Source organism: Schistocerca cancellata, chromosome 2 (assembly GCF_023864275.1).
Source record: "Schistocerca cancellata isolate TAMUIC-IGC-003103 chromosome 2, iqSchCanc2.1, whole genome shotgun sequence".
Classification (NCBI taxonomy): domain Eukaryota; kingdom Metazoa; phylum Arthropoda; class Insecta; order Orthoptera; family Acrididae; genus Schistocerca; species Schistocerca cancellata.
Genome location: NC_064627.1, coordinates 857158268 through 857402060, shown reverse-complemented (window position 1 = coordinate 857402060; position 243793 = coordinate 857158268). Strand labels below are relative to the sequence as shown.

General features: G+C 42.4%; 1 protein-coding gene, 1 non-coding gene and 1 pseudogene across 4 annotated transcripts; all 3 read right to left on the bottom strand.

Annotated features, from left to right (window-relative positions):
- Positions 1 to 6018: 6018 nt before the first annotated feature.
- On the bottom strand, positions 6019 to 223487 carry LOC126162790 (polypeptide N-acetylgalactosaminyltransferase 5-like). Of its 3 annotated transcripts, none has more exons than XM_049919508.1 (11): positions 223363 to 223487; positions 220969 to 221632; positions 60353 to 60519; positions 50975 to 51182; positions 47795 to 47905; positions 37779 to 37956; positions 30313 to 30493; positions 20125 to 20264; positions 11615 to 11713; positions 11314 to 11448; positions 6019 to 8781 (listed from the first exon to the last, which is right to left on the bottom strand). In XM_049919508.1, exons 2-11 carry the CDS (start codon positions 221454 to 221456, stop codon positions 8626 to 8628), a joined length of 1863 nt encoding a protein of 620 aa, XP_049775465.1. In that variant the 5' UTR covers positions 221457 to 221632; positions 223363 to 223487; the 3' UTR covers positions 6019 to 8625. The 3 variants fall into 3 exon arrangements, with proteins under 3 accessions (XP_049775465.1, XP_049775466.1, XP_049775464.1); XM_049919509.1 differs by having other exon boundaries at positions 223368 to 223433; XM_049919507.1 differs by lacking the exons at positions 30313 to 30493; positions 223363 to 223487 and adding an exon at positions 24236 to 24416.
- Positions 176656 to 176773, bottom strand: LOC126163844 (5S ribosomal RNA; annotated as a pseudogene).
- On the bottom strand, positions 207981 to 208053 carry Trnap-agg (transfer RNA proline (anticodon AGG)). Its single transcript has one exon. It is a non-coding gene; the product is annotated as a tRNA-Pro (tRNA).
- Positions 223488 to 243793: the final 20306 nt, after the last annotated feature.

The following is a 243793-nucleotide window of genomic DNA, read 5'->3' as shown; positions in this document are numbered from 1 at the left end:
TAGTTTGGGGTAGCTGGAAGGCAAGAAAAATACGGAGTTGGAAGGTTACTCCAACCCTACGTTAAGAGAGCACCCCTCTCTCTCATCTTGTGGTCTCAGTGATATGACCTGCCCCCACTTCCATCTCTTTGAACATCCCACAACCAATTCCTAAGTCTTCTCTAAGTTTTCAGCTCAGCTTTCTTGGATAATTATAAAGTGGTAACTACTGACAGACATATGGAAGATGCCTCAAGTCCACATAGGAAATGGAAAAAAAAGCATGTTGTCCTTACTTGTATCCTTCCCCATCACACACACTGTGGTGCCACAGTCTTGGCACATACTGAAAACTGAAAAATATGAATCTTTACCTGCACCCCTTTAAACACTACCATCTTTTACCATTGATGCATATAGTCCTTTAAGACCACAATACAGTGGAGTTAAGAATTGTACTGGACACTGAGAACCTGCTCTACCAAGTGAATCATTTCTTTAAATCACTGAAGGAAAATGTTTGGTGCCAGATAAATAATGAGACGAGTAAAGGTAATACCTCACCATATGGCTGACCAACACATGCATGAAACTGAGAATATAGTTAGCTTTTAAATTAATATTTTTTCAGAGCTAACACAGTACACATACACCTGCACAGATAAATTGTTGTGACTATAATATAGCAATAGCTCTCTCTCACTCTCTCCTCTCTCTCACTCTCTCCTCTCTCTCTCTCTCTCTCTCTCTCTCTCTCTCTCTCTCTCTCTCTCACCTCTGAAGAGGGATTTATCTGAAAGCTAGCAACATTCTCAGTCTTTTTTACATGACAGTCAACAAATCCAATGCCTCAATTATACTGCAAGTTGTTATCTTTAATTCTTCCCTTATTTACAGAAGGAACACAACTAGAAGCTGCAGATTTCTCATATTATTTAGGAAGGATCACAAGACAAACACCATGAATTATGGATAAGGTAAGTCTAATGTTCACATCAAATTATTATCTGACAACTTCTGAAGACTTTGAAAGTTATGTAGGACTCAGAATGACCTACACTCAGAAAACACTGTGCTAGAGTGGGCATTATTACAATGGAGTGACAGTGCAGTGAAGAGCAAATCTGGAAGGAAAGTAATTTAGGCTGCCCTCACAATCCTGATACATCAGCCATTGCAAAAGAATTTAGGAAATGGCTTTGAATAACATCCACTAATACTTATGTTGCTAAACAGACTAGTTCCTTCTGGAACAAGTCCATAAAATAAGCTAATGAAATTAACGTAGCAGCATCCTCAAAAAATGCAGCGGCCTGCAGATGAGTAAATTGTGGCGACCAATCCATCAGAAGGTCAAGTAGGCACAATGTGTGCAGAGGGAAAACAATGACAAAGGATAAGGCACGGTGATATGGGAGCACAACAATGGCAGGATGATACCATCAACCACACAATAGTCAGTAGCTGCTCATTGACAATGGCTAGGGAGTAATTTACTGAAAGTTCAGCAAGCTGAGAAAGATTCAATTTAAGCCTTAACTGGCATCACATTTGTGAGACGGCTGTTGATCTTCATGGTAGCCATCTCCTCCCATTCTGAGGTCATTTCGACTTTTCCCTCCATGTACCCTTCAGATGCAATGCTGGCTTCTTGCAGTGAAGGTGGGGTGCAGTTTGTCCAATTTAACCATAAGTAAATATGTAGTAAATTCGATTTGAAGTCTTACAGATATATACCAGATTATTAAAGGTCCGATGAATTTACCAACAATTTGTGTTTATAGTGATAATTATGTACAATAAACCATACTTATTACTGACATTGCATCATAATTAATGTGCACTACCACATCTGTATCACCATTCACAACAACCTGAACCAACTGATTTTCCAATGAGTTCTGAGAAAATCTGAACCTAATCTTGAAGTGATATTGATCCTGATTATAAGACAGAAAGAGGGGGTTTGGACCAAGTCCACAAACGAGATCTCCCATGCCATTTCTCCACATGCCCCCAATCCTCCCACTAACTCCGAGAGCCAGCCATAAAAAGAATGCCACCCCGAACTGGAACAACTGAACCACTTCCTTTGTCAGGGCTTAGATTACCTATCATCATGGCTGAAATGACGGACTTCCTACCCAAGATACTTCCCACCCCACCCGAAGTGTTGTCGTGTTGCCCACCCAACCTCCACAAAATCCTAGTCCATCCCTATGCCACTGCCAATCCCAACTCCTTGCCAAAGGCATCATATTCCTGTGAGCCCCAGGTGCAAGACCTACCCAATCCACCCACCCACCACTACCTATTCCGGTAATGTCACAGGACTATGTTGTCCAACCCAAGGGGCCACCTGCAAAGTTGCCATGTTGTATACCAGCCTTGCTGCAACCACTGCACAGCTTTTTATATTGGTATGACAACCAACCATCTGTCCATCAGCAAAAACAGCCACTGCCAAACTGTAGCCAAAAGCAAAGTAGACCACCCTATGGCACAACATGCAGCTGAACATAATGTGCTTGATTTCAATGGCTGCTTCACAACCTGGGCCATGTGGATCCTTCCCTCCACCTTCTCCTTTTCTGAACTTCACAGATGGGGGTTATCCTTAAAACACATTCTCCACTCCCAAAATTAGCCTGGCCTATGGTAACCTACTGTCCCCATACCCTCCACCCAACAGTTTCTGCCCGCTTGTCCTATCACCACCTCATTTTTCACATTTCCTCACCCTCTTTGTGTGCCACACTCTACCAGTGTAGCCACCCATCCTTTCCCATTCGATGCTCCTCTCCTTTTCCACTCCCTGTTCTCCCCTCCACCCCCCTCTCCACACCCCACGTCTTGATGCTGCACCTGGCAGTCTGGTCCCTGCAAAACCTGCCAGACAACACTCTTCTCCCCATCCCCCCCACCCCCAACCCATATCCCACTGTCCGTCCCCCTTCCCTGTCTCACTCTAGATGACTATTCACATGACAGTCACATTCCAGTTGGAGCTGCCAGTGGTAGCAGCCGTGTGCATGAGGTGTGCTTGCTTGTGTGAATGTGTGTGTGTTTTGTTTGCTGAAGAACGCTTCAACCGAAAGCTATAATGTATCATGACGAACAGCAATGTACAGATTAAAGATTATGTACGACAGACACCAGGACAAAGTTCTTAAATAAAGGTTAACTTTATTCAGGAAAGGCCGTGACGGATAAAAACTCTCCACAGGTAACAGAAATTTAGTATCCCCTACAGAGTTCGTTCTGAAGCTTACCAGACCAACTGAAAAGACAAGCTGAAATGTCGTAGCAGACAGCTCTACTGAACTTTTATGTGTCAATAAGCTTTTGAAAATAGAGCTCACATTTGTAAGAACTATGAAGAAAAACAAGAGAGAGATCCCACCACAGTTTCAACAATTAAGAGATGTGCGAAGACGTCTTCTGATTATGCTTTACAAAGAACATTACTTTACTTTACTTTCTTTACATACTGAAGAAGACAACAGCAGTGATATTGGCATCTTACATGCACTACTGCACGACAGGTAATCCAGACACCAATAAGCCAGAGTTAAATTCTATTTATAATTCAACTATGGGTAATGTTGATGGGCTAGTCAAGAAGAGTTCGAACTATGCATCCAGCAGAAAACTCAAAAAGATGGGTAACAGCAATATTTTTTTAACATTATTGATGTAGGGTGCAGTGTCAATGCTTTAATTCATCAAGCCTACTCTCGAGTTAAGAAAATGACCAGACACTATTTTATAAGAACTCATGTAGTCACTGGCATATCAACAAACACATTGAAGGATTACTGAGAAGAAGAGTCTCGAATTAACATTTCGCATGAGGAGTATTCTAAAGGTCATAATGAACCTCAGATCTCAGAGGCTTGCATTTTCTGAGATCCATAAAACATACTACTTTTGGAACCCTAAACTCAAAGAGAAGAACAAAGCACCCACATCAGAACTGCGGCAAACCGAACTGCTTGTACTGCGCAAAAAAAATTGTGGAAAGTGTGTTGCTGATAAACAACAAACATAATACAAGTGTGTTTTAAGCAATGGGAAATCTAGGATGGAATGTAACAATGTCAAAAGGATAGTTGCTTCTCACCATATAGTGGAGATGCTGAGTCATAGATAGGCAAAATGAAAATACTGTCACAAAGTGAGCTTTTTGCCAAAAAGAGCTTTGTTGAAGGTGCATTTGGGTGGTTAGATGGAGGGAGGCGTGGTGGTGGTAGCGGTACAGAAAATAAGGAAAAACACTGACGGTTCATTGCTGGAATAGAGAGCTGTATAGTGCTGGAATTTTCCTTAGACATCTAGCCACTTTCCTGTTCCCATTCCATCATTACACAACCCTCTTTTCCACCAATGCACCTCCACTGTCTTTTTACTTCTCTCCTGTTCTGGTGTGCCCTCCTCCCCCTCTGCCCTCCATCTAACCTCCCGTTTGCACTTAGCTGCCCTACCCTCTCTCCACCTCCTCCCTGTCCACTCTCACAAGCAGCACTACCCTACCCTGATGTCCATCCCCCTCCCTGCCCCAGCCGCCTCCTTATCCACATCACCCAGTTGCCTCTCTCATCATACATGCTGCTCCTGCTCGCACTTAGGCCTCAGCCGCCAGCGACTGTGGTGTGTGTGTGTGTGTGTGTGTGTGTGTGTGTGTGTGTGTGTGTGTGTGTGTGTGTTGTCTATAAACATTCACTATGTGTGACACATTTTATATTTTAAAAATGTTAGCTGCAAGTGTGACATACATAATTTGAATATATAAGAAAAGAAATTGTATTATGAGAAGGAAAGTTGCTACTCACCATATAGTGGAGATGCTGAGTCGCAGATAGGCACAACCAAAAGACTCACTATTATAGCTTTTGACCATTAAGGCCTTTGTCAACAACAACAACAACAAACACACACACACACACACACACACACACACACACACACACACACACACGCACACACACATATACACACATACACACACACACGCGCGCGCGCACAACTGCAGTCTCACGCAACTGAAACCACACTTCAGTTGTCTGAGACTGCAGTCGTGTGAGAGTTGCATTTGTGTGTGTGTGTGTGTGTGCGTGTGTGTGTGTGCGTACGTGCATATGTGTGCCTATTGTTGACGAAGACCTTAATGGCCGAAAGCTATAACAGTGGGTCTTTTTGTTGTGCCTATCTGCGCCCCAGCATCTCTGCTATATAGTGAGTAGCAACTTTCCTTCTCATAATATTATTACATTCCATCCTGGATTTTCCACTGTTTGAGAAAAGAAATAGTGTATTATGTCACAAGGAAAATTGTGGTCTCTAACACACTGTAAAGTTAACATTAAAATATGAACCTATCCTTGAAATTTTCCAGAAATTGGTTTCTGTTTCTCATTCTCAGTTGTTTATGAAAGACTGGCATGCGATAGAATTAATTATTAAAAGTGTAGTTCTAGATTTTTGAGAATTGTGGGGAAGTTCACTTTTTTGGGACACTACTTGCATTTTTTCTGTAATACTCTCCTTATGATTAACATTTTGCATTTTTTTCCTGTCATATGTTTGACAATATATGTTGTAACTAGCCAGTTCCAATAAACAAAAAAAGTTATAACAATATAGTATAATTTGGTAGTTAGTTTAACTTCTGGAGCCTGACAGACACCTTGTTACAAAATCATATGATACTAGTTAAGAGTTAATTAGTATAGATCATTGACTTGTATGGAAATTTAAAGTTTGAAGTTACTGCTCTGAAATGTCTGAATTTACTGAGTGTTGCAGACTGATGTGAATGATTTTTATCAGGAAATACAGCTATTTCCTCACAGCACTTTCTATTCAAGAGTTAATTCAAAAATTGTAGGACAAACTCGGGCACTTTCATACAATATTTGTATGGACAGGTCTAAATATATACAAAATAATGTTTTCCTTTATCCTCTTACAGCCATTACTGCAAAATATTCCTTGCACCTTTTGCATATATCACCTGAAATAAAGAAAGCTTTACAATAATTTATTCAAAAAATATCAACATTTTATTAATTTAATAAAGTGCATGTAACACACAACAAATGTGATAATACCTGCTCTTGTGGAGCTTTAACAGTATTTGTGGAATGTTGGGACAAATAAAAAGAAGAAAAAATAAACAGGCCAATTAAATAAGTATTACATAATACTGACATCCATACCAAATTCACAAAACAACCATTACAGTCTGTAACATGTAAGCTTTAAAAAATATATCATTTGTGTATCTGTCTTTGTAAATAACCATAAAAATAGTAAAAAAGAATACTACACTATAATTTCAGCTAAGTTCTTTGCAAAATAACTTATCTGTGACTGCAGAAAACAAGAACTATGAATAACAGTTTCATTGTTCTTAATGGAACTGTTCAGTGGAGTGCCCAGTTCTGGCTGCAGTGAAACATTTGTGGCAAGATCCACAGACACTTTAGTGACCATCTTTGTTGATAATCACAAATGAAGGAACAGTTTTCAACATTCTATTTTCTGAGCATTAAATGTTTTCATGTTGTATATTTGCATGCCATAGTCTAATAATTCTGTATATATTTTCTGGTATTAATACTTGGATTTCAATCCATATTTAAATGCAAGAGGTATGAGGACTTCTTCAGTTAAGTATCACTGCCCATCAAAACAAAGCCATGGCATTTCCATTACAATATTCAAATACTTATGACCAATGTTGTTGTAAATACCTTTTTACATTTACAGATATATCCTTCACTTATGCTGTACAGGAGTTATAAGTAACAAATTATTTTCGATAGATGAAGGGCACCTACTTCAGCAGTTGAATCTGAATTAATAAAGTTCGACAACCATACAATACAGTAAACAATATTGCATTCTGAGCTTTGTTGTAAGGAACAATAGCATACGGAGAAAGAGTACCAGAATGTGAACTACATAATAAAAAAAGAGCAAATGTCCCACAATACTGCATCAAGAAAGGTTAACAAATACGTAGATAACAGGTACCCAATAACTGAATTCAATTACTTTTGACTCTGCCACAGTCTCTAAAACATTTTATAAAATTTAGCATTCTGTTTCTAGGCACTGCCTCTTATTTTCTATATGTCCTTTAACACATATGTGGCTTCAAAATTTTGCTTTATATGTATTAACTGAGTCACAGCTGATAAGAGGACTTGTTATCTACTTGAATATGGTCAGTGAACCTCATTTTCAGTGCTATCAACTCAGCTCATTTGATTGGAGTGTTTACGGCAATCTTCAAAAACTTTTATTGCTGACAGATACAGATTTCACAGTTGTAACCAATAACGACTGCTACTTTTACTGATATGTTTCAAAGTCAGTCTGTATTCTGACTAAAATTTAAAATATTGCTTCCCGTCAATTTTTATTATCATTTTTTCTCAACCAATACAAGATTCAACCATACCAAACTAACTTGCTGCTGTAGTTCAATGATGGAGGAACATTTATCAAATTTTTAAAACAATTATGTGTAAGGTTTTAAACATTTCCTTCTCCAGCACATGCAGACGAGATTTAGGGATAGTTTTAGAACAACTTTTATGCTGTAATGATGCGCCCAAAATGTGTGGAAGCCCAATATAGATCATTTTACAACAGAAATACAGATCTGCCACACAATTTGTGACTGAGATATGGTTTTCCTCCCCAAAACAGCTTATCACTTCCAAAAAATGTAAAAGTGAACTTGCATGAGGAAGCAATTTTACGCTTTTTAGATATGACCAGAATATTACCGTTCCAGTGATTACATCTCAGAAATAGAAAGTTTGTTTTAGTTATTTTTAACAATCAGATCAATAATTAATATTTGCATAAAAATAACAAGTCCCACATAAATTTATTTGTTATGTTCATGGAAAAGTGCACTTGGCACACACATTTCATTCTTGAAGATTAAATAACACAACATGAAATTCAATCTTAACATTCACACCTTTTGTCACATTATAAATTGTATTTGTCACTTTAGATTTTCCATTTAATAATGAGATTGTGTTGACAGTAGAATTACCAATGCCCAATGCTATTAAGTACAAAATTTTCAATTAAAATGTTCAATAGATATGGAGCAGGGAGTGGCCTTCCACTGCTACGAGCTTCTGGCTTTGTGCTGCTACACAGTCATCAGTTTCCTTTGCACACTGTTGATGATGCAGAAAATCACCATTCTTTATTACATCCATTTGTCAAATACAGCTTCTGTAGACTCCAGACATAAGAAGTCTTTTCCTCTCCAAAACCACTTCTGTAATTTTGAGTATCAGAAAATGCAGTCTCCAATCCAGTTAAACTGAGAAGGATGAGGCACACACGGAGTGTAAAAACATAAGTATTTACCATCACACGTCAGAATACTTCAGGCACATATAACAGCTGCACAGGCAGTCAACAGAAATACTGCAACAGCAGGGTGTACGTTTGTCAATATTTCACTGTTGTTCTTTCTGTTGCAGATCTGCCATGAGTACCGACTGCAGGTAAGGATTTCTTTTTTCAGTTTTAGTGTAAGCTTGTAGCACACACTGGAAGGCATCAGGGGGCAGCCTGTGCGTGGTGTCAGATTCATCCCTGCTACTGTCGCTACCGTGAGGCAGATGCCTGCCAGCGAAACTTTCCCTTCATTATCCACTGCTGTCCAAGGGAACTGTCACATGGCAGCAGCAAAGGTTGGCTCTGGTCCCGTGGATCCGGTTTTGACAAGCAGTGCCCCGTGTTCACATGCTTGATTGTCCGATCCTGGAAATAGTAATATCTACATATTAGTTTCACTTTAACCATAAGCTGTATGAACAATGAAAGACAGAACCACTACACATTACTTAAAGCTTTGTCCAAAGATTATCTGTATTAATACTGAAGCCAGATTAAAGGTGGGCTGCAGGGCATGTCTACTCTGCAATTCAAACTACTGCATCTGGAAGAGGGTTCACTGAACCACTTGCACACTATTTCTCAAATATTCCACTCTCAAATAATGCGAAAGAAGAACAAACACTTAAATCTTTCCACGCTAGCTCCGTTCCCTTATTTTATTACAATGATCATTTCTCCCTATGTAGGCAGGTGTCAAGTCAACAGACAGAAACCCTTCTGTTTTAACGATTGCCACCCCAACTCAGGTTCATATCTGACACACACACACACACACACACACACACACACACACACACACACACACACACCTATGTCACAATAATACAAAATGATGACCTCCTTTGAATTTTTTTCGATGACCTCCACCAATTGTATCTGGTACGGATCTCATGCTGTGCAGCAACATTCCAGTAGAGAACAGACAAGGGTAGTGTAAGCAGTCTCTTCAGTAATATTCTTCCAAGCATTCTACCAATAAAATGCAGTCTTCAGCTCGCATTCCCAATGATATATTCTACATGATCATTCAAAGTTTGGTGATTCTTAATTGTAAAGTCTGCGCATTTAGTTGAATTGACAGCCTTTAGGTTTGTGAGATTTATTGTGTGACCAAAATTTAATGGATTTCTTTTAATGATCATGTGGATGACTCCACACTTTTCATTATTTAGAGTCAATTGCTACTTTTTGCACCATATACATTTATTATCTAATTATTTTGCAATTCGTTCTGATCTTCTGATGATTTTACTAGATGATACATGACAGATTATCAGCAGACAGTCTAAGAGGGCTGCTCAGATTGTCTCCTAATTCATTTATAAATTTTCAGAAACAACAGAGGGCCTGTAACGCTTCCTTGGGAAAAACCAAATTATCTCTTCTGTTGCTCTCAAAGACTTTCCATCAACTACTATGAACTGTGACCTTTCTGACAGGTAACAATAAATCTAGCTGCGCAACTGAGATGGTACTCCATGGCAAGCGATTTGATTAGAAGTAAATTGTGAGGAATGGTGTCAAAAGCAGATGAAAAGGAAGATGGACTGAAGATTGATGGAGAGGGGGGAGGTTTAGTTCAAATCGAACATTAAAAATATTTGAGACATGAGTGTCTATTTGCTAACCATTGAGACAGTAAACATAAGCTTACTAAGATAGAAAATGTGAGTTAGTATTTAGCAGTCAGAAGTTAGAAAAGTCTGTGTTAGACAATGAAGCACTTAAGCATCAACCACTTCCCTACACCTATAACCTTGATAAACATCTTTTATAAAAACTGTTTTACAAAATCTGACAATGTAATGTGTGTGCTTCCATAAAATCTTTTGTAAAAATTTCACACTGGCTTAAAAGAAGTGGATAAAAACACCTTAGTCTGGCAACATCTGTAATGAATCATTTCATTGGTCCCCATTTTGTTGATAGTGCTGTAAGTACCTACACTTCCTAAGAGATATGCTACTGCAGTTATTGGAAGACATTCCCTACATATCAGGCAATCCACATGATGTAAGATGATATATGGTATCAAATAATGCATCTCCCATCCTATTCACACAGATCTTCTAAACAAAGCATTTGGATACTGTTGGATCATTTGTTCAGGACACACTAAATGGTCCGCACACTCACCTAACTTAACTCTTCAAGACTTTTATCAACGAGGAAAATTAAAATACAATCTCTATGCCAATGACTGCTGAAGACATGACTTGCTATATAACACGGGCCCATACTGCAATAAGCCTAGGTGAAATTCAATGTACAGTGTGGTCCCTTCAGAATCGCTGCATAATTCTTATCAAAGTTCTGAGTCAACATTTTGAGCACTTGAAATGATAATAATAATAATAATAATAATAATAATAATAATAAGCACACAAACCTTGCCTGAATTATGTATTTGTTGGCATGTGATATGGTAGGCAGATGTTTGTAAGATCTCTCTTCCTGACAACTGGACAGGGGTTAGCAGTGCTGTTATCTTTTTTGTATTTGATCAGTTAAACATGTCATGTTACTGATGTCCTCTTCAAAGGTTCATTCCAATGTCACAGATCAAATTTTACAGAACCACAAAAAAAGTTGCTTTCATAATTTGGCTGTTATGAATATTAAAAACTGCTTGTACATGACAGAAAAATTGCCACATTATGTGATCTGCCTAAGCAAAAACAGCATCTTGATATATTTACTCATTCTGGATACATTTTGGGTGGCTTGTCTTAGCTACCTCACCCTGTATACATCACTCCATCTCTATGACCTAACTGAAGTGTGAGTTGTCAGCGGGAGTTCTTAACAGTTATATGCAGACATTACACTGCGAGATATAAACAGTTCACAATGACACCTGGGAAACATAATCCATGGATGAACCTCCATCCTCACCTGTGTATGATAAACCCATGCCTGGTTACCACCCATACCGTGGCAACGGACAAGCATCACAGGTCCCTTGCGACTCGATGCATCTAGGCAGTTGTCATCAGACATAATTTGCTGACGTTTCGTGTATGCGAATACCTGCAGGAAGAAAAATTTAATGCAGTTCTTTTAAAAAGCATATACTTTTTAAAGAAGTGTTGGTAGTATGATGTAACACATAATACGCTTATTACATTTTTACAATAACATCAGAGATGGCACTTCACAAAGTTGATGTTCTCAATAATGTTGAAATATACTTCACCTGATTGCCTCCAAGACCATGGCAGTAACTCATTCCAACTTTCTCACCTCCTTTCCGTCCCAACGTATCAAGACAGTTCTGCGTTTCTGCATTTCTCACCTTAAGTGGGAAAAAAGTTCACTTTTAAACTCATAACAGTGATAGCTTTGTACATTAACTTATTCAGAAAAGGGTGAGTAAATACAAGAAAGTTGGACTATTGCAAATAATTTGAATTATGGCTAAATAACCTATATTCCATGAGGTTAAAAAAACTGATTTTATATTCTCAAGCAAATTTTGTTTCTTTCCCACATACAGTTAAAGCCAGATTTTTGTCAAATCAGTAGTTTTCAGATTATAGTGTGTTCTCTGGAAAGTTTTCATATTGTTGCAAATGTTCTCTCCTCATGGATGAATCTAGTTTCCAAACACAGATATCATAAAAATAGACTATTATGTGCATTTATTGTGGCAAAGACTTTTACTCCAACTTCAACAGAATTTCTTTTTTGCAAACTGTAAACAACAAAAAGAATGTTGATGCAGTCACTATAATGTAGCTTTATTCAAGTAAAGGTCTTAATTTAACTGTTTGTTTTCGTTAACTATTATTCGTGGCATAGATTTATAAAGGTGACAAATGCCTTTAATTTACCATCTTTAAAAGTCCTCTGATAACTATTTGGTACCAGCTGCAGTGTAACCAATAATGGAAGCTGCCAAGAATGATGGAATATATGCTGATAGTGATGGATACAGCCTGTACGAATTGTATGGTTCCATGTTCCACACCAGCATTATAATTTAAAAGGGATTACTATCCACTGTGATATTTAAGGTTGCATTTAGAGTTCTGTGAGAAAGATTACTAGTAAGTATTTCATTAATTTTAGAGGCTGTTGCTGAGGTATTTTTGAATTATAACTCTGTCATCCCTGTACATACGAGGCCAGTTCAAAAAATTCTGGAACATAGTCCACAAATTTTTTCTTTACTTACCTTTTACTTATGGTGCACGGTCTACTTCAAAATACTGCTCTACAACTGATACACCGCTCCCAATGCCACTCCCACTTCCGGAAGCAGTCTTGGTATGCTTCCTGCTGGACTGCACAAAGTGCCGCCTGCAGTTTATCTTTTATCTCATCTATCATTGCAAATATTCATCCTTTCAATGGGGTTTCAACTTTGGAAATAAAAAAAAAAAAAATAAAAAAAAAAACTGCAGAGGCCAGGTCTAGAGAGTAAGGAGGATGAGGCAGCACATGATTTCGTTTTTTGTGCAATAGTCAAGAATGAATGTGCAGGTGCATTATCGTGATGCAAGAGCCGTGAATTGTCTCACCACATTTCAGGCCATTTGCTTCTCACATTTTCTCACAGACATCGCAACACGTCCCGATAGCACCAACTATAAACAGTTTGTCCCTGTAGCACGAATTCACACTGAACTAATCTTTCAAAGTCAAAGAAAACTACTAGCCTGGCTTTGACATTTGACCTGATAACACCACCTTTTTTTGGTCTTGGAGAACCTTTCCCAACCCATTGTGATGACTGAATCTAGGTCTCAACATCATAACCATAGACCCATGTCTTGCCACCAGCTACGATTCTCTTAAGGAACATCTCGTTCTCATTTGTGCAATCAAAAAGCTCTTCGCAGATTGTGACGCCAAGATCTTTCTGATCTTGACTCACAAGCCACGGGATGAACTTGGCTGCAGCACGATGCATTCCGAGGTGCTGTGTAAGGATTTTATGACATGATCCAACTGAAACGGTCTATTCTTCTGCAGGCTCTTAGACAATCAATCTTTGACTGGCATGCACAATTTTTTTGGGATACAACATGTAGACAACCTCGTAGATGGTGAACCCCAGGCAATGCTGTAAAATGGGACAGCAGCAAAAAGTCTACATAACTACAGTGGCTGGACACCCTAATGCCTCCCGGCCCACACAAAGGCAAATGGAGGATGCAAGGAATTCTGACATGCAGAGACTGAATGCATGTCATTTCAACACAGAAGGCTACACAAGGACAAAGGGTGAAATCCTTGAAAAAAATCTTAGCGAGAGAACAAGTAAGTGTCGTATTTCTACAAGAGACCCACCTCATAGATGAATATCAACCAACTCAAAATACCTGGTTTCACTAATGAGAGCTACATTGGCCACGACAAATGTGGTGTGGCCACCCTAGTGAAGAATGATATCTTAGACACAAAAATGGCACCAGAACATACAATAGACATAAAACTGGGAGAATTGAAACTGTATAATGTCTATAAACCTCCTACACAGAAATGGTCCATGGAAAACTTGCCCAAGGCTAACCACCCAGCAGTTTATGCTGGCAATTTTAGCTCCCAACATACCAGATGGGACTACCCGAGTTCCACAGATGAAGGTATTGGACTAAATGACTGGGCAGACAACCAGGACCTACACTTCCTGTTACCGTAAGGACAAAGTGACCTTCAAATCAAAGGCTTGGGGCACTGATGATGATGTTTGGTTTGTGGGTCGCTCAACTGCATGGTTATCAGCGCCCGTACAATTACCCAATCTTTTGCTCAGTCCAATTTCGCCACTTTCCTGGATGATGATGAAATGATGAGGACAACACAAACACCCAGTCATCTCGAGGCAGGTGAAAATCCCTGACCCCGCCGGGAATCGAACCCGGGACCCCGTGCTCGGGAAGCGAGAACGCTACTGTGAGACCACGAGCGGCGGACAAGGCTTGGGGCACAACATCCACACCCAACCTGACCTTCGTCATATGTGGAGCAACAGGCATACCCGTGCAAGCAACGAGGAGGGTCCTTAAGGCTTTTCCACAGAGCCAGCACAAACCAGTAATAGTAGAGATCTGACTGTCAATTCCAGTCATAAGAAGCCCTCCAATTCCCCACTGAAACCTCAGAAAAGCTGACTGGAATAAAAACCGATCCTATGTCAAGACGATGATAAATCGGATACCGCCAAAACCTGAGAACTACAAAAGAGTCACTAAACTGGTACACAAAGCAGCCTTAAATGCTATTCCATGAGGGTCAAGGAAGGAACACAACCCCTGCTGGATGAAAGAGTGCGAAACACTAGCAGAGGAATTTGAGAAGTGTGGGGACACTGAGACTCTGTACGAACTGATAAACACTATGAATGAGGAACAAAGGAGTAGATGGAAAGAGGCAATGGAAAATCTAGATTTCACCCATTCTAGCTGAAAGAGCTGGGATCTGTTGAGGAAATTAGGCAGTACTACAGTGCCTCAGAGGCCGTCTCTTGGCACAAGTGCTTCTGAGATATCAGCTGTCCTGAAACACTCCTCCAAAATCCAACTAAAGGCAGGCGAAAAGAAAGAGGTTTCCAGAAACATGAACAATTTATTAGTCAATAATCCAACCAACATGGACATTGGGAAAGAAGTGGAGACAGAAGAGATTACTCAAGCTCTGAAGCTATTGAAGAAAGAAAAGCAACCGGACCTGACGAGATCCTGCCAGAATTCTTGAAGGAACTGGGAACTCTAGGAAGAAGGTCCCTTGCAAAATTCTGCATGGAATGTATCAATACGGGTGCTCTCCCCAAGATTTGGAAAGAAGCAAAAGTCATCACTGTGCTGAAATCCTGAAAGACTGGAGATAACCCAAAGAACTACAGACCAATATCCCTGCTACGTACCTCCTATAAATTTTTTGAGAGAATATTACTGACTAGATTAACTCTGTAAATTGACACTAACCTTCCAACATACCAAGCCTGTTTTTGAGCAAGCAGAAATTGTTGCAATCAAGTGCTGTCCCTTACAACCAACATAGAGAAAGGCTTCCAAAACAAGATGAAAAGCTAACTAGAATCATAAAATGCAGACAGACCTACACACTACTCAAGAACATGTTAACAGGCAGGAAAATCAAAGTCTCACTTCATGGCACAAACAGCAAGAGCATGATTCTGAATAATGGTCTGCCACAGAGTTCGGCACTAGCACCTGCTCTCTTCAACCTGTATATAGCTGATATGCCAGAAACCAAATCACGTAAATTTGCACACGCTGATGACCTGGCTATTGCGTACCAAAATAAAAATTTCAATGATCTCGATGAAACAATGAATGCAGACTTGGAAGTCCTGAACACATATTACTCCAAGTGGCACCTACACCCAAACCCCAACCAGCACAATAATGCATCTTAACAACAGAAAAGCACATACCAAATTACAGCTTTCTATGAATGGACAGCAGATCAGACACGAGAATAAGCCTAAATGTTTGGGTGTGAAACTAGATAGCGCTCTAACATACAACGCACACCTAGAAGACACAAAACAGAAACGAAAATTCCGCAATGCTATTCTCTCGAAACTGGCTGGAACGACATGGGTTGTGGGGCGAGCACTTTGAGGACATCACCACTAGCTCTTGTCTACAGCATAGCTCACTACTGCTCACCAGTCTGGATGAGAAATGTACACACAGCTAAAGTGGACGTCCAGCTGAGGGAGAATATGTGAATAACCTCTGGAACACTCAGGACCACTCCCTGTGCCTGGCTCCCTGTCCTAGCCAACATAGCGGCCCCTGATATCAGGCAGTCACAGCTAGCCTAAGAACACACTAAAAAATCCTAGACAATCTGGACCTCCCTATCCAGAAAGATCTAACAGCTACAAACAGGCTTAAATCCAGGACAGCTTTCTGGAAGCTTCAAGGCTTCAACTGAAAACAACTTGGAAGCAACTATGGGCTGCAAGTGAGCACAAGAACTGCAATTTGGTGGACGATCCCAACAAGAAGATTGGAGGACTCAACCTCCCAAGGAAACTGTGAACAACTTTGAACCGCCTAAGAACAGGTGTCGGCAGACGCAAGCAACTAATGAAGAAATGGGGCTTGTAGGACAGTCCTGAATGTGTGTGTGGTGAAACCCAAACAATGGACCATTTACTCGTGTATGAATATGATGGTGATTTGAAAGACATACACAGACTCAGTGGCTCAGCCTTTGGTAAGTGGTTGGAGAGTATTTGTAATGTTGTATAGTATTATAAGAGCACCTGTAAAGAGTATTGTTACCATAGTATATTGTAATTAATGTAAGAATGATTGCCTTTGTATATGCCGAACGAGTAAATAATGCACAATTTTGTTGACATACTTGACATGAGTGTCATCAATAGAAGTTGAAGGGCAACCTGAAAAAGTTTTGTCTTTAACTTCCGTCCGGCCATTTTTAAACCATGTGAATTATTCATAACACTAAATATGTCTTCAGCATTTAGCACATTAGGCTTCCTGCACCACTTAGCGTGTCTCTGAAAATGTTTTCTTGAATTTCTCGCAAAATTTAATGAGGATGCGTTACAGCAATCAACAATAACTAACAGATACATAACAAAGAAACTTCCGGCAGTTACACGCTAAATATAGGCCTGTGCAGGAATGCAACTGCATTTTGCCCCAACACACAATTGGCAAGAAATTACGAATGTTCTGATATTTTTTGAACAGACCTCGTATACTCCATCGTTACATAATTTGTTGTTGACAATACTGACTTGTGCAGAAGGAATTGCACATTTCATTCAGTGAACAACAACAACACAATGGTTTGCACTTAATCAACATACAGAAAGGTGTGTACTATTTAGCAAGTTTCATGTTCAACTGGTTTGCAACAGAACTAAAAAAACGGTGATGAACCCGAAGTGTTCAAACTCTAGTTAAAAGTTTCTTGGTGGCACATTCTTTTTACCCAGTGCAGAAGTTCCTCACAGTAGTTGAGAAAATTCCTCAATGTGTTATTTATTTGCCGACGCTCTCAAAAATTTTAAATGTTTTATTAATTTTCTTTGTAAGTATTGGTATCATAATTCTATAAACTATGCGCTGACTCAGTCCATGACCAAGAAGCTTTGCCTCTGGTGGTCCCACAAATACAGACAAATAAATAAATACATAAAATTGACTTTTGAGCCTACAAAACAACACACTGACCCAATGTCAACAAAATCTGAAACAATGTGTACCTGCTACACCAAGCCCTCATCAGCTGTGATTTTTTTATGTTATCAAAAGAAATATGCTCACTGTTCAATAGAAATGTCTAGTCATATACATTATATTTAATTATGATGATCAGAAATGAGTGGTAATTATTCTGCAATGCATATTTGACACAACAGTACTAAATACAAATTGTCCAAAATTTAAGTCTCTACATCACAGTTCCCTAGGAAAGGGTAGTGATAAAATGAGAGAAGATTAGACAACAATAGTGTTGTCAAAACATGAAGCCTGATGAGGAGGGAAACTACATGAAAAATTAAAAAATGCACGTTTCATCACCCTTCCGTAATTCATTCTTATTGGACAGAAAAATTAATTTATTACTGAAAGATACGTTTAGTGCATGATTATTGCAATAAAATAAATTTCACAACCAGAAATCAATAAAGGAAAATTATACACTTTCAGTACACAATTCGATCTGTTGCATCCAATGTAAATAAATAGATATCCACAAATAAATCTAGAAATGTCGTACTCTGAAGTTTCCATCAAGGTACCTATGTAAAAGCTATTCCATTAATGCAAACAAGAAATAGCAGGTCATTCTTCCTACACAAACATTATAATCTCCCATTGCAATCATATGTAAATGCAGACACAGCAGCAGTTCCAAAGCAATTACCGTATTTACTCGAATTTAAGCCGCACTTTTTTCCCGGTTTTTGTAATCCAAAAAACCGCCTGCAGCTTAGAATCGAGTGCAAAGTAAGCAGAAGTTCTGAAAAATGTTGGTAGGTGCTGCCACAACTAACTTCTGCCGTCGTATATATGTAGCGCTACACAGGCATGCTTTGTAGGCACAAAGATAAATACTGGTGCCAAAACCTCTGTGTCAGTAAATAAATTAAAAAAAGGGTGGAAGATGAGCTTTTTCCTCCACCCCGAGTTTCGACCACTGCATTTTCATACTTTATCCAACGAAGTAAATACAAATTCCGTATTGTTCATCTTCGAATGTAGTAGCATTTCAATGCACTACAAAAATCTGTCACGACTGTTTGTGATGTTTGTCAATATGGCCAACTCTACATTCTGAATTTTTTCCTACCTGTGAGAAGAGATGGTTGCTAATAGGAACTTTTATGAATTGTGAGTCACATGCAGTATTCTCTTCACCATAAGGATAATACGAATATAAACATTTTGCCATGTATTCTTTCGTGTTTGCTGCTACCTCATTTAAATTCTGTCTGCCTAATAAACTACGAAACTAGAATGACACAAAGCAAATGCGGAAGAATATACATATCAAGTAATGTTTATATTCGTATTATTCTTATGCCTAATAGTGATACAGTCAGAAAAGAAGCACGGCAATTGAGTAGATTTTAAAGCTAAGATGACTCTGATTTCTGTGCAGAATGTAATGTACTAAAGAGGCGTCTGCAAAGATTTTCAAACGGAGAAAAATTTTCGCTAAACTCTCATTCAGAATATCTTCTATCATACGCAGTCTATTATTTGGTTCTTGTTGATCATTATCAAAGAAAGCATCAGTGTAAGTAACAACAAATAGCAGTCTCTTGCCATTGTTTCGGTAATGAGACGATTCCTCTTTTTTTTTAAAGTGGCGGTAGCATGCACAAAAGCAAGCCATGATGCGAGCGGCGACAGGCCATAAACATTCATCATCAGAATGTGAAAAACAATGCACGACACAGTAAAACACGTATAACAAAGAGAATGGCACTTATCAGATCAAAGAAAAATAAGCAATCAATTCAAACCAGACGAAGCACGTGAAAAAGGAAGGGTATCCGTATAAATACGGATGGAGCGCCTGATGCATAGCAATGGCTACCTGGTAAAGCTTAACTGCTAAGCTTACGACTTGAACCAAACTCCTATAGCTGTTTCGTCATTCATTCGACCTAAATTGTGTCTCATATTACAATGGACCAACTTTGTTTCAATTTGGGTGGGGCCTAAAACTTTTCTCTCCCCTTGAATTTCAAGTCTCAAATTTCAGGTGCGGCTTAGATTCGGGAAATTTTTTTTCCTTGATTTCGAATCCCATTTTGCAGGTGTGGCTTAGATTTGAATGCGGCTTAGATTCGAGTTAATACAGTAGATAAATAAATTGGTTACACAATTTTCAAGTCATAAAAATAAGTAAATGAAAAATATATCAAGCATTCTTAGTAAAAATATGTGCAGCAGAATGGCCACTTTAATATGGGTCATTATATCTGATGAAAGCACTCAAAAATAAGAAATCAGACTGTTTGTTCACTATCACTCAACCTAGGTTGAACATTATGGCAGCACAACAGGAAGCAGCTCACTATTGTGATCCAATGAATACAGTGCAACCATGTTGCACTCAAGAATGTAAAAACCATTCCTAATAAACTAATCACATCATATTTTTCAGGTTAACTACTATTATACTACTCTATTAACATTATCAAAGTTGCAAGATTAGCTCTGATTAAGTACAAACCTCTCCTAGGTAGTAGTAATCAAGTGGCATCTGGGACTCAGGATATATATTTTCAAGATACCATCGGAAGCTCTTGCACTTCAGGCGTTCTCGAAGAGCTTTCCGCTCTGTCACATCACCTACATCCACTGCTCTTGCACCTGTTTGGACACACATACATGTTTTTCAGATGAATGGAAGAAAACAAGGGACATAAAATTTTACTATACTGAAATGTAAAATGCTTAAAAGACAAAAGCCGATACTGGATCCCTCTAACAGATGCAATTTAAAAAAGTTTGTTTTAAAAATATATCATAAGTTCATTATTATTATTATTATTATTATTATTATTATTATTATTATTGCTATATTTATTATTTCAATGGTAGTTTGATGCCATATTAGGAGACATATATTGTGTTTTTTAAATGAAAGCAGTTTGATGTGTGATTCCATAATATTCTGATTTTCAATGAAAATATATGATAACATAAATAGTATGGCAATCAGTGGAAGGTTAGTATGACTGACCCATATAAAATAATACAAGTAGTGTTACCAATCAAATGTTATTAATGACTAGTTGCTAAAGAAGCAGAGCACACATTTCATCACTATACATTCACAAAAAAAAGCGAGAGAGAGAAAATTTCCAACAGCAGAAACAAAAATGACACAGTGAAGATAAGTAACAGTTAAAATGTATGGTTCTGGAAATCTTTGTAAACAAATGATTTTAAGATTAACACATGACAGGAAAATCCAGGAAGGAAAATGAAAAATGTAATAAGTGACAATATAAACTCATCCCGGGGCAACACACACACACACACACACACACACACACACACACACACACACCTATAATGTCCTGATGCTGCATGTCAAGTGGTATAATTAGGAGCACAGGACTGAGAAAATGAAATGTTGTGGTGCTTGTTTGTGTTTTCTCTCTCTCTCTCTCTCTCTCTCTCTCTCTCTCTCTCTCTCTGTGTGTGTGTGTGTGTGTGTGTGTGTGTGTGTGTGTGTGTGTGTCCACTGTTCAGATCTTCACTATACATTGAGCGTTTAAAATTAGTTATTTCATTGTTTATACTTTTAGATTACATACATAAGTAGTAACATCAAAAAATTTGGACCCCCACCCCCCACATAAATATCCACACACTTGGGCACATACTAACTTTGGCATTTGCACAGACAGGTACATGAAAGTGTTTACTGAAGCAGGAAAAACAACAAACATTCAAAAGCTAGCCATTACGCAATCTTTCTGCGTGTCTGCATGTTTAGGCAATGGTTGTCTTGGCCTCATTTTTTGTAGAGTGTTTCTATCTTGCAATTTACATTATCATAATATATAAGTGTAACAGGCAGTGTTTTAGTACAAGGTGGAAAGTGGTTTGCATATAGGACTAGCCCAAAAAAGGCCAAATATGAATGTGAAAGATGTCCAGAATAAATGATTCTTTTCTTTGACCAACTATGCCTCATATTATTGGACACGGAATAGGCATCACTGCTTCTTTCACTTTCACTAGCACAAATACTGTTACGGATTTCACAAAATTCAGCAGTTATATTGTGCTGCCAAGATATGTGACAAATCTCAACATTTGCCACTTCTAATGCAGATACTAATGACTGAAACAATAAGCTGTTCCTCTACAGTTGCGAACATCCATTCAAAAATATTTGATGGCTCAGTTCTTTCTCAGTTTTTAATGTAATCCTATGATTACATAGTTGCTAAGTTTCTCCACTGCACAGATCAAATGCAGTGCATTGAAAGGACAGGAAAACAAACTTCTGGCAGTCCAATTGGTGGGGTAGGTGAGCAACCTGTATCCACTTAACTGAATCAGCAAGTCAAACCATTACATCCAAGCACAATCTTGTAGCGTACGCCAATATGAGAGGAATCTCCTACTGTGAGGACATGGGTGGTTTTCCCAACGTTGTCATAACAGTTGAATTGCTCTCACTGTAGGGTCTGAGTGATCCACTCCTCCTTTCTAACTTTGCCGAACTTACCCTTTTCCTCCTAAAGGAAGAAACTAATAGTTTCGAAAGCTAGGAATAGTTATTTCACTTTTAAAGGTAGTAGTCGAATTTCACACCTTTAAGGTAATTATCAGTGGCATTATTAATTACCTTACACATGTTGAATTCCAGTACCCTCAATTGCCCTGTATGTTTTAGGGATGTCTTTTATGAATGCAAAATGTTAAGTCAATGATATTTGAAGAGAATACAGAAAAATTACCCTGGAGTGGAATCAAACTGCTGTTCAACATTAGGAATACATGGTAATCACAAAAAGTTATTTAAGATGCCTCAAAATAAAAGTTAATTTTGTGTGTCTACTGCTCTATCAATGGAATGAAAAATATATAGGAAACTTGGGATGATTACTATCACAGTGAGACAGTTAAAAGCAGCTGACTCTATGATTAAGAGGTATGGCAATTTTGCTACATGTTCAAAATATTAGTTCAACTGAGTATTTGGTGTACAATGGATATTTTGGTGTATCTTTCATGTAACAAAAGCAGGTATCATCATATAATGCTCAGTCTTGTGTGATAAAGGCCACCGATACTTATTATTGCATCTCATGAAATTTTGTTGAGATGCAAAAGATGTAGCAGATGAATGTCCTGATAATTGAAGATTATTTGTCATTCGAAGCAATGTTTACTCTCACCTACATATGAGATGACAAAAGAAGTAGAAATTAAGTATGAAAAACATAATTTTGTTAAGATCAGATCAGCACCTACATTAGTTGGCTCCTATATTTAGAGCAGACCAATTAAATTTCAAGCGCATGAAAGAATATTTGCTATTTTGTTGTGTAAACAGATCATACCTTCTACAATGGTGCCTTCCCAAATGACATAATGTTCCAATCTCTGAATGTGTTTTTACTGGGCATGTTAGCACATGAACTAAAGAGTTGCAATTAGTGTTCTTTGTGTTTTACCATACACAAATAAATTAGAATCAAATTACAGACAGTACTACTGAAATTTTAAAAGATAATTTGCTCTACACACATTAACACAGTAAAATTTCTCAAACGTAAGTGATATAGCTTGTTAACAACCAGGTGATATAATACTTATTTTGTAGTATTAATACAATTTCAGTTTTGCTTATATTTGGTTAACAGACACAAATTAAGATGGGATTACAAAAAAATCATGCATTCATCTCTCTCTCTCTCTCTCTCTCTCTCTCTCTCTCTCTCTCTCTCATGTACACATCACATCACAAAAGCAACATATTTACTCAACTGATATAAAATATATTTATGGAAGTCAGTTTTCTACAAAGATATGAAGAAGAAAGGCACGACAAATATTAAGATACATAAATGGACCCGAAGCAATACAAATATTATATTCTTTCAAATCTTTGTTAAAGCATGCATGTTACAGATAAAGTGAAGTCATAAGCACTCTGTACTGCAATATCAAACTCCTGGAAATTTTTACACATAAAGACTGTTCAAGTGAAGCTGATTTAAGTCCATTCTGTTGAAAATTATTAGTACGCACTTCCCCAATCGGAAAATGTGCTATTTTGCAATTATTTGGTGTCTCCCATGTATACTGATGCTAACTGCTCTTTACTGTGAAGCATTTCACAGCGCTACTGACAGTCAGAACTATTTTCTGTCACTGCTAACAGTCACACAAATACAATCAGATATGTGGAGACAAGTAAGTACTATCTCGCACCACTTGCTGAAATGTAAATTGGTAAATTTAAAACAATATACCACCAAAGAAAGACAAATGAAATCATCTCCCCTGCTCATTTCCCCCCCAGTTTGGACCACAGTCAAGAGAAAATGAATGCATGTGTGTGTGTGTGTGTGTGTGTGTGTGTGTGTGTGTGTGGTAGTAGTAGTAGTAGTAGTAGTAGTAATAGTAAACAAATCAAATTCATTTTCCACCCTGTATGTGTGAGGGAACATTCAAATATACCATGCTGCAAAATTGCTGTCCACTACCCCACTCCCTGACACATAGTGCACACGATGAATTTAATTCTGGGCTCAACACTGTCCAGGAGCTTGATAGTGCAGTTTACAAAGATAGGAAGAAGCTCACAGCCTGACCTGGGTTAATGCTGTAATAAAAGTCCTTCCATTCGTCCAACCAGACCTCTGCAAGTCGTGCATTGTTGTGATTCACTATCCTAGAGGTACCACCAGGAAATGTGTAAGGAGTTGACTTGCGGAAGACGTGGCCTACGTGGGAACATGTTGCGATCTCCAGGCTACCTCCACACATCCAAACCTGGCACAGCAAAGGGAAGGCTCACTAAAATTCTGTGTGGGTATGAGGAACAGGGAGGTAAGGTAATTGTGGGAAAACCAAATTTATGGTTCTGGAATTATAGTGAAGTTAGATTTCCATGCTGAATGGGTAGAGCTCGTGCCTCAGAACAAAATCTGAAAGAACTAAAGGTATTTTACAACAATCAGAGTTTCCTGACCTTGAGATTATACAGTATACTTGAGAAAATAAGACAAATACAGATTTTCAGCACTGCAATAGAAGTAATGTGTTACCTAATTAATGGTAAGGGTAGTGGAAGCATTGTTAGTAAATTGCAGTCCACTATAGACGATGACAAAACACAAATGATATTGAATAATGAAGTGAATATTGTGCTGTTACAAAACATATATTATTCCTCAATATGTTACACTGCTACATGACACACAGTGATGAACTATGTACACCCACAAACTGCTGCCACTGAGGTCAACCAAACTGTAATCTCACAGATTTATTATTTTCTCTGCCCTGTGACTGTCAGATTGCTACAGAAAATTTTTTATCTATGTGCATCATTCATCAATTAACTAATTTTCTCAGTTATAGCCCTTTCTATACACTTTTCATTTACGTACCAGTTGCAATACTGACAAACTTACCAGCACTTAGCAGTCTTTGAATGTTTTCACTTTCTAACACACCAAACTTTACATACTGGAAGGCACAGTAAAATAATTTATACATTTTTGTATGATTTTGGTAGCTGACAGTGCAACAACTGTGAGACACACAGAAGGAGCATTTGGTTTCCTGCACAAGTATCAGAGATTACTCAAGTTCGCACTTGGATGTCCTACCAATCCCCTGCCATTAGCAGCGGCAGTATGCATTAACCTATCAAACCACAGGCTGCAAACTCTCACAAACCTCGATATAGCACAAACAAAATAAATTCTTTGTCATCATGTAAAGATAGTGCATGAAGAGAAAGTGTGTCATATTGAGAAACATGTAAAATCCAACAGGCTGCAACTACAATGTGAAGAATAGTATCAGCATTCCCATAAAACATGATGTAGCCAGCCAGACCTTACAGAGAAATGGGATATTTGTTACATTACTAAAATTATGGTGGGAGACTAGTATGTCAGTTGGCCTAGGTCCTGGCTGCCCTTCTGATATTTCACAGTACAGTAGAATGTTCCCATCTCTTAGTACTACACAATTTTTTATTATCTGTAAATGATGCTGTTTGATGTCCCAAGGAAAATCTCTTATTTACAACCTTCCCTGACACACATGTAACATCTGAGATTGTGAAAGCATGTATATCAGGTTATTTATCTAAAGACACATTTTTCTGCTGCAGTGTCTTAAGTGCTGCATTATCCTTGTTTGAAAACCCACAAAATCATCTACTATGTGAAGACCTATTTTTCACTGGAAACTAGTTTTGATCCATGAAAGATATTTGTAATCTTTTTCTTCTAGACAAATAATGGCCAAAGGTTCATTAAAAAAAGACAAACATATTTATGCAACTATGAAATAACTGAGACAGAAGCACTAACTTTGTTTTTTGCAAATGGACTGCTTATAGATAATTATTTTCACCTCAGTCCCCAGTAGAACAGAAAAGGGAATGACTAGTAGCAGCACAAGGTACCCTCTGTCATGCACTATAGTGCAGCTTATGGGGCATGTATTTGGATACAGATGTTTTTTGTGTCAAAATATTATATATGTATGACACAAATACAGATACTTGAACCTCTTGAGAGTTATACTTAATAAGTGATTTTTGCGTTGCTGATGTGGTGCATCAACTGGGAAGTTTACTAGACACTCTGTCAAGAATGGCATCAATGTCACCTGTCAGTTACATGTCTACTTCCACAGTGCTGCACCTAATAATTTAAAATAGCGATAAAAAAGAAAGTACGGGGAGAGTTACTGGACAAAAGAGACACCTGTAAGTAGCCAGATACCGCCATGGATAAATTTAGCTGTGTTTACCAAAAAGACGACGACTTGTTGATAAGCAATTCCAAATGGTGCACTTTTTCAATTGGGAAGTACAAGGGAACAACAATGAATACATCTGTTGTGATTCACAAAATAAACAGACACCTGAGAACGAAATGAAAGCTTGAACATCTCTCCTTCAAATGCCCTACTCCAAACTCATTTCGTTTTTTTCCCAATAAACAGTTACGCGGATAATAACAAAGCAAGTATAATATCAACTGTAACCCTTAAGTAGCTGCATTACTGAAGACAATTACAGAGTCCTGATGAAATGTGAATCAAATCTGATGCAGTTCTGCAAATAGTAAACTAAAATAAGCTATTCAAAAAATACTTATAGCTACCAATATACACACATAAAAGTAAACACACCATCCTAGCTTTAGGAACAACTAGTTCTGAACTACTTCACCTCTGAGAGCCAGACCTACAAACAAATCAGGGGTATTGCTACAGGAACCAGGATGGTGCTGCCCTATGCCAACATACTCAAGGGCTATATAGAAGAGGCATTTTTTCAAGACCCAGAAGATGTAACTTCTCCCTGCCTTGGTACAGGTTTAGTAACTACATCTTTGTGGTTGAGAGTCACAGTGAAGAAGAACACCTCCATTTCCTGCAAGAGCTGAACCTCTTTTCCCAGCTCAAATTCAGTTTGAAACTGAATCCCTCAACACTTAAACTAACAAATTCTCCCACAAATACCCCATAGATACTGCTCACAAAGAAATCTCCCATGCAGTATCCTGCTGTCAACCCATGGACAATACAGATTCCACATCCAAGAAGACTCAGAAGCAGTGCCTTTGTCACCCCGTACCACTCAGCACTTGAATACCTCCATACTTTACTCTGTCAAGGCCAGTGCTGTTTTTCTGGGAGAACACTGGGGGATGCGTACCCCTAAACTTTTTCGTCGACAATTTTTTTATGATGTTGAGAACTTGGAAGAGTGCCAAAGATTTATTTCATGGACGTAAATTTTTTATTTCATTTTTTCGTGTTGGTAATTGCAATACGAACAATACCAGTGTAGTTCTTGGTGCGAAAAGCGATGCCATTGACTGTTTCAAGCATTTCGAAGCTGCGGCAATCGTTCTCGGCAACTGAATCGTTGGCAACCAGTTCAACAAGCATGTAGTGCCCTCGCCAGCTAATAGTGGGCGATGGTAGTGCTAAACGGATATGCATACGCTCAAAAGCCAAGCTACCAATGGATGTCTCTACAGTCCCGCTACCTGGCTAAAAGCAGATGGGTGGTACCCCATGCTTCAGTTATAAGTAATTTTCGCTGCATTATATCCAATGTCGGAGCACCCTCAAACTTTTTTTTAGAAAAAAAAAAGTGCTGGTCAAGGATATACATTTCTCACCCCAAAATGAGACCCTCTCTCCCTAATAGCCTCCCAATATCAGCAACTGTCATCTTGTCATTCTCCTAAATTGCATAACTTGTTAGTCAAATCATATGATGTTCCTAAACTCTCATCCTTAGCCCAAGGTCCCTGCTTCTGAAATCATTCTTGTTGTAAAGCAACTTTCTTGTGCCAACAGCACAGTGCTTCATAATCACTATTAAACTGCATGAGTGGAGGAATGGGCATAGAGAAGAACTATCTGCCTTTGTGTAAATAACATCTCATTATTTTCTCTAGATCTTAACTTTGTCTCCTTTTTCCTCCTCCCCCCCCCCCCTTTCTCATTTTCTTGTTTTTACTTTTATGATACACCCCCCCCCCCTTTTTCATCTTTATCTCCTCTCGTCCTCACCACTACAGGTGGGTCCTGTTCACCCTGCAGTGTGAGTGACTGTCTTTCCTTTTTAATGTTCCCTAACTTATCACTTTCTCCTCTTGAAGACAAAATTAATAGTTCCTCACCACATACAGAAAGCACTGAGTCACAGACAGGTACAATGAAAAAGAATGCTAAAAATATTTCAGATTTTGGACACAGTCTTCCTTCAGTAGTAGAAAAAATACTGCGGTCAAAGGCACCAACCACCTTACTACCCGGAGACAGTAATTGTGTGTGCGAATTGTTTTTGTGTGGATGTGTGAGAGTTTTCTGCTTCTGAAATACGACTTTGTTCAAAAGATAAAATGTTTTTGGTGTTCTTTTTCATTGTGCTTGTCTGCAGCTCAATGCATCCTGTATGTGGTGAGCAGCTATCTATTCTTTCCACATGGTTGTTATCTCATCCTGGATTTTCCAATGGTTTTATTCTGAACTAATAGTTTTGAAAGCTAGGATAGAGTGTGTACTTTTACATGCACTCTATGTATTGGCAGTACTAAACACGTCACATCCTAAAGGTGATCATCACCCAACTGTTATGTCTCATATGTTTTTAGTTTTCCTGAGTGAAGTTTTCTTTTTATAGAATAAATATTTACTTCCAAGTTTGTTTCTGGCTTAATTAGGACACAAACACTCTCACAGTGAACATTTTCAACATCTGCACAGGAGAGTATAATAGCATTAAAGTAAAGTAGGAGCAAATTTGTTCATTACATTAGTTATTATTTCAGTACTGTCATACTGAATAAGTGCTTTCTTTGAACTGATGCTAACAAACATGTGTGTACTGACTACATGTTAATAATCACAGGTTAGTTAAGCATTCCCAAAACAATGCCTTCAAAGCAGTGCAACAAATTCATTACATGTTGAATACCACCCCACTGCAACCACACACAGGTAACATGTTAGCACACCAATAATACTCATGCTGCTAATCAAATTACCTTTTGGGACAGATGACAAGTACCTATAAGAAAAATTAGATGAATGACACAGTAAATTAAGGGTTTGCAAACACAGTGCATTTGGAACAAACACTGGTTATTTGACAACAAAAGAAAGTCATTGCCAACACAGTCAATTACTCTGTTTCTTGGTTAAAAATATAGTTCTGCCAGGGTAATTGTTACAACCACATCTAAGAAAGTTAATCTGGTATGTTTATATCTACTTGTTATTAACCTGTCCATACAGAACACTTAAAATATATGGTTACTACTAGGACTCATAAATGAATAGCCAATGCACAGGTTTTAGAGTAGCTAACATGTAAAACAACAGTGAGGAATAAATTTTTATCTAACGATTGTTACCACATCTGTTTCCAGAAAACAAATCAGAAACAGAGAGAGAGGTATGTGCCTTGTTTCTTGATTTAAGAATAAAAACATAATGTATAAAGCACAAAATATAGAAAGGGTAGATTGCTATGTATCACATAGAGGAGGCATTGAGCCACTGATAAGACCTATGAAAAAAATGCTATATTTATATTCAGCTTTTGGACTAAGTCCTCCATCTCACTTGCGCACGGGCGGGCGCGCGCGCGCGCACACACACACACACACGCACACACACACACACACACACACACACACACACACACACACACACACACGGCCACTGTCAACTCCTAGCATTAGGGCGTCAGTGCCCGGAGCTGAGAGCGGCCATTTTATGCTGATTGTGCTTGTATGAATATGTGTGAGTTTTCTATGTCTGATGAAAGACTTAGTCCAATAGCTGAACATAAATACAGTATCCTTTTCAGTGTGCTGTCTGCTACCCAACAGTTCCTCTATGCAGTGAGTAGCAATCTATCCTTCCCATATTATTTTTATTCCATCCAGTATTTTCCATTGTTTAAAAGCATAAATTATGACGTATTCCCAATTACACTTTTCTTTCTTACTGAATTACATAAGCTCCACATAGGATTCATACAACTGACGTGCACCAACATAACCGTTATTCGTTAGAGCAAAGAGTTATTGAAACCCGAACCCACATGCCGACCAAATGGCTAACTGCCATGATGATTATTCGGTCTGACCGATATGTCGGCAGGCCTGTAGCTGACCTGGATTCATGGCATAGTAAAAGTCACGCCACTCGTCCATCCAGACCTCGGCGACACGGGCGGCGTTGTGCAACACTATCTTAGACACTCCGCCAGGGAAAGTGTAGGGGGACTTGTCCCTGAACACGTGGCCGACGTGCGAGCAGGGGATGATCTCCAATTTTCCGCCGCACTGCCACACCTGCAAACACAACGCTCATGCTCCGCACAGTTTTCTGCAGCTTTATGTGGTACATGACCCAACATTCACAGCAATATAGTCTATTTCAAGCAGATGATCAGTCTGTCATAACAAAACAGGAATACTACCTAATATACATGGGTTAATTTAACATTGACTATTTGAAAAGTTAACAAGATAAAAGTAGATAACAATACTTGTACAATACAGATTCTTTCTCTAGTGACACTATAAAATTATGTGTGTATATCAAATCAGTCATACACAGTACTTCCATTAACTACAGTTTCCTCTCTTCTATATTAAATGGGCCTTATTCTCACTTTTTAAACAATGATTATGACACATCCAATAAATGCAAAAACCAGTCCTGTCTCAATATTCTAAAAGGATTATGATGTTTTGAAGGGAAAAAAACAGACAATTGTCTTTATGGGAAAATCTCAACCATTATCTTTTATCAGTAGCTTGCAACCATAATCCCTTCCACATGACTATGACCAAAAGAAATTGAAAAAAAAAAAAAAAATGTCACTATGTGATTGGTGATTATAACTGAAGTCATTAATGTTGTAATTTCTCTTGATTCCCTTAACTGATGAGATTACTGTACCTTATGGTTTCATCAAACATACCTTTCATTGGTGTCCAAATAAAAATAGTCTATAATGAGAAACAACTTGTAACATTGGTCCACTGGAAGTGGTGGTTATGTTCTCCTAGAGAAAATAGGTTACAGGAATTAGACATGCAGTTTTCATGGAAAATGTGCTTCCCTCCATTATTGGAAAAGATTGCTTTAATTGCAAGACTGAATTGAGATCCTGTCCATTCTAGTCGGCACAACATGAAGCATGAACTAACAGATTTTTCCACCTCTTTTTGGTAGAACAACATTATAAATGAATAGCACAATACTATGCTTTTCATTAATAATTATGAAATATCAGCTAAGTCAAACATTATGTAAAACATTATGGCAGCAGAGACCGAAACAAATATACAATAACACAAACAGCAACTTCCAGAACCAGCTTCTCCACCCCATTCCCACACAATTAAACAAACGTTGATGTGGTACATAGATTTTTATCAAATATTACTCCATTTTGCAATTTTTCTTACAGCTAGTGCCCAAAAATGATGTGCTAATTTAATTTTTATTAACTACAACACCCTCCCTGCACCCTCTCATCCGCTTTATGTTTTACTCCACTAGATTTCTGTGAGCAATAGACGCAACGAGACAGTAGTGTAACATCAATGATGTGATGCAAGACTGGGTTAAACAATGGTGGGATGGGAAACAGACCACGGCCTTTTCCAGGGGACTATCCCAGCTTTCACCATTTACAAAATTTAATTTTAGTTTATGGATCCTGAATTGCTAAGTTATCTGGTGTGCTTTTGTTCATTACTGTGATGTTTTATTTATGTACAGTACACAAGTAGCAGTAACTTCATACCTATTGAATACTGAACACATATTCATATTTGCATTCAAAACTGCCCATACTTTAATATTCTCAAACGATATTTGCTCTTCTACCTCAAACAACATGGACAGCCTGTGAAGTGATCAAATTTAATTCATTACTGAAACTACTGTTTTCCATGATGAAATAGTTCCTCTGCATGGAATTGTGTACTATGAGGGGGAAAAAAAGTCAGCATAATTGTGTACTATTAGGCCAGAAACTCTAAAAAAAAAGTCAACATAATTTAAAGAAACAGAAACAGTCCTAGAACACACATAATATGACACAAATTGTAAACTAGTCCACTAATTTACTAGGGAAGGTACAGACAGTAGAGATATGCCACACTGCAATAAATATGTGGCATAACAAAATCTATCAAAAATGACAAATTTTAAATCCCAGCTGCAACAACCCACAAGCATCTAAAATATAGCATTCACATCAGGAGATTCATAAAAGACTATCCATACAATTTCAATAAAACACAGCAAAATAACTAGATAAGATCAAGAATTAAATATCAGTACACACACAGTTAAAAAGGGTGCTGATTACTTTGGCTAGGTGCCTATTTAAATATAATGGATGACCAAGCCACTGTGTGACACATTAAACTCTTACACTCAATATTTTGGGAAGGAGTCCTAACATCACACAATACCTTAAAACATGAATCACACTCATCTCATTATCAGTTAAAATAGAGGGCAGCCTTGTTGGAGATCAAGGTCTATGATAAGGTGGTCTACAAAGATACTCAATTAAAATAGGCTGTATTGACACCTGTGCTCCACATCACTGATGCAGTAGTGGCTCCTTGCAATGGAGGAGAAAGCCATGTGTCAATAGGCAATATCCTACTCTGGCCTGTAAGGTCTACTTCTTCAGCTCATAATGGTCGACAGGAGGTAAGCCGTTGTCGCAATGAAGGTTTCACTGATGGCAGCTTATTACTCTTCACTACCAGCCATTTAGCCTCCCACAAACACATGGTCTTCTGGGTCACATACGTGGCAACAGACTGCAGGGGGGGTTGAACAGCAATCAGGAGGTGGAAGGGGGCAAGCTGCCTTGGCAGCTGTGTCTGTGAGTTCACTGCCCCAAATCCTTGTACGTCCTGAAACGCAGTAGAAAATTATTTCCTTTTCATGTCTTTCCAAGAGAAAGAGAGTGTCCTGCACCTCTTGCACCATCCTACCTACTGGGTACATCAGACCAATGAAGAAGGTCACTTTGGGAATATGAGCAGATGAGAAATTTCTTGCCACTACGTCATCTCATGTGCTCCATTGCCCTCAGGATAGCAACCAATTTTGCATAATAAATTTAAATTGCTCTGGGACCCCTATCCTAGGCCAAAGTCATAGAATATGGAGCACCTGATAAAATCCCCCTGCAAAGGATCATCCAAGTAAACACTAATAAAATGTAGGTTGCAGTTTAAAATCTTGTAAAATTTTGAAAGTATAAGATGGTGCACAGTTCTTCCTGTGCTCAGTGAATTCGAAAACTAACCTGAGCCTCTTTAGTAGCCAATGGCCTCATTGCCCTGGTGATCTTGGAACAGCCAGAGCCCTGTGTTCTTGACATACGATGAGGAGGAAATATCAAACAGACAGTGGAGGCTTACTAGCCTCTGCACACAAACTAGCAACTGGACTCGTCCGACAAGCACAATACTCTCATGGTGAACTACATTCAGCATTCTGAGGTATGAAAGCCTCACAGATCCATAAATCTGGCAACCGTATTCAAGCAAGGTTTCTGCAAAGACTTCGTAAAACTGGAGCAGAACTGCCCCGTCAGCTCACATACACTGATGAGTGAGGCATTTGGAGATGTTTCAAACCTTGAATTTTCTTAATTTCTGATCTTTAAGGTGTGGTGGCCACATTAGCCATTCACTAAATGTGAGGCACAGATATTTCAGCTTTTCCTAAAAAGTTTGAATAGTATCCCCCTGTTTTAAAACAAGACTCCAACTCCCAGAGGAAAAAGGCCAGGTGTTTCCTTCCATGTTAGTGGAATGGAAATCAAAACCAACCTTCTCCTGTGTCAACTGATAATGACAGAAAGCTGGGTCCCAGCTACAATCAGCTGTAATATTTGTATAATATTCAGCCAATGTCTGAATGATGTCCCCCAGCAGTGTGAGGTGGCACCTCCATTCTCTTACAGCTGCTACTAGTGGATGGGAGCTTCACCTGGAAATCCTCCTAATCGCTTCCCAAAACTTGACTTGTGGATGTGGACCCACTGCTGGAGCTCAGGAACTCTTGCCAAGACCTTTCCTCATTTTCTCAAGTTATTCTCCTTCCTTTTTCCCTTGCCACCCAAAAGGTTGCAAGTTTCCCGTCTCTAGGGCACCAACTGAACCTTCTTGTAGCTACCCTCCTGTTCCTGATTGCAGAAAAACACTCATCAATCCACCAAGGGACTTACTGCTTCCTCGGTTTTCCTGAGACTTTGGAATGGATGCATTAGTGGTTTCTTGTATCATGGCTGTAATGGGATGCACCTAGTCCTGGACGTACCCACATTGCTAAAAAACAGCTAAATAGCTGTTAAGGATACAGTTAGCCTCTCTGAACAACCATCTAAGCAGCCTCCTTTTGAGATCTGCTCCATCTGGCAGATGGATTCAGATTGAATAGTGGTCATTGCCATGAAGTTTGTCATCCAACTCCCACTGGGCAGTGCCTGCAAAGGCACGTGAGCAAAAGAAGAGGTCTACAGCTGTACATGAACCTGTAGGGATGCTGAAATGAGTACCCTGACTCATGTTCATAAATGTGATGTTTTCAGTTTGTGTGCAATCCTTAAGTACTTGATCCCTGAGACAAGTGGTGTTGGATCACCACAGTCCACTGTTTGTATTAAAATCTCCTAAAAAGAGAAAGGTATGGGGCAGTTCCAGCAACAAGCTGTTGAGGATCTCACCGTCAACTTCTCATGGTGCAGTAGGTACAACATAGCAGACTGTAACCTAATGTCGACTGCTAGTAGTGTTGCGATTAAGATCACTGTTGAGGAGTGGAATGTGTCCTTAATGAACATCGCTACCTCACCTTTAGCCCTATCACCAATAAGGTACTCTTTTCTGCGGGGGTGATAGCCTCCAAGAAGAGGTGTGTCAGTGCTTTTAAAATGGGTCTCTTGGAGACACAGGCAGACAGGTCTGACCTCTAAGATGAGCCTCAGTTCCCCAATTTGGATCCCGTATCCATTAATATTTTACTGAAGTATGGGAACCATTTCAATAATGTTGTTTCAATTTACTCCAATCTTTGTGTTGGGATGCTGAGGCACTTGTAGAGCAAGGGGGAGTGGAGGGGCTGTTATGGTCTCGTCATAAGGCATCTAACTCTACGACACCCTCCTCGTCAGTCAGATATGCCAGAATGATGTTTGATGACACCTGGGGACAATACTGTGAATCTTTCCCTGTCCCTTTTCCCTTCAACGATGATGGAGCAAGGTGACATTGGAAGACACTCTGCTTTTGGGCTGCCTTGTCCATGTTCACTGCTGAAGTGTTGCACTTCTCTGGGTGTCAATGTTACCTGGATTGGTATGCCTTTTCTATGTTTGCTTTGGGATGTACAGCTGCAATTAGGGTGCTAGTGGTGGGTAATAGTTCACTCGGCATCATACGCATTGAAGCACTTTTTTTGGAAACAGGTTTCTTCAACGTGGAAGCAAAAAATGTGGGAAAGACAGGGGTTTCATAGCCTCATTCCTTCTTGGCTTCAGCATAAGGAAACCACTTTGTCACTTTTATTTCCTGAATTTTAAGCTCTTTGGCAAATACTGTGCAGTCTTTGCTCCCAGAGCAGTTGGTGTATACCACTGGAAAAGGGCAGTCAGTACCACATTTATGGGCTGCCTTTCCACATTTCCCCCAAGTTCCTTCACCTCCGTAATTCAGGGTTGTGTGGCAAAATCGACGGCAGTCATTTTTATCTCCCCATTATTCCAGCACATTCTTTGTATAATGTTGATTAAGACCAGTGACACCCACTCTTGCTTCAGTTCCGAGATGTCCAAGTCCATTATATCATAGGACTGACTACACCTGTGCTCGAGTTGAAGAAGTTGTATGTCTCAACACTATCACAGTGGCCCAGTTTTTTTCTTTTCTTTTTTTTTTTTGTTTTTAATTCCATAGAAGCCCCACCTGCTTTGACCCATTAGTTTCAACCAAAAAGACTTTAAGGTACCAACCTGACCCTTTATGAATATATAAGGGCGACGCTTTTTCAAATGTCCCCTCCTTCTTGTTCAGTAGAAACACAGTCTGGTTTATGACTCCTTGATCCCTATTACAAAATACAATCTCATTAACAGGAGAACCAACCTTTCTCAGTATTTTTGTTGAATAGGTGTGAATACTTCCAGACAGAACCCCACCTGCCTGGGTAACCCTTACACAAAGAATATTGAAGTGGATGTGTTATTCTGATGATGATGCAAAGTTCCTTTATGCATGCATGCATGTCCATTGCAGTGACTACAGCTGTTATGAAATACATTACATGTATTCACAATTGTGAAGAAGGACAACCATCAGCTGTAGAATGGAATGACTGCAATGAAAATTTGTGCCGGACCAGGACTCGAACCCAGATTTCCCGCTTACTGCAAGTGGTCACCTTACCATTTCACGGCCAGACCCATGGTTGACAACATATGGAAGTTTGGGTCTGGCCACGAGTCGTGCATGGATAGCCAAATGATATGGCGACCTCTCGCGATAAGCGGGAAATCCAGGTTCGAGTCCCTCTCCGGCACAAACTTTCATTGTCCTCATTCCATCCTACCTGATGGTTGTCCTTATTCACAATTGCAAATAAATTTAATGTATTATATAAAATTAGGTGCGGTGGCAGGTCCCCAGAGGTTGCTTGAAAATTACTTCCACCTCACCAGCCACACATCTTATCAGTGCACACCATACCTTGACACTGACACCTTTCTTTATAGAGGTTTTTACCATTCTCACAATTCGGGTGGTTAAGCCATGATCTCCACTCCCTGTGACACACAACAATCCACCATTGCACCACATGGTGGTCGCAAAAGAATAGCCACAGCTTACGGTTACAGAGGACTGGCGACCTTGGATCACTAAACTTCTCGCAACAAATGAATGCTAAGCTCTCTTCAGGTGCTCGCCATTTGAAACAACTCAACACACAAACGAAGCTTTATCAAAAACATCACGGATGTGGCAAGCATTACACCCCTGGAGGGAGGGAAGGGAGGGAAGGGAGGGAAGGGAGGGAGGGGAGGGAGGGGGTTGAGGGAAGGGGGGATTTAAAATCCCATTCTATTTGACATCAAAGTTCCTACATGATTGGACATTTCTTTCTGCAACTATTTTCAGAGAACTGTTACCATCCAGCTGCTGAAAAAGCATATTATGTGCAAATACTATGCTGTAATGTTTATGGGCATTGTTATGGGCTTGGCCTTTGAATTCTATCAATAAATCATGTGACTGAATACCGGCTATTGAAGTAACTGTTTCTATGTTGTACAAACAACATTGTTCACCACTGTATTTAGTTCCTGGAATAAAGCAACAACTGGGAGCTCAAAGACAAGGTATCAAATGCCAACGGAACTCTAGGTTTTCTGTGTACGCCAGTTTTCAAACTGTCCGCGAGTTCAGAGGCAGCACTAGAAACAGAGTGTTATAAATGGTCTTAGACTCTATTTCAACTAGATACTGAAAAATGGTACATCTTGCAACTAAAGCTACTAAGAGTTAAATCTGCTTCCTCAATTTTAGGTGGACTTACCCTGAAAGACATTTCCAGATTTTCACCACCCCAAATGTCCATTCCTTCATCATATGCTCCTAATTCATAGAAGTAATCACGGTCAATTGAAAACAATCCACCTGCCATTGTTGGTGTCCGCAAGGGGGCAGTGCGATCTCCACTCCGCCTGTCCATTTCCCTCTGAGGCACCCGGTACCTGTAAAACACAGATGCTGACCACTGTTGGTATGAGCTTGATTTAACTTCCAGTGAGTCAATTACAAGCTACATATTTCTGTCTTGTTCACTTGAACACTTTTACAATGTTATCACAAAACTTTCCCAGCAGAAAATTTTATATTACTTTGTTGGGATACACTAATCGGATACAGTTTGTATAATTATTATTAACAAGACAGCTTTCTAGCCACTTTAATAATGTAGTCCTAAAAGTTGAGGTGAATAGGGATGAAGACTTTTTAACTTTGTAACACACACTTTTCTCCAAAGTTAATCCCTAGGATCACTGTGATGCTATGGCCTAGAGAGTATGTGTACGTATGTGTGCATGCATATGCCCACATGTCCGTGAAGGTACTTGTTCTCAAGCTTTATAAAAACAAGGCTACATCAATTATTTTGATTTGTTGTTTAACTGTTAGCATTTTTTCCTTGTGGTAAGTATTTGCCTACCTCCCAGATAACAGTATGACCTTCCATTCTGTATCTTCTACTTTTGTTGCTATTGATTTACTGACAAGTTTTCATTCTTTACAAAAATTGTCTGTAAATATTACAGATGGTCCTTCTTTTACTGGCAGCAAACTCTAGAACAACCAACTGGATCCCTTTTTACAAATAACACTTTGTCGACAGTAAGATCATTAGAGACACATAATTAGCTTAGTTTCAATACATTTACAGTCGATACACATCTTCTTCTACAATATCTAATTTTCCATTGTGATTTTACATTATTAGGACTCAAATATATGTTCAGACTGTTCTAATTCATCTCGTTCTGTCTCATTCATGATTTTCTTTTCTGTTTTACCACTGTCTCATTCATCATTTTCTTTTCTGTTTCACTATTTTCCTTGTTTGCTTAAGTGCTGCTGTTTTGTCTTGCATCACATGCACCTGATGGACATATCACTAACTTGGTAATACACTCCTGGAAATGGAAAAAAGAACACATTGACACCGGTGTGTCAGACCCACCATACTTGCTCCGGACACTGCGAGAGGGCTGTACAAGCAATGATCACACGCACGGCACAGCGGACATACCAGGAACCGCGGTGTTGGCCGTCGAATGGCGCTAGCTGCGCAGCATTTGTGCACCGCCGCCGTCAGTGTCAGCCAGTTTGCCGTGGCATACGGAGCTCCATCGCAGTCTTTAACACTGGTAGCATGCCGCGACAGCGTTGACGTGAACCGTATGTGCAGTTGACGGACTTTGAGCGAGGGCGTATAGTGGGCATGCGGGAGGCCAGGTGGATGTACCGCCGAATTGCTCAACACGTGGGGCATGAGGTCTCCACAGTACATCGATGTTGTCGCCAGTGGTCGGCGGAAGGTGCACGTGCCTGTCGACCTGGGACCGGACCGCAGCGACGCACGGATGCACGCCAAGACCGTAGGATCCTACGCAGTGCCGTAGGGGACCGCACCGCCACTTCCCAGCAAATTAGGGACACTGTTGCTCCTGGGGTATCGGCGAGGACCATTCGCAACCGTCTCCATGAAGCTGGGCTACGGTCCCGCACACCGTTAGGCCGTCTTCCGCTCGCGCCCCAACATCGTGCAGCCCGCCTCCAGTGGTGTCGCGACAGGCGTGAATGGAGGGACGAATGGAGAAGTGTCGTCTTCAGCAATGAGAGTCGCTTCTGCCTTGGTGCCAATGATGGTCGTATGCGTGTTTGGCGCCGTGCAGGTGAGCGCCACAATCAGGACTGCATACGACCGAGGCACACAGGGCCAACACCCGGCATCATGGTGTGGGGAGCGATCTCCTACACTGGCCGTACACCACTGGTGATCGTCGAGGGGACACTGAATAGTGCACGGTACATCCAAACCGTCATCGAACCCATCGTTCTACCATTCCTAGACCGGCAAGGGAACTTGCTGTTCCAACAGGACAATGCACGTCCGCATGTATCCCGTGCCACCCAACGTGCTCTAGAAGGTGTAAGTCAACTACCCTGGCCAGCAAGATCTCCGGATCTGTCCCCCATTGAGCATGTTTGGGACTGGATGAAGCGTCGTCTCACGCGGTCTGCACATCCAGCACGAACGCTGGTCCAACTGAGGCGCCAGGTGGAAATGGCATGGCAAGCCGTTCCACAGGACTACATCCAGCATCTCTACGATCGTCTCCATGGGAGAATAGCAGCCTGCATTGCTGCGAAAGGTGGATATACACTGTACTAGTGCCTACATTGTGCATGCTCTGTTGCCTGAGTCTATGTGCCTGTGGTTCTGTCAGTGTGATCATGTGATGTATCTGACCCCAGGAATGTGTCAATAAAGTTTCCCCTTCCTGGGACAATGAATTCACGGTGTTCTTATTTCAATTTCCAGGAGTGTAGATCTGTATCAGGAACACAGCTGGTAGGAAATGATTAAAGTACTGACACAATACAAAAGGGAGTAAATTTCTCTCTTTCCAACCTGATAATCTTTGCGTTAAGTAATGTTAAGTTTCCACAGTTTTGCACTACAAATATTTGTGAAAAAAAAACCATTTTGTCACATGTTCAATTAATACCAAAATAGTAGGCTAATCATATCAGCCAAACACAGAAGATCATTTTGATTCACAGCAGATCATAAGCCATCCTCAACAATGCTAGCTGTGCTAGCAATGTAAGCTAAACTGCAGAGCAGTCAAAGTTCAGCAATCAGTTTCTAGTTGGTCCACGTTTTATTTTATTTATTTTGACCTAATATCACTTTTATCTCTGGAAAAACTTTTCAAAATGTGGTTGCTCATCAAACACACACACAAATTCATGCAATTAAGAACTCATGCCCATATTGTAACACAAATAATGTTACTCCAAGTAAATTATCTGTTTTTTATATCAAACAATGGAAAATCTAGGATGGAATGTAACAATATTATGAAAAGGAAAGTTGCCACTCAACATATAGCAGAGATGCTGAGTCGCATATTGGCACAAAAAAAAAAAAAAAAAAAAAAAAAAAAAAAAAAAAAAAAAAACAACACACACACACACACGACTGCAGCCTCTGGCAGCAGAAGCCACACTGTGAGCAACAGTAGCAATGCATGATGGGAGTGGCAACTGGGTGGTGGTAAGGAGGAGGTTGGGGCGAGGAGGTGCAGTCGGGAGGTTAGACAGAAGGCAGGGGAGAGGTGGGGAGGTAGCGGGAAAGGAGAGAAGTAAAAATACTGGGTGCATTGGTGGAATGAGGGCTGTTTACTGCTGGAATGGGAACAGGGAAGGTGCTGGACGGATGAGAAAAATGACTGACAAAGGTTGAGGCCACGAGGGTTACGGGAACGTAGGACATATTGCAGGGAGAGTTCCTACCTGCGCAATTCGGAAAAGCTGGTGTTGGCGGGAGGAGCCATATAGCACAGGCTGTGAAGCAGTCATTGAAATGCAGGATGTCTGTGTGTGTGTGTGTGTGTGTGTGTGTGTGTGTGTGTGTGTGTGTGTGTGTGTGTGTGTGTGTAACACATGCTGTTGTGTTGGGCATATATATGTATATATTTATCTCCTGAGCATGCTGGCCAACACGACATCCTTCATTTCACTGACTGCTTCACAGCCTGTGCCATATGGACCCTTCCCACAATCACAGCTCTTCTGAATTGCGCGTGTGGGAACTCTCCCTGCAATATATCCTATGGTCCTGTAACCCTCATGGCATCAAACTTCTTTCAGGGTGTATACACGGACAAGGAAAAGAAATTCACGGATCTTCCGGTTAAAAATTCATTTTCTCCTGGGTGAAAACACACTTTTTCCATGTTAAATGACAGTATACTTTCTATCGGAACTGTAAAACGTATCCTTTGAATGGATATGGTTTTACACAGCAGCGTAGAATTTCCCACCGCTTTAGAAAACGAAACTCAGGGCGAAAAAACATGTTTCGGAAATATCTTTGATGTGCAGCAACATGTACGCTGCACATTTTTGTATTACGAAAGTATAAATTCGAATTCCACCAACAGGAAAATTTAATGGTTTAAATTAATATACATAGCAGTGCTACAAGAAAAGCAAAGCTTTCGCATATAGTATTTGTCTCAAAGATTAATAAGCTACAAGAGAAGCTAAGATTTCACATGTAATTTTGATTTGTTTAGCACATGTTACACTTTAAGATACATCACACAAATACGCCAGTAAATTTTTTAATACCGACATAAATCTCTGATCTTCTGGGGGAGAAATTTTCTAAATGGCTTGTCATCAAAGAGTTGATTTTTAAAAGAGATTTAGGAAATTCATCGTACAGTCTCGCACATGGCTCATCTTGCGTAAAAGAAAATTTACTTTGAAAATAAGGCTTTTTGAACAACAATTCGCAATATTTTCTCACGACTTGTTAGAAATAGATTCATTTAAGGCTTCAGCAGTTGCCAGACAGTGCCAGATAATAGGTGTCACCGCGCTTGGGGCAGCTATAGTGACATAGGATGCCCATATGTTCGTACGTGTAAAACATTAAAAGATCTTACATCTTGTCATAAAAGAAACAAGACATCAGAGGATACACCAAGAGTGTTGGAATTTCGTGAACCATACTAAAATGCAAAGTTCGCCTTACGGTGCACATTCGTATGTCCAGATTCCCAATGACGTAGGACTCGACCTGATATGAAACTTTTCAGTGTGGTTTTCGGGACGTAAATTTTCTTCTACCAGTACTATATTATCTCATGTTTGCTTCTTTGTTATGGCATAATGCCATACGTGCTAGAAGATTAAAACATGCACTTAAAACGCAGCGAACAGTTGAAACTAGCCAATAGTGTGGAATTAGACACTTTGTTTCAAATAAATTCACTGCCTCAGCAGGAAACCCTTTTAAAATCCAAATTTCTTTAGCAAACTGACAAAAATAACTTTATTGTTCTGCAAGGCGATTAATGCTTGACTGTCAGAAAGGTGGAAACAAAATAAAATCTGAAACTAGTAACATATTTTAGCCTTCTGTAATTATGTGAATGTATTTTAATTCACTTGATAGCTCCCAGCCACAGAAATCCGTCTTGTTTTCATTTGACGTGAGAGCAGTAAACGAAGAGGAAACAGAAAAATCATTTGTCTTTAAATTTGTCTGCTTGTGTCTGTATATGTGTGGATGGATATGTGTGTGTGTGCGAGTGTATACCCGTCCTTTTTTCCCCATAAGGTAAGTCTTTCCGCTCCCGGGACTGGAATGACTCCTTACCCTCTCCCTTAAAACCCACATCCTTTCGTCTTTCCCTCTCCTTCCCTCTTTCCTGATGAGGCAACAGTTTGTTGCGAAAGCTTGAATTTTGTGTGTATGTTTGTGTTCGTTTGTGTGTCTGTCGACCTGCCAGCACTTTCATTTGGTAAGTCACATCATCTTTGTTTTTAGGTATATTAAATGTAAACACGTGCATATGGAGACTACTCCCCCTCCCCTCCCCCTCCCACTATAACTCAGACTGCTCTGCGCATCAGACATCTAAAAAAAGACTTTTCAAAAATAAGTTCATTTTGCAGCGCACATCTTTCTGAAGAGTCTGATACATAAAACATACATCTTTGAGGAAATGTAAGACACATTATTTGCTCTTAAAGTGTGCAGTGCAGTGCTACGCCTCCTCAAACAATATTCTTATAGCGCACGTCACTGTATTTAGCACTGTGGAACTCAAACGTGTATATTTTGTAATGGATGCCATCAAACTATTTCATGACAGTGGACATTAATATGTCCTGAAGTGCCTATCTGGCTCCCAGTGGGCCGGTTTGACATTCTGCCCAACCTCTCGCAATTAATACTGGATAGGATTGAGAATGAGCTCCCAAGTTCGAGTCTCGGCCTGGCACACAGTTTTAATCTGTCAGGAAGTTTCAATACTGGATAGGATTATTTGTAACCAGGATAATAAGTACTCTTCAGAAAATCTGGACTCTTTATTGCCTATTAGCAAATAACTTGCTATTCTGTGTAACATAAAATTAAATATAGGATACCTAAAACCAGTAAAGACAGGAGACAGGCAAGACAGTACACATTTCTTCAATCCTTAGGTCTAGCGATTTTTCTCTAATCTTGCTACAGCTTTACATGGCGTTCTTTCCTTTCTGCGAAAGAACTATTACCTTATCAAAATTCGTCAAACGTTTTGTTACGTGAAAAATGGAAACGTCATTGTCTAATACTGAAAAAGCTGTTAATACAATTAGTACCTAAGACTGGTGTGGTTTCTCGATCTGATTACGTCTATTTTGTCACTGTGTGCTGGGTAAAATGAAATAGGCCTTTCTAATATTGCAGCAATTGTAACACACACCAAATAAGCGACACTGTTTTGGCAATAATGATCATTTTTATAATACGACAAAATAATTCACAAAGTATCAATACGAAACACCTATTTGGCCTACTACAAGCAAAAAGCTTTACGTTAGAAAATAGTTTCACATTTCATTCATGCGCTCCAGTTTCTCATACACGAGACCGAAAAATAGAACAAAATTTTTGTATGAATTTGGAATTGTCATATTCTTTCATAATTCGTGTAATGTCCCTGTTTCTTCTCCTTCCTCGTTCTAACAAACAGTCTTATCATCACTAATTCTGTAACTATTCCTACCACTGTCAAAACTCATTCTTCGGTTAACTTTACTACCCCTGCCACAATCACCGGTTTAGTTATCCAGAGATTATTCTCCGGTTAGTCGTTATTACAAGTTTGTACAATGCGTTTCCGAAGCTACTTCCAGAATGGGACTTAAACGGCTGCTAGCCGGGGACTGCAACTGGCCCTGTCTAGTGTATCAATCTGGCCAAAAATTTTCTGTCAATATTTCACTTTCATGGATACATAGATAAGATAATACGTAATCTTTCTTACCTGTTATTCCTGTTAGTCGTTTATTTCCACTCTGGTGGTCTGAATCTATGGATTTCGCTAGTAATTATAACAATGCTGAACATTCGCAAAACGAAGCAACCACAAAAACAAGCAGCAGTTGGCATTCTCCGGTTCGGTTTTATTCCGCTCAGCTCGTTAAGCCCCGTCCCGTTTTGTCTACAGGAAAGTTTGTTTCTAGATGTGACAACGATTCCCCTAGCAGAGGCATCACGTACAATATGCACATATTAAAAAATTAACTTATAATTCATTCAGAAATCAACTTAGAATGTGTTCAAAAACCAGCAGGTGTGTGTTTCAAAATCATATGAATAATCAATAGATCAACGTGCGCTGGATGCTAGGTGCTTTGCGAAACAAGAATTTTTTCCTCAAGAATATGAAATTCCCCCCCCTCCCGAAATTGCCTTCCGGTTCAGATACCCCGGTTTGCCCCCCCCCCCCCCCTCCCCACCACTATATCCGGGCCTGCTGCACACGCGTGACTCTGGCAGCTAGGGTGCGCCAGTAAAATTTTTCTGGGTACCATGTGGCTGATTGCTGCTACTGCTACTTACACAGCCAATAGCCACATTTCTGTTGCCAGAAGCGGGAAAAGGTACTAAAAAAGCCTTTGACACATTCTGCTGTTGTCAGACGCTTGTACAAGCACTTTGTTATTTTATATGGTGCATTTCCTTTGCAACTTAAGTTTTATTTTTGTTTTTTTCTCTCGTTCATGTTTTAACACCGCAGTACTATTCTGCAATACTGGGATATAGTAATATCCTTTAGTTAGAGTATCGGTTCTTACCAGTCAAAATTACAAAAAAATTAACTGAAAACTTAACCAACGAAAAATTCCCGGAATTCTAAAAAATTCCCGGGTTTTTCCCAGTTTTCTCCCGGATGAAAAAATTCCTGGGTTATTCCCGAATCTCCCGGTTGTCCCGGGTCGTAGACACCCTGTTGATTAGTCTCCATGGCACACGAAGCCTGATCGAGGTGGCTTCACAGATTCTTGATTAATTCTGGGAAGTTTGGTGACCAGGGGAGTACAGTGAACTCATCCTGGTGCTATTTGAACCATGCATTTGCACAGTCAGCTGTGTGACATGCTTTGCCTGCTGACAGATGCCATCATAATGAGGAAAATCAAACTTTATTCGGGGAGGGGGGGGGGGGGCATAGTCCCCAAGGATGGATGCATACTTGGGTTGATCTGTCTCTTCCAGAACCACGAGACCACCCACGGAATGCCACGAAAATGTTCTTCGGATGATAACACACCCTCCTCTGGCCTGTACCCTCTGAAGATTGTTGCAGGATGCTTGCTTTCAGACATTAAACACTGGACACCTCGATAGCCATCTGTCATACGGAGCATAAAACATTTTCCTCAGAAGGCCACTTGTTGCCACCCAATGTATGTCCACATGTGGTGCTGTCATGCAAATTCCAGCCTTCATCATCAATGAACAGCAGTCAGATGGGTAAATGATCCATGCGCCTGCTGCTGAGGCCCATACACAACAACATTCACTGACTGTGTCATTGAGGAGATGCTGTTAGCAGCCTCCTGCTTCATCTGGGCAGTCAGCTGCTTAATAGCCGCATGTCTGTTTACTTGTACACATCTCAGCAGCCGTTGTTTGCCCCTGTTGTCTATGGCCCATGATATACCACAGCTGCTTCAGTTCCAGTTCTGGACAGCACCATTTTGTCATGTCGATGTAATGTGACCACAGTGGCACACAAACAATTTACACACTTAGCCATTTCGGAAATGCTTCCACCCTTGGCCCGAAAGCCAATGATCATGCCCTTTTGGATGTCAGATAAATTGCTCTGTTACCACATTGCAACAATGATTGCACAGTTTTCTGCATCCCCGACATGTTTTATATACCCTCTGCTGCTAGTGCTGCCACCTGCTGTCTGTGAGTGGTTATTGCATATTGACATCGGACACAGGTGCTGGTCACAGTAACATGACTGGACTACATACCTAAAGCAGAGTGTATGTATGTACGTATGTACGTATGTATGTATGTATGTCCGGGATCGCTTCCCAAACCCCCGGATCAGTTTCAACTAAATTTCGCACAGAAGCAGAAGGCTTCACATATATCAGGACTGTGGGGGTTATATGTCCTAGCTCCAATAGAAGCTGATATATGGGCAAAAACATGTTGAACAGAGCAAGGGGAAGAAGGAAATGGACAGACAGAGGGGAGATGCATGAGGCAGGTGGAAGGTAGAAGGTGTAGAGGGCCGGTGAAAAAGGAAGAGGGATAGTGGGCAGGTAGGAAACGTAGAGGGTGAGGTGAAGATGGAAAAGGAAGATGCGAAGGTGCAGAGGTAAATGGAAGAGGCAATGTGCAGATGGAAAAGGAGGAAGAGGAGGAGTTGTAGATGGAAAGCGTAGGGGAGGTGCAGATGAAAAGACGAGAGGGAGTGTAGATGAAAAGAGAGGAGGTGGTGCAGATAGAAAGAAAGGGGAGGTGCAGATGATCAGAGGGTGGAAGAGATTGGGAGGGGGGAGAGGGGGGGGAGAGAGAGAGAGAGAGAGAGAGCGGGCAGGGGGGTGGGGGGGTCATTATAGGGGAACACAGTGAGGAGGAGAAAAAGGAGGTATGTTCAATATGTGCGTCAAACACATTTGTGTATGAACCAGTGGGGAGAGGCTAGTACCACAATAGACAAAAATAAACAAAAATGAAAATATGTAAATGGTATCAACTTTGAATACATATATGCACAATTATCTTGGCTTATACTGTAATTTATACATTCAACTGCTCTGGAAAATTCTGATGTAGCACATGGATAAAACATTTTTGCTTTGTTTATCATTTCTATTAGTTGCTCTACTAAAACTGCACCAAAAAATTAAAATACATACATTAGTAATAGCAAACCACATTAACTGAAAGCTGCTGTAGAATGTCCTTACCATCTGAAATTGAGCTTCCAGTTGAAACCTCCCCATGTCATGTCTGAGGCTGTTATGTACTCAAAAGTCTCATCAGATATGACATCTATAATTGGACAAACAACAGTTTTCCTGAAACACAAGTATCATGAATAGTACTTCTATAAGTTATTTATACACAAAAAATATTACCCACATCTAACTTATTGCAATTTCGCTAGCAAGCAAAGCCTGTTTCCATCGCTTGTTAATAAAAAAATATAGACAACTCTGAGATACAAGTTTTATTCTACATCTACACTGATATTTTGCAAGTCACAGTACAGTGCATGATGGTGAGTATTTCAGAACAATATCAGCCATTCTTTGTCCGATTCGAATTTGGGTATTGAGCAAAGAAAAAGTGGCTGTAAGAATGTTTTCCTAAGTGTTCTAATGCCTCTCACCTTATTAAGATGATATACACATGAGATATACAATGGGAGCAGCAGATCTGCCGCACTGTTTACTAAAAATACATTTGAAAGGAAGTTATTTTTCTACAAAGGCAACTGTTTTATTTTTAAACACAATTTCATAATTTAGCAATTATCTAAAGTCATCCTGCTTGGGCATTATCAAGCTATCATCTCAGACATGGAGTCCACGTGTAAAATAGGTAACCCACAACCCTTGCATGTGTTTAGTCACCCCGCAAGCATACAACACATTAAAATATGTTACTACAGCTACAAATTTTACACATGTTGCTGCATCCGACTTAATATTTATTTTAAATGTAGTTAAATTGGGAAAAAATTTACCTTCCACACAAATCTTATTATAACAAATGCACTCTCTCTCTCTCAATATTATGAAAAGGATAGTTGCTACTCACCATATAGCAGAGATGCCGAGTGGCAGACAGGCATGCACACCAAAAAAACTGTCAAACAAAGAGTTTGGCCAAACAGGCCTTCTTCAGCACACACACACACACACACACACACACACACACACACACACACACACACACACAGAGTCTCTGACTACCAAGTCAGACTGCAGCCAGAGGTGTGTGTGTGTGTGTGTGTGTGTGTGTGTGTGTGTGTGTGTGTGTGTGTGTGTGTATTCTGATGAAGGCCTGTTTGGCCAAAAGCTTTGTTTGACTTTGCCTATCTGCAATTCAGCTTCTTCGCTGAAATGCGAGTAGCAATTACCCTTTTCAAAATATTGTCATTATTCCATCCTGGAGTTTCCATTGCTTGTACTCTCAAGAAATCCACAGTGATTGGACCTGTACTATACAAGACTATCGAAAACCTATTCTTTCCATTTCCCAAAACGGTTTTGTGAAAACATCACCATTTTTATTCCAAGTATTCCATTAAGTTCATTGAGCTTCTGTTATACTTTCTTATGGGCAATAGTGAGTAAGTTACTTGCATGTTCTATGGATCACAAATGCAACCTGTCACTAAGATATGGAAGTTCTAAAATTATAGTAAATCTTCTCAGAGGAAAACATGACAACATGCTGATCATTTTCATGAACTCTTTATCCTCCTCCTCCTCCTCCTCCTCCTCCTCATCATCATCATCATCATCATCATCATCATCATCACTGATCCGTGTATTTTGAACATTGTTCCTTTGAATTAGGTATGCTTCATTGTTGTACTACGCTGACACCTCTAATATCTTAAAATTGTAAAATAATCCATGGATGAGTAAACAATTAAATTCTGTGATGTCTTCTGACAGGCCTAACAGGGTTGTAAACACTCAAGGAACACGCATATTTGCCTTTGGTGGAACTTGCAATATTCAGCTTTTTGTTGACCATGTGACGTGTACAACAGAAAACAAAAAGAGGGGGAGGAGTTGAAACTTCCTGGCAGATTAAAACTGTGTGCCCGACCGAGACTCGAACTCGGGACCTTTGCCTTTCGCGGGCAAGTGCTCTACCATCTGAGCTACCGAAGCACGACTCGCGCCCGGTCTCACAGCTCCACTTCTGGCAGTATCTCGTCTCCTACCTTCCAAACTTTACAGAAGCTCTCTTGCGAAACTTGCAGAACTAGCACTCCTGAAAGAAAGGATACTGCGGAGACATGGCTTAGCCACAGCCTGGGGGATGTTTCCAGAATGAGATTTTCACTCTGCAGCGGAGTGTGCGCTGATATGAAACTTCCTGGCAGATTAAAACTGTGTGAGACTACTATGTATGAACGAGAAACACAACTTGGATGAACCCTGTACTCCACGATTTCAAGGCATATCTGACAATATCTGGACACAATCCTCAAGACGTCTTGTGTGTGTTTGGAACTGGATGGGACTTGAATCCATTACAATATTCCAGTGTCCAAGCAACAACCCATAAATAACAATAGTTTTAAGGCTGTCAGGGTATCATCCACACCGATAACTTACGACTCAAGCAAAACTGTGACTGGAACCTTTACTCCTTCACACAAAAACAAATAACACATCATATAAGAATGACCTCTTTCACAAGAACAGTATCCACTTGCATAAACTAGCTGACAAAGTATTTCTCCATCAGACACCTTGGTCTCTTGATTTAGCCCCAAGTAATTTCTTCCTGCCTTCTGCCTCAAAACTTCAGCTTGCAAGGAACAAATTTTCATCAAAGACTGGGGGGCAGAGGGTTGGACATGGTGGAGGGAAGTGAATGTCTTCACAGTGCAACATTTTGCTGAGTCTCAAAGATTCTATTTTTGCTAGTGGAAACAGAAAGTTAGAATATTTGTGTGCCAAGTTTACAGGCACCAAATGAGCCCAAATGTAGAGACAAGGTGGATTTTCTCAGTAATTTTTTTCTGGTTAGTCATTCTAAAATCATTAATTGACAGCATTAAACTCAGTCCAGTACAATAAACATTAATGTACCGAATACAGGAAAAGATCGTAAAATGGTGAACTGATTAAATAAATTCTATATTGACACACTTTAACTAGCTGAGTAAGTTCAAAGGGCAGAGGAAGGCACTATCTTCAATAGGAATATGCCCAGTAACACGCTGCCTTTTCAAATCTACATTTGAGTTGTCGACAGCTTTGACTTAAGCAGACAACTGTGGTTTGGAGTGGGGTAAAGTTACAATAATTTTTCCTGAATGCTCTAAGAAAACATTTACCTGATAGCAGAGCTAGTGACATTTAAAGTAAGACCTGTGCTATTTATTTCATACACACCTGTCCTCTGAGATACGAGCCAGAAGGGGTTCCAGCCAGCCTTCAGTGCACTCACAGTGTGCATCCAGGAATGTAATAACCTCGCCCGTGACATGTTTGGCACCCAGTAGGCGGGCACGGATCAGGCCTGATCTCTTGTCTGTGCGTAGAACCTTCACTGGCACAGGCAGCCTTGATACGTACTCCTCAAGCTGGTGACCTAAGTGCTCTGTAAACATGTGGAAGGCCATAGTACATTCCTCTATTTTATGAGTACACTGCAAAAAATAAAGAGTGAGAGAGAGAGAGAGAGAGAGAGAGAGAGAGAGAGAGATTTATCCATTTATTTTCAACATAGTATAAAAAATACTGCTTGTGCAAAAGCAGACAAATACTGCAGGATTCCTCTCAGAGCAATAAGAGAACTCCAAATATACGATGTCAACATGTGCACAATTACTCTTTGAAAGGATATGTCACAGTTAATTAAGTGATGAATATTTAGAAAAAACCAAGTTACTTATTTCAGTAATGGATCAATGCATTCAATGGTGTACTGCCAGAGCTCGAACATTACAATATATCAATTTTTCTGGAGCTAGGAAAAGAAATAACCTGCCCCCCCCCCCCCCCTATATATTCACTTGAAGCGTGAGTATGAGTCATGTATTTTATATTATTATTTCTCTCCTTTCTCAGACGTTATGTCTGGTTAAGAATGGAAAGTGACGCGGACCTTGATCAAGCGTGACTTCCTTTTAACTGTACGGTATATGTTACATTGCATTTAGGAACTTTCGGGTAATTGAACACGTATCAATAATCACAGATTTCTGTAGTTGTATATGTATGTTTGGATGCAGCTGTATTGCGTTGATGTACTGGTGGATATTGTGTGGTATGACTCCTGTAGTTGATAGTGTAATTGGTATGATGTCAACTTTATCCTGATGCCACATGACCTTGACTTCCTCAGCCAGTTGCATGTATTTTTCAATTTTTTCTCCTGTTTTCTTCTGTATATTTGTTGTATTGGATATGGATATTTCGATTAGTTGTGTTAATTTCTTCTTTTAATTGGTGAGTATGATGTCAGGTTTGTTATGTGGTGTTGTTTTATCTGTTATAATGGTTCTGTCCCAGTATAATTTGTATTCATCATTCTCCAGTACATTTTGTGGTGCATACTTGTACGTGGGAATGTGTTGTTTTATTAGTTTATGTTGTATGGCAAGTTGTTGATGTATTATTTTTGCTACATTGTCATGTCTTCTGGTGTATTCTGTATTTGCTAGTATTGTACATCTGCTTATGATGTGATCTACTGTTTCTATTTGTTGTTTGCAAAGTCTGCGCTTGCTGTAATATCTGGTGTTTATTGTTTGATCCTGTATTGCAATCATGAATCCTTCCCTCTCACTGTTTATATTGTCTTTTCTTAGCCATGTGTTGGATGTGTCTTGATCGATGTGTGGCTGTGTTAGATGATACAGGTGCTTGCCATGTAGTGTTTTCTTTTTCCAATTTACTTTCTTTGTATCTGTTGATGTTATGTGATCTAAAAGGTTGTAGAAGTGGTTATGAAATTGCAATGGTGTAGCCAATGTATTTATATGAGTGACTGTTTTGTGTATTTTGCTAGTTTCTGCTCGTTCTATAAAGAATTTTCTTAAATTGTCTACCTGTCCATAATGTAGGTTTTTTATGTCTATAAATCCCCTTCCTCCTTCCTTTCTGCTTAATGTGAATCTTTCTGTTGCTGATTGTATGTGATGTATTCTATATTTGTGGCATTGTGATCATGTAAGTGTATTGAGTGCTTCTAGGTCTGTGTTACTCCATTTCACTACTCCAAATGAGTAGGTCAATATTGGTATAGCATAAGTATTTATAGCTTTTGTCTTGTTTCTTGCTGTCAATTCTGTTTTCAGTATTTTTGTTAGTCTTTGTCTATATTTTTCTTTTAGTTCTTCTTTAATATTTGTATTATCTATTCCTATTTTTTGTCTGTATCCTAGATATTTATAAGCATCTGTTTTTTCCATCGCTTCTATGGAGTCACTGTGGTTATCCAATATGTAATCTTCTTGTTTAGTGCGTTTTCCCTTGACTATGCTATTTTTCTTACATTTGTCTGTTCCAAAAGCCATATTTATATCATTGCTGAATACTTCTGTTATCTTTAGTAATTGGTTGAGTTGTTGATTTGTTGCTGCCAGTAGTTTTAGATCATCCATGTGTAGCACATGTGTGATTTTGTGTTGGTATGTTCCAGTAATATTGCATCCATAATTTGTATTGTTTAGCATGTTGGATAGTGGGTTCAGAGCAAGGCAGAACCAGAAAGGACTTAATGAGTCTCCTTGGTATATTCCACACTTAATCTGTATTGGCTGCGATGTGGTATTATTTGAATTAGTTTGGATATTAAGTATAGTTTTCCAATTTTTCATTACTATGTTTAGGAACTGTATCAATTTAGGATCTACTTTGTATATTTCCAATATCTGTAGTAACCATGAGTGGGGTACACTATCAAAAGCTTTTTGGTAATCAATGTACGCATAGTGTAGCGACCTTTGTTTAGTTTTAGCTTGATATGTCACCTCTGCATCTATTATCAGTTGCTCTTTACATCCTCGTGCTCCCTTCCAGCAACTTTTTGTTCTTCATTTATAATTTCATTCTGTGTTGTATGTGTCATTAATTTCTGTGTAATGACTGAAGTCAATATTTTGTATATTGTTGGTAGGTATGTTACGGGGTGATATTTTGCTGGGTTTGCTGTGTCTGCTTGATCTTTAGATTTCAGATAAGTTATCCCTTGTGTAAGTGTATCAGGGACTGTGTATGGGTCTGCAATGTAACTGTTAAATAATTTAGTTAGATGTGAATGTGCTGAGGTGACCTCCTTTAGCCATAAATTTGCTATTTTATCTTTTCCAGGGACTTTCCAATTGTGCGTAGAATTAATTGCTCGGGTGACTTCATGTTGCAAAATTATCACTTCAGGCATTTGTGGTATCATCTTGTACGTGTCTGTTTCTGCTTGTATCCACCATGCATGCCTGTTACGTTGTACCGGGTTTAACCATATGTTGCTCTAGAAGTGTTCCATGTCTGTTATGTTTGGTGGATTGTCTATTTTAATGTGTGTGTTATCTATTGTCTGATAAAATTTCTTCTGGTTTGTGTTGAATGTTTGGTTTTGTTTCCTTCTATTTTCACTTTTTTTGTATCTTCTAAGTCATTTGGCCAATGCCTGTAATTTCTGCTTCTTTTCATCTAATTGCTCTATCGCTTCTTGTTGTGAGATTTTACCTAACCTTTTTCATTTTTTGTCTGATATGTCATGTCTTATAAATTGTGTTCGCTGTCCAATGTCTTTTCTCAGTTTTTATATTGTGTTGCCATGCTGGTTTTGTGGGTTTCTTCTGTGTGTTGGTTGGTTCTGATCTCTGCCTAGTGTGTATATTTAGCGTAGTGAGTGCTCCTATATAAACCAGTAGTTGTAACTCTTCCATAGTTTTATTTTCATGTATTTTGTTGTGTATGATTGTGTTGATAGTTGTTACTGTTGTTTCAACTTGTGGGTTATTTGGGGGTCTATGCAAGAATGGTCTAATGTCTGTATTTGTGTCTTTGTATTCTATATATGTCAGCTGAAATTTTTCTTCTATATCTAACATGTGTGTCACTTCGTGTTCTATTTGTGCTTGTTTTGGTGGCTGTCTTAAGATTTCATTTTCCTCTGATTGTTTAATTGATGCGTGTTGATCTTTGTTTGTTTGCTCTGGGATGTTTGAGTCCATTACTGTATTTTCTTCTTCTTCTGATTGCACATTATTTTGTTCCAGTATTTGTTGTACTTCTTGTTTGATGTTTTCTAATTCTGACTGGGGTATCCTGTTATTTTTGATTATTACACGGATCTGATCAGCTAGTTGTTGTTGTGTTAAAAATTTTAATTCTGGGTATCTGGTAATAAATGTTGTGATCTGTATCCAGTTGTGTTGGTTCCCAAGTTTGTTCTTGGTAATAACAGAACATGAGGTGTCGGTTAACTTCATCTGACCATCTCATACTCTGTCTTTGTTTTCCTTCTAGGGTGGTTGCAAGAAGCACATCCTGCAAAACACCTCAATTTGGATTTAAATCATTTTCTGTGTGGCTAGCAGTGTCGTTACCACTGTGGGCGGGCATAGGGTTCAAGCGTCGTCCCCGACCATGACAGCACTTGTCCGAGGCTTCATTAGTTCTGTCCTGAACCAACTAATCACACTAGAAGGGGGGTTAGCCCTATTAGTGGTTTGTTCTTTTCATCGCCTTTTACAACTGGCAGAACATACCGGAGGACTATTCTTTTCCCGGGCCTCCACGGGGTTTATTATTATTATTATTATTATTATTATTATTATTATTATTATTACGCGCCAACCAGCTCCACGGATGAAGGAGAGACTGAAAATGATGAGATATAATAAATTATTCAGATAGTAAAGAAGCAGAACATGTAATTGTGATGGTGACTGGCATTCAGTAGTAGGAAAGGAAAGAGAAGGAAAATTAGGAGGAGAATATGGACTGGGAGAAAGAAATGAACAGGAAGCTGCCTGACAATTTTGCACAAAGCATAATTTAATTATCACTACGTTTAAGAATCACAAAAGAAGGTTGTACATGGGATGAGACCTGTAGACACCGGAAGGGTTCAGGCTGATTTTATAATGGTAAGACAGAGATTTTGGAACAAGATTTTTATCTGCAAAGCATTTCCAAGGGCATAAGTGGACTCTCACCACAATTTACTGGTTATGAACTAAAGGAATTTGCAAAAACGTAAAAAAATTTAGGAGATGGAACTTGGATAAATTGAAAGTACCAGAGATTGTTGAGATTTTCAAAGGGTGATAGAATGACACAGTGTAAAGGACTACAACAGAAGACAAATGAGTAGCTTTGAGAGATGAAGTAGTGCAGGCAGCAGAGAATCAAAGGTGTCAAAAGACAAGATCTAGTTGAAGTCCTTGGAAATCACAGGAGATATTAAATTTCTCTGATGACAGGAGGGAGTATAAAAACGCAGCAAATGAAGCACACAAAAGGGAATAAAGATATCTAAAAATGAGACTGACAGAAAGTGGATAAGCAGGAATGGCTGGAGGATAATTGTAACCCCATGGAAGCATGTGTAAGAACTGTTAGTTTAAGAAGTAAAGTTTGCAAAATACCTTAATTATTTACAGAAGAATGGAAGAACTGGTAGAAGCCAATCTTGAGGAATATCAGTTTGGGTTCCAGACAGATAATGGAACACAAGAGGCAATATTGACCCTATAACTTATCTTAGAAAATGGGTTAACGAAAGAAAACCTACATTTATACCTTTTGTAGACTTAGAGAAAGCTTCTGACAATTTTGACTGAAGTAAACTCCTTGAAATTATGAAGGCAGCAATAGTAAAATACAGAGAGTGAAAGGTTATACACACCTTGTACAGAAACCAGATGGCCTTTTTAAAAGTCAAAAAGCATGGAAAGTAAGAAATAGTATAGAAGAGAGTGAAAGGGGGTTGTAGCCTATCCCCAATGTTACTCAATCTACAAACTAAGAAAGCAGTAAAAGAAGTCAAAGAAAAATTTGGAGAAAGAATTAATGTTCAGGGATAAGAAATAAAAATTTTGAGATTTGCCGATGATACTGTAATTCTGCCAGAGACAGCAGAGGACTTGAAAGAGCAGCTGAACACAACAGACAGTGTATTGATCGGAGGATATAAGATGAACATCAACAAAAGCAAAACAAGGATAATGGAATGTAGTCAGATTAAGCCAGGTAATGCTGAGGGAATTAAGAGTACGAACCAGGACACTTAAAGCAATTGATCAGTTTTGCTATTTGGAGAGCAAAATAACTACTGAAGAGTGAAGTAGAGAGAATATAAAATGTAGACTGGCAATGGCAAGAAAAGCGTTTCGAAGAACACAAATTCGTTAACACTGAATATAGATTTAAATGTTTAGGAAGACTTTTGTGAAAGCATTTGTCTGAGGAGTAGCCTTGTACGGAAATGAAATATGAATGGTAAGCAGTTCAGGCAAGAAGAGAATAGAAGATTTTGAAATGTGATGCCACAACAGAATGCTGAAGACTAGATCAGTAGATCATGTAACTAAGGAGGAAGTACTGAACAGTCCTAGGGGAAAAAAAGATTATGAGTCTTACACACGGCGGAGTAGCGTGGAGAGCTGCACTGGACTGAATACCACAACAACAAAATTGTTATTTACATGTGATCCCACTAGACCACACACACAATGTACAACACAGCACATTTTAAAATGTTCTTTTATCATGGCCATACTACTTCCATTCTTTCAGAAAGGGTACTTTTCCTTTTCTCAGTCCAAGTGGTTCCATTCTCCTTGTGTTTTTCTGCCATGACAACTGTATAGCCACGAATTGTGTGGCTAAAATTTTCACGTTTATGTCCTGTTGGGTTAACCATTCTTGTTTCAGGGCTTCTTTTAGTGCTGTGTTTTACCTTATTGTATCATAAGTATGGCTGCCAGCAGACATCGATATGGACGCAGATGATGTTACCACATGTGTTTACTTGTCAGTGGTGATAGACGTGGCTGGTCAGTTCTTACGATGACTTCAGCTACCTTGGGTACAAGTACGTAAAAGAGCCGTGGTCCTTGCTCGCAACAAAATGTTAAGGGCCCAAGTGTCTGCAGATTCAATAGTCAGTTTTTGAACTCTTCACTATAATTTATCATCATAATTTGTGAAGCAAGATATAATTCTATCACCCATAATAACTGAAACTTCAAGGTCCCTGCAGAATATCAAAAATTTCATCTCCACAGGAAAATATCATTTTTCTTTCCTTCACGTACCAGTCAAACTGATTGCCTGACACCAAATATTCCTAATGACTCATGTTCACATTGATATAGTTCTAATTTCCAGCTACAGTGAACTGAATGAAGCACTTGTCTAACTAGAATTGATTGCTTCCACTCAGTTTTAGAAAGGAGGCAACAAAACAAGTTTCTATTGAAATAGTAATCAAACATAAAACAAACTTCATAAGAAAAGGGAACTTACCATTTTAACACATTTTTATTAGGTCTCTTTCTTGTGTATCTATCCAGTACAAATTTTGCAATTGGTTTTGAACTAACTTCCCAATGAGCTAGAGACTTGAAATCTTACAGATAGCTCGTAACTGGATGACAATGGAATATTAACGCACTTTCTTGTCTGTCTGTTCAGTAGGGGTGGGTAATGGCTGACATCTCAATGGGCCTGGAGGAGCGGTATGTTGTTCAGGTACTATCTGGTATGTTGTACATACCCTATCAGAATGTATTCCAAGTGGTATGCAAGAGGACAGGCACGACTCACCATATGGTGTGAGGTGGGGGTGGGGGAGGGGGGGGAGAACGACAGAGAGAAGGGGAAAAGCAGATGTGTTCAATATACATCATACAAGTATACAGACAATACCATGGGTACAAAGTCAGTATATATACCCTGACATGAGAAAAGTCATGGGATGCATGTTTACAGATGGGGGTAGTATTGCGTACACAACATATAAAAGGGCAGAGCATTGCTGGAGCTGTCATTTGTTCTCGGGTGATTCATGTGAAAAGGTCTTCGATGTGTTTATGGCTACATGACAGGAAGTAACATATTTTGAATGCAGAATGGTTGTCATAGCCGAACATATGGGACATTTCAGTTCAGAAATCATTAGGAAATTCAATATTCCAAGAGTCACAGTGTCAAGAGTGTGCTGTGAATAAAAAATTTCAGGTATTACCATCTCCATGACATGAATCCCATTGAACATTTATAGGACATAATCGAGGGGTCGGTCAGTGTGCAAAATTCTGCACCTGTGACACTTTCACAACTTTCAATGGCTATAGATGCAGCATAGCTCAACATTCCTGCAGGCGACTTCCAACGACTTATTGTAGTCCATGCCATGTCAAGTTGCTGCATTATGCCAAGCAAAAAGAGGTCCAACACACTCTTAGGAGGTACTCCATGACATTTGTGACCCCACTGTATATAAAAAATTATTATATAAAAAAATTGATTAAAATCCACTGAGAAAACACACACACACACACACACACACACACACACACACACACACACACACACACACACAAACACACACACAGAAAAATTATTATTTAAATAAACATTAATTTTTAATATTAAACATTTTTTAAATCTGACTAAAAAGTACAATTTCTCCTAGTCCCCTACAGATTCCTAAGCCCTTATAGATAGTCCTGAAAACTTGTGCTTACAATGTTTTTACAATTATAGCCTTGACAACACTTGTTAAGGTTTAAAACAAAAATGTGGGGCACATACAACAGATAAAAGTTAGGAGGTGAACCATTTGTGCATCAATTACGTGTTGCGTGTGCCCCACATTTTTTGTTATAAATCTTAGAAGTCTTGTTGTAGCTATTAAAAATTCACAAGCAAAAATTTTCACAACTGTCTGTATGGGGTTAGGAATATGGCTGGGGTCTCGAAGAAATTGTTCTATACTTTTTACTTCATTTTAAAAAAGTGTCATACTAGTTTTTTTTGCCAAGTGGTGGCAGAACACACACATAAAAGAAGGTTGTCATTGGCAAGCTTTAAGAGCCAGTGGCTCCTCCTTCAGGCAGAAAGGTTGAAGGAAAAGGACTGGAGGTCTAGGAAAAGGGGTAGATTTTGGTAAAATCACCCAGAACCACAGGCCAGGGGGGACTCACCGTACGGGATGAGAAGGAAAGATTGATTGCTGGGGATTGCATCAGACGAGATTTGAAAGGTTTTCATATCTCGTCTACATGAACAAATGGACATTGAAACTATGTAAAAGGAGAGGAGGAGGAGGAACAATAGGGTTTAATGTTCAGTATACCTGGTGATCATTAGAGAATAGCACAAGCTCAGACTGGAAAGAACAGGAAAGGAATCAGACTTAAGGTGTAATATCTGGATGTCCAAATGGGAATTTGAACCTCCCTACTCCTGAATAAGAGTCAACTGTTTTAAGCTGTGCCACCTCACTTGGTGCATACATGGAGGAAAAACCGAGCGAGGTGGCCCAGTAGTTAGCACACTGGACCCACAGTCGGGAGGACGACACTTCAAACCCGCATCTGGCCATCCTGATTTAGGTTTTCCATGACTTCCCTAAATCGCTTCAGGCAAATGCTGGGATAGCTCCTTTGAAAGAGCATGGCCGACTTCCTTCCCTAATTCGATGGGACCGATGAGCTCACTGTTTGATCCCCTCCCCCAAATCAACCAACCAACCAACCAATCATGGAGAAAAAAATGAAATACAGTAGGTGATTTAGAAACACTTACCCCTCTCACTGGCATCATCGACCAGAATTATTTCATGCAGAAGGGCACGAGGAGACCTGTTTATAGCACTCCAGATTGTCCGCAGAAGAGTTGACCAGGCCTCATTGTGGAAGACAATGACAATTGATGTGGACGGCAGTAACTCTGGATACTGTTTTGTTTTACACCTGTACAGAAAATAATAGAAATTACCAATAGACACAAAACATCTTTCAGCTAATTAATACAACAGAAAAACAGCGAAAGTTTCAACTTGTCCTGCAGTTGCTCCAGTATGCTGAAAGTTCACATCTTTCAGCTACTTTACACTAAAAATCAGGATACATAATCAGATAACTTGCTAAATATTTGCTATGATTACATATAAGAAAATATGGTAAACCGCTTCTAATAGTGATACAATGTGTACATTAAATTCACGAAGAGACAGATAAACTGACTGTTACCTGAAAATTACCAGTACAACTGAAAGTCATACATACAAATATATGAGACAGTATCCCTAGCTTTTCGAGCTGCTCGTTCCTTCTTCAGTGGTGAAAAGAGGAAATGGTTGGGGAGGACCCCTGGAAAAGAGGGAGTTCAGGGGCTAGAGGGGTAATAGATTTCTAAATGTAACTTTACATATTAAATAGCATGCATGCTTCTTTGCAAGTTCAAATACACTACACTCAGAGTAAAGAACATCACATCAATTTACCACTATCTATGGATGCCAACTAAAATAGCAGCATTTGATTATTTCTCAGTGTGCCTCTCTCAAAATGGTTTCTCATTGGCCATTGCTCATTCAAATTTTGCTTTTAATAAGATAAATAGTCACTGATAACTTAAACTGACTAATATTATAAGGGGCATTCAAAAAGAAATGAGCCAGAGGAATAATTACAGAAACCAGTACCGTATGTTAGAAATATTGACCTTGGCTATTGAGGCACTTGTCCCACTGTGACCCAAGGCGGTGAATGGCTGTCTCATAAAATTCTCGGGGCTGCAATTTTAACCAGTTCTGCACATACAGCTGGACGACGTCATCCGAGGCGAATCGTTTGCCCCTCAGAGCCTTTTTAAGGGGACCAAAAATGGCATAATCACTGGGAGAGAGGTCCGGACTGTATGGAGGGTGGCTGAGAACCTCTCATTTGAATTTCTGCAGGAGTGCCGCGGCTGTGTTGACCGTATGACACTTTGCATTGTTGTGGAGCAGAATGACCCTACATGTGAGATAGCCTGGTCGTTTTGATTTGACTGCTTGGCGAAAGGTGGTCAAGGTTTGTAACTCTGGGCATTCACTGTTGTCCTGTGCTGCAGGAAATGAATCAGAAGGGGGCCATCTTGGTCAAAGAAGGACGCCAGCATCACCTTTCCAGCACTTGTGTGGATGGCGCGTCCAGCTGCACTTGCGGAACGGGTTAACATTGCAGCCACGGGAATTTTATGAGACAGCCATTCACTGCCTTGTGTCACAGTGGGATGAGTGTCTCGAGAGCGAGGGTCAATACTTCTAACACACAGGTACTGGTTTCTGCAATTATGCCTCTGGCTCGTTTCTTTTTGAACGCCCCTTATACTTAGACAGTAACATCCAAATTGTTTTGTGTCAATGTTGAGGTATGAAATTTGAGTCAAACTGAAACAAAGGGAGGAGAGGATTAGCAATGTTTACAAATGCCACTCAACCATGTCCTAAATCACGTGAGACAAAGACCTCACAGGGTTTTTTATTAACACACAAATATACCACAGAAAATCTTACTGAATAAATTATTTTACTCGGTTCATTGGAGGGGGGGATTAAGGATTAAGGGATAAACAGCGAGATCACCAGCCCCCCTGTCAACAGATGGTTCAGTAATGGACATTGGCCAGAAATTTGGCTGAACAGTGGAATCATGTAGGAGTAGTAAAATCATGGCATTGAAAGAAATTTTGACAGGGCAGTGGATTCCTTATGAAAGAAATGTAAGGAGGCGTGCCACATAGCAATAGCCCACCAAATGATGTTCCACATCTGATTGAGGAGATGTCTTAACTGTACCCATGAATCTGAAACTGAGGTCAGAATGTTGGGTGGGTAATTGCTTCTCTAGCCAAATGGTTGGCCAGTTCATTCCTTGGGATACCCATATGACTTGAGATCCTGATAAAGGCAGCGGAGCATGTATTATGAAGGAGGTCACAGATAGGACCTTGAATAGCAGCTATCACAGGGTGACAAGAATAACATCGATCAATAGTCTGGAGACTGCTCACCGAGTCACTGAAAACTATAACACAGTTGCGAGAGGGCTCTGTTAATGGCGTGAGACCAGAGCCTGGTAAATCTGGTGTCGAATAATGCAATCCACACTCCACGTGGTGTGGGTAAGGATGCAGATAGCGTTAAGCTTTTGCATGCATCTAGTCTTTAGTCAACGAATATAGGGCAGCCATGGCAGCTTTTAATCAAAGAGGTGTTCCAAAAACTGGAATGGGTAACCTAAAGCTGTGAGGGTGGGGCGTGAGTCGTGCTTGGGTAGCTCAGTTGGTAGAGCACTTGCCCGTGAAAGGCAAAGGTCCCAAGTTCGAGTCTCGGTCCGTCACACAGTTTTAATCTGGCAGGAAGTTTCAGATAGGTTCACATGGTGACTTTTCATGAAGTGAGTGGCCACAATACACCAGGAATACATATGCCTGAAGTTATTTAAAGCACCGGCATTTAAAGCACTGTGTTTGATTAAATCTGGTCTACTGCATACCTTTCTGATAAACTATACTTTATCGGGCTTACTTCCCAGCAAGTGGATGATGATTTGACAAATTCCAGTTCATTCATCATGTGGGTATTAGTATAGGTCCAGAATGAATTTTCATTCTGTAGCAGAGTGTGCCCTACTTCGTGGAAGGTTAGAACTGCATGCTGGACCAGGACTAGAACCTCGGCTTTCACAGGAAAATGCTCTACCGACTGAGCTATCCACACACGACTGATGACCCAATCTCTCAGCTTTAGGTCCGTCAGTACCACATCCCCACCTTCCAAACTTCACAGACCTCCTGCAACCTTCCACGACTGGAACTCCTGCAAGAGAGACTGTTGCAAAGATGGGCTTAGCCACAACCTACGGTATGTTTCCAGAAACAATATCCATCTTCCTGTTGTGTCAGTCCTGCAAGGTTGTAGGAAAACTTCTGTGAATTTTGGGGGTGTTGTGGCACCAGTGTGGAGTCATGAAATTCGGCACACTGTGTTCCAATTATCGTTCCGAAGAAATGCAGCTGGCAATACAGCCACCTTGCTGAAGAGCGCAAACTATTTCAATGTGCAGCAAGATTCTAACAACAAACCAAGCACCGGGACGATAAATGGCTTTTTGAGACAATCTGACAGCACTTAGCAGACCGTTTATGTGACTGTAGTGGAGTCACTCTCCTACGAACTAAGTGATATAAATGAGATGTCTTTACTGTGAAGATATACAATGCTTGTCCCAAAACCTTTCTTCGATGGAAGACATGGCATTTACTCTTCTTTTCTGATGCAGTTGCCTAGCTTCTAGAGCGGACCATAACATGCTTTAAAAAATCCTCACAATTCTCCCCCACCCCAATTTCCTCTCAACCTTCACACACACACACACACACACACACACACACACACACACACACACACACACACGCACACAAATTTAATTAAAATAAATGTAGTTTCACAGGTTGGCAACGATTACAACCTGCACGAAAACAAACGAACAGACATAAGCACTGTAAAACTGTGCAGAATAGGAAAACACACACTTCAGTTCGATTTACGAAGGTGAAATGTAAATAACCCAAATGCAGTACAAGAAATATTGCGGAATGGCAAAAACTGCCAAGAGTGTATGTGAAACGAAATCTTTCGATATCACCTGCTGCTGCTAGCAAGGAGGGAAGCAACAGAAATTTGGAGAATATGCAAAGAAACACCATAAGTAACTTGCGCTCCAACTTAATAAACAAAAAGATTTTTTAATCTATAACAACAAAAAATACAAATATATGTATCCAGTTTGCAGAATAACCACGGAAGATGTTTTATACATAAAAGCGAAACGCATCTGGTGCAAAATTCTCTTTGTGATTAAATTGCAGTAAGCGCAAGACGGAAAAACCAATAATAACTGACCCCACAAAACATTTATGAAATGTATTAAATGTGGACTCAAAAAATCCCGGCAGATTTTTGCCTTTCATTTAGCACATTTACTGGATTGTTTTCCAATATGCTTAAATACGAACATTAATACATGTATCACCAAGCTATAGTATGTCTTAAGAAGTATTTAGTTCCATTTTAAAACCCATAGTTATTCCAAAACATGAATAAATAACAATATTATGAAGATTAAGCACACTATAAAAAATTGTTAAGATTTTCGTGGCCACTTGTTTGACAAACTGACCGTTGGTTTCTGTCTCGTGTTCCACTGTTAGTAACAGACGATGAAGCTTTGACACTGCCAGCCACTTCGTGCTGGACAAACTTCAGAAAAATCACCAAACAAAACGTCGGCCTAAGAATCCGAGACAGAAGCCAACAGGCAGTTAGTCATACTACACAAAAAAACTCGCTCGCCCGTTTGGGTTACCAAAGCACGCCAATAGGTTTGTTTTGATATCGTGAACCATTAATGAAATGTAAGAGTACGTTGAAACTATATAAAATAGAGAAGCCCTGTTAATGAGAGAGCCAATCGCAGTCGAAAAGAAATTAGGAGTACCTTCGAGATTTCTGACGACACGCAGGTCATTCGACTGCCTTAAGTTCAGCGCTGTACTGTTATCAAACGCAGTCAGCAAAATAGTTGTGGAAACCTATTTACTAGACGATTTGCTACGTCTTTGCTACTTTATTAATTTGTAAACATAGCTTTATCTTGTTGAATACGACAGCGTGGCGAAAAACGCTTTTATTTCGAGAAGTCCGTCACATAAATGCAATGAGTAGTAAGATAGGTGTGAAATGCATGTCATATTCACTACATTATCACAAAGGGTAATAAACAGTACATCAGCGCAGGGCCGATATAATGGCTTCACAGGCTTCCAAAACGATTTTGCTAACTGTGTTTGCTAATATTACAGCACTTAACTCAAGCATTCGAATGACCCGCCTGTCGTCAGAAATCTCGAAGTTACTCCTACTTTCTCGTCGACTGCGATTGCCTCTCTCATTAACATACCTAGCTTCCGTATTTCCTATAGTATCATCATTAACAATTTGTCATAAGATGCAGGACTTATCCTATTATAGTTTAAGAAATCGTAGGATCTATGGACGTGATTTCTGTCAGTAAATTAACATACGACAAGTAGCTTCTTTTTTCAGCCATTCTCGGACCTATTTCCTCTTTTACGTTGCTGGTTGCTACCTATAGCTAATATAATTGCGGCATATTCCATTGCCAACAGTCAATAGTATTTATGGAGTTAGAGTGGCTTCAATATATTGAAGGTTTGACAAACTAGTACTGTCAATCAATAAATCTTGAAAGCGTGCAGGCCGCTTTAAGAATGACAAACGTGTTTTTTTCTTTCGTTATTGATACAACTGATTGTGCTACATGTGCTTTTTTAGTAAAACCCATGTCAGGAATGAAAATAAACGATAATATTCGCATTACTCATGAAATGTATTCGCAATTGCAAATATGAACAACCGTCAGTTGTATACTGAAACGAAGACAGCGAAAATTTGTGCCCGACCGGAACTCGAACCCGGGTTTCCCGCTTATCGCGAGCGGTCGCCTTACCATTACGCTTTCCGAGCATGACTCACGGCCAGACCCAAACTTCCATATGCCGTCATGCGTTTCCTTGCGAGATACAAGCGGGAAATCTGGATTCGACTCCCGGTCTTGCGCAGATTTTCATTGTCGTCATTCCATTATAAAGCTGATGGTTGTCTATATTCGCAACTGCGAATACGTTTCATGTATTCCGTAACGGCTGTAGCCGGCTCAGTGCTTGTCATGCACGCATGTTCAAACGAGCGTTGTTTCGGACTTCTGAACAACACAGGCACTCCATATACAGTATGGTGTAGTTTACCAGCCGCTTGGAGCGCTGCTGTCGCTATGCGCGACAGAGATGAGCGGGAGTATCGCTATTCGCGACTGTATGTATTGGCGGTTCTAACTTAAGGAGGATGACAGTCTGCTGACTGTACATTAGTGTGGTATTATACACGCGGACGCCCAGAGACGCGTCCCCAAAAACATAACTAAACCTGTAGATGGCGCCCGAGCACGCGCGTGCCTGCGCTTTCACTGGCAGCGCGGGTGAAAGCTCGCTCTTCTCCGCACTCCCCAAGACTGCTGCATTCGTCTCGTGACTTCTGCTCCTCCGCTGCGGGTCGAGATAGGCAATCTGCTGGAAGCGCTGCTCGTCCCACAGCGGTCAAAGCTGTACCTAGAGAGCGTTAACCACACTGCTCTCCGTCAACCTACTAGATTTCCACCTGCCTCCTGCGCCTCAACTTCTCGCTTATCAGTGCATAAAGCGTGATGCTGGCTGTTCTTGCTCACTGGACCTCTTTCTCCGTCTCGATCCCTTGGCGTTTCTCAACAAGTCGTGAAAGCAACTTTAGAAAACCTGGTAGTAATGCACGAAGACCTGCACAGCATCGACGCTTGGTACGGAGGGCTGTCTGTTGACTCTTAACCCTAGGCGGATCATAAGGGAGAGGGGGGGGGGGAGGGGGAGTCGTCCCCTCCTCCCAGCAGCACAGGAACCAACTGGCAAACTGGCAACTAATCACTAGAAACGGTACCTACCATGAAATATCTACGAGTATATGTCCGGAGTGACCTAAAGGGGACGACTGTATAAGTGACAGTAAAATGAAAACGAGACAGATGGAAAAAAGTAAGAAGTTCATTATTTAAAAAAAAACGCTGCAACTGTTAGTGTACTTATTCCATTGTGCGACAAGACGGCCAATCCTTCGAGTAAAAATATTTCCGGTTGTCTGTGGAACCACGATTGTAATTAGGCGTGCACCTCTCCCGAAGCAAATAGACGGTCACCAACGCCTTTCTCCAGGGCTCGAAGAATGTGGATAGAGCACGGGGATGGATCGGGACTGTATGGAGGATTTTTAAGGAATTCTCAACGAAACTTCTGCAGCGTACTCCAAACAGCCTTGGCAACATGTGGCCGGGCTTTATCCTGCCACATAATGATGCGGTCCGTTAACATTCCTTGCCGTTTGGACTTGAATTCGCATGTGTCCACATATCGCCGAGCGTTAACTGTGGCGCCATGTTCCAGAAAAACTGGTGTGAAGCCATCATACATCTGTTACTCAACAAAGTTGAGGATATTGAGTCCAGTTGTCAATCGTGCCCGGCCGCTGTGGCCGAGCGGTTCTCGGCGCTTCAGTCTGGAACCACGCATCTGCTACGGTCGCAGGTTCGAATCCTGCCTCGGGCATCGATGTGTGTGATGTCCTTAGGTTAGTTAGGTTTAAGTAGTTCTACGTCTAGGGGACTGATGACCCAGATGTTAGTGCTTAGAGCCATTTGTCAATCGTGCGATTATTGCCACATATTTCGGGACACCATCATCTCATTTTCAAATGCTGCAAACAAGGAAACCAGGTAACATAATCCTCCTTATACCGACAGACCCATGAGGATTAAAGACTTCCCGAGTTATAAACTACATTAAAATTTTTTTTATGCCTTTAGGCCTCGTCACAACTTAAAAACAAGCTGCACATTTGCACTGTCAACACAAACCATGAAACATAAAACATCAGAAGCTGGAGCATCCATTCTTCACGAGGTACAGTTTCAAACTGAAAGCCACTGCCATCACCTATCAACGATGATGTTTACGTAAAGACTAACGCTCATCACCAACGATACTACTGTCTGTCATAAAATCTTTGAGAAATGCCTGTGTGGTCCTATCCCATTCTAACTTGAAACTTACTCTGCGCTCCGGCTGTGAACAGAAATAGCATGCGATAAAGTGAGATGCTTCGGAAATGGTCTACTTATAAAGAAATCTTTTCGGTTAAAAATACTAAGAAGGCAGCGCTGTTGATACAAGAAAGCAACTTACATGACGGTGCAATGTTGGCATCAGATGTGATTAATTTGTATACACTATGTGTCAGTGGAGAAAATGACGGACGTTATAGGAAACAACTTACGAGAGCGTGGTCAAATATCTGATGTGGGAATTGATGAATTTATACGTTTATTAAAGTTTGTTTTATCATTCAACTATTTTAATTTAAATGATAAGTTTTATGTACAGGATAAAGGTTTAGCAACGGGATGTGCACTAGCACACAGACGGCAGACATCTTGGTGAATAAGTACGAAACGGCTTTTTTAAAGGCAAATGTTAAGTACAGCGACAAAATACAGGTGTACATAAAGCACGTTGATCATATTTTCATAATATATCAGCGGTCGCTGGAAGAAATAAATGAGTTAGAGAATGACTTTAATAAGATGCAGAAGGACATAGCTTTTTTAGCAGAGCATGAGCAACATGGAGTCTTAAATATCTGGAGCTGAGGATCGAGAATAAGAATAACAGGCTATAGATGGGAATTTTTAGGAAAGCCAAGAGTTCACAGAGGCTGTTAATGATAAGTTCTCATGCCGCCCCCACAAACATGAATTAGCATTTTTCCAAAATACGGTAGAAAATGGTTTTGATGCATGGTTGATATATCGGTTGGCTGTAGCAGTTAGACTTCGTAACCAGGAAAATGATAAGACCATCTCACACGAATTAGTGAGGTGGTTTAGCAATAAAGAGGTTAAAATTGCTTTCAAGACGGACAACAAATTAGGACAGAGGCTGAGGCATAAAATCGACACAGATGAGGATTGCATGAGGAAATCGGGATTGTATGAAGTATAATGTCAGGATTGTGAAGCGTGATACGTGGGGCAGACGGGACGGAATTTTAAAGTTAAATTTAAAGAGCATAATAACAGAGTGAAGGGCTCGTCAGTTGTAGCAAAGTGTTTCAAGAATGAGCAGCTTTCGCTGGCGGTTATAATGGAAAGCTTAAGGATGTTGCACGTTGAAGAAAAAGGTTGGCTGCTATGAAATTTAAAGGAGGTAGAGATTTACTGTGCCTTGAAAGAGCTGTGTGTCGGCGCACTTCTGAGCACACTTCAGCTTGTGTTCTCCTCAAGAAGCAGCCACCTACATACAGTATATTACCTAGTGACACAGGATTTTCTCGTGCTATTTCCGTTCAAATTGCAGCGTAGATGCAATGTTAGGTTAGAATGGGCTGCGATCCTACAGGCATTTCACAAAGATTTTATAACAGGCAGTAGTATCTTTGCTGCTGAGCATTGGCATTTAAGTAAATATCATCGTTCGTAGGTGATGGCAGCGGTTTTCAGTTTGCAACGGAACCTCGGGAACGGCGGATGCGCGGGCTTCTGATCTTTTATGTTTCATAGTTTATGGTTTATTTTGACAATTCACGTGTGCAGCTTGTTTTTAAGTTGTGACGAGGTCTAATAGCATAAAAAGAATTTAAGGTAGGCAACAGCTCAGGAAGTCTGTAGTCCTTATAAGTCTGTCGGTGTAAGGAGGATTTGTTGTCTGGTTTTCTTGTTTGTAGAATGGAAAAACTGGTAGAAACCGACCTCGGGGAAGATCAGTTTGGATTCCGTAGAAATGTTGGAACACGTGAGGCAATACTGACCCTAAGACTTATCTTAGAAAACAGATTAAGGAAAGGCAAACCCACGTTTCTAGCATTTGTAGACTTAGAGAAAGCTTTTGACAACATTGATTGGAATACTCTTTCAAATTCTGAAGGTGGCAGGGGTAAAATACAGGGAGCGAAAGGCTATTTACAATTTGTACAGAAACCAGATGGCAGTTATGAGTCGAGGGGCATGAAAGGGAAGCAGTGGTTGGGAAGGGAGTGAGACAGGGTTGTAGCCTCTCCCCGATGTTATTCAATCTGTATATTGAGCAAGCAGTAAAGGAAACAAAAGAAAAATTCGGAGTAGGTTTTAAAATCCATGGAGAAGAAGTAAAAACTTTGAGGTTCGCCGATGACATTGTAATTCTGTCAGAGACAGCAAAGAACCTGGAAGAGCAGCTGAACGGAATGGACAGTGTCTTGAAAGGAGGGTATAAGATGAACATCAACAAAATCAAAACGAGGATAATGGAATGTAGTCGAATTAAGTCGGGTGATGCTGCGGGAATTAGATTAGGAAATAAGACGAAGTAGTAAATGAGTTTTTTCTATTTGGGGAGCAAAATAACTGCTGATGGTCGAAGTAGAGAGGATATAAAATGTAGACTGGCAATGGGAAGGAAAGCGTTTCTGAAGAAGATGGGTAGATCACATGACTAATGAGGAGGTACTCAATAGAATTGGGGAGAAGAGAAATTTGTAGCACAACTTGACTAGAAGAAGGGATCGGTTGGTGGGGCATATTCTGAGGCATGAAGGGATCACCAATTTGGTATTGGAGGGCAGCGTGGAGGGTAAAAATTGTTGAGTGAGACCAAGAGATGAATACACTAAACAGATTCAGAAGGCTGTAGGTTGCAGCAGGTACTTGGAGATGAAGAAGCTTGCACGGGATAGAGCAGCATGGAGAGCTGCATCACACACACACACACACACACACACACACACACACACACACACAGCACACACTTGAAAATTTGATAATGTTGTCCCGAAACATGTTGTGACAATAATCACATGATTGACAGCTGGACTGAATATCCTCAATATTGTGTGTTCCAGGAAGTCAATGGGCAGCGGGTTGACGGACAGATTCATTCTGTTACATGATAATGTGCGCCCACGTGTCGCCAAGGTCGTTTCGACTACGCTGCACAGGTTTCGGTGGGAAGTCCTTACACATCCTCCACATCGTCCAGCCTAGTCCTGATCTCTCCCCGTGCGATTTCCATATATTTGGTGCCCAGAAGAAAGACATTCGTGGCCGTCGATTTGCTTCGGACGAAGACATAGGCGCCTGGGTACAATCTTGGTCCCGAACGCAACCACAAGCATTTTTCCATGAAGGCATTGAGCGTCGTGTCTCTCAGTGGGTACATGCGTTAACAGTTACGGCGAATACTTTTGATATAACAAACAGTTTAAGTTTTTCCTTCCGTCTTGTTTTCATTTGAGGCCCCTTACCTGAAGCTAACTGGAAAAGCAGATGTCAGTTAAATTTGTTGGGAGAATGCTCAGGAAATGTACAGTCCACCTACAAAAGAGGTAGCTTACGAAATTGTTTTTCCTCAGTTTAGGACCCTTACCAGGTAGGAGTAATACGGGAGATAGGTGAGATCCAAAAAATAACGACGCGTATCGTCGTGGTTTCGTTTAGTTAGTGCGAAAATGTCATGGAGATGCTCACCGAACTTCACTTGCAGGCACTACAAGTGAGAAACAGTACGAGAAAACATTTCAAACATGCTATCTCCTCCTACATCCTTTTCGCGCAATCAGAGATATTCGAGCACCTATGGAAGCTTACCGTCGCCGACAGTTGTCCTTCCCGAACAACCATTCGCGAATGGAACAAGAAATGGGAGCGCAAACCCTCCGCCACACACCCTAACACGGCTTGCGGATGAGATGTAGGATAGGACCTTTTCTCCAAATATGACTGGTGATATTATCTTGATCTCTCAAATCTTCCTCTTTGAACGTCATGCCGATCAGTACCACACTAAAACCGCGTTAAAAGAGCAAGGAATGAGAGACAAATAAAAATTAAAAATAAACAGAAGAAATGAGTAATCACGATATATGCATCGGCCAAACTTGTGTCGCTATACAGGACTGTGACCACATTTTTCATTCTCAAAATTTGATACAGTTACATATTGGGTCCATGATGACGGACTGTGCTCTGGATAGAGTGGAGAATCAATTTAGTCGTAAACCTGGTGGATAAAACCGGTTAATTCTTTCTGTTAGAGATAAAGGAGAATTTTCGTTGTCGTATTATGGAAAAACCGCGTTCGTAAAGATAAATCTGATGAACACGAATAGATGTCACATGACTGCCGGGTTTAAATAAAATTACTATTTCATCTCAGCATTTTCCAGGCTGAAACACGAAAAGTATTCTTGTCAACAACATGTATCAAACAGTTGCTTACAAGTTCTCTCTAGGCACATTATGCATCACGTATTTTCACATACTTGTAAAACATTTTTATGTACAGTAGAAATACTAATTCACGACATTTATCAGCAACAAAGTTGAAACTTTTCCACTAGAGTAATACTGTTTACTTTCTTAGATGTTTGCAGCAAGTAGCTCCGACTGAACGACATTCTGGTTTCATTTTTGTTGTTCAGTTTGTGCAGAAATTTCCTTACGTCCCGAAAGCGAAATTACACAGCAGTAAGTGTCAAGATTAGAACGGGCACCCTTCAGAAGCAGGAGAGACATTCTCTTTCAACTTTCCACACTGTTTGGCAACTGTCCGTGAAGCCACAGTTGTGAAAGTGAAGCATATGATGACGTCTGTGGAATATACGAGCAGAAAGCCTTTGTGTTCTAAAGAACTAATGCCGCGGCGTTGCCAGTGAACTGTTCGTTGTGATATGTCTTAGAAGTTGAAATCTCTCGTGGCACCACTGTATGATTAACACTGCAGCTTCCACTAGACTTCCTCACGATAATGTGGAATTCAGAATAGAAAGAGAAGTTAGGAAATAAGATTCCACCTCATCAAAATCATTTTTGAAAGACCCACAAAGTTTTCAAATGACTGTAATGGGAAAACGAAGATGGAATAGGTGTCCCTGCAACAATCTCTACGTCCTCCTTTTTGCTGATGACACTGAACTGTTTGCCTCGAGTGCAGATAAATTTAAAAAATGAATAGAAGAGTGCAATAAAGAAACTATGAAAATAAGTCCGAAGATAGGTTATAATTAAACTAAAACAAATGTGTAACTACCACATCTAAGTGAAAATAGGATAAATTAACAAGGAAGTAATAGTAAGTTAATGAATTTTTTGTTTACATTATTTTATCGACGATGAGTGAGTGACAGCAAAGGAGAGAACAGGACAGTAAAAATAATCTGGTGTGCTCTCGGTAAACCAAATAAGGGCTTAAAAAACATTCAAGGGCAGAAATCTTAAGAATTAATATGTATTATTAGATTATACTTTGCCAAATACGAAAACCAATCAAGAACTAAGAATTATTTAGCGAAAAATGACGAGATGCTTGATGTGAAATACATGAAAACAAACAAATGGCTTACGGGAAAACTAGAGTGGAACACGTAACTATGACTGTAATGAAAATGAAATGAAAGTGGGCGGAATATGCAGACAGGTGGACAGAGGAAGGATAAGCCAAGGAAGTTCTTTGTTGCATACCAATAACTAAGGCAGACCGTGATCACGATCTAATAGAAGGTGAAAAGATGATATTCGAAAACATGCAGGAACCAAAGGGATACATACTGTTGAAGGACGCATTTAGTGGGGAAGTTTTTACCTAGCTGTGGATGTCCAGTGGGTGGTGGAGAAACCCACCGAGATTTGGGCGTTACATCTTCCTGCCAAGAGTGTCCACTACCTTGGTGGTTTCGTCGGTGTTGACTACAAATTCAGAGTTTCAGCATTCGATCGATCCTCCAACCCCTGTCCTGTAATTTCTTTCTGCCATTTACCCCTACTTTCATCTTCGCCAGCGCTTTTGTACATGAAAAAGTTTCATCTTGGTTCGGATTGCACCTTAAATGGCAGATTTCCTTATAAAAAAGCTAGAAAATAACTGGTTCCTACTTTACTGCCAAATATTAATTACTGAGTAAAATTATCTACATAATAAATTTTATTCGTCTAAGTTCCACGCACGGATTGACCTCCGCAGATAACCACTGGCTGGTTGAAACAGTCACTTAAATATACGATCTTATAAGTTCAAGAATTTTTGGCCCCTTTCGTGTGCAGATTTTTTTTACGTAGCGTTGAATGGGGATCAGTCTGAACATTTACATCTTATGGTGTGTGACAAAGGGTACAATGACTTAACATATGATATCACTCCCACAACCCCCACCCCCGTGTTTTGCTGTTCTATTCGCGAACGGAGCGCAGGAGGTTCAAACACTCTGAGCACTATGGGACTTAACATCTGAGGTCATTAGTCCCCTAGAACTTAGAACTACTTAAACCTAACTAACCTAAGGACACCACACACATCCATGCCTGAGGCAGGATTCGAACCTGCGACCGTAGTGGTCTCGCGGTTCCAGACTGTAGCGCCTAGAACCGCTCGGCCAGCCCGGCCGGCCGAAGCGCAGGAGGAATGACTGCAGTAACCCTTTTCACATACTCGGATTCGTCAGGGTCATTTAATAAGATACATATTGCTCTTGGAATGAGCGCTCTCGAAATTTTGTCAATTTAATAGTAAGCCTGCCTCTGAGGCACATCATCGTGATCCTTTCTGGTGACTTAACAGATTCGTGACTAAATGTTCTGCTGCTGGTATAATATTCCGCCTCCCCCCCCCCCCTCATTACTCATAAATCCCAACCGCCCTCCCCGAAATACTCATGAACCAGTCGTACTAGGGCTTCATTACTAACTTCATTCGTGCTACTTAGATTTACTTAAGGTTCTTCTAAATGTAAATTTCTGTGGTTCATCCATAGTCGATCCTAGAGTTTTTCCTGTCACCTATCTGTGTGTAGAAGAAAAAGGCCAAATTGCACCGTGCATCTGCGGGTTGTTTGGTTTTAACAGACATGGCGTTGATGTCAATACTTTTGTCATGTTGTTATATCTTGTGCAGTTAGGTAAGTGAAGTCTCATCATGGTCAGAGAAGTATTTTTTGTGATACGGCTTTGTAAAGTAGTCTTCTCGTCTGTATTTTGTTCAATAACATAAACGAGAAGACAGTGCCACCATGAAATTCTTTGTTTTGAAAGGTTTATCGTGAACGAAGATGCATCCAAAGTTGGCGAAGGTTTCAAAGCGATGTTTTTCCTTCATTTTAAAATCTTAAGAAGCTGCGACTGAAATCAAAGGCAGGTTTTGAAGACAATGAACCCTCAGAACATTAAAAAAACTACAACAGATGAAAAAGTCGAGAAAGTGCAAAATATGGTACTGGGCGATAAGTGATGAAATGCCTGACGCCACATTTTGAACATAAAACGAGGAAGCTTGATGCATTTGTGCCCTTTTCAGATGACCAAAAGCAGATGTTCAAACGAATTTTCCAGCAGTGTCCAGATAGTTTTCAAAAACTGCAACTGATCGTGTACCAGTCAGTAACCTATGGGTGAAGTGTGGATCTAACAATAACCTCTGTACTTAGACCACCATCAGAGAGTAGAGCCACAACCAAAAAGTAGGCTTCAGAAACGTTAATTAAACTGACTATTTAAAAAGTATGCTTCATGAAAATTTACATTTATTGGAGATGAAACACTAGAGACGCACTTTTATTCAAGTCGGACACGAAAGCGTAATCAAAGAGGTGTGGTAAGCCAGTAGCAACGCATAAAAAATGGTGAAAGTCAATTTCATCTGACGGAAAGGTTACAGCTAGTGTCTCGCTGGAGGCAAAAAAAGATTCTTCTCATGATTACCTCGCAAATGGTGCGGCAATACTGGCCCATCGAAGAGGGGGAAAAGACAGAAAAGGTGTGGACATAAAAATGAAGGAAGGAAAGATATCTTCTGTCAGGGCAATGCATCCGGTCATAACAGTACACTAAGGTGACAAAAATCATGGGATACTTCCTAATATTGTATCGGACCATCATTTACCCGGGTAGTGCAGGATCTCGATATGGCATGGACTCAACAAGTCGTTGGAAGTCCCCCGCAGAAATATTGAGCCATGCTGCCTCTATAGTCGTCCATAATTGATTAAGTGTTGCAAGTGCAGCATTTTGTAAATGAACTGGTCTCTCGATCACGTCCTACAAATGTCTGATGGGATTCATGTCGGGCGATCTGAGTGACCAAATCATTCACCCGACTTGTCCAGAACGTTCTTCAAGTAACTGTGGCCCTGTAACATGGCACACTGTCATCCATAAAAATTCCATGTTTGTTTGGGAGCAAGAGGTCCATGAATAGCTGCAACCGGTCTCCAAGAAGGAGAACATACCATTTCCAGTCAATGATCAGTCCAACTGGACAACAAGACTCAGTCCATTCCACGTAAACATAGCCCACATCGTTATGGAGCCACCACCAGCTTGCACAGTGCCTTGTTGACAACTTGGGTGATGACTCCACGGGGACTGCGCGACATTTGAACCCTACCATCAGTTCTTACCAAATGAAATCAGGAGTCATCTGATCAGGCCACGATTTTCCAGTCGTATAGCCTATAGTCCGACTGATATGGTCACGAGTCCAGGAGAGGCGCTGCAGGCGATGTCGTGCTGTTCCCGATGTCACTCACGTCGGTCGTCTGCTGCCATAGCCCATTAGCGTCAAATTTCGCCGCACTGTCCTAATGGATACGTTCGTCGTACGTCCCACATGGATTTCTGCAATTATTTCACGCAGTGTTGTTTGTGTGTTAGCACTGACAGCGCTATGCGAACGCCGCTGCTCTCGGTCGTTAAGTGAAGGCCGTTGGCCTCTGTTGCTCTTGGTGAGAGGTAATGCCTGAAATGTGGTATTCTCGGCACACTCTTGACATTGTGGATCTCGGATTGAATTCCATAACGATTTCGAAAATGGAATGTCCAATGCGCCTAGCTCCAACTACCATTCCGTTCAAAATCTGTTAATTCCGGCCATAATCGCGTTGGACACCTTTTCACATGAATCAGTTGAGTACAAATGACAGCTCCACCAATGCACTGCCGTTTTATGCCTTGTGTTCGTAAAGCTACAGTCACCTGTATATGTACATATCGTTATACCATGACTTTTGTCACCTCAGTTTAGAAAGAAAGGAAAGAAAGAGATCTTTTGTTAAGGTAGTGCACCTGCCGACAGTAGTAGTTTTTTGTTTTTCTAATGAAACAATTCAGCCTAATACAAAGAACGAATCGTTCACCGTATTTGGCACCTTCTGGCTTCCATCTATTTCTGCACCTAAGGAAATTTGTGACTGGAAAAAGTTTCGAGGTCAATGAAATTCTAATGGTGGTTATAGACGGGTGTTTTGCAAATCTTCCAGAATCCAACTTAAAGAATTGACGTAAAATGTGATAAGTTCGAAAACCGTTCCTGTTTTACCGACAAAAAAGTCTTTCCTTGCCAGGTCGAAAACTTTTAACCTCGCTCTCGTTTCTACTGTAGTCTCTGTTCTTGGGCCATTCCATGCAAAGTGGTGTAATTTCGGAAAAAATTCCCACATGCCCATCACGGATTTTGCTGAAATTTGTGTGAACATTCGCACATGTTCCTAAAGAACATTGGTAAAGATTTACTTTCACTGATTTAATACTTGCTAAGAAATAGTCATTTGTTATTACGTGTTAAGTTCCAGGTTTATCCCGCAGTTCTTTTCGGAGACATAAAAAGCTAATCTTTACATGTTTTTTGAAGCGTCTATTTTTTCGGTCGACTTTGCTTCAACTTGTTGCGTTTTAGGGCGTTATATGCAAGCACGTTAAAATCAAATGCAGGTTTTTAGATGGTTTAGAACATGGTCTTTCTAATGAAAACAATTTAAAAGACTTTGCAGAAGACTCTTCTTTGTAAAAGTGGACCAAAAATAACCATTTTTGGCGTTTTTTTTATAAAAAGTAAAATGTGCCCTCAATTTGTTAACCACTAGAAATCAGGAGGAGAATGAACTTTTATATTCTAAGACCTCGTATTGGTAAGTTATTATGTGCAAAGTTTCAGGTGTGTCCCGCAATTACGTCCCGGATATATAAAAAGCTAAATGCAACTTTTTTTTCGAGTGTCCACTTTTTCGACCGCTTTTGCTTCAAATTATCCACATGCAAATCGCTCAGAAAGTCATTTTTTTATTATTTCACTTAAGAGAACGCAAAATGTTGTGAAAAGATAGCCTTTCTTTCAAGAAATTACTGCCGGAGATCATATGTCTCACAGCTGCCGAAACGTCGCGGTTGCACTGTTGATGGCTGCGCTATGGGATCGAACAAATGACAATACCTCAGCAAGTATTAAATTCGCGAAAGTAAAACTTTACCAATATTCATCAGGAGAATAGGCGCTTGTTCACACAAAATTCCATCGCAATCCGTCATGGTTATGCGGGAACCTCCAGATCATTTGGCACGGAATGACCCCCGCGAAGTTAGTTCTCACGGTACGCGCACACAGCGAGCGCCCGGCTGCGGAGGGAACTCGAGACGGGGAGGGCAGTGGCCCTCGCGGGGGCGGCTGGGAACGGGACGGTCACGCCCCGCCGACTTGGCTGGAGCCTCCGGAGGCCGCGGCTGTTGCCAGTTTATTATGCTCTGCTTACAGCCAGTTCTACTGCCTCTCCCACAACACTGTATTACCTCCAACCACAGCAAATCCAGTTTCCAGACACTGGCGATCAGGTGAAGTTCAGCGCTCCCTCGGGCTGGTGCCTCCTGCAATACGGGGAGATGCTGCCGATGACGTTGCCACCCTATTCTAATCTGCTAAGAGGAGAGGGGCTTGTTGAAATATCCGCCAAATCATCTCACCAAATATGGGAGGCCGGCTGCAACACCACAATTTATCATCATCACAGCTTCCCGATCTCAGATATATGTCCTATGACTTTTTTCCCCTCCGAATTTGTTTTTAGGACAAATGCCAGAGTCTGAGTACTGTATTGCACTCTCTTCCGTCGTAACCGTCTTAGTGAACGGATGGAATAAACAGCGGTTTTTTGAGATGTAATTTTGAATAAGCAGAATTACACTACTGTGGTTATTTACTTTATTCGTCTGTACTATTTAATTTACTCCTTATCCTCGTCTGATAATTTTTAATATTTTACAACAAATATTCGCTGATGATTGTTTTAATACGATGATGCAATCGATCGGTCGCCATTGTTGCAGTCCCAAGTGCTCAGAGTACGTTCCAGAAAACGAACCTACCTTCATTCAGTTGCATGGTAACGAAGTCCGATGCCGATTTATGAGCGTCATTTTATTGTAAAGTTAATTCTGACGCACAAAACTGATTAACAATCTTTCCACTGTCGTGTTAAAGTTGCGTCTACAAACATAGGCTTCGCCGATTTTCTTCGTTCGTCTCATCGTTATAATCGCTCTGTGCCAATTACATTCCCTACAACCAATATTAACGTAAACGGAAAGAGCGACTACAAGAATATAGGAGCAAAGTTAGATCTGTAACCGAGAAAGTAATCCAACTTACCAACATGCTATTCCGTCCCTGCAGGTGTCACAAAACGCACTAATGTAAAGGCTTAGATTTTTCTCTCAGGCTGAGGTACGTTGCTTCTGCGGTGCCAAACTTCCAGGTGCCACCTTATCATCCAAATTCTGTTAAAAAGTCCTGAAGAGAAATTTGTGTTTCTGGTAATGGCGGAGTAAAAAACCCACATGTGGTTATTGTGGAAAAGAACGAGAGCATAACGTCAAGTTCGCACACACACACACACACACACACACACACACACACACACACACACACACACAGAGAGAGAGAGAGAGAGAGAGAGAGAGAGAGAGAGAGCTCTTCCCTTTAGGATGAACTACATGTTTCAGTTGTCAGGTGATTGGGGTGTTTTCGGGCCATGTACTGGCAGACATGCAGACATGTCGAGTGCAAGATATGGAAGACGCTCGATATATCGATGAATTTGATGGCGACGATAGCAGATGCTCGACGTATGGGATGCACCCTCTTCGAGATCGAACTCAGGGGTGCGCACTGAGTACCTCGAATGGAGAAAAACCACCCCAGCTGTAAATGCTATTTACCAGTACTTCGGTATCCGGAGTGATGATGAAACCAGCCGACGGCAGTTAATCACTTAGTAATTGATGCCTCACTTTCGGTGTGTCGAAACAAACGTAGCCTTATATATTTACAGTTTGTAACAATGGCACGACTACACTTGTACATACGTCGTATCGGGTAAACCATTGGTTTCCGCACCAATTTTTATTGGGATAATGTCTCTCTTTCACGTCCTCTACCCGCTCCTTTCGATTGTATGTCTAATGGGCAAACACCCTGTATATTCCACTGAATACTGCATCGTACCAATGTTATCGAGTATCTTTTCTATTCCGTTCGCTTAATGAGATGAAAACGCCTCTACATGTATTGTAATCTGTCTCATCTTAATCTCTATGCGATGTGTACGATGGCGGCACAGTTTTGTTAGAATATTATAGATTCTCTAAGGGTTTCGCGGGAACTAACTAGTCTTGCAAGGATTCCCACGTTAGCTCCCCGAGAATTTCTGTTACAATCCTTGCATTGTTGTTGTTGTGGTCTTCAGTCCTGAGACTGGTTTGATGCAGCTCTCCATGCTACTCTATCCTGTGCAAGCTTCTTCATCTCCCAGTACCTACTGCAACCTACATCCTTCTGAATCTGCTTAGTGTATTCATCTCTTGGTCTCCCCATACGATTTTTACCCTCCACGCTGCCCTCCAATACTAAATTGGTGATCCCTTGATGCTCAGAACATATCCTACCAACCGATCCCTTCTTCTGGTCAAGTTGTGAATCCTTGCATACCGTATCTCAATTAATTCCTTTCTGTTGTCATACCTACTTGACAAAGACTCCACACACTGGAACAATATGTAAACACTCTGGCGACTTGTACGCGATTTACTTTACAGATACACTTCATTTTCGCAGAACTCTTTAACAAATCTTTATCTTTCATTCGCCTTCACAAAATACTTATTTTACGTGATCGTCCCATTTCCTATCGGTTCTTAATATATCACTAAATAATTGTAGGATCGGACGTGCTCAAGTTGTTCACCACTGATTTTGTAATATTCTGCTGTTCCTTAAGATCGTTCAACGACACTATCTTCCTGTTCACAGCAGAATCGTCAGCTAACAATCTTTTTGTTACATCGTTTATATATACTGAAAACATTACAGTTCCTACTACGCTTCCTTGTATCAGTTCCTACTAAGCTCCCTTGTATCAGACCCGATGTTACTTTCGTTTCTGTGGAGCATTCGTCGACGAGTTTAACTTAATGTTTCTATTATTTAAATAATATTTGTCGAGGCTGTCATGTATCTGCAAACACACTTGGTATTATAGCACCTTCGTTAGTAGCAGGCGGTCGCCTTTTGGAAATCTAGGAAGACGAAATCTAACAGTTCATCGGCATCTACTGTTTGCAAGTTATGAATGAAACAATGTGTGCATCACGCGAGTAGGTGACAGATCCTCTTTCATACAATGAAGTGGTACGGTCGCACCCAAATAGAGGAAACAGTAAGATAAACTATGTTCGCTGCTTGCATATTCAAGGCTAAATAACGGCTTCGATAATAATGTCATCCAACACGATGCTGCTATTTTCAGTTGAATGATAAGAGAGTTACCAGGGAGAGTGCCGAGGATTTTCTCACTTTTTTCAGTACTTCCAAATTAAGTTAGAAATATATTTATCATCTCTTTTTTCTTGTATTTAACTTAGAATGTAGCACTCTATGAACGCCAAGATCAAGATTACTTAAGTCAGCTACCCGCAAATATACTCTCTCAGCTTGCGTAATCGGAACCGTAAAAATCTGAAAAATATTTAAGTGCTGCCCCAGTGGAATAACGCAAAGTGTCAGTCTGCGGTCAGTCAGAACACGATATGTCAGACATGGGTGGCTTTAGACTTCAGCTGGTATACTTGAAGCAGCTACCAAGTGAAATGGTGCAATGGACTTGCACTGGACGACGGCGTTTCAAGTCCCCGTCCAGCCACACACATTCGGATACCATATTCAAATCGCTTACGGTGAATGCTACGTAGCGGGGTCGAATTCCTCCTCCATTTTTCTCCAGTCGGACCTGGTGCTGCTTCTGTAATGACAGCGTCGTCGGACAGAGGATAAATCCTAATCTTCTTACAAGCAACTCCAAGTAACGCACACGACTCGGCGGTGCGTAGATGGCATGCAGTAACTTGGCATTCCATGCAAAAATAATAACTGGATGTCATACGATATTCAGAGTTTATTTTACAAAAGGAGAAAATATAAAAATACATCAAATGAAGCAGGTAAAAGGCAATACAGACGTCTAAAAATGAGATTGGCAGAAAGTGCAAAATGGCTAAGCAGGAATGGCTAGAGGAGAAATGGAAGTCTGTAGAAGAATGAGGGGCAATGCGAAAGACGCGGGAAAGACAGATGTCAGAGCGAGCTTTGGAGAAAAGACAAGCATCAGTATGAATACCTGTAACTCACAAGGAACACCTGTATTGCGAGATCGCAACAGGCCAATGATGTTTACAGCACTCGACGCCCCACGTATTGTCTAGCATGCAACCACAATATTGGCAGCTAATGGCAACAGGGGGAAGGACTGGAGGCATCAAATGGTGAGCACAGCATGAAGCCACGGAGCTAGTCTAACTGCTTAATCGACAAGTAACTCACAACAGTGCTACAGAGCTAGTGGTGTTGATACGAAGCAGGGCAAAGACAACGACAAATAAAGCAAATATTGCATTACATCTACAACACCAGTTGCCGAAGGTGACATTTCGTCAGAAAGGAACCCAAGCGAAAAAGAAGTGGCAGATAACATATTAGCGTTCCTGTAAGATGAGTCGGTGCAATGTGTGGTGTCGCATATGATCGACTGTGCGGACAATGTGCATGAGAAGTACAATGATAACGATACGCGCTTAGTGTAGGCCTAAGTAAAAGTGATACTGAAAGATACTGAAACAGGTATCGAGCCATGTAGTTCATCATTCTTGTCAGACAGGTAGCCACAAATCCCGTCTTCAATGAATCGTAGTAGAAGATAGTCGTTGTCCAAGGAGCGGGTACTAAACATAATTACGTGTATTGAAGACCATCCGCAGCGCGATAAAAAACAATTTCAATTAGTTTTCGAATAAGTCCGCAGCAATATGACCGTGTAGTGCACAAGAAAAACTACGGATATTCAAGAGAGGGCAAAGTGCACTTTTTACAAAAACTGGTGTTTGAGCTTTTCAAGGAAGCTCGGTACAATTTACAGGATGTGCATGATAGTGACGCACTACGTTATGCACATCAAAATGCGCGCGACACAGATTACAGTGATTCCAAGGGAAGCAGTGGATGCTTGCTTAACTTCAAACAGTACTACAGATTTGGAACACTAAGATAAAGAAATTTCAAACAAAGCATCAACTTGACGATGCACAGCAAACTCCAGAATCCGTCCGAAAATTTCCAGGTGAGATAAACTTATCCCATTGTTCAGTAAGGAATTTGTTTTCTACTCCGACCAATCGGGATTTGAAGAAAAAATACGTATCAAAGGAACACTGGACATAAAAGGTACTCGGGGAGTTGTATCAAGATCAACTAAAGCATTCGTATACAATTATACTGATTTTTAATCTGTGTGGCAAATCGGCTGGAAGGTCATTTATTGTGGTGTGAGAAGTTGGAGCTGCTCGGGCTCCTACGATCCTTTTTCGTGTGCGCAGCCTTGTAAGGGCAGTAGCGAATATTTACGTCACAGCAAGCAAGGGTGGGAAAATGGGCATGAGCACTGCTTTTGGCCAATAGCCAGTCAAAGTAACTTGTTTATGCTTGATTCTTGGTCTGCGTACAAAAATCTTACTCCTTTAGAGCAAACTATCATTCACGAAAAGAGTGTGACGTTGAAATTCACGCCACCTGGAAACACTGGACAAATTCAAACTGTGTGTTTTCTCCGTGCCTATAAAACATATTATCGGGCTGTAAGTGTCTCGTCTGAAAAGTAATATCCAAGAATCGGTCGGACAAGTGTTTTGTACGTCACCTCGTTCTTGCATGAATTACATTCCCTGACATTCTCCCAATGAACCTCAGCCTGGCATCAGCTTTTCCTACAACTAATGAAGTCATCCCACTTCTAATCGTTCGGGTTACTCGTATGTATTTACGCTATTTACTGTTTTCAGTGACTGTACAGATGGCGCTACTAAAGCATAAAAAAGTGCATTGGCCGAGCTGTCATTTGTACTTAGGTGCGAAAACGTTACCGACATGATTATGGACGCACGACGGGAATTAACTGACTCTGAATGCGAAATGATAGTGGGATCTAGACGCATGGGACTTCCATTTCGGATATCGTTAAGGGATTCAATATTCCGAGATTCATGAAGTCAAGAGTGTGCCAACAGTACCAGATTTCATGCATTACCTCTCAAGGACAACGCAGTGGCTGATGGCCTTCACGTAGAGTTACACTATGTGATCAAAAGTATCTGGACCCCCCCCCCCCCCAAAACATACGTTTTTCATATTGGTTGCACTGTGCTGCCACTTCCTGCAGGGTACTCCATATCAGCGACCTCAGTAGTCATTAGACATCTTGAGACAGCAGAATGGGGCGCTGCGCGGAACTCACGGAGTTCGAACGTGGTCAGGTGATTGGGTGTCACTTGTGTCATATGTCTGTACGCGAGATTTTCACACACCTAAACATCCCTAGGTCCACTGTTTCCGATGTGATAGTGAATTGGTAACGTGAAGGGACAGGTACAGCACGAAAGCGTTCAGGCCGACCTCGTCTGTTGACTGACAGAGACCGCCGAAAGTTGAAGAGGGTCGTTATGTGTAATATGCAGACATGTATCCAGACCATCACACAGGAATTCCAAATTGCGTCAGGATCCACTACAAGCACTATGACAGTTCGGCGGGAGTTGAGAAAACTTTGATTTCATGGTCGTGCGGCTGCTCATACGCCACACCTCGCACCGGTAAATGCCAAATGCCGCCTCGCTTGGTGTAAGGAGCGTAAACATTGGACGACTGAACAGTAGAAAAGCGTTGTGTGGAGTGACGAATCACGGTACACAATGTGGCGATCCCATGACAGGGTTTGGGTATGGCGAATGCCCCGTAAACGTCATCTCCCAGCGTGTATAGTGCCTATAGTAAAATTCAGAGGTGGTGGTGGTATGGTGTGGTCGCGTTTCTCGTGGAGGTGGCTTGCACCCCTTGTTCTGCGTGGCACTATCACAGCACAGGCCTAAATTGGTGTTTTAAGCACCTTCTTGCTTCCCACTGTTGAAGATCAATTCGGAGATGGCCATTGCATCTTTCAGCACGATCTAGCACCTGTTCATAATGCACGGCCTGTGGCGGAGTGGTTACACGACAATAACATCCCTGTAATGGACTGGCCTGCACAGAGTCCTGACCTGAATCCTATAGAACACCTTTGGGATGTTTTGGAACGCCGAATTGTTGCCAGGGTTCACAAACCGACATCAATACTTCTCAGTGCAGCACTCTGTGAAGAATGGGCTACCAGTCCTCAAGAAACCTTCCAACACCTGATTGAAGTATGCCTGCGAGAGTGGAAGATGTCATCAAGGGTAAGGGTTGGCCAACACCATACTGAATTCCAGCATTGTCGTTGGAAGGCGCCACGAACTTGTCAGTCCTTTTAGTCAGGTGTCTGGATACTTTTGATCACATAGTGTATTAGTGCTAACAGACAAGCCACACTGAGTGATATACCTGCAGAAATCAATGCGGGACGTACGACGAATGCATCCGTTTGGTCAGTGTGGCGAAATTTGGCATTAGACTGGAAAACCATTGCCTGGTCACATGGGTCCCGATTTCAGCTGGTAAGAGCTGATGACAGAGTTCGTGTGTGGCGCAAACGCCACGTAGTCAAGGACCTCGGGTTATCAACAAGGCACTGTGCAAGCTGGTGGGCTGTGTTTACATTGAACAGACTGGGTCCTCTGGTCCAACTGAACCGATTATTGCCTGGAAATGGTTATCTTTGGCTACTTGGTGACCACTCCATATTTCCCAAACAACGATGGAATTCTTATGGATGACCATCTGCCATGTCACGCGGCCACAGTTGTTCGCGATTGGTTTGAGGAACATTCTGGACAAATTGGGCGAACGATTTGGCCAACCAGCTCGGCCGACATGAATCCCATCGCACATTTATGGGACATAATCGAAAGGTCAGTTCGCGCTCAAAATCCTGTACCGGAGACATTTTCGCAATTATGGACGGCTATAGAGGCAGAATGGCTCAATGTTTCTGCGAGGGACTTTCAAAAACTTGCTGAGTCCATCCCACATCAAGCTGCTGCACTACGCCAGGCGAAAGGTTGATATTAGGAGGTATCCCATGATTTTTGTCACCTCAGTGTTTGACCACTGGGCACCGCGAGACTGAGACCGCACCGCGGCATTTGGGAACGTAAAACGACCAGTATCGTGAGCAGAGACGAATGGGAAATGATTCTAGCGTGGGGAAACCCACTGGCAAAAGCGACTTGACAAAAGGCTAGATTGTTACTGGGTGGGAACAAGCGTCTCTGCAACGGCGAAGCTAGTGGGCTGAGCGCGTGCTAGTGTAGTGAGCAATCTACGGAATATTGTTGAAGGTCGGTGAAACCATGAGTAGCGACAAGGTGTGCGGCGACGCCTCGTAACAGAACATGGAGATAGCTGGCTTGGCTGCTGTGTAAAGAAACATAGGCGGCCATTGTGGAAGATCGAGTACAATGATTGTGCAAGACCATGTTTGTCGGAGCGCACATTGTCGAAAATTGCCCTCCGCAGTTGAAGATCTCTGTTGAGTTCCCGTATGGACCCAATGATACCGCCAATCACTATTCCAGTGGAATTGGGATCACTGAGATTGGTGAGTGGATCCGGTTGTGAAAGTCTTCCCTGGCAAAGGGCCTTCCCTCAATGAATATTTCACTCTGCAGCGGAGAGTGTGCTGTTACGAAACTTCCTGGTAGATTAAAACTCGGCGTCGTGCCGGGCTGGAATTCTGAGATGCTCTTCGCAGGCATGGCTCCTACCGACTGAGCTACCTGTTCTTTAAATTTATATATCAAATCTGTCATTGCGCTGAAATACAATGAACTACAACGTCATAGGAACACTGATAGAAAGCTTATGTACTATCAAAACATGCTTCAAATTTTCTCCATGAAGCAAGAAATTCAAATAAATAATAGATGACAATACCAATGTACATTTTTCTCCACAAGAAAGTAACTTTTTTTAAAACTATGTTCTAGCAGACAATTTTCGCTGTGCAATTCTGATATATTGTTCGAATTGTTCAAACTGGTTTTCGATTAATAAAAGAGAGAAATTAAACAGCACAATTGCAACAATTTGCACAAAATATGTCATTCTAAAACAACAATTTCAAGTGTTTCACAGGACAACGAACATATGATATTTATATTAATGATATGGTTTGTTCAGATTTGTTGTAGGCTAAAGTAATTCGTTCAAATCTTTGCTATCTAAACTTTGTACGTGATGAAACTAACAAGATGTATCATAAAAAATATGCAAAGTTACACAAAACAATACTTCTGTATCTATTGCATTTTCATCTGGCAAACTGTTCATAAACGCCCTACACAGCTCGCTCATATGTAGTCTCAAGAGAAGTCTGCATTTTTTATTTATTTTCATTTAACAAGATTTTCTGAATTATCTTGTTCCATTAGGTGTTTTTGATATTGTTTTTATTATGTCTCTGTGCTCGTCGTAACTATGTGGAGTCTAGGAGTCCTACATACTAGCTTCGCTAGACAAACAATTAAGACATATCGTATAAGTGAGCTTTATTACAAAAAAGTAGATGACAATACTTCTACGATTACACAGATATGTCTCAAGCAAAGGGCGACATACAAAATAAGTAATCTCTTCAGTATAACAATTCCCAAGTCTGTGTTACATTAAGTGTACAAGCGAAGTAACGAGCGCTGACGCTTCTATCCAAGTCACTAGTCTTCAAGCACCTCTTCACATAGAGGCCGGTGCAGTCGCGTTGTCCTCCTGGAGAGGGGTCAGTCAGCGTGCGATTCATTGAAGTCCTCTCACAGCCACCTCTACTCTATCGTTCCCGACTGGCGGGCCGTCGCTTGACTTTACGCCGTAACAGTTTTGTATGCGAAATCATTTTTAGATCTTAGCTGGTCTCGAGACACACATGGATAATTGTGAGCTTACAGTTTATCAACGGCTCATAAGCCCCAATGTTGCAATGAAAAAGTGTCAAATTTCTGTATGTCAATGCCCTTCAGTTTGGCGAGAAAAAAATGTAAATGACCAACAAATGCAGCAAAGCTATTGTTCTAGTGTCCAATAAAATTTCCAGTTGGCTACAAAACTTAGTCGACGTTGATCGAATTTATAGCGGTTCTCGTAAAAGAGGTTTTTTTCCTTATCCCGTTCCGAATGGTGATCGTTTTCTTGCATAGATTATATGCGCCGTATTCGCATCGACATTAAAAGCACACATAAAGCTGAGGGAGTAATTTAATTTTATATCACTCACAGCTTCACTTCAACCAGTACCTCTATCCAAAGTTCTAACTTTATACAAGTTGTTCTGCTAAATTATGAAACCAGAACGCCTGGAAGAAAGGATATTGCAAAGAAATGACGTAGTCACAACCGAGGGGATTGTTTCCAGAATGAAATTTGTGAAGGGGGTGCCGTGAGACGTGCCTGGATAGCTCAGTGGGCCTGCAGAGGACAAAGTTCCCAGTTCGAGCCCTGGTTGAGAACACAGTTTTAATCTGCTTGGAAGTTTCATTATAGTGAACCTTCAGCTACAAGATGAAACATTTATTGAGGAAAGGACAACATTTTCCACTGACGGCCTTCACGACCGAATGTCTTAGCTGCAGGTGAATCTCTCCGGTTGTGTGGTCGTGGTCCATGAAACACTCTCGTTTCTGACGTTTCGTCCAGAGCTATGCTGTACATTTTCCAGAAGTGCTCCTTGTTCCGTTGAGTCTTGCTGACGCATGTGTCAGACGTCAGAAAGCGACAAAATACTGGGAAAAAGGGCGTGGTAGAAGCTCACGCAAGATTACCAGAGATAATCTTTGTCAGAGATAAAACTTATCTATCGATTCTGTAGAGCTAATGCCAATATAACGTTATGTTTCACGGCGGCTTCTTTTCTGCTAAAATCTCCGTCCCCCTCCCTATATCGATGGGTTCCCTGTATCGCCATAGTAAATAGTAAAATTTTCATCTCGGAAAACATTATTTCATGATTTCATGACTGAGGAACATGCTCTGCTAAAGGCAGTCGGCAAAGACTTTTGTGTTCTTTAAGCGGTGTATTTACGGTTCTCTTGATAGTTTCAATGTAGACTTTACCTCACGTGCGCGAAGTTTTATACATCCCGTATGCCGACAAAGGATGGTATTTACCCTTTACAGATTGGAGGGCTTGAAACATTTTCTTTGTTGGTCTAAAAACCGGTCTGATTTTACACACCTGGAAATGGAAAAAAGAACACATTGACACCGGTGTGTCAGACCCACCATACTTGCTCCGGACACTGCGAGAGGGCTGTACAAGCAATGATCACACGCACGGCACAGCGGACACACAAGGAACCGCGGTGTTGGCCGTCGAATGGTGCTAGCTGCGCAGCATTTGTGCACCGCCGCCGTCAGTGTCAGCCAGTTTGCCGTGGCATACGGAGCTCCATCGCAGTCTTTAACACTGGTAGCATGCCGCGACAGCGTGGACGTGAACCGTATGTGCAGTTGACGGACTTTGAGCGACGGCGTATAGTGGGCATGCGGGAGGCCGGGTGGACGTACCGCCGAATTGCTCAACACGTGGGGCGTGAGGTCTCCACAGTACATCGATGTTGTCGCCAGTGGTCGGCGGAAGGTGCACGTGCCCGTCGACCTGGGACCGGACCGCAGCGACGCACGGATGCACGCCAAGACCGTAGGATCCTACGCAGTGCCGTAGGGGACCGCACCGCCACTTCCCAGCAAATTAGGGACACTGTTGCTCCTGGGGTATCGGCGAGGACCATTCGCAACCGTCTCCATGAAGCTGGGCTACGGTCCCGCACACCGTTAGGCCGTCTTCCGCTCACGCCCCAACATCGTGCAGCCCGCCTCCAGCGGTGTCGCGACAGGCGTGAATGGAGGGACGAATGGAGACGTGTCGTCTTCAGCGATGAGAGTCGCTTCTGCCTTGGTGCCAATGATGGTCGTATGCGTGTTTGGCGCCGTGCAGTTGAGCGCCACAATCAGGACTGCATACGACCGAGGCACACAGGGCCAACACACGGCATCATGGTGTGGGGAGCGATCTCCTACACTGGCCGTACACCACTGGTGATCGTCGAGGGGACACTGAATAGTGCACGGTACATCCAAACCGTCATCGAACCCATCGTTCTACCATTCCTAGACCGGCAAGGGAACTTGCTGTTCCAACAGGACAATGCACGTCCGCATGTATCCCGTGCCACCCAACGTGCTCTAGAAGGTGTAAGTCAACTACCCTGGCCAGCAAGATCTCCGGATCTGTCCCCCATTGAGCATGTTTGGGACTGGATGAAGCGTCGTCTCACGCGGTCTGCACGTCCAGCACGAACGCTGGTCCAACTGAGGCGCCAGGTGGAAATGGCATGGCAAGCCGTTCCACAGGACTACATCCAGCATCTCTACGATCGTCTCCATGGGAGAATAGCAGCCTGCATTGCTGCGAAAGGTGGATATACACTGTATTAGTGCCGACATTGTGCATGCTCTGGTGCCTGTGTCCTTGTGCCTGTGGTTCTGTCAGTGTGATCATGTGATGTATCTGACCCCAGGAATGTGTCAATAAAGTTTCCCCTTCCTGGGACAATGAATTCACGGTGTTCTTATTTCAATTTCCAGGAGTGTATGTTTCTGTAAGATCTTCCCGACCTGATCAGTTACTTTTTTAATAAAAGGGAGAGAAACATCTTTCTGCCTTCTTTGTATTTTAACCTTGTTCTTCGGGCTACTGTTATTTCCTCGAAGAGCTCTATTGACTTCTTCCCTTGCGTATCACTTTTTCTCCAAAGCCTACTTCAAATGTTTTAATTCGGCGTCTAGGTTTCTCAAGCCTGCTTTATATGTTTTAATTCGGCGTCTAGGTTTCTGCTCTTTCGAGAAAACTTTTAATGACACCCTTCTTTTGTCCAGGATGATGATGGGGCTGCAGATATCTATCCGTATGCGTAATTTTGCGAAAAACGTTCTGTTCCAGCCTTCCATTGGTCGGTCTCGTAACAAAAACATCCAAGACGGATATTCCGTCGACATTTCCCATTGTCAAGGTAAACTGGATTTTTAGACTTATATTATTTAGATAACGAAAGAATTCTTTTGAAGTTTTTTACTATATGACCAAACCACAAACGTACTATCCACAAAACGACACCATCGAGGTGGCTTCTTATTTGCTTTTTTTTTTTTTTTTTCTTAGAGCTAAATGTTCGAATTTTCCCATATAAAAGTTAGCGATTGCACGACCTAATGGGTACATTGCGACGTCATCAAATTGTTTATAAAATTGCGTCACACTGGAACTGACTACAACTAAAGGAAAATTCTAAAAAGGGCAGTCAAATCTCTGGGAAAACAACAGCTACATGAATCATAACTTCGTTAATTGAAATCACAGTAAATACAGACACTATGTCGAAACTTACAAGAATATCTCCGGGAGCCAAAGTTAGCCCTTCAACTTTCTCGATACAAAAACTCAGTTTTCCCAATAAATGGTTGTAAACGAATTGCCAGATATCTGATACGTAGGAAATTGGTCTCAGTAGACGATCAATTTTATGACTTTTGGGTAGGCCATAAAGTCTGGGATATCCACCTTCCGTCTTCAATAAGTTTTTCTTTTTTAATCTTCTTTCCGGATTGAGGTAGATGACTAAATCAGAATAGATGTTTTCTTCAGTACACTGGCTGTAGCGTCTTTATTAAGTCTTTTGCGCTGTACTGATACAAAGAGATTCAAAATTTTCGCTTCAATTATCCTTTTTACTCATAACAGTAGTGTTCCCTTTGCCATTACCAATAACCACTCTCTGTTCACCTGCATTTAAATCTTTGTACCTTTAATATGTTAAGACCTTCGATGTGTCTACGATAAATCCAAAATTTTGTCTACAATGACGAACTATTGCTCACTGATATACAGAGGACTCATTGGAAACACATAAAGATGGGAATGATTTCAACAGAAGAAGCGATGAAACTTAGTGGTATATGCACAGTAGACAGAATTGATAAGTTTTATCTTTGACAGGCGAGTTCTATAGTAAAATTTTACCTCTGACAAGGATTATCTCTTAATATTACAAAAAATACTGTAATATTTTACGGACAGTCGTTAAAATGTCAAGAAGAACAGACGTCCTGACAGGCACTAACAAAGCGAATAATAAGATTAAAACTATATGGGACATTGTCAAATGGGAGAGAGGACAGCCAATCAGTGTACAAGATACCATAATCAAACTAAATGACAGTATGTGACTGATAATTCACAAGTTGCGAGTACTTTCAACAATCACTTTCCAAATATAGAAGCAAAAACAGAACTGAATAGTTCAGCTGAAGAAGTAAGAAAATATATTGAACTGTCATTCCACAAAATTTTAAACAACTAGAAATAAAAGCAACAGTCTTCATTGAAATTAATAGAATTCTGAATATTCTAAAAAGAATATCGACGGTAGGCAATGGAAACATCGTAACTCCAGTTTGTTCAGTTTTATAGGTCAAGCAAAACGGTTTCTTGAAAAAAAATATAATACACAGAAAGTTGATAAACGTGTAACTGAATAGGAGAAGCCTAGTCATACACAAACTAGAGAAATACAGGCATTTTCAAATCTCTCTATGCCTGCGGCATTTACTGGTTACTGGAATTATAATTTTTCGCAGACATATGAAGTTAACGAAGTTTTCATTGCTTACCAAATGGCTCTGAGCACTATGCGACTAAACTTCTGAGGTCATCAGTCGCCTAGAACTTAGAACTAATTAAACCTAACTAACCTAAGGACATCACACACATCCATGCCCGAGGCAGGATTCGAACCTGCGACCGTAGCGGTCGCTCGGTTCCAGATTGGAGCGCCCTGAACCGCACGGCCACTCCGGCCGGCTTCATTGCTTATCATCGAAATTGTTATGTTGTGCCGACGGAATTTCAAGCAGAAATCTGAAAAGTTGTTCCTACTTAATAAGCAATGTCTTTAGCGATATACGTATTGCATCACTGGCACAGGGAATTCTTCCAGACAGATTAATATATGCAGTTATTAAACCTCTTCATAAGATAGGTGGCAAGAGGGACTTTATCATCCAATCTCCATACTGTTATGTTTTTCCAAAATATCCGAAGAAATGATGTACACAAGAGTAGTCGCACACTTACACTGATGAGCCAAAACATTATGATCACCTGTTTAATAGCTTATCTGCCAGTCTTTGGAACGAAATACATCACTAATTTTGCGTATCAGGAATCCGACAGTTAGTTGGTAGGTTTGTGGAGGTAAGTGGCGCTAAATGCCTACGCACAGGTCATGTAATTCACGTAAATAACGGACTGCTGATTTGTGTACGCTGTGACGGCGTCCGATAGTGACCCAGATGGGTTCCACAGGACTGACATCAGAAGAATTTGGTCGTCGAGACATCAACTGAGTTCACTATAATGCTCCTCAAACCACTGTAGCACGGTCCTGGCTCCGAGGCACGGAAAATTACACTGCTGAAAGATGACATAGCCCTTGAGGAAGACATCAAGCATGAAGGGATGCAGGTGGTTCGCAGCTGTCAGCATGTCTCATATTACCACCACAGGTGCAGGAGACTGTCTTCCACAGCATAATATTGCTCCCAACAGCCTGCGTCCCTGGTGAGCTGCACGTTTCGAACCGCCGTTCACCTCGATGACCATCGACCTAATGAAGCAAAAATGTGATTCACCCGAAAAGCTTCCACTGATCAGCGGTCGAATCCCGATGGTCCTGTGGTCCCATGCCCACTGCAGTCATAAATGACGATGTCGCTGGGTCACCATGTGAACAAGTAGGGGTGGGCTGCTGCGCAGCTCCATGTTCAACAATGTGCGATGAACAGTGTGCTCAGAAACAATTGTGCATGCACTAGCTTTGTGCTCATACGGCAGAGAAGCAACAGATCGCCATCTATCCTACTGTACTGAGCAGATAAGCCTCCGAACCCCACGTTCTGTGAAGAGTCGTGGACGTCCAACCATTTAGCGCGTAGTGGTAGTTTCGCTATCCTTCTACCTCTTCCCGTAGATGCTCACGACAGTATCATATGAACATTCCACCAGCTACGACGTTTTCGAGATTTTTGTCCACGCATTTTTGTCTACGCAATAATAAACCTGCCCTTTGTCCAAGTCGCTTATCTCAATGGATTTCCCCATTTGCAGTCCATACCTTTGCTAGGGAGATCTCCCGTCCGTGTCTGCTCCTCTTACATAATGTTTTGGCTGATCGGCGTAAATATTCGCGCACCAATGTAGACTATTCACTTAGCATATCACAGTTTACATATTATCTTTGTTTTTGTACATATCTTTATTTGTATATATCTTTGTTTTTGTATATATTGTTTATATATTCACTCTTCAAACAGTACAAGCCTTAAATAATAAAATATCACCCGTTGGCTTTTTTATATTTCCACGGCGTCTGATTGTGTAAATCATGTTACTCTCTTAGAAAACCTCATGTTTTATGGAACTAATGGCTTTACACACAGCTAGTTTGAATCATACGTAAGTAACAGATTGCAAGAGGTAGTCCTGAATGGTTCACACAATGTTGGAAGGGTGGAAAATTTTAGTGAGTACGAAGAAATCACAAACGGAGCCCACACAGGGTTCAATTTTGAGTCCACTTCTGTTTCTTATATATGTGAACTATCTTCCACTTAATATTGAAAGAAGAAGAATGAATGCTTTTTGCATGCGATACTAGTGTTACAATAAAACCCCCTAGAGATAAATCAACAAGAGAGATTGTAAATAAAGTGATTATGAAATTAGTTATTATTAATAAAATGTACTCTCCCTAAATTTTGAACATATACAATATATTCATTTCCGTATAACAAATAGCCATACCAACAATTGGTGCAGCATATGAGGAGGAGTCAGTAAGTAGGAACGAATGCAAATTTTTGGCTGTACATTCTGATGAAAACTTGAAATGGAAGAAGCATATTACTAGGCTTCTCGAACAATTAAGTTCTGCTATTTTTGTTCTTCGAATAACTACTAGTCTTGGGCATAAACGAATCAATCTCCAGACGTATTGTGTACTTTTCCACTCAATAATATTTTATAGAATAATTTTCTGGGTTAAATCATCAGTTACAAACGATTGCACGAAAGCGAGCGGAGAGGCTGTGCTGGGGCTTTTTGAAGAAGATTATGATGATGATGATGATGATGATGGAGGATTTCGGACGCTCAACAGTATAGTCATCGGTGCCTTCAATACTTATAAGCACATCTCGTGGTTTGAACGGCGGTCGTTATCACATGCGATATTGTTGCGACGATTATCCGGGAACACATATTAACAGTTTCTTACACAGTGTGCACCTATGTCGACATAGATATTTGGTTCTTCATTGATAAAATCCGTTAATCAGTTATCATGTATTGAAAGTAACCCATCTTTTGGAACAACTTCCGTATGTCAGACTACAGAATGACACCTAAAATATTCAGCTGACTAACCGAAGAAAACTGTACTTATTCTGACTTGAGATGCTACTTAATGAAACGACAATCAGCCGAATAAAAATTCTGAAACCGTCTATTGTACGCTGCTCATTTAATAAGAGAGAGAGTCTGGGCCATCTACTCAAGAGCTCATTTGCCTCCTCTCCTCAACACTTCACGAAAGTTTTAAACCTGTGTTACACTGCTGCCGTTGACTGCCAGGACGGTGGACTGGTCTCCCGCTAGGCCGAGGACTGCAAAAGAAATACTTATAGATAAAGTATGATCTACCGAAAGTGATAATCCACGAGATTCACACATTCGTGGATGATCCTGTCAGTGAAGAAAACAGTGTGTCAGTGGGCAGCGTCCTAATCGTAGCCTGGTGAGTATCACAGTTGATTGACCACAGTGTATTGTTTATTACGTCCAACAACTCGTCTTCTCACTGGCGCATGACTTTCTGCCCACCAATGAATTGACTGTGTGCGTAGAGACGGCACACAGAATCACGACGACATAAACTTCCTGTATCCAGCAGAACAGCAGCTTTTTGCCTCGGTTTTGGATGTCTGTAAGACAGCTTGGACAGTATTATTCTTTTTTCCTACTGTATACATCTGCTACAAATCCAGGAAAAAATACTCAAAGCAGATGAAAATCTATGAATTGCAATGTGTTGTCTCACCTGCTCTAGTGCTTCCTAATTTATTAATTCTCCTGGGAGGCAGACTCTGAAGACGCAATCAGGGAAAACAACTGAAGAATCTAGTACACTGATAAGCTACAATATTATGACCACCTACCTCATAGCCAATACGTCCACCTTTGGCACGGATAACAGCGGAGATGCGTCGTGACATGGAAGCAATGAGGCCTTGGTAGGTCACTGGAGGAATTTGTCACCACGTGTGCACACACAAGTCATCTAATTCGCGTAAATTCCGGGAATTGACGCCACATTCAATTACATCCCAGATGCGTTCGATTGGGTACAGATCTGGCGAACTGGAGGGGCAAGCACATCAACTGTAACACGCTGCAGTGTTCCTCTAACCACTCCACACTCTTGGACTTGTGACATGGCGCATTATTTTGTTGAGAAATGCCACTGCTGTCGGCAAACATGATCGTCATGGAGGAGTGTATGTGGTCTGCAGCCAGTGTAAGATACTCCTTGGCCGTCATGGTGCCTTGTACGAGTTCCACTGGACCCGTGGATGCCCACGTGTCTGATCCCCGGAGGACGACGGAGTCGCCGCCAGCTTGTCTCCGTCCCGCCGTACAGGTGTCAAGGAGCTGTTCCCATGGAAGACGACGGATTCGCGCCCTCTCATCGGCATGACGATGAAGCTATCGGGATTCTTCAGACCATGCAACACTCTGCCACTGTGCCAACGTCCAGTGCCGATGGTCATGTGACTGTTTCTGTCGCAGTTGTGGTGTTAACATTGACACATGCATGGGTCGTCGGCTGCGGAGACCTATGGTTACGAGTTTTCAGTGCACTGTGCGTTCGGACACACTTTTACACTGCCCAGCATTAAAGTCTGACGTTAGTTCGGCCTAAGTTCGCCGTCTGTCCTGTTTTACCAGTCTGTCCAGTCTACGAAGTTCGACAACTGTAATGAGGGGTGGACACTCAACCCCACGACATCTGGACGTGTTTTCGCCTTGGTTTAGCCACGTGTTGAAGACACTCTCCACAGTATTCCTCCTCCGTCCGCCGCTGGTGGTCTCGCGGTAGCGTTCTCGCTTCCCGAGCACGGGGTCCCGGGTTCGATTCCCGGCGGGGTCAGGGATTTTCACCTGCCTCGAGATGACTGGGTGTTTGTGTTGTCCTCATCATTTCATCATCATCCAGGAAAGTGGCGAAATTGGACTGAGCAAAGATTGGGAAATTGTATGGGCGCTGATAACCACGCAGTTGGGCGCCCCACAAACCAAACATCATCATCATAGTATTCCTCCAACACCCGACAAATCGTGCAGAGCCTCCGGGCCATCACAATCGGTCTTTGGTCAAACTCAGATAGGTCCCACCTTCCCCATTCTAAAAACAGACAGCACACTCACTAATACTACGTGCACCGTGCATGAGTCTGACTTGAAGCCACTCGTAGCCAGGTGACGCAGTAGATCGGTGTGGTCATGATGTTTCCGCTGATCAGTGTATATTCCCATGCTTAGACCCATCCACATAAATAACGATAAAATCCTGATAGAATCTTAAAACTGAACACACGCTTTTAAAAATGGACGCTGGAGTCCGAGATAGCTTGCACTCTGTCAAACTTAAAATAGCTTTGGATACCTGAAGACGTGTTTCTTATTAATCATACTTCTTATAAGGGAGGAATGAATCCTTTGCAGCATACTGCAAAGGACGGTTGTAAAAATGCTTGTCCGGCCGAGGGGGGGGGAGAGTTCGGTCCTCGCAAAGTTCTGGCAAACTGTGGGCACAGTGGTCTGACTTCGCCTATTTTACAGCCGGGGGAGCTCGTTAAATTGCTCCACTGTTTACACTAACTTTATATTTCGTTGTTGCTAATAGGCTGCAGGCACGAGATACGGAGCAGGCAATAGCGTTTTCGTACGGCGCTTTATTTTATATTCGCTTACTTCAACATAAATTCCCCATAAATGGCGATGCCAAAGAAATACAAATAGTTACAAACAATCGCGTCCTCGCTTTTACGTCCGATGATAGCAAGATCATTACCTTGCCTTCGATGCTACGAAGAATACAACACAAAAGCTAGAAAAGTGATACAAATAAACGAGCAAAGTTTTCGACCAATTCAGTCACATAGTTCTGGCGTACCTGCGTTTATCTAGATTGTGATCTGACGATTGGTTGGGATGGTCACCCAGCCTTAATTTGTTGCTGGGATTGTTTCGAGCTCCGAATATTTCTTCGGTTTGTTACAATGACTACTCAAGTTCAATCGCTCTCTCAAAAGGGAATAATCGAAAATAAATAATAATAATAATAATAATAATAATGTCAGTGCTCAGAAACGCATTGCCAGCCTGAAGTCTTCCATTTTCTGTCAGTTCCGAAGTAAGTCCAGCAATCAAGTGATGTACAAACAGTAAGTATAGTGCACACACTTTAATTTGGATGCTTTTAAATGGCTATGCAGGGTGTGGTTGAACCACGTGTCGCTCGGGAGAGGAATCGTGTAGAGGAAGCGGTTTCTACCATCACTGTGGATAGTTACCTTTCCTTTTTGGGAAGGAGCTTCGAGTAGCACTCGCGATGCTCAGAAAATATTGCTTCGTTATCGTATATAAAAAAAGGTGTTTATAAATATACTGTACCAATTGTCTCAATGACCTAGTTCGTGGTCCAATAAAACACCTTTGTTGTTGTCTTCAGTCCTGAGACTGGTTTGATGCAGCTCTCCATGCTACTCTATCCTGTGCAAGCTTCTTCATCTCCCAGTACCTACTGCAACCTACATCCTTCTGAATCTGCTTAGTGTATTCATCTCTTGGTCTCCCCCTACGATTTTTACCCTCCACGCTGCCTTCCAATACTAAATTGGTGATCCCTTGATGCCTCAGAACATGTCCTACCAACCGATCCCCTCTTCTGGTCAAGTTGTGCCACAAACTTCTCTTCTCCCCAATCCTATTCAATACTTCCTCATTAGTTGTGTGATCTACCCATCTAATCTCCAGCATTCTTCTGTAGCACCACATTTCAAAAGCTTCTATTCTCTTCTTGTCCAAACTATTTACCGTCCATGTTTCACTTCCATACATGGCTACACTCCATACAAATACTTTCAGAAATGACTTCCTGACACTTAAATCTATACTCGATGTTAACAAATTTCTCTTCTTCAGAAACGCTTTCCTTGCCATTGCCAGTCTACATTTTATATCCTCTACCTTTCGTCATTTTAAAAATAAAAGTGTTCAAGGAACTTTTTCATTCCAAATTTTAGTTAATCCTAATGTTAATGTGAGTAGGGGGAGGGTGGAGCGGGTGTGCTATATAATATCCTGTAACACTGAGGTGTAATGATCTCAGAAAGATTGGGAATCACTGACGTAGATGGGTGTGGAACAACAATTCAACATCATTGTGGTAACCATACGTGTGTCCGTTCGTGCAGAATTTGCACGCCTACTGAGGAAATAAGAGAGGTTTAACGAGATTTACCGAATCATGAAACCAAGGCTCGCCTAGAACACAGTTTATTGCCATACCCAATGAATGAGGAATGTGGGCTACGTAAGTCTTATTCTTTCGATGCATGTTGACACACTTGATCGGGACAAGATAGTATTTTTAAATTGGTGTACTGATGTATGCCATCTAAACATTTTGGGGGAAAAAAAAGAATCTAGTAGAAGAGACCTAGATTGGTATGCCGTCCCACACCAAGAAGCCTGTTTTTCCACAAGGCAAAAAAATAACTTATTACACGACAACGAATTCGCGTATCCGTACCATCGTAAAGACGCTCAGACTAACAAAACAATTTATTAGAACAATCAGAACAAGAAATACATATGTTCTTTGCGCGCAATTCCGCTTAATGTCTCTGACATCCTCTGTGTGTGACACGGTGAGAGGTTGCGACAATTTCGAAAAATGGAAAATTTTGGTGGGACAGTGACGTATCCATGAACTGCAGTCCAGGCTCGAACTTACACGACAGGAAGAGCAACAAAGGTTTCCTACAGAACTCGCGTTGATTCTGATGTTAGTGGAAGGCGGAGGACGAAGCAGAGGAAGTGCAAAGGTGATGATACGGAGTTTAGGAAAATGGAGTTTTACAACATAGGTAGTAGTAGATTTAATAAGAAAGGAAGCAAGCTCAGAGTATAACATCTCAGTATAAAGACCATTACAGCGGCTCAACTGCACAGGAATAAGAGAAAGGAGGACATAGAAGGGGGATGGGTGAGATCAGCAGTGGCATTATTGAAGGAAGGAAGGCAGATTAAGTAAAGTAGGGTTTGATGTCTCGTATGTAACGAGGTAATGAAGGTCGTGTTGGGGTAGCAAAGCGGCCCTTCCAATATCCGAAAACAAACGTCTGAAGTCAGTTTAAGTCTAAGAAGTAGTAAAATCGAATTTCAGGTACCAAAACACTGTCGGTTTGGCTATAAGATTTATACAAATTCTTAAATGAGTATACGTAATGGAAGTTTGAGCACTAATTCTCTTTGTAGGAGAGAAGATGGTTAGCGCAATAAACTATTCTTCTAATAGAACATGTTGACGCAGCTATCTGGAGATGACTGGGCTGATTTTAGAGCATTCGTTTAGTGCTTTCTCTACATAGTACAGGAAAATGAACAGGATATCAGATAATTATTGCACGTTCAAAGCTATTGTCTTAATAAAACCCAGACCCTTCGTGGGGGCTAAGTTGAGCAATAAAGTGTCTTCATGAACAGGGTGATACTCGTATTCAGAGATAAAGGGAGTTTTCTGGTCTATAAGTTTCACAAAATCAATTTTTATTCCATATTTCGATACCTTGTATTATGGAGAACATGTGGGCGAAACCGTTTCTCCTGTAAATTATTGCATGTATCAGAAATTCACAATCATTGAACCGGCAGTCCGGCGGCGTCGAGCGCCTACGGACGGCGAATGAGGAGATTAGTGTGTAACGTCCCGTCGACAACGAGGTCAATAGAGACGGAGCGCAAGCTCGGGTGAGGAAAGGATGGGGAAGGAAATCGGCCGTGCCCTTTCACAGGAACCATCCCGGCATTTGCCTGAAGTGATTTAGGGAAATCACGGAAAACCTAAATCAGGATGGCCGGAGACGGGATTGAACCGTCGTCCTGCCGAATGCGAGTCCAGTGTGCTAAACGGCGAATGACAATTTACTGGGAAGATGGCGCGAACACTCACTCAAAACTCTAACGAGTCGATAAATTCACTGATTTGGACGCTTCCCCCCCCCCCCCCTAAAAAAATAATAAAATAATAATAATATATTCCGGTAAAGAGGTAGTCGAAACTGCAAACAATTTGGCTACAGTTACCTTCAACGACGGCTTCATGGGATTCGCACAGACAATGAATGTCACGGGATTCAACTTAGCAACACGGCGTTCGAATTCTGCAGAAGGCGAAACGCGGACCGCCTTGTGCATTCTGGGCACCGCGCGTCTATGGCCAGTAAAGAAGCCAGATCTACGGCCCGGGAGGAAACGGTGCACGCGAACGAGATTTACGAGATCGAGGAAGGCATACTGTATGCTCAAGGCATCGCAGATTGATGGTAAGTCCCAAAAAGGCAGAGAAAACCATTTCCGAAACTTTAAACGCTTTTTCCTGAAAGCAACTTTTTTTGCTAGGCGTTTGGACTGTCAAAAATTACTCGGCAGATTTTAATACCGCTTAGCTATTTTTGTAGGGAATTGAATTGGCTATGATCGGAAGAAGCTTGCACAGAATAGAGTAGCATGGAGAGCTGCATCAAAACAGTCTCAGAAATGAAGACCAAACAACAACAACATGATCGGAACCTCTAAAGGTTACACAACTTACAAAATATCGATTTTATGTACGTTTTAATGCCCAAAAAAGTCGATTTCTCGTACTTTTTTCCCAAATAGCCGCCATTTGTAGCTACACCCACATATTTTAATATTTTTTTGTTCTAGTCTGTTTCAGACCACCAGTTACCTGAACCAGGTCCACCCGCCTGCCGGTGCATGGCGTGCATTACGGTTTTCGGCGCCATTTTGTTTAAAAACCCTAATATTTTTGGAGAAAAATTTTTTAATGCAAGGAAAAGATAGATGAATAAAAGAATACAAGCATTGTTTAACTTATCTTTTGATTACACCTTTAAAAAATGTTCAAAATGAGGTAAGAATCGGACCTCTAGGCCATAAAACTCATTTAACGATGGACTTTCCATTCGATTTGATGTGATATTGTCTGTTATGTACTGTCTTGATGCAAGGGTGTACGCGTACGTCGCAAGTGTGTGTGTTGCAAGACTTTACTTAGAGTGGCGTTTCATCTATCATGTCTCGCCAGTGTCAAAAGGTCAGCGACCGTAATGAATTGTATAAAGCAAAATAGAGATACGTGTGTACTTACGCCACTGAGCCGTGTGTCACGTTTATTTTCCTTCTTCGTCGGCAACGAGGAGCACAAGAAGGAAATCAGAAATGTTAAAGAGGAAGATAAAACAAGTAGAAAGAAAGACGAAAAACTCTGTTTCAGTATGTATGTGTGTGTGTGTGTGTGTGTGTGTGTGTGTGTGTGTGTGTGTGTGTGTGTGTGTGTGTGAAAACTATGGGACTTAACTACTAAGGTCATCATCCCTAAGCTTACACACTACTTAACCTAAATTATCCCAAGGACAAACACACACACACCCATGCCCGAGGGGGCACTCGAACCTCCGCCGGGATCAGCTGCACAGTCCATGATTGCAGCGCCATAGACCGCTCGACTAATCCCGCGCGGCTCTCTGTTTCAGTATTTTAATAGTTTGGTGTGCACTGGTGAGATCGAGGTCGCACTTTAAAAGCCATTCATAAAGGCATTCGTCTTTTGCTGAGATATGTGACACAACGATAACTGCCTAGTGGCTCAAAATACTTTCAAAATAAAGAACGGTGAGCGACTTCTGCAGAACTTCCAGAAGCAGCAGCTCGCCTCACGGCAATTTTGATAGCGCGTTGTTTGGAGGATATGAAACTGAACACCCGGCATATACGAGACGACGCAAGCGAAGAGCGAGACTGCTCATGAGAGAACTCTGGCGAACATAAACTAACGGACTTGATGGGCGGGGATGGCGGATCAACAAACAGCGGCTGTGGAAGGCAGCCAGCCGCCGCAGCACAAGCGCGAGTTCAGTGCGGAAGGGTCTGCACGTCGTCTGCGTCTAAATCCGTCCCGGAGACTCAAGCCTCGCTGTGTGAGGCAGAGAACTCGTCTTCAGAATTAACTGTCTGCCGTCACAAGTGCCACCAAAATGGATACCGATAACGTCTGATGCCTTCATGCAACTTGCAGAAATGAGGATACTGAGGGACAAAGTCGACACTGCCGCAGACCGTCCTTTTACTAGGTGGACAGAAATTCTGTAGGAAACGAAGAAACAAGAAAAACTAGGGACGTTGGGTCTATATAACGACTAAGGAAAGTTTGTCTACAAAACTCCTACTTAAACACAAATTGACATGGAATTGACAGATCTAACTATAAACAACGTTCCTAAAAGAGACGACATTCCCTTGGAGTTATTTAGTCCACTGGAACAACCAACCGTTCCTCCTGGTACGCAAAATACCTGAGACGCGAGAAATACCATTGGATTTTAAGAAGAACGTAATAATCTAATATATGAGGGTCACTCCAAAAGAAATGCACACTATTTTTTTTAAAATCCATCTTTTATTCTACATATTTGAAAGTTTTACAGTGTGTAGATACATCATTTAGGAAGAATATTTTCATTTCTCCACATAATTTCCATCCCTCTCAACTGCCTTACGCCATGTTGGAACCAGCGCCTGTATACCCGCACAGTAAAATTCTGGACCAACCTGTTGGAGCCACTGTTTGGCAGCATGCCCAAGAGTGTCATCATCTTCAAACCTTGTTCCACGAAGAGTGTCTTTCAGTTTCCCAAAGAGATGATAGTCACATGGAGCCAGGTACGAGTTTTGTGATCGCTTCCATGGTTTTTAGATTGCCATGTGGCCGTGCAACAGCAAAACATCCTGCTTTTGCCGATGTGGTCGAACACGACTCGGTCGAGCTTGAAGTTTCTTCTTCAGTGTCATCACATATGCATCAGAATTTATGGTGGTTCCACTTGGCATGATGTCCACAAGCAAGAGTCCTTCGGAATCGATAAACACTGTAGCCATAACTTCTCCAGCAGCAGAAGGTGTGGTTTTGAATTTTTTTCTTGGGTGAATTTGCATGATGCCACTCCATTGATTGCCTCTTCGTCTCTGGTGAAAAATGATGGAGCCATGTTTCATCGCCTGTCACAATTCTTCCAAGAAATTCATCTCCACCATTCTCGTATTGTTCCGAAAGTTCGCTGCATACTTTTTTCTTGTTTCTTTGTGAGCCACTGTCAACATTCTGGGAACCCACCTGGCACAAACCTTTTTTAACGCCAACACTTTCAGTATTCTGCAAACACTTCCTTCCTCTATCCCAGCCGGCCTAAGTAGCCGTGCGGTTCTAGGCGCTGCAGTCTGGAACCGCGAGACCGCTACGGTCGCAGGTTCGAATCCTGCCTCGGGCATGGTTGTGTGTGATGTCCTTAGGTTAGTTAGGTTTAATTAGTTCTAAGTTCTAGGGGACTAATGACCTCAGCAGTTGAGTCCAGCAGTGCTCAGAGCCATTTGAACCATCTGAACCCCTATCCCTACGTAGCGTGACAATTCGTTCACTGAGATGCGTCTGTCAGCAGTCACCAATTCGTTAACTCTCTGCGCATTGTCTGGAGTGTGTGCAGTACGTGGCCTGCCGCTGTGAACTGTACTGCGATCGACAGCTGCATCTCCATACACCTTTTTCAACCTCTTGTGGATGTTTCCCACTGTCTCCTTTTCACAGCACGGGAATTCTACGACAGCACGTTGCTTCTGACGAATCTCAAGTGTAGCAGCCATCTTGAAGACATGCTGTGACGGTGCCACTCACGGGAACAAGTTGAACCAAGTTTGAAAACAAGCGGGAAGGATGTATCTACACACTGTAAGACTTTCACACATGCAGAATGAAAACAGTATTTTTACAAAAATAGTGTGCATTTCTTTTGGAGTGACCCTCGTAAAAAACAGCTGCTGAAAAAGAGTATTAGCTATCAGTTTCGTAAGTATTGGTTGCGAAGTACTAAAACGATTTTCTGTACAAGAATGAAACGACTGGGAGAAGCCGAACTCGAGGTAGGATCAGTTGGGGTTCTGGGGAAACGTAGGAGGAGGCAAGGTATAGAGTCATGCATTTATAACATTTGAGACTGAGGAAAAGCATTTGATAACGTTTACTGAAATACACTGTATGGAATTCTGAAGTTGTCAGCGATAAAATGTAGGGACCGAAAGCTTGTACAGAATGCAGTTATAAGAGTGGAAAGGCTTACATGTGGGCAGTCGTTAAGAAAGTTATGAGACAGGGTTACATCCTGTCACTCATACTATTCAATATGCATATAAAGCAAGCAGTACAGGATATCAAACAGAATAGCTTTGTGTGTGTGTGTTTCGGTGGATAACTATTCCGAGGTGGCATAGACTGACGACCAAGCTAAGCCTCATTATGCATAGCGTGAGATTTCTAATTTGTACTACTTACGGAGATGACTTATCCACATACATGTGCCGTAGAGAATGAGCAAAGCTCGAAATAAAAAAAAACTGTTTTAAAACAACAGTCCAGGCGGAACAATGTTCTTTTAACAAATGTATTCGGAAGACTTTTCCGAAAGTATTTGTACGCAGTGTAGCCTCGTACGGAAGTGAAACGTGGACAATAAACAGCCCAAACAAAAAGAGAACAGAAGTTTATGAAATGCGGTGGCTACAAAAGAATACTGGACATTACATTGGTACATCTTGTAACTACTGAAGTAGAACTGGACAGAAGAGGGGTCAAAACATTTATGGCACAACTTAATTAAACTAAGTGATCGGCGTATGTGAGACATCGAGGAATCGTCGGTTTGGTTCTGGTAGGACGAAATGTATGCCAGAATACCGAGTGAGTGCCACAGACTGGTAAAAAGCATATAAAATACGAGAGAAACATTTCTTATATTGCTCGTAGCAACAACTTTAGTAATTTCGTAAGCCTTCTGCAAAGTTAGGAACTCAATACTGTAAGACATTGTAATTCATTTATACTATGAAAGTAAAGTCACCGTGTGGTTTCAGTTTGATATCAACAACGAAACTTCATCTTTGGCCAACTCTTACTGTGCAGTATGTGAGCTTTTTCCATCTTGCCTGGAAAATTGCGAGCTCTGAGTGAGGCGCAGACTTCTGGTGACGAGCAGTACTTAATATTTCATGATGAAGTCAAAAAATTTAAAAAAATTCTCCCATCTTCTCTGGTAAGTTCTCCTCATACTTCCCTTTCTTTCTTCGTTGTTCGGTCATATTTTGTTAGTTTTTCTTTTTTTTCTCTCTCTAGTACAAAAATGGGTACTTTTAGGAGATCTACTGGCTTAGAATTCATGAATACTATATGAATTACACCTACATATGCACCTACACGATCCGAAACGAATCGAACAAATTGTAACAAGTTTTTCCCAAACTGAACGCAAAATTTTCAGCGTATGTATCTCTAAATGTGAAACAGTTATATTTATCGGTGACACTAATGGACAACTACAAAGGAAACAAATTTAGGCAGTCTCCTCGGAACTAGGTCGCTTGTTCATTACTTAGGCCTGTCCAGTAACGACTTCAGTCGTAATATAAAAGCACTGAAGGTCTTTGATAACGACGCGACTTTTTAGAGCGGATGCGAGCGTCAGCGTCGGCCAACGTTGGTATTCGGGCCTTTACAGCATTTCCGCACACCCTTTCTACAAAGCTGCTCGAAACTTTAATAAGGGATTTCTTTTTGTCATTCAGAACGCATCCCTCCCGGCGCGCTTTTAACTTTTGCAGGCACAAAGCGGTCGCCTGCAGCAACTTCAACCAGCACGGAAGCGTTCAGACACTGTAGCCGAACCAAGCTTAATACGAGCCAGGGTCTATTTATTCCTGTTACGAGACAGTTCAATTTTTTTATACTACTGCTTGTTACACATTTTATTTTGGCCTTCTCCTCCACATCGACCCTCACTGTAGTCATTCCTGACGCTCCCAATACTGTTACATAAAATTGTAACTTTACTTTCCTGTGCGGTGTTGCAACTGACCAATGTTAGCGAAATTTTGCAACAAAAAAAGTAACTATATGAAATCGTAGAGAAAATTAAATTTCTAAAACAACTAAAAACGCGTTCCGAAATAAAACTTTTACGGATATGTGCCGCGTTGTCTTTTTCGTGCTTATTGGCCTTTAGTTGCACCCGTACAGCCAATCCTGATACACAACGTCTTAGAATAACACAGAAATAAATGCCACTAATTATTTATAAATATCTGAATTCTTCGTGAATAAGAGCACTAACACAAGAGAAGATTGACGCATTCCCATTAGTGTCAAAATACAGCGTACATGTACAGCGTCTGCTTCAAAAGTGACGTTGAATTGACAAACTGTGTTGGTACCAAGTACAAGCTTAGCAAATTTGAGAAACAAGTTTGACTGCTTACGAGCACTGCCTGCGAAAGGCGAGGTTCCGTGTTCGAATTCTGATCCGGCTCTCCGTCCATCATAAGCCAATATTGCGTTCTTAAAACCCGAGATTCAAAGGTGAGCTACAAGGAAGGGCGGCAAACTACGAGGATATGGGACGTCAATAACGAATCACCGCAGCCACACTTGCGTGTTTTGTTGTACGGGATAAAACCATGAGTCATTATCAATACGAAAGTGGCATAAGGCAGTGGAATTTTTCCGTGATAAACATGAGGAGGAAAGTCATACAGAAGTGATTTCCTTGGAGGAGAGCAGTTGATTAGAGGGAGCAGCAGCCAACCACTCCTGTTACAGTTGCGATGGGTCACACCTCATCTGTGCCCGTCCATTATCTTCACCATACCGACTAAGGCCACTTGCAACGGTAGCCGAACCGTTGGTCTACATAACAACACGAAGAATCTCTCACATAGCCGGAAAAACTTTATTGAAAGTAACGACCACTACGGAAACCTACAACAGTAAATGTGTATTGTCTACTGTTTTTATAATATTCGCAGAGTGTGTATACGGGGGGTACGGGAACAGCAAATGTTTCAGTGAATATTTAGAGATGGTATCTGCAAAAGGAGGTACGGGTGTACAAATGTCAGTTGGCAGGTGAACCGTTCAAGACAGTAAATTTCTTTTCACTGATGCATTCTCTATAAAGCCCTGCGCGTGTAATTTACAAGCACGTATTTCTTGCACAACCTAACTGTGGCCGTTCGCAAGATGATTATGATTACGTTGCTAGTGGTGATTCATAACAACGGAGATCCCTAGTGTATTTATGCACAACCCGTATTTTCTGGAGGTTGGAGGTAAGGTGAAGAGTCCTCTTGCTTGTCAGATGATTGTTTATGAAACCCTAGCAGACATGACCACCAGTTTAGTTATTAGAATTTTAGTTCCTTGTGGAAATATTTTAAAAGGGCCAGCGACATACGAATGTGCGGCCAATTCGAGTAAAGTGAAACTACGGGAAACCTCAATTAGTTTGCCAGCTCGGCCAGTTTGGACCTTGCCCCTCTCGTATAAGAGCTCTGAGTACTATGGGACTCACCTCTCGTATAAGAGTCCGATCCTCAACCCGCATTGCCTTGCATGCACTCCGAACATGTAGACTTGCACAGTCGAACCAGTATATCTACATATTCTATACATATTATAAATAAAAATTCCCCACCGCGGCTTCTGTCTGTCTGTTCAGCGTAATCTCATGGATTACTGTAAGCATTTTTATACAGCTTTCACTAATAGCCTGGTTCATGAGGAAGGTTTCTGTATATCATTTATTATCGCTATGTCACGATGATTGTGTGACATATGTACTGTTATCTGTCGGGTATTTAACTGGCTTTTGGAGCAACGTCCCGTGGCAATAATGGGAGATACAAGCTGGTCAGCTACAAAGCAGGCGGTATCTGGAGGGAAAAGCAGTGAACAGCCGCTGCAACTCGAGAGAGCAGCGAAGCTTGACCAGAATATATGTTGGCCCCGGTGGTCCAGCGGTAAAGCCCGTGCCTAGAAGCCGAAAGGTCGCGGGATCGAATCCCTAGAGCACATTTTCTCAGTGATGTGGAGATTCCGCAGAAACTACATGTGGACATGTGGGTTGGGATTTCACATTAATCTGTAGGTCCCCTTCCACCGGTTGGGTAACGGGAGTAGTTCCGACAAAGGAGTAGGAGAAGTGGCGTTCAATTGAAAGACTTGCACCAGATCAGTGAGCCACATATAATAATAATAACACTAAGAAAAAACGACATCACGAAGCAATTATAGGAACGGTACGGATATAGGTAGATAATTAAAAATAATTACAACTTCATAAAAATTTAATGATTTATTCACAAAAAAAACTTCACAAATCGAGCAGTTCAATAACGCATTGGTCCTCCTCTGGTCCTTACGCATGCAGTTATTCGACTTGGCACTGATTGACAGAACTTTAATTTTATCCATACTAGATCATTGATTGACAGAGTTGTTGGATGTCAACCTGAGGGATATCGTGCCAAATTCTGCCTATCTGGCACGTCAGATCGCCAAAATCTCAAGCTGGTTTGAGAGCCCTGCCGATAATGCTCCAAAGGTTCTCAATTGGAGAGACACAAAGCGATCTTGCTGGCCAAAGTAGGGTTTGGCAAGTACGAAGACAAGCAGTATAAACACTCGCCATGTGCGGGGAGGGGGGGGGGGCATTACCTTGCGAAGTGTAAGCGCAGGATGGCTTGCCATGAAGTGCAACAAAACGGGGCCCCAACTGAGAATGTTTAGAGCCTCATGCGCAGGACCTCTAACCAGCTCGGGATTTTGACGACCTAACGCGCCGGTTGGACAGATCCCTGAGGAGCACATCCAACAACACTATCAGACAATGCCAAGCCGAATAACTGCTTGCATGAAGACCAGAGGTGGGCCAACGCGTTATTGATTTGCTCAATTTGTATAGCTCTTTCTCTTGAATAAAACTTGCAGTTTTTTCAGAAATTGTAATCATTTGCTTGTCTGCACTTGTGAGTCACATCTATAGATTTCTGTCCCATTCGCGTAATTCCTTCGTGTTGCGTCTTTTTTTCCTCAGAGTATATTATTACTATTGTTATTACTATTAGAGTCTATACATAACTTCTGTTCCATGTTTCTGTCTGTATGTGAAGGCTAATGTCAGGAACTGCTGTACGAATTTTGATACGGTTTTCACTAATAGATAGAGTGATTCACTTTTCCGGTCGTAGATACTTAGTGCTGTCAGTACGAAGCCAGGGAGGATCGCTGAACTTTCTCTGTAGCTTACTAGATTTACGGAGACAATAAACAGTAACTTGACACCAGAATAACTACGAAAACTCTCAGACTCTTCTTTCTCAGCACTCAGAGCTGCTGAGATGAGGATGGTGTCTATCGTGACACCAGACATCAAAATTTTATTTGATTTCTTATTAGCACGTCTCACTAGGTAATTACTGGGCTGCGATACGTAGGAAATACTTCTTAGCGTTCTGGGTTCGTACTGACGTCATACGTATTACCGCTGACGCTAAAAAAGAAAACCTTTAGATGCCACGTTACTTTGATATCTCCGATCGAGCTCACTCGACAACAAAGTGTGGGCGTGGTCTTACTGACACCTAGCGAGAACAGTCCAAGATTAGAAGTCTTATCTTTGAATTGTCTGCAGAGCTCTCGTTCCTTGAACACAACAGCCAGCAGACATGTTATTCTGAGTTCCCTGCAAGAATGATGATGGTGCATCACACGCTTCGTGGACATCACTGCACTGATATTCTGCCGTATTCTTAAGACGAAGCATTTCGCTCAAACCGTGAGGTCATATCATGCACGTTTCACTTCATTTGAAGTTACTAATTTTATTAGAAGATGCAAATTAGCCAAAAAAAGAATCGCGTCATAACAAGGCGATACGTTGATATCTGTAGTGCTTGTATGCCAATGTTACCGATTCCATCCTTACCAGCTATTTCCCCAAATACCCGTTACCTACCTAGGAAAAGACGAAGGAAGTTTGGAGTATAACGTCCCAACAACGAGGAGGCCACTTGAGACGAAGAATACGAGTGGACTGGAGGACAGGGAAGGATATCGGCCATGACATTTTCAAAGAAACCATTCTGAAACTTGCCTTAAACGATTTAGGGAAACCAATGATAGCCTAAATCTGGATGGTCAGTCGTAGATCTGAACCACCTCCGCTCGAAACTACGTCCAGTGCCTCGTTACTGCACCATCTCACTCTGTGCGTTCCTGGAAGATGGAGTTGATTGTATAAGAGCGCACTGTAGTATTAATATGAAGTACATAAAAATAGTAAAATTTTTGCATCGGGATGCAACGAGACTACAAGAACTCTATTTCCTACAGTCAGATCTGCCGTAACTGTTCATCATTTAACTTTTACGTCGCTCTGGGATATACACTTTTCTCGGGAGCTGAAAGTGGATCAAAGTTTTTTAAGATAAGGGTCCAGTGCTTGGGGGAAACTGTTCCAATCGGACAATCTGTCCAATTGGTTCAAACACGTAATTTCAAACTTAAGGTGCTTCACCACTCAACATCCACTATCTATTGCTGAAGCGAATCTGACGCGGTAACGAAGCCAGCGAGAGAGAAATCCTTTAAATTATTTACAGCTGAAATTCCCACAATTCTTCAAGACCATATTAAAATGTGGTGGTTTCCCTTAGTGAATGATTTTCTTTTCACTAAATGTGAAAGCGGATCGTGAGTCCTCCCAGGGTAGTTCAGTCCGTAGGAGTACGACCCGCCAGTGGTAAGGTTCCTGGTTCGAGTCTCGATCCTGCACACATTTTTCACCTATCAGCACTTCTTTTAAAAAAAACAATAAAAAATAAAAAGTGCACACTTCATTGTAAACGAGTCATTCTGGATACAAACAAACAAACAAACAAACAAACACACACACACACACACACACACACACACACACACACACACACACACACACACACACACACGACCCATTACCACAGTTATTACGATCGAGAGCAAATACATCAGACCTACTGGTTTTAAAACTTTTTAACTATTATTATTATCACATTATTTTTCTACCAATCCACTAATTGGTAACAAATAGAATAGCACGATGTCCAATAAAACGACCAGAGTGACTAGTGAAATATGGCTGCCCTATTCCACAGGATCCCTCGTTAATGAAATTAGCAGATAATTAACGCAGCCGCAGCGAATGCACATTAAAATTAATGATAATAGGGTTTAAACAACGTACACACCCAGGAAGCCTAATAATTACGCTGCTGTGGTCACTCTATAAAGATGTAAATATTTAAATATATATTCGTAATTAAGAATAATCAGTTTGTTCATTGTAGAACCTACTGAAAATTCCTGGGACAACGTGGCGAACATGTTTGCGTAGTTAAAAATAAAAAATAAAGCTGAAAAATACGTCCAATTACAAAAGGAATCTACGAAAAGGATAGAAATATTCCGGAAATCTACTCTTTATGGTGACTTAACTTCGAATGAAAGAGGATAAGGCACTGTGTGTCTCGTAGTGCAAAGAACTGCCCACTAAATAAATTCTAAAGTGTAATTCTCGATAAATTCAGGATCAAACGTGCGTTAATAGGAAAATTCACTGAATATTCTCAATGCAGTTTCGAGACACGTCAGTCGTTTCAATTTATAAATTAATTCCTTTAACAAAATGTGCTGTTATTTCATATAACATGCTGTATGAGAAACGCACAAAAGACCATGAAAGTAGCTAAACGAAACGAAATATAAAACATAACTAAATACAAAACTTAAATTGTACTCAACTTTAGCAGAAACCTAATTCACAACAACAATTAGAACTGGGATGTCCCACTATGTAACAACCTATTTTGGAAGTGTTACTGAATAAAATAAAAGCTGATGATGACCACGAGCTATCGCCGAAACTAGTTTCTGTAGAATAAACAAAATGTCTGCATCACGGCGGGTCCACAACACCCTACTGTTTTAAGTGAACAGTATCGTCACGTTCAAGGAAATCTTCCTTTATTACTATTATAAGACGTTTCAATCAAATTGCAAAACATTACATGAGTGTTTCATGACAAACGTACGACCTGAAAATCTCGACCTATCAAGAAGACTCTTAGAATCTTGCAACGATTCGTGATCGGCTCTTCAAAGAACGCGATACTATCCGATTACGCGATTAGGGGACAATCTCTCGCGCCTTTTAAATCACTGAGATGTCTAGAGGTAATAAAATAAACGGATATGAAGCAGAACGAGCAAGTAGTAGTGAAGGAGATCGGAAGACTAAGTGCTGGCAGGCTTATAGGCAATGTGAAGCATTTGAAAATGAAATCGCCTACAAGAAGGTAGTGCCATCAAGTTTGGACTGCAGCGCCAGCCTTTGAACCCCTTAATAAGTTCCCAGCAACTGAACGAATTCAGTGACGCGCTATTGAGACGATAACAGATCAGTAGAGCCCACACCAAACTGTAGCAGAGCCGGTCAGCTAATTCACATGACATCTTTGGCAGAAAGGCGACGTAGTTTTCACTAAATTCTGTGGGGTAAAGTCATAGAACAGTATTCTAGTTGCATCCATTGCATCTGTCCTGTAAGGTCCTTCAGAATGAGAAAGATTAACATGAAATGTATGCACAGTTGCGAATATGGACAACTGTATAATGGAATGATTTCAATGAAAATTAGTGCCGGACCGGGTCTCGAACCCGGATTTCCCGCTTATCGCGAGCGGTCACCTTAACCATTAGGCTGTACAAGCATGACTCATGGCCAGACCCACACTTCCATATGTCGTCAGTCATGAGTCTGCAACCTGCACTCGTACGTTATGCTTACTCCCGTACAGTGGAGAGATTTAATTGAAAGTCGCTTGCCCGGTGTTGGTGGATAAATATAATGTTACAGTGCCGACGTTAATCTGAAGTACGATGCACTGTTCCTTCGGACACGCATGCATGTCTGATGGAAGAGGCACTACGGCGACTACAGCTGTTATGGAATACATGAATGAAAATTTTCACTCGATCGGGACTCGAACCCGAAAGAACTTGCATCGTACGTCTGAGTTAACACAGGCGCTATAACACCGAGAGAGATTAGGGTCCGTACAGAGAGAAATCCATCCGCCGTATCGTACTCAAGTGGACTATAGTACAGAATCGTCAACATATGCAGGACTTCGATTGTTTAAAATGAACTGTGCACTACAAAGTCTCGACTTCTGTGAGGTCAGAGATTTTGCTTTGTTTATGAATGCTAAAGGAAGTGGGTGGTGACACGACAATGGGCGAAAGAAATGTGAAAGAAGAAGTGAGGATAGTCTAACATAGAAGAAACCCGGACGTCCGTCACTCATCGCAGATGAACTGAAGAAATCATGTGAATAGCGAAATCGTGCTAGATGCCTTCCCAGAAAACTCAAAAAGGTTTCTTGACTTTTTTTTAAGTAATGGCGAGGTGAAGAATGCGGTGAATGATTGCCTTAACGGAATAGCGATAAGTAACTACACCTGAATGCATTTATACAGAGAAATGAGGTACATCGGAATGCTTATATAGAGAAATGAAGTACTTCGGAATGCTTATATAGAGAAATGAAGTAAGCTTCAATTTTGTGACGTTTCTTCCTTTATAAGCCACATTTCTCCGATTTATTGAAGCCGAAGGACATGGAATATCCTCGTATAATGGTTGAAATGGCTCTGAGCACTATGGGACTTAACTTTTGAGGTCATCAGTCCCCTAGAACTTAGAACTACTTAAACCTAACTAACCTAAGGATATCACACAAACACCCATGCCCGAGGCAGGATTCGTACCTGCGACCATAGCGGTCGCACGGTTCCAGACTGTAGCGCCTAGAGCCGCTCGGCCACCCCTCGTATAGTGACCTGAAGGAATGGGACGATGTATGTGCCCTACTACCAGAAGACAGCTAGGGAAAACTATTTGTGCTGGGACACACTGAAAATAATGGTGACGACATGATCGTGTGTAATGATAAATAGAAAAAAAAATCGCAATAATCGGGGTCAGACAGTTCCGAGTGGCTTCCTCAAGCGGGGCCACAGTGCGAACGGAGTGACTCGCATATCCGCTACCTTGCGGTGGGCCGCAGAATGTTGTAGGCACCGTATGCTCCTTGCTGAGTGAAACCGCAACGCTATGCCCGCCAGTATCGGCGGTGCTATCGTTTTCGATGGCGGATCACGAAACCGCAGCGGAAGGGAAGCGCCAAGTCACGCGCGCCGCCACCAGGAGAAACCTGCTTGCGTCACGCTCAGAGGCAATCCTGGCAGCCAGCAGGTGTCTTCCGTGCTGGAAGGGGAAACCGAACTCAGGTGTTGTGAACAACATTCACAAACAGCGTTTAATCGGCCCTACACTGTTTTTCTTACTGGTCGCTGGTATTTTACAGGCGAACTAGTTGATGTACACTGAGGTGAGAAAAGTCATGGGATAGCGTTATGCACAAATACAGATGGCAGTACTATCGTGTACACAATGTATAAACGTCAGTACACTGGCGGAGTTGCCATTTGTACTCAGGTGATTCACGTGAAAAGGTTTCTGAAGTGATTATGGTCGCACGACGGGAATTGAGTCTTTGAACGCGGAATGGTAGTTGGAACTTGACACATGGTATATTTTATTTCGGAAATTAATACGGAATTCAGTATTCCGAGATCCAGAAGAGCGTGCGGAGGACACCACTTCTGAGGCATTACTTCTCACCACTGAAAATGCAGTGGCTGACGGCCTTCACCTAACGGCCGAGAGCAGCCACGTTTGTGTAGAGTTGTCAGTGCTAACAGACAAGCAACACTGCATGAAATAAATCTGTGTGGGACGTACGACGAACGTATCTGTTAGGACAGTGCGGCGAAATGTGACGTTGATGGGCTATGGGAAACAGCACGATATCGGCTCTCTTTGAGCTCATGACCATATCAGTTGGACACTAGACGACTGCAAACTGTGGACTGGTCAAATGAGTCCCGATTTCAGTTGTATAAGCTGATGGTAGGGTTCGAGTGTGGCGCAGACCCCGCGAAGCCATGGATCCAAGTTATCAGCAACGCACTGTGCAAGATGGTGGTGGCTCCACAATGGTTTGGGCTGTGTTTACATGGAATGGTCTGGGTCGCCGTGTCCAAATGAACAGATCTTTGACTGGAAAAGATTATGTTCCGCTACTTGAAGTCTATGGCCGGCCGCGGTGGTCTAGCGGCTCTGGCGCTGCAGTCCGGAACCGCGGGACTGCTACGGTCGCAGGTTCGAATCCTGCCTCGGGCATGGGTGTGTGTGATGTCCTTAGGTTAGTTAGGTTTAAGTAGTTCTAAGTTCTAGGGGACTTATGACCTAAGATGTTGAGTCTCATAGTGCTCAGAGCCATTTGAACCATTTTTTTTTTTAAGTCTACGACTAGCTGTAAACGGTCTCCATTTGCCCAAACGACGATGTCATTTCACTGGGCCACTGTTGTTCGCGACTGGTTTGAAGAACATTAGGGACGATTCGAGCGAATGAGTTGGCCACCCACATCGCCCGACTTGAACGCCATCCAACGTTAATGGGACATAATCGAGAGGTCAATTCGCACATAAAATCCTGGACCAGTAACACTTTCACAATTGTGGACGGCTATAGAGGCAGCATGGCTCAATATTTCTGCAGGTGACTTCCAACGATTTCTGGAGTCCATGCCATGCCGAGATCCTGCACTTCCCCGGGCAAAAGGAGTTCCGACAAGATATTAGGAGCTAGCTCACGACTTTTATCACCTCAGCGTACAGCATATGCACTGTTACATATTTTGTTGTGCTTTCGCTAAAAATGAGGAGAGAGAATACAACACAGGAAAACAACACGTGTTTGCCTATGTTTCGTTATACAAGCCTTCTTTCTAGGGTAACTCCTTGGTGCACTTTGTGAAATATCGAAGAATCTACAACCAACGAAGAAAATTAATTGATAACTTCAAATACACCACTGTCTTACATTGTACAACAAAGAAATTAAATGATGATATGAAAAATCCATGGTAAGTACGTACTAGATTAGTATTCCAATATATAGTGTCACGAGGAACTTCATATTTAACCTGTAACCTATTACACATTTAACCATCAATTCCTCATAACCCCACATAACTTCTTTGTATCAAACTGTTACATATGGGTGTATGTCTAATTACCACTTAATTTCTCGACTGGAAGTACACTCTGTTTCCTAGTACAGCTGAAGACTTGAACAACATCGAAACAGCAACAATAGAAAATGCGATTTTAACCTGAATGCCACGTCTTGTAAAATTAAAGGGTTGCGAAATAATTGTATCTTTCATTGTGGAGTAATTTACTATGTCTCACGAAGAACAAACAATAAAGATGTTTGAAAAGAAGTGACTCTAGTTGTTTTCTTCTTCTTGATAAGAAAGTAGTCCATTACATTGTAATTACTTGTAAAATTAAAGGGTTGCGAAATAATTGTATCTTTCATTGTGGAGTAATTTACTATGTCTCACGAAGAACAAACAATAAAGATGTTTGAAAAGAAGTGACTCTAGTTGTTTTCTTCTTCTTGATAAGAAAGTAGTCCATTACATTGTTTGCACATTACAACATTTCAATGAATTCATCTCTGGCGTTTACACAAGTAAAACGCCATCAAATTCACTGGAAATGAGTATCAAACCGTGCAAAATGTCGGGCTGTGACACAAAGTAAGGCACAGAAAAATGTAGATAAAGAGTATTTAAGTTGACACTTTGACAACTGGTTTGGTCCCATGAGTGAGTAGTGAATGTTCATTTTTAAATGACCTCCAATTTACTTAATGAGGTACTTGTGAGACATACTATGAAGATTACATAGCGCTAAACACTAATGAACGCCCATTTCACTCAGACGTATCGCAAAACAGTGACCAAGGACATCCAGTCATGCGGCATACCAAGTGCAATTACGAAACAAACGAGATGCCCGGTTTCTTTCGAAACCAGTTCCAATCGCAAACAACAGTTCTGACAGAGCTACCCACGGCTGTTTTGGTGAAGGACAGAGATAGTTGACCTTTTTACGGGAGCAGGGTTAGTAGAGCACTGTAGTGTGCAGGCAAGCCATCGACCTGAGAGAATCCATCGTTAGAATAATCTAACAACCGACTTTACGGACTGCTCCTCCTGAAAAATTTGCTTTTGAAGATTTGATGATTTACGAGCACGGTTAATTATAGAACGTTCGTAGCGCATTAGGACAGTCGCTAGTACTTCAGCAGTAGCATAAATGTTTTGTAATCATAAAGTCGCTGGTTCGAATCTCGACTGTAGGAACACTTTTTAACTTTTCCTTGAATTTTAGATTTATTAACGAATAGAAATGTTGAATCATAATTTTAAAACATATTTTTAGTTTTGGTTGTAATTCGCATAAAAATGCGAGATTCACAATAACTTTAAATTTGCCAAAAGTGCGAAACATCAAACAGAAAATAGGATTAAATAGTATTATCGATGTAGTAATCTTTCATTTCACAATGTGGCATTTCGTGTGTCGTCAAATTTTATTTTCATACCACCAGTAATTACATAAGAAATGTCGTTTTTATTAAAAATTATGAAGCAATATTTATTAATTAAAATTTCAATTTAATAATAAATAAATAATTTTAATAAAATAAAGTTACTCGTAACGAGAATCAAACCAGCTACTTTTAATTAAGAGGCATGTACGGTATGTGCACTTAGTAAATAAGCTACAAATATTTCTCTTTTAACAGCTCTTGGAAACTAATGTTCAAAAGCGACTTTTTTTAGAATTTTTTTTATGAGAATTGCGTCGCACTGCTTTGGAAACTGATGCCCGGTCATAGACTTTCAAGTTTTATAAGTATAAAGAGAATGTAAGAGGGTTAATACGTTAAGATCCCCTCGTAAGCCAAATCTCAAGTTGCAGAATCCATCTTGCGCGGAAAGAAGGGAATGAAAACGGGTTTCAAGGCTCCTGGACAATATGGCTATTTTTTGAGACGGAATATATCTCGTACTGGACAAGGATGGGAAAGAAACTCTGCTGTACACACTTCAAAAGAACCAACCCAGCAATCGCCTAAATCGATTTAGAGAAATTGCGGAAAATCTAAAACACGATGCTGGCTCGACTGAACGCCTCTCCTCATCCAGAATGTGATTTAGCGTCTTTCCACTGGACTCCCTCGCTCGATTTGGTACGTAGAGCTGGTTTTATGAGATCCTCAGGTAAACACACGATAATACGTTATGATTCAAACTATAGCATGACAGTCCGCCTCGCCCATACTAACGCCACCAAGCAAATAGCCCGAAACGCCTGAGACTCCAAAGAATGTATTTATCCTGCACCGAATATCTCTCGAAATAATTTTACAGACACGGAGAGAACACCCTCCCTGGTAAAAGCAATGACGAAAAATGGAAAGTTGTCCTTAGATATGTCTGAGATTAATAAAAGCCATTTTCTTAGTTTCTGCTGAAGGTTCAGACTAATTCGTTCTCTTTCTTGGCGGATTTTTCCCCATGAACAAGAGTTATTAAGCAAGTAACAACAACCACAGGTTGTGTGCATGCTCAAAAACCATGAGCCATCTAAATTAAATCGGTACTCACATCAAACCTTCAACTAAATAAATAGCCATAGAATTGAAACTTCCTGGCAGATTAAAACTGTGTGCCGGACCGAGACTCGAACTCGGGACCTTTGCCTTTCGCGGGCAAGTGCTCTACAATCTGAGCTACCCAAGCACGACTCATGCCCCGTCTTCACAGCTTTACTTCTGCCAGTACCTGCTGTTTGGATGGGGCGTGAGTCGTGCTTGGGTAACTCAGATGATAGAGCACTTGCCCGCGAAAGGCAAAGGTCCCGAGTTCGAGTCTCGGTCCAGGACACAGTTTTAATCTGCCAGGGAGTTTCATATCAGCGCACATTCCGCTGCAGAGTGAAAATCTCATTCTGGAGCCAAAGAATTATCTTAGCAGGTCGTGTTGTCGTCGTCTTAGGCGTGTTCAATCTGATAACTGGTTTGATGCACCTTTCCACGCTGGTCTACCCTGCTCATGACTCTTCATCTCTGTGTATGTGGAAATAAAAAAAATTAACTTTATTCATGAGTATCTCTCCGAAGCCGGTTTTTGCTAGCGTATATTCCAAGAGCGAGACGTGACTGTACAAACAGACTTTTGACATGTACTTTACTCGTACACGCAATTCTTCCTCTTAAAACGTTACTTTGCTGCAAATGATCGGCGTACCTGTAACGAAAGTTTAGAGCCTAGTTGGTACATCAATCTCTCTTAGGACAGAACGTACAATTCTTTCCATCCTCTACGTTTCGCTGAAACAAAGATGTGGTTGCCGTGCAATATAAACAGTTGAGGTCCTTAGGAATAATGGCTGTTAGGTACATGTTCTGGATTTCAGCCGTAACATTTGTAAACGATGTAGCTCAATACGGATTTAAATCGTCTACTGTGAGAAACGTTACGCGTGGATTTTACATCAAATTTTGCGGCTGAGCATTTCCTTTAGTCGAAGTTTAATCTTCTGGGACCTGTGACCTCGATATACACTGACATAAAAAAGCGACGTTCTCAGAGGAGGAGGAAAGTAAATGGAACTTCCCGGGTCGAGAGGGTATGCGATATTTCAGTGAATACAAAACAGCGTCACACTTACAAAAAAACTTGGCAGTAACAGCCCAGTTATCAGTATGACGCTACGCCCCCTCCGGCCTGCATGCATGCACTGATTCGGTTGGAGAGGCAGTCATAAAATCGATGTATCCTCTCCTAACGCAAGCTGTCTCACAACTATGGTAGCTGATCCTTGATATCCTGGTTACTCGCACCGATTTTAAATGGTAACTAACAACAAATAAACCATAATAACATTTTAAAAAACTAGAGCCTACAAAATGTCGGAAAAATTGACCATGTTATTACAAGTTTTTCGCAGAGCACTTTATTCCGCGAAACACAGTTTGGGAACCCCTGGTCTACGGTCGCCGAACAGCTCCCTCATTCATTCATTGTTCCGGTTCCGCGAAATGCATTCCACATCTCAATACCACACGACAGAAGAAAGAAAACGAAATCGCACTGAGGGAGTTGACGTCCGACCGAGCGAGGTGGCGCAGTAATTAGTACACTGGACTCGCATTCGGTAGGACGACGGTTCAAACCTGCGTCCGGCCATCCTGATTTAGGTTTTCCATCATTTCCCTAAGTTGCTTCAGGCAAATGCCAGGATGGTACCTTCGACAGGTCATGGTCCCTTTCCATCTCCATCCGTCCCTATTCCGAGCTTGTGCTCCGTCTCTAATGATCTCGATGTTGACGGGACGTTAAACGCCAATCTCCTCCTCTTCCAGTTGACGTCACAGTTGGTCCCACACATGTTCTATCGAGGGCAAATCCGGGAATGATGGTGGCCAAGCAAGCGCCTTAACATCACGCATACAGTTCACAGAAACACATACCATGTGTCGATGAACACTATCCTGTTGAAAAATGACACGAGGATACTGTAACGTGAGAGGTAACAGATGTGTGCGCACGATGTCCATGGTGTACTATCGCGCTGCCAAGAGTTCCTTCAGTCCTTACCAGCCCTGGCCTGATGTCATACCTGAAGGTTCCCCATATCAAGACACGAGGAGCAACACCGCCTTGCCTCCCCAAAAATCGGAAGAATGATATCGCTCCCTAGGTTGCCTCCACGCTCGCCGACGATGCTCATCTAGGACTGTGCACAGCCGCCATTCATCACTGAACGCCATGCGAAGCCATTCATTATCATCACTCCGTGTCTCCTAGTCAAATCTCCACTTCAAACAAAGCCTAAGCATGGGACACCCACCAGTTATTCGGGATGATGCAAATTGTCAGAGGGTGTTCATTACTTGTTCTCGGATGGCGGCGCAGATGTGAAGGGGTTAGATGTGCTTGAAGCACAGTCCTCTTTTGGTGGTCAGACAAGTCGACAGGAACCTTGACGACAAGAATACGCGCTCATGTTTCCATACAGTCCAAAATTCCATTGCCCCGTAAATCAGCATATTGCACGATTCGATCAGTCGGCCAAACGAAAGTCTACAATGAAGCCCCTTTCAAGGTCTGTCAGGTGCTAACGCTGCTTCACATACAGACGAGACAACTGTGACTCATTCGCAGTGATCCCTGAACCTCTGACGCTGTTCACGCCCGTTATATAGGCCTACCCTACTATCGCGCTTGGAAACAACATTAATGCACTTTGATGGTCGTTCTACCTGTCACAGAGAATTGCTGAGAATACGCGCAGATGTATACATGTACTAAATTATAACGACATCCAACCAAAATCTTCTGGGTGCTTCAATTTGTCAGGTAGTGTAATGGATTATATGGGTGAACAGAAATTAATCAACATATCTTTTGTTTTTTAGACCACGTCAAATTTACACAGACACATAACTGCGGAACCGTCTGTACGGTGCGTGGTGGAGTGTACACAATGTACCATTCAACTCTACTTTTTCCTCTCTAAGCCTATTCTAATCGCGGTAGTGCGTGAGAACCTCTGTATTTAAACTATCTCGGTCATCGCATCGCGGATGGCAATGTTCTTTGATTAGTGTGAGAAACTGTTAGTCTTGGAATTTCAGAAGCTGTGTCTTCCTGTTATCATCTGCTGTTAGTCCGATTTCCTCTTCATGGTCTCTAAGCGGGGCGACACGTAAGGGGTGGGAAAAGTATTTACTATGATGGCCGTTTCCTTTTCAGTTGCTCATGGCATATTTGAGAGGTAGATTCTTTCTTCAAGAGCGCCAGTTAGAATTTTTCTGCAATTTCTTTTAGAGACTCTCGACGATCAAACAAGCGTGTGACCACTCGCGCTGCCCTTCTTTGTAAACTGAAGAGCCAAAGAAACTGGTACACCTTCCTAATATCGCGTAGGACCCCCGCGAGCAAGCAGAAGTGCGCAACACGACGTGGAATGGACTCAACTAATTTATGAAGTAGTGCTGGAAGGAACTAACACCAAGAATCCTGCAGGGCTGTCTATAAACCCGTAAGAGTACGACGGGGTGGAGATCTCTTCTGAACAGCACGTTGCAAGACATCCCAGATATGCTCAATAATGTTCATGTCGGGGAGTTTGGTAGCCAGCGGAAGTGTTTCAACTTTGAAGAGTTTTCCTGGAGCCAGTCTCTAGCGATTCTGGACGTGAGGAGTGCCGCACTGTCCAGCTGTAATTGGCCAAGACCGTCCGAATGCACAGTGGACATGAATGGTGATCAGACAGGCTGCTTACGTACGTGTCTCCTATCACAGTCGTATCTAGTCGTATCAGGGCTCCCATATCATTCCAACTGCACACGCCCCACACCATTACAGAGCCTGGACCACCTTGAACAGTTCCCTACTGACATGCAAGATCCACGTGTTCATGAGGTTGTCTCCATACCCATACACGTCCATCCGCTCGATACAATTTGAAACGAGACTCGTCCACCAGGCAACATGTTTTCAGTCATCAACAGTCCAATTTCGGTGTTGACGGGCCCAGGGAGGCGTAAAGCTTTGTGTCATGCTGTCATCAAGGGTACACGAGTGGACCTTCGGTTCCGTAAGCCCATACCGATGATGTTTCGTTGAATGGGTCGCATGCTGACACCTGTTGACAGCCCAGCATTGAAATCTGCACCAATTTGCGGAAGGTTTACACTTCTGTCACGTTGAATGATTCTCCCCAGTCGTCGTTGATCCCGCTCTTGCAGGATCTGTATTTGAGAACTCATGCCTATATCAGTTTCTTTGGCGCTTCAGTGTATATGCACGATGTATATGTTCCGACACGACACGATCTTTTCAAACAGAGACGTTTTATTCCAATAAAGGAAACACAAGTGCATTAGAAAACCACACTATTGTTAGGTAAACTGCATTTTCTCAGTAGCCCACACAACAAAAAATCGAAGACTGCTATTCGCTTCGCCTTCGCTTTTCGGCTTATCATGATCGTTCCATGTCGAATCATGCTTTATTTTTGCTCTTCGGTTATTATTTCGACATGGTAGTCACCGGATATGATTCATTAATCTTGGAGTCAAAAGACATTACAGTTTACATTCCGAAATTTCCATACGTTTGATGTTAATTTCTCAGTGCGACTTCGCTTTCTTTCTTCTTTCGTATGGTATAGAGATGTGGAACAATGAATGATTGAGGGAGCTATTCAGATGTCATACTAAAGACTTTGAAAAGTACCTCCATCACTGTCTTCCGACGCGGTCGCATGAGCTCGGGGTCTGAACTAAGGCAATGCAGAGAAGTACCTTGACCGTGAAGCAAGGTTTCCCAAACTGCGTTCCACGGAAGTGAGCAAGTGCTCCGCAAAAAACTATTAATAACATGGTGAATTCTTTTTCAACATTTTAATTTTATTATGATTTCTGTGTTGCTAGTTATGATTTAAAATTGAAGTAATCACTGAACAAAACAAGTTTTTCTTATGTTTTAAAATTCTAGTAACCTTCAAAATAAGCAAGGTGTTCCATGAAAGTTCCAGGATTCTCAAAGTGTTCCGTCGGAAGTAAAGTTAGGAACCCCTAATATAGAGGGTGGGAAAGCAGGTTCCATCGATCAAACGCGCCACACTGTGCGGGGAACATGTTGGCATTTGAGAAACGAGGACGCCAGGACGTATTTATACTTCAGTAAATTGAAGTGACAGATATTCGCTTCCCATGCCGTTTCCGCTTACAATTTCGTCAGTTACTGCAAATGTATCACGATGTGTCGTCTATTGTATTAGATAGTCTACTAACATGAACATTACCAGTAAATAGCCTGAAGTGATATTCAGAAAGTACAGAGGGCGTGGCTCATGGCAATAGGACGCTAACTTGACGCCCACATCTTCCGAACAGATTTAACAACTTAACCAAAAGAGTCATGTCGCTACATTCAATTTCTGGTTCTTGGTAATATTTAAATCAGTTAGCACTATCGCCCTGTACAGAACACAATTTAAAAACTGTATAATAGCATAATACTAGATTAAATGCGAGAGAGCACCAACTGCTAATTCTCCCATTATAGGGAGCCCATTAAGTGGAGGTATTCTGGCTTTATCGTAAGAGGAGAGTATCTACACAGCTGTTTCGTTGCAGTAGTGCGCCTTAAAATGAAATATAATGTTATTTTAGCATTCACTGCGGACGTAGAAAAAAATGACACCACCAGCTGCAATTTTATTTTTTCAAGACCATTACCTGTTTCAGCCAGCAACGCCATTTTAAAATGAACAAAGATAAAACACAATTTAAAAAAGGTGCAAATGGAATAAGTTACATAAAAAGAGAAAGTAACAACAATCATCATCAGGGCAAGATAGCACAGTATGAATTACACAACGCAAAATAAATAATGGTGTTAAAAAATAAAATTGCAACGAGCGTTGTAATTTGTTTCCGTTTAATGGCTACAGTTGCGGATACCAAGAACCATCACGTTCAATATGGTTTGGGTGGTGGGCGAACTGTGTAGTTACGCACAACGGACAGGGTAAGGCAACGGTAGATAGCTGTGTGTGGACGAGGAGGGAGTTACGCTTTCGTATCCCGTCAGTATCCTGGTTATCAGAGACTTAGCATTCGCTTGGAGACACAAAGAGCAATCTGCCGAAGTCTACGCAGATCACTTTCATATCGAGTCCAGTGTCGTGGTGGCAAAGATGTAAGATTACAAAACGCAAAGTTGTCGCATTCGATCCGGAAGTACCCTCTCTCTCTCTCTCTCTCTCTCTCACTCACTCACTCACTCACACACACACACACACACACACACACACACACACACACACACACACACACACACACTTTTTTCTCCTTTCTGCATCACTTATTCCTTCTTTCTCACCTCTGATACAGAGCTGAAAATGTGAAAATGCGAAGTTGCATCGCGTCTGGAGTCTCGTTACACTGTAGTTTTTCACAGGTCAAAGGTATGCAGGGGCACTCACCCTACAAAAGGAGCATATCTCATAAAAAGATGTGCTTTAAATAACATTCGAACATCGGTTTTATGATTATTTACCAATCAAGAATCCACTGTCATAACTATTTTTAGTTATAGCGCTCTTTTTTGTATGATTTTCCTCCAAAACGAAGCTCTCTCAAGACAGATTATCGTCCCAATTAGTATGTCGCGAAAGAGCAATTGTCAGGCTAGTACACAGCTCAAGTATCTGTTCTCTCCGTGAGAATCTCCACATTTAAGTCTCCGGCAGCAGTTTTATTATGTGTATGCAAAAATCTCTCATGCTTGTTTAACCGACAACTTTTTGTAACCAACGCACTGTCGCGCGCGCGCGCATAGATTTCCGGGGGCAGCTATCTTTCGTAACATCACACCCAGAACGCACCGCTCTCATCTTTCTAATTAGCTGACAGAGAGGGTTCAATGCTCCATCGCAACCCACATTGTTAGCGTTGCAACACTGAAGAAAGTTGTAAGAACATTCTCTTGGCACACTGAAATCACAATAATACTGCTGCAGCTTCAAAGACCAACGAAATCCAGTTTCGTCCAGAAGGAAACCACGGAAACCACAAACGAATGTTTCTCTTTTACAAACCTATGTTGTATTTACAGGGCAAACAGACACAGTGCAAGAAATATTACGATTAACCCAAAAGAAACGAGAATACTTGCATGACTAAGAAAAACTTGCAGTGACACGTTAGTGCGCAATTGGTTTTAGACGTTGTACTCTGGTCTCACGCCGTGGCAAGTCTCAAGAGCTAGTAGAGAGAAGTTTATTCAGGCGTTTTCTTGCTCAGTACCAAAATATGTTGAAGGCACTCTGACAGGGGAAAAAACCTCTGTTTTTGATTATTCCGCTGATTTCTATACACCGCTTTTCGTGAGGCTGTCCAAGGCTCGGGCGTTTTAGCGCAGAGCCAAAGAAAACGTCTGGAAAAAAATTCTCGATTCTGATGAAACTGGTCACAGCGTAATGGCTCAGTTCAAGGTTATCATCATTTGTTACGCATGCACGGTGAGATACACCCTAAGTATTTCAGCACTGTGTGCTAAAAACACGTTGCATGCGCCTGTCAGAAACACAATGCACCTGATGACACAGCCATTGTTACCCGCAATGCAATTAAAGAGAAAATAAAGGACAAAACCGATGTTATTTGTGGGCTAGAGAAGCTTTTCAGTTTTAATGTGAGAGGACGCACTCGCCGTTGCCTTGCATTCACAGTAGCATAAGGGTCCCGAAAACTCCTAAAGTAAACTTTGTTGTTGTTGTCTTCAGTCCCAAGACTACTTTGATGAAGCTCTCCATGCTACTCTACCACGTGCAAACATCTTCATCTACTAGTAACTACTGCAACCTATATCCTTCTGAATTTGCTTAATGTATTCATCTCTGTCTCCCTCTACGATTTTTACCCCCACACTTCGCTCCAGTACCAAACTGGAGTTCCCTTGATGCCTCAGAATGTGTCCTGTCAACCGATCCATTCTTCTAGTCAGGTTGTACCACAAATTTCTCCCCAATTCTATTCAATACCTTCTCATTAGTTATATGATCTTCCCATCTAATGTTCAGCATTCTTCTATAGCACCTCATTTCGAAAGGTTCTACTCTCTTCTTGTCTAAACTGTTTATCGTCCATGTTTCACTTCCATACATGGCTACACTCCATGCAAATACTTTCAGAAATGACTTCTTGACAAATCTATACACGATGTGTATAGATCATCAGAAACGCTCTCCTTGCCATTGCCAGTCTACATTTTATATCCTCTCTACTTCGACTGTCATCAGTTATTTTGCTCTCCAAATAGCAAGACTCATCTACTAATTCAAATGTCTCATTTCATAATCTAATTCCCTCAGCATCACCTGATTTAATTCTACTACATTCCATTACCCTCGTCTGTCGATTCCGTTCAACTGCTCTTCCAGGTCCTTTGCTGTCTGACAGAATTACAATGTCATCGGCAAACCTCAAAGTTTTTATTTCTTCTCTATGGATTTTAATTCCTACACCACATTTTTCTTTTGTTTCCTTTACTGCTTGCTAAGTATACAGATTGTATAACATCGGGGATAGGCTACAACACTGTGTACTCCCTTCTCAACCACTACTTCACTTTCGTGCCCCACGACTGTTATAACTGCCATCTGGTTTTTGTACAAGTTGTAAATACCCTTTCGCTCCCTGTATTTTATCCCTGCCACCCGCAGAATTTGAAACAGAGTATTCCAGTCAACACTGTCAAAAGTTTTCTCTAACTCTATAAATGTTACAAACGTAGATTTGGCTTTCCTTAACCTATCCTCTATGAGAAGTCGTAGAGTCAATACTGAGTGTTCCTACATTTCTCCGGAATCCAAACTGATCTACCTCGAGGTCGGCTTCTACCAGTTTTTCCATCCTTCTGTAAAGGATCCGTGTCGTTATTTCGCAACCGTGACTTATCAAACTGATAGTTCAGTAATCGTCACACCTGTCAGCACCTGCTTTTTTTCGGAATTGGAATTATGTTCTTCTTGAAGTCAGTGGGTATCTCGCCAGTCTCATACATCTTGCTCACCAGATGTGGAAGCGTTTAGTCATGAATGGGTCTCCCAAGGCTGTCAGCAGCTCTAACGGAATGTTGGCTACGTTATTCCTTACAAATTTCCGGATAGGAAAGTCCCGCGGGGAGGCTGTCACGAAAACAGCAGACAGATAGTTCCTGAACACTAGTGGCTGCCTGTATCGCTGAAACGTCAACCACAGATATAAAGGTGGTGTCAATAACCAATCTTCAGCTTTCTTATATGAGTATGTTAAGAGAGTGAGAGCGTAAAGGATGTACCATTAGAGCATTTACATGACGTAAGCAGAGATCGAACAATGACATAGCAAAATGACGCTAATAAGGTTGTTCGAGTTCTCTTCCACGCGCATCGAATATCTCTGTTCGTTACTAGTATAGTTTCTAACGTGATCCATCCTGACACGCAGATTCTCATTTTCTCGCAGAGTAGATTCTCCCTCCGTGAACGTTAGGTACACGGAGAATCCGCCTGTTGCTTGAGACCGGCCCATTGACAGAATGTAGCAGACGCTGGAGGGGGTAGGGGAAAGGTAGCGGAACGGAGCCCAGTCAGCGCCATGAGGTCAAATGAATAGATATTTGAATGAACACACAATAGCATGATTCACACCGACTCCTGCCATCGCCAAACTCGCTACTCACGCTTCGTCCTTGTTTGGCAATAGGCGCAGGTCACGGACCAACGAACGACTGACGCCCCTATGACGCTGCAGATAACTGATGAATACCTGTTGAAGGCCCGCCCGGTTGGCCGTGCGGTCTAACGCACGGCTTTTCGGGCGGGACGGAGCGCCTGGTCCCCGGCACGAATCCGCCCGGCGGATTTGTATCGAGGTCCGGTGAACCGGCCAGTCTGTGGATGGTTTTTAGGCGGTTTTCCATCTGCCTCAGCGAATGCGGGCTGGTTCCCCTTATTCCGCCTCAGTTACACTATGTCGGCGATTGCTGCGCAAACAAGTTCTCCACGTACGTGTACACCACCATTACTCTACCACGCAAACATAGGGGTTACACTCGTCTGGTGTGAGACGTTCCCTGAGGGTCCACAGGGGGCCGAATCGCACAACCACCCTGGGTTCGGTATGGGGCGGCGGAGGGGTGAAGTGGAATGTGGTAGTCGTCGTGGGGTTGTGGACCATTGCGACTGCGGCGGGGACGGAGCCTCTCCGTCGTTTCTAGGTCCCCGGTTAACATACAATACAATACCTTTTGAAGACGAGAATAAACACACACACACACACACACACACACACACACACACACACACACACACATCTTGTTTGTGTATGAAACAATTGTGTAATGAAAGTGGTGAGACCATTTCGAGATAAGCAAGCGTGTAGTGTTAGCGGTGAAAGTAATGAATAATGGCTTACCACAGGGGTCCGTCGTTGCTCCTCTTTTATTTAATCTACATATATCCGATATCCCTCCAACACAGTCAGACAAGTTTGGCAATGCAGACGACTGGGCAATAGCTACACAACACAAAATTTTTGAAAAAACTGAAGAGGCCCTAGCTTCTGATCTACATATCTTAGGTCACTATTTCCGCAAATGGAGGCTACAACGGAACTCAAATAAAACAGAAGTTTCATGTTTTCATCTGTCCAATGATTGGCACACAGAGCCCTCCATGTCTATTTCGAAGGAAACAAACTTCATAATAATATGCACCCAAAATACCTTGGGAGCAAGTTAGATAGGACACTTGACACGGACATCTGCTAAGCTCAAAACCAGATACAACACTCTCCATAAACTCTGCAGCTCCCACTGCGGATCGTCAGCAGACACTCTCCGGGCATCAGCACTCGGCTTGGTATACTCAGTAGCGGAGTACTGTGCGCCTGTCTGGCTTAATAGTCCACACACAGAAAAGATAGACGTACAACTTAACGTGGCCATGCGCATTGTTAGTGTGTCAGTATCATCTACTCCCACATACTGGCTTTGTGCCAAACAACTGTTTACCAACATGACAGGTGCTAAACGATAATGAAATAAACTTCTTTTTAATTACATCCCTGAGCATTGTTACATGTCCTGAAGAGTATCGTGTTAAGAGACACGGAAAATTTTGAAAGTGGTACTGTACCGGGCTGCATCAATACTGTCGGTTGCTGTTGGTAACACCAAACACTGGAACATCACCACGCCTTCTTCGTCCGACTTGTCCCGTCTGTCTAGCCAGTATGTGTCCCTGTTAGCATATATCTTTAAATCGAATATCATACCAGACTATGTTCGGGACATTCTTTCGAATAGGCACATAAAACTGCGCTTTACTTGGTGCAAGAAACGATGTAATTGGCGACATACAACGAAACGTTCCTTCTCATCCGTCGTCTAAGAGCGTTAAAATACATACAACCAAACCCCAACGCTAAGAAATAATTAATGTATATAATGAAATTTCGGGAATACATGTGTCTAGGTAAAATATTTAAGTTATTAACATTCCAAGATTACAGGTTAATGTAGGCGCGAGACAAGCCATCGCAAATGTGAAATGCTGGTACATCAATAACTGGTGTAACCGTCAGAATGTTGAATGCATTTGTTCATGCTAGGGCCGGACGTCAGATTGTGGTCGGTCAGTACAGAGACGTTAATGCTGTTATGGATGATGCTGGAGTTGTCGTCTGATGAAATCCCATTACGTGCTCAATTGGAGATGGATGTGGTGACCGTGGAGGCCAAGGCAACATGTCGACATTCTGTAGAGCATATTGGGTTACAATAACGGTATGTTGGCGAGCGTTACTTGTTGGAAAACACACTCTGGAATGCTGTTCTTGAATGGCAGCACAACATATCGAATCAGCAGACTGACGTCAGTTTTGCAGTCAGTGCTCCAGCTGTCATACAAAATCGCATCCCAGACCATAAATCCATGTGTAGATCCAGTGTGTCTAGCATGCAGACAGATCGGTTGCAGGCCCCTAACCGGCCGCCTCCTAATCAGCAGACAGCTATCGCTGGCACCGAGGCAGAACCAGCTTTCATCATGAAACACAATAGCCCTTCACCGTGCCTTCCCATGAGCTCCTCGCCTGACACCTCTGAAGTCGCAAACGGCGGTGGTTTGGGGTCGGTGGAATGCACGCTACAGAGCGTCTGGCTCGAGGCTGTCCTTGGTTGGTTGGTTGGATGGTTGGATGGATGGATCATTAAAGGGACCAAACTACTAGTCCATCAGTCCCTTTGTCCTCGAACACACAGATCTACATGACTGTATACCAGATATGGCTTAGCGCGCAAAACCCAGGAGAAGAAAATCCCAAGGTCTACCAAAGGTCAACGAAGACTAGATAAGTGACAAAAAAAGAAGAAAGGGTAGATATAAAGGAAGGCAGGCGAGATGCCCTATCTAGGGAGCAGCCGGAAGTCCTGAAAGCAAAATGCAATGAAGGGACATCCATCCCCCTGCCCCTCCACCACGTACTAGAGGTAACTCACCCAGAAACTGCCTAGAAAGACTGAACACGGATAGGGCAAGAGAAGCACAGATAGACATAAGAGAAGTCGAACAGACCATGCGAGAGGGTGAGAGAAAGAGTAAAAGAGCAGTTCGGGTGAGAGCCGAGGTGGAACGCCAAGTGCAGACAGCCGCAGCCTGGTCTGGGCAGTGGAGGCGACACAGTGTACTTCCAATTCCTCGATGGACCGATAAGCTTAAGTGGCCCTCCTTCAAAAGAGTGGTAAAAGATCCATTCTCGAATGAAACTTAAAACTAAGTCATCCGCTGAGGCATCGGCTCCAAATACCAGGGGCAGCGAGTCAGGAAGATAGAGTGTCCGCTGCAGGGCGGCTAGGTCGGATCAGTCCAGCAAAATGTGGAACACCGTCAAACGGGAGCCACGTCTACAGTGGGATGGGTTCTCGCGAGTTGTCCTTGAAGTAACAATTCGTTATGTCACTTTGGTGCCAACTACTGCTCAGACTGCTGCTACAGATGCAGTACGATGCGCCAGAGCCATAGCCGAAAACGACGGTCTTCTCTCTCAGTAGCGCCACGTTGTCGTGCGAGCCCGGTCTTCTTGCGATCGCGCCTTCCAGTGACCACCGCTGCCAGCAGTCATGTACAGTGGCTACATTCCTGCCAAGTCTTCCAGCAATATCACGGAAGCGACACTCAGCTTCTCGTAGACTTGTTTCACTACCTCGTTCCAACTGAGTGAGGCGTCTTTGTCGTCTTGAAGGCATTCTTGACTAACAACTACCTACGTCTAATCTCAATGCTAACTAACGCTCACGACCGTTACGGCGCGTATTTAGGGCAAACCTGGTTTGCTTCCTCATAGCGGCGGTACGAACGCCACTTTTATTGTACTAATTGTACTATCACGCACGCCGAATAGATGACATCTCTCGTTTATCTCGCGGAACTCCTCTTTAGTGTAGGAATTCTTTTAATCAATATGGTTATTTTTTCTGTGCCTCTCGTCGATGTCCTACAGCGGTCTGCGTCCTTAAAAAAAGAACTTCCAAACGAGATCACTGTACGGGACAACGAACACGCAGTAAGTCACTAAACCGTCACCAAATAGTTTCTACAATCTTCTTTGTAAACAAAACTGGATCGCAGTCTAAAGCCAAAGAGCACCACTTCAGATATCTATTGAGGTAAAACGGAATTTATTAGAATAACCATCGTCAAGCTCGCATTTTCAGACACCACCAACTGCCTAGTTGCTCCACACACTGCTAGGTGGCCTCTTGCTAAACCAGTCCGTGTACGCTCGCTAAAGAGCTATACCCGTCTTGAAAAAACGCAACTGATTAAGCCGGTTCGCAAGCCCGCGAACGAGAATGCACTTCCGAACACTTTCTACACAGGGAGAACAACTTTACTGACCCCATTTCCGAAATACACAGCGCCACATAACCTCCGCCCCAGAGGGTCAAAAACTAAACTCCTGCACACCACCAGGACTGCCGGCAGACTTTCTCGGCTTCGCCCGCTCCCAACTGCTCAGCCAAATTTTAACATGAAGACGTTTGGACCAATTAGCTTCCAAAGCAGAATTCAGGCATTTCGCTATCTCTTGTTAACGCCCATGCACTGATCGAAAGAATTAGGGTAACGTCCGGTATGTTAGATCTATTTTGATACAGGCGGTATCTGTGGTCTTATTGCATGGTTTGGGAGCTTCGCTTTCAATGCAGGTAGCTAAAATCATTTCCCATCTTTCGGCTGTGTTATACATTAGTGTCAGATGAACCCTCAGAAAGAAGTGAGTATGGTGTTTCAGTGTTTTCTAATGAGTTACAAAGATGGCAATTGTCATTTTTTAGTGGACGTTGTATTCAGCCAAGCACATCAATGCGACATCTTAATGCAGTACTAATTGCAAGGTCGCTCTGTTCGATCCCAAAAGGAGGGACTTGCGTTCGTATTGCTGCAGATGCAAATGCCGCTCCATGTGTCACCCACAAGTTGTGCACACCCTACGGGAAGGCAGGTCACCACACAACGCGATTTGGACAAGGTCATCGTTGCATTACAACCCCACGTGAAGACCGATAGTTGGCCACTTCCGCGTTGCGGCAGTGTACGGATACCCCATCACAGTACTGCAAGACGATCTCAGAAAGGCCATTCGAGCCGCTGTGTCCGATCAGGCTGTAATGAACAGGACATGAGAAAGTACTTTACGACCCACATGTCTTGTTCGAGCACCTCGCTTGGCATATCATCTTGCAGCTCGCCTTCAGGTCTGCCATTCACATGTCGACTGGCGAAACGTGTTACTCACAGACGAGTGCAGATACCCTCTGACACAGGGTGATGGCCGTGTTCATGTGCGGAGACCCGTGGTGAGCGGTGCCAAATGTCGTCCAAGAAATTTCCAAACTCTTTATCATGAAGTGGGGAGGCTTCAGTGGTGACACCGACCAACGACATGGATTTTGTCGTTGTCCATGGGCGCATTACCGCCATGGAGTTCATCGAACGGATCCTGTTGGACCATGTGGTGCCTGCTACATACGGTGGTGGCCCTAAATTCCTTTCTAATGCCAGAGCCTATGTGACGGGCGTCGGCAAGGGTGCTTTGCGAAGCCTAGGCAGTAAAGTAATGGAGTGGCCGGTGTTGAGTCCCGACATAAGCCCCTTCGTGCCCATGTGGGACATGCTTGACAGACCTGCTCGTGGTCGACCTGTTTCATCACAAACTCTCATTGAAGAGTGATAACAGACACCACAGGGTGACTTCTGCAGACTTATACAGAGCTACGTTTCAGGCAGTAATAAACGCTCACGGAGGACATACAAGTAACTGAAGCTCTCAAAGTCCAAAGATAAGCACCCAAGATGACAGAATAATTGTTTCCACAATGTCTTGGAAATCTGCCGGACATTTCAGTTCTTTTTACGTAAACGATGGAGGATGTAATGATGTTTTGTTGCGTGCTTAACTTTTTAAAGATATAGGTATAATTTGCAACTTACTCACCCTTAATTATTTCTGAATGGAGTATGGCAGACACCCGAAAGTTATGTTCCTCTAATTCTTTTGAGCAGTCTATTACTGCTGTAAGGTACTGCTACATCCTGAAACTCCTAGTAGTTTGTTCCCAAAGAATATAAAAAATACCAGCCATCCAGTGGAAACCACTCGCCTTCGAAAACTGTCGGGTCTTCCTAGACAACCTCAATTTAGACGGATCAGGGGAACCCTGCTCTATCTCCAGGCTTGAAAATAGCTCCAGCAGTCCCGCGTAAAACCAGCGCTGCCGATCACAATAGCGACCAGCTACACACACACACACACACACACACACACACACACACACACACACACGAGCGCGTCCCAGCCGATATTGGAACACACTGGTCCCGGAGACTGCTACCTGCAGCTGCCAACATCCGGCCGGCAGCTGAGCAGGAATGTCTCGATCCGTGACCTCCAACTGCCCGCGGTGCTCAGCTTCCCGTAAGCGCGGGCGGCGTCTCTTGGGCTGGTGTGGGCTGCGTGTTTTAGGCCTGTAGGTAGGCGGCAGCTACGCTGCCTGACCTTGCCGGGTAACGGTGACAGAGGAGGGGCCAGGCGCCACACAAGCGAGCAGCACCGCCTCTTTCCCTCCGTTCCTCCGACCGCCGGTAATCCCATACAGCTGGCGCACGCGATACAGCGGCTAAACATAACCGACTCGTTCGTGTTCTGTCGCTAGGAAGCACTTTTATATTAGTCACGAAGTGCATTTGCGAGCCTTATATCTACACAGGTCTTATTTTTGGTGATGTATTACGATATTGTGTGGTCCAAAATATATATAAAATTCCCTCTCGCATACGGCGCTGCTACCGTTCGCACACATTACACTATGATTCAACTAAATGATTACATTTGTGAAAAAATGAGCTGAGAAGTCCCAAGACAAACTAACATGTGTAAAAGCTGAAAAGATTTGGCATCAACAACTACAGACAAAATTACTGCATGGTAGTTGTTCTAATGCAACAGTAAACATTCATTTCAATTGGGTGTGTGGAAGGAGGGCGGGGGCCTTTCAGAAAATAAAAGATGCACGCCAAGATTGTTCGTGATCTCAGAGATACACCATTTGTAACCGACAGGGATAGTATCAGTAAACATGTTACCCCCTCAGAAAGAAAAATTATCTGATACGGTAGGTGCATTCTTATGTAGTATATGGCATGTCTTGCAAGAATACAGGATGCCAGACAATGTAGAAGCTACGACAACGCGAAATCACAGCAATAGCTTTTCCTTTCCATTTGCCTGTGCTGTGAAGATTTGAGTTTAAGCGGGCCTTCCACAGACTCTTCAACTAGAAATTTCTTTGGTTACTTTTTTCACAACACAGTTCAGAAACATACCTGCTTCACTTCTTTAAGCAGGTTTCCCGAAAAATCCCGCCAAAATTTATTTCGCCTGCCGATGTAATATCCAGCAAGTTACTGTATTGTTTCCTGTCTATAGGAGAGTGTCAGTTCCACAACCTTCCTTTCATGTGGCCGGCTACTCAGTACACAATACTTTCGTTATAAAAAGACATTTGTCATCATTGTTCATACAGTTTCCCAGAGAGATAGAGGAGAGAGAGAAAGAAAGAGAGAGAGAGAGAGAGAGAGAGAGAGTATTTTGATGGTGCGTGCCCCAGTACCGTAAATTTCGCTTTTGTCCTGCCCATTCGTTTAGTGGTTGTGGTACAATCTTCCACTTGAGTGCCACTTACCTAATTTAGACCGAGTTACTGCAGCCAACGTCTCCTGTAACATACTTACTAGTTCTACTTGATTCTCCACTACGAGTACTGTTATAATTATCTGACTCACTGTATTGCCATGTTTCTCATTTTGTGCCAACCACATCCCCACCTTAACGATCAGTAATACTGAGGACGCCTGTTGGGCGCATCTGGCACATAATCTTGAGAAGTCACACCTTGTACAGGACGGATAAGCCTTAAACAAAAATTCTGATCCACTAGTAGACGTTTCTTCATTTTTAATGAATATTCTTGGCTTACCCTATACTCGCTAATATCTTCGTTTGTGTGATACTAGAATGAGATCTAGTGTCCACCCAGGGTGAACACGCTAGAACTTGGATAATTGGTTCAATAAAGGTCACATCAGCCCACATAATGAATTCATGTTTCCCAGTAAATCAATGTCTCGTGTAATCGAAACCTGTCCAACCGCGCCCTGAAAACTTTTGGATGGCGCCCATTACTTGTACGAGGGTATCCCAAAAATAAGGTCTCCTATTTTTTTTATAAGTATATAGGCTTGTTTATTTCTACAATGGTTTACATCAGTTTACAGCTTGAACATTTAGCTATTTTTCTACATAATCACCGTTTCTGTCGATGCATTTTTGTAGATGCTGTGGCAGTTTTCGTATGCTCATGTCATACCAGCTCGCCGCCATGCTGTTCAGAAAGTTATGAACTACTTCTTTCACATCGTCGTCGGAGTTGAATCGCTTTCCGGCCAAATGTTCTTTTAACCTAGGGAACAGGTGATAAGTCACTGGGCGCCAAGTGGGTGGGTGATTATGTTGCACTGAAACTGTTGCAGGAGAGCCACGCTTTGCCGAGCGATGTGTGGACGAGCGTTGTCATGGAGGATGTGTACGCCATTGCTCAACATTCCTCTTCTCCGGATCTGAATTGTCCGTTTGAGTTTTTTCAGAGTCTCAATGTACCTGTCAGCGTTAATTGTGGTCCTAGTGATTCAGCTCCGACGACGAGGTGAAAGAAGAGGTTCCCTTACTTTTGGGATTACCTTCGTATAACAAACGGGTATAATATGCAGTCCTATTAACAACACGTCTAACGGGTTTCATAGTTCATTTAAGCCTGAATTTCCCAAAACGCATTTCATATACCTATACAGTCATGTGACAGCCTGTAACGCGAACTCGCCGAAAAGTGAAATGTCTCGAGAGAAATTGTTATTTCTTTGAAAGAAATGCTGCAGATATGTGTATTTACTGGATGTGCCCAGTTATTGGTACTGTCTTCAAAACAGCACCTAACACGTCTGCATTTGTTCTTTTCAGCTCCTCGAAGCACTGCTGCCTGTCGTTTCCGTTGATGTGCAGGGATACACGGCCGCGCTTGGCTTTAGGCGGAACGCAAGAATAAATCTAAAGTAAAATGCTCGTCCAGCGACAGTGAGTTGATCAACTTTGATGAAAAACGACACAGTTTAAGGACGCAATTCCGAGTCCAAAAGCAGTCACGCACGAACACGGTCCGTAGTTAGCTCAGTAAATTGACAAGTCTAGTTTGTGTCGAGCTGGTAGCGGTAGCAGCAGCAGTAAGCTAAAGAGTTTGGGATTATAGCTTCTGATGCCCTTTTATAGTAAAATCAACATGACTTTTAAATCTCTCTTTAGGCTACTTACAAAATATGGATGTCGTGAATAAGCCCAACAGCTTTTTGGGTTAACTCTCTCACTGTTTTAGCGAATGGTATGGGTGGTATATGAATCTATCTTCACGCCGATGATTTCTTCATTACTCGACAAAGAGAAGTGGAGACCCGGCCGTAGCGGCAACTGAACTGATCATGTAATTAGGTACAGCCAAGTCTAATTTCAAAGTAGTGCGTGTTGTTACGTCGCAGTGCAAGGGTGGAATGTGAGAGCGGAAAATGCCTTCTCGAGCATTCATGGCAGCTTTATGTTAAATGTCGTTAAATTTACTGAAGAAGAGATAGAAAAAGAAGTGACTGTGGTGTCGGAAAAGATGGCGGAACATGCAAGCAAAATATTACAATTAAGTAGATGGAGTGTAAAATAAAGTAGGAGGGACACGACGCTGCATTCAGGTGTCTACCCCGAAGAGGACGTAGCAAAATATTCACATTACATATCCTACTCACCATATGAATAATAGGCAGCGATTTCTGGGTTCGTATGAATGACAGAAACTTAAGAGCTAATGGTCAGACACAACTGGACTTCACGGCTAGCAAGGACACGGAAAGAAACTGTTCTTTCTATGAGACTTTATTTTAAAAGATGCCAAAGGAAACAAGTCATCGTTTGCGAACGGGCCGACATAGTGTCTATAACTGTTGTCACGGTAATAGTTTAGGAGGACTATTATCCTACAAAATTCCAATGCTTTTTGCGCTACGCACAGCATTGGCGTGCAGAGGTGTAGTTTGTGTGTGCTCCACTTGCAAGAATACTAGAGTGTATGCCATTGCTACCTTCTCTCCCTTTTTCTCGGGCATGAACATGACGCAACCCTCGTCAATTTTCCATTTCGTTTTGGCAGACAATACATTCCAGGCAATTCAGCCGGCATCCCTGTTGTGAATGGTGCGCTCGCTAGCTCGACAAGAACTAGGATGCAAATTGACCACCACCTTGTGTATAAAACAATCTCGCAAAATTCAGGGCCAAAGCTGGAACTTTCGACGATTTCCTTCGTCGTATTCGTCAAGAGCAAGTGACTGTCAAAACTGCAGCTGAGGTGGCCTTATATGACCAAAGACGGCTTCTGATTGGTCGGTAATTATGTCACGCTGTCGCAGATGGTGCCAACTTCTACGCTGGTGGTACCACCGCTACCACGCAAGCGTAAACATTGTGACGAATATGTCTGGCTCTTATCTGCATCGACAGCTCGCTTCCATCCATCGCTAAAATTATATCCACCATCACGGTTGTAGTTTTTCCTCCACATTCTTATTTCTACAGCCTGTGTAATTATAGTGTCCCAGTAAGCGGAAGTAGTTACATCGGGTCAGTCCATACGCACAGTTTCCGACCGCTGTGCAGAACATCAACGGCATATTACAAATCGAGAACTCGACGAATCTGCTTTTGCTGATTACAGCGACACAAACGAACATAAAATACTGTTTGACGAAACAAAAGTTTTGCCGCAGCTCCTGCATACCGGGATTCTATAATTAAAGAGCCTGTAGAAATAAGAATGTGTGAGAAAACCTTCAACCGTGACGGCGGATATAATCTTAGCGGTGCATGGAAGCGAGCTCTCTATGCAGAGAAGAGGGAGAAATATTCGTCGCAATTTTCACGCTACGGCGGGAGCTATGGCACCACCAGCTCACACAGGACACCATCTGGGACAGCATGGCATAATTACCGACCAACCAGAAGCCGTCTTTGGCCTATAGAAGGCCACCACAACCAGAAGCCGTCTTTGGCCTATATAAGGCCACCACTGCACTAATTTTGATAGTCAGTTCCTCCTGACAAAGACGAAAGCTCGAGCTTTTACCCTAATTGACACGGCAAGAAGTACGAGAATGTTTTATAGAACAGTGCCGTCACGGAAGGCTTCTCAAGCTCACCTCCTTGTTTAATGCGTCAAACCGCAGTGATCTAGATAAAGCAGAGAAAACCTAAACAGGACAGTCGCGAATTCGGAATGAGAGACAAATGTCTTCTTCAATGAGTAACCAACATTTCAGTTTTCGCTCCAACCATTTACGCATCTAACCTAGATTAGGAATTGGTCTAGAACAGAAACTGGCAGACGGTGACAGCGAGCAAAACGTATGTTGCTGTTGTTATTGACGTTCTTACGACACGCGATTGTAACAGTTGTAGTACACCTCGCTGCGCTGACCGTAACAATGCACTTCATTCATACAGGAGCGGGAGAGTTAGCGCGCTGAACCACACCTGTAGCCGTGCAGAGCTGACTGGCTGGCTGGCGACTGGCACGCGCCCGCCAAGCGTATCTCCGCAGAAATCTACATTCTACGCGAGCGCGCCTTTCGGTCCAGCACGCGTTCTGAAGGACGAAAGCTCTCAGAGTTCCGCCCGCCTCTTACCGCATGCTCTGCTAGCGTGAGCCAAGGAGTGCTACTGTAGTACAACGCACGTCTCGGGAACAGCCCAGCAGTCAACAACTGCGGGGTGGCAAATGTTAACTGACAACATAGTCCACAAAGCCGAATCACCGTCGCTGACAGTTAAGCGAACTAACTGCGTGATTTCTTTTTACACAAAAAAGTACCACTTTCACATGTGATATTATTGCTCAAAGCTAGAATAAACAATCCCAATGAAAGTATAGCTGAAAATAAATACTTCATGCGACATGGGTGATTTTATCCTTGGATAGCCATTTGTCTGTCGAGACTATAGAAAGATTTCCCCACCATGTTATAGTTCTGGGTGGAGATTTTAATTTGCCGGATATAGACTGGGAGACTCACACGTTCATAACGGGCGGCAGGGACAAAGAATCCAGTAAAATTTTTTTAAGTGCTTTATCTGAAAACTACCTTGAGCAGTTAAACAGAGAAGCGACTCGTGGCGATAACATATTAGACCTTCTGGTGACAAACAGACCCGAAATATTTGAAAAAGTTAACGCAGAACAGGGAATCAGTGATCATAAAGCGCTTACGGCATCGATGATTTCAGCCGTAAATAGGAATATTAAAAAGGGTAGGAAGATTTTTCTGTTTAGAAAAAGTGACAAAAAGCAGATTTCAGAGTACCTGTTGGCTCAACACAAAAGTTTTGTCTCAAGTACTGATAGTGTTGAGGATCAGTGGACAAAGTTCAAAACCATCGTACAATATGCGTTAGATGAGTATGTGCCAAGCAAGATCGTAAGAGATGGAAAAGAGCCACCGTGGTTCAACAACCGAGTTAGAAAACTGCTGCGGAAGCAAAGAGAACTTCACAGCAAACATAAACATAGCCAAAGCCTTGCAGACAAACAAAAATTACGCGAAGCGAAATGTAGTGTGAAGAGAGCTATGCGAGAGGCGTTCAATGAATTCGAAAGTAAAGTTCTATGTACTGACTTGGCAGAAAATCCTAAGAAATTTTGGTCTTATGTCAAAGCGGTAGGTGGATCAAAACAAAATGTCCAGACACTCTGTGACCAAAATGGTACTGAAACAGAGGATGACAGACTAAAGGCCGAAATACTAAATGTCTTTTTCCAAAGTTGTTTCACAGAGGAAGATTGCACTGTAGTTCCTTCTCTAGATTGTCGCACAGATGACAAAATGGTAGATATCGAAATAGACGACAGAGGGATAGAGAAACAATTAAAATCGCTCAAAAGAGGAAAGGCCTCTGGACCTGATGGGATACCAGTTCAATTTTACACAGAGTACGCGAAGGAACTTGCCCCCCTTCTTGCAGCGGTGTACCGTAGGTCTCTAGAAGAGCGTAGCGTTCCAAAGGATTGGAAAGGGGCACAGGTCATCCCCGTTTTCAAGAGGGGACGTCGAACAGATGTGCAGAACTATAGGCCTATATCTCTAACGTCGATCAGTTGTAGAATTTTTGAACACGTATTGTGTTCGAGTATAATGACTTTTCTGGAGACTAGAAATCTACTCTGTAGGAATCAGCATGGGTTTCGAAAAAGACGGTCATGTGAAACCCAGCTCGCGCTATTCGTCCACGAGACTCAGAGGGCCATAGACACGGGTTCACAGGTAGATGCCGTGTTTCTTGACTTCCGCAAGGCGTTCGATACAGTTCCCCACAGTCGTTTATCGAACAAAGTAAGAGCATATGGACTATCAGACCAGTTGTGTGATTGGATTGAAGAGTTCCTAGATAACAGGACGCAGCATGTTATTCTCAATGGAGAGAAGTCTTCCGAAGTAAGAGTAATTTCAGGTGTGCCGCAGGGGAGTGTCATAGGACCGTTGCTATTCACAATATACATAAATGACCTGGTGGATGACATCGGAAGTTCACCGAGGCTTTTTGCAGATGATGCTGTGGTGTATCGAGAGGTTGTAACAATGGAAAATTGTACTGAAATGCAGGAGGATCTGCAGCGAATTGACGCATGGTGCAGGGAATGGCAACTGAATCTCAATGTAGACAAGTGTAATGTGCTGCGAATGCACAGAAAGATAGATCCTTTATCATTTAGCTACAAAATAGCAGGTCAGCAACTGGAAGCAGTTAATACCATAAATTATCTGGGAGTACGCATTAGGAGTGATTTAAAATGGAATGATCATATAATGTTGATTGTCGGTAAAGCAGATGCCAGACTGAGATTCATTGGAAGAATCCTAAGGAAATGCAATCCGAAAACAAAGGAAGTAGGTTACAGTACGCTTGTTCGCCCACTGCTTGAATACTGCTCAGCAGTGTGGGATCCGTACCAGATAGGGTTGATACAAGACATAGAGAAGATCCAACGGAGAGCAGCGCGCTTCGTTACAGGATCATTTAGTAATCGCGAAAGCGTTACGGAGATGATAGATAAACTCCAGTGGAAGACTCTGCAGGAGAGACGCTCAGTAGCTCGGTACGGGCTTTTGTCAAAGTTTCGAGAACATACCTTCACCGAAGAGTCAAGCAGTATATTGCTCCCTCCTACGTATATCTCGCGAAGAGACCATGAGGATAAAATCAGAGAGATTAGAGCCCACACAGAGGCATACCGACAATCCTTCTTTCCACGAACAATACGAGACTGGAATAGAAGGGAGAACCGATAGAGGTACTGAAGGTACCCTCCGCCACACACCGTCAGGTGGCTTGCGGAGTATGGATGTAGATGTAGATGTAGATGTTCTTTTCGCTCCCCCTAAAAAGAATTACGAACGCATGTCATGTCCTACGATTTGGTGATATACATGTACAGGTTATCGAAGGATGTGGAATACACGAATGCCTTTATATCTACAGAATTAGGGTCGGAGACGTAGGAAATGTGGTGATACACTTCCGTGCTAAAACCATATCCACTGTGTTTTTGCAAGGGTATCACTCTCCAATAACGTGGGTGGTTGTCTCACAGATACTGATGATAAACAGCACCTGTTAATTAGTTCAGTAAAGTTTGAGCCCTAAAAATCTCTTACACAATTCCCGCCCACAAACTGGTACTAAATGGAACCTAGTGCATATCTTCATTGATATTTAGAGGACTTGCAAGCGCCCACGCAACGCTGGCGTAATTTATTATTCCAGGCTGTATGAAAATCTCCTCAAACGGAAACAAAATGCAAGCAGTGAGCGAACTGCATCTTCAAAGCCCCTCTTACAGTCCACTGCCAAACTGTAATTCGGCAAGTTCGTCTTGTGCTCTGATAATTTACAAAAGGTGGAAATGACACGCATAAATTTGTTGATTGGTTGATTTGAGGGAGGGGAACAAACAGCGAGATCATCGGTCCCATCGAATTACCGAAGGATGGGGAAGCAACTCGGCTGTGACCTTGGACGGGAACCAACCCGCCATTTAGGGAAATCACGGAAAAGCTATATCAGGATGCAAAGACGTGGGTTTGACCGTCATCCTCCCGAACGAGAGCCCAGTGTGCTAACCATTGGGCCACCTCGCTCCGTAACACGGATAAAGTAACTGCTTCTGCAGAACTGCGCACACATGAGCGTCGTCAGCTGTCCCAATTCTTCTCACACTTGCGTAGGCACCTCTACTTACCGTCAAAAATATCGAATTACGTACCCGGTGTCCGAGCTGTAGAGGTGTAAATCGTACTCTCTTGTTTGTGGCTCCAGATCTAACGTACAATGAGGTGACAAAAGTCACGAGTTATTGATATGCACATAGGCTATACCGATAGCGGCAGTATCGCGCACACAAGGTACAAAAGGCCGATGCACTGGACGAGCTGTCGTGTGTACTCAGGTTATTCATGTGAAAACGTTTCCAACGTGATTACGGCCGCACGACAGGAAATAACAGACTTTGAGCGCGCCATGGTAATTGAAGCTAGAGGCACGGGATATTGCATTTCGGAAATCGTAGGGAGTTCAATATTCCGCAATCCACAATGTCAAGAGTGTGCCGAGAATAGCACATCTGAGGCATTACCTCTCAACATGGATAATGCACTGGCCGACGGCCTTCACTTAACGACTGAGAGCAGCGGCGTTTGCGTAGAAGTGTCAGTGCTAACAGACATGCAACACTGCTAACGTATCCGTTAGCACAGTGTGGCGAAATTTGGTGTTAATGGCCTACGGTAGCTACCATCACGACATCACCTGCAATGCCTCTCTTTGGACTCGTTACCGTATCGGATGGACACCAGACGACTGGAAAACCGCGACCTGGTCCAATGAGTCCCGATTCAAGTTGGTACGAGCTGACGGTAAGGTGCGAGTGTGTGCAGACCCTACGAAGTCATGGACTCACTCGTGGTACCTCCATAATGGTGTAGCCCACGTTTACATGGACTGAACCGACACTGACTGAGAATGATTATATTGGGCTCCTTGCAGACCATTTGAGCCTGTTCATGGACTGTTCCCAAACAACCATTGAATTTTTATGGATGACAATGTGCCATCTTATCACGCCACAATTGTTTCGCGATTGGTTTGAAGAAAATTTTGGGCAATTCGAGCGAATGTTTTCGCCACCCAGATCGCCCGACATGAATCCCATCGAACATTTATGGGACATAATCGAGTGGTCAGTTCGTACACAAAATCCTTCACCGGCAACACTTTCGCAATTATGGACGGCTAGATATAGATGATGATTATTAGTTTGTGGGGCGCTCAACTTCGCGGTTACTAGCGTCCGTACAAATTCCCAATCTTTACACAGTTCAATCTCGGCCCTTTCACGAATGATGATGAAATGATAACAACACAAACACTTAGTCCCCAACCCGGCCGGGAATCGAGCCCAGGCTTCCAACGACTTGTTGACCCAATGCCACGTCGAGTTGCTGCACTACGCCGAGCAAAAGGATGTCCGATGCGATATTAGGAAGTATTCCATGACTTTTGTCACCTCAGTTTATATACATGTACAGGTTATCGATGGGTGAGGAATACCTTAACGCTTTTAGAAATATAGAATCAAGCTCAGACACGTAGGAAACGGGGTGATACTACATCGAACCTAATTAATGTATTACTTGCTTGATCTCTAGAGGACTTGCGTTTGCCCACGCAGCATTGTCGTAATTTATTATTCCAGTATGTATGAATCTCGCCTCATACGTAAACACAATGCAAACTGCAGATCTCCAAAAAGCCCCGTGTTTTGTGCTCTGCCAAACTGTAATCTGTTAAGTTGGTCTTATGGGCTTATAGTTCCCAAAAGCTGGAAGTGACACTGATAAAGTATCTGCTTGTGCAGAACTAATCACACAAGAGCGTGGTTATGTCTGCAGCAGCCCCCATTCCTTGCACACGTGCGTCAGGAAAATCTTTCTGTCGCCAACACTGGCTCCTCCATACCTGTGTCCGAGTTGTGCGACGTGTAAATCGCACCATTTTGCTTGTTGCTACTGCTCCGATGAATAAAAGTCGCTGGAACAAGTTGCTGAAAATTATCTTTGACAAAATGCGACGTTGAAAACGTCATTCAGCGTACATCAAAAGTGGCTGTCGATTAATGCCGTTGACTAAACCATAGCAGAATATCAGTGCCTACCATTCGAGCATGGAACAAGTTTTTTGCGTTTTTCACACTATACGGAATCACTAACTTTGTTCTGATGCCAGCATATCCTCGTAACGCTACACATTGAATGGCTGCTGGTGTCAGGGGCGGAGCTAAGACGCAAATCGCAGAGCAGTAGTATTTTTGTCATTTAAAAAAAATAATATTTATGGTACGTTATGTTCAGAAGTCAAATGTCAATCCCCAAAACCATTTAGCTGCAACTCTCAAAAATTCTCGAGGAAATGGACGTTGGAAGTTTCCGAGCGCCTTTGATTCCGTAATTCACGGCTAAATTTGAGGATGGGGCAGCGTGGGTTCGATTCCAGGCCTGTGCAGATTTTTGAACAACGGTGCATCTTCGACGATTATTTCCGTGAGGTGTTAATTTCATAAACATGAAAATAATATGTAATGGTTTTTTACTTAATCTTTATTCACAATTTCTTATAAGAGTATTATTTAAGAATTTATACTAATATTCTGTGTGGGATACCTATAAATAAGACGTGCATTTTTTCATAAAAAAGTTAGAGTATATTCGATGAGGTTTGTATTGCGATGAAGTTTGTATTGAAATGAGGTAGGTATTAAATCTGCACGGAAAATACAAAAAAAATAATTACCGAAACGAGACGCGAACCAGTGCTTATCACCTTCGAGAACTGCCGATTTTTTCCATCTTTATGTATTTTACGCTTCTCGGAAATGCTCGTAGAAAATGCACCATGGTTAAAAAACTAGCATCAGCCGAGCTTTCTACCACAGAGCCATGTGACTAGTCGAGAAAACCGGCGTGGATCACTGAATTAAAGACCATCAGAAGATTTGAAAGTAATTTTCTAGAGACTGGTATTTGAGTTCTGAACTTCACGTACCATAAATGAAAAAAATTACGAAAGCTCTATTGCCTCGCGGTCTCCTTGTAAGAGGGAAGGGGGTGGCTTCATGACTCCTCCCCAAAACGTTTTCGTACAATCGCTTATACTCACATTGACACGTGGCGGCTGTTCTGTTGGATGTGTCCGACAGAACATACCAGGCGCCACTGGTGGTACACCAGCTATAAGGGAACTAAATCATTCTTCAGCCGCTTATACGCATTGAAATAAATCAATGATAAAAATTGAATATTTGTGCCGGACCGGGAGTCGAAACTTGATGCTGCGCTTCTTTAGAAAGGTTGCCTTACCGTCTCGGCTATCCGGATACGCTTCCCCTCCAACACAAATTCCCAACCTGTCAGGCAGCGCCCCAGTGTTCGTAACATTCGCTAGGTCCTGAACGAGTTCAGAAGATACTGTGCATCAGCAACAAAAGTGCTGAATTAAATTTAATGACAGTCGCCGTCCCTATTACTTCGAGAGGATCTGATATTATACAGTTACTGCACTTTAAAAAACGATCCGGTTGAACCGGAGATCTGGATTAATGAGGACCGGATAAACGAGTTACCACCGTGCACGCCTATGACAGAGTACGACTATGTCGAAAACTGGGTCAGGCATACTGATGGTGGAGGAAATCTAGTATGGAGAAAGTTGGCATGGGATTAAATGTGTCTCCTGAAGAGTCAGCCATCGTCTCCCACTAGCGAAACGTTACAGGCTAATAATAAAAACTTCGCGTGGCTCAACGGCCTGGTGAAGTCTTTCAATTGGACACCACTCCGGCAACTTGCGTGGCCTCCATACCAGTGATTCTGCTGTGGAAAAGTGGGGGCTAAAATTTAACGTGGAATCCGAATCGCGTGTCGTTCCTTGCGAATCTTCACATCATTGATATGTGAAGGTTAGGTTGAAGGCAGACGAAAAAAGAGTGGTCCGATCACGATTAGATCCCTCGACCTTTCAGTTTCTTACCGCTAGATCACCAGGCCCAACTGACCAATGATGTACATCCGTCTGTATCCTGCATCCGTCTGTATCCTGCAGACGATCTGAAACTTTGACAAACAGCAGGCTGTCGTCCCAGACTCCCAAGTCAAAAAGTAGCTGTCTGTTTTCAAAATTACTTTCTTTAATTATACAAGTTCGCACGGTCTCTCCCCCACCACACACGCACGCGCGCACACGCACACACACACACACACACACACACACACACACACACACACACAGAGAGAGAGAGAGAGAGAGAGAGAGAGAGAGAGAGAAATTTGGCCGACTAGGGACAGACTCATTTTATTTTCTCTTAGGCTGCTTTCACAATCTGTATTTTCCCCCCTTGTCTTACGCTGTCCGCGCATTGACCTGAAATAACTTCCACCACTTAAACCGAAACAGCAGCAGGGTTGTTTGGAATCTCCTGATTTCAAATACGAGTAAAAGTACCGAGGATCCAGAGAGTCAGGGAAACCTTTACTTGAACATGTGATCACACGTTGCAGCTCAGATCCTCCCATTCGATCGGAGGTCATTTTACCAGCGAGTCACTCAACATTTCAGCGTTGCAAGTAAAGCCTCCTTGATAGCTCCTACATTCACCGGCCTAGAAGACTTTAGAAAGGCGTGACAACTGGAGAGCGTTCGTGCAGGAGCGGCGACTGGAAGGCAGTGAAAGGAGAACGACCCTAACCGCAACATCGGAACACACAAGCTGGAAACCCGTCGAAATTGCACAAATCTCTTCGATTCCAGGGGAGGGATGGTTCTGAGACGATGTGAACAGTACGTCAGGATGTCTGTTTAATTAACTTGCAGACACCTGTTTTTTACAGCTATACTGTCTGCTTAAATGCCGTCGAAATAATAGCGTTCCCTGTTTAATTTACCTCTACTTTTTTGTTAAAATTATAATCATTTTGGCGTAACTTAAGTCTGTCATGATGTCCCTGCCATGACGTAGCGGCAATATGAAGGCGTTGGCGAAATGTAGTCAGACTGGTTTTTTCAATGATACGGGCAAATGTAATACATTTAACTTAAAAGAAAAAAGTGGAATTTTAAATGAAGTTGGCTTGTAATATTATTCTTTCACAGCCCAATATCCAATGTAATCCAAGAATAGTTTTTACTTGTCGCTACCTTAACAGTAAAATCACCTTTACAGCATATAGGAAAAAATGTAAACATTATAGATACGGGAGCAGATAGTGACGGCCATCTCAATTAAAACACTCCAGCTATGTTGGAAGAATGGGGAGAGGTCACGAGGGGGGGAGACGGGGGGGGGGGGAGACGGGGGGGGGTCTCCCGCTGAACGGGATGGCTTGGCATGACGTACAAAGTTGCACTTGTTGTTAAATGACTGTTGCGAAGAGGATGGGCGGTACCAACATCTCAGCACATTTGCGCTGGCATTAGGGCTAGCAGTATGGGCATGCCATCGTAGGCGCCGTTTTGGGGCTAGGCGTATAGGGACGAGATAGTAATGACGTACCGTGAATACCTCCATTGGTGGGAGACCACCAAGAGAAGATTAGAAAGCCAGGAGCAACAATACACGACGAGTGAGAGCGTGGTCAGCTTGTTCGCACTGTAACTAGAAGTAGACGTTCTGCTGTACAACGAACCACTTACCAGTTCTCCATTTGACAGTTCAGTATGTTACTGGCCAATCTCCCGCAGTCGCCTTCCAAGACACACCAAAGACAGCAGCGCCCCTATGAGCACCTTCAGTAATAACACGTCATCTTGGCTGATAACTTGCAATACACATCAAAGATAAGGTACCAGTTGGAGAAGAGGAAGAAAAAAGAAAAAAAAAACACACACACACTAACAGATCTGCTTGTCACAGAGTACAGTCTACGCTGCTGGTTATTTGCTCTTATGACACCATGAGCTGTGACAGGTTACCTAAGATGTAAACTCTCTTCGTTCCGAGGAACAGAAACCTTAGATGCCCGAGAAACATTATCACTAGAACAGAAAAGAAAAATGAATTTTAACTATGACACCCAACGTTCAGGGTTGACCGACATTCCTGAAAGCTGAGATCGCATGGTAACTTTCGGTTCACAACAGCAGCAATTCCACCTTCAGTTTCGCAAGATATGCGCCAAACCGAATTACAGAGACGACGGTGTCTACAGGACAGAGTAGGTTAGAATGGTTATCATCTTCCATTTGGGTCATGGAAGGCACACAACCGACTGAGAAATGGAGTTGCAGGACTATTTAGGCCAAATAGGGCTGCACTGAAGGAAATGAGATTCCGGGGCTGCGACCAAGTGCTGGCGCCCTGACACTCCTTGACTTAAAATCACACTGCAACAGGGTGTACTGTGGATAATCTAGTAAAAAAAAAAAAGGTTCAAATGGCTCTGAGCACTATGGGACTTAACAGCTATGGTCATCAGTCCTTTAGAACTTAGAACTACTTAAATCTAACTAACCTAAGGACATCACACACATCCATTCCCGAGGCAGGATAGGAACCTGCGACCGTAGCGGTCGCGCGGTTCAAGTCTTTAGCGCCTAGAACCGCTCGGCCACCCCGGACGGCAATTTAGTCTCTGCAAAGGATTCGACCCTCACACAGGCTAATGAACATTAGTCTGTTCCTCTCCTAGTTCCAATGTTATTTTAAAATGTACTCCCCACTGGTTTCAAATTAAGGTAAATGAATAAACCACGGATGAAACGGGACCTGGATCAAGCGGAAGATCATGTGGATCCACTTGTCCAGCTAAACCACTCCGTTGACAAGCTCTACATTCAGTAAGGCAATCCACCACTTCTACACTCCCCGATTGTTTTCGGAAGACATAAAGGCCACTTCCATAGACTTTCTTCGTAAGTCATCTGACGTAAGTATTACTGAGGATGTCTGAGGAGTGGGATCACCCTGGAAGAATGTTTCGATAATCATCCGTGAACAGCACGCCTATGAATTTATTGCTCACGTTTATAACGTGAAGAGATTTTCCTTAAAGCCGTGGGCTCCGTAATCGTATACATAAACATATTCTTTGAGGTATGTGCACATCTCAGTCATTCCATCAGTTTCCCCCAGAAGGGGACTACCGCCTAATAACGCCCCACACGATAACTTCAGTTCTACTTCGAGGCCGACACAGTCTCTTCAGAACCTGCAGTCCATGTTTTTATCCCGTTTAGACGCCACCTGATGATGGTGTGTAAATAAAGTAGATAATTAATAAAAATCACCGAAACCCCTTCCGCGCAAGCCCTAGAGATCTTCAAAACGCTTTTATAATCAAAGCATGGTACTGTTTGTTCCATTGTTCCGTGATTGGTTAAAGGTGTGGTTGCCTGTAGATTACAGTCTGTGTGTTCCACACTGCACACGGCATTCAGGAAGCACTTAAGTTCTCGTTTTTGTTTCGGTTTTATTATTTGTTAATGTCTACGTCCGGTCTTTTTCACAAATCTCGGTTGCGTGCAACCTTATTCTTTCCGTTCCTTAATTTATGACGTGCAGTGTTAATACAAACACTGTAGTAGCGAAATGAAGTGGATACTTCCTCAGATGTACCCACTCTCTGATAAACGTACCACAATCGCCCTGTTTTTATTGCAGCATCGATCCTTGTTTTAACCTTACCCGCATTGCACTCTTGGCTTCTGGTTTAACGCCCTTTTTTCACGGTATGAGCGGGTTGTTATCAGAAACGTTTATCTACACGACACAATACTCCAAATTTCCGAGAATTTGAATAGACATTTTATACTCGTGTAGTTTAGCACCGTCTTTTGCGACTGTAACGAAAGTCTTACTTAGAAAATACGTGTTTTGCTTCATTTTAAAGCGTCTTCAGTGGTCACACGGTATAAGCCAAGCAATACCAACGCATTTTCCATAACGCGTACTACTAAGGAGGGGGGGGGGGGTACTTTAGCCCTACAACAAAAATTAAAAAAAAAATCTTTTAACTGCTGTTAATTTTTATTAACAACACAGTTTTAAATGGACACTGATGGGCAAGTTGTGTCCTGAACCTGAAAATATCCTTTAGCACAAACTTAACAACACCGACGTATTTTCCGTAATGTGTACACTGTGGGGAAGGGTACTTTATACTCACCACAAAAAAATTACAAATTTCATTAACTGTCGTTGACATTTATTCACAACATACTTTTTAAAGATATACAGACGTGTAAGAAGAGTCCTGAACCTCAAAATGTGTATAAGACGTTTCTTGCAAAGTAACATTCGCTACTAAGACTTTTTTGGGTTAAGTTACACTGAAAATTTTAAAACAATTATGAAATCTAGTACAAGAAATCATTAAAACAATACACAGTTTTTAAATATTTTTTTCAAAATTTTAAAACGTAAAGCACATGGCATAATATAATCCTCCCCCCTCTTGATATTGTGAGCATTAACCTACATAACTTGCACACTTACGACTGCGGAAAAAGAGTACTGCGCCCGAACAATCAACAGTGCAAACTTTCGCCGCAAGGCGCCTGTAGTTGTGTATGGCCTTCAGGTCTAAAGTCAAAATAAATAAATAAATATATAAATAAAACAAATAAAACTGCCAGACTGCCACGCTGTGCCTTGCGAGTTGCTTATTCCTTTACGCCGTGTTCTACTTTGTCTGCGAATTTCGAAATGGTTGGCCCGAAGGAATTATGCTTCGTTTTAAGCTCCACAAAAACTGCAGCTGGAACTCATCGAATGCTAAGGGAGGCTTTGCTGGGCAAGATTTTAGTTCAGCAGGAACATGGCGATTTGAAGATGGCGGAGTCTGTGGAGGAAGATCAACACGCGGACCGGCCGTCATCATGGACAACTCCGGAAACGATTGCCAAAGTATGGAAGTTAACTACAAGAAGAGGAAGCAAACAACCCATGATGTTCGCGCACGATAAATATTTCATACGGGGCACATCCAAACATTCTAGCTGATGAGTTGAATAAGGGGCGAAATTAAGTTCATTCCTCGTCTTTTGAACACCGGCGAGCAAGACAGTAAGCTTCAGGTGCGCACTGAACTGCAAACAATAGTTCGAGATGATTCAGACTTGTTGTCCAGGGTATTATTGCCGATGAATCGTGGGTGTACGCTTATGATTCTGAAACAAAACAGCTATTTTTGCAGTGGAACACACCATCTTGTCAGCCGCCCAAAAAATCGCGACCAGTTCCTGGCGGCAACATCAAGGCAATCCTAAATGATTTTTCTGACATCCATGTCCATAAGGGAATTTCTTCCAAGTCGTAAAACATTCAGACGGAAGTCTGCTGTTATGTTCTGAGGAGAATGAGGTAATATGATGGATACAAACTGCATGAGAGCTTGGTGAGGAAGACGTTGTGTTGCATTATAACAACACACCTACGTAACACCTCGCTCACTGTGAGGGAATTCCTGACAAAAAGCAACAGGACACAGCCCAGCATCCACCTTATACCTTGCAATTCCTTCCCATATCCGAAAATGAAATTAAAGGTGAAAAGGCGGTGATCTGACTCCATTGAAGATATTGAAGCGGAATCGCAATTCTGAACACGAATTAGTAAGCAGACTTTCAGCATTGCTTCCAACAATGATTTTTTTTATTTTTTCCAATTTACTGGCTTTCTGGTACGGATGGAGGTTATCGCTGAAGCAACCGGTTTTCGGTAATATCGGTAGTTTCCAACGCCTGTGTTCCGGCGTATTAAAACTGCTTGTAATAACCGGTTTCTGATATTACTGATTTTCGGCTTTTTATTCCTATGATTTCTTGTACTAAATCGAAGAAAGACTGAAAAATTTTCTCTTTCTCAATTTTACAACTGATAAGTTACAGGTATTCTCCTCACACTACGTCACAAGTCTTTTTTTATCTTTTAGGGCAACTTTGCTGAGATCGCACTTCGTACTAACTTCCACACTAGGGATGCTGCCACTATGTCATACAACTGACAACGATAGCGAGAAACTACCATTAAGACCGGATGGGGCAAGTCTTACATACTGCATGTACTCACATGCCATGTTATCGGCCACAACACATTGTAACAGGTACATTAATGATCGTGTTACGAATTTTTATGCCGTGTGTTTGCTGCTCCTTTCTGTCAACACTTATTAAAATAGCACTGATCTGCTTTCCTACTTCAGTAACAGCTTAGTATAAAATTTCCGAACAAAAATTACTCGTTCTTTTAAAAAGTTAAATAAAAACTAAAAATTTTAGCGCTGCTGCTATACCTAATTGTAATTTGGTTTTTGGCTGGTTATTAGAAAAAAATAAAAACACCTATTAAAACCGAAAGGAAAACAAAAAACCGGAAAAAGATCGGTTTGGTTCAAATGGCTTTGAGCACTATGGGACTTAACTTCTGAGATCATCAGTCCCCTAGAACTTACAACTACTTAAACTTAACCAACCTAAGGACATCACACACATCCATGCCAGAGGCAGGATTCGAACCTGCGACCGTAGCGGTCGCGCGGTTCCAGACTGTAGCGCCTAGAGCCGCTCGGCCACCCCAAACATCGGTTTGTCGGAACTAAAATATCGGTATCTGTTTTTCCCATGCCTACTTTCAGGTGGTGCCCATTCACCCAGCTCAGCAGTGGAATGTCAATTATGACGATACGAATGTTAGAACAACACAACACCCAGTTCCCGAGCGGAGAAAAATTCCGACCCAGCCGGGAATCGAAATCCGGACCGCCTCGCTTGGCAATCCGCCGCGCTGACGGTACAGCTACCGAGGCCGACAACAATGGGAAAATTACTGGAACCTTTGCATCCGAGCGCGAGGGAACTACTTTCACCGTGACGGCGGAAATAAGGATGTAAATTAAGTTCTCTGGTTTGTACGGGGATTTTCTCGGAAATTGCTGGTAGCAACTCTTACAGCAGATGCGAATTGCTTTGTAGTTTTTGCTATTACAATTGTGTTCGGCACTGATTGTATGGATGGCCGTGAACAACTGACGTCCTTGACGACAGACATCGTGCGACGGCATCAAATGGCTCGCTGGGTGTTGCCGGGCGCCTTCCGCGGACGATGTAATCAACTAGGCGGAAATTGCGCCTCGTCGCTGCTAACGCCAGCCGGGGCCGTGCCATCTGCCGTCGATCTGGAGCGCGTCAATGTTCCGTGAGCCACCGTCCGCAAACACGCTGGCGAGCTCCGATAGGTGGTACAGTCTGTGTTTGTTCTACTGCCACTGTCCAACGTGGTTCTTATAAAATCTTTAATGCTACTGCCCGTGCTTCTGTTCTTTAGTATACTAAGCAAAATCGTAACACAGGATAGACAGAGGTATACGTTCAAAAAGAAGCTGCTTAAGGTCACGAGGTCGTGATGGAACAGTTAACAAAATTTTGAAACATTGAGCGATCAGGAGGTTAGGCCGGTATTACACTATCAAATTTCTTTGTCCAATATCTTTGTCAAAGATATTTGATGGTGTAATAGGGAACTTTGTCAAATGTCGTCCAATATTTGATCAAATCTAGGGCCTGGCTGTAGATTTGATCAAACAAATCGCTTGTCTTCTGTTCACTGCAATGTGACATGTTACCACATGGAGCGCTAGCATCGCTGCATTCTGTCGTCTGTAGTGTTTTTATAAACATTGTCGGTAAATACAATTGGTGTGTGCCGACAACTACAAAATTAATAGAGATGTATGAAGCTGATGAGGCGCTTTACAACGAGAGGCACGCTGAATACTAAAATAGATTACAAAGATTGGAGACCTGGCCTAACCTGACCTGACCTAACATAACCCTCTCCCGTATCAAGGAACCGGAGTGTTACAGTGAGCCTGTCTTCTGCAGATGTAGCAGTTCTTAAGTGAATATTGTGCTTTGTGATATGAGGATACACTTCATTAAGCACATACAGAAATGTATGCTCATCCATTCTTAAGTAATTGATGTACGACTTGACGTCCTCCACTATAAGCTCACGGAACAAGTTTTGTTGCTTTTATCGTGTCGTCGTAAAACCCACGGCTTCACCCAGGTATGTTTCCTTCCCCCCCCCCCCCCCCCCCCCCCCCGCTTCTCTTCCGCATGTGCACACAGTGCAATTGTGGTACATGCAAATGTTGCGGTTAATAACAAGCTGTTGTTGTCAGCCATCTTGAACTTTGACGAAAAATATGATGACAGTGTAATACTAATACCCCTTCTAGCGCTACGTCAAAGATCTTTGTCAAATATATTTGACGGAATATTTGATCACATCTTTGATAAAATCTTTGACAAAGAAATTTGATAGTGTAATACCGGCCTTATCGGCTGAAAAGGAAGGAGTCTGTATGGAAACAGCACTATTCAAGAAGGCTATTTGTCACTATAAAATGGAAATGTCGTGTGGCTAAGGCCTCCCGCGGGTAGACCGTTCGCCTGGTGCAGGTCTTTCGATTTGACGCCACTTCGGCGACCTGCGCGTCGATGGGGATGAAATGATGATGATTAGGACAACACAACACCCAGTCCCTGAGCGGAGAAAATCTCCGACCCAGCCGGGAATCGAACCCGGGCCCTTAGGATTGACAGTCTGTCACGCTGACCACTCAGCTACCGGGGCGGACATTTGTCACTATGAAATCTAAGGAAGGCCTAGTTTATCTTCTGCAGATTTGTGATTGGGAGACATGCAGTATGGTCAACGGAGAGAGTATATGAGTTCACCTGCAGCACACGCAGGATAGTGCACATTACGAACGTGAGTAAAAAACTTTTTGGATTACACAGAAACAGTCGATGATTTTAGTGTGCACAGTTATCTGTAAAGATTTGAGGATATCTGCTCATCCACTTCTAGCCCCGAAATATTATCATTAAATACAAAAAAAGATGGGTTTGTACTCCGTACTACTACGCGACTTGGCTATGTTAGGATTATTAAATCATTGCCAGGTGAAAGAAACGAGAGATTACAGAAACAAATCCTAGAATTGGTTGTTCATCAAACACCAAACCTTTAGATCTCCCACAGAATCATTCCTTCCTTGCCCCAGAAATTCTCCTGATGCAGTGTCTGTTGCGGACAGTTCGCAGATGTGGACTTTAAACGAACTGGCTTGCAGCTACAATGCGAGAAACCGGCGGTTTTGCTCAAGATCATGTTAAACTAAAAAGAAGAAAAGAGTAACCCCTTGTTTGAAAGACGCTACATTTCGTAAAAGGACAAATGAGGCCATACTATTGTTCAGCGTTTCGCCTGATACATTTTATACTAATCACAACGCAAATTCCCTTTACTGTTTACATTTTGCGCTATAAAATTTAGCACTGACAGGACAAAAATAATAATACAAATATTAATTATAGTGCAGAATCCAATTATGGTTCGACTCAGCAAGTGGTTGGAACACCAACAGATACATATTGAGTATTGTTATTTTCATAGCTGCTCCTGAAAATTATACTAAGAGGGATCCCAAGCACGAATGCAAGTGTGCTCAGGTTCTACAAAAGCTCTTTCGAGGTTCTGTGGGGCGTACTTGCTTGTTAAGGCAGCTGTTAGAAGTTTCCCCTGATACATTATCAAAACGAGTTTGCAAAATCTTTGCCCCACGACTTGGTGCATTGTGTAATTGCTCGTCGTGAGGACATGTGAACAACGTGAAACGGCGCCAGTGGTATTCAAACTACATTCACTGTGTATACAGTCTGGGACACGTGAAGCAACTACATGTGTATGGAAGAGGCACCAGAGCGTCCAGTGCCTTTACAAAAAGGTTCGGGCCACGATCTCAAAAACTCTGCGTCATTTCCGAATCCAATCACCATCTCGAAATCATCGTTAATCACCTGATTATGTTTTTCCCCTTTTTCACTATGTGAAAGATTACAGGATTCCTTAGGCAACACTTTACTGATGCTGATTTTTTAACAAACATACGATCGATTGTGGACTATACTCGTACCAGGAAGCTGGTGACCACTGATATCCACTTTATCATGTAGGAAAATCACGTAAATTTGTGCTTTTTTAAAATTCCTGTATTGTGTTTTAAAGCGCATATGAAAACGAACCAGACTGTGAAGCGTATAAACCAAATTTAAGGATATCGAAAAGTCTGGATTTAAATTCGAAAACCTTAATTTCACAGATGATTTAGCCCTTTTTCGCGCAAAATCTGGATATCGCAAATAAACCAACAAAAGTCCTAAAACCAATAGCAGAGAAGACAGGTTTACAAATCCCCTTTGGAAACACAGAGTACATGAGCGTTGATGCAAGAGATCCAACGTGAACAATGAAGACATGACATCAAGAGAACACTGAGGTTCAAGAATTTAGGTGAAATTCTCAATCCAAACATCAACGAGGTGTCAGGAGTCTAAAACAGGGCCAGAAAGAGGAAGATAGCATTCAGACTACTCCAGAACATGTTGTTGTTGTTGTTGTTGTTGTTGTTGTTGTTTTCAGTCCAGAGACTGGTTTTATGCAGCTCTCACGGCAGAACATATGCAAATCCAAATCCGTATCTTGTCAAATTCAGGTACTATAGTACCATAGTTAAAACTGAATATTTATTTGCAGCAGAGAGAATTATCAGAAAAGGACTGCCAGGAATATAGAAAAAAGAGGGGAAATTTCCAAGGAAGATCCTGGGAGCGAAAAAACTATCGGCAGGTGAGTTTACGTTTCCTCTGTGATAAAACACGGAATTATTTGAAAAGTTTGAAAATCACACAGCAAAAACAAAGAAAACACGGCTAACTTCCTATTAATTAAAAAATAAACCTTGCAAATAGGAGATTCTTATCGAGTGAACATAAATTCATAGTTCCAGTAGATTAAACTAGTACATCAGGATTCAGGGAAGCGTGGATCAGTAAAGACAGTAAAGGAAACAGCATGAATAACGAGAAGTGTTCTCAGAAGGTGATGAACGGAGGAATACTCGCGAAAGAGAAAATAACTTAAAATATGCAAACACCTGGATGTAATAGTATGAAACTGGAAAAATGCAGTCAGTTTACCAAGGAAACTACATATAAACCAGTTGTACGTCTAGTTATCCAATTGTTTGGGATCCGCACCAAATAGAGCAAACAACAATTACTGAACTTATACAGAGCAGAGCGGCACGAATGGTCACAGATTTCCTTCACTCGGGGGCTTGGGAAAATTAAATTTTATATTGACAGATTCCTGAATACGAACGCAAATTCTACCGCGAAGGCTTACTTGCAAAATTTCAAGTACACCTACTTACATACTTCGCAAGCTACAGTGCGATGCATGGCGGAGGGTACCACGTACAATTATTAGTAATTTTCTTTCCTGGTCCACTCGCAAATAGAGCGAGGGAATAACGATTGCCAATAAGCCTCTATACGAACCAAATTTCTCTTATCTTCGTGGACCTTACGCGAAACTGCTGGCAGTAGGACAGTTCCGCATCCGGCCTAAAATGCCGATACTCCGCAATAGTTCCACGAGAAAATAAAGTAATCTTCTCTGCAGGGATTGCCATTTGACTTCACCCAGCATCTCCGTAATATCTGCGTGCTGATCGACTCTACCGGTAACCGATCTGGTGACGATCGGAAACAATCTAGCAGTTCTCAAGAATAGGTCGCCGTCTCTTTTACAGATGAACCACACTTTTCCAAAGTTATCGAATATAACAAACTACACCATTCGTCTTCCTTTCTACTGACCACTCGTCCTCATTCCATTTCATATTGCTTTGCAAGGTTAAACCCAGAAATTTAATCGATGTGACAACCAAGCAGCGCACTACTAACGCTCCATTAGAAGAATATTGTGGCTTTTTTCGCTTATTCATCCGCATTAACTTACTTTTTTTCTACATTTAGGGCAAGCTGCCATTCATCACATCACCTACAAATTTTCTCTAAGTACTTCTTGTATCCTCCTACTGTAACTCAATGACGACACCGTTCCGTACACCACAGCGTCCTCAGCAAACAGCCGTAGATTACTGCTAACCCAGCCCGACAGATCATTTATTTATATAGAGACTAAGAGCGGCCCTATCACACTTCCCTGGGGCACTCCTCACGATATCCTTATCTCTGATGAATATTCGCCGTCAAGGACAATGTACTGGGTTCTATTACTTAAGAATTCTTCGAGCTATTCACATATCTGGGAACCTAATCCGCACGCTCGAACCTTCAACAGTCTGCAGTGTAGCTTCGTGACAAACTAGAATTTGAAGAATCTACATAGAACGTGCAAACAAGGCAAGGATAATTACAGCGCGCACAAACGCATGTAAGCAGCTATTCTTCCTGTGCTCCATACGTGAGCACCGAGCGAGGTGGCGCAGGGGTTAGCACTCTGGACTCGCATTCGGGAGGATGACGGATCAAACCCGCGTCCGGCCATCTTGATTTACGTTTTCCGTGATTTCTCTAAATCGCTTTAGGCAAAAGACGGGATGGTTCCTATGAAAGGGCACGGCCGATTTCCTTCCCCATTCTTCCCTAATCCGATGGGACCAATGATCTCACTGTTCGGTCCCAGCCCCTCCCCCCCCCCCCAAGCCAACCAATCAACCATAAGTGATCGGAAAGAGAGTTAGTACGGACAGTGATACCATGCTGAGTACCCCCTGCAATACACTTTACAGTGCTTCGTATGTATTGTATGAGTAGACATGAAGGCAACTGTGCAACAGTAGCCCATACGTGGGTGTAAGAATCAAAATAAATAAATAAAAGATGACTGCTTCAAGAAAAATTTATATCTAACTTCCTTCTTATTTGATATGCTACTGCGCTGAGGTGTCAGAGGTCATCAAATAGCTGTATACATATATACAGATGGCGATACTATCGCGTACACAAGGTGGAACAGGGCAGTGCACTGGTCCAGCTATCATTTGTACTCAGGTGATCATTGCGAACAGGTTTCCGACATGATTATGGCCGCACGACGCGAATTAACGGACTTTGAATACGGAATGGTAGTTAGAGCTGGACACACAGGGCGCTCCATTTCAGCAATCGTCAGAGAATTCAATATTCCGAGATCCACAGCGTCAAGAGTGTGCCGAGAATACCGAATTTCAGGCATTACCTCTCATCACAAATAACGCAGTGGCCGATGATGGCTTTCACCTAACGACCGAGAGCAGCGGTGTTTGCATAAAATTGTCATTGCTAACAGACAAGTATCACTACGTGAAATAACCTCAGAAATGGGTGTGGGAAGTACGACGAACGTATCCCTTAGGTCAGTGCGCCTTTGCTAACAGCACGATATCGCCTGCAGCGCCTCTCCTGGACTCGTGACCTTATCGGTTAGACACTAGACGACTGAAAAACTGTGGCCTCGTCAGATGAGTCCCGATTTCAGTTGGTAAGAGCTAATGGTAGTGTGGGCGCAAACCCCACGAAGCCATGGACCCAAGTTGTAAGCGAGGCACTGTGAAGCCTGATAGTGGTTCCATAATATTGTGGGCTGCATTTACACGAAATACGTTGCATCCTCTGGTCCAGCTGAAGTGTTCATTGACTCGAAATAATTCCTTTCGGCTACTTGGGGACCATACACAGCCATTCATAAACTTCATGTTCCACAAGGACGATGGAATTTGTATTGGATGGCAATGCGCGATGTCACTGGGCCTCATTGTTCGCGACTGGTTTGAAGAACATTCTGGACAATTACAGCGAATGATTTGGACACCACTTCGCCCGACATTAATCCCATCAAACATTTATGAGACATAATCAAGAGGCCAGTTCGTGTACAAAATCCTGCATTCGCAATTAGGGATGTCGGTAGAGGCAAAATGACTCAGTATTTCTGACGCGGACTTCCAACGACTTGTTGAGTCCGTGCCACGTCGAATTGCTGCACTGCGCCGGGAAAGTGGTCCGACACGATTTAAGAGGTATCCATGTCCTTTGTTACCTGTCTGTATATATTTAGGTAGCAGAGCACGTTTTCGAGACACGCTGTACTGTGACCTAGCGAAAGCCCGTCTCTCTCTCTCTCTCTCTCTCTTTTTTCTGTACAGTAGCCACGACATGATAAGAAACGATAATACCACTGCCTCGGTGGGCCACTCCTCACAGCAGAGTGGCGGGCTGTCGCAATGCAGATGGGGGCGTGTGCGTAGGCGTAGCCGCCGGCAGGGCCGGATACCCGCCGCCCCACATCTGCCACCAGATAAAGAAGGACCGCAACCACGGCCCACGCCCCGTGCCGCGTCTGCGGCAAGTGTTCGCGCGCGCTCGGTGCGTGACGGGGCACTGTCGTGGCCTGCTGTTCGTTCTGGCACGTGACGGCCATCACGAGAGAAATAACTTATCTGTTATAATTACCAGCTGAAAAGACTGAGCCGGCTGGGGTGGCCCAGCGGTTCTAGGCGCTACAGTCTAGAACCGCGTGACCGCTACGGTCGCAGGTTCGAATCCTGCCTTGGGCGTGGATGTGTGTGATGTCCTTAGGTTCTTTAAGTTTAAGTAGTTCCAAGTTCTAGGGGACTGATGACCTCAGATGTTAAGTCCCATAGTGCTGAGAGCCACTTGAACCATTTTTTTGAAAAGACTGAAGTCATCTGCCATTGACGGTCTAATTTTCATTCAAAACGCGTTTGTTGAAATATACACACATTTACGAATTAAACTACATCCACGCAACTGAATTGAATGGAGTCACTGAGGATGGAATCAATGAACTGCCATGTTACCAAACAACCCCACTGAAATCCGTTCGGAAATGCTGAACTTACAATATAATGCCTACCTAAAGCTGTCATCGATCCAAAGGGTGGTTTGAACATCACAGTAGTTTACCAGGTCCAGATGCTCTTCCTCCGACCTTTGAACCGATTAACCTAGTCAGTTATACTGAGGACCTACAGTTCAACGTGAACGACGAAGCAACTCAGCATTTTTCACGTTGATAAACACTGTCAGATGTGAATAAAGTGATAAGTGACAGAAAGTGCTAGCACTGACCGGGGATTGAACGCGAGTTCTTCGAATAGATTGTGACACACTTAACCAAGGATCTCTGTATGTGACGACAAATAGTGACTAGTAACAGACTGGGATTCGAACTCTTTCTCAGCCTAAATTATTATTGTTATTTTTTCTCATCTTATTTTTATTTATGTTTGGTTTTGACTTTTATCGTTCCTTTTCGATATTTTCGTACATTTCATTTTTTCCTCTTGTTTATTTTCTATTTGGTATGTTACGTTTCTATTTTATTCTTTTTTTTGTTTTTTACGACTACCATTAGTTTATCAGCGCTTTAGTTTATCAGCGCTAACTTCGAAGTCTGACTCAGATTTTGATAGGTGCAAATGTTTCTACCTATGATTTCCGAACAGTACAATCATATGTGGAACTTTAGACTCTCCCGCCGTATCTAATTTTCATATAACTTGAAGGAATTGTAGTGGGACGCGAAATTGAAGCGTCACCCATCCACCAGTGTCAGCCCAGTTTGCAGGTGAATATAAGTTTAATTTAGTTTTTTTATGTATTTTTTGTAATATTTGTATTGGTTGTGAATTGTCTAAAGTTCTTGTATTTATTTTTTATGTTTCATGTACGGAGAGGGCGGCGCAACGAACGGAGACAGCATCTTCGCTGCCGGGACCAGAGAGCAAATTGCTGGCCACTATACGTCGCGGGTCGACAGCCAAAGAGCAACAGAAGATTCTGAAACCGATTTGTTGCGTCGTGCTTCTAAAAATTGAAAGTGAATAATATGTAATGTTTTGTACAACAATGACGTCATAGAGTGTTTAATCTTATTGAAAAATGTTAGTCCTATCTTGTTAAGGCTCAGGTTCACGTCTGTATGTAGGAAGACAATGAACTAGTGGATGCTACTTAAGTTGAAATAAGTGTTCCGAGGATTTATTTATGAGGAATTATGTGAATGAATTAATAATATATTTGACAAGATTATTGAATTTTGACTGTGTTCATCGCGACTTTGAATCTCAAAAGTTTATTCAATGTGGTTCTAATATCGATTAAATCAGATAACGTGTATCAATATAATTTCTGAGGAGAAACAAACGACATCTAAAATTGAAAAAGTTTACGCAAACCAATTGGACTGAGTGACGTAATTCTGCGCATACGACTCAAATGATGTTTTACAGTTTCGTTCAAGAACCATTCTGAGACAATTTAAAAAGAATATAAATAATTTTGAAGTGGGTTGTAACTGACGTAGGTGACGAAGTCTACACATGGTCATATGTCGAAAGAAAATCATTTATAAGAAACTTACGTCGTTACACTACAGAATGCAACCGGGTGACGCCCTCGACAATCGCTTGTCGAGTAGTTTACCCAGTTCAAAAACCGTAAGTTATTTGAAGAGGACAACCAGATGTTCTGTCACGGGGTATATGGGAATAACACCATTGGGAAAAAATTGTTGGAGGACCGCGGCTTGCCCTGCTTCACTGGCAGAACAGTAACTGTACCGTATTCACTGAAATGAAATGAATCAAATCAATGAAATACAGAGACATAAAAATCATTGAAATAAGTGCTGAACCTGCAATGTAATGAATATGATGTGAATAATCCAAGTTTGTTTCTTTCTTACATATTGCATGGGAGAAACTACGGCTGTGTCTACATCACTACTCTACAATTCACAATTAAGTGCCTGGCAGAGGTTTCATTGAACCACCTTCAAGCTATTTCTTTACCGTTCCACTCTCGAACGGCGTGGAAAAAGGAGCACTTAAGTGTTTCTGAGCGAGTTCTGATTTCTCCAACAGAATATTTTCGCAGTTAGAGGAGAAAATTCACTACAAGATCCTTCCGCAATGAAAAAGGCGTTTGTTTTAATGATTGCCACCCCAACTGGCGTATCATGTCCGTAGCATTCTGTTTCGCGATAATACAAAACGAGCTGCCCAACTTTCACCATGTCCTCCGTCAGCACACGATGCGGATCCCACGCCTCACAGCATTACTCCAGAAACCGGAGAACAAGCGTGGTGTAAGCAGACTGTTTAGAGGCCTGTTGCATTTTCTAAGTATTGTGCCAATAAATCGCAGGCTTTGGTTTGCTTTACCCACAACATTATCGTTCCAATTTAAGTTATTTGTAAGTGTAATTCCAAAGTATTTAGTTGAATTTACAGCCTTTAGATTTGTGCGATTTGTCATATAATTGAAATTTAACGCATTTCTTTCACTACTCATGTGGATGACATCACACTCTATAGAGTCAGTTGCCACTTTTCGCACCATGCAGATATCTTGTCTAAATTATTTTGCAATTGGCAGTGTTTGCAAACAGGAGGAAATATCAGAAAGAGAATATTGTACTACACTTCGAGGAGTGCTTAGATGGCCTACGTTGTTAAGACCAATGTTCACGATAAGTAGATCTGGATTCGAATCCTAGTCTGTTATTAATTTTTATTTGTCATGACGTACTCTTTCGATCACAACTGTGCTCGGTGACGTCGTTGTGGCCTGTCTACAATGTTAAACCACCCCTACAAACAAGAGGCCACTATTCCAACGACTGCACGGGCTCATCGTTGTGATTCACTTGGATCCTCAGCGATCACAGCATTGCCCTCGACTGCCTTCTGTAACTACCTCAAGAATAATTGTGTTTCCAAGTTAGCTCTTTACTGCAGTTCTTTTAATATTCCACTGGTTCAATAACAGTAACTGACAAACTAACGAAATTAAACGAGCTTTAAGTAACGGTACTCGAAGTGTACGCAGAACCTTGAAAGCGAAATTTCAGAGTTCTTCATCCGGTTACACGACAGTTGAAGACAGTAATTTGTCATTTACTTGAGCGTATATGAAGCATTGTGTGTTAATGAGTTAACGAGTGGCCTACTAGGTTGTAAGTCGTGGGACGACGATATTTCTTTTCCGCACTTTCAGAGCTGAACGTCAGCTCTACTCCCCAAGGCATCTTACGGTGTGTGACGGAGGGTACTTCGGGTATCACTGTTCTTCCCCTCTTTCCTGTTGCATTCGCGAATGGTGCGTGTGAAGAATAACTGACAGTAAAGCTCCGTATGGCATCTAACTTCCATGATTTCCTCGTCGTGATCATTTCGTGGGAAGTATGTGGGAGACAGTGGTACTTTGCCCGAATCTCAACATAACGCACGCCCTCAAAATTTCAACAGCACGACGTCTTTCTTCTAGCGTCTACGCTGGCGTTTGTTAAGCATCTGCGTAACGCTCTCGCACGGAGGGTATTACTCCGCGATTCGTTGGATCTTCTCTACCTCCACTATTAAACCTGATTGGTAAGAGCATCAGGCTAATGAAAAATGCGCAAGAATCAGTTGAACGAGTGTTTTGCAAACTAGTTTCTTCGTAGATGAATTACATTTTGTTAATATTTTCCCTATGAATCTCATTCTGGCATCTGAATTTCCTACTAGTTGTTTTATGTCGTCGTTCCACTTTATGCCTGTACGAATGGTTACTCCTAAGTTTTTTTTACGGTAGTCTCCGATTGGTGCGATCCGTTTCCAGTAGTGTAATCGAATAGTTGTGGACCTTTACTATAAATTTTAAATAGTAGCGTTCCTCTGGGAACTCTCAAAATTATCTTTACATTTGAAGATTGTGGAATTACAGATTTTTGTCTAATGGTCCCGAACCTCCACGTCTCGAACGACGTGTCTTAATATTCGTCTGGTTTTCCTTTCAACCTGACTGGACCATGTCGTGGGATTTCCAACAGTATGGACCGCCATATTCACGGCGTGACTTATACTGGATCTGGTAACGCATCTTGACAACTATCTTTGCGTCAGCTGTGATCAGGTTAGTTACAGAGCGATTTCAAACTAACAAAAGACCGCAAGACTTTCTGCTTTTCCTCACAGTAGGATGTGTTATTACGTCTGCTTCTTATTGGCGGTGGTGGTGTTTCGTTTTTCCCTTGGTCGTCTCAATGATTTTCGCATCCTTAGCAGATTTTTACGTACATTTCTATTTGCTTATTCTCGGTTACTATTTCGCGCGTGGTACGCTATGATCGTCTAAATATCTCATCTTTAGTCTTCCTGGTCGGGAAATGTAAAGACTGTGTTCTACTGATAAGCGAAGTTCATGAGTAGCCTTTTGTGTTGATACAGCTCGCTTTTTTGTCGCACGTCACCTTACAAAATAAGCAGTTGCATGCGGACAGCTAGATATCGCCTTCCTACATTTCCATACGGCTTTTTACACTGTACCTTACAGTTGACACTCAACCAACATTACCTTATCAGTGTCTTCACTGTCGCGAAAACTTTTTCACTGACAGAACAGCTAATTTTCAATAAAAATGAATTTCGTATGTTGAAATGCCAGCGGGCTTCAAATATAATTAAATGCATTAAGCGAGATGAAACTGAACGAAATAAGAAATTTTAAGTCGAAAGGAAGACTTAACATTTCTAGCAACACTTCCCGGAAAGTATAGCGTACTTTAACAAACAAGCGCTGCAGAAAATGTGATCGCATCATACCTTGTAATAACTCGGTATTTGAATTATTTGACGTGTTTAATGACTGAGTTATTGTCACACATTAGAGAAAGAAATGGGCGAATAAAACCAAGCTTACATACATTCTCCGCCAGATCCCAACAAATGGACACAGAGAAACTCAAAGTTTGTTCAAATTAACGCTATTCTTTTAAAAAATCATTCATGTTATTTTCAAAGCTAAAACGAAACACACCGTTCTGTAGTTGCAGTATCACTGCAAAGATATTTCCAAAAATTCTCGAAAAATCTTAAAAAGTCCTTCAAAAGTTTTTTTTAATGAATAAAAATTCTTGCAGGTCTTATTAGTTGTCTGGAGGTTCCTTCATTAGGCAATAACCGCGGCTTCACACCATTGTAGGTGCATTTTCAGGATATGATAACTTTTCACTCCATGGGACTACAAAAAACGTACGATGTCTCAACATTCAAGTCGTAAACTGATTAGTTGCGTAACCCTTTAAAAGGTTTATCATTGATTGTTAAACAAGCAATTATACACCACAATGTAAACGTCGGAAACGTCAAAACTCATGCTCCAATAAAAAACCATCGTAGTGTTTTAATAGCCACAGGAACTAAAAAGTTGACTTCGTATTAAACTTGGTCCTGAAATGCAGTTCCCATTAAAAAACGAGTGCAGTTACCAAATACAAGGTCTCTGTCTGGCAGATAAAAAGCACAATTCATGTAGATCACTATCATAGCTATCATATTTACATGAACTACGGTTTTATCTACCTGCAGGAGACGTTTTATGTGGTAAATGCACTCGTCTTTTAATGGAGACTGCATTAGGACTACGGTTAATAACCCTGAGCCTATTACAATATAGCTTTGGTTTTGCTACTGGAGCAAGAGTTTTGACGCTTCCGACGTTCACCTTACGGTGTACGATTACGAGCTTAGCCATGTGATAATATGCCGTTTAAAAGGTTACGCAACTAATCGGTTTACAGCTTGATTGTTGGGACGTTTTTCTCTACACTCATAGAGGGAAAAGTTATTACCACCTGAAGATGCACCTATATTGGTGTGAAATCGTTTTTGTTGCGTAATAAACGAACCTCGAAACAGCTAATGAGGCTTTGAAGAATTACGATTCACTTGTAAAAAAATTTTAAAGGATTTTTTGGAAAATTTTCGCAATATTTTTACAGTAACAACGTAAAACGAAACTGTTGAGAAAACACAGATCTGTGACACGAGATTCTAAAAACACACGGTATCTTCACCTGGTGATCATTTCTCCTACTTTCTAATTCCTGAAGACTGCCGTACGTGTTGCGGTCCCTTGTCGGCGGACACGAAAGCGGACGCCTCGCGCCGTCCTATCTGCAGCGCTTCCCTCCTTCATACAACTCTCACTCGCCACGTAGCCTTCCCAGCTGATACGAGACCAGTTAACGCGAGCAACAAGACGCGCCACTTCCGTGTTCACCGGCTTACCTGGCTAATTGCAAAATCACACAACCCTTCTCCTCGTTATCGCTATTCCTACGACATGGTGCAGCATTACAAAGTACCGAAGCTAACAAGAAAGTCGACGACATTTCCCTACTGACACGGCCTCACGGCTATAGCGTTCAGTAGTAATAATAATACACTACTGGCCATTGAAATTGCTACACCACGAAGATGACGTGCTACAGACGCGAAATTTAACCGACAGGAAGAAGATGCTGTGATATGCAAATGATTAGCTTTTCAGAGCATTCACACACGGCTGGCGCCGGTGGCGACACCTACAACGTGCTGACATGAGGAAAGTTTACAACCGATTTCTCATACACAAACAGCAGTTGACCGGCGTTACCTGGTGAAACTTTGTTGTGATGCCTCGTGTAAGGAGGAGAAATGCGTACCATCATGTTTCCGACTTTGATAAAGGTCGGAACGTAGCCTATCGCGATTGCGGTTTATCGTATCGCGACATTGCTGCTCGCGTTGGTCGAGATCCAATGACCGTTAGCAGAATATGGAATCGGTGGCTTCAGGAGGGTAATACGGAACGCCGTGCTGGATCCCAACAGTCTCTTATCACTAGCAGTCGAGATGACAGGCATCTTACCCGCATGGCTGTAACGGATCGTGCAGCCAAGTCTCGATCCCTTAGTCAACAGATGGAGACGTTTGCAAGACAACAACCATCTGCACCAACAGTTCGACGACGTTTGCAGCAGCATGGACTATCAGCTCGGAGACCGTGGCTGCGGTTACCCTTGACGCTGCATCACAGACAGGAGCGCCTGCGATGGTGTACTCAACGACGAACCTGGGTGCAAGAATGGCAAAACGTCATTTTTTCGGATGAATCCAGGTTCTGTTTACAGCATCATGATGGTCGCATCCGTGTTTGGCGACTTCGCGGTGAACGCACATTGGAAGCGTGTATTCGTCATCGCCATACTGGCGTATCACCCGGCATGATGGTATGTGGTGCCACTGGTTACACGTCTCGGTCGCCTCTTGTCCGCATTGACGGCACTTTGAACGGTGGACGTTACATTTCAGATGTGTTACTACCCATGGCTCTACCCTTCATTGAATCCCTGTGAAACCCTACATTTCAGCAGGATAATGCACGACCGCATGTTGCAGGTCCTGTACGGGCCTTTCTGGATACAGAAAATGTTCGACTGCTGCTCTGGCCAGCACATTCTCCAGATCTCTCTCCAATTGAAAACGTCTGGTCAATGGTGTCCGAGCAACTGGCTCGTCGCTATACGCCAGTTACTACTCTTGATGAACTGTGGTATCGTGTTGAAGCTGCATGGGCAGCTGTACCTGTACACGCCATCCAAGCTCTGTTTGACTCAATGCCCATGCGTATCAAGGACGTTATTACAACTAGAGGTGGTTGTTCTGGGTACTGATTTCTCAGGATCTACGCACCCAAATTGCGTGAAAATGTAATCACATGTCAGTTCTAGTATATTTGTCCAATGAATACCCGTTTATCATCTGCATTTCTTCTTGGTGTAGCAATTTTAATGGTCAGTAGTGTGAAATGTAAACATCACTCACGGATTAGATCTTGATATTAGGGTTATTTACCGTGTATTCAAAGTTTAACGGAATTTTTTAGCACTAATGTGGAGGATATCTCGCCTTTTACTGATCATGGTCAATCACCACTTTTCGCATCATGGAGATATCTGTACTAAATCATCCTGCAATTTGATTTCACCTTCTGATGATTTTACGCATCATCTGCAAACAATCTAAGAGGACTGCTCATATTGTCTCCTAAATCGTTAACATACGTTAAGAACAGCGGAGAGCCTCTAACACTTTCTTGGTGAACCCCACAACTTTTCTTAGAGAAAATAACGAATCCAGTTGTACAACTGAGACGACACTTCATAGGCACGTAGTTTGAGTTGAAGCCACTTGTGAGGAACTGTCAGAACCTTTCAGAAAATAGAGTAATGTGAAACCAACACGCTATTCTTTCTTAAGTGACGATGTATGAACACTTTAGAGGCAAGGTTCTGCTGGACTGGTATGTATGCCCTGGCCTTCCTCTGACCTATGAACTGATCCATCAAATGGTTCAAATGGCTGTGAGCACTATGGGACTTAACATCCGAGGTCATCAGTCACCTATACTTAGTACTACTTAAACCTAACTAACCTAAGGACATCACACCAATCCATGCCCGAGGCAGGATTCGAATCTGCGCCGGTAGCGGTCGCGCGGTTCCAGACTGAAGCGCCTAGAACCTCTCGGCCAATGCGGCCGGCATTGATCCATCGAGCTATGACGGGACAAACAGCTCAAAGTTGAAACCGAATCACGGAACACAATCTAATTTTTCAAGTATGAAAACAGTATCAAATCCGAAAATAGTGTAATGTGACAGGAGGAGTCATAGAAATAATGGACTTCCACATATACTGGTAATTTCTGACTAAGTGACACTGAGCAACAATAAGTTGTGAGTTTATAGTAACGTACGATGCAAGTCTCATTTGCACAGTGAAATTTAGTTAACAACCAGTTTCAGGTTACAATTAGCGGCGAAGTCACGACTTCGTCACAGTCTTGAGGCGCCAAGACACTGTGACCAAGTGGTGGTTTCCATGCTAATTGTAACTTGAAACTAGATGCGTGACATCCGAAACCGGTAGTTAAATTTCGCTGCGCAAGTGAGATTATATATTACTCCACATATTTAGTTAGCCTGACATACATTACTCCGTCAAGTCATATTGATTTAAAGTAGTAGTGTTAACAACAATATATACAGGCTTTTTAATTAATGGGTTAATTAACCTTAAATACAGCAACCGCAAGTTGCTCGCGTGCGTGTAACTAGCATAAATGCAGATAAACGGTTACTAATGAGCTTTCCATAACGGAGTAGGGGCGGTGAGTACCTGATTTGGTAGTTACGTACTCTTCGTCCGCTGAGGTGTCCCGTTAGGGCCACAAGAGTCCAGCTACCTAAACTCTCCAGTTAACGGTTTCAGCCATCATACTGAGCGAGGAGGCACAGAGCTTAGCATACTGGACTCGCATTCGGGAGGATGTTCAAACCGGCATTCGGTCATCCTGATATAGGTTTTCTGTGATTTCCCTAAATCGCTTCAGGCAAATGCGGAGATGATTCGTTTGAATCTTTCTTTCCACGAACAATACGAGACTGGAATAGAAGGGAGAACCGATAGAGGTACTGAAGGTACCTTCCGCCACACACCGTCCAGTGGCTTGCGGAGTATGGATGTAGATGTAGATAGGGCAGGATCGATTTCCTTCCCCATCCTCCCCTAATTCGAGATTCTGCTCCGTCTCTGATGACCTCGTTGTCGACAGGACGTTAAACACTAATTTCCTCCTTCGCCAGCCATTCATCCTAAGTCTACATCGGTTCCCTTCCAAAGGCGAATTTACAGCTGTGCACCTTGTGGTTGGTCACCGCGTGACTACGCTTGCCTCACACGCAAGCAGAGGCACGCGTGTACTTGCGTGCCCCTTCCTCAAGATGTGCGTGAGTTACTCCTTTCACACCTGTGTTCACAATGGGCGCCATAAGAGCCAAGCTACAGCCACACGGCGACTAGCTGCAAGATGCACAGGTGTAAACGCGCCAAAAAAACAAGCGGGCGGGCACACGCACACGCGCACGCACACGCGCGCGCGCGCCGGCCGATGTGGCCGAGCGGTTCTACGCCCTTCAGTCTGGAACCACGCGTCCGCTATGGTCGCAGGTTCGAATCCTGCCTCGGGCATGGATGTGTGTGACGTCCTTAGGTTAGTTAGGTTTAAGTAGTTCTAAGTTCTAGGGGACTGATGACCTCAGATGTTAAGTCCCCTTAGTGCTCAGAGCCATTTGAACCACACACACACACACACACACACACACACACACACACACACGCACACGCGCATACGTACACACGGTTCTGTTATAGCACCTTAGGCACGGAAGCCTGTTACAGAATAACATACGCAACAATTTCTTCCACGCTCCACTACAGAAATAGCAGAAAATGTAATCTTCCGCACTTCATAAGTTTTTTAGAGGTTATATCTGTGCAGACTTTATTAATTATTATAGAGCTGCGAGCGTACATGTTAAAACGATTTTCCTACTTTAGGAAGACTGCAGTGCCCATTCCATTTAAAGTGCGGGATACATGGCCTCACGATGACTGGACTTGATATGAACTCATGTCTCTCCACATACGAGCAAAGTGTGTTAAACAATACGCTCACCAAGGAGCTTCGGGTGCTCAAGGTCGGTAATAAGTACCCTGCACCTCACGGTCACTTAGGGAGTTATTGGTACAACTAAATCAGCCAGAAGTAACAGACAGGTACCTTACACAATGATTTTATCTTGGAACTCTTCCATTTGGTCCGTGTCTGCACAAAAACAGTAATATCAGAGATTGAGTCCGCCTTGATGCAAAACACCTTGTTATTCGTTTATTTCTTTATTACCCCCAAACTAGTTTCGGCGACAAATATCACCATCATCAGTGTTTTTTTAATCTTATTTACTATATGTTACAACATGTTTTGGATCAGAAACAAAGTGCGAAAATTTTGTTTCTCTGTGTATAAAAGCAGCCACATGCCATCCCACGAACATGACATGATGTTCGCTAAGTAAAAAATGACAACAGATACAAAGAGCACAGAAAATATGCCGCAAACAGCACCAATAATTGCTTAAAACATGTTGTAACATACAATAAATAAGATTAAAAAAACACTGATGATGGTGATATTTGTCGGCGAAACTAGTTTGGAATAATAAAGAAATTAACGAATAACAAGGTTTTTTGCACGAAGGCGGACTCAATCTCTGATATTACTGAGTTACTTTACAGGTTTGACAATTCAATTATTCCGTGCTATACCCGGTGAACCCGAAATCCGGGCCCGCATCTCGTGGTCGTGCGGTAGCGTTCTCGCTTCCCACGCCCGGGGTCCCGGGTTCGATTCCCGGCGGGGTCAGGGATTTTCTCTGCCTCGTGATGGCTGGGTGTTGTGTGCTGTCCTTAGGTTAGTTAGGTTTAAGTAGTTCTAAGTTCTAGGGGACTGATGACCATAGATGTTAAGTCCCATAGTGCTCAGAGCCATTTGAACCATTTGAACCCGAAATCCGACAAAATTTCAGAGATTGTTATGGGTCATTTTCTGAATTTGTGCAAGGGACACAGAGCTCCGCTAGCTCGTTCCAGGGAGATAAAGCAATTATGATTTACTCGGTTTGTTACTCCAGTTACCTTTGTCTCTGTGAATATAACCCCACCTCAGTGAAAGCCTGCAATACGAATTCACCACAAAGTAAAAAATACAACGAACTGATGTAACAAGCCTCGGATGCAAAAGCTCTCTGATGTGGCTGGGGTCGCTACGGGGGTACGCTCAGCATGGCATACACGAGATTCACATCGGCCAACTCTGTCCATACTGCTGTGTAAATCTGTCGAAGAACAAATAACGGTTCCGGAAAAACAGACCACAGACACAATCGAGCAATATTTCATGCAAGCTTGGAGGCGAAGTGTAAAGTGGGCATTACTGTCATCAACTGCAGATACCGTGAGTGAACGGAACAAGTCTGTTTACAAACAACACACACAGCGCGTATCGTTGACATTTCTACCGTTGGGCTGTCTTTTTTTTCCAGCCTAATACAGATACAAAGACATGTGGGTAAGAAAGCAAACCATATGCAAATATTCTGCAGCGGGCCAGCGGAGAGCAAGAGTCATTTTACACTGAAATACGAAGAAAATATCTCCGAACAATCTTGTCAGCGGAGTTCAGGTCCACACTGTACGTCAACGGCTGATATATTCGTGTTCGCTAGCAGTCTCGAAACGCAGCACCGGAAGATTTGTTTGGTAATCACGAGGGCATGCTGATAAGTAATGCCTACGAGTTTATGTGAAAGTTCTTAAAGCTCTTTAAATGAAATGAACATTATCAACATTCTACATATTTATTATTCATGTCTACATATTTATTTCTAACTGGTCATCTCAGAATATTGCAAAGGTTGCGACTTACGTTGTCTATCTTATATAAAGCGTTAACTTTTATCAGGGACGTATTGAAATATCCTCTTCCTAGTGAAGTGATTATTTAAAAAAAGTACTCCGTCCTCAGGCCACGAGTGGCCTACCGGGACCATCCGACCGCCGTGTAATCCTCGGTGGAGGATGCGGATAGGAGAGGCGTGTGGTCAGCACACCGCTCTCCCGGTCGTAAGATGGTATTCTTGACCGAAGCCGCTACTATTCGGTCGAGTAGCTCCTCAATTGGCATCACGAGGCTAAGTGCACCCCGGAAAATGGCAACAGCGCATGGCGGCCTGGATGGTCACCCATCCAAGTGCCTACCACGCCCGACATCGCTTAACTTCGGTGATCTCACGGGAACCGGTGTATCCACTGCGGCAAGGCCGTTGCGATATTATTTAAACAAGACTCACGGAATTTAGTGTTCCACCGGGTTTTATTGATTTAAGCTTTAGTGTTTTGTAATTCAAAGTTATTAACAAAATTTGAAAAAGAACTTAGTACTTAAGTTTTGATGAAGTGAAAGTGAAGAGTGCTCTATGTTTTCACCAGGCAGAGGACATTATCGAAGGAACACACAACAATGTTCTAATTATGGTCATCATAAAACTTTTTTTGTCTTAGCCGTTTCTAAGGATTCGTTGGTTGAAACGATTCAAGTAATATAAAACGTTGAATTTACAATGAGAGAATTTGTGTGATATGGGGGCCATCAAATAGAAAACTTATGGGAAATCTAAAGGTTACATTTAACAGACTAATAGTTAATAGCTATTAAATGTCTTACATTTTTAGGTTGAGTAGTACTTCCAAGTACGTATGTCAAGAGCAAGCCATTAATGTTTATTTTCCGCTGGCAGTAGGTCGGGTGTTGAAGTGTGGACCCAAAACGGTTCGTCTGCACTCTACAGACAGGAGTAGTCTACTTAGTGGAGCAGTTGCGACCGTGCAGAAAACGCCAGGTGGAAAGACTGTTCAATACAGAGAAAAAACACTGATGTGTTTACATATTAATATAACACACATGAATTGGACGTCTACGGAATGAAAGGGATCGGAAGGCGACGTCACCGTGCAAATACGGTGTGTTCATACCACGGGTACGTCAATATGTGACTCCGCACGGCACGGCACTGAAGAGTGAACGTGAGGTTATGAGATACCATCCGCGATGCAACCGTCGAAGTATAGTATCAGAATTAGGGACTTGCAATGGTCAAATTTATTAACGGCCAAAGCAGAATTCGTAACGAATGTTTTGACAAAATTTGCACATGAAACAACAGGTAAAGCGTCATCCAAGCATCGATATTTACTTGCTAGAAAACATATAATCGCAGATACATGCCAAACAATGTTTAGAATGCTGTACATAAAGACTTTTTATCTCTACGATTGTTTTTCCTCCAAGTAACAAATAACGTCAAAAAGAACTGCATTTTTCCTCGTCAATAGAGATGACTTTTTCACGGATCCAAAACAGATTTTGTTTTGTTTATGTGCTTACTTATGTACAGTAAAGTTTTTTCTTTGTCCAGATATTGTATAACCTAAATGATTTTTCGCTTTCCGATTCCTGGTCTCTTTTGTAGAAAAAAAAATACAAATGCACTTGGAACTTTTGCAATGTGTCACGAAAACAAAGCAAACAAAATAAAGGCTAAGAAGGCACAACACCACAAAATATTCTACTACTACAACACGAGGGAATGCAAGTTAATAACTGGTACTAAATTATAAATTTGTCTCGATAGATGGACAATTATTTTTATGTAAATTTATTCTCCCTTCCCCCCACACCCATCCAACACCTATAATTATATTTCGGCAAATGCTGAGATGACGTAAACAGAAAGCAGGTAAGTTACAATTTTTTAAATTGTTTGGTGTCTTATTGCTTTTGAAGCCGTAGACTGTCCCTCGACTGTAGTACTTTTATGCGAGAAATATTTGTCATCATCATTCGTTAATTTTCTTAGAATTTATGTAATTAATACATTTCCGTAATACCAATCATTCTTGCAGAAATCGCACTTTGTACATCGCACTGAATTTATCTTATGGATCACTTTTTATCCAGTCATGATTCCTTGCATTCCCACGCCATTAAGCGTTTCGGAATTCTGACTCAAACACAAAGTTCACTATTAAGAAAACAGCTAGTCACAAGCAAAGGTGAAAAACTGAACTGAAAGCCAGTTATTCGCACTCAGTAAAAACCAGACATGCAAGTATGGGAATGACAATAACAGTGACAACAAAGTGTAGTCAACAATGCCATGGCATAATGGTTCAGTCTCCCTTCCAGAATGGAATGCACAGGATTGCGCTGGCCGTTTTCATTCTGTTGCTCCCGCAAGACTGGTTTTACTCGAAAGAATGGACGAACAGTGCAACTGATACGTAAAGCTACAAACGCTAGATTGTTTTCATACAGTTGTTCCGATAGACCCGTTTCACTCAAAAGAATGAATGAATAATTCAACCGAAACGTTGTTTTCGAACAACCTACTGAATAGACTGTTTTCATTCGGTTGTTATCAGCAGACAGAACTCTGAACTGACTCTTCCATGCAATTATAACGGGAACTTCACTGTGAGCTCTAAATATAGTAGTCCACGCGAGGATATGAAGTCTGCTCATCCTGATTGTGATTCAAATGTCTTAACTCACTGCGCCATCTAGACAGACTGGTTTCGAACTGCTGACCGCAAAGAATTTCGTTTTTAAAACAGTATCCAGTATCCCAATCACCCATTTGCGGATATTTAAATTTTTGCTCGTATCGTGCAATGGCCTGCTATGAAATCGATAGCGATTATTTCGACTACGGCAAGACGATATCGCTAAACCACATTGCCCACCGGTAAACGCTTACTTTTGTCCGTGAACTGTTGTGTTAATAAAAACAGATCGTAACACTAAGCACCCTTTAGTTTCCTGGATCTCGTACCTAATACACTAGTTTCTGCTGATATTCTGGTTTACCAGAAGTAGTATGAGTCAACAACCACATTAGATTTATTTATGTGCATGTGCGAATATTATTCTTTTGAGAATCGCGGCTCATATTATTGTGCTGGCGTTGTATGTACTTAGTAGCATTTTCCGTTCTCACGTCAGCGGTGAGACTGTCACCAACTTCTTTCTGGGTTTTGATGGCGAACATTGCGTCGTTTCTACAATGAGGTGACAAAAGTCATGAGATGACTCCTAACATCATGTCAGACCGCCTTTTGCCCGGCGCAGTGCAGCAAGTCGACATGGCATTGACTCAACAAGTCGCTGGAAGTTCTCTCCAGAAATGCTGAGCAATGCTGCCTCTATAACCCTCCATAACTGCGAAAGTGTTGGCAGTGCAGGATTTTGTGCACGGACTGAGCACTCCATTACGTCCCATAAATGTTCGATGGGATTCATATCAGGCGATCTGGATGGCCAAATCATTCTCTCGAATTGTCCGGAATGTTCTTCAAACCAATTATGAACAACTGTACCCTGGTGACATGTTTGGGAACATGAAGCCCATGAATGGCTGCAGATCGTTTCCAAATAGCAGAACACAACCATTTCCAGTCAATGATAGGTTCATTTGGACCAGAAGACCGTGTCCATTCTATGTAAACACAACCCATACATTCGTGGACCCACCATCAACTTGGACAGTGCCTTGTTGACAACCTGGGTCCATGGCTTCGTTGGGTCTGCGCCACACTCGAAACCTACCATCAACTCTTACCAACAGAAATCGGGAGTCATCTGATGAGGCCATCGTTTTCCAGTCGTCTATGATCCAACCGATACGGTCACGGGCGCAGGAGAGGCGCTGCAGTCGATGTTGTGCTGTTAGCAAAGGCACTCGCGTCGGTCGTCTGTTGCTGTAGCTCATTAACGCCAGAGTTCGCACTGCCCAAACGGATACCTTCGTCACACGTCCAACGTTTCGGCCGCGATTACAGTGGCCTTTTTCAGAGACTACTGGTATGTTTTAGCTGTACAAAGGCAATTATAATTTGCCATTACTGCTCGCTGAGCATAATGTTACATCACAATTTGTAAACATCGCCGCTGAGGCGAAATGACCGGGTACGATATTGTGGTAGGCTACTGCGGTGGAGGGAGTGGGGATCTGCTGTGACCTATTGCTTCTTGCATTGCATGCTATGATCGGTGGTCATGCTGGCTGAGTCCATCCTATCTATTCATGTTGTTAGGGTATTTTAATATTTCAATGGCTTCTCTGATCTTGCGTTTTATCAAAACTGCCTGCTTGGCAAGTAAGCTGGTTTCGTCAAATTTTATTTCCTTGCCGCATTCTTGCTGTTGGTCGGCCGCTGAGGATCTGCTGAGTTCCCCTAGACGAATGTAACGCTAGTGTTTCCGCATGCGTTAAGTTTACAACATAATTAGAGTAAAAGAGAAGTTTGATACCCCAAATCTTTCTGCTACTGCTGTCTCAGAAGCAGCAAGGCGTAACTGTAAGTCAACACACACGACACCAAATACGACTAAGGCCTGTAGACAAGCGCTGTGAACGACAACGAAGCCCGAAAAGCTCTACGATCGCTTGGCTCACTACCGGAAGTGTGTAGGAAAATGACCACAAGTGTACCTAAGAAGAAGAAAATTCTGATCCGTCGTCATGCTGTCTGGAGGCAGCAAGATATTGTTGAACCCGGCAGCGAGGTCCATAAGGTGCGGGACATACAAAAAAACTAGATAAATCACGAGGGAGAGGGAGAGATTGAGATGCAATGCTGTTCGAGTTTATGGGGAACGACACGTGGACTGAGTTGTGATTGAGAGTTTGGGCTGAGGAGGGAGGTGTGTTAGGGTAGTCCGAGCAGTTGAGCAAAGCCACTGTGCCAGCTGGCGTGGTGGGTAGCTCATCTGCCTAGTGTGCAGGGGAGTTTAGTTAGAATCCCGGCATTTAATTCATCGCCTGTCTGCATATATACGTTAAGAAAAATTAGTGTGTTGGACACCGCGAACTTAGTTCAATAGAAAAAAAGAAAAAGAAATGATTACCATAAAGATTCAGATAAATGTAATTTTATATGCAACATCCCATTGTTGTCATCAAGAAAGTTGACTAGAATAAATAAATTTTAACCTCAACAAAATGACTTCTCTTCTTACGCAAAGTCGTATCAACTACGTGGACTGAAGCGTTGCCAATACTTTTTATGCGAAGAGGACTGGAGTAGTCGCAAGAGGTATAGAATAATCCACGAGGCCAAAGCTGAGAAAGGTGTAAGGCAAGGTTGATCACTGTTACTACTGCTATTTAGGTTGTATACTGAAGAGGCAACGAGAATAGTAACAGACTATCTAGCAGAGGACGTTGCTCCTCTGGGACAAGAAGTCAGCATGTTACAGTTCGCTCACGACATAGCGATGGACTCATGAAGTGGAATGCGTGCTAGCTGATGGCTGTGATACGTACATGAAGAGAGAACTAAGGTAATAGTGACCGCACCTAGTAGACATGCTGAATGGCTAAATATTGAATTTCGACAACACACTATTTAAGCGGAGGACGAATAGATAAAGGAGGAGGAAGATGAAAGACACTGTATCAACAGCCGCACGCAATAATAAACTTTTTTTTTAAGAAAAAAGGAGGCAGCTACTAACATATAAAATTGTAAATCTTGAGACCAGAAATACATTCACGCTGTTTGGGGAGACACGTGTGTACAAGTGAATGTAAGTACGACCAAGCACTCATGTCTTACAATTAGTCGCCGCAATGTACGCTTCAGCGCCTGCAATGTGTCAGTCATAAATAAAGGTAACGTAGAGTGGATTAGCGAGAGCGTGATGCCGCCGCTCATGTTATCGACAAAGATGAGCAACGCGTCATAGCGAATGAGCAACTACTCACTTTGTTCGATGAACAAGCTGTTGACTGCGAGTAAATATCTTCGTCAAATACCAAAAAGGAAACTCAGAACGACTTGCATGAAACTTCCACTTAAAACTAAATAAGTGTAGGGCAATGCGCGTGAACTGGAAAAAAAAGGAGAAATATTGTGCCATCGATCCCATAGTTGACAAAGGTAGTACTCAAGAACTGGCTGAGCGATCATTTTGCATTTCCAAGAAGAGTCTATCCGCAAACAAAATTTCAGAAAGACTTCCTAAAACTTTCATTTATGTCAGATGCAAATAAATTTATCTTTTCCAGAAAAGCTTTCCTTGCTAATGCCAATCTGCATTTTGTATAGTCTTTAATTCTAATTGCGTGCTTTCCGCTGTTCATCCGAGTATGAATTCAGTTTTTCTGCACGGTCTTTCCGACTAGAAGCGAGTAGACGTAACAGCACAGACTGCACCCCCCCCCCCCCCCCAGAAAACTGCTGAGTTGGTCGAAGAAATGTCAAAAATTGGACTGAACACCCGAAAGCACGCAGAGAAAGCCTGAGACCTGTCTTTATTTCTGCCTTTGTCAGATATTTTGCTGTCCAAATAGTACACCCCATCTACTGCAACTCTAATATCCTTAATGTCACTTGATTTAATTCGTCTTCATTTCATTACTCGTGTTAATATTCATATTATAGCCTCCATATAAGCCAGCATCTATTCCGCTGAACTGACCTACATCTACATAATTGCTCCGGAAGCCACTGTACGATCTATGGTGCACCGTAGCTTGTACTAATGCCAGTCATTCCCTTTCCTGTTCCAATCGGCAAACGGGACAAGAGAAAAACAACCGTCTATATGCTTCCGAACGTACCCTGAATTCTCTCATCTTGTCGTCACGTTCCTTACGCGATATGTAGGGGGATTAGAATCTTCCTAACTTCTGTGCAGTCACTTGCTGAATTACAAGGTCATCGGCAAACCTCACAGTTATTATTTCTCCTCCCTGAACTTCAATTCCTTTCCCAAATGCCTCTTTTGTTTCCTCTACTGCTAGCTAAATGTATATATCAAATAATATGAGAAATGGGTTACAGCCTGCATCACTCCCTTCTCGTCTACTGCCTCTTTCATGTTGTCCTATTCGGTTTCCATACAGCTGTTACGCTCACTTTCTGAATTTTATCCCTGATAACTTCAAAATCCTAAAGTGTCATTCTAGTTGACAGTCAAGCGATTTTTTGCGTTCTGTACCTCCGTCGGTAAAAACGGAACCATTATAGGATCACATTGTTTACGTCCTTTTTTTCTTTTTGTCTGTCCAACTGCTAAAAACACGTTCTCTCAGGAACGAGTGTACGTACCAAGTTGAAATTTTATGTCACATACTAAGGTCTATGGTCTCTTGGCGGTGTTAAAAATTGAAGCCTCTAAGTAAGTGCAATCAAAAGATTTATGTCACATATTTTGGACTCACAAACACAGAAAAGGAAGCAAGGTTACGCAGTAAAAGAGTAAAAAAAACTTAGAAAACTGCTAATTTGTAATTATATCACACGCAAAAATATTTCGTTCGTCATTTGTTATCTGACAACAAATTTGAAATTAAAACATTCTCGAAAGCCTTGTACTCCCCGCGACCGATATCTTACCAGTGCCAATTTCAATAACAGGCAAAAATCGTCGAAATTCTCGATTTACGGAATGGATGAACTGTCTATATACATAATTTAATGTGCACGGAAACTCAGCGCGAGATTTCTACTCGCAGCTGGCAAATTTTTCTAAATCTACAACTGCTATAAACGTAGGTATATTTCATAGTGCAAAAAAAATTACAAACGTCGATAATGAAGCCCCTAGGTGCATTTCCAAAGCTCGCTTTGCCTATCCAATGTAGTCTCATACCTTAACCGATTCCTTTATATTTCCGGAACGGCGAGAGCGTCGTAAGAGTGGCAATACCGGAAGAAATGCATAGGACGAAAGTAAATTACAAAAAAACGTGTGTTACATATATGGGAGCATCGATATATCTTGCTTTCTTCTCGGCGTACGCGTGTTATTCCAGTCCAGACGTCAGACAATGACCAAAATGCCGCATCGGCGTTAGCGCTCTTATCGGCCAGTCACTGGAGCGCGCCAAGCATTGAAGTTCAGTAGGATCATAAAAAACTCTGCTATCTCGGGAGTTTAACTGACGTCGCCACGAGCAGCACAGTCCAAAGACGGAATACTGCACTCGTAAAAGGTCGACTCAGTTAATGTGCAGGAGTGGGATATACCAGGGGAACCATCCACTAATGACGCTTTTACCGAAATGAAAAGCAAGGTTTTGTCCCTCGTTAACATTAGCACAGAAATCAAAACCGTACGGTTGGACTCGAAGTGGAGCGTGGGCGGTCGACAAACCAGAAAATATTTTGCCAATATTACACTGATAAGCCACAACATTATGGCACTGCCCACCGCGAAATTTAACGCCACCTGGTGGCGTTGCTGGCACGTTATGCCTCAGGAAAGTACAAAGTGCGCCCACATGAAAAGGAGATTACAGAGATATGCAAAGAACTTTTAACAACAACAATATTATAATTACAAATATACTTAATTGCCATTGGCGCTGATACACCGATCCACGTGGGTAGGAAGGGAGTAGATAGCTTCAGTACAGAAACTCATGGGTTGCAGTCTGATCAAGTTTTCCCCGGTGTGGTGCACCTCCTAGTCACAGGTGAAGCTATGACCTTCCAGAGATTGTTTAAAGGAGGGTGAAGATATGCGAAGCACATGGAGAAATATCGAAGCAATGGGGAGGATCTTTCACGACACCCCATCGAAACTTTTGAACGAGTTCTATAGTCATCTTGGCCACATGTGGCCTAGCGTTTTCCCAGATAAGCACTATCCCATTCGAGAGCATGCCCCTAACGCTTGTTCTTGATGGCCTTTTTGAGCCTCAGCAACGTGTTGCAATATTTGTGAGCATTAAAAGCTGCACTCTGTTACCCAGCCGATGTGTAGGGTTCCATCTTCGCCGAAAAAAGAAACTGAACACCAATTCTCTGGCCTTCGGGAAAGAGTTTTTACTTATTTTTTAGATTAGGGGGCCGCGATGCTACCACTCCATGCCTCATTTGGAGGCAGGGTCGAAGTGATGACACTACGTTTCATCGCGTACAACAATCTGAGCGGTGACGTCCATTCCTTATTCAGTGTATCCCAACAGATGGGTACGGCAAACACTTTCTCGCCATCTGATTATCTGGAGGATGCTTAGAAGCACACTGTTCACAAACTATGTTTGTTTATCGACAGTTGAACAGCAATGTCACGTATGGTGATCCGATAATTCGTCCGTATGAGCTCCTCTGTAGACGAAATCGTGGCCAGCCTCATATCGCTGAAACAAATGGAATATTGTTCACTGTGCGAGACACTGCTCTCGGTACACCTGTTTCATCCCGCGATAATTTTATGAAGCATGCTCACCTTCTGCAGGAAGAAACTGGATAACTGCTCTTCGTGCTGATCGAGACGAATACATCATCCAACGAACTGCGGAAACAACTATCGAGATATGAAGAAACTACTGAGAAATCAATTCCGGTTGTGTAACTGGGAATACCACCACGCCATACAATGCGACTGCTGGGAAGGTCTCCTTTTCAGTTGGGCATACCTTATATCCAAGCGGAGCAGAGAAGAATGGGGAACATTCTAGCGACGATACGGGATGTATGATGAAATCCACAGACACATAAGCGATTGTGATAGAGGTATTGTTATCGCCTGGGAACAAGCGCCTCGAAAACGGCAAACCTGGTTGGTCGTTGGTGTGCTAATGTCGTGATCATCTGTGAAAACTGGTTGAAGGACGGTGAAACAACAAGTAGGCGAGAAGGTGTTGGACGTCGACGCCTCAGCACAGAATGTGCAGGTCGCAGGCTTGCCCAGTCAGCAAAGCAGGATAGGCGGCGATTTGTGGAACACAGAGTACAATGCTGTTGCAGTCACAAGCATTTTGGAACACACCGATCAGCGCACATCGTTGAACACGACGCTCCGCAACAGCAGCCTGTACGTGTTACCATGTTGACTCAGTGGCGGCGTCAATTACGACTGCAGTGGGCAGCATGGGATCATCGAGATTGGCCCTTAGATCAGTGGAACGTGCCGCCTTGTCGGAGGAATCACTTTTCTTGTTACGCCTTGGCGATGTTTGTTCCCAGATCATCATCCAGGCGAACGGTTGCTATAAAAAAGCACCGCGCGACGGACGCAGGCTGGTGGAGGCAGTTTTAGGCTTTGTGTGACATTCAACTGGGCTTTCACGGAACTTGAGGTAGTAATGGAAGGCACCGTGACAGCTGTGGACTATGTGCAGATTATTACGGACCACCTGCGCATGCCTTCATGCTTGATGTCTTCCCCAACGACCACGGCGTCTTCCCGCACAGTAAATGTCCGCGTCACAAGGCCAGTATCAGTGAATTCATGTTGAAATTTTGGATACTGAATTCCCTGATCTGAAACCGATGGAACATACCCGGGATGCTATCGGACACTCGATGCGCTCCTACAAAACACCGGCCCGCAATTTCATGTAATTGTGTTACCTGTGAGTACACATCCTATACCATATACCTCCGGAAACTTACCAAGGGCTGGTCGAATCCACTGCAGGCAGAATCGCTTCTGTATTGCGCAATTAAGCAGGTGGTCATAATGCCATACGACCTTCAGTGTATGTTGTAGCCGGCCGCTGTGGCCGAGCGGTTCTAGGCGCTTCAGTCCGGAACCGCGCTGCTGCTACGGTCGCAGGTTCGATTCAAATGGTTCAAATAGCTCAGAGCACTATGGGACTTAACATCTGTGGTCATCAGTCCCCTAGAACTTAGAACTACTTAAACCTAACTAACCTAAGGACATCGCACACATCCATGGCCGAGGCAGGATTCGAACCTGCGATCGTAGCGGTGACGCGGTTCCAGACTGAAGCGCCTAGAACCGCACGGCCACACCGGCCGCCTCGCAGGTTCGAATCCTGCCTCGGGCATGGATGTGTGTGATGTCCTTAGGTTAGTTCGGTTTAAGCAGTTCTAAGTCTAGGGGACTGATGACCTCAGATGTTAAGTCCCATAGCGCTTAGAGCCAATTTTTTTGTATGTTGTAATTTTCGTAGGTGTATGGTAAAATAGGAATATGTCAAACTGCTACCAGCCACAATGTAATTTCAGTAATTATGGCACATAAGCTTACGACCGCCAAAATGAGGATGGAAGACCGCAGATGAACGTCCCATCGACGAAGGAAAATTTCAATTTAACATCTCGACGAAAATGGAGTCATTTGAGAATAAGCACAGCACGCATTCAGGAAGGATGAAGAAAAAATAATCGAGAGTACCTTTTTAAAGAAGCCATACTGGCATTTAAGCGATTTAGGGGAATCACGGACTACTGCACGATCTCGATACGTCCCGCAACTCTTTCAGTGGGAGGACGTGGTGCAATTTGGATGGCTTATCTTCGTACGGCTACAGCACATTTCCGAACAAGTGATAATATAAAGATTGTTACTTTTTAATGCAATGGTGCAACTAAAATCGTCCCATTCTGGTGCTATATTTATGCTCGATCGCTAAGTAGGAACTGTCGGCCTACACATACAAAGTATCAGGTTTCGACCACCGGTCCGTCCTAGATTATTCGTGTTACTTGTAGCTTATTTGACATCTGGGAATGACCTACATATGTGAAAGAAGGCAAGCTAACCGTTGACTAAAACCCATGTTAAGCAGTAGGTCCTCTTATAAATGGATAAGGAAGACGGAAGGCAAAGACACACCGTCTCCCATAGTACCATGCTTAGTAAAGCACTGTGGTGTTGCAAATCAACCTTCCGGCTGATGATATCTTTACTAATCTAAAGACAAAACAGTACTGCAGGAAAATGTGAACGAATCTTTGGTACATTTCACTACCAACACGATTCTCTGGACAAAAATTGTAAGTAGTACCACACACCAATAAGAAACCAAGACCTTTCACTATTCAAAACGTGATGTTATATGGCTCTGAGCACTATGCGACTTAACTTCTGAGGTCATCAGTCGCCTAGAACTAATTAAACCTAACTAACCTAAGGACATCATACACATCCATGCCCAGGCAGGATTCGAACCTGCGACCGTAGCGGTCGCTCGGCTCCAGACTGTGGCGCCTAGAACCGCACGGCCACTTCGGCCGGCGTGATGTTATAAGTTTATAATAAAAATATACACAGAGGTGACAAAAGACATAGGATACCTCCGAATATCGTGTCGGACCTCCTTTCGACCAGTGTAGTGCAGCAACTAGACGTGGCATGGACTCAACAGGTCATTGGAATTTCCCTGAAGAAATATTGAGCCATGCTGCCTCTATACCCGTTCATATTGGGTGCGGTGCATGACGTTGTACGCCAACTGAGCTCTCGATTATGTCCCATAAATGTTCGATGGGATTTATGTCGGGAGATCTGGATGGCCAAATCCTTCGCTCAAATTGTCCGGAATGTTTCTCAAATCAATCGCGAACAATTGTGCTCCAGTGACATGACATCGTTTGTTTGAGAACATGAAGTCCATGAATGGATTCAGATAGTCTCAGAATAGCACAATGGAACCATTTCCAGTCAATGATAGGTTCATTTGAACCAGAAAACCGAGCCCATTCCATCTAAACACAGCCGGCACCATTGTGGAGCCACCACCAGCTGGCACAATGCCTCGTTGACAACTTGGCTTCGTTGGGTCTGCGCCAAACTCGAATCCTACCATTAGCTCTTATTGGGACTCATGTGACGAGGCCACGTTTCTCCAGTCGTCTATGGTCCAACCGATATGGTCACGAGCGCAAGAGATGTGCCGCAGATGCTGACGTGCTGTTGGCAAAGGCACTCGCGTCGGTCGTTTGTTACTACAGCCCATTAACGCCACATTTCGCCGTGCTCTCCTAACGGATACGTTCGTTCTACGTCCCACATTTTGCTGTAGCTCACCGGCACGCGAGAAAGCTTCTATAGAACATGCGACTGAGATTTCTGTGTCAATGCAATTAAAGAATCATCAAATAACACATGTATTACAATCTGAAGTTGAAGCAGTCATCTGGAAATCAGTAACATGTTTATTTCAAATGATTAGGACAACTATGGGGCATACATCTAACATGTCTGGTGTCTGTTCTTTCGGACATGTCCTTTCATGATTCTGCAGTCGAGGTCTCAAAGAACAGACACCACACATGTAAATATATGAACGTAGAGGGCAATTAATGATCATTCGGTGCAGAAGCACTCTTCGTATTAACTATTGCGGTAATTAGCGTGAGGCTGCGAGCTATGAAGACAATAGACAGGAGACGCTACATCTATAGTATGCGAAGTTGGGAATTTGGATTGGACGGGAAGCGTACTCTGATAGCCGAAGCAGTTAAGGCGACGGCTCGCGTGAAGCGGGAAATCCAGGTTCGAGTCCCGCTCCGGCATAAATTTTCATTTGTCGCAACTGCATTTATTTCAATGACCGATTGCGACTAAAATCGGAATTTCAATTTAATCACTCTCAAGAGTACTTCAAACCCACGCTGGACTGAATAACGTTCCAAGCTCTCGCTTAAAGTCCCGCAGAACTGCGTGGGATGAAGGTGTCCTGTTGCAGGGTCAACCTTTCCTCCAGGAGGAAGCACGAAAAGAAAAAGAGAGAAAGGAAGAATGAGAATGAGAAAGAGAAAGAGAGAGAGAGAGAGAGAGAGAGAGAGAGAGAGAGAGAGAGAGAAGTCTACTGAAGGTTTCCATCGCGACAGCTACAAAGACCCTATTCATCTAACATGAGTGTCCGAACTGCCGAGGAAGATACGGTGCCGCTCGAACAGGCCACGACAGAATTTGCGCTACGCTACACAAACGGGGTATCGTCTATTGCCCTGAATGTGACTGCGGAGCTGCAGAGTAGACGGCGAAGGACTTGATAAAACAATGCTCCAAGGGACGTTACTGAGGGAGGGAGGGAGATTGGATTTAACATCCCGTCGACATCGAGATCTTTAGAGACGAATTACAAGCTCAGATTGTGTGGATGGGGAAGGAAATTGGCCGTGCTCTTTCAAAGGAACCATCCTGGCATTTTCCTGAAAGTGATTTAGGGAAATCACGGAAAATCTAAATCTGGATGGCCGGACGCCGGTTTGAAGCGTCGTCCTCCAGAATGCGAGTTCAGAGTGCTAACCACTGCGCCATCTCGCTCGGTGAAAGGTACTCCGTGCAATCGAGTCATGTCCTGGAAGCTTCAGCTGAAGATGTTAACTGGATATGGAATACTGATATACATCTGTGAATTTAGAATGCTGTGACCGTTTCTTCGTAGAATTTACGATATTCATTATTTCTTTCGTTGAATTTGTAATTTGTTTCTGTTCGTAAAAAGAAATGGTCAACACAGGGTTGTGAGTGTTCAATGGTGCCGAGCAGAGCTTTAAACCTTTAACGTGGAGCTATCAGGGCAGTAAACATACATGAAAATGCTAGCGTGTGACGAGTGAAATTAGAAATAGAGGGGTTGGACAAAAATATGCAAAAACTGCGAGAAATGCACGCTTGAACATAAATGCAGATTTTAGCCAAGCCCACAGGGGGTGCTGTTGTATTTGGCCATGAACGGCACCTCTGCGATGTCCGCAATACTTTCTTGAACACAGACGCAGATATTAGCCAAGCCCGCAGGTGGTGCTGTTGTATTTTGCTATGAACGGAACCTGTGCGATGTCCGCAATACATTGCAAGTGTCAGTCGTGGTCAGAATAGTGTTTTGTTTAGTTCTGAGTACATTACGTCGGAAATCAGTGAATTCGAAGGTGGGCGAACTGTTGGCTCTCTTATGGTGTGGGTACTTCTGTAACAAAGTTAGTCTAAGTGTTTCAAGGGACAACGTATCGAAGATTTGTACCGCCTACAAGGAAAGAGGAAAAGCACCATCCGTTAAGTCACGACGTGGACGAAAGTGTATGTCGAGTAATCGTGACAGAGGGTCACGAGGAGGAACGTGGCGAAAAATAAAACGACGACAGCTGCTAAAGTGACTGCAGGACTGAATGAAGATCTCGCGAACCCATTCTGTGCCAAAACACGAAGGGAGTTCCACAAGCAGGGAACTTCAGGGCGAGCTGGAATTTCAAAAAGACATATCACTGTTGCCATAAAAGCTGGTCTATGCAGCAACGGTAGGCCATTTGGTGGGATTAGTCTTGTTTCCAACTTCTGGCCGAGTTTACGTCCCAAGAGTGAAATATGGCAGGGGTTCGGTGATGATTTGGGAAGTGATATCGTAGTGTCCCATGGGTCCCGAGGTTAATCTGCAAGGCTGCATTACTGCCAAGGATTATGAGATCATTCTGGCTGATCAGTACATCCCGTGGTGCAATATTTGTTCTCCATTCTCCAACGCTGATGCTGTGCTACAAGATTACAGGGCTCCTAATGACAAAGCTCGCATCGTCCAGGACGGTTGTGTGAGCACGAGGCTGAGTTGGTCGCATCTCCCCTGGCCACAACAGTCACCAGATCTCAGTATTATTGAACCTCTGTATTCCACTAGGGAGAGAAAGGTGCGTGATCGCTATCCACTTCCATCGTCGTTACCTGAAGATTATTTTGCAAGAAGAATTTATAGGATTCCCACGAAAACCAATAGAGCCTGAATTTATCCATTACGAAATGACTGGAAGCAGTTTCCAAGGCCCAGTTCCTACACCGTATTAGGCATGGTAATGTGTTTTTGGAGTTTTCATATTTTTGTCTATCCCCTTACATCAAATACACTACTGGCCATTAAAATTGCTACACCACGGAGATGACGTGCTACAGACGCGAAATTTAACCGACAGAAAGAAGATGCTGTGATATGCAAATGATTAGCTTTTCAGAGCATTCACACAAGGTTGGCGCCGGTGGTGACACCTACAACGTGCTGACATGAGGAAAGTTTCCAACCGATTTCTCATACACAAACAGCAGTTGACCGGCGTTGCCTGGTGAAACGTCGTTGTGTTGCACCGTGTAAGGAGGAGAAATGCGTACCATCACGTTTCCGACTTTGATAAAGGTCGGATTGTAGCCTATCGCGATCACGGTTTATCGTATCGCGACATTGCTGCTCGCGTCGGTCGAGATCCAATGACTGTTAGAAGAATATGGAATCGATGGGTTCAGGAGGGTAATACGGAACGTCGTGCTGGATCCCAACGGCCTCCCATCACTAGCAGTCGAGATGACAGGCATCTTATCCGCATGGCTGTAACGGATCCTGCAGCCACGTCTCGATCCCTGAGTCAACAGATGGGGACGTTTGCAAGACGACAACCATCTGCACCAACAGTTCGACGACGTTTGCAGCAGCATGGACTATCAGATATGAGACCGTGGCTGCGGTTACCCTTGATGCTGCAGCACAGACAGGAGCGCCTACGATGGTGTACCCAACGACGAACCTGGGTGCACGAATGGCAAATCATTATTTTTTCGGATGAATCCAGGTTCTGTTTACAGCATCATGACGGTCGCATCCGTGTTTGGCGACATCGCGGTGAACGCACATTGGAAGCGTGTATTCGTCATCGCCATACTGGCGTATCACCCGGCGTGATGGTATGGGGTGCCATTGGTTACGCGTCTCGGTTCGCACTGACGCCACTTTGAACAGTGGACGTTACATTTCAGATGTGTTACGACTGGTGGCTCTACCATTCATTCGATCCCTGCGAAACCCTACATTTCAGCAGGATAATGCACGACCGCATGTTCCAGGTCCTGTACGGGCCTTTCTGGATACAGAAAATGCTCCACTGCTGCCCTGGCCAGCACATTCTCCAGATCTATCAACAATTGAAAACGTCTGCTCAATGGTGGCCGAGCAACTGTCTCGTCACAATATGCGTCACTACTCTTGATGAACTGTGGTATCGTGTTGAAGCTGCATGGGCAGCTGTACCTGTACACGCCGTCCAAGCTCTGTTTGACTCAATGCCCAGGCGTATCAAGGCCGTTATTACGGCCAGAGGTGGTTGTTCTGGGTACTGATTTCTCAGGATCTATGCACCCCAATTGCGTGAAAGTGTTATCACATATTAGTTCTAGTATAATATATTTGTCCAATGAATACCCGTTTATCATCTGCATTTCTTCTTGGTGTAGCAATTTTAATGGCCAGTAGTGTAACAACGCCACCTATGGCGGTCTCACCTGTTCACTAATTTTTATTTTCAGTACGAAATAGGATCTCAAGTCACTTGTTGACAAGATAGCACACCTACTTCTATTCTTCACCGTTTATTTCGTCATTTCTCCCTTTTTATCTCAGCTGCTGCGCCTATGACTTGGTTTCGCGGTGCCAGTTTGTAGGCGAGGCAGTGCGTAGTACGTCAGCGGCTTGTGACCACCGCCCTTGCGCCGGAGTGTGGAAACCGGTTACAGTAGGCAGCAGGTTACCAGAGCGGAGCGTGAAGTGGCCGACGTGCCAGTCTGGGCCGCTTCCAGATGCCTCTGCGGATCGCATGAATGGCTGCTTGTAAACTGAGCGTGGGCGCACTAACTGCACGTGAGGGGCAGTGCTATTTCACAACGAGTTGGGGAAACCCAATTACCCGCGTCCTCCATCAAGCTCACTGCCAACCACATCTTGTTGTTTTCACCTAAGCATAACTTGGATGCAATTTTCGCGGCCCTCGGGCACACAAGTTGACTTACTTCTGAGAGAAACCTTCGGGGCTAGTAGTATACCAGTGAACAGCCCCCTCCCACGATTCTTTGAACAATGAAATCCTATCAGTAAAGTTTGTTGGAAGTGACCAAGCGCTCTCATTCTAAAGTACTGGATGCATATAGGCTGGGTAATTCGCGTGCAAAGAGCACTTACGAGGTGTGTGAGAAAAGTAATGAGACTGATTTTATACATGACAAGGTTTTTTTCGGACAACAATATTGTCCCCTTCAAAGTAGTTCCCTTTGGCAACTATACACTAGCGGAATCGTCATTCCCAGTCTTGGTAGCAGCACTGAATAGCATCAACTGGTAGGGCCGGTAACATGACAGCTACATTCTTCTAAATTTCTCCAGATACCCAAAATGACGTTCGTTTAAGACATTTTTCAACTTCGGGAAAAGAAAAAATTCAGAGACTCTGATAAGGTGAACAGGAGTGCTATGGGACAACAGAAATGCCTTTTGAGTTCAAAAATTCCGCGATGAAAGTGGCCGTGTGGCATGGGGCGTTGTCATGATGCAGCACCTACTTGTCTGAAACGTCCGGTCTCAATCGATTCGCCCTTTTCCTGAGCCTTTCAAGGATGTCTTAGTTGGTTAACAGTTTGTCCTGGAGGAACAAATTCTTTATGCACGATACCCCTACTGTCAAAAAGGCAAATCAGCATTGTTTCGATTTTTGATTTTGATTTGATCATTCGAGCTTTTTTCGATCGAGGAGATGTCTGAGAGTGCCATTCCTCATTTTGCCGCTTTGTCTCAGGACCGTACTCAAAAATCACCTGTGATCACATGATTGAACCATTTGTGGTCATTGGCAATCTACTCAAGAATTGGCAATCTACTCAAGAAGATCAACACACACATTTATTCGATTGCCCTGCGCAGTCTCGGCTCTTTGGCACCACTTCGGCACAAACTTTGCTCATTTGCAAAACTACGGTCAAAATCTGATGTAAGGGTAAGCTTTTAATTTTAACATGTCACTCATCATCTGTTAAACGACGGTCTGATCTGCATACTTTCGATGTTCTCCTTAGTTTTTGAAGCTAAAGGTCTCCCTGAGCGAGGTTCTTCTTCAACGTCTTCTCGGCCCTCCAAAAATGGTTTGTATCGGCGAAAAACTTGTGCTCTCAATAAGGAATGTTCCCCACAGGCCTGTTTCAACTTTTGAGATGTCACAATCACAGCTTCCCCATGTTTAACACAAAACTTTATGGCATAACATTGCTCTAAATTCCGCTGTTCCATTTCCGTAACATACAACAAAAACAACTTCATTGACGGCACTATCACAAGACATTTTATGGCTGTTCGAAACTGAAATTCAGACTGAGCATTTGGAAGGGATGAGCACACCGGCCTACACATGCAGAACAACACAGCGTCGCTCACAGCGCTGTCAGTATCATTAGTTTCCTCACACACCTCGTACATGCACTTTCTAAGTTTGATACGTGATCTATTGCGTTAAATCTATAATGTACGATTATACCGCATAATAATTAGATTATAGCAGCATTTTAAATTTTTAAACTCTGTCAGTAATTAGATGATATATTAAAAATAACATTCTTGTTGCACCTGGAAGCCTTACAGACGCAAACTTGAAATTGGGATCGGGTGAGAGTTTTAGTCGTTCAGTAATATACTGTGCAATTTGACTAGCTCGCAGAGCTTTAAATTTGAACGAGACTGAAAACCTTTGGCAGCGCCTGGAGCAACCGAACAATTCAGGAACGGCATCTACGCTATTTTATCGAGCGTCATTAGCTATTGCAGAACGGTTCAATCCACGAGTATATTACTCGTAAAGTAGACATAAACCCAGAGGCTTCATTATGCAAGACCCTGGCGGAAATTGTGCCCCGTTACCTTCCTTCAACCTGAGACCGAGATCTCACAGCCGACGTGCTAACATTGTATTTTCCACAATGAAGGAAAATTACGATGTCACGTTCCGTCTACAATTAGATAATTGGAGTAACAAGGATGGAAGTCAGCCATGTCCTTTACAAAGGAAACAGCCCGATTTTTTCGTTCGCAGATGATTGGGGGAAACCATCAAAACTCAAGTGTCTTTGAGGACAGATATGGATTTAGATGTAGATACAGATTCTCAATAAACAAAGTTCAGTTTGTTTCCCAGTAATGGCTAATTGATCTTTCGGTTTTCTTACCCGGTTATTAGTAAAACATAAAAGCACCTGTTATAACCGAAACCAAACAAATACCGAAAAATACCGATTATTCAGAACTAAAATAGTGGTATTGGTTTTAACCGTCCCACATCTGCTCCACGTGCAACTATTCGAAACAAACAATCTGCGCTGTTTGCTTTTCTGACGCAATAATGTGTTATGGAAGCAGCTCTCCTTACCTCATCCTAATTAATTAATTAGTTAGTTAGAAATGGGTTAGAAGTGGAAATTCTTCGCGAACTCAAATGGAAGTCCCTGGAGAAAAGAAGACATTCTTCTCGCGAAAACTGTGAAGAAAGTTTAGAAAACCGGCGTTTGCGATGGACTGTGCAAGGATTTCACTGTCACCATTATGCACCTTGCTTAGGACCCGCGGAGACAAGAAGTGTGGGCTTTTACAGAACTATATAGGTAGTTGCTTTTCCCTCGCTCCATTTGCAAGTGAAACAGAAAAGGGAATGGCTAGTAGTATGAATAGAAGAACAAAGTACCCTCCGGCATGCACGTATATATACACTGAAGCGCCAAAGAAACTGGTATAAGCATGCGTATTCAAACAGAGAGATATGTAAACAGGCACTATAGGGCGCTGCCGTCGGCAACGCCTATATAAGAAAAGTGTCTGGCGCATATGTTAGATCGGTTACTGATGCTACAATGGCAGCTTATAAAGAGTTACGTAAGTTTGAATGTGGTGTTATAGCCGGCGTACGAGCGATAGGACACAGAATCTCCAAGGTAACGATGAAGTGGGGATTTTCCCGTACATCCATTTCAAGAGTGCACAGTGAATATCAGGAATCCCGTAATACATCAAATCTCCGACATCGCTGCGGCCGGAAAAAGATACTGCAAGAACGGGACCAACGACGACTGAAGAGAATCGTTCAACATGACAGACGTGCAACCCTTCCGCGAACGACTGCAGATTTAAATGCCGGGCCATCAACAAGTGTCAGCGTGCGAACCGTTCAACGAAACGTCATCGATGTGGGCTTTCGGAGCCGACGGCCCACTCGTGTACCCTCGGTGACTGCACGACACAAAGCTTTACGCCTCGCCTGGGCCCGATAACACCAACAATGGACCGTTGATGACTGGAAACATGTTACCTGGTCGGACGAGTCTCGTTTCAAATTGTATCGAGCCGATGACGTGTACGGGTATGGAGAAAACCTCATGAATCCATTGACCTGCACGTCAGCACGGGATTCTTCAAGCAGGTGGAGGCTCTGTAATGGTCTGAGGCGTGTGCAGCTGGAGTGATATGGACCCCCTGATACGTCTAGATGCTATTCTGACAGATGACACGTACGTAAGCATCCTGTCTGATCACCTGCATCCATTCATGTCCATTGTGCATTCCGACAGACTTGGACAATTCGAGCAGGGCCATGTGGCACCCCACACATCCAGAATTGTTACAAAGCGGCTCCAGGAACACTCTGTGTTTAAACACTTCCGCCGCCCACCACACACTCCAGACATGAACATTATTGGGCATGTCTGGGAAGCCTTGCCACATGCTGTACAGAAGGTATCTCCACTACCTCGTACTCTCACTGATTTATTGATAGCCCTGCAGGATTCGTGAAATCCATTCCCTCCAGCTCTACTTCAGACACTAGTCGAGTCCATGCCACGTCGTGTTGCGGCAGGGGGGTCCCTATACAGGGTGTTACAAAAAGGTACGGCCAAACTTTCAGGAAACTTTCCTCACACACAAAGAAAGAAAATATGTTATGTGGACATGTGTCCGGAAACGCTTACTTTCCATGTTAGAGCTCATTTTATTACTTCTCTTCAAATCACGTTAATCATGGAATGGAAACACACAGCAGCAGAACGTACCAGCGTGACTTCAAACACTTTGTTACAGGAAATGTTCAAAATGTCCTCCGTTAGCGAGGATACATGCATCCACCCTCCGTCGCATGGAATCCCTGATGCGCTGATGCAGCCCTGGAGAATGGCGTATTGTGTCACAGCCGTCCACAATACGAGCACAAAGAGTCTCTACATTTGGTACCGGGGTTGCGTAGACAAGAGCTTTCAAATGCCCCCATAAATGATAGTCAAGAGGGTTGAGGTCAGGAGAGCGTGGATGCCATGGAATTGGTCCGCCTCTACCAATCCATCGGTCATCGAATCTGTTGTTGAGAAGCGTACGAACACTTCGACTGAAATGTGCAGGAGCTCCATCGTGCATGAACCACATGTTGTGTCGTACTTGTAAAGGCACATGTTCTAGCAGCACAGGTAGAGTATCCCGTATGAAATCATGATAACGTGCGTAGGTGAGAGAACATGGGGCCCGATCAAGACAACACCAACAATGCCTGCCCAAACGTTCACAGAAAATCTGTGTTGATGACGTGATTGCACAATTGCGTGCAGATTCTCGTCAGCCCACACATGTTGATTGTGAAAATTTACAATTTGATCACGTTGGAATGAAGCCTCATCCGTAAAGAGAACATTTGCACTGAAATGAGGATTGACACATTGTTGGATGAACCATTCGCAGAAGTGTACCCGTGGAGGCCAATCAGCTGCTGATAGTGCCTGCACACGCTGTACATGGTACGGAAACAACTGGTTCTCCCGTAGCACTCTCCATACAGTGACGTGGTCAACGTTACCTTGTACAGCAGCAACTTCTCTGACGCTGACATTAGGGTTATCGTCAACTGCACGAAGAATTGCCTCGTCCATTGCAGGTGTCCTCGTCGTTCTAGGTCTTCCCCAGTCGCGAGTCATAGGCCGGAATGTTCCGTGCTCCCTAAGACGCCCATCAATTGCTTCGAACGTCTTCCTGTCGGGACACCTTCGTTCTGGAAATCTGTCTCGATACAAACGTACCGCGCCACGGCTATTGCCCCGTGCTAATCCATACATCAAATGGGCATCTGCCAACTCCGCATTTGTAAACATTGCACTGACTGCGAAACCACGTTCGTGATGAACACTAACCTGTGGATGCTACGTACTGATGTGCTTGATGCTAGTACTGTAGCGCAATGAGTCGCATGTCAACACGAGCACCGAAGTCAACATTACCTTCCTTCAATTGGGCCAACTGGCGGCGAATCGAATTACAGTACATACTGACGAAACTAAAATGAGCTCTAACATGGAAATTAAGCGTTTCCGGACACATGTCCACATAACATCTTTTCTTTATTTGTGTGTGAGGAATGTTTCCTGAAAGTTTGGCCGTACCTTTTTGTAACACCCTGTATTAGGTAGGTGTACCAGTTTCTTTGGCTCTTCAGTGTAAGTCACGAAGGAAATCAAAAAAATTATTTACTGCCTGCGCCGTTTAGGGTCGCAATAATCGGAGGAGTAGGAGCGAGTCGCTTCACGGGGAAACGCGCACGAGGTGTGAACGCAGGGAGACGGCGGACAGTGACGGATGAGCGCGCGGCGCCAGAAGCGGGCAGAGGGGAACGGCTGCAGCGCCTGACCACAGCGCAGCCAGAGGGGCTCGCCTCGGTGAGCGCGTCCATTAGACGAGCCGAACAGTGCGGGCGCGCACAATGGCCCGGAAAACCCAATAACGAGCCGCCCCCAAAGTGCGCGAAGCCGCGACGAACTCGCCGGAACACCGCGAGAGTGTTTGCTTCTGCAGCTACCGGCGTGTACGAGCCGGCAGGCGGCATTCTCTTCACGTTTTTGTTGACGTCTTTAGCCCGAAGACAACTAGCACTCCCCGTCAGTCTATTCCGTATATGGCTCTTCATTCTGTTAACTACTGTAACACACATCCGTGTGAACTGTTTACTTCAGAAGTCTCTTGGTCTCCATCTACAATTTTTGCACCATCACTTCCATTACCAAATTGACGATTCTTCGATGTCTCAGAATGTGTCTTACCACCAGATCCTCACCTTTAGGCACGTTGTGCCATAAATTTCTTCTTTCCTCAACTGTATTGCGTACATCCTCATTGGGTATACGACCTGTTCATCTAATTTTCACCATTCTTCCGTAGCGCCACTTTTCTAGGGGACTGATGACCTCAGAAGTTAAGTGCTCAGAGCCATTTGAACCTTTTATTCTCTTCTTGTCTGAACTGCCTATCGTTCATATTTCACATCCGTACCAGACTGCACTTCCCGCAAACACTTATCAGATGAGATTAGTTCTTATACAAATCTTACACGACGAGTGAACAGGAAACAAAAATGGTTCAAATGGCTCTAAGCACTATGGGACTTAAACATCTGAGGTCATCATTCCCCTAGACTTAGAACTACTTAAACCTAACTAACCTAAGGACATCACACACAGCCATGCCCGAGGCAGGATTCGAGCCTGCAACCGTAGCAGCAGCGCGGTTACCGACTGAAGCGCCAAGAACCACTCGGCCACAGCGGCCGGCGAAAGGAAACACTTGAGCCAATCGTGTCATATCTACAAACTTCGCCATCGTAACCACCCGAATGTGTTAAATTCAACTTCCCGAATTCGCTTTGCGCTGTGTTCGATGCCAATGCGGTCTTCATTCAGGAACGACACACTAGACTGCTTTCCATACATCCATAAAAATGTGTAAAAATACCGGCAATTTATAGAATCCTGTGTCGTTCGCGACGAAACGTAATCGTATGACAAGTCATAAATACCTCTCAGCAAAAATAGCATTCCTGTGTCGAAGACGTTCACCAAACACTGGATCCTGACATTAATTTCAATTATTTCTCATACCGCAACCGTTTACGCCTAGTATTTCGGCGTTGCAAGTATTTAAATGTGACGGCCTGGCTTATATGTTTATATACACTACTGGCCACTAAAATTGCTACACCACGAAATTTAACCGACAGGAAGAAGATGCTGTGATTTGCAAATGATTAGCTTTTCGGATCATTCACACAAGGCTGGCGCCGGTGGCGACGCCTACAACGTGCTGACATGAGGAAAGTTTCCAACCGATTTCTCATACACAAACAGCAGTTGACCGGCGTTGCCTGGTGAAACGTTGTTGTGATGCCTCGTGTAAGGAGGAAAAATGAGTACCATCACGTTTCCGACTTTGATAAAGGTCGGATTGAAGCGTATTACCGCTGCAGCAGCGGCCGTAGCGAGCGTCCGTTCCCTTGGACACCCGTTCTACACACGTTTGTGTCAATATGTGCATTGTCTATGCCATCATCTTTGGCAAGATAAGCATGATTAAATAGTTTTAGCTGTTGCGAATAGAGGATAGTTCTTTGTATTTTAGCCTCCACGAATCTGCTCCTCTAGTACTTAATATTTTTTCAATTATGTCAAACATGTTTAAAACGTTTTTATCTTTTGTAACTAACGGTATAAACTTACTCATCTAGTACTCAAATCAGTATAATTATACACACACTATTTTGTATGTATCAATGTTTTTGGATGTTTAACGTATCATGTGCCGATCGAAGGGGGAAGCTTTCTCTCTACAACCAATTGTCACCCCTAGGCTATCCAGCAGTTACATGTGCCTCTTGCACTTTCAACAGTTCTGCGCATCGACTCCATGCGTCACCAATGGGTATATACACGACGTATGTTATTTAATATGCAACTATGTTGCTTACCCATGTTATTTAAGGTAAACAGCTGTGTTATTTCTGACCTACTCTACTAATTTCCGAGACGTTACTGATATGAAGATTGTCTACGTACGACTGAAACTGGTTACCATACTACGAGGTTTGTCCGGAAAATACGTATAAAAGTTGAATAATAACTTTATTTTAAAATTATTCAGGTATTACAATATGGTCTCCTTCAAAGTACTCGCCCTGAGACGCGATACACTTCTGCCAACGCCGTTTCTACTGTTGATAACATTGCTGAAAGTCTTCAGTTGTGATGATGATCAGTTGCCGTGTCGTTTCCGCCTTGATGGCTTCCACATCTCCCAAGTGCCGCCCCCGAAGCACCATTTTGCATTTCGGGAACATGAAGAAGTCACACGGGGCTAAATCGGGTGAATAAGGCGGGTACTCTGTCACGGTGATTGAGCTTCGGGCCAAAAACTCGCGCACAACGAGCGACGTGTGAGCGGGCGCATTGTTATGATGAAGGATCCACCTGCCCCCTTTTGCCAACTCCGGTCGAACTCGGGACACACGAGCTCTGAGACGTGTCAGAACTTCAACGTAAAAATTTCCGTTCACTCTCTGGCCGGGAGGGACAAATTCCTTGTGAACAATGCTCCTAGAATCAAAGAAAACAATCAAGATTGTCTTCACATTGGACCTTGATTTTCGCGACTTTTTTGTACTCGGTTCTCCTGCTAGTTTCCATTCCTTGCTTTGAAATTTGAGCTCCACATGGAATTCGTAAAACCAGGACTCGTCTCCAGTGATGACTCGGTTGAGAAAGTCCCCTCGTTCCTCTGCTTCCAACCAATCCTCAAAGCACTCAGCCCTCTTTGCTTTCTGTTCTGGCGTCAAGAGCTTCGGTACGATTTTCGCACACAATTTCTTCATTTCAAGTTTTTGTGTCAGGATTTCGTGAACGATTGTTTTGGGGATTGACAGCTCGTCAGTAATCGTTCTGACTGTCAATCTAGGGTCTTTAAGAACACCATCCCGAATTCGTTCAACATTTGCATCGGAACTCGATGTCGACGGGCGTCCTGGGCGAGGGTCACTTCTTCTCGGACATCCCGGAACCTTTTTAACCACTTGTTCACGGTTGGTTCCTTCAGAGAATTGTCTCCGTAAACCTGTTTCAAACACTCAAAAATCTCACGGCCATTCTTGCCTAGCTTTGCACGAAACTTGATGTTGACGCGCTGTTCCTCAATCAGAGACAGCTCCATGCCGATGGCAGGTGAAAAAGGGTAACTGTCAACAAGCTGCCGCACACTCCCACCTTCACGCAGAGTGCTCTGACTCGAACTGAGCGTTGATGGGAGTGATTACAGCAGTAGTCCCACCTGGCGGTGACTGCGACTTGTAACATAAAGACATTATTCAACTTTTATACGTATTTTCCGGACAAACCTCGTATAAAAAGAAACATATGCGATCTGGACTGATCGTTTTCTGTTATATTATGATACACGATCGCTGAAGTTCCAATTCTGAGTTCAAAAATTATAAAATATGTGCGCTAAGTATGTATGTATGCAAGTATAAGGAATTTTCAAATGACAGGATACGAAAGGTCTTAATAATCAGACCGACTAATATTTGTATATGCCGCTTTGGGATAACATTACGAGACATCTAGGGACGCGAATGCACTGTTCCACCCGTCCCTAAAAAATTAAAAGGTACGTCCTCTGCAGGAAAGATGATGACCACCGTCGTTTTCGACGTCCGGGGTCCGATACTCATCAGATTCCCCGAGCATGAAAAAACGACTAACAGTGATGTGTACTGAGACACACTCCGCAGCCTACTCAAGTCAGCCACGAGGAAACTGCCTAGGCTGCTCATAGAGGGAGTCATTCTGCTCCACGATAATGCGCATCCACAGGTCTCCAAGGTCACACGAAGTGTAGTGGCCAAGTTCAAGTGGGAGTAGCTTGAACATCAGCCCTAAAACCGGAACCTGTTGACCTGCGACTTCCATGTGTCCGGTCCGCTAAAAAAGAACCTCAAAGGAAAGTGCTTCAATTCGGACGACGAACTGAAGAACACAGTGGAGGACTTACTCGGTCACAGCGACAAGAATTCTGCGAACAGGGATTCCATAGACTCGTGAAACAGTGGGATCATGTGCCTCTGGTCATTACTCTGTATTACTTCATTATACTCAAAGTGTTGTTCCGCACCTTTTCTTTTGAACGTCTCTCATCTGTAAGTGCTTTACGAAGGTCCTAATCTGGAAATAACCAAATAGGAAATAATCAAATAAAACTGTTTTCGACAAAGTATTAGGTTAAAATTACAATGAAATCAGACCTCTAGCTGCTTACAGGCGTTGATAAATACCAACGAAGACAGTTGAAAAATGTGTGCCACGACAGGGACTCGAACCTGGGATCTTCTGCTTACACGGCAGACACTCAATCCAACTGAGCCATCGAGGACACAGAGGATAGTGCGACTGCAGGGTCTTATCTCTGACACGCTCCTCGTGAGACCCACATTTCCCACTTACTGTCCACACACTACATTAGTAGTGCCCCTGTTCACTATACTCATTACTTCGGACATGTCCTAAAGAACAGATGCCGTTTGTGATCTTGCAGCTCTCGAAGAATGAAATTACAATGAAATCCGGTCGCATTACAAATGTAGTGCGTGGACAGAAAGTTGGAAAGCGTGGGTCTCACGGGGAGCGTGCCAGAGATGAGTCCCTGCAGTCGCACTATCGTCTGTGTCCTCGGTGGCTCAGTCGCTTGCCGGCACGGTAGCTCAGCGTGTTCGGTCAGAGAGCTGGTTAGCCTCTGTAATAAAAAAAAACTGAGTGAAAGGATCAACTACGAACTTGAACGGATGTCATGTGACGTCGGCAACGACCTAACATATCAACAACGAACAAAATGAAAAAAAAAAAAGAAAAAGACAGAGCACGCGCCCGCCATATAAGCAGGTGGTCCCGGGGTACACATTTTTCAACTGTCATCGTTGATATATATCAACGCCTGTAAGCAGCTAACGGTCTTATTTCATTGTAATTTCATTCTTTGTGAGCAACAAGATCACCAATGGTGTCTGTACAGATACCAGCTTCATGTAAGTATTTGGTTGGCGCGTAAGTTCGTTGCGTTTTTGTTTTGCATGTTGGTATTTCGGTTGCTATGGATTTATTTATCGACGGTCATTTTCTATTTGAATTTCACTGTTGCTATTCGAGTATACATATTGTCATTTTATCGTCTGGAGATACAGTGAGTGCAGTTGTGGACGCTAGAAAATAGTGTGCCAAGTGGAAAACATTGAACATTTCCGACATATTTTTCTGTCTGAGTTCAACAGAGGGATGACAGCAGCGGAGGCAGCCAGAAAGATTTGCGCCGTGTATGGGGACTATACAGTTGGACAGAGCACGACAAGAAAATGATTTTCTCGTTTTGAGGAGGATCGTTTTGACATCAGTGACTCTCCACGTTCAGGAAGACCTTCGGGGTTTGAAGAAGATAGTTTAAACGCATTAATCCACAATCATCCACGTCAGTGTATTCGAGAACTGGCAAATGTGATGAAATGTGATCATTCTGTCATCGTGCGAAATTTGCTTCCAATGGGAAAAGTTCAGAAATCAAGTGTGTGGATACCGCATGCCATAAGCCAAAATCACAAAACTCAGCGGGTGGTCATATTTGCATCGCTGCTTGCTCGTCATCAATTGACTCGTGAACAACATCCACCATTCTTATCCCCTATCGTTACTGGTGACGACAATTGGTGTCTTTATGCTAACATAAGGAAAAGGGAGGAAAGACTGAGCCCAAACAAGGCAGCAACTTCCCGTAAAAAGACCTGCGCGCGTCCACAAAAGATAATGTTATGCATCTGTTGGAACAGCAACAGTGTGGCGTACTACGAATTGCTGACATTTGTAGTCAACAACTGAGACGTCTTGCAGACGCAATCCGAGAACGACGACTTGTAAGACTGCGTGAAGTGATGATACTTCACGATAACGCACGTCCGCATTCTCTAGACTGGCAAAAAACACAACACAAGAATTGGTTTGGGAAGTCATTCCGCACCCACCTTATTCACCTGATCTTGTGCCCTCAGATTTTTACCTTTTCCGCTCTCTAGTGAACAACTTTCACGGAAAATGCGCCCCGAACACGGCTCGATGAATTCTTCGCCTTAAAACCACGTGATCTCTACAGTTGCCGAATCGAAGAATTACCCCAATGTTGGCAGACTTGTCAACAGTGAAAGACAATATATTATTGATGACTAAATTCTCTGTTATTTTCTATCTGCTGCGTATATTAAACTTATGGAAAAACGCGAAGCACTTGTGCAGCAACGCAATATTTAATGTAGGGAATAGAAACTGCTTAAAGAGTACAAAATGTACTTTTTAACTGATACAGCTAACCTAAGGAAAATACGGTCAGTCATTGCCCCACGAAGCAATACAGCAGCACATACAACGAAAGGGGATATTTTTAACAATGGTGTGTATGATCTGCATTCGAAATGAATGCTAGCTCTTCCTGTAAAGCTACTTTCAGTGCAACAGTTATTTGGATAGTAGAACTGCGGGAAGCAACTGTACCAGAGTGCGAAAGCTGAAATGTTTGTTTTTTAAGTTACTGACGCGAGGGGTCGTGTGTGCTCGAGCAGTAGTTTCTTGTAGAATGGATCATCTGCTGCACTGATGTAAAGAAGGGCATAAAACATCAAGAATACTACCTCTACTACTCCTACGTATGAGCGAGAGTCTTTCTCCGAAGTTCTGTATATCTACGAGCTATAAACCTGAAATGGTGCTTCAAGAACGGTCGTCAACGTTTTCAGCTTTTAATGTGTAGTTTCAGCGAAATACTACCGGCAGTGACGTAAGAGGTATGTGCCATCAGGCGATGGGACAAACAGGAAACTAAGGAGACATTCGTGTCTTGAAGCCGCCGGCTAAACACAAAACGAACACCTGTTTTAAGAGAGGTTTTTTCAAGAGCGTAACGGTATTCTAGCGTTGGTTGACGAAACAAGACTGGATCATTAACGAACCACCAAGCCGCTCACAGTTGTTTTCGTAGGAACCAGGAAAATTTTAAGTTGCTGCTACTGTATAACTATCGGTAATGGGCCAAGCTCATAGCACTGCGACGCATCTGCTAGCACTAACGTCTGCTTTTGTGCTACAGAAATTGCCTGCTTCGTTAGATGGTTCAGCAGTAGCATTAGAAGCTATTTCAGACTTTTTTGGGTTGAAAATTGCAAGATAAACATTTCGTTATTGCATTAGCTGCCTAGGAACTGAGGCGCCCACAAATATAAACTGACTTTACGGTGAGTAAATGCCTTCGATTAAATTAGTATCTGGAACCCCTTGCAACAGACAAAAATGCCAAATTTGCAACTACATATTTACTCCCCAGGCTTCCCACGACTTGTGGCAGACGGCATATATTGTTCAAGTGTGATTTTACTCTCGCTGTATTTTATTTTCGTGGGCGAGAAGTGCAGCTATCAATACATTTTTGTGTAGAAAGGAATCTACGTAATTTTGTAGAAATGATCACTGTGCGAGATGTACGTGTGAAGAAGTAACATGTTTCTTGAGTTTTGGCTGAAAGTTCGCCATCGCATTTTTAAGAGTACACCTGGCATAACTTTTGTTTCACATCCTTCAATAGAATTCGCTGAGAATTTCAGTAGTCTCTAATCAATAAAAAAAGCTCTGAGCTCTTCTCTAAATCCCCTCTTACTTCTTAAATTAAGGTAACTTGGTGAGGGTCCCATACAATACTCAAAAATCAGTTGAACGAGTGTTTAAAGCAATACCCGTTTCGTATGGACTATCTTCTATTACGACAAGAATCGCTCCTGAGAGCTGGATTTCAAAGTATGGTGGACGGAAGAGGCTGATACGCGACGCAGGATGAAGAAGCTATAATAAAATAAAGATTCCTGACAAGCAACAATAATGCATCAAACTAGTATTAAAGGCTGCTGAGCGACACAATAGGTTCCATTATAAGGAAATTGAAGGGGTGTGTGTGTGTGGGGGGGGGGGGGGGGGGGGAAGGGAAGGGACTACTGATGTCTGCTGCAACGGTACATTACGTGGAATCAGCAGCGATGAGTGGAAAATATTGCCGGACCGAGATTCGAACCCGGGATCGCCTGCTTCCTAGACAGGTGCGTTAACCACTGCGCCACCCGGAACACAGCGTTGTCGCAACTGCGCAGATATCTCGGCACGCCTCCCGGCCGACCCACAATCCCACCGAACGATATCTATCCGCAGTCCTTGTCCATTTTCTCCATCCTCGCTACTCAGAGTCCTGCAGGAGGTCGGACGGACTTGTACAATGGCATTGACGAAGGTGGATCCATTGCCCATCCAGGCGAATCAGTTTTATTAATTCGCGTGTCCGAAAGAACAGGCACCACGCATACATACAATAGGTTCCTTTCAGTGAATTTAGCTTACCATCTGCCCTTTCCACAACAGGATTTATGTCGTCGTTGTATCTTATGTTGCTCCATACTTTCACACGGGCGCCGTTAAATATTTGTAGGTTGAGTGTGTCACCAGCAATGAAATAATTTGTGGCTTTTCTCCAGTTTGCTGGCCGCGCGGGGTATCCACGCGGTCTTTCGCGCCTTGCCACGGTTCGCGCGGCTCCACCGATCGGAGGTTCAAGTGCTGCCTCGGGCATGTGTGTGTGTGTGTGTGTGTGTGTGTGTGTGTGTGTGTGTGTGTGTGTGTGTGTGACTTTAGCGTAAGTTAGATTAAGTAGTGTGTAAGCCTAGGGACCGATAACCTCAGCAGTCTGGTCCCATAGGAACTTACCAGAAATTTCCAAATTTTTTCCAATGTCCTGCCATTACATTACATATGGATATGTTGAGTGTCTAAAGCCTTCTTTGAACCAATTGTTTTTCGTAAGTTGCATCTAGCAGCCAATATAAGAGCTAAGGAATTACGTCAGCTTTTGTTAACCGAAGAATGGCACTACACCTGATGACAATCGTCTGCCAATGTGGCAGCGACGTTGGGTGAGATCCCATTCTTCCAGTGTTTGGAAAGCACAGCTGTGTTACTCCTTGTGTCATGGTAGTGGGAGCCATCGGGTATCACTTCAGGTCACGGCTGGTAGAGGTTCAGGAAACTGAGGCACGGCGGTATGTCACAGACATGCTGGGACCTCACATGTTACCTCTCATGCGACAACACGTGGTGCCATTTTTCAACAGAACAATTCTCGTCCATACACGGTACGTGTCTCCCTGAACTGTGTGCGTGATGTTGAGGTACTTCAGCGGCCAAAAAGATATATCTGTCCCCGATAGAACGTGCGTGGGGCCAGCTCGGAAGTCAACTCAGTTTCAGCATTCAAGGTATCAAGTACCAGATACGCCAATTGTGGACCAGCTTGTCTCAGGACAGGATAAAACGGTTTTGTGGCACACTTCCCAATCGAAGCAGTGCATCCATTCAGGCCGAGGGTGGTGTGCAACATCATACTGGTAAGTGGGTTTAAACTCCCCAGTTGGTTGTAAATTTGATTTGATTTTGTAATCATTGGAATAACATCACATACGATCTCAGCCAGCCACGTTTCATTTCACCTCCGCTTCCAGGTGCTTAATTTTTGTCAGGCAGTATACAGGGCGATTTTTATTAACGTATAAAAAACCCCGAAGCGACGTAGATGACGCTGAGGAAAGTAATTTAATATACGACACACGGGCCGAAAATGTCGGGAAATATCCCAAAAATTGATGACAAATGTTCAGCATGTGACGTCACCAGATGACACCTCGCCGCACGTGCAGCGGGCAGGCATGGGCGTGAAAGGATGACAAAGCGATGCAATACTTGCACACGAGTAAACCAGGCATATTTCCAACACCTTTTGTAAATGTGATCTGTTGTAAATGCAGAAGTCCCACAATTACTGTCCTCGTTGAAACCAAGTAAAAGCTGTTCTTATTTTCTATTCCTTACGTCTCTTCTTTATTGTTTACACACATTATTTAGTATAGAAAACATGTCATTTACTAGTAAGGACATAATTCGGAAGCTTATACCCATTTACTTGTGAAGCAATGCGGTATGTTTTTCTTGTACTTTACTTTGCAATAAACCAGTGGAGGCCGCGAGACGGGCAAAATAAAATAAATTTTACCTAAATGTCAATTCAAAACTGTCTAACGCAATGAAAAGAAAAATTCCAGACGCAAGATTCAAACCTTGAGCTCTACGCGCTAAAGTCGACGTGAATTCTTGACTTGGGTTGGGATGACCAGGTGCGAAAAACCGATAAGCTCAACCGCTGCACGTGCGGGGAGGAACTTCATCTGGTGACGTCACATGTTCAACATTTGTCATCCACTTTTGGAGTATTTCCCGACATTTGCGACCCCATGTGTCTCACATTTAATCATTTGTCCCAGCGCCACCTCCGTCATTTCGGAGGTTTATAAGCGTTAGTACGAATCACACTGTATATACATATTGTCCCATTTATCTTTACCGCCCCAAACGACTTTCGGTACGGAAGCAACTGGTATCAAGCATGCGTATTCAAATACAGACATATGCAAACAGGCAGAATACGGCGCTGCGGTCGGCAACGCCTATATAAAACTTGTATGCCGCAGTTGGCAGATCTGTTACTGCTGCTCGAATGGCACGTTATCAAGATTTAAGTGAGTTTGAACGTGGTGTTATAGTTGGCGCACGAGCGATGCGACACAGCATCTCCGACGTAGCGATGGAGTAGGGATTTTCCCGTACTACCATTTCACGAGTGTACCGCGAATATCCAGCAATCCGGTAAAACGTCAAATCTTCGACATCGCTGCGGCCGGAAAAAGATACTGCAAGAACGGGACCAACGACGACTCAAGAGAATCGTTCGACGTGACAGTTGCTGCTGATTTCAACGCTGGGCCATCAAAAAGTGTCAGCGTGCGAAACATTCAACGAAACATCATCGATATGAGCTTTCGTAGCCGAAGGCGCAGTCGTGTACCCTTGATGATTGCACGACACGAAGCATTGTCTCGGCCTTTCAACACTGCCATTGGACTGTTAATGACTGGAAACATGTTGTCTGGTCGGACGAGTCTCGTTTCAAATTGCATCGAGCGGATGGACGTGTACAGGTATGGAGACAACCTCACGAATCCATGGACCCTGCATGTCACCAAGGGACTGTTCAAGCTGGTAGAGGCTCTGTAATGGGGTGGGGCGTGTACAGTTGGAGCGATATGGGACCCCTGATACGTCTAGATACAACTCTGATAGGTGACACGTACGTAAGGATCCTGTCTGATCACCTGCATCCATTCATGTCCATTGTGCATTCCGACGAACTTGGGCAATTCCAGAAGGACAATGCGACACTTCACACGTCCAGAATTGCTACAGAGTGGTTCCAGGAACACACTTCCGAATTTAAACACTTCCGCTGGCCACCGAACACCCCAGAGTTTGAGCATATCTGGGATGCCTTGCAACGTGCTGTTCAGAAGAGATCTCCGCCTCCTCGTACTCTTACGGATTTATGGACAGTCCTGCAGGATTCGCGGTGTCAATCCCTCCAGCACTACTTCAGACATTAGTCGGGCCCGTGCCACGTAGTGTTGCGGCCCTTCTGCATAACCGCGGGGGTCCTACACGATATTAGGCAGGTGTACTAGTTTCTTTGGCTCTTCAGTATATATGAGATAGGGGAAATACCCTCAGACTTCAAGAAGGATGTAATAATTCCCATTGCAAAGGCAGCAGGTGATAATAGGTGTGAATACTACCAAATCATCAGTTTAGTAAGCCATAGATGCAAATCACTGACATGAATTATTTACAGGACAATGGAAAAACTGATAGGAGCCGGCCTTGGGGATGATTAGTTTGGGCTCCGGAGAGCTGGAGGAACACGCGAAGCAATACTAACTCTACGAAAGTTGAAGAAAGTCAAACATACATTTACAGGATTTGCAGAGTTGGAGAAAGACTCAATTTTTGGGAATATGGTCCGTCTATGCATCTAAATGAAAGGTTGTTCATTTGGTGCCTTGTTGCATAGCCCGATCGTACCTCCAAGAATACAGAATCAACTAAAGAGCGAGGGAAAACATAAAAAACGAAGATTTTTACGATTTTGACTGGAATATACTCTTTGAAATTCTGAAGGTAGCAACGATAAAACACAGGAAGTTACACCATCTACGCAAACCAAACTGTAGTTATTAGGGTTGGAAGACGTGAAAGGGAAGCAGTGACTGAAAAGGGAGTGAGACACTATTGTACCCTATCCCATTTTATTCAGTCTGTACAATGTGCAAACAGTAAAGAAAAATCTGGAGAAGGAATTAAAAGTCAGAGAGGAGAAATAGAAATTTCGAGGTTTGCTGATAACATTGTAATTCTGTCAGCCAGCAAAATACTTGCACGAGGATCTGAACGGAATGGACAATGTCTTGAAAAGGAAATATAAGATGATCAACAAAAGTAAGACAGGGGTAACAGAAAATAGTCGAATAAGGCGATGCTCAGGGAATAAGATGAGAAATAAGACACTACAAGTAGCCGGCGATATTTGTTATCTAGGCAGCAAAGTAAGGAAGTAGAGAGTATGTAAAATGTACACTGGCAGTAACAATAAAAGCTAAAAGAGAAATTTATTAGTATCTAATATAAATTTAAGTGCTAGGAAGTCTTTTCTGAAGGGTTATGTCTGGAGTGTAGCCAGGTACGGAAGTTAAATGTGGGCGATAAGCACTTCAGACAAGAAGAGACAGGTTTTGAAATATGGTGCTACAGCAGATCGTTCGAGATTAGACTGGCAGATCGACTAACAAACAACGATGTTTTGAATCGAGATGGGGAGAAACGAAATTTATGGCACAACTTGATGTAAAGAAGGGAACAGTTGATAGGATACACACTGAGGCATGAACTATTCGTCAATTTGGCAATGGAAGGAAGGGTGGAGCGTAAGAAATATACAGAAAGAAATAAAGTAAGCAGGTTCAAATGGGTGTACTTCCAGGTTGCAGTAGTTATTCAGAGACGAATCCGGACTGAAGACCACTACAATCATCATCTACTGGGTATTTCAGTACGATGTCAGACCCATTCAAAGAAGCAAGGGACGTCCAAACCTGGTTCGCTGGTCATTCTGGAAAATTTCAAACAATTGGCAGGACGTTGTATTTAGTCCTTGTGAACTCCACGATTAACTTCTGAGACGTGTTGGATGTAATAGTTGGTGATCGAAATAATTATTGATAGCGTGTTTTTAAAAGGAGTTATGTATTGAAGGCACAAGCATCAGTGTTCCCTCAATGATCTTAAACTGCCCACAAGTTGAACGGACTCTGTGACGGGTTGCGCGAGTGTTCGACCTTCAAGCGCGTCTTCACGTTGTGGTAAGTTTCATCGAAATTTAAGTCAGTGGCAGGAGACAAGCACTTTACAGCAGACAAACTCGAGCTCTATAAGGCAAAACTGGCGGAGTCTCTGCGCAGCATCGCAAAAAGAATGAGTGTTATGGGTGAGACAAATGTCAATTTTGATAGTTCCCGTACCCAGCAAAAGATGGCTGCGCTTATCTCTAAGCTTTTACATTTGAGGGTTAGCCCGTTTTTCCGTACATGTCTTCAAATGTTTTGGGCAGTGGAAGGAACAAGTGCAGGCGCGTCTGCGCTCAAAGAAGTCCTACTCTGAAAGCAACCACCACTAAATGATCAAGGCTGGTATGTCCACAAAATTTGGTGGGCACCCACGTTTCTTTTGTGCCAGACCTCGTGCGAGCATTTTGTACAATGTCTCATGAATCCTAGCTGCCAGACTATAAACAAAGTTTCGGCATTATTTTAAGGAAGTGGATTGCGCGTCTTCCGTTATATAGATAAGGAAATTACACAAGAAAAACTTTAGCGCAACTCCTGCTGGAATTTCACATGCCATTGTAGTACATCGTCAAGTGGGGCTGATGGCCTTCGTCATTGGTAAACTACACGCTGACGAAACCGAGTCACCGCAAATGTCAGTAATAATATGAGCAATGCACCTATTATTCCGTGTACAGTCCAGTAGGGAATAACAACAATATTATGAAAAGGACTGATTGCTACTCTGCATACAGAGGAAGCACAGAGTCGCAGACAAGTACAACCACAAATCTGCTACAGCTTTTAAGCTTTCAGCGAAAAGACCTTCCGAAGTAGGACACACACACACACACACACACACACACACACACACACACACACACACACACACGCCCGCCCACTGTCTTTCGCTGGTGTGTCTGGACTGCACCTGTGCTGGATGGAAGCAGCAATCTGGATGAGCCAACCGATCAGGCGCAACTGCAGTCCGGCCACACTGGTCAGAAACAGTGGTCATGTGTATGTGGGTTATGTATATTCTACTTCGGAAAAATCGCCTTTTCACTGAAAACCTAAATTTATAGCAGTCTTTTCGTTGTGTCCGCGTGCGACTCAAAGTCAACTCTATACGGCGAGTAGCAGTCTGTCTTTTTCATAACTACAGGGTGTTTCAAAAATGACCGGTATATTTGAAACGGCAATAAAAACTAAATGAGCAGCGATAGAAATACACCGTTTGTTGCAATATGCTTGGGACAACAGTACATTTTCAGGCAGACAAACTTTCGAAATTACAGTAGTTACAATTTTCAACAACAGATGGCGCTGCGGTCTGGGAAACTCTATAGTACGATATTTTCCACATATCCACCATGCGTAGCAATAATATGGCGTAGTCTCTGAATGAAATTACCCGAAACCTTTGACAACGTGTCTGGCGGAATGGCTTCACATGCAGATGAGATGTACTGCTTCAGCTGTTCAATTGTTTCTGGATTCTGGCGGTACACCTGGTCTTTCACGTGTCCCCACAGAAAGAAGTTACAGGGGTTCATGTCTGGCGAATAGGGAGGCCAATCCACGCCGCCTCCTGTATGTTTCGGATAGCCCAAAGCAATCACACGATCATCGAAATATTCATTCAGGAAATTAAAGACGTCGGCCGTGCGATGTGGCCGGGCACCATCTTGCATAAACCACGAGGTGCTCGCAGTGTCGTCTAAGGCAGTTTGTACCGCCACAAATTCACGAAGAATGTCCAGATAGCGTGATGCAGTAATCGTTTCGGATCTGAAAAATGGGCCAATGATTCCTTTGGAAGAAATGGCGGCCCAGACCAGTACTTTTTGAGGATGCAGGGACGATGGGATTGCAACATGGGGCTTTTCGGTTCCCCATATGCGCCAGTTCTGTTTATTGACGAAGCCGTCCAGGTAAAAATAAGCTTCGTCAGTAAACCAAATGCTGCCCACATGCATATCGCCGTCATCAATCCTGTGCACTATATCGTTAGCGAATGTCTCTCGTGCAGCAATGGTAGCGGCGCTGAGGGGTTGCTGCGTTTGAATTTTGTACGGATAGAGGTGTAAACTCTGGCGCATGAGACGATACGTGGACGTTGGCGTCATTTGGACCGCAGCTGCAACACGGCGAACGGAAACCCGAGGCCGCTGTTGGATCACCTGCTGCACTAGCTGCGCGTTGCCCTCTGTGGTTGCCGTACGCGGTCGCCCTACCTTTCCAGCACGTTCATCCGTCGCGTTCCCAGTCCGTTGAAATTTTTCAAACAGATCCTTTATTGTATCGCTTTTTGGTCCTTTGGTTACATTAAACCTCCGTTGAAAACTTCGTCTTGTTGCAACAGCACTGTGTTCTAGGCGGTGGAATTCCAACACCAGAAAAATCCTCTGTCCTAAGGAATAAACCATGTTGTCCACAGCACACTTGCACGTTGTGAACAGCACACGCTTACAGCAGAAAGACGACGTACAGAATGGCGCACCCACAGACTGCGTTGTCTTCTATATCTTTCACATCACTTGCAGCGCCATCTGTTGTTGAAAATTGTAACTACTGTAATTTCGAAAGTTTGTCCGCCTGAAAATGTACTGTTGTCCCAAGCATATTGCAACAAACGGTGTATTTCTATCGCTGCTCGTTTAGTTTTTATTGCCGTTTCAAATATACCGGTCATTTTTGAAACACCCTGTATATTCTTTCACCCCTTATTTGGATACTCTTAGACAACCATTCTTTTGTTTTTCTCATACAAATTAACCACAGAGCCCCTAGACTGAACAATGAAACAGATTATAATTGATGTCCTCAGTTGTTATCACAAAATTCCATATTTTTGGAACCTTATAACAGGTGACCCTGTTATAGATTATTAATTAACAAGGGCATGATTATCCCATACAAATATCTCTTACCATTGTTTTCAGAACACATGTGCCTGCTCTGTCTCCTTAAAATTTACTTAAATAGCCATGTCGCTTGGTGCTATTCTTTGACAGCTGAAGTGGCTGAGCCACTGGTATATCAGGACAGAAATGTGATTGTTACTACCCGCTACACCCACATTCCTAAAAACTATAATGGCCAAATTAGCTTCACACAGAGCTGATAGTAAAAGTTACTCTCATTTGAGTAAAAGCCACTTTACTGGGTGGAGGGCACATTAAGATTATCTATCAGGCAGTTAAAGCACTCTGTCATTGTTATCATCTCCATTTTTAATTAGAGTAGACGCACATTTTTGGTAAATCTACTTTCCATCAAAATCCAGGAATGATATGATTCCAACACACTAGCCTATATGAAAGTTACATATAAACTGACTGCAAAAGCCTATTTAATCTCTCATCCATTGAGCAACCATTCAGTCAAGAGTAGCAACCAACTTTTGAACAACAAAGTTGCCAGCCTTTTTGGAAACAACATCTCGGCTTTCAGCTAAAAAGCAAACAGAATTCACAGTAGACCCCAACTAGTAGCCATAAAGATGTTCGGATCCTTCCAGTCAGAAGTTCAGTGCTTGCTCATACTCTTTTGAGCAAGATAAAATAATGCAACCGACTGACATCAAATTTGTGACTATAATTTTAGCTACTACAGTTCTTTTTACCTAACTTGCCCTACAATGTCACAGACAGAGTTTAACCCTCAACACATTTTTCAAACAACTGACATTTGTGTATAAATAAAAAATTGACAGTTTCTCCTAAACTGTTATGCCACCACATACTTCACTGTATAGCAAAACATCTGTTACAAGACAAACCAAAGAAGTAGAGCCTGGAGCAACTACTCTATGGGTATACACTGGATTCACAAAATAATTATCATGTGACTTTAGGTTGTAATTCCACATAAATCTAGCCTTGGGAAAGGTAGATGCCAGACATATGTATTGGAAGAAAGTGAAATCTAGTCTCCAAGAAGATAGCTTAAAATTCAATTAACCAACCAAGTTTTTAGTACTGCCAGGAATTTTTATCAAGTGCAAAAGCATCCTATAAATGTTCAACAAATTCCAACAGGAGAAATTACAAGCTGGATATTATTATACATTGTGAAGAGCCTTATTCTCAAAATATCAACATGAGTCAAGAGAAATGTTATTCCTTCCAACATACATCTTGCTTAGAAGCCACAATCATAAAATTGGACAAAATTCATGCTGCACAGAAGGCTACTAGCAACCGAGAACTATGGATTTAGTACATCTTCCACAAACCGTAAGAGAGAAATTGATTTTAATAGCCTGCACAGTGTGTTCCGCATCATAGAGATGTGCAAGCATTCTAGATGCTTAGTGTTTTTCTCTGAAAATGCTCCATCAAACAAATAAAATATGATACTTCTTTAGTCACTTTGGCAGTTTAATGATGAGTCACTGAGATTGTTTACTGAAAGGCACAATACCTGATCAAATGAACATCTGTAAGTATTTTAAAACAACAGTTCTAATATTATGTTAAAGCACATTATGTAAGCTGAAGATACTTAAAGCTTTGTAACTGAATCAGGATGTAAATACAGCTGCTCACTAATATCAGGCCACAATTTTACACCTATGCCTTTCCCAATTACTGCTTATCTTGTATAACTTCTCTCATAAAAAATAAGTTACTCAGATCTTGTGAATAATGCAGATCATCGGTGTATTCTTTAAAGTACATCATATCTTACGTAACTGGCACCTGTAATGTTTTAGTTTGTATGTTTTAGTTGTACAAATATCATTTGTGTTCTTTAATAATAAGCCCCAAGATATTTCATTATTGTGGGTGGTAGCTTATAATGTGTTGTATGGTAGTTTTACCGGTACACAGGTCTATAGGAGATGGCAAATGTATTGTAGATCACAATACTGCCATTCTGTTTTGCACTTTTGTTTTTTAGTGACTATTCGGGTGACAGACTGACCTGTAGTATAACCTGAGGTCTTTGTTAAACAGAAAAGTGGTAGCTTAGTTCAGAGTTGGCGAAGCCAACAAAAATGTTACAATACAAAAGCTATATTTTAAAAATGAAGGTAGAGATGTCAACTGATCTGTAATATAATGCAGCCCTTAGGTTAGATTGAAAAAAGTGAGAACTCCCCCTTTTTTTGTATGACACAAAGGAATTACAGGCTTTATGTTAATTCATAATGGCCACTGGATCAAAATCATGCAAGCTCATTTGAACTTGTCCAAAAGGGCACACACCACAGATACATTTTTTACACATTACATTTTCTGCAGTTATAATTACGTCCATGGCAAAATGATATTTTACTACTGAGATCTAATATTTTTCAAGGTTTTAATATGTTTTGAGGTGAATCACATTACTTTGCGGTTTTTTAGTTCGCTAATGTTTCTGTATCATTAGTGGCATCATCTATTGGTCACTTCTTGGTGCTCTCATCTCTGTGCCATTAATGTCGTCATCAGACTGTCAGTGCAGTATATCACATTATTTACAATCTCCAGATACTCCACGCAATAACTGCGGATCCAAAGCATAAGTACATATTAGTACTAAAAAGGGAGTGAATTTTGAACAAAATAAACCACTCAGAAGACGAACTGTACAATGCTTTCTTTAGTCTGTGAAACTACAGTAGGGTCAGTGAAAGAAGATCCTTGATAACTGGCAGTGTCGTTGCCAGCTTTCAACTGTGTGAAAGAAGATCCTTGATAACTGGCAGTGTCATTGCCAGCTTTCAACTGTGAAGCACAAATGGCTACAGGCAAACACAACAGTCAACTACAGAGGTGTTACAACATTTGAGGCATTCCCAGAAAGACACATACAAAACTGTGTTACATGACTGATTGGAGCAGATGTTTGGAGCAGCCTGCAACTGCCAGAGATCTTTCACAGACTCTAACACAGATCGCACATACTCTTCATTTGGACAGTGACGGCCATGTTGTCTTACACTGGTTTCTTCAGTGCAACAGTCCAACTTCCAGGCAAAATAAAGACTGTTCATTACATGTACTTGTTTTATACCAGTAGCTCGTAACAAAATTGCTTACTAGCAATATCTGAAACATTATATGGAATACTGATGCTCTGTGTCTACCACATTTATGCTGCTGTCCTGACCAAGCATGTAAGGAAACTGTATTCCATCTCATTTCTGCATCTTAATACAGATATGTCCTTACCTAAAGCCTTGCTATTCCTGCAGGGACACTGATACTTCAAAAGTTTTTAACGTGATGTCATATTCGTCACGATGTTTATAGTGCTGGCATATGATTACCTTCTTCATAGAGTCGCCAGTCGAAGCTCTATCATATTATTCACTACTTCCGACATGGGAGAGTCAAATTATAGATTTCTTTAACACTGTAAAAATGTCACTGCTACAGTCAACCGTTTCAGGAAGTCCTCCAGAGAGGTTTTACACCTTATGGGAAAATGTAGGCTACTCTTAAAATTCCAAGAAATGAGTAACTCTTGTACAACTCACATGACAGTGAAATTATATTAGAGAAACTCAGACATACATGTAAATGCACTTGAGGAAAAAAAAAAAAAAAATCTGTAAGTGGTGGGGATTGGGGGGGGGGGGGGGGGAGTCTTACTAGTACATTATGCACTCTCCATCACTAACTGTAGAATAGCTTGCCAAGAACAAATGTGGATAGTGTAATCCATGGACAACTAGTTGAAAAATTCTGGCCATTATTCAGCAGGTACTGGAAGAAATGTGGGTCCTTCTGTTTTGAAGCAATCAATTTTGGGATGTAAAATACACATATTGTAACAACACATACAGAAGTTTGTTGTTACTGGCTAAAGACCACATCACCGTCACTTGTTTCAATCTTTTCTCTACCCAGTTTCCTGTGGAACTCAAAGTGAACAGTCTCCCAGAATGGCTCAAAAAATATTCTGTAACTAACTTCATAAATTAATACACTGATAATACTCCAAATGAATCTCAGCTTAGCAACCACTTTCCTGATAATTATATACAACCCAAAACTGTATGTCACTTCCACTGGCCTATATATTGTCTGGCTGAAGGCTTCATAATGCAAATTTAAAGTGTTCTGCTAAACAATTAACCAACATGCAAAACAAAATCTCTTATCTAAGCATCTTATTCCTTACAGTTGACTAATATTAACTTCAAAAGTGGTCCCACAATGGTGTTTCATGTGGGGGAGCAAACATTTCAGATGAAATCATGAATTATACTAAACACACAAAGCAAGCTTACAGTTCCATTAACAGACTCCCAGAAACCACTTTAGATTCAAAACCTGTAACCTCTCTCCAGAGACTGGCGAGAAAGCTGACATGAACAAAGCAGTGATAATATTCTGTGCCGCCAAAGCCGCACCCCCAAAGATTTTTTTTTTCACTTTTTGCCCACATGTACATAAAGATGACTCGTGGTTTTTCAGACTTTTGACAGTTGTTTCCAGTTTGTTTTGCAACAGACAGGAATTGTTTGAAAACATAGCTCTGCTTCATCTAGTTTTTAATATATAACCACAGTAGAACATGGCTGCATTGTTGTTACACCGACCAATAGAGAGATTATTTGACTAATAAACTAAAGGAAAGGAATTAGTTTCACACACACACACACACACACACACACACACACACACACACACACACAGAGAGAGAGAGAGAGAGAGAGAGAGAGAGAGAGAGAGAGAGAGAGAGAGAGACTACAGATGAAAACTGTGAGTGTTATAAGGTGCAACTTACCCCTCTAGTCTGACATCAGTCAGGGATCGGTTCAGCGAGATCATGTCACTGGCCAGCAGGTTGAACTGGTTAAGCTTGAACTTCTCTTTCATGACAGCTTCTTGATCTGATGGCACTACCACTGGTTTCCCCCTCTCACCTGGTGAACCGTGCACTTCTGGTACAGAAGCCGCTGGCCTCCACCGCTTCAGTTTCGACAGTGGGTACCGTCCAAAACCTTCAGTCTGCTGGGACTCCTTGTGCTGCACTGCATGGTCTCCTCGTTCTAGTGCCTCAAATCCATGTGCCCCCTGTCTCGAGTCAACACTGCTGCCTGAAAGAGCCGCAGGAGCGGCAGGCGGGTGTGATGGCACTGCACATCCCCAACCATTGCCACCGACTGTGCAGTCTGAGTAGTATGTCAGTATCCCCACAAACACCAGCAGCCACACCAGTGAGGTCACTAATATAACTTTGCAAGTGTGGAAGCGCACTTTAGTCCGAAACATTGTGCACAGGGTTGTGAACACTCAACTTGCTACTTCACTGATTATAGCATGTGCAACTTATGGAACATCTGAAACTGGGATGTGTAGAGGGGGGAAAATTAAATTACGAAGTCTTGTCCGGACTAAAACGAAATGTGGTCATGTGTCTTCAAATTCACGTATTCTTGATTTCAAACCTGAAACAAATGTTGATGCAATTCAGTATAGGCCCAATCCTTCATAACTATACAATTCTTTTACACATACTTCTTTGGGCATTACAATTAAAGAGACTTCGATTCTGGATGCATCCTTAAGCATGCATATCATCAAAACATACTAATATATTAATGTTAAACATAAATATTATTAGCATGGTGTATCACACTATGAAAATTTAGGATTTTCAGAAAAAGAGAACCACGTAAAGTGTGACTAAAGAAAGACCATATAATTATTGTGTGTGTTTTTGTGTTTAAATGATTGCTTAGATAACACTGCGTCTGCCAGACTAGCAGTTATTTATCTCTCAGATACGTTTCCATATTAGCCTAATTATTCCGTTTTATTCGTTGAAAACGTACGTATAAGGTTAGATAATGGGATGGAACTTCAATAAAACATTTTTTTCTCGTTTTACTCATGCTGTTGACAATTCTTCACTTACAAAGCCGGCACCAACGGTTACAAAAATGTCAACCTGTATCATTTCGTGTTGTCATTCTCACACATGCGTTTCCAGCCAATAAAGCTTTCCTTTTTCGCTTAACAGTGCCAAACAATGACGTGTACTAATCATCATTCACAACGTTCTTGGTCAATCACTGAGAAAATGATACTGTTTTTCTTTCACGCACTTCATTCGGGATGCTATCTACAGACTGTTAAAGTAATTAGAATTCGGAATCACAAATATGTTACGCGGTACTACTGCGTTAATGTCTCTGATAAAAATTGTATCATCAGTAACGATGATTGTCGTACGCAGAATAAAAAATACTGATAAGCTTCCTCGACTGGACCATAAACAGCAATCGGCTTTCTCACATGATGCTACAATAAATGTAGATATTTTACATGTCTGAAGTTTCTAATTCACATTTAGCGCCATGAAATGCTCGGTGTCCATGTATTTGGTGAAATGTATTCTTTTAATGTCAACTAACAAGGCGAGATAGCTGCGCTGTTTGAGATGTAGAAGCTGTGATATTTTATGCCACTGAATTTAAGAAGTTGATAAATGACAGATGACGATAAACTGTAAGTGGTTACGGAGCTTTTTTCGGCACGTGAGCAGCGCATTTCACTAAAGCAGGTAAACTTTTGAACAAAAATAAGAAAATATCGCCACTCAAAGTCCGCGTCTCACTGCAGCAGCTTAAAACAGAACACACTTACGTGTACTAGTAATATCAAAATGCACACTTAGAGAATCAAGCTTTGTACAACTCGGTTCCTCGTATTCAAACAAATTTTTCAGTTGAGCTTGAGGATTACTGCTGTCAAACTAAATGTTGTAAAAGCAACTGAGCGACCCAGATGTACGTCAAACTTACGCTTGATACGTCATCTTCAAACAAATACATTGTACCGCAAAATTCTACGTGTGCACTCGCCTATCTTCCGTATCTTCACGTAACGGGACAAGAATATAGATTTATAAACAAACCAAACACCTCGCAGGAGGCAAAAGTCTTTAAACTTTGGAAAAGGTCGTCTGTGATACTATAACATTCGCACATACAAATATTCCAACAGTTTACGTCCGGCACGGCTCACTAAAACAACACACGCATGACACCTCTGCTTGTCACTTTAAACTCACTAACGCGGATTTTCGTGAAAGAGGTTTCTAAACTTAAGCTACTGCAAAATCTTTGTTGTCAGAATATCTTACGTGAGACAAAATGAAATATTTAAACCGTACCTTACACAGTATTTTTCAAAAATTGCCCGCACAGCGTTCCTGCCACACGCATCCTTTTCGCATCACTTTCCATGACCTCACAAAACACTTCGCTCACAAAGATACGTCGCAGAGATATGCCGAGCTACCCATAGGTCTGAAAACTGGCGCCAGGTGGCAGCGCGGTGCAGCCACGTCAGGCGGCCTGAGGCACAATGAACTCAACACCGCCGCTCGTCTCCCACGCCCCAGGTACTCTCTTAACGAGAAGTCGCCGACCGGTCACGCAGCGGTTCGTCCTTAACAAGCTTCTAAACACAGTTAAATCTCGTGGAAAATCAATGTTCAGATTATAAAAGTCCTGCCCATTCGTGAAAATTGAGTCGTAGAAGAGTAGTTTGTGTTTCCGTAGTGCGGTTTCTCATGGCTCAGTGACGTGTCGCACAATTTTGCTACACAGAGATGCTGTGAACACGAATGATATTTTGACGTCGCAAGAAACACACCTTTGTATATGATTACTATGCTTTTGCAGTAGCTTACTTTCCCTGAGTGGAACAGTTCTCTCATAGCTTAATGTATCGCATGAACTGGTGGTTTCCACAAATTCCTCCCTCATGAGCTCTCGGATAAAATATTTTAATACTGTTATTGGTACCCGAGAACGGAAGAGAAGCTCAAAAGACTGTGTCGGAAGTATCGGTTTCGGATAAGTGTATTTTATTTGTTCTCTGGATTACAGACACATCTTACCAGTATTATGATTACTCTTTAAGTCCTTATTTTGCGTAAATGGAATACTACCGACTCATTGAATCAGTATTACCGATTAATGGAATGATACTAAAATTACGAGTACATGTCAGAAGATAACTTGAAATTCATTGTACCGTTTACTTCAGGCTGGATAGTTTACACAGATGTCAATGAAATTATGTTACTAACATTACGTGCACTTGTGGTGTAAACAGGCAGCTGACTATCGTATTTTAAATGAGCTTGTCCTATAGAAGATATTGCATATTTAAACCAAATGTCTCCATAGGAAACTTATAACCTGTTGTAACTATTTTTGACTTAGTAGTGACTGTTGACTCGTAGCCCATTCGGTAGATACGACAGATAGCTTCCACGAGCAAATGTCTAGCGAAAGTTGACATTGATAAGATTCGCTACCTCATTTGAAGCTCTCCACGGTTTCGGCGATGGCGGACAATTTTGAAAAGACCCAAATCGTTGTTTCAGGGACAAGTATGGACGGTACGTGCAAACGTATGACTTCAGATAAAAACAGGTTACAAATAAGGAAATCAGTTCTATCGAAATTGGAAATGTAGAAAAGACGTCTATTCTAACAGTAATTATATTACCAGCACGGCAACTTCGCATCCGTTGTCCGAGATAAAAAGACGAATACCAGAAGTTGATGTGTGGTAGGTCATTTACATACGTCAGGAAATACTGCAGCTCTGTCACACTACTGAGGTGTGGGCGACGAACTGAGCACTGTGTGTGAAGAAGTCTACTATGAAATCGTCTATCTGTTAGGACAGGGCTTAACAACTGGCCGGTTTTGAGCGCGAGTACTCGCGTCTGCTCAGGCACGTGCTCGCGAGCAGGTGCAAGGTCGCGGAGTAGGGAGGGAGGGGAAATGCGCGCGCACGGTTGCATAGGGCCGCTGCGTGCCTATTGAATTCGCGCCGACTGTAACGTTTAAAGTACTACGATCAGCTCCAACAGTCACTTTGCTGGTTAAGAATCATGTCAAGTCGCCGTTGTGTAACCCCAACCATGCTTTCGCAGTTCAACCCCCATTAGGAGGAATTTTATCTGTTTACAGAAAAAGATGGTGTTGCAAAATGTTTAGTATGTCACAAAACGCTGAATTCTTTTACGAAATTTAATTTGCAGCGACATTATATGTCGTACCACGCGAAAGACTACGGATGTGGAAAATGTGATGGACCAGATCGTGCACAGGAAGTTATTAAACTTAAAAAATGGTTCAAATGGCTCTGAGCACTATGGGACTCAACATCTTAGGTCATAAGTCCCCTAGAACTAAAAACTACTTAAACCTAACTAACCTAAGGACATCACACACACCCATGGCAGGATTCGAACCTGCGACCGTAGCAGTCCCGCGGTTCCGGACTGCAGCGCCAGAACCGCTGCCGGCTAAACTTAAAAGGAAACTATCCGAAGAAGATCTGGTCGACGACGAAAAATCAACTGAGGCAGCTCTCAGAGTGAGTTACAAAATTGCTTTGCTTTTAGCAAAATCCCTGCGCCGCTTCACTGACGGCGATTTAATAAAATAATGTTTGGTAGTTGCAGCGGAACATTTGTGTCCATCTCAAGTTGAACAGTTTCGGATTGTGCCATTATCTAACATGACCATTATGCGTTGCATACAGGACATGGCAGACGACGTCCAGAGCCAGCTTGCAAATATCTGTAAAGATTTTATGGCGTATTCTCTAGCTCTGGACGAAAGTGTTGATATCACTGGAACAGCGCAGCTTGCCACATTTATTAGAGGTGTTAATAGATCTTCATGTGAGAAAGGAGCTCCTCGATGTAGTAGCCATGAAGAACACTACAACCTGAGGTGATATTTTAAGTAGTGTTGAAGAAAGTGTTGAAAATATAGGATTGTCGTGGAATTCTTTAGTTTCAGTGTCTACAGATGGTAGAGGCATACACTAAGCTAATAAAATTATGTGGCACGTGTACATTCTCCTTTATTTGTTTCATTTGTCGCAGTAATAATTCGTGAGTGATATCCCTGCAGGTAGCCGCGGATTTACATTGACTGGCGGCAGCTGTTGTGTAGCCCGCATCTCGTGGTCGTGCGGTAGCGTTCTCGCTTCCCACGCCCGGGTTCCCGGGTTCGATTCCCGGCGGGGTCAGGGATTTTCTCTGCCTCGTGATGGCTGGGTGTTGTGTGATGTCCTTACGTTAGTTAGGTTTAAGTAGTTCTCAGTTCTAGGGGACTGATGACCTAAGATGTTAAGTCCCATAGTGCTCAGAGCCATTTGAACCAAGCTGTTGTGTACCCCAAATGACTCCCCCCACTCTCCGCTCTGGTCCGGTAGTGGGGGTAGCGTGCTCGCGCTGCTCCATGCTCGCGCCTTGCCGCTCACAGCTTGCTCCGCGAGCACGTATGTTGTGAAGCCCTGTGTTAGGATATTCCGTAATATGTACTCTAGTTAGTATCCTAGGCGACGGTGTAAAACTGTATTCAAGGTGTTCTGGAAGTCAAGGGACAACAACTTGAGCTCCACCATGCCGTCTGCATGACATGGACGAGCACAGCAGGTTAGTTTCACATGATCGGTGGTTGCGGAAATCATATAGATCCACTCAGAGAAGTTATCGTGTTTCCAGTAAACTCATTGACCACGATCACATAATACGTTCCTTAATTTGTTAATAGGAGTGAGATAAGCTTGTAGTTCTGTGTATTTGTTCTGTGAAACTTCTAGATTGATACGGTCTGCACATGTATACGGACACACTTCGTTGTTCTAGTGCACTAACTCTAGATGATGGATCAGTTCTCTCGTATATGTGATACACAGCCTAAAGGATTTGCCAGCAAATCTAGTGGTCTCTCTACTAGTGAGCGAGCTGATTTTCAGTTCTGTGCTCACCAATTTTTACGAGAGGTTTAATCATGATCTTGAAAAAGAAAATAATGGAGTTAATTTTCTGTTTGCTTGCCGATACACGTGTGCATACTGGTCTCGCGCCATAGTACCGCAGCGCGCCACTAGAGCGTCAAAAACAAAATGGCGCAGCCCTTTGATAGAGTATCGTGCAGTTATCACTTTTCTGTGTGTAAAAATGGACAAAGCTGCAACAAATACTTGGTGACTTCGTGAAGAGACGAATCCACGCTGAGTACAGGGAAATGAAAGGCTCTGTCCGCTCTGGGACCCAATGTGCGCGTCTTTGTTGCACGGCTGAGTCGAGTCTGCATTGCTTCAATTTAGGGATGGCGGTTATAGCTGAAACAACTGGTTTTCATTTATATTGTTTTTTTCCCTGTTGGTTTTTGAACCTTTTTTAACACATTCTAAGTTGATTTCTGAACGAATCATAAGTTGATTTTTGAATGCGTGCATAGTGTACGTGTGTCTGCCAGGGGAATTCCCATCACATCTAAAAATAAAAATAAACTTCCCCTCAGACAAAAAGGGGCGGGGCTCAACGAACTGAGCCGAATAAACACGAATGAGTGAATGCCAGTTACTGTTTGTTTATGTTGCTGATTGGGTGAGCGAATGATCAGCATTGTTATAATTATTAGCGGAATCCATAGTTTCAGATTATCAGAGTGGAAATAAACGACTAACAGGAATAGCATGTAACAAAGTTAACATATTATCTTCTTGGTGTGTTCAAGAGAATGAAATTTTTGACAGATCGCTACACTAGCAGTTGTACAGTCCCCAGTCACCAGCCGCCCTAAACTCTGTTCTAGAAACGGCGATGAAAACGCGTCGTACGAACACGTAATAACACGTAACCGGAGAATATACGCGGGTTAACTGAACCCATGATACTGGCAAGGTTAGTGAAGTTAATCTGAGAATAAGTATTGACAATGCAGGAATAGTTAACAGAGTTAGTGAGAAAGGAGAAGAAACAGGGACATCACACAAATTATATGGAAGAATATGACGATTCCAAATTTATATAAAAATTTCGTACTGCTGCTTTTCGATCTCTTGGTAGAGAAACAGGAGTTATGAATGAAACGTGAAAATATTTCCTAATATAAAACTTTTTGCTTGCAGTGGGCCTAATAGGCGTTTGATATTGGTATTTTGTGAATTATGTTCTGTTGTGTTATTTATATAAATGAGATACATAAAAATGACCATTTGTGCCAAAACAGTCAAGCTTATTTGGCGTGTGTTACAACTGCTGTAATATTAGAAAGGTCTATTTCGTTTTATCTAGCATACAGTGACAAAATAGACGTAATCAAATCGGGAAAGCATCCCAGTCTTGGGTACTACTCGTATCAACAGCTTTTTCAGTATTAGTCAACGACATTTTGATTCTTCGTGTAGCAAAACTTGACGAACTTTGAGGTAATAGATTGTTTCGCAGAAGGGAAAGCACGCCGTGTAAAGCTGTAGCAGAATTAGAGAGAAAAAAAATGCTAGGGCCTAAGGATTTAAGAAATGTGTACTGTCTTGCTTGCTTAACTTTACTGGTTTTATGTTTCCTATATTTAATTTTATGTCACACAAAAGATAAAGTTATTAGGTAGCAGGCAATAAAGAGTCTTACTCTTTATTGCCTTACTCTACCGGTCACAAATAATCCCACCAAGAACACTACTGGCCATTAAAACTGCTATACCAAGGTGACGTGCTACAGACGCGAAATTTAACCGACAAGAAGAAGATGTGATATGCAAATGATTAGCTTTTCAGAGCATTCACACAAAGTTGACGCCAGTGGAGACACCTACAACGTGCTGACATGAGGAAAGTTTCCAACCGATTTCTCATACACAAACAGCAGTCAACCGGCGTTGCCTGGTGAAACGTTGTTGTGATGCCTCGTGTAAGTTGGAGAAATGCGTACCATCACATTTCCGACTTTGGTAAAGGTCGGATTGTAGCTTGTTGCGATAGCGGTTTATCGTATCGCGGCATTGCTGCTCGCGTTGGTCGAGATCCAATGACTGTTAGCAGAATATGGAATCGGTGGGTTCAGGAGGCTAATACGGAACGCCGTGCTGGATCCCAACGGCCTCCCATCACTAGCAGTCGAGATGACAGGCATCTTATCCATATGGCTGTAACGGATCCTGAAGCCACGTCTCGATCGCTGAGCCAACAGATGGGGACGTTTGCAAGACAACAACCACCTGCGCGAACACCTGCACCATGCAACAGCATGGACTATCAGCTCGGAGACCATGGCTGCGGTTACCCTTGACGCTGCATCACAGACAGGAGCGCCTACGATGGTGTACTCAACGGGGAACCTGGGTGCACGAATGGCAAAACGTCATTTTTTCGGATGAATCCAGGTTCTGTTTACAGCATCATAATGGTCGCATCCGTGTTTGGCGACATGGCAGTGAACGCACATTGGAATTGTGTGTTCGTCATCGCCATACTGGCGTATGACCCGGCGTGACGGTATGGGGTGCCATTGGTTACACGTCTCGCTCACCTCTTGTTCGCATTGACGGCACTTTGAACAGTGGACGTTACATTTCAGATGTGTTACGACCCGTGGCTCTACTTCATTCGATTCCTGCGAAACCCTACATTTCATTAGGATAATGCACGACCGCATGTTGCAGGTCCTGTACGGGCCTTTTTGGATAGAGAAAATGTTCGATTGCTGCCCTGGCCAGCACATTCTCCAGATCTCTCACCAACTGAAAACGTCTGGTCAATGGTGGCCGAGCAACTGGCTCGTCACAATACGCCAGTCACTACTCTTGATGAACTGTGGTATCGTGTTGTAGCTGCATGGGCAGCTGTACCTGTACACGCCATCCAAGCTCTGTTTGACTCAATGCCCATGCGTCTCAAGGACGTTATTACAACTAGAGGTGGTTGTTCTGGGTACTGATTTCTCAGGATCTATGCATCCACATTACGTGAAAATGTAATCACATGTCAGTTCTAGTATAATATATTTGTCCAATAAATACCCGATTATCATCTGCATTTCTTCTTGGTGTAGCAATTTTAATGACCAGTAGTGTATTAATTGTGAGTCCGTTGTTTTTTAGCAGGGTAGGATGTCAAACCGGCCGACTCGGAGCAGGAGAGGCACCACAGGACGTTTTAACTTCCTCTATCCTTAATATACGAGGGTCGTTCAATAAGTAATGTCACACATTTCTTTTAAGAAAGCCATTAATATACATAAACAAACGTCCTTATTGGTGCTTCACATTTGACGTTTGTTCTGTGCGCCGGTGAAGTTTCGAACCGTTCCTGGCAGATGGCAGAGCCGTAGTACAGTATCAAAATGGTGTCTACATACGACTCACGTTACAAGCAGCGTGCTGTTATGGAATTCTTGTGTGCAGAAAAAGAAATTGTGGGGAACATCCATAAACATTTGTGTGCAGTGTATGGCGATGCTGGAGTTGATAGGAGTACAGCTGGGCGATGGGTAAAGAACGTTACAGCCTCAGGAAATGCAGAAACAGAGCTCTATGATCAGCCACGCTCGGGACGTCCTGTCACAGCCACTGCTCCAGACAAGTTGATCCGTGTGGATGCCACTATCCGTGCCGACCGGCGCATCACAACTCGACAGTTTGCTCTACATTTATTGGTCAGCATTGGAAGTGCATCTGCAATGATTGAGACTCTCGGATATTCATAGAGGTGCCAACGATGGGTACCAGGAACGCTCACAGCGGACCACAAGATTCAAAGAAAGGCCATTTCATCTGAAGTGTTGGAGCATTTTGAGACCGACGGAGAGGCCTTTCTGTCACGGATCTTTACGGTGGACGAAAGCTGGGTGCACAACTTTGCGCCGGAAAAAAAGGGCACTCCATGGAGCGGCATCATCCTCATTCACCACAAAAGAGGAAATTCAAGACAACCTCCTCTGCTGGAAAAGTCATGGTGACAGTCCTCTGGCATTGTGATGGCGTCATTCTCGTTGATGTGATGCCAAGAGGTTTAACCATCAATTCAGAGGCATATGTGAAGACTCTGCATAAACTCAAGAACCGTTTCCGACGTGCTCGATCGGACAAGAATCCAGCAGAAATCTGGCTACAACACGATAATGCAGGCCCACACAGCCCGCATCTCGTGGTCGTGCGGTAGCGTTCTCGCTTCCCACGACCGGGTTCCCGGGTTCGATTCCCAGCGGGGTCAGGGATTTTCTCTGCCTCGTGATGGCTGGGTGTTGTGTGCTGTCCTTAGGTTAGTTAGGTTTAAGTAGTTCTAAGTTCTAGGGGACTTATGACCACAGCAGTTGAGTCCCATAGTGCTCAGAGCCATTTGAACCATTTTGCAGGCCCACACACAAGTCTGAGAACCTGGGAACACGTCGCTAAACTGGGTTGGACATCATTGCCTCATCCACAGTACAGTCCAGACCTGGCACCCTCGGACTTCCATCTCTTTGGGCCACTTAGAGATTCTCTACGCGGAACAAACATTGAGGATGACAAGATTGTCAGTCATGCAGTGAAAACTTGGCTACGCCTACAGGACAAGAGCTTTTACCAGCAGGGAATACATGCTCTTCCACAACGTTGGCGTACGGCCATAGAACGTGATGGAGACTACGTAGAAAAATAGGACATGGTCAAGACACGTTGATGTATATTGTCATCAAATTCTCCCTCTTAACAATAAATATGTTGTAAGAAAAAAAAAAGTGGGGCATTACTTATTGAACGACCCTCGTAGGTTTGAGGGCTTCCATCACAAAATGTAACGTTTGAATTTCATAGAGGGAAATACAATGACGTGCGATGGAAGAATGCTCTGTGAAGAGGCGTATCATTGCACTTTGACGTACTGAAGATAGAATAACATGTCTTACATCTCCTCGGACATAGATGTTTTAGCCGGCCACGGTGGCCGAGCGGTTCTAGGCGTTTCAGTCAGGAACCGCGCGATTGCTACGGTCGCAGGCTCGAATCCTGCCTCGGGCATGGATGTGTGTGATGTCCTTATGTTAGTTAGGTTTAAGTAGTTCTAAGTTCTAGGGGACTGATGACCTAAGATGTTACCCCCCATAGTGCTCAGAGCCATTTAAACCATAAATGTTTATACGAGGGTTGCCCAGAAAGTGATGCACCACATTTTTTTCTTCAACAATTCTTTGTTGAAGATAATGATAATTACACACACGAAAGAATCCCGTTGTATGACCTTCCTCCGGTGCAAAACAAATGCGTGTATGTCCTGTCGGTACCATTCCATATCCTGGTGGCGGAGCCAGTGCTTAACTGTGTGGATCACCTGCTCATAATCTTCAAAATGTCTTCCACGAATGGCGTCCTTTAATGGTCCAAACAAGTGGAAGTCCGAGGGGGCTAGGTCAGGGCTGTAGGGTGAATGGTGCAACACTGTCGAACCCTGTTTTGCGGTGTGTTCAGCAGTCTTGATATATGTGTGGAGCCGAGAGTTATCGTGTTGCAGCAAAACATCTCCTGGGTTGCTGTGACGCCGAAGTCGCCAGGAGCGCGTATTCAGTTTTGTTAATGTGATGACGTATGCTTCTGAATTAATGGTATCTCCTCTTGGAAACACATCAGTGAGAATCACACGTTCACAGTCCCAGAACACAGTGATCTTGAACTTACCGGCGGAAGTAGTTGCTTTGAATTGTTTCTTCTATGGGGAGTGGGGGAGTGGGGACGGCGTCATTCCATCGACTGTCGTTTTGTTTCGGACTCAAAATGGCGAACCCAGGTTTCATCACACGTCAAAATCCGGGACAAGAAGGCCTCCACCTCAGCTTCAAAACGTTGCAACGAATCAAGACAAATGTTTTTTTTCTGTGCGATGTGTGATTCACCAATAGACACCGCGGGACTCATCTTGCACACACTTTTGAATATCCAAGAATGCAGATAATTGCATCCACCCTTCCTTTGCTGATTGACAGATGCAGCGCCAACTGCCGAGTCGTAATGCGTCTGTCCTCGCGAATGACAGCATCAGCTCGCTGTAACATGTCAGGTATGACAGCCGTGGATGGTCTCCCCGACCGCTGCAAATTGTGGTGCTCCGCGAACCGCCTTCTGATGACCTCACCCTCCGTGCCTAGCGACTAACTGTACCTCTTTCGACAGCATATGCTCCATACACTTTGCACACGCGTTTGTGAATACACCCCACAGTTTCTTTCTCTGCAGTGAGAAATTCAATGACGGTACGTTGCTTGTAACGTACATCACCTACAGACGCCATTTTGAAACTGTCCTACAGTTACGCTATCTGTCGGAAGTGACAGAAACTTGACACGCTCACTCAGGAGACTTCAGATAATACATAACTGTTTCGCAGTCGTAGCATTGTTTTCGGCTGAGAAAAAAAAATAAATAAAAAAATGCGGTGCATTACTTTCTGGACAACCCTCGTATTTCGAACTCTTCAGAAATACACGCGCTACCAAACGAAGGTATTTTTGAAAAATTTTTTTTTTTTTAAATTTTCAGCGTTTTATCTCAAATTCTCGAGAGTGGGAAGGGGGCGGGAGGCGGGGGGGGGGGGGGGGGGGGCGCCACGATCAAGTTTTTGCCCCGATCCGGAAATATCGTAGATCCGGGGCTGCCTGTAATAAACGTAGAAATCGAACAAGAAGTGAAAATTTTCGACTCTCTCAGTTTAAAGATACATAGAATCAAAATATTAAATTAAACAAGCAAATAAAAGAACACTTAGTTTGTACACCATTCACTCCTTTTGTTGAAGAGTGATTAGTGGTTGAATGCTACAAAAATCAGAAGTATTCTCCTATGAATCGAATTTTTTGAAACGCTGCTCAAGAATCATGTTGTAATCGGGACTTTATCACTGCTTGGGCACAAAGGATGGTCAGTGCTAAACGGGTGAAGACTGAGGTAGAAGAACTGTAGTTTTTGTGTTGATTTGTGCGTTTTCAGGGGCTGCAGGCAGATAAAGGCATATTATGAGGACATACGCAGCTGATCAGCTATTTTGTATTTGTGTTGTATAACGTGAATGAATTGGTATTAAGTTTTTAATTTATTACTGTTATAATGATTTCCGTTCTATAAATATTTTCGTAGAAATGGCAGACAAATCATTTAAAGCAAATGAAGCATTGTATACTTCACTGCTACATCACTTAGTAAAAATATTTCAAGACTATGGCTGGTGTCAATCTGCAGTACAATAGATTTACGGCGATGACAGTGAGGAATTACCCTTTAGACTAGGGGGAAATTCTTGCACACCGCCGATACACTTGTACCTTAAGACAAGACACACGGCAAGGGGGACATTATGGTCTCTGCAATGCTGTACCAATTCTTATGCCATGTGTTTGTTGCTCTTCTCTGTCGGCATTGTTGTTAAATACCACTTTTGCTTTTTCCCTTGTCTGTAATTACGCAATATTTTAAACGAATGCAAATTTTACGAATAAAAATTACACCTTTTTTAAAAAAAAAGTTTATTTATAAAAAAAATCTGCAGTGCTGCCATTGTTAACTGACATTTCGGTTTTTGTAATTGGTTATTAGAAAAAAATAAAAAAAATCCCCTGCTATAACCGAGACCAAACAAAAACCGAAAAATACCGGCTGTTCAGAACTAAAATACCGGTATCGGTTTTAGACGATCGGCTTTCCCCGTCCCTACTGCGATTTAGAACAGCAACGTGTTCCCACGTCCATGGAGTGTATTGTGGGTCTAACGTTATGTGAGATTTGAATCCCGTCGAAAGGGGATTCTCTGAAACAATGTCGCGCAACATTCCAAGTGTGGACGTGCTCTGGGAGAAATTTGGCTCGCTATGGCACGTAGTCACCAGTGTTACTGTCGTAGTCTAGCGTGGTTGTATTTTATATTTTCCAGTATGCGGATGCCTGAAGCTGCTTTGAAACTAGTTGAAGATCTTCATATGAACAACTCCTTGTGGAACATCACATACCGTACCGAAAACAGCAATCCAACAGCAATAGAGAGTTTTTTGAGCCTTGTCAAGGAACAAGAGTGGCAGGATGTTTATAGTGCCAATAACATGATAAATATAATGCTTTCCTTACCACATTTCTCATGCTCTTTGAGAGCTGCTTTCCATTAGAACGTTTTAAACGGGGTATTGGCAGTAATAGGCAGCCTGCGTGGCTGACTAGTGGGATAAGGATATCAGGATATCATGTAGAACAAAGCGGAAATTATATCAAAATGTTAGAAGTAGTCACACTCAAACTACAGTACCCATTACAAACAGTATTGTAAGGTGCTTAAAAATGTTATTAGGAAGGCAAAGAGTATGTGATGTGCAAATAGAATAGCTAATTCACAGGATAAAATTAAAACCATATGGTCAGTTGTGAAGGAAGTGTCTGATCCGCAGCACAAGGTCGACAATATAAAGTCAGTTTGCTGTAAAAATATTTCTGTTACTGATAAATCAGATATATGTACAGTATTTAACAATTTTTTCTGAGCATTGCTGGTGAATCAAAAAAATTTAGTTTCTACAGGGAGTCATATAACTTTCTTGGCAAATGCCTTTCCGAGATTGATGTCTGAGATACTCCTCTGTGATACAGACAAGAGGGAGATCGAGTCAATAATTAAATCACTGAAGACTAAGAACCCTCATGGTTATGATGAAGTGCCTAGCACAATATTAAAATACTGTGCTGCACGTGTTAGCCGTGTATTTAGCCATATTTGTAATTTTCCCTTTAGGAATGGTCAGTTTCCTGAACGATTAAAGTACTCAGTAGTAAAGCCGCTTTTTAAAAAGGGAGAAAGAGATAATGTAGATAATTGTAGACCTATTTCTGTGCCATCAGTGTTTGCAAAAGTTATTGAAAAGGCTGTGTATATAAGGGTAATTGATCATTTTACATCACACGATTTGCTATCAAATGTATAGTTCGGCTTTAGAAGTCGTTTAACAACTGAAAATGCTATATTCTCTTTTATCTGTGACGTACTAGATGGGTTAAACAGAAGGTTGCGAACGCTAGGCATATTTTTTGATTTGACTAAGGAATTTGATTGTGTTGATCACAAAATATTGTTCCAGAAGTTGGACCATTACGGAATACGGGGAGTAGCTCACAACTGGTTCACCTCTTACTTAAGCTACAGACAGCAAAAGGTTCACAATGTTGATAACGGTTGTGATGTGGGGTCTGAGTGGGGTACGGTCAAAGGGGGGGGGGGGCAGGGATCAGTGTTGGAGCCACTCCTGTTCCTTATTTATATAAATGATATGCCCTCTAGTATTACGGGTAACTCTAAAATATTTCTGTTTGCTGATGACACTAGCTTGGTAGTAAAGGATGTTGTGTGCAACACTGGCTAAGTTTCAAATAGTGCAGTTCATGACCTAAGTTCATGGCTTGTAGAAAATAATTGTAACGCCCAATTCAAGAAAACCTGACGTTTTAATTTCACACAGTGGGCATACGATTAGTTAAACTGAACAGTTCAAATTTCTAGGTGTTCAGATAGATAGCAAGCTGTCGTGGAAAGCCCAAGCTCAGGATGTTGCACAAAGACTTAATGCTGCAATTTTTACTATTCGAACGGTATCTGAAGTGAGTGATCGTTCGACACGAAAATTAGTCTACTTTTCTTATTTTCATTCGCGTATGTTATTATATTTTGGGATAACTCTTCCCATTCTAAAACGATATTTTTGGCTCAGAAACAGGCAGTCCAGGCAATAAGTGGTGTCAGTTCACGAACTTCTTGTCGACCCCTGTTCACGAGTCTGGGTATTTTGGCATTGGCCTCTCAATATATATATATATATATATATATATATATATATATATATATATATATATATATATTCCCTACTGTCATTTCTTGTTAATAATATTAGCTTATTCCCAAGAATAAGCAGCTTTCACTCAGTTAATACTTGGCAGAAATCAAACCTGCATTTGGATCGGACTTCCTTAACTCTTGTGCAGAAAGGTGTGCAGTGTGCTGCTGCATCCATTTTCAATAAGCAATCACTCGAATTCAAAAATCTTGCAGTAATCCACGCGCTTTCAAATCGAAACTGAAGAGTTTCCTCATGGGTCACTCCTTCTATTCTGTCGAGGAATTCCTTGAAAACTTAAGCTGAATCTTGTTAATTGCGTTTACTTAAACTTATGGACTGACTTTTTCGGGTTCATAAACATTTATTTTTATCTGTTATTTCTTTTATGTTGTAATTTCATGTACTGACACGTTTCATGACCTTGTAGGTTTGCTCCTCGAGTTGGTCCTACGGAACTTGACGTGTAAATAAAATAAATAAAAATAAAACGCGACAAACCTGGAGAGGCATTAAAATGGAAACGTTTGGCGCTTTAATAGAGGAAATCGGAAAAAAGATTCATGCTTTGAAAAGCCAGTTTCGGCGGAAACACAAGAAATTAGTGGAAAGCGGTAAGAGTGGGACTTCTAAAAATATTCGTGGTTCGGATAAGAACCTCTCATATTTCTTCTACCTGCCCATCAATTAATAGGAAATCATAGGACTGACTAAAAAGAATATAAGATAAGAGAATATAAAATTAATAATTGTTATAAACTTCATATCACATTTATTTTAAAAAATACAGAACATGTATTAGGCAAAAGCAGTACACATCCATTTATTCAAATCATTTCATCCTTCCAAGGCACTGACCCTTCAGCTGGCACAAAGTAATCTCTACATTCATGTATGGTTCCTGCACTTTATTTGAGGCTCTCCTCAGTGCAGGTTGTAGCTCTAGAAGTTGTGATTCTTGAAGTTCTAATCTCCTCGCTCCATATGTAAAATTCCCATCTGAATCCCCCTTGTCAAAAGCGCCTGGTGGAGTGTAATTTGTTTTTGAATGTCATCTTAAAAAAATTATGTTAATAGATTCTTGCAAGAACCAATATTTCCACTTTACTGGGATGCAGTGTTACAGTTTTCAACAGAACCAGGAAATTTTTACGGCTTATATACCAAAAACATTTTCATTAACGCAGCGTGCACGACTTAGCTAAGGTAAATGAATATTCTATCAGCATGTGATAATGGTCGGCTGTTGTAGTTAGGGTACAGCTTCATCAAATGTCGCAGCAGACGAATCTGCCACAAACATAACCAGGACGGAGTTTTCTCTCCCCGGCAATGACGTGGACTGAGGTAAATTTAACGTTACATTGTTTATTTTTTCATGTAATGTTGTATATTTAAAGTTTCCATTATCAGAAAATCTACCTTTGTAAGTAGGCTGTTTAGGTTTTTATGTTGGTGACGCCACGTAGTGCTCTGTATGAAAATCACTGACTGTGCTGTGTGCAGTCTTTGGCTGCTTTGCATTGTTGGAAATTTTGCTATTGTAGTGTTGGGCAGTTGGATGTGAACAGCGTGTAGCGTTGCGCAGTTGGAGGTGAGCCGCCAGCAGTGGTGGATGTGGGGAGAGAGATAGCAGAATTTTAAGAGCAGACGATCTGGACGTGTGTCCGCCAGAAAGAGTAAATTTGTAATACTGGATATCATGAACTAATATATATATATATATATATATATATATATATATATATATATATATAATGACTTTTGAACACTGTTAAGGTAAATACATTGTTTGTTCTCTATCAAAATCTTTCATTTGTTTAGTATGCCTATCAGTAGTTAGTGCCTTCAGTAGATCGAATCTTTTATTTAGCTGGCAGTATTGGCGCTTGCTGTATTGCAGTAGTTGGAGTAACGAAGATTTTTGTGAGGTAAGTGATTCATGAAAGGTATAGGTTATTGTCGGTCAGGGCCATTCTTTTGTAGGGATTATTGAAAGTCAGATTGCGTTGCGCTAAAATTATTGTGTGTCAGTTTAGTGATGATCAGGATAAGTAAAGAGAGAAATGTCAAGAGTACGTTCAGTTTTGCTCAGGTGTTTGAAAATCAAATAACGTAAGGGGTTTACCAGCACAGTAATTCATAAACTTTTCTAAGGGAACGTTTCATATGTCGACCCTTAGCCGAGGATACCTCACTGGAATCTTCTGATTTTTTTCTTGTAGTTTGTGTAATTAGTGAAGCTATTGTTTATTGCTAGCGCGTAATTATAGAGACAATTTCCTTTGTAGTTGTAGTTTCTCATTGTTGTACAGTAAAACAGTTGTGGCATGCATGTAGATTTGCACCAAGTATTTCGCAGCTGCGCTTGCAATTAACGAGATATTATTTTCAGTGCTATGCTAATGTGTTTTCTTGTTTTTGCTCTTCAAATTGTGCTTTTCTTGTTATCGTGTGAAATACGTGATAATTATGGCGTGTGAGAAACGTAACACTAGGCTCCAAAGTAAATTGAGAAATGATACTGACGACGATTATAGCTTATCAGCACCACCGTGTAATGAATTAACAGACTTTCAAAGTAGTAATTTAGTAATTGTGCATAGGGAAATGGAGCGGGCGGCAAATAATGGCGTAGACAATGAAACAATTAGTGAGCAGGGAAGCATTATCGATCGATCGGTCGGCAACGGCTCACCTCCAACTGCGCAACGCTACGCGCTGTTCACATCCAACTGCCCAACACTGCAATAGCAAAATTTCCAACAATGCAAAGCAGCCAAAGACTGCACACAGCACAGTCAGTGATTTTCATACAGAGCGCTACGTGTCGTTACCAACATAAAAACTTAAACAGCCTACTTACACCTTTACACCAACATCCACGCCTATTAAATTGTATTGTCCGATTAAAATTACTTGATAGTTGAGACTTCACTCGTTAAAGCTGCTTTCCTACAATAAGATCTCTCCACATCACGCCCAAATCGTTGCCAAATTGCCACAACAACTGGTCAGTTCACCTCCAGTTCCTTGTCCAGCATTTTTCTTGATGTGTTTGGATCACGAGTCTGGCATTTGTCCTTCGTTTTTCATCGTACATGGTAACAGTACAAGAAACAACTCACACAAACACACACACACACACACACACAGCGATGCTAATGAAATACCCACGTTTCATACACAGCAATAACGAAATACTACTAGATATTTCTGCACTAGACGCACTCAGCGTCACATACACAGTTATCATAATGATAGAGATCTGTTTGTATAAGATAAGCTTCGCACAAAAGCCTGTGAAGCCGAATTTTTGAACGCTGCAATTCATCGTTGCGACTGGAGCACCACAGTCATAAATAAAACCGCTTAAACCAATGTTGTGACCGTGCCGATTGCTGTGTAAGAGCACAAGAGCACGTGAACACCATAACTTTCGACATCTTGCGGACGGCACTACTGCTCCTTTAGAGGCCGTAAAACTTGGCATCAGCGTCGCGAGCACACCTTAGATCGTGCACGTTTTAAGGAGCCATTGTGCGTGCGCAAATGGCGTGACGTAATTTCCTTACGGGCCACATACATGCACTATGTGATCAAAAGTATCCGGACACTCCCAAAAACATACGTTTTTCATATTGCGTGCATTGTGCTGCCACCTGCTTCCAGGAACTCCATATCAGCGACCTCAGTAGTCATTAGACATCGTGAGAGAGCAGAATGGGGCGCTCCGCGGAACTCACGGACTTCGAACGTGTTCAGGTCATTAGAAGTCCTTTGTGTCACACGCCTGTACGCGAGATTTCCACACTCGTAAACATCCCTAGGTCCACTGTTTCCGATGCGATAGTGAAGTGGAAACTTGAAGGGATACGTGCAGCACAAATGCGTATAGGCCGACCTCGTCTGTTGACTGACAGAGACTGCCAACAGTTGAAAGGGGGCTTAATGTGTAATAGGCAGACATCTATCCAGACCATCACACAGGATTTCCAAACTGCATCAAGATCCACTGCAAGTACAATGACAGTTAGGTGGAAGTGAGAAAACGTGGATTTCATGGTCGAGCGGCTGCTCATAAGCCACACATCACGTCGGTAAATGCCAAACGACACCTCACTTGATGTAAGGAGCGTTAACAATGGACGATAAAACAGGAAAAACGTTGTGTGGAATAACGAATCACGGCACACAATGTGGCGATCCGATGGCGGGGTGTGGGTATGGCGAATGCCCGGTGAACGTCATCTGCCAACGTGTGTTGTGCCAACAGTAAAATTCTGAGTGGTCGTGGTTTTCGTGGAGGAGGATTGCACCCCTAGTTCTTTTGCATGGCACTATCACAGCACAGGCCTACATTGATGTTTTAAGCACCTTCTTGCTTCCCACTGTTGAAGAGCAATTCGGGGATGGCGATTGCATCTTTCAACACGATCGAGCACTTGATCATAATGCGCGTCCTGTGGCCTGTAATGGACTGGCCTGCACAGAGTCCTGACCTGAATCCTGCACCTTTGGGACTCACCGACCGACCGACCGCCATCAATATCTGTCCTCAGTGCAGCACTTCGTGAAGAATGGGCTGCCAGTCCCCAAGAACCTTCCAGCACCTGGTTGAACGTATGCCTGCGAGAGTGGAAGCTGTCATCAACGCTAGGAGTCGGGCAACATCATATTGAATTCCAGCATTACCGATGGAGGACGCCACGAAGTTGCAAGTCATTTTCAGCCAGGTGTCCGGATACTTTTGATCACATAGTGTACGTATTTGATAAAAAAGTGCACGGTTCACCATACGAACAGCTAGCCCCAACCAATCAACTACAAGTTCATGGTAGTCCCACGAGATGGTAGCCCACTGCGGCAAAGGGGATAACCTTTCGCTCGGCATAAACGTCGCTATATGATAGCACACTTCTCAGATATGCCAATTCACTCGCTATATAGTGAAATTAGGTTCGACATCAGTATATGTTATAGTTATACAGGCATAAAAACCTATTTTGTGGGTTTCTGAATGAGTTATAGTATATTAAGTTTTGAATTTTATCGTCCTATAATCCTTTTGAGGCACTGAGAATCGTAAGGGCCTGAAGCATGTCACCGTCGATTGTGAGACTGTAGCATTTATTCATGTTTCTGAAATCTGTTGGTCTTATGGTGAGTCAAGTTTATCTGTGCTGTAGGCCCATGCTGTGTATGTGCAAATTACTGTGGTTGGGTTTCTTTTGACGGAAAACCAGAGCATCACAGATATTCTTAGGCGCTTACGGAATGTTTACAGAGACCCAGTAGTGAACAAAAGCATGGTGAGTCGTTGGGCGAGGTGTCTGTCATGATCGCAACAAGATTGCGGAAACCTGTCTGATCTTCTGCATGCCGGCCGGCTGCACACAGCTGTGACTACTACAATGTTAGAATGTGTGGACACTCTCATTCAAGGCGATCGATGGATCACAATTACGAAGTCCGAGCGTCTGAGTGAACAAAAGCATGGTGAGTCGTTGGGCGAGGTGTCTGCCATGATTGCAACAAGATCGCGGAAATCTGTCTGATCTTCTTCATGCTGGCTGGCTACACACAGCTGTGACTCCTACAATGTTGGACTGTGTGGACACTCTCATTCAAGGTGATCGATGGATCACAATCACGATAGTCCGAGCGTCCGAGTGAACAAAAGCATGGTGAGTCGTTGGGCGAGGTGTCTGTCATGATCACAACAAGATCGCGGAAACCTGTCTGATCTTCTGCATGCTGGCCGGCTGCACACAGCTGTAGCTACTACAATGTTAGAATGTATGGACATCAAGGTGATCGAAAGTCCGAGAGGAGGTCACAAAACGTCATTGACCATTCTTGCTTGTCCACCCTACATCCTGGATCTCGCAGCTTCCGGTTTTCATTTGGCCCAGCAGAGGATGCTCTCCCTGGGAAGCAGTACGTCGATGATTCAGTGGTTATTGATGCAGCAAGTCATTGATTCCAACGTCAATCAGTAGAGTGCTACCACGTGAGCATACAGGTCCTCCCATGGAAGGTGGTGTAAGGCCGTCGCATTGAAGGGAGATTATGTTGGAAAACAGGCTTTTGAAGCCGAAAGAGTGAGGGATAACATGGTGTACTAGAATCGTGAATAAAACCAACCTGCTTTCAGAAAAAGTATTGCATTACTTACTTGAATACTCTTGGTATTAGTTTAGCGTCTCAACTTATGGATGGGTATATTTTGGGATACTGTATTCTGGGCTAAGATTTTATCATTGCCTGTCTTTCTTGTGATTCTTTTCTTGTTGCATGACAGCTTTGTTTGTTGCATACTGTCTTTATATATACACACACACACACACATACAAACACACACACACACACACACACACACACACACAGACAGAAAAATGGAATAAAGATCAACATAAACATCATTTCCGTCCTTTTTATTGCTCATGAAAACCACACATTGCATGTTGCACCATCATACAGCGAGATCTTCAGAGGTGGTGGTCCAGATTGCTGTACACACCGGTTCCTCTAATACCCAGTAGCACGTCCTCTTGCACTGATGCTTGCCTGTTTTCGTTGTGGCATACTATCCACAAGTTCATCAAGGCACTGTTGGTCCAGATTGTTCCACTACTCAACGGCGATTCGGCGTAGATCCCTCAAAGTGGTTCGTGGGTTACGTCGTCCTTAAACTGCCCTTTGCAATATATCCCAGGCATGTTTGATAGGATTCATGTCTGGAGAACATGCTGGCCACTCTAGTCGAGCGATATCGTTATCCTGAAGAAAGTCATTCACGAGATGTGCACGATGGGGACGCGAATTGTCATCCATGAAGACCAATGCCTTGCCAATATGCTGCCGATATGGTTTCACTATCGGTCGGAGGATGGCATTCACGATCGTACAGCGGTTACGGCGCCTTCCATGACCACCAGCA

What these genes read in the sequence shown, in the direction of transcription:
- LOC126162790 (XM_049919508.1), bottom strand. Translation starts at nt 221,456, where the DNA reads ATGTTTCGGACTAAAGTGCGCTTCCACACTTGCAAAGTTATATTAGTG. An exon ending in ATTACTACTACCTAGGAGAG is followed by an intron (nt 11,714 to 20,124) that starts GTTTGTACTTAA and finishes TTCCCACTTAAG; the next exon opens with GTGAGAAATGCAGAAACGCA. An exon ending in CATGGGTTTATCATACACAG is followed by an intron (nt 8,782 to 11,313) that starts GTGAGGATGGAG and finishes TACTATTTCCAG; the next exon opens with GATCGGACAATCAAGCATGT.